Source organism: Miniopterus schreibersii (genome assembly GCF_964146895.1).
Source record: "Miniopterus schreibersii genome assembly, chromosome: 4".
Taxonomy (NCBI): Eukaryota; Metazoa; Chordata; class Mammalia; order Chiroptera; family Miniopteridae; genus Miniopterus; species Miniopterus schreibersii.
In genome coordinates, this window is record NC_138105.1 from 62,082,180 (window position 1) to 62,284,121 (window position 201,942).

At 41.5% G+C, this 201,942-nt stretch overlaps 2 protein-coding genes across 2 annotated transcripts; one reads left to right on the forward strand and one right to left on the reverse strand.

Annotated features, from left to right (window-relative positions):
* Positions 1 to 63,073: 63,073 nt before the first annotated feature.
* ELP3 (elongator acetyltransferase complex subunit 3) lies at positions 63,074 to 138,408 on the reverse strand. The gene is made up of 15 exons (XM_081137330.1): positions 138,299 to 138,408; positions 135,194 to 135,293; positions 132,174 to 132,312; positions 125,417 to 125,487; positions 125,238 to 125,301; positions 123,532 to 123,600; positions 121,261 to 121,415; positions 107,035 to 107,196; positions 106,420 to 106,546; positions 99,916 to 100,109; positions 89,942 to 90,032; positions 87,462 to 87,527; positions 85,444 to 85,671; positions 83,754 to 83,835; positions 63,074 to 65,606 (listed from the first exon to the last, which is right to left on the reverse strand). The coding sequence occupies exons 1-15, from the start codon at positions 138,315 to 138,317 to the stop codon at positions 65,530 to 65,532; spliced, it is 1,644 nt and encodes a 547-aa protein (XP_080993456.1). The 5' UTR covers positions 138,318 to 138,408; the 3' UTR covers positions 63,074 to 65,529.
* Positions 138,409 to 152,315: 13,907 nt separating this feature from the next.
* NUGGC (nuclear GTPase, germinal center associated) lies at positions 152,316 to 188,770 on the forward strand (the record flags this gene model as incomplete). The annotated part of the gene is made up of 18 exons (XM_081135437.1): positions 152,316 to 152,393; positions 155,109 to 155,213; positions 156,113 to 156,221; positions 157,024 to 157,246; positions 157,811 to 158,041; positions 160,795 to 161,004; positions 166,265 to 166,440; positions 167,894 to 167,912; positions 168,199 to 168,288; positions 171,435 to 171,540; positions 172,748 to 172,881; positions 176,991 to 177,155; positions 179,871 to 180,028; positions 181,527 to 181,665; positions 182,850 to 182,958; positions 183,573 to 183,709; positions 185,980 to 186,070; positions 188,631 to 188,770. Exons 1-18 carry the CDS (start codon positions 152,351 to 152,353, stop codon positions 188,768 to 188,770), a joined length of 2,385 nt encoding a protein of 794 aa, XP_080991563.1. The 5' UTR covers positions 152,316 to 152,350.
* Between the last annotated feature and the right edge of the window lie 13,172 nt (positions 188,771 to 201,942).

Sequence of the window (201,942 nt, forward strand, 5' to 3'; positions counted from 1 at the left end):
AATCTCGGCGGTGGGGTTTCCCGGAGGAGTGAGGGGTCCCAGCCCCACAGCAGGCCCCCAGCCAGGGCTCCAGGGCTGGGAAGAGAAATCTCCACACCTTCGGGCTGTGAAAACCAGCGGGGACTGTGGCTGAGGGTCTCGGAGGCTGCGCCCCAGGCTTTCCTCTTAAAGGGCGCGCACATGGACTCACGCAGACGCGCTCTCTCTGAGCCCAGAGCCGGGTGGCAGCTTGAAAGGACCTGGGACACTTGGGGAGGAACTAACCTGCCTGAAATTGGGGCGAGAGGTGGAGGGGCAGCTTTCTCCCAGGCAGAAGAGCTGGCAGAGGCCATGGCTCCTGTGGCGAGTCCTCCCCGCACACAGCTCGCAGGCAGGCAGGTGTTGTATTTGAACCCCCAGCACCTCACTCACACCTTTGGCCCCGCCCCGTGATTCCCGGAGGCACCGCCCCTCCCCACCTGCAGCTCATCCAGGCCATTTCCAGGGGCTTTTCTATGCAAGTGGCCTCTGGAGCCTCATGCTTAGGATTTTCCTAAAATCTCTCAAACAAGCAGCATTGTGTCCCATACGGCTTGATAAGTGCCCCCAGGCCTGGCACTAGTGGCAGCCTGCATTGGCTCATAGCTTGGCCTCTCTTGGGCACCTCCAAGCCCAGCACAAGTAGCAGCCAATTACAGTTTGCTGTGTAGCTCATGCTGGGTGGCCCTGGGCAAGGCACTGGCACAGGCTGACTTTGCACCTCCCAGGAAGCCCCAGAGACAGTTCCCCTGGTGGTCAGACTGGACCACACTGGATTACAACCCTACCACATCCACGAGTGACACACTCAAGGGGTGCACTTGGGGAACACCAAAGCTCCACTGAAGTAAATCCTGCTCCATAGGGGTGTCTCCAGCACAGCAGCTCTTTGGTTGTAGTTGCAGCTGGTCCTCACAGCTGATTGGCCTGGGGGTCAATTCCTCCCAGTGACGCCAACAGCAACCAAGGCTCAACTACAACAGGTCAGAGCACACAGCCCACACAGGGGTGCACCTAGAAGGCCCAGCTCAGGTGACTGGGGAGACTGAGCCACTGGACCCTACAGGACACCTACTACACAAAGCTACTCTTCAAATTCCAGGAGACATAGCAGCTCCACCTAATACATACAAACAAACACCTGGGAGCAGCCAAAATGTGGAGGCAAAGAAACATGTCACAAAGGAAAGAACAGAAGAAATCTCTAGAAGAGGAACTAAATGAAATAGAACCAAGCAAGCTAACAGATACAGAGTTCAGAATTTTGTTCATAAGGATGCTCAACCATATTAGTAAGAGAATTATGAAAACAACTGAGACTATCGATGACATAATAAAGTACCAATTTGAAATGAAGGCTACACAAACTGAAATGAAGAATAATTTATAGGGAATCAACAGTAGAGTAGAGGACGCTGAGAATCAAATCAGCAATCTGGAACATGAAGAAACAAAAAACACCCAACCGGAAGAGCAAAAAGAAAAAGGAATCCAGAAATATGAAGATAGTATAAGGAGCCTCTGGGACAACTTCAAGAGGCTCAACATTCGTATTATTGGGGTGCGAGAAGGGGAAGAAAGAGACCAAGGAATTGAAAATCTATTTGAAAAAATAATTACAGAAAACTTCCCCTACCTGGGAAAAGAAATCGACTTACAAGTCCAGGAAGCACAGAGGGTCCTAAACAAGAGGAACCTAAAGAGGCCCACAGCAAGACACATCATAATTAAAATGCCAAAGGTTAAAGACAAAGAGAGAATCTTAAAAGCAGCAAGAGAAAAGCAATTAATTACCTACAAGGGAGCACCCATATGACTGTCAGCTGATTTCAAAACAATATTGAAACAAAACAATATTGTTTTAATATATATATATATTAAAAAAGAACATACTGTTGAAATAATCTAGATACCTTGTAAGTATCCCTCAGGCAGGGGCATAACTCTTCCCCTAGTGGTTGGCTTAGTCAGTTCTTCCTTGTATAGAGTTCAAGTCTTCCTCCAGTGATGTGCATCCCTGGGTTGGGGTTTGGCCTTTGGTGTAACATGGAGAAAGTCATTCTTGCTTTTGCGAGGGCAATCTTTCAGCTACTTGAAGACAACCATCATTTCTCCCGAGTCATCTTTCTGTCTAAAGGAGCCTGATTCCTTCTGTCATTCATTTTGACCCATGACTTCCTGAGCCTTCACAGCCTTGCTTCCCTGCCTTTGAACAGTTTTTAGGCTTATAATTAATGCAGAACCTCCATCCTAAAAGGATTATAGGTGGTTTATGACAACAACTACAAAATGAAGCAAAGTTAGACTCTGTTCCTAATAGAAAAGGGAAATTAGGAGAAGAAAAAATGAGGAAACAGATGCGATAACTCTCAGGGTTAATGAAGTTGATGAACTTGAGCATAGAATTTGGCTCTGAGCATTTGAACAGCAAAAGTAAAAAGAAAAGGACAGTAAGTTATGGGTTTTATTGTTGAAAGAGAGGAATGAATACAAGATTCTTGGGAGATGTGTTTTTTCTTGACTCCAAGCTTCTCATGCAAGCCTTTTTTTTTTCCTTCTAAATAAAAGTTTTTATTTCAGAATAATGTAGATTTACAGAAAATTCAAAGATAGTACATTGTAGATTCGTCACTCAGGTTCCCCCAGTGTTAATATCTTGCATGACCATGGCACATTTGCCAGCACTAAAGGATTAACATGGGTACATAACTATTAATTAAAGTCCAGGCTTTATTTGGATTTCATCCACTTGCTCATTAATGTTCTTTTTCTGCTCCAGGTTCAGACTTGGACACAGCATTGAACTGGGTTGTCTTGTATCTTAGTCTCCTCTGCTTTGTGGGTTTCTCAGGCCTTCTTTCATGCGGGGTTGTTATTATTGCTGTCCTCGTTATCAGGAATGTTGAATGATTTCCTTAATAAGAAGAGTTTTAATAAAAGTGGAACTGCATTTCGTATACCATCTGTTGTAGTGATGTTCAGTAAAAGTTGATGTTAAATCAGTGAAGTGAAGATGACTCTATAGCTCAGGCTAATGGGGGCCAAGACTTTTGGTGGTTTAACCTGAGTGATAAGCAATTGAAGTTCGTCTAGGCCCTCCTTAAACATGGCATCTCCTAGCAAGACTTTTCAAGGACCAGAGTATGTGGTTCAAGGTTGCATTTTCTGACAGTGGCCTGTAGTGGTGGGTTTTTTTGCTGTTTAGGGCAAACCCTCATCTTTTGAGAAACTAGGTGATCAAACTAGGCTTTTATCATGCTGCATAAAGTCTGTCCTCTTGGTTAAGTTTTAAAATTCACTCTGTCGCTTTTTCCTTCCTTCCTCTTTTCCTTTCTGTTCTGTCCTTTCCTTCCCCTCTCTCTCTAACCCTCCTCTCTCGCTCCCTTACCCTCCCACCCACCCACCTGCCCCCCTTCCTCTTTCTTTCTCTCCTTTCCTTCAAACTTAAGAAATGAGTATTCAATTCAAAAGCTTTTTTCCAAGCTGTTTTCACCTGAGCATGACTGCACAATGAGAATGGATGTCAAGTCTAATACCCTATGGTGGTGATGTGGCAGTTAACCAGGCCGCTGGATGAAAAGGGGTTGCAAAAAGAATGCATTGTAATGGACTTGAAAATGTGGAATATTCAGAGAGAAACCAACATTGGTCTGGTTGATGGAATCCTTCTGGCAAAGCAACCAAATCTTCTGCCAGCAGGAGAGGCACTCACTGCTCAGGGCATGCATTGGCCTACTTCACATGGTTTGTTACAGAGCTCTGTGACCTTGGCAACGTGAATGAGTTCTTCTGGTCTAGAAGAAAAAAGTTCTGGTCTGTGAACAACAGTTTCAAGTAACATCAGCAGTGTGGTTTCATTTTGGGAAAGATATCCCATATACAGAAACATGAGGAATATTCTAACCTAATAGAATATTAGATTCTATTAGAATATGAGAATTCTAATCTCAACTGGCCCTTTAAATCCAGTGTCGCATGAAAATAATGGGAAATTCTTTATTATCATGTGAATTGCACATTAAATACTTTGACTTAATTTATTATTTTTTTAGTCCTTTGGGACTGCTATAACAGAATACCATAGATTGGGTGGTTTATAAACAATAAACATTTATTTCTCACAGTTCTGGAGGCTGGAAAGTTCAAGGCAAGGCCCCAGTAGACTCAGTGTCTGGTGAGAGCCAGTTTTCTGGTTCATAGATAACTATCTTCTCACTGTGTCCTCACATGGTGGAAGGGGAGGAGGAGCTCTTTGGGGTCTCTTTTATAAGGGTACTAATCCCACTCATGAGGGTTCTACCCTCATGAACTACCTCCCAAATGCCCTCACACTGGGGATCAGGTTTCACTTATACGAATTTGGGCTGGGGGACACAAACATTCAACCTATAGCAGTAATCATGGAACATTAGTGGGTGGATTGTAAAAAGTGTAGAAATTTCAGTCAAGTTGGAAACTGTGACATACGCTCAGTTTAACTCAACAAACAGTATTTTGTAGACACGCCATGTGGCTGGCACTCTACTAGGCTCAGGGGATACATAAATGAATGAAGACATTTATTATCACCTCGAGGCGCTAATAGCTTAGAGGGAGAGAGGCATTCGCAAAGTGCTATGGGAGTGCTGACAAGGAGTCTTTAACTGAAGCTGGGGGTTTAGGGACGGTTTCTTAGAGGAGGTGACACCTGAGCTGATGTTGAGATAAAAGCAAGCTTGGAAGTGAGGTAGAACAGCATCAGCAAGAGTACACAGGTTTGCCACAACACTGTTGGAACTACAAGCAGTTCTGTCCTGTTCAGGTGTGAAATGTGTATCCCTGGGTGGTAGAATAAAGCCAGCAAACCATGCTCACAGCCTGCACTTTGTCTTCAGCTAATAGGGAATCATGAAGAGTCCTCATTGGGGTATGATGTTTTTATGTTTTAGATAAACCTCTCCAGAGCCCATTTGAAGGATGAAGTCAATGGAAGACAGACCGGGTGCTGGGGACTCTGGAAAGATGTTGACTGGAGCACACTTGTATGAACCCCTGTCCCCTTCTCTATGCCGGCATCATCCCTGGTAAGAAAAGCGTGGTTCACTGCTGGAGCCGGAAGGAGAATCCCAAACACATCTGGAGCTCTGAGTGGGAGGCAAATGTGGTTATGGGCCAGTAGAGGTTTGGATTTGTGCACCATTATTTGCAATGCTGGGGGAAAGCCCAAGGACCTTGGAGGAGGCCAGACGTTCTGGCAGAGCCTAAGCCAGAGCACACTGATCCAAATTGCATGCCTAGACTGTTGGTTCCATTGATCCTGGTCTCCGTCAAGGGGAACTTCCTTGCTGGGCTGAGCTGCTCCCTTTCCATGTGGTTGGGAGAGAACTGTTTCTCCCGTAGTTCCCGAGAACCTGAGTGGCTCCCCAGGTGCTTCAGTGGAGAAGGGTCAGCTTGAGAGGTCACTTGGCTCTGACCTAAGGAAGAAGCAGTCCCTTCCTGTACAGAGAGCTCCCCACTGCCTGCAAAAGCCCAGCATCCTGACTCTCATTAAGTGATGCAGATAGGCAGAGAAAGCCCCTAAGTCATTTAAGGGGCTCAGCAATTTGAAGGCAAACCTACCCAAAACAAGACTAGGGAGTTCTGATTTAGATTTAGGAAGAAGAGATTTTAAAAAAATTATACAAACCCCACAGAACTATTAGGCTATACTGCAAAGGAATGGTCAAGGAGAAAAAATGTTTCTGGAAATATAAAATTATTTCTAAATTTTAAAAAGTGAACAGAATATCTTGGGGGGGGGGAGGTAGAAATGTGAATAATTTAGTAATCTGGAATATCAACAAAGGGACCAGACCTATAGATTATTAATATCCCTGCTCAGCTAGCAAGTGATTCACAGGGATTAAAACAAAACAAGGGGGCCATATTATTCATATACATCTTACAAATTTTTAAATCCAATTATGATTTTAACTAAATCTTGCTACATTATTGTTTCTCTACTCGAAGATTGTGTATGTACTGCAAGAAAGATTGTGTATGTATTGCATTTGGCAATATCATCTCCTGTAACATTTCAGTGAATAGAATTCAGTTCTTCTAGGCTGGTGTATTTACATGTCATTTGCAGGTTATTGTTTACATTTGTTGAGTTTTACTTTCATTGTAGTTACTTTTTTATTGTAATGTCTAGAAAACCAGTGAGATGGAGAACAGGAGAACATTTTATATCAAAATCTATTGGAAACCGTAAAAGCAACATGTAAGGGAATATTGATTGTAGCTAAAAGTCTATTGCAGCACAGCAGGTCCTCGATAACATCATCTTGTTCGGCCTCGTTGTGAAGTTTGGACGTTACCCCCATGTCTGTGTGGGTTTTCTCCAGGGACTCTGGTTTCCTCCCACATCTCAAAGATGTGCAGTTAAGTGACTGGGGTGTCTACACTGTCCCAGTCCGAGTGAGTGTGGGTGTGTGTGAGGGGCCGTGGGAAGGAGGGGCATCCTGTCCAAGGTGGGAGGTCCCACCTTGCGCCCTGAGCTGCCGGGGGAGGCTCCAGGCCACCCGCGACCCTGAACTGAAATAAGCAGGTTGGAAAATAATGACCTTACTTGTTTTCATTCAGCTTTCTTAAATCAATGTACAGCTCAGATTTATTTCAGTGTTTAATATTAGCAATGTTTGAAGTCTATATTTAAAAGTTTGGTGATGGCCCTGGCCGGTTAGCTCAGTAGTTAGAGCGTTGGCCCACAGACCAAAGCGTCCCAGGTGATTCTGGCCAAGGCCATGTACCTCAGTTGCAGGCTCGCCCCGGGTCGGGGCGCGAGTGGGAGGCAACCAGTCGATGCGTCTCTCTCACATCGATGTTTCTCTCTCTCTTTCTCTCCCTTCCACTCTCTGGAAAAAGAAAAAAAGTTTGGTGATGTTTTTGTCACCAGAAATATGCTGTAGGAACTGAAGTCTATGGTAAAATTGGCTTTGTTAGGCATTTCTCTTAAAGGCGCAATTTCCAAGAAGCTAATTGAAGCTGTTAAGTAAGGACTTAGTGTATTTCTCTAGTTTACAAAGAAGGATGGTGGCTTGGAAGTGGTTTCATAAAGCGTAAAAATCGAGGCGAAACACAATAATGCGAATACTACAGCTCAAAGGTGGGATGTGCAGAAAAGGAGGGTGTGACTCTATGGGCCGGAACAAGTAAAATGGCACAATTTGTCAAAAGACGAGTGCAAATTAGAAGTATGATCATAATTAGAAATTGGATTTTGTTGGACAGGTCATTCATTTCCCCCCAGTCCTTAGTATGTTGTCTGATATGAAACTTTGTCAAGTAGTGACACAAAGCCATTAAGGCCCTTGCAAATGAAATATAGAAAAACCTCTTCAGTAAAAATAAACCTCTGATTAATTTTGTTGTTAAAGGCAGAAGAGAGACCAAAACTAGAGGCATCGTTCAGAACTGCAATCTTCATAGCACACAAAAAAAGAGGCATCAGTTACATTGTTGATGCAAAGCTCGTAAAACCAGCCAAAAACTGATGATATATATACTTGGGGAAAAACACATAACTAATTATTGAAAAATTCAGTTAAAAATGATACTTTTTAAAAAGTAATGTCGTTGGACATCACAGGCACTATAAAAGAGCAATTTCTGTCATGTGATTGGACGAAACTGCTGATGTATAGAGTATGAAATAGCTCTTAGTATATGTGTGATACAGGAAGGAGAATGGCTTAGAGACTTTTTGTCTTGTTTATCACTACAAAAGCACATACTGCTGAGGATATTTTTTAATTTAGTTACTGATTAGCTCATGAGTGATGGTGTAGACTGCGAAATAAGTGTTGGGGTCTTCTCTCAACATACCTAGCTGTGTGTAAAGCAAGGAGGGGCATTCATCACTCTGCAAACAAAAAGGTTCCTCAGTAATGAGGATTCACACACTGCTCTGTTCACTGAGAACAGCTGGTGGCCAACAGTGGGCATCCTGTACTAACCAAGTCTTTTATTCTCTGCATGCTGGTGCTTTGACATCTGGGGCCTTGCTGACACTGGAGGGACTGCCCCTCCCTGGGTTAGCTGATTTCTAGAGATAGGAAAGGAAAAGCACCTGAATTGCCTTTTATATGCAAACCAACCCTACTCCTACCCCTAATCACCTCCTTTATCAGTTCTCACACTTCTGTGACTTTCCGTCTGTCTGAATCACTCCAGGGCCAGAGAGCAGACAACTAGGGACAGTTTCTGTGCCCCAGAGCCTACAGAAATTATTCAAATCAGCCGATCCAAACCTGTTTACCCTTCCTCACCTGTTCCTTTCAAAGAAAACTACAGTAAAGGGTCTTGTCCATGTTTCTCCCCCTCTCCCTCTGCTTTTTGACCAGCCCCGGTACTACCCCATGTGGCCCACCCACAGCACTGCCTGCCCCCACCTCTTGGGATTTGTATAACTATCTGTCTTTTCAATGTCAGTTGTCTCCTGGACTTTTGGCATCACATACCTGAGTAATAATAAAGTCAACATTTTCAAACACATTTTGACCCCAATTCAAGGTTAATAGAAATAGTGAAAAGTGTGACTTCATCCAAATTATACCCACTGGCAGTATATATTTTTAATGTGCTAGGTCAGGAAACAGGCACCTAGTACAAGACGTTTTCTACACTGAAGTACCCGCGCTGTCAGAGACAGAGCAGCTCTCAGAGTTCTTGATATCAGGAATGAAATAAAAACATTTCTACATCACATGGATAATGTCATAAACTCCATTCCTAAGACTTCAAGTGTTTTGTTCAACCATGTATCTCAGCAATGTGTTTATTGTCTTTAGAGCCTCTGCCTATTGCCTCAGGGCTGAATGATCATGAATTTTAATACGGAGAGTAAAATACCAGAATTTCTCCATGTTGCAAATAGCTCAGTTGCAGAAACTTTGTCTTTTCTCCAGCACTCGCTGTTTTTCTTCTCAGGGCGAAAGAAATCAATGATGTATTATTGGGCATATTTTAAAATTACCTTCAAGGGCTGCAGCAGAGCATGAAAAGCGACTTTCCAAAGAGTAGATTAGGACTCCATTCAGCACCAGTTCCCAAGCGGAGAGTCATCCCTCCAGCTTTGGAGTGTGATATGCTTATTGACGTAGCATCTAATGGAGAGCTGAAAGAAGTCTTTAGTGACTCATCTCTCCATGATTTCCGTGTCCCTGTACAACCCAGGGATCTAGCACTATCTGACAGAGCCAAACTCTTGCTACCACACTCTAAAACATCATTGAGACTTAGAGTTTTATAATTAGGTGAAATTAGAAGAAATCAATTAGATGTGGAATCTGGTGACACAAATTATGATATCAAGCCAAAGAGTGAAAGATTTCAAACCAAAGATTACAAAGGCTTCAATTGATTTAAAATAAAAAGTATTGCTTTTTAAAGTTTAAAAAATATTAAAATTATGGGACTCTCTTTAGAAATGTCCTAAAATTTGGCCCATTATGGGGCCTGTGGATGCCCAAAGTCAGAGAAATCTTGGTTTAATTTCTTAAAGAATTGCCCCTCCTTTTCTTACTGGGTCAAGTACATTTTCTTATTCCTCTAGGATCATTTCTCCCTCAAGAGGGTCTGTATTAGGGTTCTCCAAAGAAACAGAACAAATAGGGGATATATATATCCCCTATATATGTCATGTTTTAGACACACACACACACACACACACACACACACACACACACAGATTGACTTACATGATTATGGAGACTGAGAAGTTCCAAGATCTGCCGTCTGAAGGCCTAAAAGCCAGGAGAACCAATGGCTTAAGTTCTAGGCTGAGTTCGAAGTCAGAAGACGACCAGTGTCCTAGCTTGAAGACCATCAGCTAGAGAGGGAGCAAAGCCTGTCTTGCTCAGCCTTTTGTTCTATTCAGGCCCTCAGTGGATTAGATGAGGCCATCCGCATTGGGGAGGGCCATCTTCTTTACCTAGCCTACTGATTCAGATGCCTATCTTGTCCAGAAATACCCTCACAGTCACACTCAGAGTAAAGTTTAACCAAATATCTGGGCACTTCGTGACCCAGTCAAGTCTACACATGAAATTAACCATCACAGGGCCCTCAGCCCTCCTGAACATAGGATTAAGTGCGACCATCCCATCAGTATGCCATACAAATACGGATGAAGTACAGCAGATAATAGAGCTCAAGTTCTCTCTCCAAGGGGCACCACAGCCCACATGATTTCTGTACTTATAAACTCTGGCATGACTGTGCCATCAACTTCACAGGTGTGCCTAGAGCCTAGACATTTCTAGATCTCTCATCCTCAGGAAAGGGCTCATATACCAAAGATTAAGGATAATTGTAAGCAACAGAAACTGTTCCTGATTGATCAATTAGATGCAAAGTCATTTATTAAGTGGATTTTGGGAAGGGAACCCTGTGCACTATTGGTAGGAATGGAAATTGGCTTAGCCACTATGGAAAACAGTATGGAGGTTCCTCAGAAAATTAAAACTAGATCTACCATGTGATCCAGCATTCCCACTTCTGAGTTTATCCCAAGAAAACGAAGTCATTATCTGGAAAAGATATCTGCACTCCCATGTTCGTTGCAGGAGTATTTACAATAGCCAAGACATGGAAACAACCTAAGTGTCTATCAACAGATGAATTAATAAAGAAGATGTAGTGTGTGAGTGTGTATATATGTGTGTATATATGTGTGTATGTGTATATATATGTATATATGTACATATAGGTATATATGTATACACACATATATACATATAGGTATATATACACACAATATAATATTATTTGATCATAAAAAACTAAGAAAGTTCTGCCATTTGCAACAACATGGATGGACCCTGAGGGCATTATGCTAAGTGAAATAAGTGAGAAAGAGCAAGATAAATACTGTATGATCTCACTTGTATGTGGAACCTAAAAAAAGAGCCAAATTTATAGATACAGAGAACAGATTGGTGGTTGCCAGAGGCAGAGGGTTGGGTAGGGTGAAGGTGGTCAGAAAGCACAAACTTCCAGTAATAAGATAAATAAGTCATGCGGATGTGATGTACTGCCTGGTGACCAGAGTTAATAAAACTCCGTTGTATATTTGAAAGTTGTTAAGGAAGTAGATCTTAAAAAGTTCTTGTCACAAGAAAAAAATGGTAACTATGTGAGACAATGAATAATAACAAAATTTATTGTGGTAACCAATTTGCAGTATAAACATATATCAAATCATTATGTTTGTCAGAATAAACAAAGCAGATTAGAGTAACCACGTGAGGTAGGGTTTGCTATTTTTAATAGGGTGGCCAAGGAAAGATTCCTTGATATGGTGACATTTGAGCAGAGACCTGAAAGAGATGAGGGAATGAGTTTTGTGGGTATCTGGGGACTTCCATTTTCAAATTAGTTTATTCTGACAAACTTTGTTTCTGAAAATAACAAAAGGTTGGATTAATTTTTTAAAATAATCTTTTTATTTTGGAGTACTTTTAGGCTCACAGAAAAACTGCCAAGCTAGAACAGAGAGTTCTGCTTACCCCTCACCCAGTTTCCCTTATTGTTAACATCTTACATAACAGTGGTACATTGGTCAAAATTAGGAACCAACATTGGCACATTACTATTAAATAAACTCTAGACATTATCCAGATCTCATTAGTTTTTAAATTAATATCCTTTCCCAGTTCCAGGATAAGATGCAACTAAGAGCACATTGCATTTAGTTGCTATGCCTCCTTGGTTTCTTCTGATCTTGTCTTAGCCTGTTTGGGCTGATATAACAGAATACCACAGACTGGGGGGCTTACAAACACAGGCATTTCTTTCTCACAGTCCCAGAGGCCGGGAGTGCAAGATGAAGGTGCCAGCAGATCCTGTGTCTGGTTCGAGTCTCTTCCTGATTCATAGATGGCCATCTCCTTGCTGTGCCCTCACGGGATGGAAGGGGTAAGGGAGACCTCTGGGGTGTCTTTTATAAGGGGCACTAATCTCAAGGGTTCCAGTCTTATGACCTAATCACCCCCTAAATGTCCCACGTTCTAATACCACCACCTTGGGGTTTAGGATTTCAACATATGAATTTGAGGAGACCTAAACATCCAGTCTAGAGCAGATCTGTAACAGTGTTTCTTTGGTTTTTTTTAATCACCTTGACAGTTTTGAGGAATACTGGTTAGCAATTTTGCAGAATGACTCTCAGTTTGATTTGTTGGGTGCTTTCCCTAGGATCAGGCTGGGCTATGGGTTTTGGGGAAGAATACCGAAGAAGTGAAGCAGTCTTCTCGTCACATCATGTCAGAGGGCACACAGTATCCACAGGACCTATCCCTGGTGATGTTAACCTCGATCGAGGCTGTATTTGCCAGATTTCTCCAGTCGCAAGTTAATTTCCTCTCCCTCTCATGCTCTGACCTTTGGAATCAAGTCATAAATCCAATCCACACTCAGGGTCGGGAGGGCCAAGGGAGGGAGTGGTGGATTAAACTTCTTCTGGAGGGGGATCGTTTACGTACATTATTTGGAATTCTTCTGTAAGGAAGATTTGCTGCTTTGCCCTCATTTACTTATTTACAATATGCTTTACTTTGGATTATAAGCCGAAAGTGCGTTACTTATCTCATCACTCAAACTGTTCCAGCTTTGGCCACTGGGAATTCGTTTAGCTTGGCTCTTGTGTTCCTTTGACAGGCCTGTTTCTCTTAATTTCTGAACATTTTCTTACTTTCTGGGTAGGCTCATCTTGTGTTTTCCCTGCCTCAGCTCTAGTGATCCACTTGTCTAAGGAACTCTGGTTCCATCTATTGGAGAATGGTAAGTAGAAAACAAGATTTGGGCGCCAGGTCTTCTTGTTGCTACTTGGGTGTTACTGCTGTAGGGCTCTCTGCAGACAATACTGCTGTGAACATTGGCCTACCAAGTTTCTAATTTTAAATTTTAAATAGCTAATATAGTCATATGATCAAATACAAAAGAATGGATACACAGTGAAAAGTCTTACTCCCACTCGTGCTCACAGCCGCCCTGTTCCCTTCCCTATTGGCAACCTTTGTTATTAGTTTCTTCTGTGTCCTTCTAGAGCTATGACTTTCCTTTCTTTCTGACACAGATGACACTATTGTCTACTCACTGTCTGCACCTGTTTTTAAAATTTAACAATGCTTAAATGAAGCTTTCTCAATGTATGGCTGTACCATACTTTATCTAACCATCCTTTATTGTCATTTAGGTGGTTTCCAATTCTGTGCTTTAGAAACACAGCTGCAATGACTAATCTTGTAGAAATGTCATTTTATGTTTGTGAATACATTTGTGTGATAAATTCCTAGAAGTGGAATTAGTCAAAAGATAGCTCATGAGTAATGTATATGTATATAGCCAAATGTATATAGATAGATATCTATATATATACTCAAAATTACTCATATGTGTATATGAGTAATATATTTAGTCAAATTGCCCTCCATGGAAGTGGTTCTAATTTATGCCCCTATCAGCATATATATGAGTGTCTGCCTACACAGCTTTGCCAACACTGTATGTTATCAAAGTTTTAAAAAATCTTTTCCAAGCCTTTTGGGTAGAAAGTGATTTCTGATGTCCACAGTAAGACTTGTACAAGAAAGTACATAGTAGTATTACTTATAATAGTACAAACACTTGATCAGTATAAAAGTCAGTGAAGGCCATGGACCTTCCACAGGCCACCGTCCTCAGTGCCCTCTTCAGAGGGGACCCTGGAGAACACTGGTCAAGGGAGTTTCCCCCAGAGGCCATGATGAGGGGTCACAGAGGCCAATGAGGAAAGAAGACCGTTTCAAGAGAAGCAGGGATTTCTGAGTTAGTGATTTCTGAGTTAGTGAACCAAGGAACTCGCTCCTATGTGAACTAGAATGTTTCTTCTAGTTGTCTTCAGTGGAATATTTATACATTGTAGACCGGTTACTGCCATGTTTCCAGGCTCCTCTTTTCTGGAAAAAGTTGATCCACTGACCCTATTCCTTCCTTATCACTGTTTATTGGGTGAACTAAGTGACATGTTTTTTAGCTTATAGGTCACTTGAAAAGGCACATTTAGGTCTAAGATCCCAAACTTTGAACTGGATCAGATTGTTGGCTGGTCTCATGGGTAGACTGTGGCAGATATTATTGGATCCTTGATAAACTATTACCCCACATTTCTTTTGTCTTTTCTTTCTTTAAAACCCCCCCCACACCATAAACTTCTTAAAATGATATAAGATATAGTCACTTTAGAGGACTAGATATATGATAATATATCTTGAAAGGGATATGTATATACAGGGTGGGGCAAAAGTAGGTTTATAGTTTGAGTAAGCAAAACACAGAATTGTAAACCTACTTTTGCCACATTAGATATATACATATACATATGTATATGTATGTAAATATGTGTGTGTGTGTGTAATCTTGGAAACGCTAATATGGTATGCTATGACCATACTCCTCTGGGAACCTTTGCACGTGCATACCAGGAGATATGTACAAGAGGTTCTGTAGCAATATTACTGTAAAATTAGAATAATGTAAATGTCTGCCCATAGGGGAGCATATAAATTATGGTACATTCGTTTAATAAAATTCTATAGAGCCATAGCAGTAAAAATGAATGAACTAATAGCCACATATATCATCCTAGAAAAATTTCATAAGTGTAATGTTGACTAAAAAAAAAAAGCGAGTTGCAAAAGGATACACATAGTATGACACCATTTATACGAAGTTAAAGCATATACAAGATGACTACCATCTCGGGCTTAGGGTTACATGCATATGGAGTAAAGTATAAAAATGCGTGAGAATGTTAATACCAGTTCAGAACAGTGTGGTCGCCTCACTGGGGAGGGGCAAGGGGGATTGAACCGATGTGTCAAAGTTTTACTTTTAAGGTTTATTATCTTTATACCCTTTATGCCTTACAATGTGCTCACTAAATCGAAATTTTATAAGAAATGATATTGGCTAGCCCACTGGAGTGGTAGAGGCACACAGGTGTCGGCGCAGATGCCACTGGGCCAGGATCAAGGGCTACAATCCCAGCACATCCCAATGCAGAGCTGGTCTGGGAGGACATCATGGCTGTCCTGCTGAGCACCCGACCTTCTGTTGAAGCCCCAAGACCACTGGCTCTGGACACAGGCTTCCAGCACTAGTGCTGCATCAGTCTTACTCTAGAACTTCAACTATGCATGGTCCTTTCTTCTTTGCTTTACTTTGCTTCTGTTTCAAAGTCTAGGGAGAGCGTGCCTCATTGGCAGAGCTTGGGCTATGTGGCCATATTCTAGCTGCAAGGGAGTCTGGGAAGGTAACCGGTTGGCATTTTCAACCTCTGTACTGGGAGGTGGGCTCTGCCTCCCACTAGAATTCATAAGGGTGGGAATGTCCCAAATGTTAGATAGAGGTTCAGATTCTGAGTGACCCAAAACTGAGAATGTCCATGACAAACCTTTAACACATGTGACCAGATTGACTTAGTATCCTAGGCAGAGAAAAAAAAAAGAAATGAAAACATTGAAGTGAATATTTTTTTATTTTAGAATGTAGAAAAAATCAGTAGGAGGCAAAATTTAATAGGCTAAACCTTACCTGTTTATAAGAAGTACTGAAATCTCAATTTCTCTGTCTGCTTTATTTTCTAATTAGTCATTCCATTTTTTATAAGCCAAAATGATCTTCTCTGTTAGACCATAAGTTCCTCAAAGTGAAGGACCATTTCTTACCTTGGAGAAATGCCACGTTTGCTATGCAAAGTCCATGGACATTCAGGTCACATGGAACTGAGCTTGACTCCTGGGTATACTTCGGATAAGCTAAATTATAGTGGTTATGTAAAGCAGCTTCCCTGAAACTTGGTATCTTTGTGAATAATATGGAAATTGTACCCGCTTTTCTGTGTGGTGATTATCAAATCCAACTTGAATAAAATTATAGGGTAGGCATTTGGTAAATATTTCCTTCCTTGCCTTGCTATTGGGTCCTTTCTGTTCCTCCTCAGGTCCCACACTGGCCTTGGAAAGCCCTTGGCCAGTGTTTGCTGAGTGAGTGAGCTTGGCTCTCTCACATCTGTAGATGGGCTTCTGCGCCTTCCTGCTTGTAGCCCCCACACTTGAGCTTACTTTGAGGCAATTTTGGAAGCTCGGTGGAATTCTTTTTCCATGGACAGCCTCTAGGAGACTTTTCACATGCCAGTAGGACTTCACTGGTGCTGTTTTCTTCATTCACTAAATAGCTCATTTGATAGAACACCAGATATGGGCCAGGCTCCAGGGACAAACGGCACGCATCTCACCATCACAGACCCTGTGACTGCCGTAGAAGGGACAGGCCTGGAGTAGCTACCACACAGTGGTGAGCGCTGCGGTAGAGGCCGGCACAGGCAATGAGCGGCTCTCAGGCCATCTATCCCAGGAGTCCACCATATGCCACGTTAGTCCGTTGTTAGGCCATACAATTCCTAGGGTTTTCCCAAAAGATGAGTGTTCAGGTAGTGATTGTTTAGTTTAATTATTTATCAGAATGTCTTTAGAAAATGACTTCCCTACACACACTTTCCCAGCATGCCCAAATCACAGCTTTTACTTGACTTTCATTTACCTGGTCTCAGTGGCCTTCTTGAGTAGGAAATAGTCAGGCACAATTTCAAATTTCCTGCTTCACGTAGTTTTGAAAGCTCTATTCCCAGAGTTTTATCTCAACTTGTTCCTACTGCGAAGAATCATGATTATAACACTCTCCACTAAGAACTAATTACGAAGATGGCAGGGAAATTACTATATCAACAGTCTCATTAATCCAACCACTCAGGATAAACCCTGATGGAAATTAGTAAGGGCTGTAACGTAGCAGGAGATTGGCCCACTGGAGGCACAGGAGGGATTGCTGAGACCATCTGGCTCTAAATTCTGATGCTCAGTCCTGAGGAAGAAGGGTGGAAAAAGGAAAAACACTGAATTTTAGTGAGTCTTTTGGCTGTGGAAAGGAGATGAGGCCATGGAATACTAATACCATTTAAATGAATAGAGCAAAGCTAATGTATGAAAAAAGCTCAAAACCATTATGGAAAGAAAAGAGCAAGTTGTGGAATAATGTAAAAGATTTTGAAATCTGCAGAGCAATGCTTTATGATATGTATATGTATATACCTAAGTAATGAAACCATCAGATATACATGGCGGTGACAAATTCTGAGTTCAAGAGAGTAGTTGTCTCGGGAGGGAGGCAGGGTAATAGGATTGAGGTAGGGATTCAAGAGTTATAGAGCTTTAATACAAAACAACAAAGGTCTGAAGCAAAAGGCCAGACAATGGGTGAGGAAGGAAGCTCTGCCATCCCATGGACGCAGCCCAGGTACACAGCGGGAAGTGAATGGAAATGGACAGAGGAGCCTAAATCCGAGCTCGTCTCTGCCGAGGCTGGGCTGGGAGGCCCTGGATGAGTTTCTTCAACGAGCGTCTTCTCGGCTGCCTTTTGCAGCGTGGCCCTACTGCCCTTCAAGTGTTACTGTGCAAATTCTTTACTCGGTGGATATGAAGACTATTGACTATTTTCCAGAGGTGGGATTATTAGCAACCAGTTAGAGCTCTAGATGTATACAGTCTCCACTTATTCATGGTGGATACGTTCTTAGACTCCCAGTAGATGCCTGAAAATGTAGATAGTACCAAATCTTTTATATATAGACACACACACACTAAGTTTTTTTCCTATATGTACATACACACATACATACCTAGGATAAAGTTTAATTTATAAATTAGGCACAGTAAGAGATTAACAGCAATAACTAATAATAGAATGAAGCAATTCTAACCGTATACTGTGGCAAAAGTTATGCGAATGTGGCCTCTCTCTCTTTAATAACCTGCCTGATAACTGGGGTGGCTGCTGAGCGGCTGTGGCAGGGAGCGCAGCAGGGGGGGATGGGGACAGGCTGATGCCTCGCGCCCCCCGCAGAGCGAAGCGCCGCCGTGAGGCTTCCTTACACTTCTCAGAACTTTCCACTTAGTATTTCTGGGCTGTGGTTGACTGTGGCTAACTGAAACCATAGGAAGCAAAACCATGAAAAAAAGGGCACTGCTGTATGTACGGTTAAGCCAGGAAAAGACTGAGGTTAGCAACCAGCCTAGAACAAGCAACCTCTGTATCTGCAATGCAGAGCTTAGGTGTAGATAATAAAACGTTTCAAAAAAATATAGGGAATACCTGGCAGACATTGAGAAAAAATATCCTTAAAGCTTTGCCCATGTTCCACATTCCCACCCATACCCCCCCTTTATGGCTGTCACATCTCTGTCCCTGGTCGTGCTCACTGGAACCTTCCAGAGGGAGCTGTGTACAGGCTCACTGGGTACATAGGGAAGAGGGTGGGTGGGAAAAGCCGGCGTCACCTTGAAGTGAGCCAGACTTATGGTACTATAGCTAATTGCCTACTCTTCCTCCAGGATACCAAATATTTGTGCAAGATTCACTTGGATACACAAGCCCAAGGGCTCTCAGTCCTGGTTTTCCCACTGGGGATAGTTTACTGGGACACAGGGTGGATAATATTATAGCTTGGGAACTTTCACCTGCACTCTTCCCTTAAAGGATGATCCCTTCAATGACATACTTGTTACCAAGGGTTTTGACTAATAGTGGGGGGTTAAGGCCAAGGACCTCTGCCAGCGGTCGCTTTGTCTACTGGTTTTGTGTTTTCGCATGTTCCTGCAGGTCCGTCTCTGCTCACTACTTTTGGCTGTCTCTTAGTGTGTCTGTTTATTTTTTCCCCCAAGATTTACCTTTCATTTATTCCCCCCTTCTGTGTCCCCCAAGCCCTTTGCCTCTGCCCCCCATGCTCTTGTTTACTTTCTTGGAATCTACTCTCATTTTTTTGTCTCTTTTTCTTGCATTTGTGACTCTCCCTTTCTCTCCTTATTTTGTGTTTCTCTGAGTGCTACTTGATGTCCATTGGTTGGGGACGAAGTCTACACTTTAGAGTCAATGGCTTGGAAATCTGTCTCTGTTTAAATGGTTACTCATGCTCAAACCGACAACGACTTCCTCTCCCCATTGTTCTGCAGGAACAAATGTTGTCTTGAGCAGAGTGTGTCAGGAGAAAGCAGACGTAAGGCACCATTCACTTCCTTCTGCGTGCGGCATGGTTCTAACTTCTACCAGACACCCAGAGTGAGAGAAGGCTGTTGCTTTGCTGAATATTTTTGCCCTTGAGATTATGCTGGGTCATGGTTGAGAGTTACTTTCAGGGAAATAGATCCCTAGAAGGAGTTGCTGGGTGAGCAATCTGAACTTGCTGTTCATATATGATTATATTCAGAGAGCAGTTCAGTAGAGAAGAATCCTCATTTCTGGCAGTCATAACTTTCTGCTGTATCATGTCCCTACAGATGGTATCAGAAAGAAAAATAAACAGCAGGAAATGATGGTTTAATATTTTCTATGGTCTGTGTGGTCACTTGTCGAGCCCATGCTCACCACATTGGGATTGACACGTGAGGATTGAATTTACTTGGGCCGATGGAACCAGTCAACCCCCAAACTGACAAAGGCATGGGCCACGGCTTTAAAGGATGAAATAGAGGTGTCTTAAGACAGCTTTCAGTGTGCAGAGTGTGGAACTCAAGGGGGCAGGGAAGAGCTCCTGCCTCCATCTGGGTTTCAAATTCTATTTTTCAGTGTTTGACAAGCACGGTTGGCTCAAGGCTCAGAAGTTTCAGGTGCCAATCACAACCAGATGTTTCTGTTAGGTTTTAACATTAGAGTTGTGTCTAAGGCAGCTCTAACCTTTATTCTGATCAGATTGTGTCAGAACACACACACACACATACAGTATCATGTAGGCGTGAACACAGATGCAGCCTTGCACACATACCCTGTCCAGAACGTAGACAGATTTCCCCTCCCTTTGAAGTGGTCTTGTCCTCATGCCACATCCTATGGGCTTTGACTTGGTGCTTCTCGCCAACAAGCCTAGTGCTGCTTGGGAACCCCTTGTCCTCCCCCCCGCAGAGGTGTGGGAGAGCCTCGGTGTCTGTATGGTGCTCGTTCTGTCCATCAGGGCGCAAAGCGAGGCCGGTGGTGTGGGGCCGGAGCACTGGCTGTGAGCCAGACCTCACGCGTCTAATCCTGGCTCTGCACTTTGGTGCTGTGCAGCCTTGAGCAATCTCATAACCTCTCTGTCTCCTCGCTTCTTTAAAAGGGATAATGGGACCTACCTTGCAGTGAGGATTAAGTATAAGCAGTTCTTCCAGGACCCGGACACTCAAAAGAGCTAGAATTGTCAGAGAACAGGTTAGCTTAGCTCCGCTTCGTTCCTCCTGTATTTACTTTCTCTCCTTCGGCGCCAGGAATCTGACAGCCAGATTCAGGAGGGCTAGAAAGCTAGGTCAAGGCGGAGAGAAGGGCTGTGGAGTTCCTCCGCTCTCTCGGTAGAAGGCTCCAGGTGTCTGCCTGCATCCCAGGTCCTGCGGGTCCCATTCCGAGTCCCCTGGTCCTTGAGCACCCTCTACGGTGCCAGCACAGGGATGTACAGTGACTGGTTAAGTTCCATTTTGATCAGAATGAAACCTCCGAAGGCGTTCATCTTTCACTTCGTGGCCCCGGGAAGTAGAATCTGGGGATAGGGTGTCAGATTTCTCCAGGTCAAAAGGAACATTTCCCACCAGAGCTAGCCGAAGGTAGGATGGCTACCCCTGGGCGAGGCCGAGGTCCTCAAGCTGCAAGTTTACCGTGCATGCAGCTGGAAGGACGCTGCGTTCGGGAAACAATAGAACGAGGTGTCTTTAAGAATACATCCTATTCCAAGGCTCTGCAGTCCTGAGAAAAGTCACACGGCCCACTGAGTCGTCATTCACTTGTTTGTTTTACAGTTTTAAATACATTGCAGTTCTTTTTTCCATCTTAGAGCCTGTCTGAGATCCAAGGCAGCAGAGCCCAGTGAGGTCACTGAGTCTTGGTCCCTCCCTTCTCTCTGACCATCGCCTCCCTCCTCACTACCTCAGCTTTTCTTCCGAATGGCCCATCATTCACTCAGCAAGTTCCAGTTGTCCTCCGTGAGCTAGGGCAGGGCTAGTCTTGGGTAAGGAGATAATCTGGGTGAGATGTGACCTCTGTCTTTCAGAAAGTTTCATTCTGGGATGGGCAGGCAGACATATAAGTATTATTAGAAGCACACATTGTAGAAGTCACCTTTTCCATCCACTCTGAGATAACCACCTCTATCCATCAGTTATATATGTATACACATATATATGAAAAATATACATGTCAAAAATAAAAAATGATGGGATGACTTTAGGAATACCAAAACCAGATAATTTCTATTGACTATGGTAAGTGTAATGATAGATGAATATAAAGGGTATTATAAGAGCCCAGAGTTGGGTTGGGGGGGTGGGATCAAGAAAGACTTTCTTGGAGGAGGAACATTCTAGATCCTCTTACTGTCCCTCTTCCCTGTAGCCCAAGTTCTACAGCTTCCAACCTAAATCTCCTGGCTCCCTCACTGCTATTTCTTGTCCCCACTCAGAAAAATGACCTTGTCTCTTCCCACTCAAATCAAAGAGCAACTTTATTATTTCAAACATGGAGATATGAATAAAGAATAATATGATGAAAACCCACGTACCTGTTATCCAGCTTCACCAAATCTTAATATTAACCCATATTTGCTAGAGAGCTCTTTAACAGAAACTACAGATTTCAGATATGATGGAGGCCTCCTGTGTACCCTTCTCAGATCTTTTCTTCCCCTCCCTCTGTCTCTCCCCAGCGGGAATCATACTCATGAATTCAGCTATTACCATTTCCATCCACATTTTTATATTTTTGCCACATTGCTATGCGTCCATAAAAAGTATAAAGCATTGTTTTTTCTGTTTTAAAAGTTGGTATAAATGATATCTTGTTGTAAATATCCCACTGCCTCTTGGTTCTTTTGCTCAAAATTGTTTCAGAGATTTAGTCAAAGCTGATAGATGTAGCTCTAGTGCTTTCATTTTTAAATGCCATATGGTGTTGCCATGTCTGAATTTTAACACAACTGACTTATCTGTTCTCCTCTGGATGAGCATTAGGTTATTTCCATTTCTTATACTTGCTTTGTGTCTGTTACATGCAATCAACTTTCTTACACATTTCCTTTTGTGCACATGTGTAAGAATTTCTTTAGGGCATTTATAGATTTTAAACTTGCAGGTCAAAGAGTCTGCACATTTTCAGCCGTGCTGGATGTGGCCAAATAGCTGTGCAAAGTTGTAACAGTTTATACTCCTCAGTGCAGTATGTGGCATTTCCTGTCTCTCTTCATCTTTGCCGACATTTCCATGATCAGATTTCATATATTTGGCCATTCTGATGGGTGTGAGTGCATCTCACTGTTATTTATATGAATACAAATATACATTTGTATTTTCCTCATTGCTAGAGACATTGTGTGGCCTTTCCATGTGTCTGTTGGCCACTGTTGGGTTTTCTCTACAGGCAACTGCCCTTCATCTCTGCCCGTGTTTCCTATTGGAAGACATTGGCATCTTTCCCTTGAGAAAGAGAAAAGGAGGCCCTGGCGTCCAGGAGCTGGCCTGGTACTATCATCAAGGCCTGGGTATTGAACATACAAATTCTGTATAATATCAACTTCAGACAAGACCCCTCAGGGACCATGACGGATCAAGACGAAAACAAGAACACTCTATCAGTCATGAGGTCTGAACACTGATAATATATGGGCATTGTCCAAGTTACAAAATATAAAACACCCTCTTGTGGTAGGTGAAAATCTAAGCTGCCCCCCACCAAACTTCCTGGCCCCTGGTGTCCACACACCTTCTACCAATCCCCTGCTATTATTCAATAAGCATGAATCTAGGTACTGTTGTGAAGAGATTTTACAGATGTGCTGAAAGTCCCAAATCAGTTGGACCTTAAGATAGGGAGAGTATTCAGTAGTCCTGACCTAATCACTTGAGGATGTGGAGGAAAAGGAGCCCTAGAACATTGCTGCTGGGAATGCAGACTGGGCCACTGTGGAAAACAGCATGGAGTTTCCTCAAAAAATTAAAAATGAAGCTGCCTTTTGACCCAGCAATCCCACTTCTGAGAATATATCCTAAGAATCCCAAAACACCAATCAGAAAAAGTATATGCACCCCTATGTTCATAGCAGCATTATTTACAACAGCTAAGATCTGGAAACAGCCCAAGTGCCCATCAGTAGATGAGTGGATAAAAAACCTGTGGTACATTTACACAATGGAATACTATGCAGCTGTAAAAAAGAAGATATTTTACCCTTTGGGATAGCATGGACGGACCTGGAGATCATTATGCTAAACAAAATGAGCCAGTCAGAGAGACAAATATCACATGATCTCACTTATGTGTAGAGTCTAACGAACAAAATAAACTGACAAACAAAATAGGTCCAGAGACATGGATGCGTGGCACAGACCAACAGATCTCAGAGGGAAGCGGGCGGGGTGGGGGTGGGGGCAGGAAGAGATTAACAAAGAACTTCTTTAGCCCACGGGCACAACAATGGTGCTGTGAAGGCTGGAGGTGGGGTGGGGGCTGGGTAAGGGTGGCAAAGGTAGGGGGATGGGGGACATCTGTAACAGTGTCAACAATAAAAGTTAAAAATAAAAATTAATTAAAAAATAAAAATAAAAGTAGGGAGTTTTCTCTGGCTGATTGTAGGAGAAGAAACCAGAGGGACGCTCTGGCTGGCTGGAAAGAAATCAAACATCCATGTTGGGAACTGCTTATGAGAACTGCAAGGAAACAGCTAGAAGGAAATTCTGCCAACATCCAGTGAGCTTAGAGGAGGACCCCGAGTCCCACGAGAGAAACACAGCCCTCATCTGGTGAGACCCTGAGCCGTGTCACACCCAGATTCTGACCTACAGAAACTGTGAGATCATAAACTTGTGTTGTGTCACACCACTGAGTGTGTGGCAGTTTGTTACAAAGCAATAGAAGAGCAATGCTCCTGTCTCCCAGCTACTATGGGTGCCTTCTACTCCCTTACCCGGTCACAGAATCACCCCTGCTGCCTGACAGCGTTCAGTCCAGAGCAAAGCCTTTCTTACTTAAATCTTCCCCCAAATCACCTATATATTAGCCCTTTCCTATACCCTCTTACCCTCTTACTGGGGCGTCCCATGGTTCCCCATGGTGTCTGTTCCCCATGACCTCATCCAAATTCAATGACTTCCCAAAGGCCCCACCTCCAAACACCACCACATGGGGAGGGACTAGGGCTTCAGCATATGCATTTTGGGAGGACACAAACATTCAGTCCACAGCAGCAGGCGAGACCTTCCCGAGGAGGAGGCAGAAGGAAGGTGTGTGCAGAAAAAGCAGGGGCGTCGATTTTGCAGAGGTGAGGGGCAGCTGGATCAGGCAAGGTCCTGCAAGCCTTGGTCAAGGTGTTTGGATTTCATTCCAGTAACTGATCCTCGGAAATTGAGTTACGTGGACGAATTTTGCCATAGTTAGAGCCAAGGCTAGGTTGGTGGAACAAAGTTGCCAAAGACCTTTTAGTGGCTTCAAGAATATCAAAGTCTGTTCCTTTCCCACATTTTGGTCTGAGGAAGGTAGGTGGCCTCTTGCACTATGACCACATCCGGGAGACCAGACTAGCAGGTGCCATTCTCAAGGTGATGTGAAAGCTGGACACATCACTTTCAGCTCAAACCCATGGCCTAGAACAAGTCCTACGGACACACCTGGCTGTAAGGGAAACTGGGAGATCCTGATGTCCAGGAAAGAGGAGAGAAAAACTAGGGCAACAACTGACCTAGCGCGGTCTGCCACATCTTTTCTTTAGTGATGCTACAGAGAAGTACACCTCTATTAAATTTTACATGATTTCTCTGTTAATTTATTAAATCCTTGGGTTGCTGCAGGCATCATCTGTGAAAGCAAGATGTATTGCATTCTTGGAGTGCAGCCTCGGCTTGAGATCCGGGGCTGTTGATGGGGAGGGGGCTTGTCAAGAAGCCGGAACTCAAAACTCTGGCTCAGCTACCGGGGCTGTAAGTTAATCGAGCGAAAACAATGATTTAGTCAATTGTCATTCAAGTCAGACCATATGTCTGACACGCTGTATCATCAAAGCCAAGGCATTCTGGGAGAGAATGATTATCCCCATTCATTATGCGCACAGACTTTAGACATGGAATCAGCTAGATTACAAAGTTGCTCGGGCAGAACCTGCAAAAGATAAAGTTATAATTGAAAGCTACTTACGTGATGTATTTTAAATGAGTTTAACTTTCTACTTCTAGGCATTTTGAGAAATCTCAAATAATTATTTTCTGCCAGAGCTAAATTTAGAACCCCTAAGATGGATGGTTCTGTCATACTCTTGCTCAAGTAATGTTAATGCTTTCCTGTTGTTTAATAAGTGCTACCACTGAATGCCTGCTGCATGTGTGCCCCTGATGGGTCCTTGTAATCATTTCATTTAATCCTCACGTACCCCTGGCAGGTTCCCAGATTAGGCAAATAAAATACAGGATGCCCAGTTCAATGTGAAGTTCAGATAAGTAATAAATAACTTTTTATAGTATGTCCTTTTACTATAAAATATTGTACAGAACACACTTATACTAAAAAATTATTTATCTGAACTTCAAATTTAACTGAGCCTCTTGTGTTTTATCTGCCCATCCTACCCTGTACCGTTCTTGTTGTTCAGATGAAGAAACGGAGATTCAGGGAGGCTTAAGTAACTTCCTGGGGGTCAGTGGTAGCAGGATTTAAACAACAGCTTTGGGGTCTGAAAGCGCATGGTCTTGCGAGCACATTGTGTTTATCCCAGGCCTTGCTCTTGAGACTGCCCCTGATACCCTCCTGACCTGGCCCTAACTTACCGCCAGTCTCACTGCTTCTCTGATGCACTCAGTTCCAACAGGACCCTGTGCTGGGTGCGGGAGGGGGCACATCCTTGTTGTCAAGAATCTCCCTGCCCGGCTGGTGTGGCTCAGTGGTTTAGTGTTGACCCATGAACCAGGAGGTCTCGGTTTGATTCCCGTCAGGGCACATGACGGGGTTGTCGGCTCCATCCTTTAGTAAGGGGCGCACAGGAGGCAGCCGATGGGTGATTCTCTCTCATCATTGACATTTTATCTCTCTCTCCCTCTCCCTTCCTCTCTCTGAAATCAATAAAAACATATATATTTAAAAAGAATCTCCCATCCAGTGGAGACCAGAAAAAGATCCAGTTAACTATAGTACAAAATGATAAGTGTGGGGGAACAGTTGAAGAAATAATTTATTCTGCCTGAAGAAATACCTTTGATTGGCTTAAACAACAGAAATTTGTTTTCTCTCAGTTCTGGAGATCTGGAAATTCAAGTTCAAGGGGCTGGCACGGTAGACTTCCTAGACTGAGGGGTTAAGATCTTATTTTAATTTAAAGACAACTTTAGATTTATTAAAGAAAGAGATCAAGACAAAGGCTCCCAAAAATAAGAATGAAGGTGTTTCTTGAAGTTTAACTTTGGAAAGATTAGATATAATGAAATTAAAGCCATTTGATAATTCATCTGGATGGGATACGATGGGAGAATTTCACCCATTCACCTGGGACTGAGATTAAATTCTGAAGGTCAGCTGGAGACAGGGATGCTGGACGCTTGGGCATTGGGTCGACCAGGCTTTAGATGCTTGACTTCTGTCTGTCAGCGAGCTGGACCAAAGGTCATTTTCCCCTCTTTGTGGAATATTCAGCAGATAGAGTCAGACAACTGTAGAATATTCTTCTAGGATGCATAAAAGAGTATATTTGCCTTAATATCATTTTTAAAAAGAGCATCCAGTGGACTAAACATAAATGATGTGATTTGTATTTTCTGATTTACTCATTTAGAAGTTAATTTTTATTATAAATAAGCGCACATTTATTTAAGAAAATTGAAAAAAATGAAACAAAGAACACTGAAAAGTAGAAGAAGAACTTATTCCTATTCTTAGTTTCCAGACAAAATCCATGACTTTTCTGGTTTGAAAATATAATCTGATTTTTATATTTTATTTTTTGTCAATCCTCAACCCGAGGATATATTTTCCATTGATTCTCAGAGAAAGTGGAAGGGAGAGGGAGAGGAGGAGAGAGAGGAGGGAGAAACATGGGTGTGAAAGAGACATACTGATTGGTTGCCTCCCGTACATGCCCCGACGGGGCCTGGGGATCGAACCTGCAACCCAGGTACGTGCCCTTGACCAGAAGCAAACCCACGACACTCCAGTGTGGGGGCCAACGCTCTAACCACTGAGCAACGCTGGCCAGGACGTAGGATTTTTATATTTTAAATAACGCATTGTTTGATGCCGCTCCCTGTTTGGACTGACTGTGTCCTTATTTCACAGTCTGAGAGTCCGCAGCTTATCTCAGCCAATGCGACTGGTTTAATTTTTTTATAGGACCCGAGTTAATGGCCTCGTTTAAATTACATTCATCTTCACTAATGTCTATTGAACGCCTGCCGTGTGCATGGTACTGAGCTGGGTGGGACCTCTGGTGGTTTCCAAGATTAGAAAGACACAGCACTTGGCGTAAGCAGGTTATCAGCTAGTGAGGTTGCCAGACCGTGCAGAACAAGATAGAAAGATGATAGTCAGCAAAGGAAGGTGCTCACTCCAGCTGCGTGTCTGTGTGTGAAGCGCATGGAAGGAGGGTTTGGAGAAGTGCGTTTGAGCTGGAAGTGAAAGGGTGCCTTGGCATTCCCCTGCAGAATCTGAAGAAAAAAGAGCAAATATGTGACAGTACATGGTACTGGTCTTGGCAGGCGTGGCCATCCTGGCTCGGATAAATCAAAAAGTGGAGCACGGGTTCATCCCAAGTCCAAGTGGCTGCTCCCCTCAGAAGAGGAATCAGAGAAGGAGAAGAGGTTATGCTTCCCGGGGGCTTTGGAAAACTACGAGAGGGTCGGTGGCCACAGAGGTGACAGCCAGGGACAGAGGAGGAAGTGCACGGAGAGTGATGAGGAAGGGAGGCAGGGAATTGTGTGTGTGTGTGTGCATGTGGACATCTGCACCTGTGTTCACATACGTGTACATGTGTGTGCACATGTGTATGTGTGTGAGGAGACAGAGAGAGAGGTTGATTTTTGGCAGTTGCTGTTGGTGAATAACCTTAGAAGCTGCTGGAGTGCCTCCCTCTGGAGCCCAGTCAGGTTTGTCTCCTGCCCAGTATAATAAACTGCATGTCTTTTTTTTTTTTAAAAAAATATATCTTTATTGATTTCAGAGAGAGGACAGGAGAGGGAGAGAGAGAGATAGAAACATCAATGATGAGAGAGTCACTGATCGAGCCCACAACCCGGGCATGTGCCCTGACTGGGAATCGAACCCCGATCGCCTGGATCCTAGGTCGACGCTCAACCGCTGAGCCACGCCCAGCCGGGCTAAACTGCATGTCTTAAAGCTGGGAGACTTCTGTGGGAGGGCAGGGCTGGGATGACACAAACATTGGATAAAGAGAGATTCTAGAGGGTTCTAGGAAGCTTTCTGTCTGATATACCATGTAGCATCCAGAAGACCCTTTACTCATTTGTAAGATTATCCTTGTAAGAATTTGGTGTCAGATTTTGCTTTTTTGGGTGAGTTGACAGGCAGAGTGAGATGGCCCAGTTCTAACCTGACTTCCCATACACTTTCTAAGATTGGATGTTGCAAACTTTCAATTAATTGAGGTATTTTCATGTCCTTATTCTGTCACCCTGGGCCAGCAGCTTATTGTTAGGTAGCAAAGCTCCCCAGAACTCTGTGGGTGAAAACAACCATTTCGTTGCTTACAAATCTGCGGCTTGGGAATCTGGGCAGAGCTCAGTGGGAACAGCTCGTCTCGGCTCCATGCGGTGTCAGCTGGGATCCCTTACATGGATGGAGCCTCTGTGCAGCTGCCACCTGGGTGTCTGGGGTCTCCCTCATATGACCCTTCTCTCCCCATGGGCTCTCACCCTTCAGGGCCTCTTGCTTCATGTGACCTCTCTGGACTTTTGTATGTGGTGGTTGGGCAAAAAGAAAGAGAAAGTAGAAGCCACAGGCCTCTTAAGTTCTGGAACTTACTTTCAACACATCCACTTGACCTAAGCAACTATCAAGGCCACCCTAGATTCAAGGGACAGGGAGACAGACACCACCTCTTTGTGGAAGATGCTGAAAAGTGCTGTGGCCGTGATTTCTAATCTACCAAACACCCCAAGGGCATTCTTAGGGGCTTCTGTGTCATCCCCAGCCCTGCCCTCCCACAGAAGTCTCCTAGCTCTAAATTCATGGAGCTTATTATACTGGGCAGGAGGCAAACCTGACTGTGCTCCAGAGGGAGGCACTCCAACAGCTTCTAAGGTTATTCACCAAACAAACATTCTTGAAAGGATAGCTTGGAACAAAGAACGGTCAGTACCTTCCTTACAAGACACACTGAAACATGAGACACCATGGACATGTGTCTCCCCACAGGAATTTAGCAGCAAAAAAGACAGGCAGGACCTCTGAGCTCAGTGAGCTGACATTTTAGTGGGAGATAGGACACAAGCAAACACACTAACCAGATTGTCTTTCATGCTCTAAAGGCAGTAAATAGGGATTGGATGTAGGAATCAACACACGGAGAGGCTACTTAGATGGGATAGTCAGGTAAGGCCTCTCAGAAGGATACATCTAGGCTGCGTGGTAAAGGATACCAGCTGGGGGAAGCACCTTGCAGGCAGAGGGAACAGCCTGCACAGGGCCTCAGAGGCAGGAAGGAGCTTGGTGGGGTGTAAGAGCTCAGAGAGGCCAATGTGCCCGGAGGGCAGTGAGCTGGGGGAAAAGAGGCCCAAGGCCTTGAAGCCATGGTGAGAGTTTGGGTTTTATCGTAAGTGCACAAGGAAGGGTTTCATGCAGAGGAGAGAGCAGATCCGATTTGCATTTGTACTAGGCTCACTTGGCGGCTGTCACAGAAGGAATTAGAGGGGCTTCTTTAATCATGGACAGTCTTTACTATTTCTGATTGAATTTTTAATCTATTAGCTCAATCTGACATAGAATGGGCTTTGACTTCCAGAGTCTCAGAATTAAAACTGACTTTTAAATGTAATTATGGACATTTTCCGCTGCCTTTAACACAAGCACATCACTTTTACTTCTCTCTTCTATTCCTGGCCCAGACATCTGCGTGTGCTTGTTCTGGGGCTTCATGTCGGCCCCACAAGGCTCAAGAATCCCAGTGTGGCGCTGCCAGGTCCTTTAGGTAGGAAAGAAAGGAAAGGCCAGATGAACAATTGAGATTCTGCACAGCATGCAGGCCGTGAACCCCACGGAATGATAGATGACATCCAACTTGAGAGCTGGATCAAGCAGGCGCCTATGGGGAAAATGGCCAACGATTTAGTTCTTTGAAATAAGTATATTGAAGTGGGTACGCTTGAATGCCATACATTTGCTTTGAGGGCTTGGTTTGGGTTAAGTCTGTAGGATCGATGACTCCAGTGGTGTGGGTGAGGCAAACAGGTAGTTCCAACCTGGGGATTTCTCTGAGGGCTCTACGCGGAATTCAAAATATCGTTCCATTTTCACACTTTGTGCCACAGTGTATCTTTGCTTTCTTTTTACGTAAATATGCTTTAACCTGGGTCTCTAGAGTAAGACTGGCCCTGTTAGACTTTGGCGTTGTGCCCGGCCAGCCACGTGGGTGCTGTGATGTGCTCAGGCCTCAGCATGGCCTTTTTCTGCCCTTTGGGGCGCCACACCCTTGCTTAGGTAAGGGCCACCCTCTGTGTCCTTTCTTTAGACTGGAATACAAACCCGCCCCCCTTCCACCCTAAATGACCTGCCTACATGATCCCTACCCATCTTTCAGTTCTCAGCTTAACCCCACTTCTCCCCAGAAGCCTTTGCTTCGCCCCAACCCACTCCTGCTCTTACGTGTTCCTGTAACGTCCTGCCTTTCTCCTTTACAAGACTTTACACATTTGTGCTTAACGTCTGTCTTTCTCATTAGGTTAAATGTCCATGAGGGTGGGATGTTTTGTTCATTCTCTATCATTCTCCGAAAGTATCCTTTAATTAAAGAAAAAGTGCTCTGGCCGGCATGGCTCACACTTACAGCTATGGCCAAGAAATTCTAGTTAAAATAGTGACTGCCCCCCTGCACCTGTCGGGACAACTTCTTTGCCTTTCCATTTAAAAAAATTAAGCATCTTTACGGATGAAAGAAGCTAATGAATGAAACCTTTTCTTCCTGTTGCTCCAGGTTCACCATGGGTCTCAGAGCTGGTGATTAATGTTTGCAGAGATGCGATCTCCGTGGGTGCGATCATGTGTCTCGCCTTTATCACTTGTTATTTTTTCAAACACATTTCCATGTGTTAAATCATTTATCTAGTTGACATTATTTGTAGCTTCAGAATAACCCAGCATATTGATTTACTCCCATTTCCCTAATGTGGGGGGGAATTTGGCAGTACATGCTGAGGAGGTATTTGAGTTACTTCCAAACTTTTAATCCTTCATTTGAAACCATTGTGAACCTCTTTATACAAATTATCTTTTTTTCCCTTTGGGTTTTCTTGGAGGCTCTTCTTCAAAGTGGAATTACTAGGTTAAAGAATGCACACGATGAACCCTGGCCGGTGTGGCTCAGTGGTTAGAGTGTTGGCCTGTGCACCCAAGGGTTGTGGGTTCAATTCTCGGTCAAGGGCATGTACCTGGGTTGCAGGTTTGATCCCTAGTCGGGGCATGTGCAGGAGGCAACCAGTCTATGTGGCTCTCTCACATAGATGCTTCTCTCTCTCCCCCCCTCCACTCTCTCTAAACAATCAATGGAAAAAATATCCTCGGGTGAAGATTAACAAACAATAAAAGAATGCACACAGGGCTGTGGCTCTCAGGTCTCAGGAGGTGCAGGTGCCAGTGCCAAGGCCCGCAGGCTACCTACAGCATTGACAAGGGTGTGTGAGGGGCAGGTGCCCAAGGAGCGGCTGTGGAGCCAGCGTCTGGAGTGCAGGGGTGTGCAGAGCAGGGTCTAGAGCACGGGTGCCCATGGAGTGACAGCAGGGCAGGGGCCAGGGCATGGGTGCTCCCTCTGTGGTAGTGTCTCCATCCACTGAATTTTTTATTTCCTTTTTTTATTTTTCAGTTCTAAAATTATCATTAGATTCTTCTTGATCTCTTCTATTTCTTTGCTGAGACTTCCTCATTTTTTGTTTGTTAAAATATGTTTTTAATGGCTTATTGAAGCGTTTTTACGTCGATTGTTTCAAAATCTTTGTCAGTTAATTCTCAAATCTCTGTCATCTCAGTGTGGTCATCTATTGTTTTCCTTTTTTTATTCAGTTTGAGATCTTTGGGTTCTTGGTACAAGTGATTTTTTAAAAAAATTATGTTATTCATTTATTACTTGTAGACTGGCAAAAAGGATATATCCATTTGTTCTAGTATATAATGAAATAATATTTCAATTAAGAGTGAGATCTGGAATGGAGAAGAAAGCATTGAGCAAATGGTTCTCTGAAGAGGCAATAAGAGTAGCTTTAAAAACTGAGATCATATGCAAATGAACATTACATATGTTTACAGTACTATAAACATCATCTTAACGAAAGCATGGGAGAGTAAACCTGGTCTTAATATAGTAAGTAAAAAAGATGGGAGGGCAAGAGGCCCTAGGAACCAGCTGAATTTCAGTACTGTTATGAAATATAAGGTAAGGACATACACATTTTGTGCAAGTAAAATGTTTGTGGCTTGGTCACTTTCTGAAATAAGTGATAAAATCATGCTATAAAACAGCCTGACATCTCAGAATCTTCGTCTCCCAGAAACATGATCTCATGACTTAGAACAGGTGTTTTTTCTCCCCTTGGTAGGAAGTGATTTTTTTATTGAAACCTGGACATTTTGTATATTATGTTATAGGGTTCTGGGTCTTCCAAAAAAAAAAAAAATTGTTTGTTAGTTTGTTTATGTTAATCCACACCCACGCTATATTTTTTCCATTGATTTTTTTAGAGAGAGTGGAAGTGAGGGAGGGGGGGGGAGAGAGGAGGGGGGGGAAGAAACATGGATGTGAGAGACATTGATTGGTTCCTCCTGAATGCGCCCTGACCAGGACTGGGGATCAAACCTGCAACCTGGTACTTGCCCTTTACTGGGAATCAAATCCATGACCCTTCAGTGTGTAGGCCAATGCTCTAACCACTGACCCACACTGGCCAGGGTAGGCCTCTGTGTTGTTTTAAATTTCTGATACCACACCCCTGGGAGAAGGGGGATGCGCTTTGGTATTGCCAGGTGGAGGTGAAGTCCAGATTCCCCTCTCAGCCTCTGCTGATACCTCAGTGGGGCTTCCTCGTTACTACTGCAGAGATGGAAGAGTTGCATCCTCTTACTAGGCTTCCACTGATACCAGCTTGTCCGGGACGGGTCTGAGTGCCTTGCTCCCAAGTGGTCTCCACTGACACTTTTAACAGACTGCCGTATGGTGGTGACAGTCCTGACTCTCCACTAGGCAACCTCTGGTACCACCGCAGAGAGGAGGGGAGCAACTTCTCATTATTGCCAGGTAGGGGTGGAGGCCTAGGCTCCCGGTGTGGTCGCCTCTGACTCTGTGGGGAGGGGTAATGGTGAGAGGCGGACAGCATGATTACCTGTGAACTCCCTGGTCCATACTCAACGCTCTTTCACACCAATATGATGGAGGGGGGCTGTTGAAGCGCCTTGTTACAGCCTGGAAGGGGTGCAGATCTAGGCTTCCCACTGGGCCTTTGCTGGCAGGGGTGGGGATGCGGCCACAATTTTTCCCCATACTGTTTGGCTAGAGTAGAGTTGTTGTCTAAGTGCTTTCTGTTTTGTTAGGCTGGCCCTTTTCTGTGTTTTTTCCCTTTTTTGGCTGGGAGCAAGCTTTTGTTGGGCTTCTTTTTTGTCTGCACTCAGTTGTGTTTCTGAGTTGGCAGCTTCTCAGCTGCGTGTGTGTGACATGTGAGGCCAAAAGAAAACTCAGGGGGCTCACTACCAGGTCCCTTGGGAGCCAGAGGCCCTACATGCTCAGTCAGCTTTTCTCCACCTTTCAGAGGCGTCTGTGTTTGTTTCACATGTAATGTCCAGAGTTCTCACTGCACTTAGCAGGAGGGGGAGGGAAAAGTACATTTTCTCTGTCTTCCCAGAAGCTGAAGTCTCCACTGCATATTTATCACACAGTAGTTTAGGTTTCAGGATGGTCTTCATAAGCTAAATTTTTCTCTACTCTGATTTTTTAGTTCACCATTATGCTTATTTTACTGTAGTTGTTTCGATATAGCCAACTAATGCATTACATAAAGTATGAACTAAAACTTAGTTATAGTATAGGTGGGGATTCTAAAGAATCCTTTCAACCTCAGGTTCACAGTGGTCTGATGGATGGAGGCAAATGAATTCTCTCCTACGGGTACATGGGACCTTCCTCGGATATTACAAAAGCTGAAGTCTGACCAATATTTATTTCCATGATTACTTCTCTCTGAATAAGTCTTTATATTTGGTGCATTTTCAAAGCATTCTCATATCCCATCTGGCACCTCTAGCTTTGTGTATATTTTCTTTAGCATGAAATTTCCTTCCGCACATGACCAAATTCCTCCCACGCGGTGGACTGCTGCCTCCATCTAAAGGCAGACCCCCCATTCTGAGCGCCCTGCCGGATCTGTGCGTGTGTTCTATGGCTCACACCGCCCTGCTCACTTTGCTGTTCCTATATTTCACATTTCCCCTTCTAGACTACACATTCTTTAAAGGTAGAGACAACTGGGCCTTTTTCATCTTTCTGTGCCCCATGTATATCATAGAGATAACTGAATATTTTATGGGAATTAATTATCTTACTTGACCCCTCCCCTCTTGTGAAGTAGACAAGATTTTCTGTTTTCCTTCTGAAGGGTGTGTCCATCTACCCATTTTCTGTTTATGTGTAGGTTTGATTTGGGGGAAATGTGGTCCAGTTCAAGGAACAGGGCCTTTGGAGTCAGACAGGTTTGGAATCTAATCCCAGCTTCCTCTCTTACTGTGACCTCAAGTCCCTTCAGCTCTTGGAACCTCATTTTTCTTCCCTGTAAAATGGAGACCATATCACCTGCCTCTCAGAATTGTTCAGAGAGTTCAATATTATTCATTCCTTCTGCCTGCTCACTTTTAAGCCTTTGGACTAAATAATTTGCCATCATTGGGAGTTTTCCCTAAGGCCTTTAAAAACTCGTTCTTTATTCATTACTTTGCTCCTACGTCCACCTGTCCCCACACTCTCCAGAGAAAAGATGCAGAGCTTTGGGGCCATAAGCAACCCCTGAGAGGTTCCTGGGCCCCGACAGATAAGGCCAAGTCTTCTGAATGCTCTTTGAGGGAGAGATAACAATGGGCTCTATAGACAATGTTGCTGTCAAAGAGGCGTATTGGGAAATGAATCTCCTTGTGGCTCTAAGTAGAAGGACAATATCTTTCCTTGGTTTTCTTTCTAAGTGTCCCCTTCCTTTTTCAGGTATCCTTCCCAGCACATCAACATTCTTTCAACAATAAAAAATGGGATGCCAGTGAAGGTCTGGTTCCCATCTTGCCATTAATCAGTTGTATGTCATGGAATAATAAATGATTTACTTTTTATTTTATGATCAGAACACCAGTAAGATCAATTCTTTGGGTCTGAGACAGTGTCTGTGGGTTTTTAAGTTGTTTGGCCTTGAGCATAGATCTGGCTGAAATAGACTCAGGATGTAGAAATCTATGCATCCAGGCCACTGTGCACTCCCCCAGGAGAGGAGCTGTAATTCATACCCACAGGCAAGTCAATACTGCCGCGTCTTCAGCTGCGGGCAATTTTTACACAGTGATTGTATCCATAGCACTTACACCTGAGGGACAACATGCTATTCCAACAGTTTCCTTGGCCACTTGAGGAATTGAAAGCTGCATGCTTCACGGCTAGCCAAGGATGTGTTCTGATGCAGAAGGACGGAGGGTGTGTTGGTGTCCTGTGGCTCCTCTAACAAACTACTGAAAACTTGGTGGCTTAAAACAACTGAAATTTATCCTTTCACAGTTCTGGGGGCCAGAAGTCTGAAGTCTACCAGGGCAGTGCTCCCCGGGGGCTGTAGCAGAGAGGCCATCCCCTGCCTCTTCCCACTTTCCTGGGGCTGCATCCCTCCAGTCTCTGCGTCTGTCTTCACATGGCTTCTGCTCTGTGCGTCTGTGTCTTCTCCCTCTCCTGTCTCTCTCAGCCTTCCCTGTCCCTCTCTCTTTCAAGGACACTTGTGGGCCTCTTGGATAATCCTCTTCTCAAGATCCTTAACTTAATTACATCTGCAAAACCCCTTTTTTCCAAATAAGGTCACATTCACAGTTTCCACGTGAACATCTTTTAGGGTCATTGATTTGGCCAACCACAGGGGACTAGGAAGGGCTTAAATTGGGTGACTGATAGGTATTTTCTCTTGAGTGCCATGCCTTGCTGTTTGGAACATAGAAAGATTTTTGTAGACTGACATACTAGATAGTTCCTGGGGAAATACGGAAAGGATTATGTTGCTATATAAGCACCGTAATTGTGATTATTTCTTTAATTCCAATAGTGAAATCTTGCTGATGTTAAATATGGTTTCTAAGACTCAGATATGCAAAAAGGAAACCCTTAATTTTCCCCCCCATAATTTTTATCTCAAGCTTCATTTACCTGATCAAAATTTAATCAAACCACTTCTAAAAAACTCAACCCCGTCAATGATTTCTCAGTCTTTTTTTTTTTTTTTTGGTTTGTCTGTTATAGTTTGGTATTTCTTTATTATCCAATTTTATAAATCTCTGACTTTTAATTGGGGGTGATTACACAGTTAACATGCTATGCAGTTATTTTTTTTTTCCTTTTTATTGAATTTATTGGGGTAACACTGTCCTTTTAGATTTAGTTTGTTACTGATTTCTTCCACTCCCCTTCCTTCTCAGCAGGGTTGATTCTAAGTTCCCAGCTTAGGTGGGGCAGAGAGTGTACTGGTTATGAGTGAGCCTTTGAACCCACAGTATTTGCACTGACAATCAGAATCTCTGTTACTAGCTGTGCAGTCTTGGTGGCTGCAGATGGGTGTCCTGGGGAGCAGACTATCAGCTGCGGGCATTTGCTAAGAAGTGCCCTTGGGATCAATGCCCTTGAAGGGTGGGGACGGAAGCAGGGGTGGACAGAAGAGTCCAGCTGTGATGCAGGCCCAGTGTCAGCTTTGGCCAACCTCACAGAAAGCTCAGATAAGCCTTCAGATTTATCCCAAGTTGGGCATTTTCCCTTCATTGATCAGTCATTGGATGTTGGCTGCCCTGGGAAGCGATGATGTGATCTTGGGCGAGGCAGCTCCCTGCAGCTGAGGCAGCCCCTTAAGAGGCTAACAGCTGAAGGCTGTTCGCCAGTAGCCATCCCCCCAAGTAGCTGCAGATCTGGGTGCGGTGCAGTGTCCACTACGGTCATTATGTTGCTTGGATCTGCTTCTCCATCTATCTTCTGGAGCAGCTACTCCAGGGGAAATTTATAAGAGGAAGATGTGTGAGGTGAACTACAATACTCACCACTGGGCCCACCGACACTCATCACCTCGCTCCCCTACTCTGCAGTTTAGATCTCCTCCACTTCAGCTAGCACCTTTGCTGGTCCCAGCGGCTACTTTCGTGGCATAAAACAACTCTTATCGCTAAGGGTGTCTGAGCCCTGTCCCCAAGCCCTTCTCAGGCTGGGATTCCTGCACTTGTCCATTTTCTGTCCCAACTGGACGATGGCGTGCCCAGAGTCACTCAGGTGGATCCTTCCTACCCCCAGTTTGTTACAGCAGCCCCGCCTCCTTTTGACAGTTAGTGTCATTAGCCCTGCCAGAGTGGTATCACCTGTCTTTCTTGGTGGTCCCTGGGCTCAAGCAGCTGACGTGCATACGTGGCGATTACAGCTTAAACTTGAGCGAGAAGCTCGCTGTGCCCGCTGGCAGGGGTGTTCTCCCTTGGGGACCGTGGCTGCAGAGCCCAGAGCTGTGAGGGCAGGAAGCACGAATTCCCCATGGAAGCCACGGAGTGTGATGGTGAGTGACTCTACCCCTCGGTTCCCAGGCCGTGGAGTCTTCCTTTTTGAGCACAGACCCCTATAAAAGTTTCAATTGAAAGTGGGTACTGCACTGGGGGTACCCCATCGTCTGAAATATTGCTGTCGGGTTTCAATATATGATTTCCCATCCATCCGAGACCCTGTTCCTGGCACAGTGGAATCATTGGTACTGTCCCTCCGGTGTTGTCAGGGGGTCTTTCTTGCCCCATGTAGTTTCCTCACACGTGTACATTTGGTGCTCTGCTGAATGCTCAGGGGAGACCCTCTGCAGAGCGACAGAGTTCTCTCCCTGGGTGGCTCTGTGTCCTGCAGACTCCAGCCCCTTGTCTCCGGCCTGTCTTCCCACTCTAGGCAGCTGCCTGGGTTCCACCTGTCGCCCTCCCTGCGCCGAGTCTTGGGCATTCTCTCAAGGCCTTACCTGGGCAGCCGAAGGGCTCGCCTTGTTTATTTTCCATCTCAGGGATCACAGTCCTTCCCTGCCCAATGCCCACTGTCTTGAAAACTATTTTTCATGTGTTTTGCCCAGCTGGAGGTTGCTTCAGCAGGGAGGGTGGCTCTCAGTGGCAGCAGAATTCAGCTGGGGTTTTCTAAACCTAAAGGCAAAACCTTTTTCCCCTCTAGTTTCTCCAAGACCCCTTTCCCTCTGGGGCAACGTCAGTCTGGAATTGCCTGGCCTGCAAAGCAAAAGGTCACAGGTTAAAGTAACCAGGAAAATAAAAAACAAAAACAAACAAATACCGCTGAACATCACCTCTCATTCCGCCAAGACGGTGACTCTTGCCAATTTCTTTCCCTTAATCACGTTTTATTGTCTTAGTGGAGGAAGAGACTCAGAAGATTCTCTTGGTGTCTGAACCTGTTTATTATTGGTTTAATTTTGTGGGAGAAATTGTCAACCATGCACACTATTCCTCGGAGAAACAAAATCTCCCAATTTCAAGAAATTCAAAAACAGCCCGAGGAGAATCCAGGGTGCCCAGCAGCTTGTGGCCCGTGGTGCGCTTGCCTTATTGTGCAGAGTTTAGATGTTGTTTGTGTGTCTGGATCTCGAAAGCCCAGTGTCAGTCTCTGCGGTATCACAGCCACGATGCCAAAGGGCCTCGCTGGTGCGGGGGAGAGTCACAAACTGGCCTGAGTCCTGGGGGGCCCACCAACCCCGCTCTCAGGGGGCACAACGTCCCGGGAAAGCAGAGGCTGGAGCTCTGGGCATTTGGGCCCCTTTCAGAGTCTCTGGCTGTTTATAACCTGCTCTGTTGTGTTGAACTAACTTAGAAATCAAAACCCCAGCTTTTTAAAATTAACACTGTAGGAGAATGGGTGCTTTGGTTAAGTGAACTTCACTGAGGTGAGCGGAATACTCATTTTGGTTGATCTCCATGTGAGTAGAGACAAAAATCCAACCTTCAGCTGAAATTGAGGCTGGAGCCAATTATCGCCATCACAGAAAGAACTTAGGGGATGTAAGAAGGAATCCGTCATTTTATTAAAAATTCGATTTTTTTGCTGTTACTTAAAGTGGAAAACATACATTTACTATATATGGCCTTAAACGTGGCCATATAAAAATTCTTGACATTTTAGTTGAGCTTGTAAATATTTCCCGCTAACTCACTATGTGGCCCAACATAGGAGAATATTTGCATAGTCATAGTAACGAAATGCTTTCTTTGATTGGTTTCAACCTTCGGAGTGCGCACATGGCTGAGGAACACTTAGTGAAAGGAAAGAAGTGAAGTTTAGTAAGTGTTGAAAATATAAGAAAATGAAACTACAGCTATTATCATAACATACATCTTTGTACATATGTCCCCTTATGTCTTTAGGATAAATGTCCAGGATCTGAGTGGCTGTTAATACGGATGTGTACATTTATAATTGATATACTGCTAAAGCACCCTCCAGAAAAGTGTACCAACATCTTCTCTCTCAACATATCTCCCTGTCTGCATCTGCTTCAGTTCCACTAGGGAATCCTCAGAGCTCCTGGACTATGGCAACCTCCTCTGTTTTCCAGCCCTGCTATAGATCTGTCCCCCTGTATTATCATTTTTTGGGTCATTTCAAAGGATTTTTGTATTAGAGGGGAGGTAAAGTGCATGTCCTAAAATTACCATCTTTTTTAAAAATGTTTTTTTTTTTTGCTTTTTTAGAGAGAGAAAGGCAGAGGGAGACGGAGATGGAGACAACCTTTCGGTACATAGGACTGAGCCACACTGGCCAGGGCCTAAAATCACCATCTTGAAAGCAGGTGTCCTCTGCCAGATTTTTTAAATGGAGATTTTTCCCCCTTCCTGATTACAAAAGTAACAATGCTCATTGTAGGAACAGCATGGGGCAAAGAGAAAAGAGCTAGTTGGTGGCTCTGAGCTTTGAAAACGGCTTAGAGAGATGAGAACAGTGGCCAGAGCAGGGCGCTCAGTGAAGAGGGCGCAGCAGCTTTTTGGTATTTCACCTGCCAGGACTGGGAAATGGAAAAGAAACAATTTCTTTCTCCCTCTCATTTGCCAAATATATTGAGACAAAAATCACCCACTTTTGCCTCGTAATTTTGCAGCAGCGTTTTGTTTTGGTATTTTTGTATTGTCATTGCTGCTTGAATTCCACTTTCCCTAATACCTTTCTTTGCCTCACTTGTCTTGCTGAACAGTCAGTCAGTCAGTCCCCTGGAGCCCCCGGCTTGCCTGTCCCTTAAAGCAGTGAGGGCCGTCAGCTGGCTCCTCCAGAGCTGCTGATGACTGAAAGCCTATACGGAATGTACGTTGCACCGGTTCTTTGCCACCCAATGGCCACCAGCCTGGGGAAGACAGGAACTCCGAAAACTGTTTAGATTCGGGCTTGATTTGTAACAACCGGATATCCTGGGGGTCTCTGCACCCCTTGAAGGTCTGGTGGAGCTAACTGGACCCGAACTTGTTTCCACAGCCAGGGATATGAAGCTGCCCTACACTTTCTGTCCTTGCTTTTCTTGTGACTTTCTTCTGTGTTCCCACTTCCCCCTCAGCGGCCCCAATTCACAGGCATCACACGAATTTGCTAACTGAGGGTTCACAGGGAGGGATCACTTCCACTGCCTTCTGCCAGTTCTCTCGTCTCCTCCCCATTCTCCCCCCCCATGCCTCCCTGCTTGCACACTTACCACCCACACTCAGGGCCTTGGAAAGGGTGGCCCCCTCCAGGCTCCTAGGCTCTCTATCCCAGGCCACTGAGATCCCAGTGCATTAACGTGTTGCCATCTTCTATTTGACGATTACTTGAAGAGAATTCTCCTATGTGATGGTTAACTGTGTGTGTCAGCTTGTCTGGGCTGTAGTACCCAGTTAGTTCTTCAAACACTACTCTAGGTGTTGCTGTGAAGGTATTTTGCAGATGTGGTTAACACCTACGAGCAGCAGATTTTAAATAAAGGAGATTGCTCTGTGTGGGCGGGCCTCGTGCAATCAGTTGGAGGCCTTAAGAGCAAAACAGGTTTTTCAGAAAAGAAATCTTGCCTCAGGACTGCAACACACACACAACACACACACACACACAAAACACACACACACACACACACACACGTATATCTCCTACCTACCTGCCTACCTAACCTAACTATCTCTCCTATTGATTCTGCTTCTCAGGCGGACTCTGACTGATATACTCCATGTATTTATTTTAATTACACAAACAAGGCATGTTTAGTACAGAAAATAAGAAACCAGAACTAAACCAAAAGGAAAATCTTAGCAGCAATTTCATCACCATCACAAAATACTGTAATCACTATTAACCTTTTAAAATCTGTGTGTAGGATTTCAAAAAGCATATTTTATATATTTTTATAAGTTGCTTTTTCATTTATATGTTATGAATCACTTTCTCCATCAGTAGAGATCCACATCATTTTAAATGACTGCCAAATATTGTATTTTTGGCTCTACAATAATGCATTTCTTGCTTCCCCTACTGTAGGAAAATTACATTGTATTTTTCATTGTTACAAACAACACTGTAAAGAGAGATGCTAAACTGGCACATTAATATGATGGAATATACAGTTATTAAAATGATATTTATGAAGACTTTACAATAACATAGACAATGCTTATAATGTGATGTTAAGGAAAACAATCTATATAGTCTCCAATTATTATTGCTTTGTATTATAGAAAATATAAAACCACCTCACGTAAGTTCCACCCAAATATTAGCAATGGCCATCTTCAGACCATATGACTATAGGTAGTTTGTTTTCTTCCTACTGATTAAAATGTCCTGCTCACACGTCTTTGGGCCCTTTGTCCATGATTTCTTGTTATAGAATAAATTCTCCTGACCTCCTCCTCAGGCTTTCCCACATCCATACACACAAGGCGGTATTTTTTACAAAACCATGATCTCCTTGGGCTGTTGACTTCTCTAAGGGAGATTTATAGATTGTTAAAGCTGGAAAGACCTTGCAGAACTGGTCAGACCTCATCATTTTCATATCAATGGAGGCCAAGAGAGGGGAATTAATTTTCCCACATTACACAGGGAGCTGAGAGCAGGTCAGGGCTCCGAGCCTGTTTCGTACCTCTCTGCTTTCGGATGAACTGAGCCCACCTTGCTGGACTGCTGGGCTGTAACTCAGGGACGCACTACCCTCTGTCCAGGTGATGTCCTTCCATTTGGTGAAAGTCAACATTCAGAGTCGGTGCCCTCAGCATTTTGCCCCTGGGAAGCCAGCTCAGTGCACTGTGAAAGAGAAGGACTTGAGTCCTCAATTTGGTTTTTTGATTAGGTGAACTACCCTGCAGGCAAGGTAGATGGTTGCCGCTAAATCAATGTTTAGAGAAACTGAACTGATTAGTAGTAATTATTCATGGCAATAAAATGTACCTTTTATTAGAAAAACGGTTTTTACATTAGAAAAATAAGCTGTGGTCTTTAAAGCCAGACATTTTGTACAGTAGGAAGAAAATAAGCTACCTATAGTCATGTTACCTAGAGATGGCCACTGTCAATGTCTGAGGGAACTTAATGTCCGGTGTTTTTGTACTTGTATTTTCTATAATGCAAAGCTATAATAATTGGGGTCCATATAGATTGTTTTCCTTGACACCATATATAAACACTGTCTGTGCTGTTATATAATCTTCATAAATATAACCTTAATAACTGCATAATGTTCCACCATGTTAATGTGACAGGTTAGCATCTCTCTTACTGAGCATGTGGCTGCTTCTGCTCTGTCACTGACTGAGACAGGGACAGAGAAAGGCCCTCTAAGGGATGTGCATATTGCAAATATCGGAAATAGTATTTCAAGGTTAATGTGTTTTGGTAGCCCTAGGCTGCTCTTCCGTTTAATAGACAGATAATAACTAGAAATAATTTAAACCTAATAAAACGCTTTTAAAGGTCTCCAGCACCTGTTTGCAGGAGGGACTCTTAACATACCTGTTTAATCTAAGGGTTTTAAAAATGATCACTCTTTCCGTACATTAAATTTTATCAACCTGGTAAAGGCCTTACAGCTTCATTTTGTCAAACTGCCCTCTGCATATGAATTGCCTAAAGAACATGTTAAAATTTAGATTCCTGGGCCCACCTGCAGGAAGTCAGATTCAGGACTGGGTGGACCTGGGAATATGCGTTTTTAACCAGTACCCCATGCAGGCGACACATTAACCCCCTCCAAGGATGACTCTGATGCTTGTTAATGGATTAGTTCCCACCAGGTGGGCGGGCATAGGGCCCACAGTTCAATTTCATTCGTCACAGAACATTTCTCTGATGTCTCACCAGTTCACAATGAATCAATCATTTTTTTTGCCATATAAACATAATATCCTTCATAGAGCTCACATTCTATTTTAACCCTCACCCAAGTATATGTTTTTACTGATTTTTAGAGAGAGAGGAAAGGAGAGAAAGAGAACAACATCAATATGAGAGAGAAACATCAATTGGTTGCCTCCTAGATGCACATGCACCCCAACCGGGGATCGAACCGGCAACCTTTTGGTGTACGGGACAGTGCTCCAACCAACTGAGCCATCCGGTCAGGGCAGCAGCTCGCAGTTTACATCAATAATAATAAGTTGCAAATGCTATCAAAGACTACGAATTACCTCCTCTGTAGTAGGTATACATTTCTAATTTTTTTCTCTAAATTTTAGTTTATTGAAAGGGAAGTATTAGACCCCTTATTTTTAAAATTAGCCATGATTTCCCTAACCTCAAACTCTCTTCAAGCAACGACTATGCTTTGACTAGGTCTGTCTTACCGTGGCGCACAAATGAATATCGGTCTTTACTCTGAGTCCCCAATGACATGAGGACAACAGAGCAATGCAGCACAGCAGCCTCGTCCAAAAGAGACTTGTCCATCCTGCTGATGTCACAGCACTGGTGACATGAAATGTAGCCTGTACATCTGGGCCTTAACTAGCAGATATGGCCAATTGGGCCCAAAACAATGACTGTTTAAAAAATGGACTAAATAACAAAAAGACAACCCTAAAATATGGGCAGTGGACTTAGACATTTTCCCAAAGAATATATACAAATGGACAATAAACCCATGAAAAGATGCTTAGCTTCATTACTCGTTAGGGAAATGCAGATCAAAATCACAATGTGGTACCATTTTATACCCAATAAAATGGCCGTGATAATTATTATCATCGTCATCAAGAAAATGAAGTATTGGCGACGACATGGACAAATTGGAACCCATTGCTGGTGGGAATGTAAAGTGGTACAGGCACTGTGGGAAACGCTTTGGCAGCTCCTCATAAAGCTCACCACAGAACCACCATATAACCCAGCAATTCCACTCCTACATATGTATCCAAAAGAACTGAAAACAGACTCTAACAGTTTCTTGTTCACCAATGCTCCTGGAAGCGTTATTTATAATAGCCAAAAACGAAAACAACCTAGCGCCCATCAACCAATGGATAGATAGACAACATATGGTACATAATCCAACTAAATATTATTCAGTCATTAAAAGGAATGAAGTACATGCTACAATGTGAGAGAACTTCGAAAACATTATGCTTAGTGAAAGGAGCCAGTAATGAAAGGCCACGTATTCTATGATCCTACTTATATAAAATGTCCAGAATAGGCAAATCCATAGGGACAATAAGTAGATTAACATTTGCTGAGGGCCAGTAGGGATGAAAATATCGGAGGGTGATAGCTAGGGGATATGTGGTTTGTGTTTGTGGAGATGAAAACATTCTAAAATTGATTGTGGTAATGATGGCTGCATAACTTTGTGAATATACTGAAAACCATTGAATTGTATACTTTAATTGGGTGAATTGTAGTGGTATGTAAATTCTGTTTCAATAACGCTGTTTTATAAAAGAAAGAAATTAGTATAACTACACTTATAGCTTGCATTCAGATTCAGAAGGATTTTTTAATTCAGGGTATTTATTAATGTAGAACTCTCCCTATAATTTTTTTTTTTTTAATCCTCACCTGAGGATATTTTTTCCATTGCTTTTCAGAGTGGAAGGGAGAGAGAGAGAGAAAGGAACACCAATGTGAGAGAGACACACTGATTGGTTGCCTCCCGACCGGGGCTGGAGATTGAGCCTGCAACCGTTGTGCGTGCCCTTGGCCGAAATCGAACCCGGGACCCTTCAGTCTGTAGGCCGATGCTCTAGCCACTGAGCCAAACTAGCTAGGGCTCTGCTATAATTTTAAAAGGAGTAACAACAGAATACTTTAAGAAAACAAAACAGCCTTGGCAGGGGTACTCGGTTGGAGCATCCTCCTGTACACCAAAAGGTTGTGGGTTTGAATCCAGGTCAGGGCACATACCCAGGCTGCAGGTTCCATCTCAGGCCGGGGCACATGCAGGAGGCAACTGATTGACGTTTCTCTCACATCAATGTTTCTCTCTCTCCCCCCCTTCCTCCCTTCCTCTCTCTCTCAAAAAATCAATAAAAACATATCCTCAGGTAAGGATTAAAAAAGAAGAAGAAAACAAAACAACAACAAGCTAGAAATAATTTCTGCTGTCCATATCAGGAATAGACTTATTCATGGTAAAATGAGGATTTAAAAAAAACAACACATACATTTTAAATGGTTTCATTTCCAAGATTCAGATAACATTTGGAACAAATTAACAAATTAACTTTCAGTTCAAGATGGCAGGAAGAGCACAAATCTCATTGAGAGGATAGAAATAAATTTGGAGTAAGGGTAAAAGAGTGAACAAAGTTAAAGGCAGCATCCCCAGGGTTAAGGCGATTGCGCCAATTTCCGAGAGCTAGAAAGGCGGGGAGATAGTTTGGCTGGCTGGAAAAGGACTTTAGGAAGCTACAGGCCCTCACAAACTGTGGGAGGGCTTCAGAAGAGGGAGGCGCAGTCCACCTGGCGGAGTGACAGACACTGGAGAAGGGGGAGTTAAAATCACTGGCCAGGGCTAGAGTTAGTCATTTATGTTAGGGTTTACGCTTGGTGGTGTCTGTTCTATGGGTTTGGAGAAATGTATAATGTGTTACGCAGAATAGTTTCAGTGCCCTAAAATCCTTTGTGCTCCACCTATTCATCCCTCTCTCCTCCCAAACCCTGGCAACCACTGATCTTCTTTTGCCCCTTCCAGAATGTCATATAGTTGGAATCATACAAATATGTAGCCTTTTCATATTGCCTTATTTCATTTATGCATTTAAGGTTCCTCCATTTCTTTTCATTTCTTTGTGGTCCTGACTAATACGCCATTTTCTAAATGAACCATAGTTTGTTTATCTATTCACCTACTTGAAGGACATGTTGGTTGCTTCTGTGTTTTGGCAGTTATGAATAAAGCTGCTATAAACATTTGTGTGAAGGTTTTTGTTTGGACATACGTTTTTAAGTCCTTTGGGTAAATACCAAGGAGTATGGTTGCTAGATCCTATGGTAAGGATATGTTTAGTTTTGTAGGAAGCTACCAAACTGTTTTCCAAAGTGGCTGTACCATTTTGCATTCCACCTAATCGGTGAAGGAGAGTTCCAGTTGCTCCACATCCTCACCAGCATTTGATGTTGTCAGTGCTCTGGATTTGGCCATTGTAAGTGGTGTGTGGTGGTGTCTCATTGTTTTAATTTGTAACTCCTGAATAACATGATGTCGAGTGTCTTTTTATGTACTTATTTGCCACCTGTATATCTTTGGTGAGGTGTCTAGATCTTTTGCTGAATTGTTTTCCCCCTTATTAAGTTTTAAAAATTCTTTGTATATTTCAAATAATATTCTTTTATCAGATGTGTATTTTGCAGATATTTTCTTCCAGTCTGTGGCTTGTCTTCTAATTCTCTTCTTAGTGTCTTTCCCAGAGCAGAAGTTTTTAATTTTTATGAAGTTGAGCTTATCAATTCTTTCTTTCATGGATTGTGCCTTTAGTGTCATATCTAAAAAGTCATCATATACCCCAAGTAATCTAGGTTTCCTATGTAATCCTCCAGGAGTTTTGTAGTTTTGCATTTTACATTTAGGTCTTTGATCTATTTTAAGTTAATTTTGGGGGAAGGGTGTAAGTTCTGTGTCTAGATTTCTTTCCTTTTTTTTTTTTTTTTGGCATGTGGATTGCTATGCATTTTTTAGAGAAAAAATTTATACGTTTTAAAGGAATGTTTTATTTCCTGTGGGGGCCTTTTCAAAGTTACATCATTAAATGTAATTCTTAAACAGTTTTCAGAGACAATTAGAGAAGGTTTTTTTTCAGAGTCTCAGGCAGAGGCATGAACTTCTTGATTATCATTTGGTGGGCTTCAGCCAAGTACAGATCTTCTCTCTTGTTGATCTGATTGTCTTTTCTTTTTCAACTTGGATAGTAGCCAGGCAGGGCAGGGCATTTATCAGTGACAGCCATTTTCAGGTGAACAATGAGTTGGAGAAAAGGTTACTGCTGATTTCGGTTTAGCTGGCAGCTGCAGCCGCTGCATGGGGCCAAAAGCACAGAAACAGATCCTAAATTGTCTCTGGGAGGGAAAGCACGAAGCAGAAGCTACGGAGCAGGGCGGGAGGGGGCACTGGTGATTCAGTGCTTTATGGCCCCTTCACTGTGAGTCATCACAGAACCAATTTTCTCAGAGGGATGGTGAGGGCTGTTTGGGGAATGTCGCCTGGTAAGCCAAGCAGAGCCCGGTTCTGCAAAGCGAACAAACCGCAGTGAAGGTGGGCCAAGCAGGGGCCCACTTCCCTCGGGAGGTCGGGCTGGGATGGTGAGACCCCAGCAGAGAGTAACACGGGGGCCTCTCTGATGGCGAGCTGTCGGGCTCACCAGTGCAGTGGCGACTGGGGTGGTGAGCACCAGCAGGCAATGCCATCCACTTTTCTCCATCGACTTTTCTCCATTTCTCAGTTTCTCTCCTGGGTTTATTCCTTTATCTTTCCCCTCGTGGCCTACTCCACTCTCCTCACTCGGCTCCCTACTTCCTCTAAAGTGGGATTTTCATTGAGTATCCCCACCTCCCTAAACCCGACTATTGAGTGTCTGCTCTGGGTCCAGGCACTGGACCAGCTCAGGTCTTTGGGGAATTGGGGAGCAGAGGTACAGAAATGTGTATGACATAGTTGCTTTTACAGAGAGCTGGGAGGGGAGATGCCTGACATACTGTTACTGAACTCAAGGGGTTTGCCACTTGGGGTGCTCTATTGAAAAAACCAGACATGGTATTTTTATTTACTTGCAGCAAGTGAAGAAGACAGGGGATTCATATCCAAAGCTCTGCCTCCCCTAAGGGAGGCTTAGTCATTGCTTATATACACTATGTGGTCAACTGCACGTTGATTTCTTCTTTGCAGTTGGCTACACTTATCAGGTTGAGTTGCTGTCAAGTTTATCCTGTTTATAGCCGGTCTGCAAAATATTGTGCTACATTTTAACATTTAGCAAGAATAGTGTTTAGAAAGAATGGCCCAGACCTTGAGACCCTTGTCCTATCTAACAATATCAATGCCACCATTTTGACATCAGGATCCCTTTTTAAAATTATGGTGAAAACACATAACGTTAAATTTACCATCCACCATTTTCAAGTGTGCAGTTCAGTGGTGTTGAGTATGTTCACGATACTGTGCATCGTATCTCTAGAACTTCCATCTTCCAGCACTGAAACTCTATGCCATTAAACACTAGCTCTCCCAACATCAAGATAATTTTTAATGTCTGTGTCTTGACAATCGCAATGTCAGAAAGCAAGTGATTGAACTTACATCTTTAAAAAAATATCAAGCACATATACTGATATGCTTGCCACGTGCACTGAATGTCTCCAAGAAGATGATGGGTGATTGCTTTTGGGAGAGGATGGGGAGCTGGGGACAGGGCAGTAAAGGAGACTTAGTTTTCATGATATATCCTTTGCACCTTTGGAATTTTGTACCATGTGCTTGCATATCCTAGTTTAAAAAGATTAAAGTATCTAAGAGGAGAGAAAAAGATCAAGTCACGTGTGCCCAGGACCCCTCTGCTCCATTCCTGAGCACCAGCCAGGCCTAGGGAGAGGTTGAGGGACAAGGAAAGGGTGAGGGTTCAGAATGTCTATTATAAATATTTCTTGGCAAATAAAAAGGAAATACAAAATACAAAACAAAAGCAAAAACAATAGTGCATTTATATTTAGATATGACTGCTTGGATCCTGCTACTTCAAAATATCTTCCATGCCAGAACGGCCCCTCAAATCAGCCATGCCAGAATTCCTCTTTGAGCACGTCTGTCCCCTAAAGGTAAGATACCATTTGCACCACTGCAGTGCTAAGGAGTGACACTGACAGTAGAAGCAGTGTCCAGAGGCAACAGAGACCATGGTGATCTAACAGGGTCTGGTGGAGTTGTGCCTGGGAAGATGGGACAGGAGGGCAAAGAGGATGGGGGAGGATCTGGGAGGACAGGAGAGGGAAAACACCAGGCGTATTTAGCCAAGGGAAAGGCGAGCCTCACCGACATGAATACAGCTGAGCAGAGAGAATGAGGCGGAGGCCCCTTTGGGGGGAATGTCGTTCAGCCTACATTATACAGACGATGGGCAGCCTTTATAACATCCTACTGCTCCACGCACATAGCTGTGTGTTCTTGGGCGAGCAACTTAACCTCTCTGTGCCTCAAGTTTTCTCATCTTTAAAATCAAAATAACAAAATGAGGATTGCTGTCAGGATTGAATGAATGGATATATGTAAAGACCTTAGAACAAGTCCTGCTACATAGTGAATGCTTAGTAAATGTTGGCCATTGTTGTTTTTACTATTGTAACGGGAAGATTAATCTGTTAGGTCAGAGAAAATGGAGGCAGGTAGATCCATTAGGAGCACAGGCAATATGAACCTAAACAGTGGTCAAGGTGGTGAAAATTCAAATGAATACTAGAGAAAACTTGAGGGAAGGACCCAGTAATCGGCCACGTATGCAGTGGGGAGTCGGGGAAGGGAAGGAAGAGAGCAAAGCCCCAAATGACCACAGACTGAAGAGTTAGGGTGGTTGGAATGATGTTAAAGCTGTTAACAGACATAGAAGTCAGGCAGGGCAGCTCTTTAGTGGGGATGAGAGGAGTCAAGTTTAATTTTAGATGACTTTGAGGTGACAGGGGGCCATTACTGTAAAAATGTCAAGTATGCAATTGGAAGTGGGTGACTGAAGCTCATGGAAAGGGGACATGATTGTTACTAATAGGTTAACACATCTTAGATCAGAGCAGATGTGCTGTCCATGTGGAAAGGGGATGGGGGAGGAGGAGGGGAGGGCAGTGGGGATGTTCAATTGTATAATGTATAATGTCATATAAGCCCAAGGAAGGCAGGAAGGGCCATCGTATCCTGGGCAAGGAGGCCCAGGAGAATAAATGTATAAAGCCAAAGCCCCCTGACTTATGGTATTAAAAGCAAGTCGCAGAACGTAAAGCAAGCTTTGGTTGACTGCAACACAGAGGATACTTGACTTACGATGGGATTACGGCTGGGTAAACATCCTAAACTGAACATACTGTTAGTCAAAAACGCATTTAATACTCCGTTGTAGGGAATTGGTTGTTTACCCTCTGATTGTGGCTGCCCGGGAGCTGGGCTGCGGCTGCCAGCATCGCGAAAGTATTCGGTTGTACAGTTTCTACTGAATGCGTATCAATTTTACACTATCGTAAAGTTGAAAAATTGTAAATCGGGGACCGTCTCAGCTTCTTTCCAATAGTCTTCCTAACGCCACAGCGGGAGCATGACCCCATTCCTGCCACTTCTCCAGCAACCAGTCCCTCCTGGGTGCCAGGCTCCGGGAATACACAAAGGGGCGCAGGAGTGGCCCAGGCCTGGAGCAGCGCACAGCCCGGAGGGGCAGCGGGTGGGGCTCCAGGCCTGACTCTCTCCTTAGAAAGGTGCGTAAAACACTTGTGTCACTGTGCCTGAGTCAGTGCAGCTAAGGACACAGCATTTGCAGCACTGTGTCCCCCCCCCGCCGACCCTGCCACCTCCTTTTTGTCCTGAGCTGCTGCATTTTGAATTCTCACATGTCTTAGCTCCTTCATTCAGGTTCAGCTTATTTCTTTCTAAAACCAGCCCTGGCGCCCTGCGTTTAGTAACCGTCGCGGGCGGGCCAGGCCGCACCCCAGCTGCAGCTGCGCGCTGCTCCCTCCGGCTTCTCCGTGCAGGCTGGTCAGGGTCTCCGCACCCTGCTCCCTGGCAGCAAGCTTGTGTTCGTCCTTCATGACCCTCTCCCTAGGGCTCCCCGGAGTCCTGTCACTGCGGGCACTCCTCTAGCATTCGGCAGGTTTCCCTGCTCTAGTCGGTTCTTGGTCATAAATGAATGTTGTCAACTGACCACCGTTGGGTAGTTTTAGATTGTTGACTTTCTCAGGGTAGGCAAACTTGCTCTGCAAACGCCAGTGTTAAATGAGATTACAGATCGTGAGAATATGCTGATTCCCTGCAGTTCTCCATACTGGGGGTGCAGTTTAAGCACGAATCTTCAAAATCAGTCCTATTCTCAACTCAGTTCATAAAATGTTCTTAAATGTATTAAGTCACATTTATAAATTCCTAGAAAATCAATATAGTTGATTTTTTTTTCTGTGTACTTCAAATGCCTGATTGGGCAACTTATGATCTCAACAAGCAAAACCTTCCCAAGTGATTTTAAAAATTTCTTATAAATCTAATATATAAAAATTTAAATGGAGCAAATTTCAAGTTTTCTTCAACACTCTAGCATTGTTTAGAAATTTAGTCAAATTCTCTCACACCTTTCAACTTGAAATCCTAAGTCTAAATTTCAATTGCATATTTTGAATTGGAATAGCAAACTAAACTGTCAATCTACAATGTCACAGTCTGAAAACTGACACTTTAAACATCACATACATAGATAACCTCTAACCATAACCCTGAAGTATTGATAATATGAATTTTATTTCATTCTAAATTTCCTGTGGTTGAAAACGATTTCACCCATTATGTAATCCTAGTCTAAGGAGTCAAGGCTAAATTCTCTATACAGAGCAATGTCAAGTCCCGCCCTAGGAGCTAATATCTTGGTACCGGGGAAAACTGTGTCCGTTTTCAAAGAGGGTAATGAATTATTAAAACAAAAGAACAGTTAAGTATTTGTTATTAAATGTTTTTGATTTTCAGTTTAAAATAGAAGTCTGGTGTTGTCCATGCTAATTAAATAGGCTGAGTGAATGAAGCATGAACTGTCTTTAAAAAAATTTTTTTTACTTTTCAGTTACAGCTGGCATACAATATTATATTAGTTTCAGATGTACAACGTAGTGATTAGACATCTCTATAACTTATGAAGTGATCACTCCCATATATCTAGTACCCACCTGACACCAAACACAGAGATTAGAATATTATTGATTATATTCCCTATGCTGTACTTTATATCCCTGTGACTGTTTTTATAACTGGCAATTTGTATACCTCAATTCCTTCCCCCATTTCACTCCCCCTCCCCCAAGCCTCCCCATCTAGCAACCATCCATTTGCTCTTTATAGCTATGAGGGTTTTTGTTTTTTTCTCTGACTTAGTTCACTTAGCATAATACTCTTCCAACCCATGAACATGGTATATTTTTTCATTTGTTTATATCTTCCTCTATTTCTTTTTTCGGTGTCCTATAGTTTTCTGAGTAAAGGTCTTTTACATCTTTGGTTAAGTTTATTCCTAGGTATCTTACTTTTTAGTTGCAATGGTAAATGGGGTTGTTTTTTTGGTTTCTGTTTCTGAGAGTTCATTATTGGTGTATAAAAATGCCATCGATTTCTGGGTGTTAATTTTACATCCTGCTACCTTGCTGAATTCATTTATTAAATCTAGTAGTTTTCTGGTGGAGTCTTTAGGATTCTCTATGTACAATATCATGTTATCTGCAAATAATGACAGTTTTGTTTCCTCCTTTCCAATTTGGATGCCTTTTATGTTTTCTTCTTGTCTAATTGCTTTGAATAGGACTTCCAGTACTATGTTGAATAAGAGTGGTGAAAGTGGACACCCCTGTCTTGTTCCTGTTCTTAGGGGAAATGGTTTTAATTTTTGCCCACTGAGTATGATGTTGGCTGTAGGTTTGTCATATGTGGCTTTTGTTATGTTGAGGTATGATCCCTCTATTCCCATTTTGCTGAGAGTTTTGATCAAAAATGGGTGTTGGATTTTATTGAATGCTTTTTCTACATCTATTGATATGATCATGTGATTTTTATCTTTCAATTTGTTTATGTGATGTATCACATTTATTGATTTACTAATATTGTACCAGCCTTGCATCCCTGGAATAAATTCCACTTGGTCATGGTGTATGATCTTTTTAATGTATTGCTGGATCCGATTTGCTAATATTTTGTTGAGGATTTTAGCGTCTATGTTCATCAGGCATATTGGCCTATAATTCTCTTTCTTTGTAGTATCTTTATCTGGTTTTGGAATTAGGCTAATGCTGGCCTCGTAAAAAGAGTCTGGAAGTGTTCCTTCCTCTTGGATTTTTTGAAATAGTTTGAGGAGGATAGGTGTTAATTCTTCTTTGTATGTTTGGTAAAACTCTCCTGTGAAGCCATCTGGGCCAGGGCTTTTGTGTGCTGGGAGCCCTTGGATTACTGCTTCAACTTCATCAGCAGATATTGGCCTATTTAAACTTTCTGACTCTTCCTGATTGGGTTCTGAAAGGTTGTATTTTTTTAGGAATTTATCCATTTCATCCAGGTTGTCCAGCTTGGTGGCATTTAGTTAATAGTATTTTCTTACAATCCTTTGTATTTCTGTTGGGTCACTTGTTATTTCACCTCTTTCATCTCTGATTTTGTTTATTTGGGTCCTCTCTATTTGTTTCTTGATGAGTCTGGCTAAAGGTTCATCAATCTTTTTTATCTTTTCAAAGAACCAGCTCTTGGTTTCATTGATCTTTTGTATTGTTTTTTTTAGTCTCTATGTCATTTATTTCTGTTCTAATCTTTATTATTTCTTTCCTTCTACTTACTCTAGACTTTTCTTGTTGTTCCCTTTCTAAGTTTTTGAGTTGTAGGGTTAAAGAGTCTATTAGAAGTTTTTCTTGTTTTTTGAGGTAGGCTTGTAGTGCTATAAACTTCCCTCTCAGGACTGCTTTCATTGTGTCCCATAGATGTGGAGTTGTTGTGTGTTCATTTTCATTTGTTTCCAGGAAGTTTTTTCTTTCTTTCTTGGTCTCTCTGGTAACCCATTCATTGTTTAAAAACATGCTTTTCAGTCTCCATGCGTTTAAATGTCTTTTAGTGTTTTTATTGTAGTTGATTTCTAGTTTCATGCCATTGTGATCCAAGAAGATGCTTGATATGATTTCCATTCTCTTGAACTTATAGAGACTTGTTTTGTGTCCTAACATGTGGTCTATCTTTGAGAATGTCCTGTGTGCACTTGAGAAGAATGTATATTCTACAGTTTTGGGGTAGAATGTTCTGTAAATGTCGATTAAATCCATCTGATCTAGTGTGTCATTTAGGGTCACTGTTTCCTTGTTGATTTTTTGTCTGGAAGACCTATCCAGTAAAGTCAGTGGGGTGTTAAAGTCCCTGAGTATGACTGTATTGCTATCGATCTGTCCCTTAAAGTCCTCTAGAAGTTTTTAAATAAATTTAGGTGCTTCTATATTGGGTGCATATATGTTTATCAGGGTTATATCCTCTTGCTGGATTGATCCTGTTAGCATTATGTAATGACCTTTCTTGTCTCTCATTATGGTCTTCATTTTGAAGTCTATTTTGTCTGATATGAGTATTGCTACCCCAGCTTTTTTTTCATTTCCATTTGCATGGAAAATTTTTTTCCATCCCTTCACTCTCAGCCTGTATGAGTCTTTTGTTCTGAGGTGGGTCTCTTGTAGACAGCATATAATTGGGTCATGTTTTCTTATCCATTCAGCCACCCTACATCTCTTTATTGGTGAATTTAATCCTTTTACATTTAAGGTTATTATTGAAAGATACCTACTGACATTTTGTTTCTTTATAGCTGTTTCTCATTCTCTTTATTTCTAATTCTAATTATAGCAGTCCCTTTAACATTTCCTGTAATGCTGGTTTTGTAGTGAATAAGTCTTTTAACCTTTTTTTGTCTCAGAAGCTCTTTATTTCACCATCCAGCTTGATTGATAATCTTGCTGAATAGAGTAGTCTTGGTTTCAGATCGTTCTTTTGCATTACCTTGAATACTTCATGCCATTCCCTTCTGGCCTATAGAGTTTCTGATGAGAAGTCAGATGACAGCCTTATGGGAGCTCCTTTGTAGGTAACAGTTTGCTTTTCTCTAGCTTCCTTTAAGATTCTTTGTCTTGGATTTTTGACATTTTAATTATGATGTGTCTGGGCGTGGACCTCTTTGGATTCTTCTTGCTTGGGACTCTCTGTGCCTCCAAAACCTGTGTGCCTTTTTCCTTGACCAGGTTAGGGAAGTTTTCTGCCATTATTTCATCAAATAGGTTCTCTAACCCCTGCTTACTTTCAACCTCCTCTGGCACTCCTATAATACGAATATTGTTACGGTTTATGCTGTCCCACAGCTCCCTTAGACTGTCCTCCTGTTTTTAAATTGCTTTTTGGTTTTGGGTCTCTGATTGAGAGATTTTTTTCTACCCTGTCTTCTAATTCACTGATCCGATCCTCAGCTTCTTATAATCTGCTGTTTATTCCTTCTAATGTAATCTTTATTTCTGCTATGTAATTCTTCATTTCTGACTGGTCATTTTTCATAGTTTCCAAATCTTTTTTCATGCTGTTGAGCATCCTTACAATCGGTATTCTAAACTCTATATCTGAGAGGTTGCTTATCTCTGTTTCATTGGGCTCTTTTTCTGGAGACTTCTCTTGTTCTTTCATTTGGGGCTTGTTTTTTGGTCTCCCCATTTTGGCTAAATGTTAGGTAGATCTGCTAGGACTCGCAGTCTTTTTGGTGGGTCTCTTGTACAGGCCAATGTCAGATGCAGTTTGTGACTGGCCCTGAGTACCCTGTTTGGGGCTATCAACAACCCCCAGGCTTGAAGTCTCCACTGCTGGAGCTGGATGCATTTGGACAGGACTGAGATGCACAACAAAGTCTGCTTTTCTAAGGCCCAGGTCCCAAAACAGATCAGGCAAAAACTCAAAGCACCCTGAGGTCTGCCTCAGTCTGCAGACTTGTTAATCTGATCCTCTTAATGAGCCTCAGGCTGTAGAAGCTCCACAGGACGGGGTGGCTAGTTGTTATCAGTCTCTTAACAAGCCTCAGGCTGTAGAAACTCCTCTGGGCAGGGCGAGAGGCTCTCCAGCAGGGTGGGGAAATTGCTTCCCCCCTCAGGCAAAAGCCGAAAGTTCGCCTCCCAAGAAAGATGTCCCCCACAGTCTGGGGGAATGACTCTCCCCAGATTCTCCCCACACAGCTCCAGTCCACTCCACTCCCCCTCCGCCGGAGCCCAAGGTGAGTGGCTGCCCACGAAACATTGTGTGTTGGCTCTTTAAGAGGGTGCCTGCGGTTCCAGCTGCCTCTCCCTGGCAGGCAGAAACCCTGCTGCTTTTCACAGCCACATGTTATGTGGGCACCTTTCTCAGTTCTGGTGCCCTGGGCTGGGGAGCCCAGCTTGGGGTTTAGGCCCCAGAGTCCTCAGTGGGAACCCCCCCAGCTGAGATCTCCCTCCCTCCGAACCTTCAGCTGCTGCCTGTGGGAGCGGAGTAGCCCTCTAGCGTCCGCATTTCCTACCAGTCTCCTTGCAGTCTCTACTTTTCCTCCTGGGTTATGAGGGTGCTCTCCAGCTTGTCTTCAGTTGGTTTTCAGGATGGTGTTCAGGATGTTTTTTCTACGTTTTAGTTGTAAATCCAAATTAGTCCCGGGAGAGTGTCAGTGTGGCTTCCACTCAGTCTGCACCATCTTGGAATCTCCTATTTTTTCTTTTCTTTCCCATTTCATTGTCGAACTCTCTCATTTTGTTCATGCATTGCTTTCGTAACTTTGTTTAGTTGCCCGTGTGCTCTTATAGTTCATTAAACTTCCTTAAGAGGATTATTCTGAATTATTTGTTTGATAGTTCATAGATCTCCTTTTCTCTAGGGTTATTGGAGCTTTGTTGGTTTCCTTTGGTGGTAACATGTTTACCTGATATTTTGCAATCCTTGATTCCTTACATTGGCATCTGAACATTTGAGTCAGTAAAGGGAACCTGTAAATTCTCCTCTTCCAGAATTTACAGGTTCCCTTTGGCAGAGACAGTTTGTCACCAACCAGCTCAGTTTGGATTCTGGTCATGTCTGCTGGTGATATCCTCGAGCAGGCGGGACTTGCTAAAAGGGTCCGTTTTTGGGTGAGGCCACTACCTGAACTCCGAGGTTGGGATGGAGGGTTTCTGCTCACTGGCTGATTGGTTCCCTTAGATAAGACTGCTGGCTGGGTTTCCTGCCCAAGCAAGGCTGTAGGATGCTCTGAAGTTGCCTGGGTTCTCTGGTCAGGCTTACTAGGGGGTCAGATCTGGGTACTACACTCAGCAGTAGATGGGGCTGTGAATCAGCTTCCCTGCCCTCACAGGGCAGCAGGGCAGGCCTCGTGACCTGCACAGCTTATTCTTTGGGGACCGGGATCAGGCATGACCGCCTTGAATTTCCTAGCCAGTCAGGGCCACTAGGTTTGCTCTGCAGATGGGAAAAGCCATGGGCTTTGCTCTCTGCTCAAGTGCCTCTGTAAGCAGAGCAGTTCGATGGGCTACCCAGCTTCCCATGTATTCTGGGTAGGTTCCCTGGCAGGGCAGCTGAAGGCTGTATTCCGCAATGAGCTTCCCTGGGGCTACGAACTAGTTTCCCTGCCAAGGTGGAGTGAGAGAACCAGCTCCAAGGGTGTCAGTGCTGTTTGTGGTCTTAACTCAAGTGGGCCCGTTCTCCAAGCCCCCTGGCTGAATGGGGCCACTGCTCTGCTCCGTGCACGATCAGCTCCGCCTGCTCTACGCTCTGCTCGAGCGTGGCTGGGCCATGCAGCTTCCCGGTGTCCCCAATTAGGCTTTCTGGTTGAGAGGAGCTTGTGAACAAGGCTATGACTCAGCTCCCCTGCCCGGGTGGGCGCAGACCAGGCTCTAGAACTGGCAAAGCTCTTTGTTTGAAGACCTGGATCAGGCAGACACGCATCCCACTGAGCCTCCTGGTCAGACTATGTCACTGCCTTGGCTCTGCAGATGGGCAAAACAGCTGCGACGGTTGGGATTACTACTTGGGCACTGCAGGTAGGAACTTGGTCTGCCAAGACCTGAGTGCTGGCTGTTACAAGCTCCCCGCCTTCTCTGTCACAATTAGATTCCCAGGGCTCAAGGCCCACAGATTCCCCTGCAGTCCCTATGGGGCAAGACCAGAGTGGGGGATCCCATGAAGTGACCCAGAATGCTGGGGGAGCTAGATGTTCACCAGAGGCTCTTTTCCCCTGGAAGAGCCGTAGGTGCTGAGGAAACCCCTTGGTGTGGTATTGCACTGGCCTGGGGGGGGGCAGTGTAGTCAGTGTGAAGCTGCTCCTCGTATCCCAGGAATGGGATGTTTTGGTCTCTGTGGTGCAGGGGTTGCTTTAGCCCCACCCCTGTATCTAGAATTCTCTCAGCGGTGTCTTGTCCATGCTTGACAAGAAGAGTTGTTTGTTCTTCTTGTAGGGGGAGCATAGTCAAAAGGGACTAATGTCATCATCTTGTGACGCCACTTTCCTCTGTTGTCTCTCCTTATGAGGGCACTAATGTTATTGGATCAAGGCTCCACCCTTACGACCTCACTTAACTTTACCTTCAAGAAGGCCCTATCTCCAAACACAGTCACACTGAGGGGTGGGCTTCAATATATGAACTTTGGGGGGACACATTCAGTCCCTAACAAGGGAGCTTACGGATTTTGCTGTGTAGTGGCCATCCGGATTGTTTCTTGAGAAACTTACATATGACGGTACTTAGGGGTCTTTTCTCTAGCGCTGGCTAGATTGTCCAGAAGAGCCTTTCAGTTTCTGGCTTGTAGGGAAAAGGTCTAGCCGCCAGCTTTCTGAAAACGACTTGGGGAAGACGACTGAAGTGCCAGTACTATTTGGTACACGTGGGCTCACGCGTTCTGTTCCATTACCCTGACCTTCAGCTATGTCTAGAGTTCTCTTTCCAAAGGTCCTGTGTGACCACTTCAGAGAATCAACCTCCCGACTACGGCTGAGGCGGGAAGAGAGCATCGCTTCGTGGAGGAAACGGGAATGGGGACCTAGGTGCTGTCAGCTTTCATCAGTCCTCCTCGTTTGGGCGTCTTGTCTTCCCTTGCTCTCCAGTGTGTGATGTCAGTCCCAGGGGCTTTGGACGTTTCGTGATATAAATTGTATTGGCTCCAACTTTCCCCACTGCCTGGTAACTGCTGAGTTACTACTGTCCATCTGCTGTACTGCTTCCAAAATCTTACCGCTTTTGTCTTTTTGTCTTTTCTTCCTGTTCTTGTGGATTTATGGTGCTTGTTTTTTTGTGTTTTAAAAAATATATCTTTATTGATTTCAAAGAGAGGAAGGGAGAGGGAGAGACAGAAACATCAATGATGAGAGTCATTGATCGGCTGCCTCCTGCACGCCCCCTGCTGGGGATTGAGCCCAAAACCTGGGCATGTGCCCTGACTGGGAATCGAACCTCTATGTCTTGGATCCTAGGTCATTGCTCAACCACTGAGCCACGCCTGGCTGGGCATGTGGCGTTTGTTTTTTTTGTTTTTTAAAAATCCCCTTTGTGTGTATGTGTGAGCTTTGGGTGGGAGCAAAACTAGATGAGTATTCAATCCTTACTTCAACCCAGCTTTCATTCTTTTCTGTAACAGCAACTTAGTTTCAGTTCTCTCTTTAACTAGATTGGTTACTTACTGCTGGTTTTCTTTCGGCATTGCCCCTATTCTTAGTCCTTTATTTAGATGTATCTCTTGGCTGTATTTTTTCAAGGAAGAGCTAATTGGCAGTTGTGCCAAGAAGTGGCTTCAGGAAGGTGGGGTGGAGGGCAAACAGTATCTGTTAGGCAAATATAGCTTCAAAAAACCCCACACCCTTCCCAATCCAATTGCTATCCTGAAACCCTTTGTTTTAGAAATTCTAGAGCCCCCATTGCCCGTAGGTATTAGAATCCTTGAAGCTTTATGAGTTTGCGAATGTCAGTTTGTTGCCGTTATATTCAGCTCTTCACTCACTGGCTGTGGCCTTGGTTAATTTACTTACCGGTTTTGAACCCTGGTTTCTCATTTGTAAAATGGAGACTGTAACTCCAGCCTCAGAGGATAATTGTGAGGTCAATACCAGGCCTCTCTGTTCAAAGATGTTATTTCCTTTTCTTCCTCTTTCCCCGGTTTCCTTCCTTTCCTTTTCTTCAGGTTGATGTAAATGATCCTTTACCTGCTGCCCCAACACCCCAAACACACCATAGTCCAAGACCCTAGTTCTTGCAAAGCTACACAGAGGCAGAAGCCTCCAACCCAGGCAGCTAGCTGACCACTGGGCCTGCTTTCCCTTGAGGGGCCCAAGAGCTGAGCCCTTCCCCACATGCCCTGGTTGGGACAGTAGCTACTGTCACCTTCCAGACAAGATCAGTCCTGTGGCAAGAAAATAACCTTCTCTGCAGGCTTTAGCTGGCAAGGGAATCTGTCTTGAAACAGTAACTTCTATCAGGGGAGAAAATGTAAGGTGCGGTCACCTCTAACCTCAATAGAAGCATGTTTACGCTCCAGTACCTTTCAGTGAACCGGCAGCTTGACATTTTGTTTGATGGGACTTGTTCACGATCAAATGTGCTGCCGCCTTCTTAATGGAAAAGGCCAAGCCGCCAGACAGGTGTGCTCCTCCCCCACCTCCTGGAGGACTGAAACGAAGGGAGGGCTGAAAGACTTGGGGGTAGAACGATAGGGAGGGCCACCGAGGAAGCCTGCCATGGGTGAGTGAATGCTTTTAGATAAAAACTTAAAGCAAACCTTAGTATTGAGTCAATAACGTGTGCAGCCCTCATGCTTAATCCACGAGTCTAGCTGTTGTGACAATAATATAAAAGAATGTAAGATATGAAAGACCTGCTTAAATAGTGGTACCTACAGACAGTGGAACATTAGTCATTAAAAAGGATGATGCAAGAGCCGTGTGCATTGACATGAGATGTTCCCATGACATTTTGTCAAGGTTGCAAAGCAACACGGTGTAGCCGTTTTATGCAAAACTGATCGCGCGTGTATCTGGGGGGAGATGGATGGAAGGACATTGACCGCAGGGCTTAACACAGTTGCCTGTGATGGTGTGAATTTTTATATAAAAGCATTCGTTCAGATTATCTTGTGCTTTTTTGTTTTATTTCAAATTTATTTCCATAATGAGCATGTATAATTTTTAGAAAAGCTATTTTCACTTTTTAAAAACGAGCAGGCTGTTTGCTTTGCATGCTCTCCTGATGAAACCATTCCCGTCCACTACCTGCAACTGTAAAAACTGAGATAGGACTTTCCTCACAGGCTGGTTGTTGCAAGGATGAAATGACATGAAAGCACAGACGTGCTGCTCAATAGCTGTTAGGGTCCTCTTTGAACGTAAGTGAAACTTTCTTCTCCCTAAGAAGGGAAATGTGAGATAGAGTGGAGCGAAAGTCACTGGCTCAGGTTCGACTCCTAAACCCACTTAGCGGCTGAGATCAGGGCTGCCGGCTGGGCCGCTCCAGGGACATGTTGCGTATTATAGTGTGTGAGCCACAGGCACTGCCTGGAACGGGCAACGTGGTGGCCCTGATTTTAGGCCCGTGTCCTCAGTGGTTAATTGGGGGCTGCAGTGAGGATCACCTGGGTGAAGGATGCAAGGGTTCTGTGCAGGGTACAGCACGCGGGGGGGCTTGGTAGATGGCAGTTTCTTCCCTGGAGGGGGGGGGGGGCTCTCCAGGTGCACCAGGGTATTCCAAGTGTGTGAAGACAGAGGTAGGAGATAATGCTGCACATCTGGATGCAGAGCAGCAGCTGGCTTGCTACTTTTATAGGCATGTATTTGATTGTTAAAATCAGTTTCTTTAAAGAGCCGGTAAACTTAGTTTTTGGAACTCCCTTCACAGACTGACACACAAATGTACTGTTGGCATACACAACTCTAGCATACGGAAACGCGGCGCCACCCCTCTCCCCACCCCCCGGGACTCCCTAAGGGGACACAGCTGCTCAGTGCACACAGTGATCACTGGACACCTTGCTGGGAAGCCCCCAGAATTAGAGGGATATTTAAAAATGCTTTTTGCTGTTGCAGTCTCAGCTAGTCTCTTGTCCTTCAAAGTATGGTTTTGTCAATTCGCAACCCTAGATTTATGTGACCGCCCTTACCCTGAGAGATGGGCGTGTGTCTCACGTGACAAATGGGAAGTTCCAGCTCCAGGTAAGGGGACCTGCCCACAAAGCTTGAGTTAATGGAGGAGCCCAGGTTTTCAGAACCTAGCTGGTGAGGTCTTTCGTAACCCCTGGGGTCTGTGAGTTCTCTGTGAACAAATGTTTGTTTTCAATTAAATGATAATCTTAAAAAGACCAGCTTTGGAAATGAAAATTTATTATCTGAAAGATGTTTTCCGTGAATGGGCTTCGGATTTAAAGTTGTGCATCTCTGTATTCTCCTGGGTCAGTGGAAACTTTTTCCTTTAAAAGGAGTTCATTCATTTCCACATTGAGAAACGGAGCTTTTCATCCTTTCACTGGGCGATAATGTATTTTTTTAAAATCTCATTTTCTATTCAAATAGATTTCAGTCTGATTTTGAGATATATATATATATATACACACACACACACATATATATATATATATTTTTTTAAACTCTCCAGGTGATTTCACAAGAAGCTGAACTGAGCAGAGCTATTTGGATTTGAGGTGGTTGCTCAGTTGCTCAATGCAGATCAGAAAACGCAAGCTGTAGCTCTCAAGGTTTCGTGCAGAGGCAGTGGAGTCGTGCCTAACGGATCTTTCTTATGAGGCGGCCTGTTCTACTGAGGAGCACGCATCTCTGGGAGGGCCAGGCTGGCCAAGCCGCAGAAGTGCCAAGTACCACGAGTGCCAGGAAAGGTCCTGGGCAGTCAGCAGAGAAGCTGGTTCTAGAGACAGAACGCTGCAGGGACTGCACCCGGTGAAGCTTTAAAAGTTCTGCATCTCTGCATAAGGCTAGGAGTCTCACTCCAAGCAAGACTGAGGACGCGCTAGGCAGGTACTCCTGAGCCCCGAGATGAAAATCCAGATGAAACAATGACTGTTACCCATTAGAAACGGGCAAGTTCCTAGGCAATTTTGTTTTAAAATCTTGCTCTAAATTGTCATTTAAAAATGAGCCTTAAGTGTGAATGCCTTTTTACATAAAGTACTTGCCTGCACCTTACAGACTTTGATACATTTACGTAAACAGGGCAGATGAGAACTTGGAGGCCCAGAGAACCCTGTGCAGTAAGTCAAGGTCACTGCAGGTGGAGGAAAGCCTGGGCCAGCATGCTGTCCGTTCTGGCTTCAGTGATGTGTGCAAACAGCCATTACGGTATATGCTTTATTAGTTTAACAGTTTTATTTTTAAAGGGAAAACAGGCATAATTGAGAAGCAGATAAATTCCCTAAATTACACTCATGAAGAGCCTTCGTAGTTCTACAGAGCCCACGAGAAAGGCGATGCCATTTGCCTCGTGGCAGTTTAATGAAATGGCAGACAGCACCCAGGAGGAAGTGAACAGTGTCACAGGCTGAAAACTCAATCCTGTAAATTCACGGCAGATGTCACTGCATTTACAGGGAGAGGAAAACCTCTTACAAGTTCTTAGTTTGTTGAAGGTTTCATTTTTTGTACCTTTTAGAAGAATCAATTCCATTTAGTAAACCTTTGTAAACGCCACAGAAGCTGAGGGGCACAGGGCTAGTAAGCCATGCTCTTAAGAACTCATCCTCTCCAGGCTGAGTCTCCTCAGGTTACCTGCAACTTACACAGAGACAGTTCTATAAGACGATGCTCTGAAAAGCCAATCTTTTTCCTATTTTTAGATTTGGGCCTGTTTTGCTTTTTTTTTTCCTTTCATGTGAGTTAAACTCTTACTTTTCTCCATTTAAAACAAAATTTATGTTAAAGAATTAAAATGCAGGGAACAGCTCCTGTGGGAGGAAGTCTTGATTTAGGGCCACACCACCTAACACACAAGTATGTCAGACTCCGCCTGCTCAGGACAGACAGAAGGGGAAGCCAAACATCTCTCTGGGCATAGTAAGTGCTGCCCACACTGTTGTGCAGTTGTTAAGAGAATAGGAAGTACAGACAAAAAATGTGAAATTGAGGCGGTTCAGAATGGCCCATTGTAGATGGTGGACTTGCAAATGAAAAAGGCTGGTTTCAGGCTTAAAACTTAAACACATGTCAATTCCTCTCCATCACACTGTTACTGCAAACATGAGCACAGACACCAGAATGATTTGCAATAAAACAAAAGCTCATTTTCTTGGGCTGGAATGCTTATGCAGTTCAAGTCCAGAGTTCAAATCTGTCAGTTTTCTTATGTTCAACCTGATTTTTTGTCCCTAAATCTACCTTATAAATAAGTTACTCCTAACTTTACTCCTGAAATAACACCACCTAGCTTTATTTCATGAATTATGGTATCCAAATGAGTTGATTCATTTGCTGGCCAGTGTGTCTGAGTAAGTCACTTGCTGGCCTCATGCAGAATTTAGAAACTGGACACATGACTTAAGCCTTGAAAACTGAAGTGACTTCTTGGGAACACGCAGGACAGGAGGGCACAGGAGCGCTGAGCACCAGAGGCTTTGTGTTTGGTCACCAGACACCTGGTCCCACCCTGAAAGCAGTTTCCAGTCTCCGCAGCGGCAGGATGAGAGTGAAGCTTCTTGCCAAGGGGACAGGGTAGGTCCATCTGTTTGCTTAGCCTCTCTGCTGAGTATTCAAGACATCTGGAATCTCCACTTTCTGCCAGAAATGGTGCATCAAGGTGGACTGGTGTGGCTATTACTTTAGCGTCTTCACCATGTATGGGCCTTGTAATCTGTAGCCAATCTTTCTGTAATAATTCCTGGTGCCAACCCCTGTGAAGAAGCAAAACCACAAAAGTAAGAAGGGATCTCTACTATGCACAACCACAGCAACCCTCAAAGGCCAGCAAACGCTCCCCTCGTAGCCACTCTCCTCCCCTCTCCGTCTCATTCACAGACCACACCACGTTCCAGATTGAGTCTCAATTTAATAAGTTTGGACCATTTCTATTATTTTGAATTCCATATGCATTAAAATACAGAAACTGTGTTTCAGGGCCTGCATATGTACAGTCCTGTTGGCAGCACTACTTCAGCTGGACTGAGTGTGAGATGTCTTCCCTCCAAATGAAGCCCAGCAGCATTGTGCTTTCCAAGAAGCCTGAGAGACACAAGAGGTTCGGGAAAATGGGGTCTCCACAGACCACCAGGAGCAAAGGTTTGCTGTGCTTTACTTGTAGGCCCTACTCACTCCTTGAGAGCGACAATATCAGCAAAATACCACCAGTCACACTGAGTCAATGCTACTAAACTTTATTAGTTTATAGTTTTGTTTGTATTAATTGGTGGATTTATTTTGATACATGATCAGTATAAGCACCCAGAGTTTATACCAGTTTTATGTTTGCGTACATTTAAGGAACATTAGCTGATTTACGTCAATCCAAAATACAATCACATGTAAGAAGCTGAGCTCACAGGAGGTTCAAGCATGGCTTCTGTACTAGCATCTATAGGAGTGGTTCCGAGAATGGGCTTTCGATCAGTTATATAGGCCTGGACCTGTAATTTTATCACCTGTAACAATGCATCTGTGTTTTAAGGATGCTGAGTATTAAATGAGGCAGTCCAAGAAATGTGATTAGTCTAGAGTCTGGAAAAGGCCAATTCCTCAGAAATATTGGCTGTTATTGTAATTATTTTAAAGCTTTTCATGATCTAGTATCCGATTATATTTCCAGCTCCATCTTTTGCTACTACTACTCTCCCCTTGAACACTGTGCTCCAGGCTCTGTGAATTTCCCTAAGTTCCTGTGTGTGTCTGGCTCTTTCTCTGGTTCCAGGTCTTTGCCTCCTGCTGCTGCCTCTAGCAAATTAACTGAACTGTAGGAGGGGATTGTGGGACCTACAATTTATAGCCCACTGGTTAAAAGCACAGGTAACAACCCAGACTGGCGGCTGGAATGAGGTGGGCGCCGTCTTGTGGAACTGGGCCCTTAACCTGTGGGATCTGACACTGTCTCCTAGTTAAACTGCAGGACATACAGCTTTGTGTAATGTAATTGAAAACCAGAGTTTCTCCTTACAGTGCCTGGCCCCCACAGTGGACCGTAGTCGCTGGTCTGCCTCAGTACACGGGAAGCTCTATCTATCTTGCTCATCACTTTGTTGCTAGTGATAAGTATTGTGCATGAAAACAAACAGCTGTTTCGAGCCTAATTCTTCAGCCTAAACATCTGCTATTTAGGAATAGGATTTCCTACCCCCCTCAAAAATTTCTGAAGTACTAAATTGAACTGAAACTGATGTGATGGAGGTAACAGAACCATATCCTGTGGTAAGAGATCACTGGCGAATTTCCCTTTTAACCCAAGGATTGCTGACGCTCATCTTGTACAATATCACCTGTCTTTGCATTCTAATCATTACTTCTGTTCAACATTGTGGCTTGAGGTAGAGCAAGAGGAAGACATGAAGAATGATGGGTCAGGCAGCAGCTCAGACCACTGAATACAGGAAGACATCTCAAAACCCGCAGAGAGGTATGGACACTTTATTGTTTGCACTATCTCCTAAAGTTCTGTAAAAAGAGGAATTCTTACATCCAACAAATGACATGTTATTCATAATATCCAAAACAGGAAATAACCCAAATATCTATCAACAGAATAAATGGTGCTGTTTTCATAGAATGGAATAGTATACAGCAATGAAAAATAGCTATCTGCAACAATATGGATGAATTGCATACCTTATTTTGCATGAAAGAAACCAGATATAAAAGATTCCATCAACACAAAGTTCAAACACAGGCAAAACTAATTTTATGGTGACAGAAATTAGAAAACTGGTTACATTTAGAAGATGATATGGACTGAGAGAGGGAAGAAGAGAGTCCCTGGAAAGCTGAAAATGTATCTTGATCTGAATTAGTAGTTACATGGGAACATACAAGCAAAAATTAATCAAGTGGTACACTTAAAATGTACTTTATTGCATGTATGTTAAAAAAACTCACATCCATTTAATGGTTGCTTCAGTATGTTTTGAGAGCTCAATTTGCCCAAAGAATTCAGTGAAATAAGGTAGAAGGAGCAGGAAGAGAGGCAGGTGGTTAAGAAACTACCGTCAGAATGATCACTATATCACACAGATGCCTCTGGAGTCCTTCAGTGCAGTGCTTTCCACTTCTAGAGTCCTACCTGCTAGAAACCATTCTTCCACCACCTCTCTTTCTCCCACTTTAAAATCCACATTCAAACTGAACTATGCTCTGTGGCATGACAGCATTCAGTAGAGACACAGGTATGTCAATATTAAAACCCAACTTTTCCTCATCTTCGGTTATAGGTAGAGACTACTAGCATGGGCAGGTGAATCTAAGGATTTTGATCAAAGGAGAGACATGACTGACTTATATTTGAAAAAGATCAGTCTGATTACTGTTTTGAGAACAGCACGAAAGCTCCAGGAGGTCAGGGATTTTTATCTGTTCTATTCACTGCAGAACTGCTAGTACTGGGAGCAATGCCTGGCACATATTAAAGAACTCAAATATTTTTTTCAATGAATAAGTGATCAAGGGCAGAAACAGGGAGACCAGGTAAGAAGCTACTGGGATAATCTAGGGAGATATGGAGGTGTCTCAAAGCAAAGCCATGGTGGACAGCAAGTGATAAACACATGAGATAAAGTCACCATTTAAAATCAGAATTCGGAGAGGTAATTCGAACTATGCTACCCTCCTATTTAAGTCTGTCCCAAGATAAAGCTCAAATTCCTCGGCCTGGTATATAAAGTCTTTCATGCCCAGACTGGTTTATTTCTTCAGCTTTAGTTCCTGCCACAAATGACCTTACTGCTTGTAGTCCAAGATCACCAAGCCAGAAATAATTTCCCTAATCCACCATGTTGGCTTTGCTGCCCCTCAGCAGCTCCCCCTCCACAGTGTACTCCCATTCATCAACTAGGACACCACTGCCACCAGGAGACCTCTGCACAGACTTCCCCTATCCACGAAGAAGCTGGAATTCATACCTACCCCCTCAGCTTAATCATGCTGTGCTTTTATTTTACTTGTATGTCTACCTCCCCTTCTAGAATGTAAGCTCTTTGAAGTCAATGACGTATATCATTAGGGATTAGTACAGTGTCTGGCATGTAATCAACATGCAATAAATGTTTGCAGATTTATTGTCCAGGCATACCACGTTTTACTGTGCTTCACTCTAATGAACTTCACAGACACTGTGTTTTCATCAATTTTGAGGCAAGACTCTCTACCAGCAAAAAGATTACGACTCGCTGATGGCTCAGATGAATTAACACCATGAATATCCAAAGCAATCTACAGATTCAATGCAATCGCTATGAAAATACTAATGGACTTTTTCACAGAACTAGAACAAATAATCCTAAGATTTATATGGAACCACAAAAGACCCTGAATAGCCAAAGCAGTCTTGAGAAAGAAAAATAAAGTTGGAGGTATCATGCTACCTGATATCGAACTATATTACAAGGCCATAGTAATCAAAACAGCATGGTACTGTCATAAAAACAGACACACAGATCAATGGAACAGAATAGAGAGCTAAGAAACCCAAGACTATATGGTCACTTAACCTATGACAAAGAAGGCAAGAATATATACAATGGGGTAAAGACAGTCTCTTCAATAAATGGTGTTAAGAAAACTGAAGAGACACATGCAAAAGAATGAAACTGGACCACTTTCTTATACCATATAAAATAAACTCAAAATGGATTAAAGACTTAAATCTAAGACCTGAAACCACAAAAATCCTAGAAGAAAATAGGCAGTAAACAGTTTGACATCGTATTAGTAATATTTTTTTTTTTATACGTCTCCTTGGGCAAGGGAAACAAGAAAAAACAAACAAATGGGACTACATCAAGTTAAAGAGCTTTTGCACAGCAAAGGAAACCATCAACAAAACAAAAAGACAACCTACTGAATGGGAGAAGATAGTCACCAATGATACATATGATCAAAGGTTAATATCCAAAATATATAAGGAATTCATACAACTTAACAGCAAAAAAAATCCAAAAAACAATCTGACTAAAAAAATGAGCAGAGAACCTCAACAGACATTCCTCCCAAGGACATACAGATGGCCAATAGACATATGAAAAGACGCTCAGTCACTAATTGCATCAGAGAGATGCAAATTAAAACCACACTGAGAAAGCACCTGTCAGAATGACTATCGACAATAGATGAACAAACAAGTGCTGGAGAGGATGTGGAGAAAAGGGAACCCTTGCGCACTGTTGGTGGAACTGTAAAATGGTGCAGCCACTGTGGAAAACAGTATAGAGGTGCCCCCCCCCGAAATTAAAAAGAGAATTACCACATGACACAGAAATTCCACTTCTGGGTATTTTCTGAAGAAACCCAAAACACTAATTCAAAAAGATATGCACCCCTATGTTCACTGCAGCAGTATTTACAAAAGCCAAGATATGGAAGCAACCTAAGTGTCCACTGATAGAGAATGGAGAGAGAAGATGAGGCACATGTGTATAATGGACTATTCTCAGCTATGAAAATGAAATCTTGTCATTTGTGACAACATGGAGGGAAAAAGACAAATACCGTATGATTTCACTTTTATGTGAAATCTAAAAAACAAACAAAACAGAAACAAGCTCATAGACACAGAGAACAAACTGATGGTTTGGGTGAAAAAAGCAAAGGGATTAAAAAGTATAAATTGCCAGTTATAGAAATAGTCACAGGAATGTAAAGTACAGCTGAGGGAATATAGTCAATAATACAGTAAATAACTCTGTATGGTGTCAGATGGTTACTAGACTTATTGGGGTAATCACTTCATAAGTTATATAAATGTCTAATTACTGTATGTCAACTGTAATTTTAAACTTTTTTAAATTAAGAAAAAAACCTTTACAGTTGACCCTTGAACAATCAGGTTTCCACTTGCATGAGTGGACCTGCACAGTTCAAACCTGTGTTGTTCAAGGGTCAATGCAGTCTGGATCTGCAGTTGGCGATGTGCAAACGTGGAGGGCTGACTTGGTTACATGCAGATTTTTGACTGTGCAGGTGGTGAGTGCCCCTAACACCTGCGTTATTCAAGGCTCAACAATACTTCTCCAAACATGCCACAACCTATATCTGTCTACCACAAACGGCAGCAGCAACAATAAGAGAGAAGCAGTTCCTTACATCTAACACAGGACTAGACAGCCGTTGGATAGCCACAAAGTTCACTGAGCCCTGGCTGGGTGGCTCAGTTGGTTAGAGCATCGTCCTGATCTGCCAAGGCTGTGGGTTCAATTCTTGGTCAGGGCACATACAAGAATCAATCAATCAATGAAATTATGCAAATAAGTGGAACAACAAATCGATGTTTCTCTCCCCCTTCCTCTGCTCTCTAAAATAAAATAAATAAAAGTTCAGTGATCGAGAGTGCCCCGATTTCCTAGGCTTGCTGGTTAAAAGAACATCTTTATGGGGGTCTAACTAAACATTCCTCAGTAATGATTCCAGCAGAGCATCCAGGTGTCCTGGGCTTTCTACTTCTGCCTTACACAGGGGCTGGGCCCAGAAACTATCACCAACTTGAGGAGAGGCTCCCAGGCTTTTTGAAGGAAAGGCTCTTATCCTTGTTCTATCTTTTCAATAACATGCCATAGCAGAGTGATGGAAAGTCTATTCCTGGAGCCTCTGGGAAGCTTTAAGTATTTTGGGGAAAGAAGTTTGACCTCTAGCCAATCTAACCTCTTTTTAATTAAGAATAGCCCACTTGTATTTCTTTGTGCCTCTTGCTACTAGAAAAAGATCCCCGCCTCCCATTTCTACAATCTGCAGAACAGGCTGGCAATAGTATTAGTCTTGTTAGCCAGCCTAGAAGGGAACACATCACCACCTGGGCTGTATGAGGACCACATTCTATCTCCTCTACATGCTTTTAGGGCTCCTAGTCAGCCCTTGTCACAGTAACTTTCCTTTTGTTAGCCAGCCAAGAAAAAGCAATTACACTGCAGTTGACGTCAGCCAACCTCCTGGACTGACGCGGGCAGGCTGTCTCACAGGCCCGAGCAGCGCTGCTCCTGCCCTTGAGAGACGCAGCGGGCTGTGCAAGTAACTCAGTTCTCCACTTGATGGCCCATGTGCCGTTCTGCTGACCCCTGGCTGGGGAATGGGCAGAGCTGAACCTCTGGGCAACAATTGGTGGGCGCTTTATCAGCAGAGCCAGCAGTTGCTAGAGCACCGAGGGTGGGAGGATGGGCGCAGTCCAAGCGCTTGCTTTGTTTTAGCCTCCCAGTTACCTAACCCACAACCAGAATTTACCTGGATCCCAGGGGCCTTTTTCTATTCTTGGAAACAGTATATTTTTATCTTCACCACTTTACCAGCTGTGATGATGACAAGATGAGGCGAAAAGAATACAGTGAAATGTGCTTAGAGTGATCTTCTGAGATTTGGTTTTAGTGACCAGCCTGTGTTTCCCTTCCTGGCCTTCACCTCTGCCCCAGGACATACATCTCTTTTTTTGGGAGAAGAAAATAAACTTTTCTATGTATGAACAGCTTTAGATATTAAAAATTACTACCTATTATTTTAATAGCTTATTTCAGCTGCAGGTATCTTAGACAGAATGCAGCCCCTGGGGAGAGTGTTATTACAGGATACTGCCCACTCTGGATGGGGTGAGAGGAGCAGAAAGCCAGCCAGCACTTGGTGGGAAAGCCTCCTTCCCACTTTCCAAGGCTGGCCTCCCAGTGAACCTGAGACCAGGGGCCACAGCATTTCTCTAATCCTTCTTTTGTACCAGATGCCTGCAAGCTCAAGCCCCTGGCTGTGAAAAAGAACACCTCTGCTTTCTGATCCCACACCCTCTCTTTGGAAGATGTATACCATTTAGCTTAAGGCACAGTTTTGTTTATTCCAAATACTGACAAAGAAAGGCAATCACATAAAATGTACCCGCCACAGCCTCTTAAGAAGATTAATCAAAGATGAAAATGAAACAAACCTAGCTGTTTACTTAAATTCTGATTAGAAAACAAAGGGAGAAGCAGGCAAAGGAGTAAATTATCAATGTGGTACCAGAATTGGCTGCAAGCCCTTTCTTTCAAGGGAGGTAAGTTCAACACCAGAGCAGAGGCTTAGAACACAGAAAATAAATGCACTGTCCTTTTATAAGAGAAAGTAAGTCAGGAGCAGGAAATGAGCCTAAAATCAAACTTGGTTGTGATTCTGACTAACTCCACTTAAAAACAAACAAATGGAGCAACAACTTTATAGCTGTTTATACTAAAGTATAAAGCTAGGGGAGAAACACGCTGTTTGAGTAAACATGTGCCAGGCATCGCGTGCTAGACACTCACCATGTACTAACTTAATTTAAAACCTAACAAGACTGGAATTATCCTGTGAGGAACCTGAGCTTCAGAGAGTAGAACTGGAATTCAGACCCAGCTTGCTTGACACCGTGGTGCACAGAGTATTTCTAATGAGCTTCGGCATCTGTGTTTCAGTAATGCCAGGCTCTGCCCCGCCCCACCGGCCTTATAGATCAAGTCTGCTCTGCTAACAGCACATCCCTTTCTTTTACAGAACAGAAAGGACATCTGACTTGTCTTGATCACCTTACCTCCTATACATGTGTCCAGTTTTTCTCCTTTGTTTGATAAGTCTCTAGATGAAACAAACATGATGACGTTATTTCCACTTCACTAACAGAGTTCAGTAAGGAATAGAAGATAAGGCACATAAAAGGGTCTAATAACACAGGCAGGCAATAAAAAACTTTATAAACAGATACAGCTTACAAATGTGAGAATGACTGGGGAGGGAGATACTTTTCAGTAACAGCTTGATAAACTGTGGCCATCTTTCTTAAAACGAAGATAAATGCAATATAGGGTTTGGGGCGGGGGGGGGGGAGGGGGAGCAGTAAGAGTGGAATAATGATGGGAAGTAGATCCTAGAGCAGGGATGGGGAACGTCCGGCCTGCGGGTTATATGTCTGGCCCTGCCAAGGCAACCGCAGTTCCAGCCATTACATTAGGGGTGAGCTAATTACATGTTTGACCAAAAAAGCAGGCTAATTTTTAAGTTGATAATTTTGTATGGCCTTTGAATGATGTTATAAATATCCAAATGGCCCTTGGCAGAAAAAATGTTCCCCACCCCTGACCTAGAGGAAGCGCAGACAAGTCAGGAATATTTAAACTTACAAAAGAAGGTGCTGAAAGTAAAATATAAACTCGGAACTCAATACACAGTGAAAACTTCCTTCAAGGATGAAGCAAAATAAGGACATTTCATACAGTCAATACTGGTATAATTTGCTACCAGCATATTATTACTAAAATAAATTGTTTAGGCAAAAAGGAGATAATACTTGCAAATTGCCCAAATACCTAGATAGTAAAGCAGATAAATTATTCATGATTACTTAATATCCGCATCATAGAATCCTATATATCAATGAAAATGAATAAACTACCTTAGAGATGCTGCAAGGATTGAAGAGCAAAGAAAGTGGTAAATATACCAGTATATCTAAATGAATCCTTAATGTATATAATAGTAATAATGTCTTGTGGATATTTGAAAATGTATCACATAAACAGAAACTTCAGAAAAGATGATAGCTAAATGGTCAATAAACATATGAAAAGGTAGTCAACTTTATTAGTCACCAGGGAATGTAAATTAAAACTACAAAGAGATACCACTACATACTCATCACACCGAACAACTGAAAATCTTACACATTCCTGATGATCGGATGGCAGTGAAAACTGATAGCACTTCAGAAAACTACTGTGCAGACTGTTCGAGTTGAACGTACATACTCCCTACAATCCAGCAATGCTACTGCTAGGTATATATTCCATAGAAATGTGTCCCAAGATACATATGGGTCCCAAGACACATATACAAGGCTCTTCATAAGCCCAAACTAGAAACTACTCAAATATCCAGCAAGAGTAAAACAGATCAATTGTGAGATATCTGCATAATAGAATCCTACATATCAATGAAAATAAATGTGATTCAATCTCACAACGCTGCACAAAAATAGCTAGAACAAAAAAATACACTAAAAACGATCCCAACAAAACTATTTAGTTAAGGAATTTATAATGAGGTAGTGAAATATAAAGAAAAATGGAAGGAAATAACAAAAACGTTAGGTTCCTGGGGGGGGGGGGGGGGAAGAGAAGGCAAGGATGGGAGAGGGGACCATGACTGAAAAGAGTCAACAGGGGGCACTTTTTGGCTGCTGATTATTTGTTTAACATCTGATGAACTTTCCTGTCTATTTGTTATAGTTTACTGTCAACTTTTAAAAATGAGAAAGAAGAAAAGATTCATGTAATTTCAACCATGTGAATGCTTGTATAAATGGGGAAATAACTGTTCATGCATATGGAAATTCAAACAAAACTGGGTTTGGTGATTCCAACTCTACAAAAACTATATAAAATTACCAATGTGTTTTAAGAGAGGAAGAAATAATAAAGGAAAATTAATCAAGTATTGATTGAGTCTGTCCTGGGAGCCTGGATATTAAAGTCTTATCTCCTGGAATTCTTCAAGGAAAGAAAAATTCTGGCCTTATAATTCAAACATTTTCAATCTGAAGCAGGAAAATGAGTTAGAAACCTGGAGGTACATTCCTGTTCTTTAAAAATTTTTATTGAATTTATTGGGGTGATAAATTGGTTAATAAAATCATATGTTTCAGGTGTACAATTCTATAATACATCATTTGTATACTGTATTGTGTATTTACCACCGAAAGTCAAGTCTCCTTCCATCACCACTTATCCCCTTTCCCCTCTCCCCTCTTTACCTCCCCCTATCCTCCTGCCCCTCTGGTAATCACCATACTGTTATCTGTGTCTATGAGTTGTGTTTTTTTGCTTAATCCCTTCACCTTTTTTACCCAGCCTCCCAACCCCCCTCCACTCTAAGAGTGGTCAGTCTGTTTTCTGTATCTATGAGTCTGATTTTATTCTATTTTGTTCAATAGATTCCAAATATAAGTGAAATCATATGGTATTTGTCTTTCTCTGACTGGCTTATTTCACTTAGCATAATACTCTCCAGGTCCATCCATGCTGTCACAAAACATAAGATTCCTTCTTTTTTACCGCATAGTAGTATTCCATGTGTAAAGGTACCACAGCATTTTTATTCACTCATCTACAGATGGGCACCTGGTCTGCTCTCAAGTCTTGGCTGTTATAAATAACATTGCAATGAACACAGGGGTGTATATACATTCCTGTTCTTTGACACGAGGCTGACCATCACTAGTTATGTGTTGGACTGAATTAATACTGAGCCCACATCACTTTCCTAAAACCAAACTTGAGAAAGAAAATATGTTAATTCTATACTTTAAAACTTAAATCTGATTTTTTCGATTAGATACAAAAGATTGAGATGATATTGAGATGATGATTCATGATTACTTAATAAAAAAAATCAGTGAAATAAAAATAAATAAAAAAACCTGTTTTAATTACGTTTGGTTTCAATTAATCAACTATTTATTGAGTGCTTGATATCTGCCTAGCAGCATTAATTCAAGGCAGATGTATTCATTAGTTTCATTCGTACTGAAATGAGACTATTACGTCTCACTGACCTCTTAGTCTGATGGCAAAATGTCACTCTTCAACAGTGCGCTCTGATGGGGGAGCTGAGCAAAGGTTTTTATTCTGAACGTTTAAAAAAGAACCAATTAACTCAATGACCCTCACTCTCTGAGAGAAAATTATTTTTCTTGTGCTGTTAAAAAAAAAAAAAATCTTACAAGGTTACCCACATATAATCCCAGCTCTTCAAAGTAGCTGGTTATTGCAAATCATTATCACAGCACATTAGGACATTAGTCTCTACCACCCCAGAAGATACAGAAGAGGGAGGTGGAAGATCCAACTTGCTACCCAGCAGCCTAAAGGTTCCTCTATCCATTTTGAAGTAGAATACCAAGATATAACAAAGTAAAAATTAACAAAGAATAAAAGTAGGTAATTTACAAAGCAAGCCTGGAGAATCTAAACAGAAGCTGCTGTGGTAACTTGGGACAGGTAATGCTGGTGGGTTAGCCTAGGGCTCTTAGGTTGTTTCCTCACAGGGAGGCTGACACAGGAGGGCCCACAATCATCTAATTCAAAATGGAGCAGAGTGTTTGCATATTATTAGTACTAAACTGATATTATTCAAACTAGCTTGTTATAAGTTTAAGATGTTAATTATAATCTCCAAGGTAATCACTAAAAAATAATTAGTAACTAAAAGGGGTCTGGGGTGGATGTATCACTAGAAAACAAAACACATTTTACATCAAAAAAGTAAGACTTGCAGTAAGAGGTAACAGACCTCATAGGGTACAGATCTGGGGCTTCTGGACTGCTAAACAGAACACCAGAAATTCATTCATAAATGATGGGTAACTGCTTAGGGAGGTAGAGGATGGGGCTGCATAAGAAAACATTTTCCCGTGGCCACAATCTAAAACCCTAAATCTACCAGGTAATGTCTTGGAAATGTGAGCTACTGGTCAGAGACAACAGTTTAAGCCAGGCTGACCAAAGATTAAGAAATTGCCTGTGTATGTCCTGTTGGAATTAAATATGCCCAAATGGAAAGGCTCTATAGAAACCAGTATCTTAGTTGCTGCTAAGGAAGGCAGCATCCATATTTTCCAGCATTATTTAGTTATCTCCTCACTCAAAGGGGAAGAATTCATCAAATCCCTGCCTTGAGTTGATCTAAAGAGAAAAGCTTTATCGAGTTGAATGGATTATAGCAATACCAAATATTTAGAGAAAAGAACAGTACTATTACTTGTAAGTTACCCTGAAAAGGAGTTAACATTGCAATGAACTATAAAACAAACTTTGCAACAGACAGCAGATGGTGAGTAGTGTAGGCCAGACCACTTGGAGAAGGCTTCCTTCCTCAGAAAAAAGCCTGAGAAGTGTATAACTTTACAATAAAGGCAGTCATTGAAATCAAAGCTCCCAGACCTCTCGGGAATATTATTAGAAACCTCATGGTATAACCTATTCCTCTTCCCAAGAAAAAGCGTACAACCATCATTTCCAATAGAGGAACAGAAATGAAGAGAGAGAGTCTACAAATGTGTGTGTCAACATTAGCAAGGCTGTCCTTTGCCACTTTAACACGCATGTTTCTGAGACACAAGACGACTCGATAGCATGGACCCGGGAGGAGCAATAAGCACTTGCCAACTGCTGTTCCTCAGATTTTAACAAGCTACTACCTACTGGTATCACTAGCACCTGCCTAGGAAACTTCACCAAATATTCAGTTTCCCACAAGATCCAAATAGTAGCTCACTGATACTAGTGGCTTATTGATAAATATTTGAAAAATATGCATTAATTAATATAGTCATGTGATACCAAGTGAGGAACAGGTCTAATGCACTTGATATGCAATGTACTACAAACTGGTATCTGATTCATCTGCAAATGGATAAATACCAAGTCAGGGAATAAAGAGTCCTGAAAAAGCTATGCAACAATGCCTTCAGAGTCCAGTTGCAATACAGACACAAATTAGCAGACATTTAGCTAATTTGTTATCTAACAAAATAGTATTCCATGTCATCACTGCTAGTCTGATTAATGATGCTGAAATTAATAAAGTTCTTGTAAAAGCAATATTTTACGTTTTATCTATTATCTTTAAAAAGAAAGATATTAACCACTACCACAACAAAATCCTATTGGAACATGCACCAAAAAATAAATGTGTATAACCATTGTTAGAATACCAAATGGAAGAAATGGAGGAATATGTAGAACCCTGTGCATTTAATTGGGGAATAATTTATTGAAAGATAAATTATGTAAAGGGATGAAACAGAAACTATATAAGAGAAAGCCACCTTTTTCCTTTCTTTCTGAGAAGTCCTTTATTAACACACGCAGCACACACTGGTTTGCATTTGGCAGGTTTCCTGTGTCCATCAGCAAAAAGATACTCCAAAATGAGGAAAAGCTTTTCTAGGCATTTTGGTAAGGATTATGAGTCCATTACCAGGCAGATGTAGTTACAAATGTCCTCTTCTTTTCAAGTAGATTATAATGCAAAGAATAAAACTGCCTTCAAACAGAGGGAGATATGTTGCAGCCTGGAACACAGGCGAAGTTTCTGGGGTCCAGTCAGTAAATCTCAGCTATTTGTTGTTTAATGAAACAAAACAACTATTATTTGCTGCCCACGTCATTTTGTTAATCAGTGGTTCTGGGGTACAAGACCATTAATTTCAGTCCAAAGGAGCCACATAGGACTATGTACGGCACAGGCACATTGCTTATTTTCACTAGCAGGAATTGTCAATGTGGCTTTAGAGTCTAACTCTGAGCATCATGATTTAGAACGATCTCATGTCCACAGTGGCTCCTTTCCTCTCCCCTCTTCTTTGCCTTTTTAATAGGCTTAAACAAAATGGCTATCAGTCTCCGACTTCAGTGATTTCTGTCATCAACCATTCAGACATTTTCTTCATTTCTCATCATCATTGTGTGATATCAACCTTGTACAATTCTTGGCCAATGGCCATATTAATTTTCTACTTGAAAGAACACAAATAGAATACTGTTTATGACGAAGGTAGGAGGGGAGCTTGGGGAATAGCTGTTCGTCTTGATGCATAGCAATTAGCTTTGCAAACAGAAACAGTAACATGATTAGATCTGATACCTAGCCAAAGTGCCAAAAGGGGGAACAAATCATTCTGTTGGGGGTACTGAGTGGCTTTTTAAATAGTGGCTACATTTGCCTTTCTGGAAATGGTATGAGCAGTGTGACATCAGAGATCTTCAGTTTCCATGGTGATTATTAGTGATGGCATTTCAAATGTTGTGGTTAGGCTCTACTGTATAATTTCTTGCACTTTACACCATGAGAGAAGGAAGAGAAAGAACTGCTTCATATTAATATTTTTAAAGGAAAGAATGCTGATCATTTTAAGTAGATTTGTTAATCTTAAACATGTGTGTTGACAGAAGCTACATGAGTAAGCTGGTGAGAGATACTAAAGCACTTGGATTTAATAGGGACTAATTAATTGCTTAGATATTTAGCAGCAATTAACTGTTATTTTCTGCCTACACATTGTTTTATAAACTGGTTTGTTCTTATACTAATGATTTAGCCACTTTTTACATGTAGGAAAAGGTTATCTTCTTACTCTGAAGCAATTAATCCTGAGTTGAGAAATAGTTTAAGAAGTGAGAAAAATGCATCTTCCTCTGCAGTTAAGAACAATCTCTAGGATGAAGCCTGAGCGCCGCCCAGCCCAACATGGACATCCCCCAAGGCAGGCGGCGCCTCGTGCTTCCTCTACCTGCTCGCTTGGCCCTGGGTCCCTTGCACATGGGAGATACCTAATATACTAAGTGATTTTGATGTTGATGAAGCTAAACATTTCGTTTTTGCTTTAATTTTCACACTCAGAGTTGATGGCTATCTTTAAAGCACTCAGTTTACTTACTAAGAATTATATGTAGTTAAAAAATAGAATGAATAAGCAAAAGTCTAAGAAAGTGTTTCATTTGATTCTGACAAGGGAGTTTTTAATTTTCTCATGTAGCTGTAAAGTGAATCTTTTTAAAAAGACAAATCAGCTATAAATTTCACGTAAACACCATGCATTCTTTTTTCTATTAAAAAACAAATTGTTTTTTATGTTACCTCAACATATTTTGTTTACAGAGGTATATACTAGTTTTTCTGACTAGTGATTTAAATCAGACCTACTGAGTAGTTAATATTATCTAGAGGCAGACTCAAAGATTACAAATACAAGTTACAGAGAAACTCTGCTGGCAAGATGAAGGAAAGTCATAATAAATCAGAATGTAATTTAAGAACGAATTCTACACAAATGCATTCTTACAGTCACAGTAACCAGAATGATAAATGATCTGTCTCTCCCTTACTCAAGCTACTAGTTATGCCAGAAAAGAATATTAGGCCACCACTGTGTAAGAGTTTCACAAAAGCCTATAGACTGGAACAAGAATGCATATACAAACTGATGATAAGGTCAGGAAAAAAAGTAGATGACAGGTCTGAAAAAAAGAGTAGGACACTTAAGTCACAAAGTACCACCAATTGTGACTGAAGCTAATATGCACCCACAAATCACTGAAAGGATTAAGCCACCTAAGGTAAACTTTATCTTCATTTTTGTCATCAAAAACACAACCCACAATGAGACTGAGATCAGTTACTGATGAAATTAAAGGGCATTCTAATACGGTTTCAGAAAAGAATCTACTTAAAATGTAAATGTAAAACAACTGGTCATGTGGAGAACTGAAAAGGGGCAGGATTCTAAACCGTCAGAGCTGTAAAAGATAACGTGACCCATTTGTTTTTAGTAAGGAAATAAAGGTCCATGAAGATCAAGTGAAATTATCCAAGATCACAAGAACTACTGTCACTACAGAAATGCAGCCTGAACTGTACCCTGCCTAAGTGTCACCACATCTAATGAAGTGCTGTGAATGAATGCAGTGCACAAACAGAGTGCTAACACAGAGATTTACATTCTAAGGATCAACTTAGGGAAAATAACGGTTTGACTTTTTACAAAACCAATTAAAATGTGCGTGCGCACCCCTACCATCAATGTACTTAAATACACTATGTAAAGTATATGACTGATTGTCTAACCACTAAGCTGTATACCTGAAACTAATATAAAATAAAATTGAAAGTAAACTGTAAAAAAATAAAAAGGTCAAAGGGAAAATGAACAAACATGGAAGAAAAAAACAACATAAAAACATATTGTAAAAATAAACACTTTAAATCTGCCTTCCTTGAAGTTTTGAATAATGAACATCTCAGGTATCTGATTCAGAAATTTAAATAGAACAGTAATATATTACTAAGTTAGAGAAATAAAATGCATCATACACAGAATAAAGGTGCTAGCTTTTTCGTTTGGAGGATGACCAGATCTTGAGACAGACAAAGTCAAGGCCCCCTGTGATTTTCTCAAAATCAAGAGATGGGGGGTTTATAGACTATAGTGACAGGAAGTAGCACTTCCTTCCTCCCACAGAACTCTATTTAGTTCTTCCAGGGCTGTTCTTCTAGCTAGAAATCCAGACCAAAAGAAACCCCTGTACAGAAATCTAGGAGTTTTATTGTAGGAGCTATAAGGAGAAAGGCTCTTCCATGTTATTTTAAAAATTCTACAAGCAGATGATCTGAAATTGAGCTATTATATAGATTATGATAAAAACCCAGAAAGAGTGCAGATGCTGATTTCCATTTCCTGCTCATAAAAAGCAGAACCGGAGGCTTTTATGGGCAACTGAATGTGACCTCAGGCAAGTCAGGGCCCCCCCTGCATGTGTTATTTCTAAAAAGAGAGATATCATGAAGTCAAATGAAATAATGTGGAGAAGTGATAGAATACTGGTGCTCTCAGCTTTAAGACTGATTGGGTTTCCCACAGATACCAGAAAATCACGTGCTTGCATATCAGACTTTAAGGGCACAGGCACGGCCAGGGCCACAGAGTATCCTTGCCTTAATGATTGGGAAGACAATGCTCCATCTGGAAGAAAATATGAAAACCCTGCTACTCAAAGTGCGGTCTGAAGACAATCAGCATGGGTACCATGGGTATCATAACTGGTTAGAAATGTTGGCTCTCAGGCCCCATCCAAGACCTAATGAGTCAAAATCTGCATTTTAACAAAATCTCTAGGTGATTCACAAGCATGTTAAAGTGTGAGTACTGTACTGAAAACACTGACAGTGCTCCGCAAAAGAGGCCACTGAAATTTCTGATGATTTCAACCCTGGTACCACCAGAAAAGGCTGACCTCTGGTCAACCACAAATTAAATAGATGAGAGGTAAACATTTATCATCACATATATCAGTACCAATCACATGAGCCTCATTTACTTCATTTAGTTTCCTCTTCTTTAGTGGAATTAAAGATAACAGAGGAAAAAAATTACAAAGCTAGCTACGTTAAGAAGTGCTTTATTAATCTGTCTGGATAATGCCAAAAACCATGGCCAGACTAAATGATTAAGTGAGCCTGGGTCATTACATTTTCATAATCATTAAAAGCTAGGCAAGAGTATTGATTTATTGATGGGCAACACTTACTAATTTTTTTAAAAATAATCTCATTTCAACTTTCATTTTCAGAGAAGAGTATTTTCTTAAAAGAAAATAATCTGCCTTTAGAATGGAGTAGTCTAATAAGAAAACACACACTGGAGGAAAAATAATCTACATTTTGATCATGGCTTTCACCATGTTAGCTTCTTACTGGGAACAGCAAGTTTTGTAAGGATATGGCGTAGGAGAGGATGCATACATTATTTCTTATTCCACTCATCTAGAATGTCCTTTTCATGCTCCCTAACCCAATTATCTGACATCCTAGATAAGGTATGGAGAACCTACCAAATAAGAAAAGCTGTTCCCCAAGAGCAAAGACACTGAGAACAATATTTAAGGAACAAGAAACTCTGCCTTTAAACATCTTGTACTGGCAACTGAGATTCTACTTTAATTTTTTGAACAACAATATTGATAATCTCCACATTGGTTTACATTTTTCTTGAATCCATCAAAATTCATTTTCCCAGACAAAGTAACTGGACACAAAGCACAAGAGAGAGGGCTATGATGACTACTGTGACAGACAGTGAGGAAGACAGGACACAGACCATGGGTCTTGCCACTCAAGAGATGAAGTGCTTCTGAATGCTCTGTTCCACCAAACTGCTTATAGGAATTTTCTTTGTGTTTAAGCACAGCTCTTTCACTATTCAGTTCTGTCCAATTTTGAACATGAACAGGCACAAGGGAGGCCTGAGGTAGTTTAATTGCAGTACCAAGTTGAAAATGTGAATGAATCGTGAACTTGCCCTCCCCACTTACCTGATATAACAGCTATTTTCCCAGATCCATGTTCTTCTCTAGCTATTCTTTCTGCTTCCTCCATCAGCAGCATACCAAATCCCTGTAAGGAGCAATAAAGAGGGTTAGAGAATTAAGAAGAAAAGAAGTCATTAAGGGGGATCTGTAAAACAAGAAGGCTAATATTTAGTACTTGATAAAGTCTGTTAAAATAAGTGACAAAAAAACCCCATCTATGAAAGTAAGGAAAGAGAAACCATTCAATTATACCAAAAGTACACTTCAGCAGGCCAGTAAAAAAAAAGGAACAACTTTCCAACAAAAGCCAAATGGTATTTTGTGGATGATGTAATCTACTCACAGCAAGGCGGTAACTGCCTTTCAACTTCTCTTTTTAAGATAGGCAATCTCCAGGTGAGGAAGTCTGGGGCATCTAATCTTGTATTTATTAGTCACCTCTTCAATTTCCAAAAGGCTTTGAAACTAGGTAATTCTTTTTTTTTTTTTTAATATATCTTTATTGATTTCAGAGAGAGGAAGGGAGAGGGAAAGACAGAGAAACATCAATGATGAGAGAGTTGTCACTGATTGGCTGCCTCCTGAATGCCCCCTACTGGGGATCGAGCCCGCAACCCCGGCTTGTGCCCTGACTGGAAACTGAACCGTGATCTCCTGGATCCTAGGTCCATGCTCAACTGCTGAGCTATGCCTGGCCAGCTTTTTTTCTTTTAATTGATGTTACAGAGAGGAAAGGGGAGAGACAGAGAGGGAGAGAGAAACACTGATTTGTTGCTCCACTTATTTATGCATTCAATGGTTGCTTCTTGTATGTGCACTGACCGGGGATAGAATCTACAACCTTGGCTTACTGGGATAATGCTCTAAGCAACTGAGCCATCCAGCCAGGGCTCCGGGCAATATTCTTAGTTTGCCAATTTTGGGGTCTACGCCATATCCACTAGCGTCTTTAACCCATTTTCCTAGAATGTAAAAACGTGAGCTGTTTATTTAGGTTGCTTGGGTGGGGTGGGGAGTGGAACTGCGTTCCTCTATGTATCATATAGCTTGCATTTACGAAAGTGCTTTAACACTTCCTAAGTGCTTTCACATTATCACCTCCTTAAATTCCGTAATAGTGAATCATTCAAAACTGCTGGTATTAGACCATTTCTGCTTTTCAAAAACAGCAATTTCATATAGTTCAATCTAATATATTCCACTCGTCTGAGTCTCATTTTGTCTCTTCCTCCTCCCCACTCACCCCCCAAAGCAGGCTATTTGCAGAGAAGACATCTCTGAACAACTAAAATATTGGTTCCTCTGTTTCTACACTTCCCTTTCTCCTTTATTCTTTCTCCATCTCTTCCTCTGCTCCCCTGTCCCCCATTCCTTTTCTCTTTCCCTCCTTTGGGCAGTTTCTTTCTTTTCTTTTTTTTAATTTAAAATATATCTTTATTGATTTCAGAGAGAGGATGGGAGAAAGAGAGAGATAGAAGCATCAATGATGAGAGAGTCATTGATCGGCTGCCTCCCACAGGCCCCTGACTGGGGACGGAGCCCGCAACCCGGGCACGTGCCCTGACCAGGAATCAAACTGTGATCTCCTGGATCCTAGGCCGATGCTCAACCGCTGAGCCACGCATGGCCAGGCAGGCAGTTTCTTAATTACAGTCAAATAATTATAGTTAAATAGAAATGAAATACAGGATACCTGATGCTGAAATTTCGTAGGATCCCGACTGTTCACAGGGACTACACTTCCATACACATGCAGCTCTCGGACTATGGAAACACCTCCAACCAATTCAAAACGAAAGGTTTCCTCTGAACACTTTCGTAATCGCAGGAGGCCAATCAAAATGTCTTGATCTGGGTCTTCATATGATAAGAATGTTTCCCAGCCACCATTTGCAACATAATCTCTCCTTACCAATTCAACCTGTTTAATAAAACAAAACAAACAAAAAAAACCCCACATTTAAAAAAAAAATTAGAGAACAAAATTCATTTTTATAATTATATGTACTTACTTAGGCTAATATCCACAATTAGGGATAAAGAATGAATAATCACGAATTATTTCTTTTTACTTGTCTACTCTCAAATATCAATTAAATAAGAGTTCATGGCTTGTTCATGAACTATTTTTTTCTCCCCTCAGTGGGCGTCAGGACCAATGACCACTAGCTGCTCAGGTACCAAAAAAGCGTATTTCCCAAATCTCTTGATGTCAATTCCACACGTAGAGCAATCAAGCTGCCCTATGTGTTCCACTCACAACAGAAGCCTTTTCTGATGTTCATGAACTATTATAAAAGAAAAACAATTTTACAGCTTCATAAATATTTGAACTTCATTAACCTTAAAATTCTTACAAACATCTGGCTTAGTAAATGTTTCCATGCAGTTAAATCTCTGATGTTCCATGAAGAGTCTCTAAGGTAAAATCGCACGCTCTGTCATGTGCGTAGCTCTTGGGAGAACCCCTGGGCCCCAGAACTGTCAGGTGCTCATTGGTTTCATTTTCTAGTTCTTACCTCCCACACTAAAAACCCATTTTTTTGGGGGGGTGTGTGTGTGTGTCATGGGTCACTTACTTGTTCCTTGATGGCACCCCAGAGGATGCCTTTAAAATATTATGTCTAGTTATGAGATTAATACATTGAAGAAAATCCAATCACTGGAGGGTGGCTTCTGGGGGAGGCTTTTATGGTAGCAATTTACACGGGCTTTTGATTCAACTCACTGTTCAAGTGGCCCTTGTACTTCGCATAAATATCAGCAATATGTAACAATATGCAGACACAGAAAAGCTAAGCCTGCATATGTGGGCATGGCCACACTCAGACACATTCCGAAAATGGTCAGATTGTACCCACAGTGAGGTGAACAATTCAGACTAATGCTTATCTTCCTTCTAAACTAACTGTTCGCTAAATAACTGGATTGCACAAGAATCTGGCAAACTGATTAACTGTGCTTGGGTCTACATTTTCCCTCACAAGGTCCCAAATGTGAAAAATGTCAATTAAGCAATTCATTTTGAGAACAGAAATATCAACACAGATCTCATCGATTCTAGCCTTTCCTAATGGGGTTCCACAAGAGCTAAATCCCACAAAAAATTTCACACATAGCTGGACATTGTAGATATACAGGAGAGATGTTACTTCGTTACAAACAATGGACGTCTTCGGGTATCAGGCTTAAGTTTTGTGGAACACTTGCCTGCTGATTTCATTTGATTACCACCAATGGTCAATAATTTAACAGTTGCACACAATGAGATAAGCAGATCACATCCAGCTTTACCTGAATGTAGCCACTAGTCACGTGTGGCTATTTACATTTGAATTAATTAAATAAAATTAAAAACTCAGTTCTTCAGTTGCACAAGCCATCTTTCAACTGCTTAAAAGTCACATGTGACTGTTGGCTGGATGGCACAGATTATAGAATATCTCCAACATGGCAGAAAATTCTATTGAACAGTGCTGGTCTAGAATGAAGTTGAGACTTGGTTTTCCTAACCTGGCTCTTCTAGAATTCAGCCACCCTCATACTTCGCATTCCTGGCTTGACAGCTGTATCTGATCCACAATTACTCTTTGCTTAGTTTACTTGTTAACTTGTAGGGTTCAGTCCCACTGGTAAGAAGGTGTGGGTCTAGGCTTGACAAAAAAGATCTATGAACAGGACCCAATCTCTCTATAAAATGAAGAAACTAACCTGGTATGGCCGTACTTTGTGATGAATTTCTTGAATTCCAACCTCTCTGGTTCTCACATCTCGACACTGGCAAAAACAAACAAACAAACAAACAAACAAAAAAACCCACAAAAAAAACAAACACACAAAAAAAAAAATGGAGAAGGGGAGCAATTATAAAACTGGTAACTAATTCAATTTTTACTGAAGCCTCACCACCAAACCCTGGGCTCAAAATTAAGTTTGGACATAATTTACATTGAGATAAAAGAACTGCATTTAAATATGAAGCCATCTTTAATAAATCTGAAGATGGGAACCATGGAATGAAAATGTATTAAGTTAGCACGGTACAGCTTTTAAAATAAGTTTAGAATTCAAATAAGATCGATATATAATATTGGAAGTAAAGAACATACATCCTAAAATCTGGTAATAGTTTTATCCAGGAGATATAACTGTATTTGAAAGTGCAATTCAAAACTATGTATATAGAAGAGTAAAAAGCAAATTCCTAATTGTTAAAAACTCTCACCACTTTATGGCAGTTAATATTTTTAGCATCATACTTGTATCACTTTAGAAATCCAGTCAAAAAGAGGGAAGTGGAAAACTTTTTTTTTTTTGCAGAGAAGGGCACTGTGGAAGAAAGGATGGGAGGGAGGGAGGGAGGAAGGAAAGGAAGAAGAAAAAAAGGGACCTAGACTCATTTACTTTATAATCTGAATCACAGTCACAAATGGCCCTTTGAGTGTCCCTGGGAGGCACAGAGCTGCCTGCAGATGATATGCATGCAATGCCTGGTCTGCATGGCCAAGCATATGTGATGCAACTCTCACTTCTATCCCACATGCTACATGGCCTGACATTTATAATTACAAAATCCTAAAAGTATTCAATTATATGTCCTATGGCATATTTTCCCTGTAGAATAAACTGTAAAAATTATTTTCAGAAAAGATCACCCTAGGAAATTTGATCATGTCATTCATGCAAGCTAAACTACTAAGTGTATTTATGAAGGACTGCTATAAGTGGATAGAATTCCACAAGAAATATTAAGAGCTCATTTTCAGTTCTATAAAAACAAAGCTATTCCCATGCCCCTGGAACCAGTCCAAAATAACAATGCTTTGCTGATGTGGATTCCATGAAATCAAACAAAAATTGTATAGCAAACAAGGATCACAAGTCTCTGTAACTATAATCCTATTACATTTGTAGGCTCTTTTAACTAAAGCAATTCTATATAGTAATTTGCATGTGAACGTACTATATTTATATGCCCTTACTGAATGCCTGCATGCTTCTTTCTTCTTTTTTGGGGTGGGGGATGCTTTTTAAAAGACAGAGATTGGTGTGTGCTTATTTTCTGCTTTAGACATTGCCCATATGAACTAGCTGTCTTTTGGCTGTAACTGAATTCCAGTTTTTAGACAGGCTATCAAGGTTTGTGAGAGGTACAGGGTTGAAGACAATAGCTGGGTGATGAGGTTATCAGGATAACCAGGCTGGATCAGTCACTTTGGCAGTGGTGTCCTCAGAGAGAGAAGGTGGAGATCAGGGACAGTCAAAGAATGGGAAGCAAAGTGTGCCTACAATCTTGTTTGCTGCTATTAATTACTGCAGATACATGAGCTGTTTTTTAGAACTTTAAATTTTTTAATGTTCTAAATGTTTTTTAGAACACCAAATTTTTTTTGGTGGGGGGGAGAAGGTAGAATAAGCCAATAATGTTCACAAACTCTCCTCTGCATAAACAATCTTCTGAAAGTTTTGCCCATAATAATTTGGCTAAGGGAATAAAATGTCCTGGGTAAGTCTTCAAACATGATATACGGTCCTCAAAATGATGTCTTTCAAAGTGCAGTCCACGTTTATATTATGCATGAGAACATCTCACAGCTCCATGCCAGACAGACACCACTCCTGGCCTTTTCTCTTGAGCAGCTCTACGAAGGAGTTTCTAGGGCACTGAGTTTCAGAGATTTAAACTGCAGATTCCTCGGCTCTTTGTATTTCAAGGTCAGCAGAAACGAAGTGCTTAGTGAATATCTGTGAAATAACTGACTGAATAGACATGAGGGTGGAGAGGGGCGAGGGGACGGGTGTATGTGGCAAAGCGCTGTTTGGTAATTATTTCACGCACCCAATCCCTGTTTCTTCAAACAGTGTATTCCCATTAGTCAGGAATCGAACTCTCAATACTTCAAAAGAAAATGTGTTTGTTTTTTTATAAAGGGAGTTGAACACACAGTTGGCAATCTGAGGCAGAAATAAACCACTAAATTAACCAACCTATACTCTTCTGGAAGAAAACAGAAGGGGTGTGGTAAGGGACGGGGTGCAGCCTTTGCAACCACTGGCTGCAACTTCCAACACGCTGAATGCCTTCAATATGGGAAAGCTTTCTGACCAAACTCCCAAGTTTGTGTGAGAATATCAAAGTTTTTCTGCATTTCAGATTACTTTGATCTCAACAGTTACAGTCAGACTCTTACCTGTATTCCAAGGTCTTTCATTCTTGCAAATGCCAGCTCTCTCAAATTACCATGTTCAACTCCTGAGCTGACCAAGGGCATTGGAATATCTCTGTAGGAGAAAAAGATCGGCTGTTGTAAAATATAAATCATTCTCTACAGCAGCACGGTGAGATGATTTTTAAAAGGAAAAAAAAAAGAACAGAAAAAACACAAACCCAAAAATCTACAATGCAGATCAGAAAAGCAGAGGCTGAATAGTCTAACCAGGAAGCAAGGTTCAGAACTTCTTTCTCTCTCTGTTTTCCCATTTATGAAATTCTGATTTTCACCCACCACTCAGGGTTTTCATGAGAAACACCTGATAAAAATCATTCTATAAGATTATAAAGGTGCAAAGCAGATGTTCAATAACCATTAGTGATGATTTTTAACTGACAAGACATTGGTACTAAACAAAGGAAGAAATAAAACTCTGTTTAGTTTTTTTAAAAAACCAAAATCTAATTTGTTTAGTTGCTGAATGACAAGCAACCAACAGCCTGGCTCAGCCAACAACTGGTCTCAAAGAATATTTTTTCCCCCTAAAATCTAAATTTGAAATGACTCTGCATTAGAAAAATAACGACTTGCCTAAAGATAAGAGGAGATAAAATTTATTTCCTGGTATTAATATAATGTAAAGTGCTAGGCATTAAGGAGACTTTAATCAAAAGTTGAAGTTATGAGTTCCATTTTAGTAGCCCAAACATCTTCTTTCTAGACAAAAATCAGTACCTAAACATAAAGCAGTTTTTAAAAATCTGAAGAACAGGCTCAGCTCATCTGCTTTCTATTCAAAGACAAGTCCCTCATTTGTTTTGTCTAATATCTGGTTGATTTGAAGAAAGATGAAGAATACACCAATTATCTTCTTATTTTTGCTTTTGAATCAACTTGAGTCTTCTTCTCTTTTTACTTACCCCTTCAAATGCTAAGTAAACAAAATTAGCTACTTCATCCATTAATTCTAATAAGATATTTCTCACTCAGAAGTACCAAAAGCCAATCAATTAGCATTAAAAACTTATATAAGTAAGTCTACTGGGCTCTGGAAGTCAGTAGTTTCCATAAGACACTATACGGCAACGATCAGTCAAAATTCTTTAAGGTGACTCACCAGGGAATTCAAGGCAAGAGTAACATAGCCAAAGTTAAAGTCTTCTAAATGCCCCTTTGTACTCTACAAAATTTTATAAATAACTCACAAATACACGTATGTACTTTCACAACTTAAAGTAAAATGTAAAACACTGTTAGACATGATATGAAATTAATCTAATAAAACCCATGGTGACCACTGTTAGTGCATACATGACAGACACCTCTGATTCCTGTTATTCATGGCAGTTACACTTTATACAGGTGCCACATACACTGACTCAGCAAACACGGAAGCACTGGGCCTAGGGAAAGTGCAGGGTTAGTTTCCTGCAAGTCTTTAGTCACATTTTCTATAACGGATCAATACATAACCTTGTTTTATTTGTGTTACTGTTTAAAGGCACCTTATTGAACATACAAGTGATTATTAATATTGCTCTTGTGGCCAACAGCACTATAATTCATGCCTCAGTGAAACTTATCTAACCATGTATCTTCTTCATGAGGCACATCACAGCGTTCTAGTGCTTAGGAACACGAGAGAGACAGCACCCTAGCACTATGCCTGGGAGCCATTTTAAAGTGCAAAATCAACAAAAAGCACAAAAATGTAAAAGGTGTGTTATTAAATAGACTGCAAAAAGGACACTATTTACAGTATGCGAGCTGAAACAAGTACACAGCATTGCACCAATTTCCTATTCCTCCCTCATCAACCCTCCAACTACGGGTCTAGCACTTACCAGTGACTCCTGTCTACACCACCTTCCCTGTAATAACCATGGTGATTATCAATTTCTATCATCCCATCTGTATTTATTAGTTGTGCTTGTATTGTAAGGAAGATCTTTCTCTTTTCCCTATTTATTAATTTATTTATGAACTCATGGATTCCTATTTTATTCAATGAGTTGTAATCTGATATTAACACATTATTTTGTTGCTTAAATTAGATTTGGCCAGTGGGCATGAATTCAGGCTGGCTTCTCGCTCCTTGTGACATGTTCCTATCATTTTTTGAATACTTCCTTACTTTCTGGAAACAAGACGTTCCAAGTTGATCTTGTATGTTTGCTGCACCAACCCCGGAATTGGTCATTTTTCCAAGCAGCCCTGATTCCTTTCAGGGAAAGAGAGGAATTTAAAAACCAAGATCTGGGCATTCACTGTGTTCATTACTACTGAGATGTCACTGTCTCTAGATCCTCTCAGTGCACACACTAAGAAATGTGTGTGTGTATATCTACACATACACACACACACATATATTATTTATAGTCATATATACACACATAAACCATGCCGTATGGATGCCATAATAAAATCAATGGCAACCACTGTTAGTATTAATTACATAACAGGTATCTACAGTTGTATATATATTTCTATAAAATAAAAAGCCCATGCCTTCATGCTGATAATCACAATTCTAATCCAGTGCCTGAGTATTCTTTTCAGCTTTCCATCTTTCAATGTTTATAAATCCCTTCAGATAGTAAAAAACCTGGCTCTCTTGTCATTAGTGTATTTACTTATTTGCTAAATCAAATAACTTACTTGTTCAGTGAAACCACTCCCCCAACTATTATAGCTGCCACCTCTACACTCCCTACCCTTACTCTCCATTCCTTCAGATGCCAGGCCTGCTGCTGTAAATGCCTGTGGCACTGCCTCCACAGGTGACGGGACAGGGAGATGGGAAAAGGAAGGGTTATGGGCTCTACAAATATTTCTAATAATGAACCAGTACTTTTATTTTTATTTTTTTAATTGAATTTACTGAGTTGCATTGGTTAGTAAAATTACATAGGTTTTGGATGTACAATTCTATAATACATCATCTGTACATTGTATTGTGTGAAGAACCAGTACTTTTAAAAGACACTAAAATTTGCAATGAAAGTAAATTCTCAGGAATAGGTTTTATCATACAGTGTTAAGCAGAACTATATGACAGAAATACAGAATTACCAGCAGGGCTGGCTAATAATTTGGGGGCCCAATGCAAAATGAGAACAGAGGGCCTCTTGTTTAAAAATCATTAATAATCTCAAGATAGTGAGAGCAGAGCATCGAGCCAAGTGCAAGGCCCTATGAAACTACATGGGTCGCCTGTCCCTGAAGGTGGATCTAATTACCACAAAGCACAAGTCAGTGAGGACCTGGTAACACAGGGCTTTATGATGATGCTGACAGCTGAAAACTGTCTTTAACTTTATGTCTGTCACTAAGAAAATGCAACACAGTTTTAATGGTCTTTAGCAGTGACATGCCTGGAGTATCATACCAAATAAGAGTTTTTCCTCATTAAAAAATAGAAATGTGGCAATCTCCATTTTCAGTGATAAAGTCCTTTTTCACTGGAAATGAGGGAAGATAATTCTACATATACGGAATATCTGCTATGTGCAAAGCAGTGTGGATTAAGCAATCTGCCATATATAAAGATTAAAAGACACTTATAGTCTTCTGGGACTTCAAAACGCCAGTGAGATTACTGACCATCTGAACTTACTATATCCATCTAGGTAGGAGCTAAAATTATTTTTAGGTTTCTCAATTGGTTTCAATCTAGTTTCACTTTCTTGAAGAGAGATTACATTTGAGAATATTCACTTTTCTATTTCAACAGGCAATATTTCAAGCTTTGTGTTGCTAATATTTGCAATTTGCTCATCAAAAAAACCTTTCAAAGTGATGTCTAGAGCTTTTTTGGTCTGAAGTTTCTCACACTTCATAAGCATGGTTTGGTTGCAAACTGGCATTCCTATTCTAACGCTTTGCAGTGATTTAAATATCACATCAAGGCAGGCAGCTGTCAAACAGCCCGTGGGCAGCAACAGTTTAATCTATCATGTGTCTGGACAGAATCTTACATTTAATCACTGACTGCGCCCTTCAGGCCTGCAGTACAGAATCATCTATTAGGATGCTGCTTCATAAAAACACCCAGTAAGATGTTATTAACTCAACTGTCATCAAGTTAAAAGTGTAAATTAGGTAAGGAAAAAAAATAGAAGGTAGGGTAGGCAAAATGGCCAATTAAAAATATCAAGTTATCTATTAGTAAAATATAGTATTAAAAAAAAAGCCCTGGCCAGCGTGGCTCAGTGGTTAGAGAGTCCGTCTGCATACCAAAGGGTCTCGGGTTCAATTCCTGATCAAGGGCACGTACCTGGGTTGCAGGTTTGATCCCCAGACCCAGTCAGGGTGAGTGCAGGAGGCAACCAATCGATGTGTCTCACACCGATGTCTCTCTCTCTCTCTCTCTCTCCCTCCCACCTTCCCTCTTTCTCTCTCTCTCTCCCCCCCTTCCCTTCCACTCTAAGTAACATCGTGTTCTCATCTGAAGTACCTTCCCTTCTACTTTCCTTACTCTGTTCCTCCCTTCTGATACCTGTCTAAAAAATAGTTCCTAAAATCTCCTCCTTGTACACATTTAGATTCACTAATCAACATTAAGTATATAGCCTATAATTGGTAAAAGCTGTCATAGGCAGAAATAAAATGGCCAGATTTTCTAAAGGCACAGAACATAAAGACATATATGATTTTCCTTTATTATGATTCAAAACAAAAATAAATCAACAATAATTATTAAAACTGCCTGGATTAAACACTCTGGGAGAACCATTGCCAATGGTTTCTTTCTAGCAAGACATAACTGACTGCTCCCAAATTAGACTAATTTCCACATTTGCAGAATTGTTTTAAAAGTTTAAAACTGAAGCCAGAAGAAACAATGCAAAGTCAAAACCCTGCAATTCTCTTTCCTCAAATCAGGAGGTTTCTCAGCCACTTAATACTGTTTAAATACCCATCTTTCTCTTGCACAGATTTGTAGATATGAAACTTTTTTTTACCAGAACACAGCTCCAGATTGTTATTAAGTGTTAAGTGTACTATGTGAACATGGACATGGCTTTTTGGTTCCCTAGTCTTATTTGTGCAGGAGAGGAGATAATTCAAAAGGTAAAGATAAAATTCATGATTTTTTTTTTTTTTTAGCTATTTCAATAAAAAGCACTATCTCCATTCTGATCCAAATGCCACAACTGGCAACTTAGATATAAACAGACAACTGATATAAGAAGAAACACAAATAATCAGTTACATGGGAAAAAAATGTTAATCCTTATGATAACTAGGGAAATGCAAATTAATACCCCTAGGTAAATGAAATTAAAAATATAACCATCCGCATCTATAAAGTTGTGGTAAAACCAGTAACTATTTACTCTAAACTGGTATTACCCTTTTGGAAAACCACATCAATATACTTAATGAAAATTAAAACACTCTTTTATACTCTTCTAATTCCAGAAAGTATAATAATAATAAAAGAAGCTTAGGTATTTATTTTATCATGATCTGTTAGAACTTCAATATAAGCAAAAGTTCCATGTACATGAATTTTAGCTCTAGTGGATGCCAGGATGATTAAAAACTTAAAATAATTTTTTAAAAACCTGGAAGCAACCTAAACGTTCAACATTAGGGAACAGTTTACTGCAAAAGACAAATTAAAATGCTAGACTACTATGCTACATTAAAATTGTAACTATGAAGATTATTTTAAGTCTTTAACAAGAAATGCAAACAGCATATTTGCGAATGCATGAAATGTACTGCTGTGTAAAGATGCATTCCAATTATGCAAGGAAATTTTTGGAAAAATAATGTAGGCCTGTTATTAAAACATATATTGAAAGTGATTTTAAAGTAGCTTTATAGAGAAAATATTACTTTGTTCATATAAATATAGCCCTCACTATATGGCTGGAAATTAAGAAAATATAAGGTCTGGATAATTAGTAATATTCTAAAAACTGTTGGAAAAACATATAAAATCACAAAGTAAAAAAGAAGTATATTGGGATTAGTGGACAGTGGTGCACAGCAGGAACACATCACACCATACACCTGAGTACTGCAAAGCCTAGCCTGGAATTTCAGTGATTACCAATAACAAAAAAAAAATCAGTATAAAATAAATCTCAATCACTTTTATGCATTATATATGAAGGAAATATATAAATAAAAGTGGGCAGAAAGTAAGTAGAAAAATATAATTAATTTGAATGAATTCTTATGCAGGTGGTCACAGTAATAGTTCAGTAATATTTAATGCAAAACATAAAGTAACATAATATACTTGAAGGCATTTTGCCCATGTTTACAGAAAAACAAATGCTAACTTGAGCGTTAATCCACAATAAGCTACATTTAAAAACCAGAATTCTAATGGAAACTTGTATAACAATATCACAGCTGTATTAAAAAGAGGAAATATAAAGTGAAAAATACATAAAATTTTAATCTTTATATTAAAAAACATAGAAAATAATCCCATTCAAAGTGAAGTAAATTATCAGTCCCAAAGCATGAAACTCTGACATCACAGCCAGACTCCGGATGACTCTCTCCACCAAAGGCATTTACTGTGTCAGGAACTGAGTCATCACTATCTTCAAACACACTGTCCTCAAACTCACTGAAGACATTCCTCACTCCATATTTTCAAGGAGATTGAACCTCTTGTTTTACAGCATGTATTCCGTAAGTTCTAATTCAGCCACACATCTGTAAAGTAATTGAGTGGCACTTCAAAATGTTAAGCCTACATTCACCGGCGCCTCTTGTCCCATAGGAGCCCTTTAAGTGATGTACTGAGAGAGAAATAGAAGGCAGAGTTTGGCCTTCTGGAATCAGAGCTGGGGACTGCTGTTGGCTGATTCTCCAGAGAGAGCTGTGACGGGGTCATGATAGGAGAATTGAGTACAGGGAGGTTTCTTTAGTCAGCCTCATATGTTATCCATAATCATGCCTTTCTCATCATACAGTCTTTTGGTTATATAATGTGCATGTTCTTACTTCTTCCTGTCATGACCTCTTTACAATTTTTCTATAGAGATTGTATTTGTGGCTGTTTTCTTGAAATCCTCTCAGAATAATGTCCCACAGTGATATTTCATAAAGTCTACAAAATTAAGCTTTTAATGTTATAGCAATGCCTCTGTTGCTTTTGACTCACTGATTAGAGCAGTAAGACATTTAGAGCTGACAATGAAGCGGAGAATGCAAATTTTCCATCTGATTGCCTGTGTGATCTGTGTCTTGTTATTTCTGGTAAGAAAACTTTGATGTCTATGGCTGTGAAATTTCTATCCTGTGATATTTGCTGCCATGCTGGGAGGTATTATCTTTTGCTTGCCCTATAGTATAAGTGCCTGACATTAAGCTTTTTGACTGTAGTATGAGTGCCTGACATGAAGTTTTTGATTGCCAAGGCACCCATTTCAGAAGGCACCCACCCTGGATAAACATGCTGCCAGCTGTATGACACAACTACCAGCAAAACACCCAGATGAGGAGCTAGGCTGCCCCCACCTATGAAGTTCACTCTTCCAGAAAGCCCTGCTTAACCTGGATAATTGAACATTAGAGTGACCTATTTCTCCCTTCCTGCACTCTAGTTCCCATTCTTATGCTTTAAATTAGCCAATAAAGAGTGAGCCCATAAAAATCTACACACCCCACCCTAGAATCCTAAAAAAGGCAGAGCTCCAGGTCTGTGCTCCGCCTCATGGCCCCAAACTTGCTGTGCCCCTCGGGCTTGCTGAGTACCCTCAAAGACCTGCGAGTAATAAATCTTGTTCCTCAAAGTTCCCTGACATTTTGGTGAAGTGCATCCTGCAGCCATAATAGGAAGCATAATAAGGGCTGGTCCAGCCGCTAGATTGCTCCCCTACCCCCCACCGTGGGGTAAATGTGCGGGCTCACCAAAAGTAATCAGACCGAATAAGTGCCTCCGGCATTCCTAGCTGACAGCGTCACCATCAGTAGGCTGAGACCCACGGAACAGTGATACTGCCATATTCTGTTGCTGGGAAGTAGTATCTTCACTGTTCTCTGGTTGCCTAGGTCAGTTAAATGCAAATAACTTTTTCTTCTGTCTCTGCTAATAATACTGCATCTTTGTTTTCTACTGTATTAAATTTCTTGAAATAACCTCAAAGTTACAGAAAAAGTCCCAAATGTAGTACGAATAACTATTTTCCTTGTCTATTTGAAAGTAAACTGGAAACAAGATGTCCCAACACCCCCAGAATACTTTCAGCATTTCCTACAACAAGGATATTCTTACATAACCATAATATGATCATCAAAACCAGGAAATTAACACTGACATTTCACTACTGTGTAATCCTAGACTCCATTCTAGCTTCACCAGTGTCTCAATGCCCTTTATAGCAAAAGGATCCAGTGAGAACCTTGTATTGTATTTAGCTGTCATGTCTTCTTCAAAATGGAACTCTTTCCTTGATCTCCCTACTTCTGAAGATTACAGGCAACTTATGTTCTTAGAAAGTTCCTCAGTTTGTCTGGTGTTTCCTCATGAATAGATTCAGATTATGGAGTTCTGGCTGAGTAACACAGAAGTGATATCAGGGGGCACACAACCATGATTTGTACTATTACTAATCATATTCACACTGATGAGCTGCCAGGCTTCTCCATGGTCAAGTTACTCTTTTCCACTTTGTAATTAATAAATACATTGTGGGAGGTACTTTGAAACAACATATAGTCAATTCTCATTATTCCCAGTGTTATGTTCTACAAAGTTGCCATGAACATTTAATTAGTGACTATCATAACATTGCTCCTAGAGGAAATACAGGGTTATGTTCCTATGAGCCTCTGCTTGCAACATTTTCATCAACTGATCAACACATTATTTGTTTTACATGTGTTTCTGTGTAAGAACACCATATATATGTATTGTTGATTCATTAACATTGAACTTGGGGCCAATGGTGCTATAACTCATGGCTGAATGAAGCTTACCTAACACATATATTTTCTTCATAAGGCACATCACAGCCTGCCTGCACTTAGGAATGCTACACAACACTTCATTACTACACTTGGGGCCATTTTAAATAGGGAAATCACCAACAAACAGCACGAAAATGCAAAAAATGTGGGCATTAAATAGACTGAAGAGGACACACACACACTCTCTCCTATTCCAAACACCATGGAGTACATTCTAATTTTCTCCTTTTTCACATCTGTAATTCCCTTTCCAGATAACAAAAAGCCTAGCTCCCCTTATACTTAATATTATCTGTGTATTAGGTCGTACCTATTAGATCAACCTTTTGCAAGTGACCAGTCTTTTGCTGCTGTCCCCTTCCCTGCACCCTCCCAGAGACACCCCCTCACCGCGCTCGGCTCTGACATCCTGTCAGATCAGCCCCTTGCGAGGACGCCCACTTTACCACATTCAGGCTGCAGCAGCCTGCCCCCCGCCACTGTCTCCTCCACAAGAACACACTTCTTTCTCACCCTGCTCTGGCCTTGCAGCTCCCTGTTCCTCCAAGTGAGATGCCTGCATTGTTCAGCACCACCTAATATCTGCCAAGAATGATCACTGCTACTCTTTGTCTTCAGAGGCTCTAGAACAGGGATAAGACACATGGCCACCGTTCCACCTCCCACACTTACTTCTGTACCTAACTGAAGTAGACCTGGAAAAGGAAATCCTGATCTAGATCATACGTCCTGGAACCAGGCACTGTGCCTATTTGTTACCTTCACAACCCCACCTCCTGGCTCATGAAAGAAGGGAAAGGGAAACGTGAACAAATACGATTCTGACAAAGTGGCTTGGACATGGTGTCCTTTCATTTCCGTCCTCTATCTACAGATAGCATTCTAGATGTCCCTTTTTTAATTTAAAAAAAGTCAAACCCCTCAATATGAAATCAGTCTATTCGCATTAGAAATTGTGAACAGACAGAGCAGTCACTGATTCCTTCTGGCATAAAAAATAACAACACTACCTCTGCACTCGGTACACTCGCGTCCATGGAGGCACAAGGGCAAGGATCCGAGCCACCAATTCGATCAGGTCACTAGGGGAATAACTCTTATATCTTCCTGACTTCCACAGCTCATAAAGCCCAGTTCCACGAATCACCAGGGTAGGGTAAAGTTTTAAACCATCAGGACGAAAAGCAGGGTTCTCAAAAAACTCCTGTGAATAGAGGGCAGAAAGTTACTTCTTTAGCTATGTAGAAACTGTACATGCAAGTTTCAAATCTGGGCCAGTACCTACCTGGTCCTCAGAACGCCTTTCCTTTCGACCAAGGGAGGGGACGCAAACAGAACCAAAATTCATTGTTTTTATAGCCCCACTGGGGCTGGATTCCAAAGCCCTCATTACAGCCCTCGTCCGTTGCTGCAGTTCACCGCACGCCACTCTCACCACCTTGCCTTTCTGCCTCTGCAAAGGCAATTTCCTTTGCCTGGAAAGTTCATCAATTTTTCTTCATCTAGCTAATCTTCAGGCCTCAGCTTAAATGTCAGTTCTTCAGAGAGGCCTTCGGGCCTTCAAATATAAACTGCCTGACTTAAAAAAATACTATTGAGTTCTGTATTACCACTTTCTTAACATCACCCTGCTGACAACCCATCCAGCACCTATCTTCACCTCTAGACTGTATCCTCTTTTAACAATAAAATACAGTGTCGAAACTTTTAAAGAATTGTGACAGAGATCATCACCTGGCCTGCAAAACCTAAAATGTTTACTATATGGCCCTATGCAGAGAGTGTACCAATCCCTGGATATGACTGTTTTGTCTTCAGGCCAACTGGCACCATTCCTAATCTGGGATACGCGCTCCATCTGTTATATGGACACTGAGCAATACATCTAATTCATCTACTTTGACAAAGTCATTTCCTGTACTATATCATCCCAGCTGGCTGCCTTATTTCTTTATTTGGGATATAATAGGAAGACATAAGGCATTCTCCTTCCCACAACTCTGCACTGCTAATTTGTTCTTATCTTGATTTTGCATGATATATGGTGAAGGAATGAAGGTGGCCTCATATAGTTCCCTTCACCCCACCCTGGCATTAGCATCTATTCAGCCAGCAGTACCATATCTTCTGAACTGTAAAAATGCTTTTTATCTTGTACCATGCTATTCTTGCAGAGCTATCCATTATTTAACTTGCTTCACAAAGAAATGTAACTGCTGAGTGGCCGGGTGCGGCTCAGCAGTTGAGCATCAACCTATAGTGGTTGGGTTCCTGGTCAGGGCACATGCCCGGGTTGCAGGCTCGATCCCCAGTGAGGGGAGTGCAGGAGGCAGCCAATCAATGACTCTCGTATCATTGATGTTTCTCTCTCTCTCCCTTCCTCTCTCTGAAATCAATAAAGACATATTTTTAAAGAAAATAATAAAAAATATGTATATATAAACCTAGAAGAACAGAGACCACCAGAGGAGCCAGGAGGGGAACAGATGAGAGCAATGAATTTTTGAAAGATGGAAAATGGATAGAAGATTGGTAAATGAAGCTGCAAGTGTAGAAAACTGCAAATGGAGTATCTGTAAAGGGGGCAGATATCAATGAAAGGCCAGCTCAGTCACACCAGAGTCCCACAAAGGTTCATGGATCACAAGTACCAGGAACTGGGCAGGATGGAGAGAGCACTGGATCAAAGTTTATACATGAAGGGATTTATTCCTTATCACCTTCCTACAGACAGTCACCTGCCTGTTTTTTCACTGGAGAAACTGGAAAGCTGCTAGACTCTGAGATTCCAGGAACAAAGGCAGGCCTGGGCGAGGACCAAGAGTGAAACAGGGAGATTAAGTGAAGCCCAGCACACTGACTGGCGCACTGCTGCCTGCAATTTTCTGTGATGTACGCACACCACCCACCCCTAAGCAGGAAGTTGGAGAGTTCATCTCCGGATCAATTAAATGACCCTAAAAAAGAGTTCAAGATACTGACATTTGGGAATTCCCTAAAGACAGGAGAGCACATTGCATTAACATCCTTCAGAGAAGCATACTAGCAGCTAGCCACACGGAGCTTGCAATCTGGTTTTTAAGCCCCTCACTTAGAAGTACGACCATTTGGTTAAGGATCACTAGAAACTGGAAGAAAGCCTGGAACATAAAAAGCAGACCAAAACAAAAAGAAAAAAAGGACTTGGAGGGAAAGCAAGGCATTGCATAAAGGAAAATAAAACTTAAGAAAACAACTATAATTAATTCCATCAGAGAGATAAGAAAATACGTATTAATTCATAAAACAAGAACAAGATTAACTAGAGAAAATCAAACAGCCAGAATATAAAAAAGTTCTTAGAATTAAAACTATAACAAAAATAAAAACATTTAAGAGAAAGGTAAAGGTGAGAAAATAATAAGAAAGCAAAAAAAAGGGGGGGGGCAGATAAAACTAGAAAAGAATTTTATGTGATCAGTCTGGGAGATCCAACATTTGCTTAATAGGTTTTAGAAAGAGAACATAAAAAAATGAAAGGGAGGTATTATCCTGTAGAGTCAGCCCTCGTATCCGAGGATTCTGCATTCGCAGACTGAAAATATTCAGGGGAGAGAAAAATTATGTTGTTACTGTGTAGTTAAGCCTACAATGGCTGCATCTGTACGGAACACATACAGACTTTTTTCTTGTCATTATTCCCTAAACAATACAATTTAACAACAATTTCCATAACATTTAAACTGTATTAGGTCTCATGCGTAATCTAGAGATGATTTAAAATATATGGGAGGATGTGTGTATGTTACATACAAACACCACACCATTTTACGTAAAGGACTTGTGCATCTGCGAATTTTGTTATCCAGAGGAGTTCCTTGAACCAATCCCCCAAGAGTACCAAGGGACCACTGCAGTACAAAGAAATTTCCCAGGTGACAGGGTAATCCTTTAATGTCTAGCACAATTAATTTAAAAACTCTTGCCCAGATATACCACTGTGAAATTGCACTACATATGGGATAAAATAACCATGTGAAAAAAAGCAAAACAGGTTATATACATTATAGAATTAAAAAAAAAGGCATACAAGATTAAGAACAATATTGTGGTTTTAAAAAGAAACACAGGTTTGTTGGCTATTTGAATATTCTGTGAAGTACCAGTTCAAGTTTCTTTGCCCATTCTCCTACTGAGCTGTCTGCTTTTTCTTTTTTTTAATATATCTTTATTGATTTCAGAGAAAGGAAAGGAGAGGGAGAGAGAGATAGAAACATCAGTGATGGGAGTCATTGATCGGCTGCTTCCTGAACACCCCTGACTGGGGATAGAGACCACAACGGGGGCATGTGCTCTGATCGGAAATCGAACCCCGATCGCCTGGATCCTAGGTCGATGCTCAACTGCTGAGCCACGCCCGGCCGGGTTGTCTGCTTTTTCTAATTGATTTGTAGAATTTATTTATTTTAAAGCAATTTATAAGTTAATTTTGCAGAGAATTTTTCTTTAGAGAGAAATCAGATTTCTCATTTTTGCCCTCTTTTGTCACTCATTTGCTAGGATGTAGTTAGAAAAGCCATATGGCCTGCAGATATTCCCTGTGGGTTTCTCTTAAAAGATTAGGAACAAGCATATAAATCTATTTTCATAAAGGGTTGTCTTTGCAATATGATTATTGAACTATTCCTTACAGTAGTCCCCCCTTATCTGTGGTTTCACTTTCCGTGGTTTCACTTTCCATGGTTTCAGTTACCCACGGTCTAAAATTTTAATGGTCTTAAATTATTAAATGGAAAATTCCACAAAACAATTCAATAAACAATTAGTAAGTTTTAAACTGCTTGCTGCTCTGAGTCGTGTGATGCTATCTCTCCCCCAGACATGACTCATCCCTTGCCCAGTATATCCACTGTATATGCTACACTCCCATTAGTCACTTAGTGGCCATCTCAGTTATCAGATCAACTGATTACTGATTGTGTATTGCAGGGCTTGTGTTCAAGTCCCTTATTTTACTTAATAATGGCCCCAAAGTGCAAAAGTAGGAGGAACTCCTACTGGACAACAACTGCAGCTTAATGCTAGCAATTAGGATGTGCCAAGAAGTCGTAAAGTGCTTCCTTTATATGAAAAGGTGAAAGTTCTCGACTTACGGAAAGAAAAATAATCATATGCTGAGGTTGCTAAGATCTATTGTAAGAATGAATCTTTTATCCGTGAAATCGTAAAGAAGTAAAAAGAAATCTGTGCTAGTTTTGCTGTTACACCTCATACTGCAAAAGTTATGGCCAAGATGTGTAATAAGTGCTTAGTTAAGAAGGAAAAGGCAGTAAATTTGTGGGTAGAAGATATAAACAGAACGACAGCAATGTGTTGTGCCAGAAAGCACTGAGTCTATAACGAAGGCTCCCGCAAGGGATCCCTTAAAATGAATGACTGCAGCCCTGGCTGGTGTGGCTCAGCTGGTTAGGGCATCATCCTGTGCACAGAAGGGTTGTGGGTTTGATTTCCTGACAGGGTGAGTACAGGAGGCAACCGATCAATGTTTCTCTCTCACATCAATGTTTCTCTCTCCCCCCCTCCCTTTCTCTCTCTCTCTCGAATCAATGGAAAACATATCCTTGGGTGGGGATTAAAAAAAAATGAGTGACTACATTCACATGACTTTTATTACAGCATATTGCTATAATTATTCTATTTTATAATTATTGTTAATCTCTTACTGTGCTTAACTTAGAAATTAAACTTTATCATAGGTATGTATGTGTAGGAAAAAACATAGTATATATAGGGTTCAGTACTGTCTGCGGTCTTGAAGCATATCTTCCATGGATAAGGGGGGACTACTGTATTTTGAAGACACTAAGGAAAGTGAACACTGAGCCTCAGCTATTTGCTATTACTTGAAACACGACATAGTTTTTCCAAAGGCATTGAAAGTTATGAATGCTGGCTATACCACTGGTTCACCTACGAACTATGTTAGAGAAAAGTGTGTTTCAGGTGCCTTGGCGTCTGAGTTCCTGGCTAATTACTACTGAGGGGAAATCAGCCTCAAAATCTATTACACAGCCAATATGGGGGAATCAGTAACAGGGATTATATAGGTAATTTACTGGCTTAAAAATAATAAAACTTTTTATAAGAATTATTAACTTCACAAATAACGCATTGTAAATTCCATCTTTTATAAACAAAGCAAAATAAAAATATTTCTGTGGATGAAATAACTTGAAAATATTTATCATCATCTTCTCTAAAAGGATATCCCTAAAACACATTCCCTGTCTGAGAATCTGAAGAAAAGTTTTGACCAATCTCGTTTTCCAAGACAAAGCTAACATGGATTAAGTTAACATTTGATAGAGTAAAAAGAAAAACAAACAAAAAACAAACCCTAGAATTAGGTAGTAAAATTCAAAGAACAGAAAGAGTAGAAGTTAGCAGTATTTTCTTTCACTGATTAATTAATGAACTTTGGAAGAGAAAGGCGGTTCTAAGCTTAGAAGCACCTGAAGAAATCAGCAAGCAAGCAAGCAAGCAAAAGATCTGAAAACAGGAGCAAAGTGAAAGGCCAAAGATAGGAAGGGGAAAATATGTGTAACAAATATAGAAGAATAAATCCATAACTTCCTTACCTAGGTGTTCATGTAAATTAATATTAAAAAAATTCATATCCAATAGAATAATTGGTCAGAGGACAAAACCACAATTCCGAATAGATGGATTTTAATTATTAAATATAAATAGGAAAAATATATTACTATTATAAAATGCAAGTTGAAATGGCACCTTTATCCAACCAATTAGCAAATATAAAAATATGTATACATAAAGAAAATACTTAAACAGGAGAGAATTATTTGGGGGAAAAGATAACCTGGCTGAAATGAATATAAATTGTTACAACCTTCTGAAAAGCAAGTAAGTAATATGATGAGATCCTTAAAGTATTTATACTTTCACCTGATAATTCTACTCTGGAGAATTTATCCTAAAGAAATAATCCTGAATACCACAAAAAGTTATAGACATAAAATTGTTTACCTGAAGTGCTATTTACAATATCAAAAACTGGTAATATCTTCAATTTAAAAATATTTGGATGTGATTAAGCAAAGTATGGCATATTAAATCAATGGAAATTAAGCAGTTATTTGTATATGTTAACATTTTAAATGAGGCTAATAACATGGATAAATGCCTATTATAATGGTAAGTGAAAAAGCTATTAAAATAATTACCTATCATACATATAACTGTGTCTGTGTGTACATTATATATAAACTACCTCACCACCCCAAAAAACCTAAGCATAACTAAATCCTAAAAGGGAATAAATTAAAATGTTAGGGTTTTATTTGGTGTTGGGCTGTGAGTGACTCCTCTTCCTCTACTGCTTCCACTCCTCTATAATGAGAATGAGTTGTTCTAATAATGGGAAAAACAATCAACAGTCAATAATCAAAAAGAGCAGAGAGGGTCGAACAGCGTGCAGAGGGACCCTAAATTAGCTGGTTTAAGCTGACACTTACAGTAAACTGTTCGATGTCTCTCTCGAGCCCCACGTTTGGCAGATCAGGCATCATATGAGCCACAACTTTGAAACCAGAATCTTTGGCCAGGTGAAACGACTCACATACTGCCTTCACAGTGTGGCCCCTGAGGCGAGAAAATCCACGTTACACAAATAAATGGGAAACAAGGTTAACACAAGGAACAGAAGAGAAAGAATCTCAAATACATAATGAATAATAATATGGGTGGGGGAGGAAAATCTCAGAAAGTCATTTTTCCATCTCCACCTCTGAGAAAGTCTGAAAGTAAATCATTTTTATTTCTTTTATTTCATTATTGATTTGAGTGAGGGAGAGAGAGAGGAAGGGAGGGAAAGGCTGTTTATGACAAGACTAGGAAGAGAGATAATAAGCATATGTACAGGCAACTGGAAAGAGCCAGTAGAGAAAGCCCGAAAGTCAAGGAGAGGGGTGGAATTAAGAGCATAGAGAGAAGAATGACTCTAAAAGGAGCAATACCTATACCTCTTTCTTTAAGAATGGCAGGAAGGAGGGAAAAATGAGTATGAACATAGATATAGTTGGTGGGAGCAGAGGAAGGCTTGTGAAGGATCATCTGCCACCATATCTTACCTGTTGGTATCTCTGGCCACATCTTCGTAGACACTCTGCACCCCAATCTCCAACCTTGTACAGCCATAGGTCAACATGTCACTTAAATGCCGCTTCATGCAATAATCAGGTCTGGTCTCAATAGTAATTCCAATACACTTTGTGAGGCTCCTCTCAGAATACCTGTGGAACAAATCTAAAAGTAAACAACCTGTCACAGCTTTAGGACATTTCCTCCCATTTAAAGGGTGTCTTCTCTGTTCTCCCAGTATGAGACAGTGGTTAAGAGCATGGGCTTTGGAGTCAGACTGACTGGATTCAAATCCTGGCTCTGCTACTTCCCAACTTTGCAAACAGGAATGCTACTAACCTCTCTGTGCTTCAGTTTTGTTGCCTGCAAAATGAGGTAACAGTGCCTACGCCTCATAGAACTGACATGACTGAACCAGCACACGGCAATGTAATCATCATCATCATCATCCTTCTGCAGTATGCTACAACCATAATCTCTTCGAAAGCAGTGATTTTACCTGTCAAAATCCTACTTTTCAGTTCCTAGCAACAATTTTTCATAAGTGAAAACCACCTATATTATTTATTTCCTATTCTATATTTTTGTCATGTTAAATTAAAGAAAGGGGAGGTATGTATAATGATCATAGGAATAATTTAGGTGAAATATCTTCTACATACCAAAAAAGTCTTTCTGCCAAGCCAATTAATCTTAGCAGTGATTTACAAAATTACGAGTCTTCTTTTCTCTTTTGCTAAAATCACATATCATAGTAGTAAGTACCACTTTAGATTCAAGATGTTTGAGTTAATTAACTTAATGCTGGCCAAAAACCCAGATAACTAAAAATGACTTGCTAAGTGGGCTGCTGATGTGAGGGGAGAGGAACTAATATTTAAAGGCCACTGTGGCCAAGCACAGTGCTATATACTCCATATATACCGAATGCTCCTATCAGCTCTATAAAGTTTGTCTTATTATCTCTATTTTATGGATGAAGAAACTGAAATTCAATGGGATTAAATACTTTGTTCAAGGGTATACAGCTCATAAAATCCAGGTGAGGATTAAAAAAACAAAAACAAACAAAAAACAAAAAGCAGAAAAGGGAGTATATTTAATTAAGTAAATGAGAATATCTTACAATCAGACATTTGAAAACCGTATCATGAACCTTCCTATTAATCGATATTTTTATAAAGCCTACAGTATTCCTGAAAGGATGCCGTTAAGTTAGCAAGCTCAGCAGCACAAGAATGCCTGCACATTGGGCAGGCAATCGTGCAAACGGGAAGTTGTCCAGCAGAAAGAGCAAATTCGCTAGCTAATCTTTCTATTGCACAGCTCGTCAAAGGCCCAGCCACGACATAGAGGAAGCTGCTGCAAGAATGATAAGGTCTCTTCATAAGCAGAGAGAATATAGTACAGAATATAGAGGCAAATCTTATCCTCAAACAGTAATTTAACTCTATTTCAAAATATGTCTTTCTTCTGGGGGAAATATCACGACCTTTTGCAGGAGCAGAAATGGAGAAATAAAAAATATTTCAAGTTTTAAAAAGCCCAAATTTTATTTATAAAATGCTTTTACCACTATATTCTTTTCAGAATTGTATTTTCATTTGAAAAGCAATAAGCAGAAATTCTTATCAAATTTGAACATGAAAAACAATGGAGTATTTTCCTAAAAAACAAAGTATAAGGTCATCTTTCCTGTAAGGTCGGTATATTTTTATCAGAATTTTTGTTAGTGTTACATTTAGTCCTACATATCACTGAATCTGCCTTTTCATTTATCAGAGATGCAGAGATATCAACATGACTGTTCGTTAATATGCAAATGTGCATACAGGTTTTCGACTTATCTAAGTAAAATATTTGAGCTGACATTTTATGGCCTACTATAATCCTCGATATCATTTAGACAGTCACTAACAGTATGGCTATCCTTTAGGACCTAGTTCCTGTCCCATATCTTCCCGGGGCCAACAGACGTCTTAAGTTCTTGGAAATGTGCCAAGTATTTCCCAACCCTGACCATAAACTTCTAAGAGGCAAAGTAAGGACTTGTATCCAGGTCTTCTGATTGTAATTTTACTGTTCTTTTTGGGGCAGTACAGGGTCTTAAAAGCCTCTACCCCACCAGTGTGGGGCTATGTCGAATCCTACACTTTCCTATATGCCATAGGAGGGTCACCAACTATAAAAGATGCTAATGTTCTCTGCAAAACATAACTGAAGCCAATAACTTATGTTGACAACATTTTACACAACGGGGTGGTGGGGATTAGACAATAACCTGGAAATTGAAAAGCAGACGAAAATCAAATGCTACCCAACCTTCAAGACAGCTCAAATACATTTCTCCTCCCATGACACCTTCCCACCACCTCTCAGGAACAACTCTGTGCCCCATTCCCAAAGCATTTTGTCCATACTATAAATACAGTTTGCCTTGTTATTTGTGGATATGCCTGTCTCTCCATTTTGACAGGAAGCTCCTGGAAGGCAGTATCAGCTTGAACACATTTAAAGATAACTACTTAAAGGCTTCAGCACTAAAAACACTCCTTCAATATATAAAAAAAAACAAAAAACAAATATGAAAACCGAACATATGATGTAGGCATAACTGAGGACAAAGGAGGCCTCTCTTCACTTCCAGGGCAGCCTCTAGATAATTCCACTGCTTACCTTTCATCTTGCAAACAATCAACCCTAGAAGAAGCCTACTAGCACTAGGTCAGGTATCCTACAGGAAGTAAAAATATAGCAGTTCTTGTCCCAGACGTGCTTAACAATCTAGCTGCAGGGATAGGGCATGCAAATAAAACCAAGGTCCACTTAAGAACAAAGCCAGAAGTGGCAGAAATAAAAATAGATATAGATGATTTCTTGGGAGGCATACTTCTATTTCGGAAAGGAAAAAAGTGGCCTCTAAAAGTGATTTTACTGTCTCCTTCCTCTAAGGGACAGTGAAGAAATGCAGCACACCGATGTTAGTCTCTTTATAATAGTCTGGAAACTGTTATTTGATTCACTCAAGGCTGTGGCATCAAAGAACACTTCTCATTACTACTGATATGCTGCAGTCCTCTTTAAAGAAGTCGGATGTGCCTTAGTCCAGCCCTGTGTGAAATCTCACTGGAGCTCCAGGTCCAAATTCCTGAAAGGCTTATGGAAAGTTTCCTACACGGACATCTCTCTACCTCAAACTCAATCTGCTCAGACCAAATTGCAAAGTAGATGATAATGGTAAATGTTATTTACCATTATTAAATAATAAAAAATTTTGAGTAAATAATAAAATTAAAATAGATTAATAGGTGAAATATTATTTTCATTAGTCACAATGTACAAACTCTTCTCTGCATCTACAGTCCCAAAATGAGTAAGCAGATTTTATAAACTTCTTTGGATAGCCAAAGATTTGTTTGAACTGCTAAAAAACGTCTGGGGTATTGATGTAATTCCTAAGAAGTAGCACCACAGAACACTTTTTTTCCCTATAATCGTATCTGGAAACTATCTCAAAATTTTATGTTCTAGACAATGCTGTGCTAGTGATATTCTAGACTTAAGGATGATTGAGCTAAATGTTTGGTGTGTTTGAGGATTAAAAGATATTTATTCCCCCCATCTATTTTTTTGATGGTGGTCAATTTTGCTTCCTGGATATAATAGGATTCTGCCCAACACAAAATGTAGAAACAGAGAGAAACAGAATTTTGATTTTTAAATGAGTACTACCTATGAAAAACTAAACTGGTGACACTGTAGCTTAGAGACTAATTAGAGACCCTTGCTCCCTCTTTCATGCTAGTTGACAAGGTTTAACATGTATGAAAATCAAGCCATAACATTCTGAGTTTTGATTCTTTCAATAGCTGACAAGAATGCTACAATTTTATACTCCTAAAGACAGCTAAAGAATCACAGTCATTACACATTCTTTTAATATTATATTCACATTCAAATGTAAGGGCTATATATACAAACATATTATAGAAATTTTTCACTGTCAGAAAGTTACTGCTAGATAAAGAATAACTTGTGAACTCATATTTTAGATAAAAATTCTCATTCCAATACAAATCTTCAAACCACAGAATGTCAGAGAAAGAAATAATTTTAGAGATAACCTAGTTCCACTTCCCCACCTTTACAGATGGAGAAACAAGCACAGAATAAATAAGTGGCTTAAGCCTGGTCATAATATAAGTAAGAGAAATAAGTGTGGAACCTAAGTCTCCTAATTCTTAAAGCACAGTTCTTCCCACTGCATTCATTTAACCTGTACTAACCACCTTCTATCCTTAAGGCACTGTACTAGATATAAAGGATATTCTCTCTTAAAAAGACATTTCCTTAAAGAATGTAGAAAAAAGTATTATACAAAATTAGGCAATAGCAGTATTCACTAAAACTATTATTCTTGGCTATTGAAAACCAAAGGGAGGGGTGATTAAACTGGTAGATGAAAATGCAATTGTATCGATAATAACAGTAAATGTTAACAGATAATTAAAAGGCAGACATTGTAAAAATGGATTAAAACAACAAGACCCTTCTACTATAGATGCTGCCTGCAAGAAACCCACTCAATAGAGGGACACATATGGGTAGGAGTATATGGATGGAAAAAGATAAGACACTGGGAAAACAGTAAGCACATGAATGCTGTAATAGCGAACTTAACATCAAATAAAGGAAACTTCAGGGATAAAGGACATTTCATAATGATAGAAAGGTAATTTCATAGTGATATAAAGTTCATACATCAGGAAAACAGCAATCATAAATGAATATGCACCTAAAAACAGATCTTCAAAATAAATTTCATAATATAACCAAAGAAAAAGTGGACAATTCTTCAACCATGGTTGAATATTTAATATCCCTCTGTTAGCAACTGATAAAACTAGAAAGAGGGGGAAAACACCCAAAGATAATCTGAACAATATGGTCAATCACATTGATTTAATTGATACTTATAGACCGTTACATCCAACAACTGCAGAATACACATTCTTGCAAATACACATATAGTATGTTTACCAAGAGACACCATTTTGTGCCAGGCCACAAAATAAATCTTAATAAAAAAAACAACTTAAAAAACCCTGAAATCATACAGAATAGACCCTCTCTGACCAAAACAGAATTAAGTTAGAAATCAATAACAACGAGATATCAAAAAAACCTCCATGTATTTAGAAATCTGGAAATTAAACCACCCATTTCTATATACTCTATGGGTCAAAATATGAAGAATTTTAGAAAATATTTTGAATTGAATACTTAAAATACAAAATATCAAATGTGCGGGATTCAACTAAAACAGTACTTAGAGGAATACTCTGAGCTTTAAATACTTACATTAGAAAAGAAAAAAGGTCTATAATAATGGCCAAGCTTCTATACTTTATTTAAGTAAAAAAAGAGCAAAGTAAGCTCAAAGAAAGAAGATGATAAAAGCAGAAAACAGTGGAGGACATAAACAAAAGCAAAAACTAATTCTCTAAAAAGAACAAAATGATAAATCTCTAATCAAGAAGAGAGACTATAGATTACCAATATCAGTATTATAAAAGGGTGATCACAACCATCCTACAGACATTAAAAGCATAATAAAGAATATTGCGAACTTAATATCAAAAAGTTTGACAACTTGAATGAAACAAATTCCTTGAAAAATATAACTTACCAAAACGGACACAGATGAAACAGAACACTTAAATATCCCTATATCTATTAGAGACAATGAATTAATCATCTAAAGCTCTCCCATAAAGAAAACTCCAGCCATGGTTGGTTTTACTGGGGAGTTCTTACAGACATTCATGGAAGATAAAACACTCATCTTATATGAACTCTTTCAGGAAATAGAGAAAATACTCCCCAAGTTGTTTTATAGGACTGGCATAACACTAACACCAAAATCTGACAAAGAAATTGCAAACAAGGATATGACAGACCAATATTCCTCATGAACATAGACACAAAATGCTTTAATAGTATTAGCAAGTTGAAATCAGTGATATATAAAAGGGATAATACATTATGACCAAAAAGGGTTAATCCTAGGAATACAGGTTAGTTTAATATTTAAAAAAATCAACCAAAGTAATCTACATTATCAGGTGAAAGAAGAAAATCATGTGAGCGTTTAAATAGATGATGCAGCAAAATCATTAGACAAATGAGTTAATAAAACATTAAAAGTTTTCCCTGTATTATTGGGAAGACAAACAGGCCCATTCTGACCACTTCTATTTAACACCGTCCTGAATGTCGTAGCCACTGCAATAAGGCAAGAAAAAGAAAAGGAGGCAAATCTGAAAGGAAAAATTAAAACGCACTGTTATTTGCAGATTATATGATTGTTTATGAAGAAAATCCTTGCAGATTTACAAAAACAACTTTTAGAACTAAGTAGTGAATTTCATAAGGTCATACAATATGAGGTTAATATACAAAAATCAACTTTATATCAATATACAGTCAGCCCTCTGTATCCACAGATTCCCTATTTGCAGATTCAACCAACTGTGAATAAAAAATATTTGGGGGAAAAAGTTACATTGTTGCTGATAGGTACTGTGTAGTTAGGCCTATGATGATTGCTGGGTGTCTCTGTACTGAACATGTACAGACTTTTTTCTTGTCATTATTCCCTAAACAATACAGTGTAGCAACTGTTTATATAGCATTTACACTGTATTATAAGTACACAGGAAAGATGATCTAAAGTATATAGGAAAATGCACATAGGTCATATGCAAATACCATGCCATTTTATAGAAGGGATTGGGCATCTGTGGATTTTGGTATTCACAGGGGGGTCCTGGAACCAATCTCCTATGGATACTCAGGAACAACTATACTAGCTGCAAACAATTTTAAAAAATTCCATATTCTACAGCACCAACAAACATATTTTGGAATAAATTTAACAAAGGCTTAGAGTACCTGTACACTATTACTAAGAGAAATTACACTATCTGACTTTTAAGATACACTATAAAGCTGCAGTAATTAAGACAGCGTGGTACTGTTATTAAGAACTGAAAAACAGGCCAGTGAAACAGGAGAGAGCCCAGTTTCACATTTATACAGTCAATCGACTTTTGACGAAGGTGCTAATACAATCTAAGTGGGAAAGGAAAGTTTTTAAACAACTGATGCTGAAATAATTAGATAGCTATATGGGAAAAAAAGGAACATGGACTCCTACCTCACACTACACATATAAATTAATTCAAGGTGGATCATAATCCTAAATATTAAAGTTAAATACAAAAACTAGAACTAGAAGAAAACAAGAGAATATTTTCTTGCCTTGGGAGTAGGCAAAGGTTTATCAGAGACAATACAGAAAGCAATAACTGGGAAAGAAAAAACTGCTAAATTAGATTTCATCAAAATAAAAAGTTTCTGCTCCAAGATTATCACTAACATAATGAATAGTCAAGCCACAGACTGGGTTTTCCTATTTGCAAAAAGGAGATCTAACAAAGGATTGCTATTCAGGATATATATATATATATATATATATATATATAACAGCTGAATAAAAAATAAATTTTAAAAGACACTTCACAAAGAAAATATATAGAAAGCATAAGCATATAATAAAGTGCTCAACATCATTAGTCAGAAAAATGCAAATTAAAACCACAATGAGACACTACTGCATAACCACTAGAATGGCTAATTAAAGACTGACAACAGTGTATGTCGGCGAGGATGTGGAACAGCTGAATGCTCATATACTACTGGTAGGAGTACAAATGGTACAACTACTTTGGAAAAATGTCTGGCAGTTTCTTATAAAACTAAACACATGACGTAGCAATTCCACATCTAGTTATTACCCAAGAGAAATAAATATATGTTCACAAAAAAGCTTACAAGTATGTTCACTGGAATTTTACTCAGAATAGCCATAAGCTGGAAACAGCCAGCAGATGTCTATCAACAGAATGAACATATAAACTGAGCTCTACGTATACAATGGAATAATACTCAGCACTCCAAAAGTAACAACTACTGAAACATCCGACAATGTTGACGAATCTAAAATATTGCGTTCAGCCCTAGCTGGTTTGGCTCAATGGTTAAAGCATCGGCCCTCGGACTGAGGGGTCCCAGGTTCAATTCCAGCCAAGGGCATGTACCTCGGTGGCAGGTTTGATCCCCAGCCCTGGCTGGGGTGCATGCAGAGGCAACCAATCAAGGTGTTTCTCTCACATCAGTATTTCTTTCTCCCTTCCATTCTCTCTGAAAAGCAATGGAAAAAATATCCTTGGGTGAGAATTAAAAAAAAAAAAATAAATATATATATATATGATATAGTGTTCAGTGAACAAAGCCTTACAGACGAGTACAGGCATGCCTCCTTTTATTGCACTTCACTATACTATGCTGCCAGAGATACTGCATTTTTTGCAAATTGAAGGTTTGTGGCAACCCTGCTTTGAGCAAGTCTATTGGCACTATGTCCCAACAGGCTCAGATGATGGTTAGCATTTTTTAGCAATAAAGTACTTTTTAATTAAGGTATGTACACTGTTTTTTAGACATAGTGCTATTGCAGATTTAATAGACTACAGTATAAATATAACTCTTATATGCAAGGGGAAACCAAAAAATCCACGTAACTCCTTTTATTGTGATATTACTCATTTTACTGTGGTGGTCAGGAACCAAGCCAGCAAAATCTCTGGGGTATGCCTGTAGATGCTGTATGGTTCCCTTTATATAAAGTTCTAGAGCAGGCAAAACGAGCCCACAGGACCAGGAGGAAATGAGAACAATGGCTGCCTCTGCGAGGTGCGATGGGGAAGTTCTGTGGCACCAGTATTTGCGTTTGTTCGAGCCAATTAACTGATCACTTAAGATCTCTGATTTCATTGTACGTATACTTACAAAAGACACCACAAACTGCAAACCAGTTAATGATGTGCATGACGATGTATCTGGGGAGAAGTGTACTGAAGTCTGCAACTTACTTGGAAATGCAACAAAACAAAACAAAAAAGAAAGAAAAACGAGGGAATGATAGATGGAGGACTGGATAGTTGAATAAATGTGATAAGCAAGTATTGTAGACCACCACCACATGTATACGGTACTCACTGGAAAGTTCAATTCCTGTTTGTTTGAAATACAATGTTGAAACAAAAACAACTAATATCTCTTCTTAAGATGACTAAGACTGTATCCTAGGTTGGGCTGCCAATGATAAGGATCCTGGTCACCATCTATAAAAATCTAATTGACCAAAGGAGGAAGTAAAAGCGGTCAATACATAAAGTGAGTGGTGGGGAAGTATTAGAGCCAAAGCCCAGAAATGCAGGAGGGTCTGAAGCCTGCCAGAAATAAGGCCCAGGGCGACTAGGCAGGAGACAGCACTTTCAGACACTCCTAGGCTGCTTTTGCTTTCTTCATAATCCTGTGAGTCTATGAAACTGTCTTCTAGGCCTGGGAGCCAGCATTTCCTAGCAGCACTTTAGCTTTTCTAATAAACATAAGACATAACTGAAGGATTCAAAATCATTGATTGGGGTGGGAGGGGGAGAGGAAGGACTGGAAACGAATTAAAAATTCCACAGGGAGAGGGTATGACTCACCCACTCCTTGATGGGTAACTACCCTTTTAAATTGCATCTTGTGAAAACAGCCAAGGAGCATTAAAGATTGAATGTAAAACTGCTTCTGGGCAGAGCTGATTAAAAAGGAATAAAAACTATTTTAAAAGGTTGTTCTGAGTTATTTGGCAAAATTTGCATTTTGGTGAATGCGTGACTCAGATCCCACTGCGGGTCCTTTTCATCTCCAGAGCTATGACTTTTAGAGGACAATAGTCACCAGTAATTGTTGCTCTCTGGAGACGATTGAAGAGTCTCAGTCTAGCTGACAGAAATCAGTGATTATCACCGCTTGATTTAATGAGCCTTCACAGAAACCTTTACCTGCTTTGTCCTTGAGCTTTCTGTTCACTCAGCTTTCCAATTTTTCCACCTGCAAGGATATAACATACTTTTTGCTACTAACTTGCCATAAATAATAACTAGGTTCAGTTTTTAGGGCTTTTTCTTACTCTTTTAATCTTTCAAATAAGAAACAAAACTTTAATGAGATTAGACACATGATAACAAAACGGGGACAAACGAATTAACCCTAATTTGAACAGACTTTTAACTTTAAACATTACTGGCTCATGTAATTTTTAACTGAATTTAAAATAAATATCTCTGCTAAGCTAATGAAAGTATTGCATCTGTAAAGTTAGCATGCAAAAACGACTAATATCAACTATTAGTAAATGAAATAGGAAGTTCATCACTTTCTGAGAGAGGTCAGCCACCTGGGTAACCCAACCAGTTTTTACCAATACCCTCTGGGCAAAGTAACACAGAGAACAACAAGGGAAACATCATATCCAAAAAATTTGAAGAAAACATGTTATGTCCAAAACACAGTATCTCTGGGCTGCTTTATTTCACAAAGATGTTAACATTTGAAAACAGTTTTCTATACCTCTAGTTCTACAGTACAATCCAGGCTACAGTTTCTTCAAATTACATGACATTTCCCTAAAAAACAAATACCAACTCTATTATGGGAAGTTGGTAGTAAAACTTTACCTCAGCAAAGCAAACAAGATGTCACAAATCGGCTTTTTTTAGATTATCTCATAAAAGCACAGAGACAAGGAGAAAAGAGCAAACATGTCAAGTATGGCTTGGCGGGGCTTTACGGCTCCCAGATCGTACTTCCACTACTTCCCAAGAGCCATTCATGAGATTTGCTGCAATGAAAACTCAAATCATATATAAATTTTAATCTGAAAGCAAAGTGTTGCCCTCTTGAGGTAAACTGAAGAACAGAAAGAAAACAATGCTAGCTTTGCAGAGAACATTACAGAAGGAGGCTTTCTCCTCCAAAGGGCTTTTCTACAAACATATTGTGATCTGTGATCTGAAGCTAGCTAGTTGTGATATAAAACTCCATTTTCACTCCAACAATAGACACCTTACAAATACCACTAGGCATCAGAACATTTCTGCAAAAATAAAGCTAAAACTTCACACTAAGAAGAAAGCAAAATTTTTAAAGTTTCAATTGATGAAAATGTCAAACCAGATGCATCCTAAAAATTCATTACCCAGCTCTTCAGTTGGCCTCGCTCATGCAACTCAGGGGACCCAAACTATAGACTGAAAAGCTTTGTGGCAAACTTTTACAGGGGCTGTAGGAGTTGGGGGGCAAGGCAAGTCCAGTACATTTTTATAGCTCAATTCCACTTAATATGCAAGGTCTGCAACACAGGAATAGCTGCACTGAGAAAAAGAGTATGTAACATATAAGCGTGGGTAGAAAATTGAATGGTCCTGATAGATTATCCTTCTAGGGAATTAATTTCAGTCAGTAACCCTCTGAGGTACTGTTCCTATTCCAATGTCACGCGGCCTTGAACTAATTAAAGCTGTTTTTCCTCAAATTACATATAATTCTATGATAAGCTATCATTTGATTTTTTCAGTATTACTAAGAAGAACGAGTTGGATGACATCATTACTCCTCTAAAGTTTGAAAGACTTCAGTGCTTGACTAATAAGCATGACTCATTCATGAGTGATCATGGTTTTGAATGAGCAATAAAAATATGGTCACCATCTCATCCTGTTACTATAGCCCCTGTAGGAGGAAGAGATCACACTGGCCAGCTGTTGCTAAAGTCTAGATTCATGGATACAGAATTAACCTGTCACATTATCTGAGGCAATCAAAGTAGGTTTCTCACACACACTCTCCCAGTGCTGAACTCTTTACACAGGCCTCTCGAGCTACCCTTGATATTTATTTCAACTTATGAAAAAGCTTGTCTATTTTTTTTCACTTTTATAAACCCAAGGGAGAGTAAAAGAAGTTAAGGGGATAGGAGAAGTAGGAAGGGCACAAAAAGATGTTCTTAGCACCAATTCCTTAAATTCTAGCACCAATTCCTTAAATATCATCTATGAGCAGATAATCCCAAAATTTGTATGGTGAGCCCAGACATCTTTTGTACAGCCTAACTGATATCAAATTGGATGTATCCTAGGCATTTCAAACTTAACCTACCTTAAAAACAAAACAAACTAATAAAAAAACCCTCTTGATTTTCTCCATAAATCTGTTCTTCCCTCTGTCTTCCACCCCAGTATGTGGCACTACCCATTAAATCATTTCCTACAAGCCAAACCTGAGAGTCATCTTTGACTGCTTCCTCTTTCTTACCCCCAACCCAATCCAAAGTCCTGCCAGTTGCAACAACAAATACAGCTCTAATCCACCTTCTCCCCTCCACCCTCACCTGCGCTAGGAAGGACACAACAGTCTTCTCTCTGGTTTCCCACTTTGACTCCTGGAACTCTCTAATCCAGCAATTTTCAACCCGTGTGTCGCAAGAATTTTTAAAACATGAAATAGCTGACTATTTAGTCCGGGGCACTGACTTCTTTTCCCTTAGGTTACACACACACACACACACACACACACACACACACACACACACACACACAGACACACACACAGACACACACACAGACACACACACAGACACACACAGACACAGACACAGACACAGACACACACACACACACACACACACACACACACACACACACACACACACACACACCCCCCCCCCCCCCCCCCAGCCAACACAACAATAGCCGTTCAGTGTGAATAAATCTAAATTATACCTTATTTTTTTCCAGGTTGGCAAAAAATATATTTTTGGTGTGCCACAGAATTTTAGTAGCTTGCATGCCATGAGATGCAAAAGGTTGAAAATTGCCGCTCTAATCCATTAGCCAGACAATAGCCAGAATGACCTTACTTATCACACTGAATAAGTGACTCTCCTGCTTAAAACCACTCATCTACTTCCTACTGCATTTCAAATAAAATTTTAATTCCCCAAGAGCATATATAATCTGGCCCATACCTAACTTTCAAGCTCACCTCATGATTTTCTCCCTTGTTCACTGGAATCCATCCACCTTGGCCTCCTCTCTGTTCCTAGAAAATCCAAGTTCTTCCCCATTTCAGTGCCTTTCACTTTCAGTGCTCTTGGTCTGACTGAGTCTTCCTTACACTTCAGGTCTCAGCTTAAATATCACCACTTTGAATAACCCTATTTACTCTCTAGCACAGTAGCCTATTTCCATCATAGCACTTACTGTTTATTATTTGTTGAACTAGGAAAATGTAAGTACCATGAAGGCAAGGATAGCATCCGTCTTGTTCACCATGCTGTTCCCAGTGCCTGTAACAGTGCACAGTACCTAGTGTGCCCTCAATAAACATTCAGTAAATAAGAGGGACTAGCCAGGTGTTCCTGAAACTTCTGAAAATAAAAAACAACTATTTTAAGATTTCACTTCTTAAATCATTGAACTATATATGAAACTCTGGAATTCTTCTTGCTAAAAATTGAGATATGAGGTATCAAAAGAATGCGTAATTCACTTCTGTTTTGTCAACTAGACTTTGGAATGAATAAATCATCCCATTCATAAACAAATTAATAATTATTAAAAAGTAGCTATTAATAAAAGAATGGTTATTAAATAATAGCCACTTGTTTTGTTGATTTTGTAGCAGCTAAATGTTTCAGAGGACCCAGTGCTCTTTTTGGATGGGCTAAAAACTCAACTAGCTCAACACTACTCCTGCAGTTTAGACTAGCCTAAGGCTGAAAAGATCTTCACAGTGATTTTGTGAACCACACTTTCTCTGAGAATACTAATGTCAATAAACCATACTCACTTAAGGGAAAAAAAAAAAAGGATTATTTCAATAGAAATAATACAGTCTCACAAAACAAAAGGAACTACAAGAACTAGGGATGTATGAGATGACACATGTTAACTTAAACTTATTGTGGCATTCAGGTCATGATATATGTAGGTCAAATCATTATGCTGTATATCCTAAAAATATACTCCAGTGCTGGAAGTCAATACATCTCAATAAAACTGGGGAAAATGTATTTAACCTTACAACCCATGAAAAGTATACAAATAAAAATAATGAAATCCCATGTTACTACTCCCCCACCCCCCCGAAAAAAAGAATTAGGAACGTAGATATAGAGCCAAAGGAATTCTCATAGGCTGCTGCTAGGAAAATAAATTGACAACCACTTTGGAGAATATAATAAAATAGTAATTTCTTACTTGACTGCTTCGTAAATATTGTTGGAGGTATGTCCTGACAAGGCATCATGTAAGTTTCGAATAAAATAATCTCTGTATTCTTCGGGAAGGGCCATAAATGTTCCACCCATCACAATAAACTCCACTTTATCCACACTGTGACCAAGCTGTTTCAACTGAAAGACACATAAATTAATCAGCATTAAAAAATGTAGTCACTATCCTAGGAGGGTGTTGCAAATTTCTAATTTTATTTTGCAGTGTTTTCATCAGTATAGTTTAAAAATAAGAAGCAATTAAACATACTTAGCAAATTCTGTGGATTAAAAAAATAGACTCCAGATTCTGAAAGAAAAAAAATATTATAGCTCAAATAAGGAGGGAGAGTGAGAATTAAAAATAATAAACAAGAAGCTTGACATTAATACCTACAGAGCTGAGTGGAAATTTAAAAACACAAAGAATATAAACTAGAAAGCAGTAAAGGCAAAAATAAGCAACTATTTATCAACCCTGTATTTTATGCTAGACTTTGTGGTAAGCCTTGGGGACAACGAGGATAATTACATGAAACAATTAGGACTCGATGTAAATGAAAGGAATAAAAATACTGGATTAGAAACAAAAATTAAGAAAACAGTTTTAAATTAAAACTTTAAAGTTTTAAATCCATTGTGAAGATTCTGGACATAGGTGGCACCTCAGGCCTGCTTTCCAGGGAGTTGGGGTGGGGAAGAAAACAAAAGACTGAAGGTTAAACATGAAATACAATGTCTCTACTACTAGGGATGCAATGGTGGATCTTTGACTTTGTCAACTAGAATAAGTCAAGATTCTAATTTTCAAAAACAGGTATTTAAATTTCTTACCATAACTTAGGCTTGAAAAAACCTGCATTAAGTAGCTACCAAATTATGAAGTCAAATTAATGTACATGTAAAGGATGTCGATACTTAATATGGTAAAAAGGTACCTTTTAAAATATTTGTTTCTGAAAATGGAAAATAATTTATACACGCATACATCTTTATGTATTATGTACATTTACATATATATGTATAAATATATCATATGCATATATATTTAAAATATATGTGTAACTATCCATTTATTTGTGTGTATATATATATCAAGACTAAAAGAATATTCTACATGTCTGTGGTTTATAAGGGATACACAACAAAATCATCTTGATATCTTTTTCAGAATATCTTGGTTGGACCCTAAACCAAACTTGAGCAGAACATCAGATGTGAAGATCTGCTTGTGTTTTGTAAAGGTTATGGTGATTCCAGAGATTTAGAGTAGGAAAAAATTTCACTGCTCTTATGGTGGTTTCTAAATCTTTTAAAACCTATGCTCCTTTTTGGTAAACATAAGCACTTCACACTATATTTTAAAACATTTTAAATGGATTAAATATAAATATCATGGCTAAAAAAGAAATTAAAGCAACGGTCAGTTTAGAATACACTTTTCCAAACTATGTAGGCTCCCCGACCCCAGTGGGGTCCTCTCCTATAGCTGAACCATCCTGATCCACACATGCTTGGGTGACAAGAAGTAAAAATTAGAACTGGCTGGTATTCACAAATAGTGATAAACACAAAAGTGACTGACTGTGGTATATACTACTTCCCATCTGAGATTTTGTGGTTGCCCTACTCGATGTTGTAAAAACTGTAAAAATAAAACTGTATTAATGTTTAGATTTCTTGACCAAAGCAAGGCCATTTACACAGTTCTTGTTTTTAATCAGTTACACAGCGGTATAATTTACATACAGTAAAACCTATTAATTTTAAGTGTAAATTGGATGAGTTTGGATAAGTGTTTAGAGTTGGGTAACCACCACTACAATCATGACAGAACAATTCCACAACCCCGAGTGCTCCTCATTTCCCTTTGCTGTCAGTTCCCTATTCCTATGCCAGCAAACCAGCACAGTACTCCTTGTCTGGCTTAGGGAAGGTAAACTTCAATCCATCCACCTAGTGTCTAAGAGCTTCCACGCATCCACATTCAGTAAATTTCATACCATAAAAGACTTTCTACAAATTGAAAGAAATTTATAGAATATAAAACCTTTAAACAAAACAACAGTCTCTAAAGGAACTGATATTTCTGACTTTGCTAGGGATTGCAAAAGACTCTCACTCCCATAGATGGATATTAAAAACTTACAATGGGGAAAAACACTCCTTTAGTTCTTACTTCAGGTGCAACTCAGACCAAGCAATACTGCCTTCTAAGTATAAAAATCTAATTTAAAACTGCTTTTTAAAAACTTACTTGCTCTATTCGGTGTCTTGTCTGTAGATAAGGGTCGTATCTAGCACGGATAGCTCGCATGGAGGTTGGCTAAGAAAAAAAGGGGAAAAGATCCTGTTATGCCCACACTGAATTAAAAACAAAAAGTATTTTCAAAGGGTGTATTAAAAGTAAAATTCCCTTGTGCTCCTTTCTCAGTCTTCAAAATAATGTCCTGACTAGCATCTGGCTAGTCTCCACCCGCACTGTCATGAGTATGTGAACAGCAGGCAGTCTTCTTAGATCATATTTATCTTTGTATAAACACTTATGGAAACAACACAAGCTGTTGTTATAATACTCAGACGTAGATGTGCCTACATATTCAGAAAGAGTTATTTGGTAAAATAACCTTTAAACAAGGTCATTAAATACAACATAGTTTCTAATGGCTTAACAAAAAAGCCTTTATGCTTTTACACAATGGAATATTCTACAGACACGAAACAACATAGATATATGTTCTCTAAAATACACTGTTAAATGAGAAGGGCAAGGTGCAAGGTTTTGATACAGTAGCTTATGTGTAAAAAAGTAGGGTAAAGAATAGCTATGTGCTTATATATCCATATAATATCTTTGAAGGATGTAGAGGAAAGAGAATACTGATTGTCTGTTGGGGGGAGGCTGTAGCAGAAAGTGATGGCTAAGGGACAAGAATGGCAGGAACCAATTCCTTCTGTATTTTCAGAAATCTGAACTATGAAAAACAGATAAAAAAATTTAAAAACATAGGTAAGAAAAAGTCACATAGCTGGCTGCTGACCTCTCTCAGAGGTTGACTGCTTCAAAGGCCTGCTCACTGGTCTCCTGCTTTCACTCTTGCCCCCACTCTAATCCTTTCCTCTCATCAAATGATCTTTTAAAAAACTATACTGGATTATATCATTCCTTTAAATCTTCATGGCTTCTCATGATACCCGTAATAAACCGCTATGACACCTGTCTCTCCAATCGTATTCTTCCCTTTACCCTCTATGCTCCAGAGCACCTCACCATCACTCCGAACATGGCTCCTTGTTCTAGCTAGTCTCTCTGCCAGAACTGTTCTTTGCTGATATTCTTGAAAGGCTCCTTCCTGTCATTCAGGACTTGGTTAAAACATCACCTCCTCGGAGAATTCCTTCCTAACCACCATAGCTAAAGTACCCACCTAGCTACACCTTATGATTTTACTTCTCTGCTTAGAAGTTACTAGTACCTGGACTTTTTTTTTCTTTTTTATTGTCTATCTCCCATTATTAGGATGTAAATTCCACAAGACAAGAGACACTGTCCATTTTTCCACTGCTGCACACACAAGCAGTACAATGTAGTGGTAAGGAGCACAGAATTCAAAAACTGGCTCTGTCACTTATTAGCAGTGAGTCTTTGAGCCAGCTGTTTTGGGCTCTAGGCCTCAGTTTCTTTATCCATAAAGCCAGGATAGTAACAGTGTCTACCTTCAAAATGCTGCCGGTAAGGTTTAAAGTTGTAAAATACTTATGTTTGACACATGTTAATAATAAATGCTTCTGTAAGTATTCCTCTGGTGACTAGAAAAATATATATAGACACTCATCAAATATTTGGTGAATGAACAACTTTTGTAATCAGGAAAAAATAATAATTCTAAGAAAGCTAGTACTTGTAAAAGCACACTACAGGCAGAGTACAATGCAACATTTCCCAGGACAAACTCAGATTACCTCATATCCAGTATAAGACTGGGTCGAATATTCAAAGTCTGAATCAGGTCCACCAGGGCAGTATCTGCCAATACAACAGAAGAATGAAGATGTCAGATACAAAGGTAGTTCTAGCAGCAACACCCTTATTAATGGAATTAAAATACACACACACAACTTATCAAAATCATCATACTTACACACATATATTTCCTGTAAAACTGATGTGTGGACATCTGTGGGGTTTGCACATCACAGCCACAACAGCAATCTACAAAAGAAAGATCAATGAAAGAGCTATTATGAAATAACTGATAGAAAATCCTGGAGAGAGGCTATCTCTCAGGAAAAGGGAGAGAAATGCAATCAGAGTGGCACATGGGGGCTTCAAAGGTGTTGTGAATGCTGTATTCTGAAGCCGAGCAGTGGGTACAAGGGTGATCTATTTTCAATGTTATTTAAAAATAACACTCATCTCTTTAAAATATACACATGCACTGTATATACTAGTTTGTATTATACTTTACAATAAATAAAGTAAAAAATGAGAAATACTTTTTAAAGTCACAGTGATTCTTATTCTCTGATTTGTTTTACTAAAAGAGCCTAGGAGAAAAAAAACTATGCGATTCTATACAATTATATCTAAGCCCAACCTTTGTAACTCAAACTCCTCATGGACACACTAGATCCAAATATTTAGAGCAGAGACAACTGAACTAGGAGCTAGACTTCACAACTGTGTGCAAAATATTCTCAGAGGGGTCTTTCAGAGCCCAAGTTGGGGGAGGACAGTATCTGCTTGAGAAAGGAGGGAATGGTGGAAACAGAAGATTTACATATAGGAGTAGTTACTCAAATAAAGGCACACACTAAGGTGGATGCAAGCCAGGTTTCTTACTGTCAGAGAAGGAAGTTATAAATATGCAAAGGGAGAGAACTAGAATGAATTCTGTGGACTGGATGGAATTCAAAGTACTACTGTGAATTCATAGTTTTCAACAGATTGATATACAAATAAATATAGATGCAAATGTGAATGTACATACATATGTATGTATACATAAATATTTCCTAGCTTGGTCCACTAAGAGGCCTGGAAGCAGCAACACCCTAATAGCAGTGAGCATATCTAGCACTCAGATCTTGGTCTCTAAATAACTTTCTCCACTAAAAGAAACCAGGATGCCTGAGAGAAATGGCTGATTCCAGGGCTGGGGCAAAGAAAGTACAAGATGAGCCTGGAACATTTCATTATGATAGAAAGCTAGAAACTGCTCAAAAATGATGGGGTGTTTTAAAAAAAGGCACAGAAACAAGAAAGGGCTCCCACTGGTCAAACATGGGATACTTTGTGCATAAAAATAAATAATGATTATAACCTACCAGATAAGAAACCATGAATCCATTCATACAAATAAATGAATAAATAAACTGGAAGTCTGATAAGGAACGGGAGGATATTTACATAATTTCAAAATACTTCACAACACAAAACTTCACAATTACAAAGTGGAAAAGATTAACTTTACAGAGAAGGAAGCCTGGTAGACAACACCTTCATCATAATGAACAACATCAGTGACAAGACAAAATGAAATTATGCACCACCTGATGGGATACAGTAAGAATACAGAATCACTTCTGTAATGTTCCTGCCAAAGACACATGACCTGAATCTAATTATGAAGAAGCATCTGATTAAACCAAATTGAGGAACATGCTACAGAATAACTTGCCTGAAATCTTCAAGCATTAAGGTAATGAAATCAAAGTGAAACAGCAGTGTCCAGACTAAAGAGCCATGACAATTAAATGCAACATGTAATTCTGAACTGGGTCCTATAGGTCATTATTGAAATAGCTGGTGAGACTTGAATGAGATCTGAGGACTAGATATCAGTAATGTATCAGTGTCAAATTCCTGATTTTGATGGCTGTATTGTGGTGATGTAAGAAAATGTCTTTGCTTGTAGGAAATATGAACTAAAGTATTCACAACTTACTCTTCAATAGTTGAGGGAAAAATGTTCTTTGTACTGGACTTTTGACTTTTCTGTAAGTTTGTGATTATTCTGCATAATAAAAATTATTAAAATTTAACTTAAATCATTAAATAATGATCTAGAGAAATTCCAAAATATGTGAATTTTCAGATTGGAATTAAAAACTAAGTTTCAAACAATGTTTTTATTTAAAACGAGACACAATCATATATACCACTGATGAGGCCAATCTAATTTGACAATGTTTTATTGAGGGCCTACTAGACAGGCCAGGTTCTGAGCAAAACAGAGCAGGTGGGGCCCGAGACTACAAAAATATTAACACACTGCCTCTGTCCTCTAAAATCGTAGTACCTAGCAAGCTGCCTCCAATCATACAGAAAGAGGCTACTTCAAAACCACATGTATGCAGAAAATAGTAGGAATGCTCAAAGAAGGGAAATAACTAGCCCTGACCAGGAGAGTCAGGAAAACCTTCCTGAGGGGCTAACAACCATGCTGAGTAAGAGTCAACTGAGCTAACAAGGTAGAGGGCCAGGGAAGCAACAGGCACTAGTTTCCACACATTTAAGCAGAACAACTCTTCTTTCAAGTAACATTTTACTCAGAACCCCAACTTATAAAAGAGGTGAAAAGCAACAGCCCTGGGTGAAGTAGAGATGGGATCTGCTCCCATGGCTTCCCAATACTATTCTCCATAGTAGCTCCTAAAAAAACTTCTGAGGAACCCTGTATTTTTGTTGAATACAGTTCAAAAGTTACTGATAAAGTAGAAAAAGCAGTGACTCTGGAGCCAGCCAAAGAGGTGTAGGTTTGAATCTTTCCTCTGCCCCTTACTGTGCATTTCTAGCATGGTGGCTGGTATGTAACAGGTGGGCAACATATGGTAGCTATTGTTGTAATTTATAGTGACAATACTAAGAATAACCACCACCATGGTGTCCTAAGCAAAAAACAAACAAAAAAATCTCAAATACAAACAAAGTCAAAATGGATGACTGGCCTAAATGTAAAATGCAAAACTATAAACTTCTAGAAGATTACTAGGTGGCCTTCAGTTTTGCCATGAGTTTGTTTTTCTTTAAAAAAATATGTCTTTATTAATTTCAGAGAGAGAGAGGAAGAGAGAAGGGGGGAGGGGGGAGGGAAGGAGGGAGGGGGGGAGAGAGAGAGAGAGAGAGAAACATCAATGATGAGAAAGAGTCACTGATTGGCTGCTTCCTGCATGCCCCTGACTGGCGATTGAGCCCTGACCGTGTATCCAACCGCGATCCCCTGGATCCTAGGTCCATGCTCAACTTCTGAGCCACACCGGCTGGGCTGCCACGAGTTTTTACATACAACATCAAAAGCACAACCCATGAAAGAAAAACTGGTAAGATGAACTACATTAAAACTTGAAAATTCTGCTCTGAGGAAGATACTATTAAGAGAATGAAAAGTCAAGCCACAGAAGAAAACATCTGTAAAACATCTCTCTGATAAAAGACATGTATTTTATTATTATTTTTAAAAAATATATCTTCATTGATTTCAGAGAGAGGAAAGGAGAGGGAGAGAGAGATAGAAACATCAATGATGAGAGAGTCATTGATCAAGCCTGCAACCGGGCATGTGTCCTGACCGGGAATCGAACCTTGATGGCCTGGATCCTAGGTCGATGCTCAACTGCTGAGCCACGCCCGGCCGGGCTAAAAGACATGTATCTTAAATATACAAAGAACTCTTACACCTTCACAATAAAACAAATAATCCAATTAGGAAGAGGGCCAAAGATCTGAACAGACACCCCAACAAAGACATACAGATAGCAAATAAGTATATGAAAAGATATCCAACACCATATGGCACTCAGGAATTGCAAATAGAAACAACAGTGAGGCACCACTACACACCTATTAGAATGGCCAAAATCCAGAACACTGACTGCTGGCAGGCATGTGGATCAACAGGAAGTCTCATTCACTGTTGATGCAAATGCAAATGGTGCAGCCACTTCAGAGGAAAGTTTGACAGTTTCTTACAAAGCTAAACATAGTTTTACCATGTGACCCAGCAATTATGTTCCTAGGTATTTGCCCAAATGAATTGAAAACTTAGGAGTACACAAAAACCTTCACACAAATGTTTAGAGTAGCTTTATTCACAATTGCCAAAATTGGAAGCAACTGAGATGCCCTTCAATAGGTGAACAGATAAACTGTTGCACATTCAGACAGTGAAATATTATTCAGCACAAAAAACAAATGAACTATCAAGCCACTAAAAAGATGTACCCTACATGCACATTGCTAAATGAAAGAAGCCAATTTGAAAAGGCTATATACTGTTTGATTCCAACTACATGACATTCTGGAAAAGGCAAAGGTATGTAGACAGTAAATAGATCAGTGGCTGCCAGAGGTCTGGAACAGAGGAAAGGAAAAATAGTGGAGTTTTAAGGCAGCAAAATTATTCTAGATGATATTGTTAATTGTGGATACATGACATTATGCATTTAGTAAAACCCATGGAATGTACAACACTATGAGTGACCCTAATGTAAAAACTATAACCCTCAGTTAATAATAATGTAGCAATACTGGTTCATTAATTATAACAAATGCATCAAACCAATTCCAGATATTAATAATAGGGCAATCTGGGGGAGAAGAGAAAGAAAGTATATGAAAACTGTGTACTTTCTGCTCAATTTTTCTATAAACCGAAGACTGCTGTATAAAAAAAATAAAAACAAAGCACTACCAGAGTAACAACAGGAATAAAAGCATGGAGGTTAGGATGCAGAGCAGATAAAGAAGGACAATCAGCTGTGTACCTCTGATATTTTTAATAGGGCACTCTGGTGACACTGTAGAACATAGATTTGGTGCAGGCAAGACAGAGTAGATGGGTTATGAAATGACTGAAATAATCTAAACAAGAAATAATAAAGGCCCAAACATTCCTACCAGTGGTGTAGGAATGGATGACGCATTTCACATCTTTTGGAAACTGAGTGAATGGGAGTGCTGGGAACTAAAATGGACAAGAGAGATGAATGAGCACTTCTGAGGTTAGTTTGGGTTATGTTACACTTGAGGGTCTACATGCAGTCAAAGGAGAGATGTCTAACAGGCAATCTGACATGAGCTTGAAGCTTGGGGAGAAGTCAGACCAGGAGTCAGCAAATGTCAATACTTAATGTGAATGAATGAGATCACCAAAGAAAGCACATACATTACTAAACACTACGGGCCCAGGACCACAGAAACATCAATTTTCAGAGGCAAGCAGAGTAAGAGTAGACCTCAAAGAAAGAAATGATCAGAGGCAAGGGGAGCAGAGAGAATGGTGTCATAAAGCCAAGTATATCAGGTTGAAAGGTTGCTCAATCTTTGTCTTCCATAGTGTCAAGTTCACACATAATGGCAAAAACCAAAAATTCAAGATTTATCTATAAGGCATACTGTTTAGGGATATGGAAGTAAATGCCAAGAAATCAGCTAAGAGTTCAAAGTGATTGCCCTTGGGGGAAAGAGGAGGAGGTGAAGTTTAAAAATATTGGTTTTTCTTAAAGAACCTTTACCTAGGTACCAACAAAACAAAAACACTTGAATACAAAGGAGAAGAGACCAGGATTGGTGGTACATTGTGTGTGAAAGTTCTGGGGTTTAATTAGCCACAAATGTAATATAATCCAGGAGATACAACTACCAAACAAGTCAACACAAGCTGCAATTACTAAAAATATAATATCCTCATTCAAATAACAGACTGAACTTCTGAGATCACATCAGGAACACAAAATTCAATTCTGGGTACCATATTTTAAGGGAGTTCAAATCCTATCTCACACACCCATCCTTTTTATCCTAGAACCCCTACCCTAATTCAGGCTCTTAACACTTCACACCTAAGCCAAACCAAGAGTATCCTAACTAGTTTTTTTGTCTCCAAACTACCCTGCATCTTATATCCAAAGTAATTTTCTGAAAATCTATTTTGTTCATATCATTCCTTTTCTCAAGAATCTCTGGCAGTTTCCTACTGTACCGTTTCTTTGTAAGGAATTTAAGATCTTTTACAAGCTGATCCCAAACTAATTTTTTAATCCAATGTCTTGAAGCTTTCTCAAAGGAATTATCAATTCCAGTCAGTCTGGTATATTCACTGTTGCCTGCACACACCACACTTCTATCATCTCTATCTCTGTGCCTCAGTTCCCTATGTCCTTGCTCCCATTACTGTTCAAGCCTGCTCATCTCTGCTTGTATGAGCATCATTTATGTCAAGCAAGCTCCACACTTCCTATTTCGCTTTCCTTAGTCTCTTTTACTGCAAGGATGTCTCCGTACTCTGGACTCCCATTGCACTCCCTATTGTGTCAATCATTTCACAGTGACCATATATAGAATGACTATACCATTAACTACCTTTTAAAAGTATCTTTTATAAATATCAATTATTTTGAAAGCCACCAGTATAATACGACCAAAAATATCCATCATATTGTGAAAATCACCAAGCCTCAATTTATAGTTTTTTTTAAAAAGACATCTTTATTGATTTCAAAAAGAGGAAGGGAGAGAAACAGAAACATCAATGATGAGTCATTGATGGGCTGCCTCCTGCACACCCCCTACTGGGGATGGAGCCCAAAGCCCAGGCATGTGCCATGAACGGGAATCGAACTGTCATCTCCTGGATGCTCAACCGCTGAGCCATGCCGGATGGGCCTCAATCTATACTTTTAAAGACACCAAAACATCATTTACTCTTTTAAGCACAATGAATTCTTTCCTTCTCTAGGCCCTCCTAGCATTCTGCACATGTCTCTACTCCAGCATGTATCACAATATACAGATTATATTAGTCTCAATTTCCCCACCTTTACCTCACTACCTGTGTGAGGCAGGGATTTCTGGCAGAACAGATACACAATCAATATTACATGAATTGAAATACTCACCCCACTGGCAGTTCTGATGGGTTTTGCCTTTAACTTGGGGACCAAGACCTTTCGATACTGAGGTGGGACTGCGGCAATGATATCCACCAAACGAGGCTGTGCTGAAAGGCCGTATTTGGCAGCAGTCTTGGTTTTCAACCTGAAAGTAAAGCATCTAGCATTTATCAAGATCACAGTATTTCAAGGATAAGCTATCAAAAGATGACCTATCAATAACATCAACTCCTGTCACTCCCCTATCCTTTCACCAGACAACAATAGTGGCTTTAACACCTGTGAATATCAGGGGTCCAGGACAGTGACACCATGTAGGTCTCATTCAAAATGGTGCTCCAGCTTCAAAGGATGCTACCCTTTTCTCAGCCTCAGCACTACAGCATTTAGAATCCAATTAATTCTGTTGTGGGGAACTGTTCAGCACACTGTGGGGCGTTTAGCAGCATCATTAGCCTCTATTCACTAGCATTCTTCTTCCTGCTATAACAACCAAAAATAATGTCTGCAGACATTGACAAATGTCCACAGAGATGGGGGGTGGGGTGGGGATCACACCTGGTCACAAACCACTGTCTTAGGACAAACAAACAAAAAACAAAAGAAAGCTACACAACAGTATTTTATAACTTTTTCTAATACAAAATATTGTATACATAAAAAGAGTACATAAAACATATAACATACTTTAACAAGTATAAAGCAACCACTTATGTACCACACTCCAAGAAACAGAATATGATTAGAACTTCAGAATACTGATTATAACCCTACCCTCACCCCCGGAAGTAACTTTCTCCCAACTAATAATTCCTTATTTTTCTCTATAATTTAACCAACTTTTCTTTTCCTGGCTGTTAGTCAAACCCTAACAGCCATCTTAACTTCTTACTTTTAACCCATCTAAAAATATTGCAAGATATTTGCATCATTTTCTACATGTTATCCGAGTACGTGATGTGTACAGACTACCTAAGTACTTGGTATGTCAGGAGATATAAGGCATAGTCATTTCATGACCTATGTTTGCATGTTTGCAGATAGGCATGAACAAAAACAGGCATGATAAAATACACACACAACAACTGCTTCTAGCATTCAAGAGAGTAACTCAATGTGTGCTGGGGAGATACTCATAGAAAATGGGTGCAGAAAAAACAGGCTTCCAACATGCAGTGAAAACATGGAGATGACATTGAGAGCAAATAGGACGGCTTATGTAAAGATGCAAAAACCAACAAACACATATTTTAAGAAATATGGGTAGACCAACTTGACAGAAAGCAAAAAACTGTCAATGTAAAGGTGCAGAAGTTTCAAAAGCTGGAAAAGTGAATTGAAGCCAGACTGAGAGGCCTTACACAATGGGCTAAGGAATGTGCATTTAATTCCATAAGCACTGGGGACATGCCGAAGTTCCTGCACAGGGGAACGATATGATAAAAGATGAGAGTAAGTAAAACTAATCCAGCAAGAGATTAAAAGGGATGGAAAGCATACATTATTGCAGTAGTCTAGACTTAAGTTTAAAAAGACATGGAATAGGGAGTTGGAAGAAGAAATGGAAGTAAGAATCATAATGAAGACACAGTAAGCAAATTTCAGACCCTAACCCTAAGGAAAAAGAGCCAAAGATGACACTAGTTTCAAGCTTGGGGGAAGGTTAACACAACTAATCAAAGAAAACACTGAGGAGGAACTTCCATTTTAAGGAAGACGCTAGCTTTAGCTTTAGATGTCTAAATTAAAGAGAACAACAAAAATATAAAAAAAATAGAAATGTTCACTAGAAATAAAAAGAGTTGTATAATTGGTAGTATAGCCAACAAAGACAGAATAAAAACCCTATTAAAGACATGGTAGAAGAAAAGATTAAAATATGTTTTGCCCTGGCCAGGTGGCTCAGTTAGTTGGAGAGTTGTCCTGTACACCAAAAGGTGGCAGGTTCGATTCCCAGTTAGGGCATATACCTACGTTACATGTTCAGTCCCCAGTTGGCAAGTGTGCAAGAGGCAACCAATCGATGTTTCTCTCTCACATTGATGTTTTTCCTCTCTCCCTCTCTCTCTCCTCTCCTTCCTCTAAAATCAACAAACATATCCTCAGGTGAGGATCATAAAAAAATCAATCAATCAATATAATATAATATGATATAATATACTGTCTTCATAGTAAAGAAAGGATAGTTACTTATTTATTCCTTTAGCAAATGTTTATTAAATAAGCATAATGTTCCAAGGAAGAGGTAAGACATTACAGTATCTCAAATAACAGAGAAAAGGGTCTTACAAAAGCTCATGCGCATGGTGATTAGATCATTGCCAACCTGGAGGTGGAGAGACAACTAACTCTTTTATTAGAGCAGATCTACATAGTGAATATACAGTGAAAATACAGATGCAGAGATGAAAAACCACTCTTATTTGAGGTTGCAGCAAAGTTGAAGCTGAACATAGCTGTGGGGAGGAAGTGAATGAACATGTCAAGGGGGTTCTAAAGTAGGGAAGTGTTGGATTAGGTCAAGGGTTCCAAGGGGAGGTTTTCCTGGGAGAGAACTACTGCTCCTCTGAGGTAGCAGGGAAGAGGAGGATGTGAAGTGATGTAGTGGGAAAGGCAAGAACAGGAGCTCTGGAGACAGATGACGTGATTCCACATCCCAGCTCTGCCAATCACAGCTATTTACTCTTGGACAAATTATTTAACCTTTCTGTCTCAGATCACCCATCTGTTAAATGACAATAATATGAGTACCTAACTCATACAGTTTTTGAAAGGATCAACTGAGCTAGTATATACACTGCACTACTAACACTGACTGGGATATATATAGTAAGCGTCCATTACATGTTAGAAGATATAGTATTACTAGGCTATGGGACAATTTTGCCATAAATGAGTGGCAAGGGAGAAAGCTAAACTCTCAAGTAAAAAATAAAACATGATAGGAAACAAGTAGAATTTGGTAATTTCATAAGAGACCTACTGCATAAGAATTAGACTGCCTTCTTTTTTATAGATCCACTTACTTATTTAGATCGATGTCTTTCCCCTGTTCATGGGCTTCAATTAGTTGTTTAATAACATCTCCTATGGTCAGCATCATTAGCTCAGCAGGGCTGAGATCTCCTGGAACGATAATATTTAAATATGTAAAAAATCATATTATTCAGTAAAGATGTTATTTATTAGCAGTTTTCCTTCCAAAATCATTCCAACCATACCATATAAATAGCTCAAGTTCACAAGACACTAAACCTCTATACTATTTACAGTATGATCATATATTTTGTATATTTAATTTAAAACAAACCTAGCTTCACCTCTATATGGGAAGAGCTTACTTTAGAAGCACACACACCATGAGAGTGACAGAGACAAACAGGAGGAGAAAGAACCTAATTGCACAGGAAAGGACTAAAATAATTAAAACAGCTTCCCTTTATCTTCAGATTTGTAATTACATTGATATGCCTTATTTCATCTGATTCTCAGCACAGAGTGAGAGAGATAGAACAGGAATATTTGCCTGTCCCATGAAAATGCTATCAAGGGGTAAAGCTGAAACTCAAACCTAGGTATCTGCAGGAGTAGTATTTACTTTGTAATAGAAAAGATGTGGATTTACACCTAAGGATCTTAACGCACCATCACCATCCTCTCATGGCACCTGAGGCTCCTCTTCTCATCTAAAAGGCAGTAGCAGAAGGTGACATGCTCTTACATGATCCCACCCCTGCAATTATAGTTTAAGGACCAGCACCTATCCAAGTCAGGCCAATGTAAGCTCTTCTCCTCCTCAAGGCAGAAAACACCAGTCTCTCTTTAGTGATAAAAAGCTGTGAGATTTCAGCTTGGGAGCCGTTAGCAAGCAAGCTTCCTGTCTGTAGAGAAAGCTGGTGTTTGATGATAATCAAATCACCAGGAAAAAGCGTAAGTGAGAAAACCTGGCAGTTATGGAACCCTTTCATTTACTTTATCTCATTTGAAACCTCACAGCACTGCAATGAAAGTATTGTTATCCCACTTTACAGATGTGAAAAATTAAGGCAAGTTAAGATGCCATTGCAAATGGCAAGTTCAATCTCAAATCCAGGTCTTTTCTCTACAACTTCCATGGTTTTTCACTGTAGTAAGCTGCAGATAAATTTAATGAGGCAAGGCTAACACAAACAAAACAATCTGAGAGGGAAAAAGTCCATCTGTAATCAAAGGATAAATGCTTTCCAAACCATGTAACTCAGCACTTCAGAGTTCTACAAAGGCACGTCTCAGGTCACATAACAGAGGCAGGGCTATGGTGGAGGCAGGGGAAGAGGGAGAGGATGGAAAAGGAGGGTCTCCTTCTCCATTTCAACCAAAGAAGCCCAGCTTTCACCTGTTTAATACTGAGTGTATGCATAACAATTTGGAGGGGGAAGGGGGATGCTGGTGATAAAAATAGATCAAGATTTGAAAGCCACTTGTATAGGCATTGAGTGTATCAAGAATTAGCTGGAGAAGTTAATTAGTAAGAAAAGGCTTAATGGAGGAAAAGGCACAGGGGGCTTTAATGAAAGGGCAGGATTTGGACACATAAAACAGTTGGCAATCCAGAAGGAACAATGTTAGGTAGAGGAATTACCTATCTTTGTATGAAGGAGGACTGTCTAACCAGAATACAGGCTTTCTGACAGAGTTCGGTAAAGAAGAGGTTACAGGGTACACTGGCTACTAGGCAAAGGCATTTAAATGGAGTTCACTAGACAGTAGAGAATTAAATATTCTCAAGTTTGGGAGTAAAACAAGTTTGGGAGTAAAAATATGAAAGTGGTGTTTAAAGAAAATAAGCATACAAAAGAATATGAGGATAGAAAAAAATTATTCAAAAGGTGAAAATACAGAAAATCTGTATTTTCTGTACTAAGTAAAAGGCTCTTATAAGACTACATTGTAAAAAAACACACACACACACAAAATCCCACAAGACTTATAATAAAAAGCTTGGATGACAGGCTCCTTCTGTAGTTCTCCACCCCTACTGGCTCGACGACTTCTAAGCTCCATTTCCTTACCTGCAAAATTGGGATAATACATACACACCTCACAAGACCACTGTAATGATTAACTGGAATGTCTACAAAAGCCAAAGTACCATTCAAATATTAGTTATTAAGGTGGGTTAGGAGGATGGTGGCCAGAATGATAAGGAAGAAACTATTTCAAGAGGCAATTTCTAAGAGCTAATAGGGCTTGGTGATAGATGAAATTAAAAGTGTAAAGCTGTCTGGTCTGACAGATTGAGGAGGAGCAAGTTAGAGGAAGATGATAGATTAATTTGGGGCAGGTAGAATTGGATGCCACAGACAACTGAAGGTAACTTGGACACTTGTTGCTTCAAAAAACTGCAGTTGATGTAAAGAGGCATAGTAATTAAAAACAGACTGTTAAATTTGGGGGGGGGGGGTTCACAGAGAGTCTGACCAATCAGTTCCACTTCCTAAGAATAATTTTGGGCTGGAAAAGTCATTTAACCCTTTGAACCTCAGCTTCACGTGCAAAATGGAGAGGAGATCAACTTCAAAATGATTAGCAAAGGTTTAATAGAGGGTAGTTATTATTGTCATAAAACCTGTGAGAAAAAGCTTGAAATCTGATTCCATCCTGTTGAGAAACTGAAGATGGAATTGCCCCAGGCTAACTCGGGAGGCGACACAAACGGGCATAACTGTCCACAGAAGCCAAGGATAATTCGGGGTTGCTTTTCACTTACGGCCTGAAAAAGTAGAAAAGAAAACCCCCACGTGCAATATGTCCTAAAAAAAATAAAAATCAACAAATAGAGAGTCCGGAACGAGTTAAATCGACCGACCACGTTAACTGCTCGGAGGGCACACCTTGGCCCTGCCACTGATGCAAAAGACACCTACTGCCGAAGAGGAAGAGAGTAAGGGGGGGTTGGTTTCATAAAGCACAACAGGTGAAACAAAAAGGCGGGGGGGCTGGAACCGACTGAAAGACCGACCCCGGGTGGCGGGGCTTCTGCACCAGGCAGCGGAGTCCTGCGAGGAAAACTGGGTTCGGCTCCGGCCGCCCAGGGGCTCACCCCGCCCCGCCACCCCCGTCCCCGCTCCTCCTCCCCGCCCTGTCCGCACCTTTCCGCTTCTGCCTCATCTCCCCGCCGTCGCCGCTGCCGCCGCCACTGAGAAAGGTGGCTCCCAACTCGGACCGCGGGGAAAGTTGACAGCCGCAAAGCAACCCCGCTTGTCGTAAAATGAGAGTCAACAGGTCGTAAAGCTGTTCCCGAAGGCGGCGCGCGCAGAGCCCCGCCCGCCCCGCCCCGCCCCGCCGGTCGGTAGCATCGCGCGGAGGCGGCGGGAGGGGGCAGAAGCTTCGGCCCGCGTGCTGGGGCCTGAAAAGCTGCGCGCGGGTGGGACAGACACGCGACGAAGCTCCCATAGAGCGGCTGCGGCAGGAAGCCTTAGCGGAGGGTGTGGGTGTGGGCGGTGTCTAAGTAAGGGTCAGGAGGCTGGGCAGGAAGACGAGCCTGCTAGTGGGTTGGAAACTAGATCCAGAGCCTGGAAGAGGCCGGGCAGGGGTCCAGTAACAGCTTGAGGTGCAGCGCAGTTTACAGTAGCTGAGACCTGGAAACAGCGCAAGTGCCCATCAGTAGATGAGTGGATAAAAAAGCTGTGGCACATTTACACCGTGGAATACTATGCAGCTGTAAAGAAGAAGGATCTCGTACCCTTTGGGACAGGATGGATGGACCTGGAGAAAATTATGCTAAGTGAAACAAGCCAGGCAGAGAAAGACAAACATCACATGGTCTCAGTTATATGTGGAATCTAAAGAACTTAATAAATTGATGGACAGAATAGATTCAATGACATGGAAGCATGGATCAGACTGAGGAAGGTCAGAGGGAGGGTGGGTGGAGGGGGAGAGAGTAACCAAAGAATTTATACGCAGATATGCACAAGCCAAGGACACGGACAAGGGTGGGGAGAGGGACTGGGGAGGGGGAAGGAACAGGGTGGAACGGGTCATTGGGGAGAAAAAGGGACATCTGTAATATTTTAAACAAAAATAAAATTAAAAAACAAAACAAAAAACTTATACAATTTGAGGTGCAGGCTTTGACGCCAGTTGGCCGCCTTGGTCACATGCGAAAGGCACAGATCATTGACAGCCATCAGGAAAGCTGTTTTCTCCAGGAAAATGCACGCATGCAGTTTTTGTAGAGTTTGGAGGTAGGACTTGAGATACCGTCTTCCTGAAGCCCATCCGTCATCTCCTTGATTCATGAGCCGGAATTGAAGAACCCCTCTCGTTAACATACATTAAGGAAAAGGTGCTGTTTCCAGTTTTTTCCCACCAGAATTGAGGTCACTCTAAGCCTTTGACCAGGACAAAGTTTTGTGACTACCCATCAGACCAAATTACATGTCCTTATTGTCATTCTAGTGCCAATTGACATAACTTCCTTGAAAAGTCTTTCAGGATAGGACCCTCCACACTCCCTTGGTTTTTCTTCTAGTTTTTTTCTCGGCCTCTTTGGTGGACTCCTCTACCTCACTTCAAAATATTGGAATACCACAGGGGTCCCTTCTCAGCCTTGTCTCACAAAGTGATCCCCAGAGTACCATAGCTTTAAATACCATCTACTCCCATTTTCATAGTCTAGTTCCAACTTCTTCCCTATTTGGCATCTTGTTAGATCTTGGGGTATAAAATACATCTCAAACTTAACATGTCTAAAACAGAATTCTAATTTTATTCCAAATCTTCTTTCTCTCTACACTGCCTTATGAGGACTTAATATCATAATTTGTGGCCCAACATTTGTATTTCTGAGGTTTGCACTCTGAGGCTGCTTGCAGAGCATAACTCTGCTCCTTGGACTAGGAAATTGCCTACAGAATGAACAGTCTATGCTGTTTGATTTCTGTTGATGAGTAACCCAAAAGCTTTTGTTCTACAAGCCTGAAGGGGAACTAGGATGTTAATAAATGCCTAATCGTGGGTTACCCACTGTTCTTGTAGCACAGCCCCAGTTGCTGACCACTGAGTCAGCCAACCGTTGAAAGTCCAGTTGCTCCCACCGATCAAAAAATGAATAATGTAAGTTTGTTGCCTTGTTTCCCCTAGCAACCCATCTCATTGATCATTAGCTCCTTTCAACTTTTGCCTTTAAAATCCTAGATTTATCACCTCTATTTTGTAACATCTCTTTGGTTCATACCAAGGGTTAATCCTTGATTTGCAAATCATTTATGAATAAAACTCTCTTTTAAATTTCTTTTGGAATTATCTGAAGTGCCAGAGAAAACCACAGCCTCAATATGGCATCACTTTTGCTAAAGCCGCATGACACCAAACCGAGATTTAATGCCTGGCCTAATTGTTGTTTCAACTTTTCCTATAAATATAATCTTAACTAGTCTGGAATATTCTTGTCAAGCACCAGTAAGATAATCTATCACATGGGCCCTCTCTATCCCCCATAGAAAGAAGAGGCAATCTGCATAATAAAAACCTTGCCAGCTTTACATTCCAGAATGAAAATTAAAGCAGGTGTATTGTCCTGATACACCAAGGTCACGCGTTCCATCCCAGTCGGGCACATATAAGAATAAACCAGTAGGTGCATGAATGAGTGGAACAACAAATTGATGTTCTTTTCTCTCTATCTCTTTCCCTCTCTTCCCCTCTCTCTCTCTCTAAAACAAATAAATAAAAAGTAAAACATAAAAACAACCTTGCCATTCCCTTCCCCCCAAAAGTAGAGGTTCTGGTCTAAAAATAATACTTTTCTTCTGTTAATAGCCCTCTTGCCCCACCTTCTTAAAAAAACCTTCCATTATGTACAACTCCTGTGAGAGCACTTCTGATTGCTAGGTGGGAAGCTCTTTGATTTAGGAATCACTTAATAAAGCCAATTAGGTCACATTTACTTGGTTGAATTTTGTTTTTTAATATCTACCTCATCACTCTTTTACCTCATACAGGAGAAAGAGGAATGTGGGTAGTATGGCTGTAAATTTTAAATAGGGATTAGGGTAGGCCTTATTAAGAATGTGATATTTGAGCTAATACTTGATATGCAGATATCTGGGGGAGGGGTAGAAGGAACATTTAGCACAGAAGTCCTGCAGTAAGAGGATTTCAGTTAAAGTAGGGAGGCCAGTGTCAGTGAAGCAGTGAGTGAAGGAAAGCATCATAGAGGTGAGGGGGAGTGCAGATAGGGAATATATAAAATGAAGTCACTTTAACCAAGCTGCCAAAATTATTAACATTAGGAAGGTTGAGGCATGAGAAAAGACTCCACTCTTGTTCTAACTAGCTTGGAAACTTAAACTCTTTTGAACTTTTCAGTCCTGTATCAATGCCTAGAAATACATCCAGGCCTCCAGGTAACCCTCTAGTTACCCCCTGAAGGGCTCATAAATATATATCCACTTGACATCCATTATCCAGACCTCCTGGTACCTATCTTCCAAACCACAAGCATACATCACCCTGACTACCTGACATCTGACTAATAACTGTCCTGGACCAATCCTAGACTAAAATTGCAGGACCAATAATTCTCAAAAATGTACTTTTTGCTATAAGAACTTTAACTTTTCTTTGTTTTTTGGAACACTTCTGTTTTTTTTTGCGTAGCCGTGTTTCTAGTTTGAAAACTCTAAGACCCTTGAATAAATCTATCATTTATTCCTAGCAAAGCCTCCAGACTTTCTGAGTTCATTCAACAGAGGTCAGAGAAGTGATGGGGTGGGGTGGGGCAAAGTGCAATTTGTATAAGACCTTGTAGGCCATTGGAAAGCCTTTAGCTTTTACTCAAGTGACATCGGGAACAACTGAAGAGTTTTTAGCAGAGAGATGGTGTGATTTGTAATTTAAAGTATCTCTGTTTGCTGTGTTGAGAATAGGCTGTGGAGTCGGGGAAGGGTAGAGCCTGGGAGATCAGTTAGATGGCTATTATCATATCAGTGCAAGTGACCTCCAAACCTTGATGCACTTTAGAATCACCAGGAGAGTAGTGAAAAATCCCGGTGCTCAGATTCCATACCAATTAAATCAAAATATCAAGGGTGGAAGGCAGCCATTCACGTTTTTTAAAGATCCTTGGGTGATTCCAGTGTGCAGCAAAGTTTGGGAACCACTGAACCAGGGCAGAGATGATTATGGTTTGAATTAGTGTAGTAAGCAGTGAAGGTGGTGAGAAGTATTCAGATTCTGAATATATTTTGAAGATTTCCATAACACTTCCTGACAGATCAGATGTGGGATATGAGAGGAAGACACACAACAACACCAAGGATGACACCGAAGCTTTTGGCGAGGGGACTGGAACCATGTCGCTGCTGTTAGCTGAAGTGAATATTGTGGGTGGAGTGGGGTTTTAAAGGAGCGATGAAGGTCATTGTGTTTGGACATATGTTTGGGATGCCTTGTGAGCAGTCAGACATAAAAAAAGTTGGCGCTGGACATACCAATTGAGAGTCAGAGGCATAGAGGTGAAATTTAAAGCTACAAAACGGGGTAAATGAAAGGAGAGAGATCAAGACCAAGCTTTGGAGAGATCTATTATTATCAGGTTGAGGAGTAACCAGCAGGGGGCGCTGAGGAGGCGCCTCCAGGGAGGTGGGGAGAAAACTGGGAAAGTGTGGGAACCTGGAAGCCAAGGGAAGAAACTGTCTCAAAAAGGAGGGAGGGATCCACTGGGTCAAATGCAATTGATGGGTCAAGCAAGATGAGGGTTGAAAAGTTGACTAGGATCATTGGGGGCTTAAAGAAGAACAGTTTCATGGAATGGTAGAAATATAGGCTTGCCTGGAGTGGGCTTATGATAGATCGAGAGGAGAGGAATTTGCGACTGAGTTTAGATAATTCTTTGGAGGGGTTTTGCCATAAAGAGCTACAGAGAAATGGGGTAATAGCTGGCAGAGAAACTGGGGTCAAAGGAAGTGTGGCCCTGGCTGGATAGCTTAGTTGTTTAGAGCATCGTCCTGATATATTGCCAAGGTTTCAGGTTTGATCCTTGGTCAGGGCACATACAAGAATCGACCAATGAATGCATAAATAAGTGAAACAACAAATTGACGTTTCTCTCTCTCTCTCTCTCCCCCCCCCCTCTCTCTCTCTCTCTCTCTCTCTCTCTCTTTCTCTCTCTCTCTCTCCACATTTCCTCTAAAATCAATTTTAAAAAGAGAGTGTATGTTTGTTAAAATGGAGTAATTAATAGCAAGTTGATATGCCTATGGGAGTAATCGAATGTAGAGGGAAAATGTGATGAATTGAGAAAAGAGGAAAGCACTCTACCTGGTCCTGCAGTTGGAGAGAGGGGATGAAATCTAGTGCACAAGGGAAGGAGTTAGCACATGGATAGTTAATCTATGAACAGACCGGAGGGCAGAGCAGGTGAGTGCAGATTGTGATAGGTGGTTGGGTGTGGTTGTGGGGTTCTGTGGATGTTCTCTTTCAATTGCTTCACTGTTTCCTGTGAGTGCAGTGAAAATTCATCTTGGTAGTTTCCCCAGGCTTGTAACAGACCTAGCACTCAGGGGTCTAATAGCAGGTATCAAGGAACATCATAAAGAACCCAGGAAGCTGTAAAAATGATCTAAATTTCAGGATTCTTAGCATATATTCCTAGAAGTGGGATCACTGGGTCAAAAGGCAGCTCCATTTTTAATTTTTTGAGGAACCTCCATACTGTTTTCCACAGTGGCTGCCCCAGTCTGCATTCCCACCAGCAGTGCACTAGGGCTCCCCTTTCTCCACACCCTCACCACACATGTCAGTTTGTTGATTTGTTGATGGAGCCATTCTGGCCGATGTGAGGTGATACCTCATTGTGGTTTTAATTTGCATCTCTCTGATGATTAGTGATGTTGAGCATTTTTTCATATGTCTCTTGGCCATCCGTATGTCCTCTTTGGAAAAGTGTCTATTCAGGCCCTTCGCCCATTTTTTAATTGGATTGTTTGTTTTCCTCTTGTTGAAACACCAATCAGAGAGAATGTATGTTCCCCTATGTTCATAGCAGCGCAGTTTACAATAGCTAAGATCTGGAAGCAGCCCAAGTGCCCATCAGTAGATGAGTGGATAAAAAAGCTGTGGGACATTTACACGGTGGAATACTATGCAGCTGTAAAGAAGAAGAATCTCGTACCCTTTGCAACAGCATGGGTGGGACTGGAGGATATTATGCTAAGCAAAATAAGCCAGGCAGAGAAAGACAAACATCACATGATCTCAGTTATATGTGGAATCTAAAGAACTTAATAAATTGATGGACGGAAATGATTCAATAGCATAGAAGCATGGATCAGACTGATGAATCTCACAGGGAAGGAGGGGGCGGGGGGGGTGGAAGGGAAGAGGTTAACCAAAGAACTTATATCCATGGATGCATAACCCAAGGACACAGACAATGGTGTGGTGAGGGACTGGGGAGGGGGTGGGGCGGGGTGGAATGGGTCAGTGAGGAGAAAAATGGACATCTGTAATATTTTGAACAATAAAAAAATAAATGAATAAAAAAATGATCCAAATTAATTTTAGTTATGAGGTCTCTGATAACTGTAGAAGCAAGAAACCGTCAGTAGAGGGAGAGCTAGGCACATGTGACATAAATATAAGTTGTGATTTTGCCCAGAGATAAGATCAACACTAATAGTGGTATTTACGTTGCTTTTTGTTTATTTTGAACTTTATATTGGACTTCTATGGTTTTCGTATGGATGAGGCACACCGTCTTGCCAAAAGCTCAAAGCAATTTTTAAGACCACAGTCTAAATATTTATCTTTCATTGTTTTTGATCTGTCTTCTGAATTCTCCCTTTGGACTAAAAACATACCTACAGTTACTGAGGGTTATCCTAGTAATGACTGAGTCTGCCTTTGAAGATCAAACACTACCTGAAGTTGAAGATTAAAAAAATACACAGCCTTTCCCTGTATTTAATGTGATTGTTTGGGTGGCCAGACACAGCAAAGTGGAGTAGGCTCTACTTTCTTCTCTTCTGGACAGCATTTTACAAATATTTTGTTTTGTTTTGTTTAAATATAAATGTAAAATTTAAATTCCAGAAGGTGTTCTTTAAAATCGTATGACTCAAGTCTGCAATCAACTGCAATATTGTTGGGTTTTGGTGAATTTCAAGACTTCGTATCAAGAATCAGTTTATCTTTACCACCTCATATCATCCATCTCTCCCAGTTGTCTTGTATTTGGAGAGTACCAACCAGTGTTTTGTCTCTTTGGGGACTGGAGCATTTCCCTATATGCTCGAGTAAGTCTTATCTATCTACATAACTTTCATCCTCAAAGAAAGAATGCTGCGGGTGGACTCTGCAGTCTATTTAAAAAGGAAAATAACTAATATCTATCTGCTGATAGGAACAGGGGAGAGAGGAGTATAACATCCCCGGTTCACATACAATTTAATTGAAATGAAAGGGGGAAATAGCACCAATGAATTTCTGAGGAAAGAGACTGTTTGTAAATAGTGCTCTGGTGGCAAATCAGTTTCACTTCTGCTTGTGTAAATTCGACTTTGTGACTCTGTCCACAGAGGACCGTACCCCAGCTGGTTCCACATGTCTGTACTAAGGCAAGGAAACTGCCAGCATCTCCACCGTGAGCTCTTGGAGCCCAAGCAGAAAAAGTGACATCTGGTAAGCTATTTCTTTTATGTAATTTATGCTGTAACTTACTTTTTTTTTGTTTTTTAAAAAAATAGACTTTAGATTTATGGAAAAATTGAGAAGACAGTACAGAGAGTCCTCGTATAACCCACACCCAATTTCCTCTCTTATCTTACCTTAGTATTTATTATATGCTTGTTAACAACGAACAAGTATTTATAACATTATTATTAAATAAAGGCTATACTTTTTTCAGATTTTCATCATTTTTATCCAATGTCCTTTTTATATTCTAGAAGCCCAGCCAGGATATCTCATTACATTTAGTTGTCATGTCTGTTGAGGCTCCTCTTGGCTGTGACGGTTTCTCAGGCTCCCTTTGTTTTTGATGTCCTTGACAGTTTTGAAGAGCGTTGGTCAAGTTTTGAAGAGTACAGATCAGATATTCTGTAGGATTCACCTCTACTGAGATCTGTCTGTTGATTTAAAAAAAATTATTATTAAACTAGAGTTATAGGTTTGGGGAGGTAGAATTAAAGTGTCGTTCTCATCACATCACATCAAAGGTACATACTCTGAACATGACTTAGGGCTGTTGATGTTGACCTTGCTCACCTGGTGGAGACAGTGGCTGTGGTTTCTCCACCGGCAAGTTGCTCTTTCCCCCTCCTTCCCATGCTCTCCTCTTTGGAAGGAAGTCACTCTGCAAAGCCCACATTTAAGGGGTGGAGATTTATGTTCCTCTCCTTGAGAGTGGAGTATCTACATAAAGTATTTGAACATTTTTTATGGGAGATTTGTTTCTTCTCCCTCTCTTGATTTTCTCAAAATAAATTCCTTCTTGAGGGAAAGTGAATTCTACTTTCTTGTTTGTTCAAGTGAATGTAAGGTTGTGTAAAGGCCAAGGAACTGGAAATCTGGAGGACCAGGGTTTAGTTTGAATTTTACTTAATAGTATGATCTTAGGCAGAGTCACTGATCACTCCTCTCCAAAGAAAACACATACTGCAGGCACCATGGGGTGGTGTTAATGTAATCTATGCTTCATTAACTTTGGCAAGCTTGGGGGAGCAATTATGAGAGGATTCAAATTCTGATAAAGTACGTTATGAAAATATCTGCTTATTTTACTTACCTCGTCATCTGGGGAAGAGGGACAGAGAAAATCATGTCACCCCAGTGCCTCTTCTACTGGCCCTACCTCTGGTGACTGCACTTCTGAGGTCGCACACTTCAGCTGATGTGTTAACGTTGAAAACATAACTCTTTTCCTTGGGGGGTTTGAAGGCCCTTCTTTCACTTTTGCTTCTAAGCTAACATGTTTAAATTGCTGTTTTGGGACATACTTAGTTTGGAAAAGCAATGCAATGTCCAATAGGGTGGTTAGAAAATATTGCTGACACCAAAGCTACTTAAACCTTAAAAAAAGGAAATAAATCCTAAATGCCATCAACATTCCATCATTTTATTGAGAATCTCTCCCTTCACCTTATTTCATTATTTTTCCCCATTTTATTTATTTACTTTTCAATAAATTTAGAACCTTGAGGGGTACAGCATTACAGAGGTTCTGTGTCCAGTGGCCTTAGCAGGGAGGTTGCTCTGGAATTTAGCACAAACCATGCCACTGTTTCCATGAGCAGGAGTTACCGTTCCCCAGATGCCTCTGGTTTTGTTCTGTTGGCCACCAGGAGTCACTGTGTTGTTCTTTGCTTTGTCCACATAAGCACATTTCTTGCCTGGAGAGAATTCACTTTCACCTAGAAGCATAACATCTTTAATTTTAAGAAGAGCTGGTCTGGAGACCTCACTTATAGCCGGCAAAAATGGCCTTGGACCACAGCCTTCCAGACACATTTGTTGCTATTGCAGCCTCTATAGGCTCCGAGATGAGGGAAAAACCTCTTTATTTCACTCTTAAGTCAGCTTTTTTTGGGGGGTGGGGTGGGGTGAGGCCTTACCAAAGACTCTTCATGGAAGATGGGGTAGAACCCGCTAGGTGACTGGTCCATGGGGCCAAGAAGGGGAGTCAGTTCACCAGGTAAGGTGGCATCTGTTCCCCCAAACTAAACAGACTTGGCCCAGGTAAATATTAGTACTGATTTTCTAGTGTAACTGTCTTCACCAAATAGTCTAAAAATAAATAACATTCCTACAGATGCCTAAGTGTTTGTAGAGCAACTTTGCATAAAATATCATATTTAATCCTCACAATGAACTCTGGATATAGGTAGTTTTATATTCTCATTCTATATGAAGATAAACTGAGGCTCAGAGATGTTAGATGGTTTCTTCAGTGATACATTGAAGTACTGGAGCAGGATCCCCAAATCTAGGCATCCTGACTCCAAAGTATGAATAATTTCCACTGCCTCACTCACTGTCTGGAATGTAAGTCCTGTGTGCGTAGACAACTTGCCCATTTTGTTCCTCGATGCGTTTCCAGCGTCTAGAACAGTGCCTGGTATGCAGTAGACACTCAACAAATATTTGTTGAAGGAATGAATCAATGAATATGATTGCTGCCATTATTAATCTTGTCATCTGAGACATATTTAAAAGATACACTTTATTCATTCAACAAATATTCATTCAGTGCTTACTATGTACCTAGCACTTCTCACATTTATTAAAAATAGGGAATAAACCAAAATTGATAGAATGCCCCTTGAAGAACCCAGGTAATATAAGCATTTTGATGTTTTTCCCTATTAGTGCTGCCTTGGGGTGGAGGTGGGGTAGAAATGAAAGAAAAACAAGAATAATGTTGGGAGGAGTTAATGACATGAGGAAAGGTAGGGAGAGGTGAGATTCTGACTAAAGGAGTAGAGCTGGGGCAGAGAACAGACGCTGGTAATTAATAAACACATCCCATTCTGCATCAGACGCAGGACGCAGGTAGTGAAAGCATCCTATTCGGCGTCTCTCCCTCACTCCCTCTACTCTCTACCCCCCCCTCCTCTCTCTTTCTCTTAATCTCTCTCTCCCTCTGCCTACCTCCCCCCCCCTCCACACACACCACTCTGGCTTATTTTACTTCTGAGGGATCTGAAAAATTTCCAGGCAGTAGCTTCAGTTTGAGGCTCTAAGTATAATTTTATCAAGTTGCTAAGCTCCCTCCTACTCGACAGCCTTCATTCTCCAAAATGCTTGTGCCACCCGTTTGAAGGAGCCCCTCATCTGCGGGCACTGTTCCCTTTGTTGAGCTACTCAAGCCCCAGAGGCTTTGTTTAAAGAGCACCTATCAGGGGCTGCTTGGTGGAATAAGAGAACACTGAACTTGGGGTCCCTGTGTGACCCTGGACAAGGTCCCTCCCCCTCTTTGGGCCTCAGTGTCCGTATTTATAAAAGAAGGGGCTCTCAAGTGTTCTTTATTTAATTCCTCTATATGAAGCTGTTCTCGTATAGGAATAACTATTGCACATGTATCACCTCTGTTATGTTATTTTAAGAAAAAAGACAACAAGCAAACAAATAAAAGAGAGAGTGGGAGAAGCAAGAATAACTGTCAAAAGTCATAATTATATAACAGGAAACTGGTTCTGTGCAGCTTTCCCATGCCTAGCTAAATATGCAGACAGTCTCATTTAAAAGACACTATGCTTAGGCTCAGTGCACATGCATTTAAATAAGTACTAAGAGCAAAACCTAAGTGCTAACCACATGGTCGAAATACAAGTGAAATAAACCACAAATGAAAACCGCGCCTGTATGAGCAATGCATTTGGGCTGTTTTCAATTGCTTCTCTACAGGAACCAAATTTTCACAAAATTTCACCATTACTAACTGCCTCTCTTGGGGGGAACGTGAACTCCAACATGATTTGAAGAAGCACTATGCACCTATGGGTTATTTACTCCTTAAAGCAAAATGAACCTAAATTCAGTAACCTCGGTTGTATTAGGTTTGATTTACACAAGAGCCCTGATCATTGGTACAGTCTTGGTTTCAACAATAGGTGGCATTTCAAAGTAAGAACCTTAATCCTTTTGGCACCCAATTAAATCAGAGAATTAAGGAAGGGCCTTCCTTAATTCATACTTTAAGGACTAGTTTCGTCTTTCATTTATAGATGGGAAAACTAAGGCCTAGAGTGATAAAATGATGGGTCAGAAGTCCTCCAGCTCCTGTGACTGGCGGCAAAACAAGAACTGGAATCTTCTACACTGATTTCCAGCTTAATGCCCTTGCCACTGCATTATTTAGCTCCACCCAGTGACTATATACTCAGTGTCTGTGCCATACTACCCCCTTCCACTAATTGAGATATTTGTTTATAGATCATTCTTTTTAAGGGCACTTTTTTATTTTATTTTCCCTCCTCAGCCTTTTGGTACATGACTTCTTTCCATTTTCCAGTGTCTTAGTTTGCCTATCGAATGGTCCCTTCCTGCCAGTTTGTGAATATTGGCAGAAGGAATTTAAAGCCCAATTCACCACAGCCACAACTCAATTTCAAATTTCTTCAGATTACTCATGCACTGGTACGATAGCTGCTGCTACAATGGGAGGCCCACGGTTTAGTGTTTCCATTGCATGTGGCTAAACCCAATCCAACCTCAGGTAGTTACATGCTAAAAGTGCTTGCTGGCCATTGTGTACTATTGATTTGGTAAATAAAGTCAGAGGAAATGAAGTTCCTGAGATTCTGAGGGAAGCCAAAAATCACTGTCCACATTCCAGAATCTGGTGAACACACATGCTTCTACCCAAAACCCACTTCCCTCTCAGATTGAAGGGCCTTCCTTAATTTCACCTTTTGCCTCCGCCTGTGTCTTCTTTTCCTCAAGTTAAACATCCCCAGTTCCTATGGAGCAGTCCTCACTATTAATGCACTTCTTGTGCATACCTGCCTATTTGTTCCTACTCTGCTTTACTCTTTAAGTCAAGACTCTAATCATATCAAAGATGAATCTAGTTTTTAAACATCCTTTGGTGTAGACTCTCTTCAAAAGCTTCCCATCATTTCATTCATTCCGTCAGCATTTATTGTCAGTCACTACAGAAATGCAGCATTAAAACAAATGCAGCCATGACCTGGACTAGCTCATGGCCCAGGAAGGAGGAAGAGACATGAATGAAGCATAGTAAACATTGCAACAGAGGTGACACATCAGGGGAATGACTGGGAATCAGGACACAGTTTCACAGAGGGAATGCTAAAACATGGTCTTGAAGAAAGAGGAGGAATTCACCAAAAGGGGAAGGGTACCCCACACAGAAGAAACAGCATGTGCTGAAATGCAGGGAAGTTCAGTAGGACACCCTGCCTTGGAGAACTGCAAGGAATTTGGGGTGGTCTGAGTGCGGGGGGGGGGGGGGAGGGGTGTGCAAGATAAGAAATAGAGCGATAAGGACCTAAGGCTCAGGACCTTGCACATAGTAGGGGTTCATGTCACATTCAACAAAATCCACCAAGTACAGAAACCATTTGTTTAGTTAATACCCACCAGCCAAACTAAGAGCAAGAGGCTATTTCAACTGATGAGTCGTGATTTTCATTTGGTGTTAATATGTAAATGAGGCACAGCCTCCCTAACGGTCTTTGGGTCTAATGAGGGTTGACCGATCAGGTGGATTTCACGTATTTCGGAAGGGCTGGTGACTCTTTGCTTTGAATGACATGGCTGAGTGATCCAAAGAGCAACATCAGATAGGAGAGGAAGCACTTTCAGCGCTCCCCACTTTTGTTCCTCAAATTCTCCTCTATGTGTGGAGACAAAGAAGGTCCAGGCTAGCATGTTCCCACCCAGTCTGGGCAGTGCCCTCTTGCCCTGTGCCCGAGTCTTGTCTGCTGGTGGACTGGAGACAGGTTGGATCTGACACGTCTCCTTTTGGATGCTCCTCTCCTTCTCCCTCCCCTGCAGATGCACCTGCTGTGGTGCTGCTCAGAGCCCCCAGTAGGGGTGTCTTCCTGATTGCAGTGGGGATGGGGTGGTGAGGAAGACCCAGAGAACCTAGTTACTACACCTCTCCTTCCTCACGGTGTAGCCCCAAAGCAACTCCAGGGAGCTCTAGGAATATGCAAAGTTCCATCCATCTCTCAGATTCTTGCTGAGACCTGCCGGGACTAAAGTTTACTGGCACAAGGGTACAGGGCTTACCTGACTGGAGCACTGATGTCACCCAAAGCAGCAAAGCTACATAACTTCGCTTTCACGGTTCTGGTCACTAGAGATTATTATCATTTCGGAATGAGTTGCCTTAAAGATGAATAGAAAGGCCGTATCAGTTTAAAGTTCTATAGATACAGCTAGTATTGAAAACCAATGGTCAAGCATTCATTTTTGTCATATTTAAATACTATGTAGTGTACTAGGTGTTGTGAGGAATGCAAAGATAAGTTAGAATGATCATTGCCTTTGGACCTTGGAATCTAGCTGGGGAAACAAAGCATAAGCAGATCTACATGTTATTTTTGTGTGTGTGTGGTTTTTTCCTTCTTTTTATATTTATAATTTATGCTGTTCCCCCCCCCCCCCTTGTATGTATTTTTAGGCTGGTTCTCCCAAGTGGATAAAAACAAGCGTTTGCATAACAGGAAATGGCAGAAATGGAGGATTCTGTGTGTCAGGAGCCACATCCAGGTAACATCCTGTGGTCTCCCCTGATGAAGTAGACAGTATTGTTTACCGTATATAATCAGGGCAAATGGGTTGAGACTGTTTAACTACAGTCATTGTTCCTCGCTCTTAATTCAGAAGCTGCTTTCTCATTACACCTTTTAATAGTGAATGAAGACACATTAATTCACCAACAACTAAATTAGCCTGTTCATAATATAGTGGACTGTCTGACCAGCAATTAAATTTAGGCCTCCCTTCCCTTTAAAAGAAAGGTCCAGAAAACCACCTTGGGTTTTCTAAGGGTATCCTATCCTAGAATGGGCAAGATAAGGCTCCTGGAATCATTTCAGGTGCTTTCCTTAGAATGGGAGATGTAGAGTGAATCACATTGGAGTCAGTGAGGGTGGCCCCCTCCCTACAAGTCTGGGTGCAGGGCCCCTGGAGCCAAGGAAGGAGCCTTCCCTAGGGAGATGCAGGGAAGTCACCCCTACGTGCAGAAAATGGCATGTATCAATCACATCCTTTGTGTTCTGAGAACTGAAGAAGCTTAGGAGCAAGGTTTTTTGTGTTTCTGGGTCAGTGGGGTAGCGGGCTAGTATTTGAGGCATGGGTGGGCAGGCAAACCAAAAGATTTGCAATTTGGGGGCACCCTTGGTGGAACTTAGTGCCGAAGGAGTGGAGTCGTTTTGCTTGGGAGAGCCACGGCAGTCCTCGGCAATGGTCTGGATCCACAATGAATGAGTATATCCTGGTGTCAGGCTATTTGTGATCAGTTTTCAAAAGTGACACCGTGTGGCAGCGAGAAGCAACAGCAACAGCAGACTGCAGTTTCCTTTGCACTGGCCTCTCCTCTCCCCCTTCCGTCAGTGTGAAATGCTGGGAAAGACCGGGGAGTGTTTGACACTTACAGGGAATAGTAAGAGATGTGCCAGTTCAGGCCACTTCATTTCAGTTACAATTTAATATAAAAATACTTCCTTTAAGTGGTATAGATCCAGGATAGAATACTTTCTCCTTTCCAGGTGGTGTTTCAGTTTAGAAATTGAGAGTTTAAAACCCTGCTGTTTTATCTGACTTCTTGACCTTTGCTTTAGCTGAGACGTAAAATTCCAATGTTTAATCAGGTTAATTGCCAGTGCTTATAAGGTTGAAATAAAGGCTACGGATATGGACCTGCCTGTCCCTTGTCTTATACATGTGGCTAAAATACTGTGCCAACATTGATTACACAAAAGAGTTCCTGAGTTACAAAGTCAAGATCAAGGCCTGACATCCATTTACTTTCTTTTCACAGACAGGTTGTAGAAAACGCCTGGGATTCTGAGACATTTCTTGTAGCACAGCAGCTGGCCTGTGGGCCTGTGTGGCAAAGTCTTTTCTTCTCTTGCTTTCCAGCTCCAGCCACTGAGCCAGCAGCCACTTGGTATTTAGTTCTAATGCAGTCCTTAAATTGAGCCAGGATGAATTCTTTGAGTTGAGCTCAATCATGAAGTTAGAATGTCTGAGATAGAAGGGACTGAAGTACAGGCTCTTTCAACTCCCTGTCGCTGCACAAGCCTGAGGTGGCAGAGATTCAGGCAAACACCATTCCTCTGCCCTGAAATACTCTATGGGGTGCGAGCTGGCTCCTGACAAGGCAGAATCTGTGCTGGAAGACTCAAAGTGAACTAGGGGGCAGGGTGCCTGAACTATCTGGAGACCTGCGTCTGGAGCCCAGTGGCGGAGGCTGGTGCTTGGGCTGCCATCCTGGGTCCGCAAGTGAAGCTCCTTCTCTGTGGTTCTTCAGGAAAGATGGTCTCCAATGTCCCACTCAGTTTGGGGGCCTCATGCCCTTAAGAGTGCCATGTCTCTTGGGGAATTATCTCTTCTTCCTGTTCATCTCACAGCCATTTCCTAAGGCACAGGCCAGCCCCAGGAGTGCTGGGTGAGGACCATTTCCAACAACCTTGACCCCCAAAGACCCACCGATTGCTCCTGTCTAATTGCTGGGGGATATTTGCTAAAACCAATCCAAAACACAGTGTTTTGGTTACACCTTTTCCTGAGGAGTGTGGACCCTGCCAGACATTTACCTCATAACCAAAGGAAACCACTAAAGTGAAAAAATCTCCATAGAACCGCAAAGATCTGCTTCTTGGTGATTTCTCTTCTAGTCTATGTAAGGAAGCAGCTGTCAATGACTCTCAGTGAGGAAAGGGGAAAAAAGTCCCCAGATTTAGTCTCTGAAGGGCACCCTCCAAAACTTGTATGAGGCGTATTTTTTGTCAGCCCTCTCCTTTTGCAGATGGAGAAACCGAGGCTGGAGGAGAAATGCTTCGCCTGCTCACACAGCCCGTCTTCCCTCTGTGTTCTGCTCCCGAACACTTTCTTTCCCACTTTGAAAAGACCTCCCAGAGGCCTTTCTTCGCTCCGCGCTCAGCCCCTCTTGGGCTTCTCTCTCTACTCTTGGCTCTTGGTGAAGACCATCGAGCCATTTTGGCTTCTCAGTGTTTCCAAACAGGAACTTTTTATTTCATTTCAACATCTCTTCTGAGGAGATATGTTGGACCCTGACTTTTGGAACTTGGTGCAAAGTCCTGGGAAGTAGGAACCAGATGGGAAAGGCCCAACAGGGCTGCTTCTGAACTGCGCTGGCAGGGGCCTCCTAGGCTCGGAGGGTTTGTGAGCTGATAGAGGTCAGGCAAATGTACCATGGCCCAAGACCTGTGATTTTATATAATCTCTGTTTTTCTCTAGTTGACGATGACTTATTTAAAGAACCGATGAAAAAAAGAAGACGATCGGGTCGAGACGAGCGGTTCCGAGCATTTCCCTCTGTGGAACAATGTGCTCTTAAGGAATGTGAGTGTTATGAAACTGGGAAATAGTGGGGGGTTTTGGTGTGGTTTTGTTTTTGGTTGTTTATTTATTTATTTATTTATTTTTTAAATATATCTTTATTGATTTCAGAGAGAGGAAAGGAAAGGGAGAGAGAGAGAGACAGAAACATCAATGATGAGAGAGTCATTGATCGAGCCCACAACCCAGGCATGTGCCCTGACCGGGAATCGAACCCTGATCGCCCGGATCCTAGGTTGACGCTCAACCACTGAGCCACGCCTGGCTGGGCTATTTATTTTTTTTAAAAACATACATGGGCTCTGTTCTTTTCTAAATATGTTCAAATGCTCAAAGTAAGAGAATGCTTAAATTCAGGAGCAGAATGAAACATCTTCAAATGATCTGCACCCAGAAAAGGCGGCCTCATGGCCGCTGCAGAGATGTAATCTGACAATGTATCTCTGGGAGTCTCTGGAGAAGAGGGCTATTGTCAGAATAACCCCTTCCTCATTAAAACAGACGGAAAATGGTTGGTTTGGTGCTTTAGTGGGTATTTATATGATGCCCTTGCTTTCTTTCCCTTTTTTCTTTTTCTTTTAAAGTATAGTTGATATACAATGTTATATTAGTTTCGGGTGACTTTTTTTTTCTTTCTTCATTTTTATGACCACAAGAGAGAAGAATCTAGAAGCACTAAAGCCCATGGCAAAGTCTATGCTGACTTCTGTTACCAGGAGTTTCAGAGCAGGCTGGCTCCTGGAGAGGCTGTCAGAATCCATGACTGCTGTCTCCCAGGAGCTGTTATCTCCAGTGTCAGATAATTTGCTGTCTTGTTTAATCGTTTTTTTTTTTATTTCATTTCCCCCGCCCCTCTCTTTCTGTAATATTTTCTCTCTCTTTCTGCAATCTATTGATTGCAGATGAAAAACTGGAGTCACGGACCAGAAGGGTTTTGAGCAACACTTATCAGAAACTTATTCAGTGTGTTTTCCTGGATGACAGCATTCCAAATGGAGTCAAGTATCTCATGTGAGTCTGATGTCGACTACCATCAAATCTTACTTCGATTTCTTTCCTTAGGTGATTGTAGGTGCTTTTCTCCAACAACAAAAGGAAATTTTCAATTAGAAACTAAGCAAGAAAGCTGAAAATTTCCATAGCTATAGGCCATTGTTTATATTACTGATAGTTCCTGTTCGCTGAGTTAGTTAATCTGATAGATACTTTACATATATCAAATTTCATTTAAGTGTTCCAATACTCCTATAAAGTAGAAGCTATTATCATCTCATTTTACTGAAACTGAGGCCAAGACATTGACCAAAGTCACACTGTTGGTAAGTCACTCAGAGGTCCCGGAATCCAACCCAGGCTGTGTGACTCTGAGCCTGTGCCCTCAGCTGCTGTGCTGAGCTGACCTGAGGGACTTGAGTGGTGCCAAGGCTGCATCTCCCGCTCAGTTAGCCTCTGTGTCGCTCCTAACAATACTTTACCTCTGCATAAACTTTATTTCTAGGGTCAAGACTATATAATTTCCATAGAACAGAAACAAGAATGCTTCACATCTATATAAACATTATAGAGTTTATGTAGTCATCATTCTTTTTGAGTCGAATTACCAAGTATTTTTGCATAATCTCATTTGATCCCCAGGACAGCTCTGTCTAGTAAACAGGGATTAATATTCTTCTTTGACTAAGCAGAGAGCAGAGACTCAGAAAGGTGTAGTGACTTACTCAGGATTAGAACTCAGTTCCTTTGTGCTCTATTCTGATGTTCTTCCCACTATGCTTTGATGACCATGTCAATGTGCACTTAAAAACTGATCTAGAAACAGGCTTCTTGCTTTAATTGAAAAACCATCATTGGACCCAATCTACATTGGATTATTTGGAAGCACTGGGGCTGGAAAGAGCTCCTTGATCAATGCCATCATCCAGCAAGCAATGTTTCTACCAGTGTCTGGAGAAAGTATATGTACGTCATGTATTGTACAAGTGAGCTCAGGCTGCTGTGAGCAATACGAGGCCAAAATCCACCTTCTTTCTGACCAGGTAGGTGTCTCCTTCCTTCCTTCCTGCCTTCTTACCTTCCTGCCTTCTTCCTTCCCTTCCAGTTTTTCTCCCTTTCTCTCTCCTTCCCTCTCTCCTTCCCTCTCTCCTTCCCTCTCTCCCTCCCTCCCTCCCTCCCTCCCTCCCTCCCTCCCTCCCTCCCTCCCTCCCTCCCTTTCTCTCTCTCTCTCTCTCTCTCTCTCTCTCTCTCTCTTAGACCTTAACATTATATTCCTTGTAAATATAGCTCATGCCTTTGTCGAATGAAAAGAACATAGTACGGAATGTGAAAGTTCAATAGAGCGAGATGGGGTTCTAGCCTGGGTCCTGTCACCGTTCATTATGGGACTTTAGGGAAAGCCATTACCCTCCTTGGGTCCCTGTTTCCTCATCAACAAAACAAGGGGGTCTGGGTTAGACAATGCCTTGCTGGATTGGACGGTTTTAGATTTCCTGAGTGTGCAGCCCCCTTGCCCTCCACAGGGACAATGGCCTCCTCCCTTTGTGTCGTATCTGTGTTTTTCATATCACTGTCATGAGGGGCTTGGCCCTCCTCTGCCTTTACAGGAGTGGAAGGAGGAGCTGAAGAATTTGACTAAACTCCTGCACAGGACAGAGGAGCTGGACCGAGAAGAGGCAGATTTGTGGGACAGGGATGATGCAGTGGAGGAAGCCATCTGGAAGCTACAAATGCTTTATGGAAATGGGGCGGAAAGGAAGAGCTATGAGGAGTTACTAAGAACAAAGCTCAAAGGAAAGATCCCCACCTCTAGAATCATCACCCTCAAAGCAGAAGAGGTAGCTTCAAGATATTTTTTCTTTATTTATCCTGAGTCTTAAGTATAACAATTGAATCCATGTAGGGGATTTGCTCAAGGTGTGGTGTTTTATATTCAAATAAGTTGATATCAAAATCAGAAGTATCCATGACCAAATTATTTTTCATTATTTATGGCCGTCAAATGGGAATTTTTAGTGTCTGAATGAGGAAGCTTTTGTGCACAGGAAGGACTAGTTACACTTACTGGACGATTAATCAAAGATGCTTTTGGCATCAAATGATTGAAAAAACAAACCCAGCTTATAATGGCTTAAACAAATAGGGACTTACTCATTTTCTCACATAAGAAGTCTGGAGGCAGTTGGCTTTGTGGATTGGTTCAGTGACTCAACAATGTCAAGATCAATATCTCTCTGGTTCCCTTGGCCTTCACCATACTTGTTGCCTCATAGTCATAAGATTGCTACTGAAGTGCTAGACTTCACAGCTAACTTCAGGGAAGGAAGAAATGCATAAAAAGGTGGCACCAACCACATATCCACTTTCATTGGAAAGTAAAAGCTTTCCCAGAAACATCCCCCAACAGATTTCTGTGTAGATTTCCTTGTTCAGAGATTAATCACATGGCCTTTCCTAGCTGAAAGGGAGTCTATCTAGAGAAAGCAAGAAGCTGACTTAATATGACTGGCTAAGACCAGTCTCAATCTACTGCCACCACAAAGAAACAATCAGGATTCTTCTAGCAGGGTGAAGGATAGGCTGAATATTAGATATACAATTAATAGATTATATTATACTTATAATCAATATCAATTTTATTAAATTAAAATTTAAGTTAAAGCAAAATACTTGTGGAACAAATACTCAATTTATTAGCGTTGCACATTTAAAAACCTAGTTTTTCTTGCATCTTAAAATTCATCCTTAAAATATTGGTATTCTATTTAAAAATCAGACTTCTAAATATAAAATAAGATTAATTACTTATACTTGTTCTAAAATTTAGTGTTCAATTATCTCCTAAGTTTAACATAGCAAATCCTCCTTAAATAGTTAATGCTACTTACATAATTAGTCAAATTTCCTTAGACTTTTTATATAATAATTAAAATTTAATATATTTAATTCTTTCAAAAATTTTGAGTTTAAAGTTTTTAAAGGGCACACTTAGGAGTCAAATGAATAAAACCTTTTAAGGCATTTAACTTCTGTTTAGGAAATCAAACAAATGTAGTAGCCATTTGTTATATTTAAGTGAATGCTACTATTAAAAATAATTAGGTTCTTAATATTTAAAACATAGACTGAACCTGACCGGCGTGGCTCAGTGGTTGAGCATCAACCTATGATCTAGGAGACTGCGGTTTAATTCCTGGTCAGGCCCCTTCCCCGGTTGCAGGCTCAATCCTCAGTGGGGGGCCTACAGGAGGCAGCCGATCAATGATTCTCCCATCATTGTTGTTTCTGTCTCTTTCTCCCTCTCCCTTCCTCTCTCTGAAATCAATAAAGATATATTTTAAAATACATACATACATACATAAATAAATAAATAAAACATAGACTGAGTGTGCCCAAAGAAATGATTATAAAGCTGGTTACTTTATCAAAGTATCAATATAATATTTATTTCCTAACTCCTCTTCATTTAGAAATACTCCTTCCCAGTGTTACAAATTTGCCCACTGAGACAAGGAGAACAGAATGACCATATCAGTGAGTGAGAGGGCACAAGTTCAGAGTTTGGGTCAGGGACTCTGGGCTGGCATGAGGGAATCTGAGTTTGTCTCCCAGAAGGGTTAGCCCTGAGCCAGTTTATTGGGTTGAGCCATCTTCTTCTAGAAAGGGACTTCTCAAGCCTGTGCTTTTTCTTTTATGTAGCCCTTACTGTGCCCACCTTATTTTTAAGATAAAATACCTTAAAGAACTTTTATCATCTCCTCTTTCACAATTTCTTGTTGTTTGATGAGAATGGATGAAATCTGCCACAGAGTGCAACAACCCCCAGTTTAATATCAACTCTCTTAAGAATTTACGCCTGTATCTTTCTTCCAGGACCATTCCATAGAAATTTATTAACAACAACCACCATACATCCCAAATCTTCTGCCCCCCCCTCGAAGTAGCCCAGTAGAAATTTGCTGCCACATATAGTTGCTGGCATGAATGCATTGTTGTCCCAAAATATGCTTAAGTAGGAGCAATAGGCTGAGAACAAATTTCCATCCCACCCAGCACCATTAAAACATCCTGGAAATGCCTACATGTCAAGATATTTTTTGTGCTTGAAAGATAAATTTTAAAAACCTTTTTAAAGACCACATTCAGACCAATTTTTAATTTGGAAATTATGGTCAGCATATCACTATCAATTTTCTGCAGTGTGGGCTCTCTGGTAATTAAAACGTTCCCATTAGCCATGCCAGAAGAATCCTCTCTCTCCCAAATTTAGAAAAATTGTATATTAATTACATGGATTTTGGAATTGAAGTGGAATTTAGGAGATAAAATCAGTATCCGGCAAAGCTCTAACTTTGCTGAAGTCCCATTCTGACTCTAGTGTCTTCATCTGTAAACTGAGGAGCTTGAACTTCCTAGATTCTGGCTCTCAGAACGTAGGCCCTCGTTGCCTGGATCACGGGTGTCCTGGGGCCCATCGCTGCTCCTTACCGTTACTCAGGGTGCCTTCAGTGAACCCGAATCACAGCCCATCCGGGATGGAAATGCTGGGAGAAGGGCTGATGTGTGTGGCTTCTCCTCCTTCCCCACGCAGGCAGTGGAGCTGTCTGTCAAGCTGGACCCCTACATCCGGACTAAGAGGAGAGACTGGGATGGAGAGTCAGCTGAGACACAGATCTGGCCCTTGATCAAACATGTGGAAGTGACTCTTCCTAAGTCAGAGCTGATTCCAGAAGGGGTTGTGCTGGTGGACATTCCAGGCACAGGTGACTTCAACAGCAAGAGGGACGAGATGTGGAAAAAGGTGATTCTCTTGACTATGTCTTTGTTCCCTCTTCCCTCAATTCCTCCTCCCTTTCTAAAGCAACAAAGGATTCTCTGCTTTCAGCTTGAGGGATTTTATGAGTTCCCTGGAGTTAAATTCTCCCACTGGCTCTGTTCTAAGCCTCGGGGCAACAGCAGGACCTGGGTGGCAGAGAAACTGGAGAGTGAGGAATCATGAGGTAGGCCTGGCAGCCAGAACAAGAATGTGTGTAAGAGAAGGGTCAGCAGGAGAGTGGCCTACCAGCGAGCAGGAAAGAAGGACAGAGTGGGAGAGGAAGGCCAAGAGCTGGGTACAAAGCAGAAAAGCCAACAGCCAGGCACTAAGGAACCAGGAGGCTGCTGCTGTGTTTGGTTGTTAGGAACAGAAACCCAAGAAAGCAATCCCACGTGAAGTGCAGTTAATCAAAGGGCTATCAAAGGGTCTCAGGAGACCCAGCGCAGCCCTAGGGCCACCTCTCAGGATGGAAGCATCTGTCTTTTTTTTATCCTCTGCTTGGTTTCTTGGGACTGTTTCTCTTTGAGCACCTCTCTGCAGAGTCCTGCTTCTCTCTTAGATCTCTCTACTTAGCTAATTAGGATCCACATTGTGGAAAATGATCACCTTAACCCTGTCTCTAAATGACGTTATGTAGTCCATGTGCCCATGCCTGTCTGACTTATATATAGTCTCTGTGTTTTAGTTCAAATTCCCAAGAAGAAAAAATGTGATTGATTACTGCCCAGCAAATGGATTAGGTTTCTCTGGATTAAATATCCAGCCCTTTTGCAATCAGCTATGGCTGACTGTGGCAGTTGAAATGAAAGTCCACCCATTCAACCAAAATCTTAGGTAGGGTTTCAATTCCCAACAAATAGGGTATGAGCTGACCAGGAACCCCCAGATGTGTCTACAGTCAGAGTTAAGCATTTGAATAACTTGATCTGCACCTACAGGCTAAATTTTTGAGAATTTTATCTCTTTGTTCATTTGCATTTCATTCATCAAATACATATAACAATCTACTAAGCACAGAGGATGCAAAGATTATAGATAAAAATAATAACAGCACACATTTACTGAGCATTTACTTTGTGCCAGGTAATATTCTTAGTGAAGTAAGTTGCCCATTATAACGCTGGGGATTTTAACCCAGGCAAGATGACCGTGAATGAAAAGAGGCGGAGCATGACCTTTAATGTTAAGAAGTGTGTGTGTGTGTGTGTGTGTGCAATGTTTATAAACACACAACAAAAGTAAGATCCTGCCTTCTGGAAGGATTCACACCCAGCTGTTAGCAGCAGTTTCTGTGTTTACCACCACTCTTAACTACATACACCTCTGCATTGTTTGTATATTTTTCATGAACATGTATTACCTTTACACTAAAAGGTTGAAAGCAAAATAAAACAATGTTGAATGAGAAGTAGAGCCTTCCCACAAAGGGCTTAGAATCTAACGGGAGAGATAAAACCTACAGATGCCCAGATACATGCCAGAAAGTGATGTAACAGAGGAACAAGGTGCTGTGAACACTCAAAGGTAGAAATGACCTCCAATAGGAACTCTTATTTCTTCAACAAATACCCACGGAGCTTTTACTCAATTTTGTAGTAGATTCTGGATGGACAGAAACAAAGTCCTTGACCTTGGGAGTCTCCTAGTCCAGAAGGGAATCCATTGGTCATTCTAATTAACAAACCATATTAGTTAAACATGAGAGCACAAGGTGATCATTTCATGTTGATGGTGGTGAGGATTCAGAGAGGACACTGAAGCTCAGCCTCCACCAGGCCGAGAAGGCAGCTGGAAACGGGACCACTGAGCACTGGCCAGAGAGCCAGTGGGCTGCGGGAGCTGGGTGTGGAGGGAAGGATAAGTCTTCCTGGGTGGCTGGAGGGAGAGAAGGGGGTGTGGGGTATAGAGAGATTCACAGAGACAAGCCTGGAAATGTTGGGGGTGGGCTTTAATACCATGCTTCCTGGGGGAGCTCAAAGGACAAGGGGGACCGGGGTCTGTGATAGAGGAAGAAAGGTTATCTTTAGGCAGGAGGAGCCCAGGAGCACAGGGTGGGAACACAGGGGACACAGGACCAGAGCTAGAAGGGGACTGGGAGGAAGGGCCCATATCAGGAGTCATGATTGCTGCAGCAGCTGCGGGACTGTGGGCCAGGGGAGCTTTGGGACTGGTTCCCCATCAAGACCAGGATGATGGGATCAGGATGACGGCTTACAGATAATCAGCCTATGCCCTGATTTCACAGAGGAAGGAATAAAGGCTCAGAGAGGGGAAATCAATTGTCCAAGACCACATGGCTGTTGAGTAGCAGAATCTGAAGCAGAGAGCAGGTGCCTACCTTCCCAGCTGAGGCTCTATCTCTCACCCCCTCAGGATATCCCCTAACAGTTCTTTAAGATGAAGGCAATCCCATTCTCCTTGATCAGCAGGCTCAGGCCTGGCCGTGAGAGCCCTTGTTTCTGCAGGGTCTCAGCTCCTGGAGTGGAGTTGCCAGCCGTGGTTAGTTCCAGGCCCGGCCCAGGGAGCAACAGCCCAGGGGAGGCAGCCAGCCTCTCTCGCTGGATGGAGCCGTGGTTGCTGCCAGTTCAGATACACTGGGCAGCTTATCAAAGGCCACTCAGAATAGAGGAGCCAGCAGATCTGGCTCAGAACACCCACTCTGAGGAGGTCGGCTGAAGCGAAGGGATGGTTCCCAGCGTGTTCTGCTTGGCCTTGGCTCCCCTGCATTCTTGTGGTTTTGCGATCTCCTCTCACTAGAAGTTACTAAAGACTTCCTTCTTTCCAGGGAGAACAAAGCCAACGCCCCTGCCCCATTTCTGCAGCTGCCAGCTTGGCCTTCCCTAAACTAAAACAATTGTGAATCCAGACCTCCCTGTTCTGCCACTAGAATCCTGAGACCTTAGGCATGTCACCTGACCTCTCCGAGACCCATTCTCCACTCCAGGATGGAGGGAGATGGGATGGCAGAGGTGCCATCCCACCCACTCCTAAGGCCAGTCACTCCTGTCTTATAAGCAAGCCTTCTGGTGTCTTCTTCAGCTCTAACTTTACCAAATCCTGGCAGCTAGGGACATTGTGTAGGGCCTGAAATTTAATCACTGCCACCTTTACAATTACAGTCCTCTTCTCATGTTAATAAACATTTATTAAGCACCTGTCATTTACCAGGACCATGGGGAATACTGTTGACCTTTAACAAATAGCCAACCAGATATTTTTCCAGCAAAATGGGTTGACTAAGGAACAATAAAGAATTGCAATTCAGGGCATTCAATGTAATGGTGAACAACACAGAAGTCCAGAGAAACAAAGGAGAGGAAGCTCTTTTCTGGACTTGGGAGGGGCTATAGTAAATGACGAGTCCAGTGGAGTAAACTGAGAGTTCAGAGTATAGCGGCTTTTTATTGGTGGAGTTAGGGCACGTCCCATTAGCTGGGCTGTTACTGGGCAAGGAGGAATCTTTTCTTTCTCCTGCAGGGGTAGTAAAGTGGTGTCACTTCCTGTTGGGGATGCAGGGTACCTCCTTTCCTGTTGAGGTCGGTAGTGTGTGCTGAGTGACCCATTTTAAATGAGTTTTTATTACTTTGTTATTAATTTTCACAATACAAAGGTATAAAAAAGACCTGCCCTTGAAGAGTTTGCAGCCGGATATCCTATGATCTTTCACAACCTGCCTGAGGAGCCCGAAGCTTCCTGAAGTTGATTATAACTTGGGAAGTGAGAGGGAGCAATTTATTTATTTTTTTCTACCTAGATGTGAGTTCATCCACACAGGGAGGAGATTCAGACCCATGGGTGTCCTTACGCTGGTCCTTTGCCTCTCAGGGCGTATTATCTTCTGTACAAAACAAGAAAGTTTATCTGACTCTAGAGATTGATGATTTTAAAGCAATGGTCCATGGAACCAAGAGATTCATGAATGGGGGGAGGGGCTCTGAGTAGGTTGGGGCTCCAAACCCTCTACCCCCAATTGGAATTCTTCATAAGATTTCTTTTGAAAAAGGCTCCACTGCTAAAGTACAAGTTCGAAACCCACTCTTCTATATTAAAGTTTCTCAGTCTTGGGACTATTAACATTTTGGGCAGAAAATTCTCTGTTGTGGCTGCTGACCTGGGCATTGTGGGATGTTTAGCAGCATCCCTGACCTCTACCCTCTAGTAACTCCCAAGTCATAACAATTGAAAATGTCTCCAGACATTGCCAAACGTCCTCTGGGGTACAAAATTATCACTAGTTAAGAATCATTGGTATAAAGCAAAATAATGATTTAATTAGGTGTCACAAACTTGTCACACCTTTATGTTCAAAGAGCTGCTCTGAAGAACCACAAATAAACTTCATCCCTGAGTTGGACCAGCTTTTACTTTGTAGGGAGAGATAAGACAAGTGAAGCAATACAGTAAGAGAAACATCACAAGGCAACATATAATTACTCGTCTCATGAAAGTTGCTTATTTGATAAAGCAATATTTGTGTTATTAATCATAAGTTGTAATTTCATGCTCATTGACCTTTGCAACTTGAATCATATGGTTCTGGGCTCCCTGCCGCCACATGGTGGCAGTGTGCTGAATATGCAGGGACAGTCGACTGTCAAAATGACGCCCTGTGATGATAGTTTTAGGGTAAGATTCCAGAATTAGTTCTGGAAAAACAATAATTTCCCCTAGAGGACAACTGAGACAAAGCAAGCCAGTGGAGGATCTGGTACTTGAGGTCTGACTTCTTGAATTCCATCAATCACTAATGCCACCAACATTTAGGAAGCTTCCACCATGTCCACACACTGTGCTGGAGGTGACATGGATTTCCAGCTGAATGGTGCAGCCCCTTCCCACAGGTACCTCACCATCTGGATGGGGGGGTGCAGAGAGCCAGCTCCGTACAATAACTCTGTCTGAGAGGTACTGAAGCAGGGAAGTCCAGGTGCTGCAGGATGCAGAGGAGGGGTGGCCAACCCATCCTCAGGGCCCCTAGCAGAGTTTCAAAGGCAAGTGGAGGTCAAGCAGAGGTTATAGCAGGTGTAAAGGCCCTGAGAGATGACAGAGCAAGTTACATCTGAGAAACTGAAGGAAGCTCAGTATGGCTGGAGCATAGAGAGTGGTGGGGAGTGGGGAGAGGCGGGATAGACAGAGAGAGACAGACAGAGGCAGAGCATGGAGGTCGTAAAGGATACATCAATCATGTCCTGTACAACTGAGACACCATGTATGTTCTTAAACGTACTGTGGTCATGTTTTACAGACCATTGATAAGTGCTCAGTGATCTGGGTGATCAGTGACATTGAAAGAGTTTCTGGAGGGAGAGCCCATGAAGACCTTCTGAATGAGAGCATCAAAGCCTGCCAGCGGGGTTTCTGCAGGGACGTTGCCCTGGTGGTCACCAAGACCGACAAACTCCACCTGCCGGAATATCTAAGGTACCGTGCTGGGCTTGCAGGGATGTGGGCTCCCCTCCTGGGGTGCTGACCACAGTAACAATGGAGGTTTGACTTCAGGATGTGGTGGGCATTGCACACATAGGGAAGTGACTGTTGGGGATGAAAGAGAAGTCTAGGTGACTTGCTGGGACATTAGGACCCTTGAGTGGACTGGCTCAGGAACCTGACCCACTGTGGCCCCTCTTCCATAGTAGCTGCTTAACACCCAACAGGTCCTTCTCTACGTAGCTCCAGGGGTGCTGCTCGCGTGGATGAGATGCAAGCAGCTCCTCCTGGGGCTGTGCGGTGTGATGGTCCTGCTGGCCCCCAGATATGGAAAACGGAGATGCTGCCACAGCTAGTAGGCACTTTCTAGAATATTCTCTGGCACAGTGCAGCATTGAAGTATCAGAGTCTATTTTTAGATCTGTCTATTTCTGAAATTTTAAACCCATTTGAAACAAAGTTCTCGAAGTTCTCAAAGTTCTGGAACTTTGGCCAAAAGTAAAAGCATTCTTACAGAGTTATACTCTAACCACCCCCCCCCCCAAGAAAGAAACAAAGATAAGCATTTTAGAGTTTAGTAGATGTTAATTTATATTGATTCCCTCCCCCCAACTAGGAGGACTATAACTTATCTTCCACACTGGGACACTTTGAAAATAAAAGGGGGTGTTATTAGCCATGACAAAGGATCAGCAGGTATAAACTGGGTTGTGCTGGGTACATGGGCATATGGTCAAGGGATATAACATTGTTGGTGCTTCTCTGCTCTACCAAGAGCTTCTTTGCCTGTCACCTCTTCCCTCCCCCACTCCACACCCACTGAAACTTGAGTCTGGTGTCTCCAGGAATTTATGAAGCAGAGAAAACTTCTTCAGTGAATAAATAGGTTAAGGCTTTCCCCCCTAGCTCCTTGCTCTCATGGTTGGAATTTCAGCTTCATTTTCATTTTTTCTGCAGATTCCATCCACCCCATAGCACAGAATAATATTTAAAGCTCTCCCTTTCCAGTGCCAACTCTAAAACTAAACCTAAGTCAATCTAATTTATTAAATGTTTATTGACCACAGTGGTGGGGAGGGGCTGCCAATTCAGAGATGCATATTGCTTTGTCACTAAGGTCACTGTCTTAAAAGACGGTTAAAGTTTAGATGAGAGGGAAAAGCAAAGTGCTATGGGAACCCAGAGAGAGAGAGAGGGCTGCATTTTGATTGGGTCAGGGGGTGAGGTCACAGAAAATTCCACTGATGACAAAATGTTGAGAGATAAAGACACTTTTTCAAATGGACACTGGAGGTGGATCAGAAGAGGGAGCACTTGGGCCGAAGAAAGAGCTCATGCAAAGGCATAAATAGTCATAGCAGCATCTGCTGCTTTCGGGGAAAGTCAAAAGGTTGCTGTGACACATAATGAGTTAAGTAATTGTTACAATTTTCTAATTTCATTTCAGGGAAAGGAAAGTGGGAAATGTAAGTATGGACTAGTTATTTTTAATTTTAATTTTTAAAGTTCTACTGAGATATAATCACTATACCTCCAAATTGCACACATTTAATGTAATCATCTTGATGAGTTTGGACATATGCATGGGCTAGTTATTTTTAAATACTACTTTTTATTATTAATATCATATAATTCGAATATATGCACATTTGTCTGGGCCAAATGAAGATGTCAATAAAATGTGCATTTTACACTTCATGACTCTTGATAATTGTATACTCTGCCATGCTTTTATTTCCCTTCACAATCTAGCAAGCTATTCAAAGTCAGCGACAGGCTGTTTTAGAAAGAAATGAAGTGATAAAACTACAAAGGAATAGAATCCTCAAGGAAAAACTAAAGGTGAGTTAACAGATTTCCCTATGTAGTTTTCTGCTTTTCAACCACTGGGAATTTGATAAACAAATGTCTATTTGTTCTTGGGTAGTAGCAAGGGCAAAAGTTTGGGGGTAGACAATTTGGACTTAGTCCTATTGATCAAGAGCTTACCTCTCTGAGCCTCCATGTTCTCATTTGTAAAATGGAAAATAACAATATCTCCCTCCCATGATTGTTGGAAGAATTGAATGAGCATATAGTCTGCTGAGAAATGTGTGCAGGTAAAATCAGGGATCACCGTACAGTTTGAGGTGTGCCTGGTAGAATAATGCACAGGGTGGTGTGGGAATACAGAAGGAGAATGCTCAAATTACATTGGCCGTCAGGGAGGTGGTGTTGGGTAGAGGTGCAGGGAAAACTCTCAGCCTCTTGAGCAGAAGTTTAAAGAACTATCATCTTTAGTGAAGAAGTGGGAGAAGGAACATTTGAGATGAATATTTGGGAGGAAGATGATTGAAAAAGCTTATTCTGTGTGATGACCTAGATGCAAGTAGTATTGAATAGCTCAGCAAAGGGATATGTAGGAGTGTTGGGAGATAAGGCCTGAGCTGTAGTTTTCAAGCTTGAGTAACTGTTCTGTGGGACTCTTAGTGTTTTCTTAAATTATTTTTATTGTCTGTCACTGAAATAAGTACAAACATAGAACTCCTTACTACCATAGTCTTACACAACTATAAAACTGAAACCAATAAAATATAAACAAAACAACATAAGTAGTATATTGGAGTTAGAATAATGTGATAGATAATATGTTTTGCTGAAACTGAATGTTCAGTGCTGGGTTTAATAGTAAAAACATATGGCCTTATGTCCATTTCCATATTTAATTGCTTTCTGTATTTCAACTTCAATTATATCCGTGCAGAAAATGTCTGAAGTACAAGGTGCAATTGAAAATTTCGAAGCTTTTGTTTCTAATTCAGAATAATCAGATCTCATACTTAAGCCAAAATCTTGTACCAAGCAGTTCTTGAATGCTGGTTTTAACAAGGCAATAACTCAGGCTGTTCATATTCTCTTTAATTGTTTTTGTGACATTAAAAATATGCATTTTATGAGTACCTAATTGTATTGTTTCTGAAAATAGAGACATAAAATGCTTCAACACACAATTCACAACTACATTTATTGCTCATGGATGTGGCATATTGGAGTGTATGCGAGATAGGGTGTGGTCAACAATACATTAGCCTGTAGGGTGACTATGGTTCTGACTATTACAGTACAAGTTCTTTTGAGGGCTACACACCGACCCCGCTGATGGCTACGTGGTGCCATCATTCTCCAAACACTTTATTCCTATTTGAATCATTGTGAAATCTTTACCTGTATGGCATGCTTTCATTTGGAGCAAATTTAATTTTAATTCTAGAAAATATGAGGCAGAGGTTGACTATAAAGTAGTCATTCATATAGATGTTCATGCTTATTTTTTAATTATAAAAAATAAAAATTAAGAAAAAAATATTGTAAGAAAAATTACAGACCCCAGAGCATACATTTATAGATCTCAGTTTGGAAATACAGTTGCCCTTGAACATATGGGAGTTAGGGGTACCGACCTCCTGTGCAGTCAAATAATATGCATATAAGTATAGTTGGCCCTCTGCATACATAGATTCTCAAAGTGAAGAGAATCTCACCTTGAAAAACATGGGTTCGAATTGAGGTCAATTGTAAAAAAGTCTATGAATAAGTGGACCCACACAGTTCAAAACCATGTTTGTCGAGGTTCAACTGTACTATGCATTTTAGAAAGACTGTTTTCTCAGCAATACGGAGAATGGAAGGTTGGGGGGAGGGTCTAGGGAAGATTGGATGGAGACGGATGATTTGGGAAGGTAAGTGCAGAGTCTGAACTAGCAGTCACTACAGGAATAGAGGAGATACATTCAAGAGGTATTAGGGAAGTCAGATCCACAGGTCTGGATGACTAATTGCATGTGACAAGTAAGAGAGAGCTGGGTTTTGACTTTCTCAGGCATGTCATTGAGCTGGTTATTATATAGCATTTTACCTTTGCTTTAGCACACCTGGAAAGAAAACCTACACTTCTCCTGTGTGTCTCTCTTTTACTCTCACACAAATACTACTCAAGTGTGTAGGGCTCCTGCAAGCCTACCCAGCCTACCTAGTCCAATCTTGACAACCTGTGTTTACAACTTGCAAGAGATGTGGACTCTCCCCTCTGCCAGAGGACTACTCACTCAGCTCTTTCATATCCTAACATCAAAAAGATTGACAGCTCTCTACTGTTTTCTACCACCCCCAAATAACCATGCACACACACACTCTATGTTTTTTTTCTTTTAAGTGAGATGAATGCAAGATTATGGAACAATATTTATGCATAACTATAGAATGACTTCTCTCTGATGTTTTTCTCATCATAAAAATTTTTTCTCATCTGATTCTTAATTTCTTGACATTTAAAGCCACAATTTGCTTAAACATTACTTCATACAGTATTTAAATGTGTATGATTACTCACTAACCACCCAGCTCAGAAACTTGCCCTTCTATAGAACCTCTTCCCAGTGTTGTGTTGTGTTTGCTGCTAAATGTTTAACAATAAGCTCTCTATTAAAAAAAAAAAAAAAAAAAAAAGCCTGATTTGTAGCGTTTGCCAATTCCCATGGTATAAATACTCCCACCACTGCCAGTTTTAACCTGCTAGTATGATGTCACTGAAGGCAGAGTTGGGAAGAGCTGTGTACAGCTGGCTCTCAGAGCTGATACAAGCTGCCCCCAGTACATCACTGCCTTTTCCAGGGTTTTGCTTCTTTTTCCAAAAAGGATCCTGGTACTCTCCCCTCTCTGAACATTTAAGTGTACTTTTGAACTATTTTCTCTATGCACTTCCTTTTAGAATTATCATTTTAACTTCCAAGAGAATAGTTTCTGTACAGCAATTTCTAAACAACTTCTGACCTTGTGAGGTGTGGACAGATGGGAACACCTGACATACAGAATATTGTCTGTTCCTTATGGGGCTCTATAGAACTGAAAGTGAATGAACTGAAATCTGCTGAAGGCTCTCATGAGACCTGTACTTGCTTCCTTTGCCATGGATGAGTTATCCTGTCCCTCCTGTGTCTCTCTAACTTCAGAGGAAACTGCCGGCTGACTCCAAGGTTCTTGAAGCCTCAGATCTGGTGTACACAGTCAGCGCCCAGGAGTACTGGCAGCAAGCTCTCCTCACTCAAGAAGAAACTGGTAATTTTAAAAAAACATCTCAATCACTAAAATTCTCAAGAGTAAGCTTGGCTCTCTGAATTTCCTACTCTAGAACTTTCTGAGCCATGCTCCAGCTTGCCACAGTTTCTAACCTATTAGTGAATATGTTTGTTTGTTTTCTCTGCATTGTGGTGGTGCCTGAGACCACAATTCTTCTCTCCTCCAAATCTTACCATGAGTTAGTAAAAGTCAGTGATTGGGTTAGTATTTGGCTTGAGATGCTTCCCACACCCAGCTATGGGTATTAGAAGAATTGCCTGAGTGTCTGTTGTATGCTTTGTCTATGGGGGCAAAAGGAGACGACATGGCCCCTTTCTTCATACAACCTAAAATCTAGACGAGGAGCTGTCACTAAGCCATGTGCAAAAATCAAAGTAAAAATCAGGCTTAGTTCAATTGTGCTGTGAGTACAATAGAAGTGAGAGAACCTGGAGATCTGTGTGACTAGAATTCTCAGTGAAAACCCGCAAGTAGACAGGACCTGAGCTTGACTATGATCTGAGCTTAAAATGTGCATGCATTTCCCTAGACGTGGATGAGTTAAGGAGCAGGAGGTGTGAAATGTCCCCAGAAATTGGGGAACTCCTTGAACAAGGATACAAAAGAAATAATCAGCATGGCACATGCAAGAAGTAGTATAGGAAACCTTCCACTTAAAGGAATAAAGGAGAAAATAGTTGCTTGACATATGTCATCTTCTGACTAACAAAGGGCTAGGGCTAAGATATGTTTCTAATCGGGAATCCCACCCACCCGAGGTTCTTCTCCCTTTCTATAGCAAGCATAAACTACTTTGATATTAAGAGTTATTTGATATAGATAGAAAAATCTAGAGGGACTGAAGAGCCGAGACTCTAAGATGTGGGCACCTTTGGTTTCATTACTCAGGTAAGTGCTCATCCAGAGGGAAGTGCCAATTTTTTTAAACCAGTTTGTACTTGTCTACAGTTTGTTTCACACCACTACAAATAATTGATAGTCATCATTGCTGATCTACCATTCATCAGTGCTGGTCCCACATCTCGGGAGAAGGTCCTCGGAAAGATTGGTGCCGTGGGCACCCTGCCCACGTAGGGCCTCAGCGGTAGTTAATTCAGACCGCCACCCAGACCTGTCAGTTCTGATGAATTCTATTTACTACGAACTCTGGTCTTATCAAATTGTTTGTGCTGCCTGTGAACCCCAGAAATCCCCAGGTTAAGAGAATATATCAGGAAAAGGCTCTTGGACAAGAGGAGGAGGATGGTGACCAAGTACGTTACCGAAGCCTTCGGCCTGCTGCTCCTCACGGACAGTTTCAGCTGCACGGAAAACCTGCCGGTAGGGACGCCACTCGGGCTGCATCTGCCCTCCACCCCGGGCAGGACATTCCCTTTGACCAAGCTAGAGATGATGATACTTTTTCTTTTCATATCAAAGGAAGATACTAAGCTCAGAGAATCTGAAGAGCACAAAAAGATAATTAGAGGGTTGAAATTGGAACATTTGAGTCAAAGCGAAAGAATATTTTACCTGGGACAAAGGACTGAGAGGAAAATTGGAAAATAGTCAGTGGCTACTTTCCCCTCTCCTGAGACTTGCATAAGATGGAATGTGTTTAGTGATGGCAGGAGTGATTTTCTTACTTCTAGTGGGATACAGACAGTTCTTGGTCACCCTGCAGGGGCATGGGTATGCATACAGTCCCAAAAGTTTGTGGACTCCTGTCATGCCCTGGTGCCTTCAGAATCTCAAACTCAAATATGTGAGAGGAAGGAAGGAAGGAGGAGCTTTCAGCAAAGAGTTTAGATATTTACTTTCTCAGTTAGAATGCAGGCCTTCTAAATGACCAGTTAAGTTACTTTTCTCTTAGTAATGGACACATTTATCTTTTTGATAAGTGTGTGTTTTTTAACCCTAAAATAAGAGGCATAAAATGCAAAAGTAGAGGCTTAAGAGAGTTTTGGGGGGAAAATCTGTTGCTGGAATCAGTCACCAATTGCATTTCTTCCTGTGAGAGGTTGACTTACAAAAAGGCAATTATATACAGTTGACCCTTGAACAACACAGGTTTGAACTGCACGTGCCTACTTATATGTGGATTTTTCTCAATACATGTATATAGTACTATAAATGTATTTTCCTTATGATTTTATTAATAATATTTTCTTTTCCCTACCTTACTTTATTATAAGACTACAGTGTTTAGTGCATATACAAAATATGTGTTAACTATTTATGTTATGAGAAAGGCTTCGGGTCAACAGTAGGCCATTAGTTGTTTAGTAGAGTTTAAAGTTGTATGTAGATTTTCTACCGCACAGGGGTCAGCACACCTAACTCCTGTATTGTTCAAGGGTCAACTGTATAAAGAAAAAATTCTGACCTGCAGCCTGCAGCAACCTGTTTAAGAAACCAACCTTTTATCAGCAATAAATAGCTCAGGAAGGCAGCATGCTGTAAGTTAGACTTGTAGGAAGTCAGACTGCTATCTCTAGTAGCAACCCAAGAAACTAAACAATAACTTCTGCAACAATCAGCCCCAAATGGCCAGGCCTTAGTTAATAACTGACAGCTTCCTTAATCTTTATTCCTGCAACCAACTTAGAACCAACCAGAAAAAGCCAAAATATGCTGAATCACGTAGGATCCTTGCTTCTAGTTAGCCCACCTACAGCTTCCCCATGTCTATGGCCTCTGATCAGGGCATATCTGAAGCCTTCTCACCTCCTCCTTTGAGTCTCTACCAAACACAAGTGACTGTGGCTGACTGCCTGGCTATTGCACCCTCTGATAAATAGGCTTTATGTGTTCTCGTTTGGCTGGTGTTTATTTCCACACTTGCTTTCACCACCAGACTTATACACGTTGTGTGCCATGTTAATATACAGAGCAGGAAAGGGGCAGAGAAAATGGATCAGCAGGGCTTGAGGAGAGTTCAAAGTCCTGAGAACACGGGAAAGTTAGCCTGGGATGGCCCTGAGAAATGGCAAGGAGAGGCAGATAATAGAGACCTGACTTCAACATGAAAAGTAAGCAGTGCCGCTTATAGGTGGTCTACGTAGTTTTGGTCAAATGTCTATATTTTTAAAACTCTCTATATAAGTGAACTATAGAGCAAGATTCACTGTCTTTTTAAAAAAAAATCTTATTTCTTATTCTTTGTTTTGGTCTAGTTCTGCGAGGGGGGAAAAAAAAGACCCTCCTGGAATCTGAGATTTTCTAATTTGACTTTTGTTCTCTGAATTACTGGGGAAGGGTTTAACCTTGTAACTTCCCGAAAAAGTTCTTCAGGCTGAAAGTTGCCTCTCTGCCCAGCAAAAGATTGCTTTTGGAAGTGCTGATGGAAAACCAATCAGATGTGGTGCTGTGTGTGGCTGGTTTATTTTACAAACACAAGGACGAGGCATTTTGCAATCAGACCTGCAGAGCCGGCCCCCACATCCTCTCTGCTGATGCGGAGGCTCAGTCCCATCCTTGCAACCAGACTCCAGGCCACAGAAAGCACAGAGGAGGGGGTGGGTTGGCACTTCTGTGATAACCTTTGAGAGGGAGTTGCCAGCAGCTTTCTTCAAAATTCTTTGGCTTCAGATATTGGTCTCAGCCTTAATTTTTGATGGAAAGTTGGAAGGCAAGAGTTTTGTCAGTTCCTTTGCGTTCTGAAAAATATCAAACCTAAAAATATTTGTGATTGATCATTTTTTAAGATTGTGCCTCAAAAAAAAAAATTAGAGTTTGGGTAGTTAGTGATTTTAAATAAGCAGGGCTCTAGTCATTATTTTTAAAGAATCAATAGGAAGTTGATTATGACCCCTCAATGTCAAATGAGTCCTGCATTTATTAAAGTAGGTGCCAGCCCTTCCATTTCTTATCATTGTTTGGGTATTTTTGGCTTTTTTTCCAACAAGGATTTGTTGAGAGTGAGACTTTGTGAGAATCATAGAATCATGCCCATAGATTTTCTTTTCGTGACTTCGCTCTTATTTAATTTTGATTACCAGCCACAAACTCAAAAGAATTTAGAGAACACTATGGGGGGAGGGAAACATGCCTTATAGAATTCTTACTAGTGAAACTATGAAAATCCCCAAGGCATGCCTAAAGCTAAATAGTCTCCTCAAGCTCTAAAGCTCATCAACTCTAAGACTCACAGAGTACGGGAGTTTGAGGCTGTTTTCAGGGTCATTCAGCCCCATTCACTTACTTCAAAGTTGGCACATCAAGATCTAGAGAAGCTAAGTCATCTGTTAAGGTCACACATCAATTCAAGAGCTATTTCTGCCATCAAATTTGTAATAGAATTTATAAGCCAACCTCCATTATCCACAGTTCTCCGTGCCACTCATTCACTCTGTAAATGCTTATGGACTGCACTCTGTGCCATTTCTTGGAACAAACAAACATGAGTAACACAGTCTGTCCCTTCAGCAAGTTCCTAGTCCAGGGGAGGAGAGATGGAATGAGAGAGACATTACACAGCAGGAGGAATGCTGTGATACAGGGATGTACAAAAGGCGAGGGGAATGTGGGGAAGAGAGCCCCGATTCTCCCTGGGGGAGTCAGGGAAGGCATCACATGGGAAGTTGAGTTTTGTCTGGAAGGTTGAGAAAATGGGAACAGCATGTGCAAAGGCACAAGGTCACAAAAGGAATGGCATGTTTGGGGAATGATAGCATGTTTAGGGGCAGCTACATGGGAGAGCATTCTGGGCAATCAGAGCCGGTGGTGTTGGAGAAGTTGGTTGAGTCCTTGCTATGAAGAGCCTTAAGTGTGGAACTAAGGAGTGTGCTTCTGCCTGCTGCAGAACCCCCAAGGTTCCCACACGGGGAACCCAGCTTGAACCCAAAGGCCAAGGGTGTCCCTGGAGGTCTCTCCACTTTATTACCTGAATAGATATTTTCCTCCCTGACTAGACTTTATTCTCCTTTGAAGAAGGGACTGAGCCTTTTGGTCCTGTAGCTTTGTTAGTCAAAGTGTGGTCCAGGGCCCAGAAGATCCACCTCACCTGAGGGGCTTTAGAAATGTAGAATCCCAGGCCCTCAGATGAACAAATTCTCCTGGGGATTTGTATGCACATTAAAGTTTGAGAAACAAGCCTCAAAAACTGCTTTGTGCACAGTCAAAGCTCATTAAATGTTCCTTGATTCAGATGACATTGGGAAAATCTCTTTTAGTAACAACTGGGTTTTTATTTGGATAGTTACTCCCCTAAATAGCCCAATGGATTGTACACCTAAAGTAAGTTGTAGGAGGCATATAATTGTTCCATCTTCCAGTCCCTCAAAGCTTAAGGAGGTTCACGCCCTGAGGGAAACCTTATTGGGACTCTAAGGAGAAGCCAACTGTGGGTGATTAGCTCAGGCTAAGTCACGCTTAAAGAAAGCAAAGTTTGAGGAGAAAGTGCCTTCATGGAGGGGGTGGCCTCATACTACTTATGGCCCTGTCCCTAGAACGAATACTTGCACGTGAGTGGCCTGCGGAGATTTGTGGAAGAGAAAATACAGCTGCTGGAGAAGGCCATTGACCAGTGCTTTGCCCACATAGAGAGACCTCTGCAAGAAGGGGTCAGAAATGCCAGGACTTCCTACCGACGGATCCTCGGGGCATGTCTGGTGGTGAGTGGCCCTTTCCAGGGGAAGCCTGTGATGTTTGGTGAGGTCTGCCTGATCCCCAAGGGCAGGAGTTGGTAGTCGCCTGCAGGAAATTGATACTTAGATCTATAGGAGTGAAAGGTATTGAGGAGTAGAGAGAAGGACAGTGTTGTGATATAACCTCAAACAAAGGCCACATGTAGGGAGCAGAATACAGAGGAGCCAGGAGAGGGAGCAGAGAAAGATTAGTCTGAGAGGTAGTAGGAGAAGGAAATAATGCTATGGGAGTTGGCCATTGAGAGTATTCATTGGCGACTGTGATAAACAGCCTCCAAGATGGCCCCAGGGAGCCTTACCTGCTGGTATTCATGCCCTGTGGGGTCTTCCCCATCACTGAATCAGACAGAGCTGGTCTCTGTGGGTAGCAGAAGGGACAGTGTGTGGCTTCTGAGGCTAGGTCATCAATGGCTGCTGAGGCTTCCACATTGGTCTCTTAGATCACTCACTCAATGGGAAGCCAGCCTCCCTGTGCTGAAATCAAGCAGGTCCCCATGGAGAGGGGCCGAGGTCCCCATCAATAGTCAGCACCACCTTCCCCGCCCTATGGTGAGCCTCCTTGGAAGCAGATCCTCTAGCCCCAGCCAGGTGACCATAACCCCAGCTGACATCTGATGGACCCTCACAGACAAGCCCTGAGCGGGAACTGGACAGTGTTTTGAAAGGCCCTCTAGTACGTGCAGTCGTTTGACCTTCACTTGCCACATAAGAATGGGCATTGGGCCTGGAACACTTCCTACCAAGAGGTAAAGAGCCCTCACAGCCTATGCTGGGCTTACCTGCTTGTGTGGGAATATCTTTTCCTGTTTCATGCCCAGTGTGTACTTCTTTGTTCTGCTTAGAGCAGGCATCAAAGGCCCTCAGGCAAAACCCCAGTTTTCTGTATTTCTGATCCGTGGGGAGGGGTCGGGTTCTTCTACTGCAGCAGAAAGTGGGCTGTGTGCAGCTACATCACCTGTATCGGCTGTGGAGTGGATCCGCTGGCCAGGGGCTGGCTGGATCTTGGGCACACTTGCCCTCCTCTTGCTGCAAGTAAACGCTGTACCGCTTGAGCCTGGTGTGCATGTTATCTGATCTCAGTGACCTCGACTCGTGCACTGGTCTCTTCTCTGGGTGGCCCTTACCTGTGTTTTAACCTTGGCCGCACAGCCTGGCCACCACCTGGTGAACCGTGAAACACCAACCAGTCAACATCAATCTGCATTCCTGACCCACAGAACCTGTTAGAAATAATAATGTTTGTTGTTGTTTTAAGCCACTAAGTTTGGGGTAATTTGTTTCATAGCAGTAGATAACTAAGAGACAATTTGCTTGTGAAAGGAAGGAGCATGTTAGCCTTGTTCAGGGTATCACAAGGTCTGCATTCCATGAATTGTCCTCTTTCTCATCAGCTTCTTTCTCCGTGACTGTAAACACAACCAAGGTGTTCTATTTGGTAGCAACTTTCCTTTGTGATCAGAAATTTGGGCAAACATTTATATGTTAACATCGTATCATGATGTAACATAGTGAAATAATCCAAATGTCTAATAAGAGAATAGTAAAATGAATTATCATACATCCGTAGGGTGCACTGTGTGGTTATTAAAATGATTTTTTCAAAGTATTTACAATGAATTAAGGAAATATTCATGTTATAATATTAAGTGAAAAGGGAAGAAAAATAAGATAGATAGAAAGAGAATGATGCCAACTGTACTATGCTACACAGCCATTCACTCGAAAGATATTCCTTAAAACACATGTCATTGAATAATGATCCCAAATCATGACTGAAATTTTGGTCAGTGCAAATGTATTTTTATTATTATTGTTTTAATCCTCATAGGAGGACATGCTTTTATTGATTTTTAGAGAAAGAGGAAGGGAGAGAGAGAGAAATATTGATGTGAGAGAGAAACAGCTGCCTCCCCTGCATGCCCTGACTAGGGATTGATCCCACAACCTAGGTATGTGCCCTGACCAGGAATCAAACCCACAACCCTTTGGTGTATGGGATGACCCTCCAACCAACTGAGCCACCTGGCCAGGGCAGTGCAAAATGTATTTTTTTTCTCTTTACTAAGGATCACCATCTGGCTAAAATTTATCAATGTCTCTTATAGCTCTAGCTTCATAATATTTTTCCCCTCTGGTTTGGGAACTTATTTCTCTGGGAAAAAAATATTACAAAGACATATAAATCAAGTTGCATTTCATTAAATATTTAACAAAAAGTATAAAAAATTTGGACTACGCTTGCAAAAATCTGAAACAGATACTCCCAGTAGAGTCATAGCACATTTTCATTTAATAACTGCTCATTTAACAAATATTTACCAAGCACTGCTTATGCCCTTGCCAGATGGCAAGGACATCAGGGTATTGGATGAGACACTGGGCCTGATCTCAATGAGCTGATGGTCTAGTAGAGGAGCCTAATGAGTAAACAGACAAATACAAAACTGGATAAGAAGAGCTGTGAGCAGAGTGAGCACAGGGTGCTTTGGAAACCGAGGACAGGGGCACCCCACCGACCTAAGGCATGACTGCTACACTCTCTGTTTAGCTTAGTAATAAGTTAAAAGATTATATTGCTGCTACTGTGATTCTTGGTAATACCTTTGGCCAGAGGCAATGCAGTTCTGATCCCGTGACAGTTAATGCCTAGTAACTCTACTAACTTATTGTTTACTTATTTAGAGGAGTAGAGGAAACCAAGGTTTTCACCAGACTCTGAAAGCTGTTTGCCTGAAAAACGGCATCTACGCCTCCAGAACTCTTGCAAGAATAGACCTGAATGAAGCCATCACTCAGCCCATCTATGACCAGATTGATCCTGTTTTTGGAGGCATTTTTAGGTAAAGGATCTTTCATCTTGTTCCTTTGTGGACAAACATCTGAGGAATGTAGGGCCAGAGCCTCATCTTTAAGAGTTTGTACTTTGGATTTGGAAGTGTAAAGAGTAGCTTGCAACTTGAGGAGGAAAGCTTACTCTTTGGCAAAACACAAAAGCCTTCTTGGTTTGGTTTACTTAAAAATTTCCCATGGCGACCTGGAGTGCAGATGGAGATGTTGCTTTCCGACTAATATTATGATTCCCATTATTTTTTCAAATATCTCATACATGCAGCAGGGGATACATTTTCTTATGGACCCAAGCCCAGGATAGGGTATTTTGGTTGGAGAGTGTGGAGTTAGGCAAACACATGGCTTTCATAAATTTCCCTGAATGTGAAAAAAGAGGTGACTCACTGAGGACTCTGTTTTCGACATACTGCATGCTCCCAAACGTGGCGTGGGAGGGGCATGTGCCTTCACGGTGTCCCCCTTCCCTTCCTCCTTGTTCCCAATCCTTTTCTCCATCAACAGAAACAGAGTCCCCTAATCTTCCAGCCCGTCCCCACTCTCCCTCCTTTGCCTCTAGCATTTCTTCTGGCTCACCACCAGCTGCTGCGTGAGCTATCCTAACCTTGCCTGACTCTTACTCAGTGCCCCTTCCCCTCCTCCACCTTCCTTTGAAACTCTTTGGGATCATGCCATTCCACCATGCCCACCCCGCCCCACCCACAGTTTACACAAGTCTGTAGGGTAAATTCCAAATTCCTTAGCATGATATTCAAGACACCCACCTGCCTCCCACTGGCCTTTCTGATCCCTCCCCGAGCTGTGGCCCAGCGTCAGCCCCCCCTCCCTGGAGGGAGCAGAGAGCAACAGAGATGTACCAGGAGCCATGCTAAGTACTTCGGGTGCATTTTATCATCGCATCCTCCCAATAGCCCTCTAAAGGGCTTCTGTCTTTTTACAAGTGAACAAACTGAGATTCGCGGGCTCATAAAGAGCTGGTATTTTAAGCCTAAGCCCTCTCCTCAATGACCTGCTGCTGCTTTTTCCTGGGATGTGTGGGAAATTCCTTGCTGTCTTGTGCCTGTAGTGAATGACCCCTTCCTCTTTTCACTGCCCTAGATCTTACCTGGCTTAAGGTATAGTTCAGGTCCCACCCTTTCAAGTGCAAACAGCTTGGCAGTAGAAAGACTGAGATTTGAGGTTAATCAGATCAGTGTCCAGAGCCTGGCTCTGCCACTTACTAGCTGTGTGGCCTTTACCACATCAGCAATCTCCTCTGGACCTCAGTTTTTTTAATCTGTAAAATGGGCATGATTGCACTGAGTTCCTAGGTTTTGATGTCAAGGGCCTGGCACAGCACAGCGCCCGGCACGTTATAGGAATGTGATAACTGTCAGATCTTGTCCCCCTTCTCTTAAAACGTATCAAAGGATACCAGCTGGTTTCCTCTTTGTTTTAGTCTCATGATTGCCACTGTTGTCTCTTAACATTTTACGTTGTTTTCTTCTGTAGGGCTGGACCACCCACAGGGTCAGCTTTGATGCCCCACATAGATGCTTTTAAGCACTCTCTCCAGGAGAAAATGATGGAAATTGGGATAAGAAATGGCTGGAAATATGATAGCTACAAAAAAAGTTTCCTGATCCAGGAGGTAAGATCCTTAGATCATGAAGAAAGCAGTGAGTTTGGGTAGTGTCTTTCTTCCCAACAGGATTTGGGACGCTGTGTGTCTCTCCTGAATTGTTCCCTGCAGTACCCAGGGTCTGGGGGATCTCACGGCGGAAGGTGTGAAATACACCACATAGTGGGCTGGGGGGAGAGCAGCGGTCCTGAGATTGCTACAGAGGCGTAGGACACACAGGCAAGCTTTGTTCTGCAGCCCACTGCAACCGATAGTGAAAACTGAGTTTGTGAAGTAGACTCAGTTCCCAGGAAGAATCTTCAAAGACTCCTTAGATGTACAAAAATTTGAATCCACTTGTGACGCTTTCACTAACCTCGCTATCATTTTTGCCAATATTATGAAGTATCATCCAAAGCAGTGAAGCGTAAAGAAGTATCGTATTTTTGCAGATTTTTTTTTAGTTTTGAGTACTCAAGACTTTTGTCTGTGACCCATTTTCTTCCAGGCTTAGTCCATTTGGGTGGCTGTCGCAAAATACTGTAAACTGGGTGGTTTATAAACAACAGAAATGTACTTCTCATGGTTCCAGATGCTGGAAGTCCAAGTCAAGGTGCAGGCCCGCTTGGTGTGAGGTTGGGCCTGCTTCCCGGTCCAGAGCGGCTGCTGCTCTCGCGTCCTCGCGGCAGAGGGGCGAGGGAGCGCTCTGGGGCCTGCTGCAGGGGAGTAATCCCGACCACCAGAGCCCCTCCTTGTGATCCCATTACCCCCCAAAGGGCCACCACCTAATGCCGCCCCACTGGGGGTTAGGATTTCAATATATGAATTGGGGGGGGGGCACAAATGTTCAGTTCATAGCACGGGCCCAGCCCCAATCCCATGGCAACACTGGAGAGAGAGCCTGTTCCTCCCCCACCGTCCTCTCAAAAGGGCCTGTTTCAGTGCCTCGCACGCACGTGCTGGAGCTCAGCTCAGCAAGCATTCAGCCACATGTTTGTAGGAGCCAGGCCCCGTGGGAAGCGCTCTGGGACATAAAGATGCTTAAGACCAAGCTCCTGCCTGTGAGAGGACTGTGAAGTCTAGCGTGGAGATGACATGGGAGCAGCCCACTGTAGTATAAGGCGGAGGAAAGTGGCGGCTGTAAGCAGGAATGCTTGACCTATTTCTGTTGAAGGAGTTGCCACAAACGGCCTTTTGTTAATGTGGATCCTCAGATAAGCGCCATCCTGGGGGGCCTGGAGGGCCACATCCTCAGAAGGAAGAAGAGGATCTACGAGTCTCTCACCAGCTCCGTCCAGAACGACCTGAAGCCCTGTTATGAAGGTGGGGCTCTGGGGGGGCAGTTCCCCTTCCCCTCTCTGTCTGTGATGTCAGGATCCTTCTCCGCTGCTCCCCCCCTAAAGTCCCCTAAGTCCCCCTAACACTCTTGATCTGCACATCAAGACCAAACAATTGCAAGGGTGTGGGGAGAGGTAATTTATGAGCCATTTTTGTCTGTTTCCAGTTCTTTCTGTCCTTCCTTTATTAGACACCTTGCTTCTTTCCACACTGCACTGTGGCTGTTTGAGCTATGGAATCCACTATTCAAGTCTCACTCTTACTTTTTTTAAGTATTTGTAAATTTGACAGCTTCTTCCCATTTTGGTGGCCCCCTTATTTTCTCTGGAAGGCAATTGGTTGGAATTTTGTAAGCTTCTGCTTAATTCACTCATCAGACTTTCTGAATGATAGCTATCTAAATATTGAGAGTGTTAATTTTTGGATCACGTTATTAAACTATTTCCACTGTGTGGAAAATGCTACTATGTATATGAATATATATAAGTGTGTGTGTATGGGTGTGTGTGTGTGTGTAGTTAGCTTGTCTGTCTTTCTCATGCTAACGATTTCTGCGCAAGTGCTTGCTGTGGTGTAACTGTGACTATCATTTTTGCCAGAGGCAGCTCAGATCACTGGCAGAAAAGCATGTGAGAAGATGAAAGACGTCATCAGAAGAGGGGTGGACCGGCAGGTGGCCGAGGGCATGTTTGAAAGGGCTCAAGAAAGGATGCAGCACCAATTTCAGCAGCTGAAGGTGTTCATTCCACATCCCCAGTCGGAATTCCGGTCCCAAAGAGGCTCCTGGGGGGGTAGAGGAAACCGGCACAGGAGGTGGAAGAAGTGGTAGTTGTTAGGGCCCAAGTAGAGCCAGACGTCTTCCGCAAAGTGGGCCCAGCCAATGCTCAGGGCTCCGGAGAGGAGGCCAGCTGGCACTGGGCATTCCTCCTTCATGGCCACCGATGCTGGGGTCCGTGTCCCCTCTGGGGCCGTGACTTCAGAAATGCAGCCCCTCCAGCCTTGTCCCTCATTCTTCCCCTTTAATAAGTCATCCGTAGGACTGTCATATCTAGATGGAATCCTAAGCTTTTCATACACATTAGCTCATTTCATCCCCAGCAAGTCTGTGAGGTAGGTACAGTTGGCCCTCCATATCCAGGGGTTTCACATCCACAGAGACAACCAACATGGATTGAAATTATTTGAAAAAAAAATCCCAGGACGTGAAACTTGAATTCGCCATACACGAACCCTACACTAAATCCACACGAATGAACTGATGTGTAGGTGTGCCCAGCTGCAGTCAATATGCAAACACTACGCCATTTTATATAAGGGACTGGAGCATCCTCAGATTTTGGTACCTGCGTGTGTTTTGGGGGGGGGGGGGGACCTGGAACCAATCTCCCATGGTACTGAGAGATGACTGTACTATTACTGTTTTTAACTTACGGATATGAAAACTGAGGCAGAGCGGTGTAACACACGCCACATAGCTAGAAAGTTGCAGAACTAGGATTTGGGACCAGCGAACCAGGCTCCAGCATCTCCAGCACTACTAGCATAATCTCAAGACAGAGTTTTTTAAATGAGGGAAATGTCTTATCTACATAAACCATCAATAAATAAATGCCAATAAACTTACAGGTCAGCCACTTACAGTACCTAGCATAGATCTAGGTTTGCTTCTGTCCGTCTTGGAAGACGGTTCCTAACAGTTTCCTTGAACCTAAGCACTTCTGTCCAGTCCACTTGGACCATTTGTCTCAGCTCTGGGTCTCTCAGTCGGCCACCCCCCTCCCTGAGTCGTATACATTTTTTGTTTTAGTCCAAGCCACTGTTGGCCCCTAGCCATGTGAGTTTCCAAGCTCTCCCGCCTCAGTCCAGGCTTAGCTGACCCTCTCCTAACCTCCCGAGGAAACTGGCTGGTTGCTCCTTGGTCCACCTCCGAACCACCTCCAACCTGCTTCTGCTTCTGCTTCTGCTTCTCTCACCCCCACTGCAGTTTTGGAAAAAAACATGTACCCACAATACAAAGCATGTAATTTCTCTTGGAATAGGCTAAGGGGTTTCTGGTTTACCAGTAGCAATTAACTTTCTGTCATTTAACATATTATCACAGTCTACAAACATATGCAGGAATTGGCCAGATTCTGCAGCATCCAGTATATAGAAATCGGCCCTTAAGGTGCCCAAGAAAACAATTCCACTAAAAAAAAAAAGATCAGGACATGGACCACGTGCAAATGTATCTTAAATGACGTAAGTGCAGGAAGTTGTAACTGGGCAAGAGCACAGAGCATTCTCATTCCCTGATCTTCTGGACAAGGAAATGGCACCCAGGGGGCCTTAGTTACTAGCTTAAGGCTCAGGGCCAGAGCTGAGACTGGAGCCTAGGGTTTCAGCCTGGTATGTTGAAGAGGAAAGCATAAGACTTAGAATCAGAAGATCCAGGTTCAAAAGTAGGCTCTGTCAGGGTAGAGGCGAGAATCGGGTACTTTTCAAAGGGAGGCAAGAGGTGGTTAGAAGAGGGAACTTGGTTTTAGGTGATGGAAGGACTGAGAGGAGCAAGAAGACATTTGTCCCGCAGTTGGGGGGAAAAATCAGGAATGTCAGGTATGATGTGTCGCACAAAGCCGGTGCTCAATAAACATGCATCCAGTGACCAAATGCATGAGAGGGTGGGACAGTGACCAGCACTTTCCCTCTTCTGTCTCTGTGGCTGCTGTGATCTCCTCCACGCTTCCATGCATCCTCATTAGCTCCCGTTTCAGTCTGTCAGCACCAGAGGGACAGTCCCTCCGATAGGCAGGAAAGGAGATGCCGAGACAGGCGGGACCTCACAGAAATGTTTTCCTGATGACTTCCGGGCCATTCTGTGGACTCTTACGTGGCCCACCTTGGGTCTGACTTTGACATCGGCAACCCCAGTCCACACACTCTGGGGAACTGGGTGGGGTCCCTTGTGTAGATTCCCTTTCCCGTGGCTGTGCCATCCTAACAGAATGACCGTCCTTTGTTGTGCAGCATGGAATCACGGAGAAGGTGAAGGGCAGTATTGCCACCATGCTGACCCTCGCTTCATCCCAGGGGGATGGTCTCTACAAGGAGCTTGCAGGTAAGTACCTAAAATCTTCGCATAAAGGGTGATGATCTTGCAACCTCCCCCCCCCACCCCCCGGCCCGTGGTGGCTCTTTACTGGATTTAAATAAATTAAGTTAGGAAGAAATTCCAGGGGAACAAACAGAGATGATGATGATATCTGTGACTGCCCCACCCTTTGCTGAGCACCCGACTGGGACCAAGCATTGTACTCGGGCTTTGTGCCCAATGTCCCATCAAATCCGCACATTAGCCCTCAGAGGTAGATGTTATTGCTCCATCTGCAGATGCAGAAACAGAGACCCAGATGAGATAATGTGCCCAAGGAACCATAGCTGGAAAGTGGCAGATTCAAACCCATAACTCTGCCCTGCTGTCTCCACAAACCAGTTCTTTTAGTTGATACCTTCTCCCGAAAAGCCTCATTTTCTGTGGTGGTGGGAAAGGGTTTCTCTCCACTCGCTGGGGCCTAGGAATGCAACACAGCAGCATGTGCCCTGCTGCAGGCAAGCATCTCCTTTCCCTGGCGTAACCTGGAGAATACAAACTGTGCCCAAAGCAACTGGGTAATTTCTAGCAAAATGTAAAATCCTGTGGCCCAGCGATCCTGCTTCCAGGAGTTTACCCCATGATATCCTCATACATAAGCAGAATGGCACGTGGACGAGGCTGTTCGGGGCAACTACCTGCCAGTAGAGCACTGGGTCAGCTGACTGGGGTACACAGCTGGTGGAGGCCTGTGCAATTGTTAAAAAGAATCAAGTAGGTTTACATATAGCAGCAGTGTGAAACAATCTCCAAAATATGTTGTAAAGTGGAAAAAAGCAAAGTGAAAAAAATGTGTGTGGTATGTTGCCATTTGTGAGAGAGAAAAAGGCAAAGTGCATAAAAACCTCCGCGGGGTTCAAAGAAACCAGTCAGACCGGAGGAACTGGGGGACAGGGAGGGTGGGAGACTCACTCCGCAATCTGTATATGTCATGCCTTTTCAATTTTAAATCATGTGCACAGTTGCCTGCTGGAAAAACAATAGATCGGATGCCATTGCTGTAGGTCATGGGGTGTGTCAGGGTGAGAGTGGTCAGAGCTATTTCCAAAGTAAAAGCCACAACTGCTACTACTGAAAACATCTGTCCTGCTCCTGATGTTCTCTCAGGAAGGAGATACAGCACCCTCACCATGTAATTTATTGGACTCTCTCATGACCTTTTTTTGAGAGAGAGAGGAAAGGAGAGAGAGAGGGAGGGAGGGAGAGAGAGAGAGAGAGAGAGAGAAGCATTGATGTGAGAGTGAAACATTGATCAGTCGTCTCCTGTACATGCCCCGACCAGGGATTAAACCTGCAACCTAGGTATGTGCCCCGACTAGGACTCAAACCCACAACCTTTTAGTGTACAGGATGAAGCTCCAACCAACCGAGCCACCCAGCCGAACTAGAACTCCTCCTCGCCAAAGGTCTTTAACTGTCCAGGTCTCACACACTGAAATGTTTCTCAGAGTCTGATGTAAATTGCTTCTGCCATAATTTAAGACCATTTCCTTTCCTTGACAATCATCAGCAAATGTACACTATGTAGGGAAAACTGTGCCAGATGCCAAGGAGCCCTAAAGCTCCCCGCTCGGAAGGCTACCTGGTTGGCTAGACTGGGCAGTGAGCACTCCTTCCCCAGTCATTCATTATAACCGCCGCCCAGGGGCTGGGCAGGGTTCTAGTGTTAAGGATGCAGCAGTGACCAATATAAACAAAAATCTCTGCTTACGGAGCTTACAACCCAGTGGGCAGAAGGCAGGCAACAAGCCAAACAATAAACAAGATAGGAGGCCTGCTGGAGGGTGATAGTCTACGGAGAAAAGTAAAGCAGGGGCGTGCCCTCCTGAGGCTGGCCTTCTGTTCTAGTCTGGCCTTCAAGTGATTAGATGAGGAGGGCAATCTGCTTTCCTCGGGTCTACTAATTTAAATGGAAATTTCATCCAAAAACTCACAGAAACATCCAGAATAACGTTTGACCACATACATGGGCTCCACAGCCTACACAAGTTCACATAAAATCAACCATCACAAGGATCTGATCTGATTGCTGGTCAGGAGATGAAAACTTAAGATGCCAAAAACAGATGAATTCACTGAGAATGGGGACTGCTGGGAGGAGAGGACGGGGGAGGGGGAGTGCTGGGCAGGACATGGGGGAGTTTGTCGTGTGGTGTGCCTTGCGCCTCCTGCTGCTGAGCTCTTGTGAAGCCCTCTAAAGACCCAGTGACAGTCGAGACCTGTCCTAAGGGTAGCCCTTAAGGCCAGCCTCTCCCGAGCAAGAGGGTACCCTCCTGCTTTATTGCTATTTGACGGTGGCCCCTATGCTAAGACAAGCCTTAAGGTAAGGGCAAGAATGCCAGGTTTGGTCAGGTTATTTGTAAAACAAACCTATGGGACGATCTGATCTTTAAGCTTTAACCCAGATCTCGCATTCTGGGACAAGTGACTGAGGTCATAACGTGATTCCCAGGGGATTTGTTTTCTGGGGACATTTCTGAAAAGGATGCTCGCTAACTCCTGGTGTGTGCTTTCTGCTCCTCTGTAGATGTCAAAAGTGAGTATAAGGAGATGGAAAAGCTACACAGAAGCCTGAGGGAGGTTGCTGAGAACGCGGTGCTACGGAGGGGCATGCAAGATTTCCTCCTGAGAATGTCCCCCAGCAAAGCTGGTCCCCTCAAAATGTAAATTTAATTCTTGGGGCTTAGCACCAAGTGGATGAGAAACAACCCTGGAGCTAAATAATGAGAATTACTTCTGTTTTGTAAAATCTAATAAAAAACATCTTCCAACTGTTTGGACTTTAAATACAATATAAAAACTCAATAGATTGTTACTTGTGGCATAAGTGGATTACTGAGCAACATCATTTCATTTTTATTCCATAGCCAACAAGAGTCATCTTGAGTCCCCAATGGGGTTTGAAAGCTTTAGGGACAAGAAACTTGTTTCACCAAAGGAAAATATCTAAACATCAAAAACTTAACTATTATGGGTAAAAACCATTGCAAAATAAAGTTCTGGGGACTCAATTTTATTTACCATTTCAGTACTGATGAGACTTTTGGGTAAGGAGGTAACATTGTTCCGTGGAAACAACATGGGTTTGAGAGCCAGGCAGATGAGAGCCTGGCTTCATCATGTCTCAGGAGTGTTAATTTCCAGAGTATGTGGAAATTATAATCGGGGCTTTTCAAACATTCTGATCTCAGGACCCTGTGCTCTTAAAAATTATTACACTTATAGGGGTTATACCTATTGATATTTACTGCTTTAAAATTAAAACTGATCAAAATTGTAAATAACCACTTACTGATCCACTTAAAAGTAACAATAATAAACCTATTATATGTTAATATAAATAAAATTTTTATGAAAAGAACTTTCAAGATAAAGTTAGTGAGAAGAATGACATTATTTTACACTTCTGCCAATCTTTTTCCTCTCTGACTTAATAGAAGACAGCTGGACTCTCTTGTCTGTTTCTTTATTCAATTTGTCACAATATGCCTTTGTGGTTGATGTATATTAAGAAAATACAGTCTCATACAGATACAGAGCTGGAAAACAGAAGAGTATTTTAATAGCCTTTTCAGATAATTTCTGGATTTCTTTGATACGACAATCTTGACAAGTGTCAGCTTCTTAAAGGTTAGTTGCAGTGTGGAATCTGAAACCCTACTGGTGAACTTTTAAAATATTCTGTCACATTAAAATATATTTCTATCTCATACTTTCAATGTACCTTTTACCAATGCATGATTTTATGTCATCACACATTGGTCATTTTGAAAATATTTTTCATTGCATTAAGCAGATCTTCCAAAATGTTGACCCATTTCATTTATAATAACAAAAAATCACATTTGCTAATATCTCTACCGATTTCATCAGGAAAGTTTTGAAGTACTGGGAATGGGTCAAGTTCATGGTAGAGAATACAAGTTTTACAAAATTCCATTTTTTCCCTAGAAGCTTATCTTATGATTGGCAATAAATATTATCAGTTGTTTTCTCTGAAGTAACAGGTCATTGTGTGTACTTTTAAGAAAATATTCACTATATAACCAAATATGGTTAACCATAGTTTGTCCATAGTTATTTCAAGTAAAAATAATGTTCTGGGGAAAAGAAATGTCAAGCTCAACTCGCAATTCAATCATACAAATGATTTTCTTGAGATACTAAAAGTGGTTTAAACATATTTCCCTTTTGTCACACAAAATAATAAAATAGCATCTACTTAAGGGTCAAAAATTGATAGAACTTATATGCTGTTTCATTAAGAACTGTCTTTTTTTTAACTGCAAGTGCACAGTGAAAAATACAATAGTTACTAGTTATAGTTTGGTGCTACCGCCTTGGTTTTTGCTAAGGTGCAAGTGGTTTTACCCACCTTTGTTTTTAAACCATTAGTGCAAGTGGCAACATGGTAAAAAAAAAAAAAAAAAAAAAAAAAAGACAACATTATAATATTACTATAAAAATAGTTTGACCTAGCTGACCCCCAGAAGTGTTTCAAGGACCACACTTGGAGAACTGCTGTCTTAGACAAATTATTTAAACTCCTTAAGCTTCAGGTTATTTATCTTTAAATGGTGATAAGTAATACCTACCTTGACCTACTAGGGTTGTTGGACAGTTTAAATAATGCTTACAAAGCATTGACACATAGTACTTAATAGTACTTGATAAACAGTTATTATTTGGAGGCAGAATAGAAGTAACTTGGTTTGATGGCTTATTTATTGGGAGACTCAGGTTCTAATTCCACCTCTGCCCCGTACTAATATGACCTTTGACAGTTCTTCAACATCTGTAAGATTTCGTTTATTCATATACCAAATGGGGGAGATGAACTGGATGATTTAAAAAGTCTTTTGATGCTTTGAAATTCTAGGATTTTAAATCCTTCTGTTTTTACTTTAATGTTTTGGGGTTTTTTGTTTGTTTTTTGCCTAAATAAGTTAAAAAAAAAAAGTATTTGTCCATGTGGGTGAATCTTGGTGGTTTCCTTTCATTTTGAACTCCTAAACACATACAGTTCTATACAAGCTTTTATAGTTTTACTTTATGCATTTCAAGTGAGGGGTGTGCAGAACTCCCACTCCCAGCCATGGCAGAGTAATAGGGACCAGATTTACCCTCTGACCTTAAGCCACTAAAAAGCCAAACAAAAGTTACGAAACAACAGTTTTAAGATATGGAAAATAGTCAGTGTAGGACAATAATCCATGGAGGAAGGGAGACAAACAAGATGAGTCGGACAGTTGTCCCATCCTGCTGCCTGGAGTGTCCAGGCCACAGAACAGAAAGGGGTCACCGACACAGAGCCTCGTTGTCTCCCTCAGTTAAGGAGACAGTGCGGTGTTTGGGGGAGTTCAAGGAGGTTACAGTTTACAGGCTGGAATACTGTGGAGGAGAAAGCTATACAGAGAGAAAGCTTTAGAGGGATGCAGCAGGTCTCCCTTGAATCTTTAACTGAGTACTGATTAGCACATGCAACTACCAAGAAAGAACCACTGGAAAGGAGCAGACAGAATAACCCCCAAATCTCACATCAACCCTGGAGCAGCCAGAGTGGAAAGACTTTATACATGAGGCATCGAGTAGAATTCTCGGAAGAGCATTGCCTTGGTATAGTGGAGTCAAAATTGTCCTAAACCAAAGCTGTTGTGCACCCACCTAACAAAGTTTAAAAATAAGCTTCAGAAGAATCAAACTGTTTCCAACTAACTTAACTGCATCCCAGAACAAAACACAAAAACACTTTAGAGAAATTAAAAATGCCAGCACCCAAAACAATGGAAAATTCACAATGCATGGCATCAAAACAAAAATTATCAGGCATGCAAAAAGCAGGAAAATATGACCCATAATTAGAAAAACCAAAGAAACAGACCCAGAAATGACACAGGGTAATAGAATTAGTAGAAAAATATAAAAATGGCTATTATAAATTTTCTCCAAATGCTCAAGAAGATAGGATAAAGCATAAACACAAAGAGGAGAGAAATGGAATAACAAAACAAAACAAAAAAACCAAATAGCACTTTTAGAGGTTAAAAGTTCAATGTTTAGGTGGGATTAACAGCAGAATAAATTCCATTTTTTAAAAAGTATTTGATTTTTTTTAAAAAAAGGAAAATATGTGAGGTGATAGGTGCATTCATTGTCAAATCATCACATTGCACACTTTAAATATCTTACAATTTAATTTGTCAATCATACTTCAATAATACTGAAAAAAAAGAAAAGAAAATCTGAAGACAGAATTATAGCAACAGAATATAGCCAAAATGAAACAGAGAAGAAAAACAAACAAAAAGAGTATCAGTGTAATAAGAGACATCAAAAAGCAGCCTAAAATATGTTTTATTGGAATCACAGGATAGGAGAGAGATGGAGGTATGAAAAAAATATTTAAAAGTATATAGAATTTTCAAGGGGGAGAAACAAGATGGCGGCGTAGGTACCAGCTGCACCCGCCGCCCACAACCACATCAAAATACAACTAAAACACAAAACAACCATCGCTCAGAGCCTCCTGAGATCCGGCTGAACAGAAGCCCCACAACCAGGGACCTGAAGAAGCACCGAGACCGGGAGGAGGGGCGGAGATGCGGGCGGATCGGGGCTGAATCGGGGAGACGCGGCCGCGGGCCCACACCCGGTGCCGCGGTTGAAACCCAGGAGGGAATCTCGGTGGTGGAGGCTTCCTGGAGGAGTGAGGGGTCCCAGCCCCACAGCAGGCCCCCAGCCCAGGGCTCCAGGGCCGGGAAGAGACGTCCCCACACCTTCTGGCTGTGAAGCCAGCGGGGACTGTCCCTGAGGGTCGCGGAGGCTGCAGGAGCCCCAGCAGCTCCTCTAAAGGGCCCAGGAATGGACTCACTCGGACGCGCCCTCTGAGCCCAGCACCGGGCAGCAGCCGGAAAGGACCCGGGACACTCGGGGAGGAACTAACCTGCCTGGGATCCGGGCGAGAGCTGGAGGGGCGGCTTCCTCCCAGGCAGAAGGGCTGGCAGAGGCCGTGGCTCCTTTGGCGAGTCCTCCCCGCACACAGCCAGGCAGGCAGGCGCCATGTTTGAATCGCCAGCACCTGACTCTCACCTTTGGCCCCGCCCCGTGATTCCCGGGGGCCCCGCCCCTCCCCACCTGTAGGCTCATCTAAGCCATTTCCAGGGGCTTTTCTATGCAAGTGGCCTCTGGAGCCTCTTGCTTAGGACTTTCCTAAAATCTCTCAAACAAGCAGCAGCGGGCCCCATACAGTTTGATAAGTGGCCCCAGGCCTGGCACTAGCAGCAGCCTGCATTGGCTCATAGCTTGGCCTCTCCTGGACAACGCAAAGCCCAGCACAAGTAGCAGCCAACTACGGTTTGCGTGTAGCTCATGCTGGGTGGCTCTGGGCAAGGCACTGGCACAGGCTGACTTTGCACCTCCCAGGAGGCCCCAGAGACAGTGCACCTGGTGCTCAGACTCGACCACGCTGGATTATAACCCTACCACATCCACGAGTGACACACTCAAGGGGTGCACTTGGTGAACACCAAAGCTCCACTGAAGTAAATCCTGCTCCATAGGGGTGTCTCCAGCACAGCAGCTCTTTGGCCGTAGTTGCAGCTGGTCCTCACAGCCGATTGCCCTGGGGGTCAATTCCTCCCAGGGACGCCAACAGCAACCAAGGCTCAACTACAACAGGACAGTGCACACAGCCCACACAGGGGAGCACCTAGAAGGCCCAGCTCAGGTGACTGGGGAGACTGAGCCACTGGACCCTACAGGACACCTACTACACAAAGCCACTCTACAAATTCCGGGAGACATAGCAGCTCTACCTAATACATAGAAACAAACACCTGGAAGCAGCCATAATGTGGAGGCAAAGAAACATGTCACAAAGGAAAGAACAGAAGAAATCTCTAGAAAAGGAACTAAATGAAATAGATCCAAGCAAGCTAACAGATACAGAATTCAGAATTTTTTAAATAAGGATGTTTAAGCAAACTATTAGGGAAATAACAGAAAATCGATGACATAATAAAGTACCAATTTGAAATGAAGGCTACACGAACTGAAATGAAGAATAATTTACATGGAATCAATAGTAGAGTAGAGGATGCTGAGAATCAAATCAGCAATTTGGAACATGAAGAAACAAAAAACACCCAACCAGAAGAACAAAAAGGAAAAAGAATCTAGAAGTATGAAGATAGCATATGGAGCCTCTGGGACAATGTTAAGAGGCCCAACGTTCATATTATTGGGGTGCCAGAAGGGGAAGAAAGAGACCAAGGAATTGAAAACCTATTTGAAAAAACAATTAGAGAAAACTTCCACTACCTGGGGAAAGACATAGACTTACAAGTCCAGGAAGCACAGAGGGTCCCAAACAAGGGGAACCCAAAGAGACCCACAGCAAGACACATCATAATTAAAATGCCAAAGGTTAAAGACAAAGAGAGAATCTTAAAAGTAGCAAGAGAAAAGCAATTAGTTACCTACAAGGGAGCACCCATTCGACTGTCAGCTGATTCTCAACAGAAACTTTGCAGGCCAGAAGGGAGTGGCAAGACATATTCAAAGTGATAAAAAACATGGAACTACAACCAAGATTGCTTTACCCAGCAAAGCTATCATTTAGAACTGAAGGTCAGATAAAGAGCTTCTCAGACAAGGAAAAGCTAAAGGAGTTCATTACCACCAGACCAGCACTACAGGAAATGTTGAAGGGTCTTTAAGAAGAAGCTAATGAACAAAAGAATCTGACGAACTAAATAGATCTAGAGACATTGATGCATGCAACAGACGATCATATTTCAGAGGGAAGAGGGAAGGAGGGTAGAGGGTGGGAAGAGATTAACCAGAGAAGTTATATGCATATATGAATAACCCATGGACACAGTTAATAATGGGTGAAGGCCTGGGGAGGGGGTGGCAGCAAGGTGGAGGGTGTCAATTGGGGGGGAAAAATGTGATACCTGTAATACTCTCAATAAAAATAAATTAAAAAATAAAATAAAATAAAATAATAGAAAAAAGTATATAGAATTTTCAAACTTGATAAAAAATACTATAAACCTAGAGATCCAAGATGCTCAATGAATTCCAAGCATAAGAAACAAAGGAAAATCACACCAAGACTCATTATGATTCAATTGCTGAAAACAAGGAATGAAGAGAAAATCTTAAGACCAGCCAAAGGGTGAAAATAGTATACACAGAGGAATAAAGAAAAGAATGATAGCAGGCTTCTCTTCAGAAACAATGCAGTCCAAAAGACAGTGGGGTGATCTCTTTAAAGAACTGAAAAACAAACAGACCCCCAAACTGTTAACCTAGAATTCTATACCAGCAAAAACATTTTTCAAACATGAGGTGAAAAATCTTTTTCAGACATACAAAAACTGACCGAATTAATTACCAGAAGACTAGTACTACAAGAAATGTTAAAGAAAGTCCTTCATTCAGAAGGATAATGGTATAGGATGGAAATTTGGATCTACATAAAAAAATAAAGAGCACTGGCAATAGTAAATATGTGGGTAAATATAAAATAAATAAATTTTTCTTTAATCTCTTTAAGAATTGAAAGATTGTTTAAAACAGTAACAATGCATAGTAGAGTTTATAGCATGCAGGAGTAAAATGTATGAAAATAGCACCCAAGAGGGGAGAAATGGAAGTATATTATGTAAGGCCTTTATACTATACGTAAAGTGATTAATACTACTTAAAAATAGAACATGATAAGGTAAAGATGCATACTATAAACCCTAGAGCAACTGCTAGGAACACAAAAAAGAAATATATCTAATAAGCCACTAAAGGTGATAAAAATGGAATATTAAAAATACTCAAATAATCCTAGACAGGCAGGAAAAGAGGAAAAAAGAAACGAATAACAGAAGGTAAAGTGGAAAACAGCCAAATGGTAGATCTAAACTCAATCATATAAATAATAACTTTAAATGCAAATAGTGAAACAATAACTAAAAGGCAGAGATCATCAGATTAGATTTTAAAAAGCAAGATCCAACTTTATTTTTTAATATTAATAATCACTGATGTTCATTGAGCAGTTACTATATGCCAGTCATGTGCAAAGCAAATACATGCACATGAAGTACACTTTGTTGCACTTTGCATAAACCACCTCCTTTAACTCTTATTAAACCCTAAGAGAGGATGCTTTTTAAAAAGGGTACAAAAATATGAAAACTAATATATTGTTTCCTCTTTTTTTTTTCTCCAAAATTTCAATTACAGTCGACATACAATATTATATTAGTTTCAGATGTACAACATAGTGATTAGGCATTTATATAACTTATGATGTACTCACTCTGATAAGTCTAGTACCCACCTGACACCATACATAGTTATTATATTACTGAATATATTTCCTATGCTGGACTTTATATCCCTGTGACTCTTTTTTGTAACTGCCAATTTGTATTTCTTTATCCTTTCACCTTTTCATTCCTCCCTCTAAACCTCCTCCTATCTTGTAACCATAAATTTGTTGTCTGTATCTATGAGTTTGTCAAGAAACTCACTTTAAATATAAAGTCACAGTATTTTTAAAGTGAAAGAATGGAAACATATGTCTGTAAATCCTAACCTAAAGGAAGTTAGAATGGCTGTATGAATATAAAAATAAATTTCAGAGCAAGGAATATTTCCAGAGATAAAGAGTCATTGCATTGTGATAAAGTGGTTATGCACCTACTAACAAAGTTTCAAAATTCACAAAACAAAAGCTGATAGAACTCAAAGGAGAAATAGCCAAATCCATAATTATAGTTGGGAAGTTCGACACCCCCTCCCAATTATTGATAGGACAAGTAGAGAAACTCAGAAAGCGTATAGAAGAGAAACAACATGCCAACCAACTTTATAACCTAATATTTATAGAACGCTCTACTCAACAGCATCAGAGTATAAATTCATTTGTAGTGTGCTTGGAACACCAGACAGACTATATCCTGAGTCACAAAACAAGTCTTAATAAATTTAGAAGTATTGCAATCATACGGCATCTATTCTCTGACCACAATGAAATTAAATTAGAAATCAATAACAGAAAGATATCTGGAAAAGCTCCAAATACTTGAAAAGTAAACAGCACACTTCTAAATAACCCAGAGGCAAAATGAGGGCTGTGGACTAACATCTTGTTGAGTTTATAGCTCTCTCCTCTAAATCTTAGTCTTGCCCAAATGAAATTACCTCGTTGCTATCAGGAACCAGGCCGTTAACTCCAGCCAAAGCATAAAAGGTTAGTAAGGGCTGGCACTGGCGGTGGGGCTGTTAACTGCCTGAAGACTGTAACCAGGAGCTGTCTGTCAGGGGGGCACCAGTGCAGGCAGAGCAGAGCAAATGGGAAGAAACTGGGATAGTCTTGAGCCCTGGTAAGAGGCTCAGGCAGATACTAACATGAATCCAGGAGAGAAGGTCAGACTGACGCCGGAATGAAAGGAAATGCTTAAACACCAAGGGCAGAATCAAGTGGCACGTGGATTTTTCAGGAGGTTAATATCAGGAACAGGAGTCCTCTGTTGTGTTCCCATGGGCTCCATCGTGGCTTCTAAGTCCCGACAGATTCTTCTTCCCAGGAGAGGGAGGACTGGCTAGAGTTAGGCAGGAAACTGCCAGGAGACTGGGCTTCAGGGCAGGCTACATGCACCCTTCCACAACTGCATTACAATAGTCATAAATGGTGGCTCTAGCTCATTAAAACTATTACATTTAGCCAATTAGCTCTGCTTAAGAAAGCAGAGAAATGATCATTTTAGGCCGCACACCACCCAAATTGTAAAAACAAAAAACTGTCTGTGCTAAAGGACAAAAGGGAATGTGTTGTTTGTGAAGCGCTTCATTACCTGCCGCCGCCAGATGAATGATGTTTTTATAAAAATACACCATCAGCATCTTCATGCCAAGGAGATGGCTGAGAGAGACCCCTCACTTTCTCCGAAAGCATTATTCCACACGCCGTCAGTGTCAGCAACTGACCTTTGGTTCTTTTGTTTCTTTCACATTCCTCCCCATTCCAAATGAATTACCCAGAACAGTAGCAACTCATGCCAGTTTATTTTCTTCAATCTAAATAATGTCGTAATTCAGTTACCCCCACCCCCTTTCCCAAATCAACCAGTTTAATCTGATTAGGGACAAAGAGAACATTGATGATGATCCATGAAATCTAGATAAGGCTGTGCTCTAGATACCCTCCATTAAAACCATTCTAAATGATAAAACCATTCTAAATCTCTATTTTAAAATCTTGCCGCATAGTCTATCTAAAAGTCCTTTTGTTTATTTCCCCCCCTGAAAGAAACATGTGGGACATTGCTGCTGGAAAGGGGACAAGTTATGTGACCATGATCTCTGTCTTTGGGCATCATGTGGAAGAGAAGGCAGATTTTTCCTTGAGCTAGAAGACAAAAAAGCTGTGGATCGCTGGTAGGAGGAAAGCTGATGACTGCTGCCTGGGAGACCAAGTCCAAGGCAACTGAGCCTCGCAGTCTCTATCCCCTTCTCTCCTCCCCACGCCCCCTCGAATCAAAACCTGAGGTAAGGTTTTTGAAAACCTGGTAGGACTGAGGAAACTATGGATCTACTTGTGTCATAGAAAGACTTGAGGGAACGTTAAACATTCCTACTCAAGCCCATATTGGGCAGAGCCAACAGTAGGTAGAAGTAATTGATGACAATGAAGGGTTGTATTTAGGAATGCATTTCTCTCTATCTGAGACTCTTTTGCTGAGACTATTCAGTGCTTGTTATTTTGATAACGGGTGTCTCCTCCAAGGCCATCTACCTGGAAGGGTAAGCTTCTCCAGGTGACTAGATTCTGAAAATGCACACATCTTAGTATTGCCCTCTCCTGCCCATACAAGACCATCAATCCTTTTTCTTTCAGAGTGGGGGACATCTGGGTGATTCTGAAAACAAGAGCACATTTAGAGGTGTCCATTGTTTCTTCTTGGATGTGGTGAAGGCTTGTGCTTGGAAGTTTCGTGTGCATGTGCAAAGTCTTGAGTAAAGGCAGGTTCTAATTCAGCAAGTTTGGGGCAGGGCTGGAGATGCTGCTTTTGCAACAGACTCCCAGTGGTCTATGGGTCATTCTTTGGGGAGCAAAGGTAAAGATAAAATCAAGAGCTCTGGCTACAGGTCCTGTCGCTTCTGCCTGGGATGCCTGCAAAAGTTACTTCACCTCTTTGGGCCACAGGCTTCTCATCTCCAAAATGAACGAATAACGTGTCACTGCACTCAAGGGTCTCTTCCGGCTCTCACATTCTAAGAGGCTAATGTGAAGTTTGTCAAAGGGGTAGAGCATTGTGTCCCAAATGACAAAGAGACTGGATGACAAAATAGGAAGGAAACAGCAGGTGTCAGTGCAGCACAGCTCCCAGGGTGCAGCTCCCAGCAAATACAATGTGAGTGGTACCCCCTGGATTTGTACAATGGAGCAGCCCTGGGGGTACCAGGCACACCTTTTTATCTACATATATTCCCTTAACTGTTGAGTTCCCAAAAAAGTTCCTTCCCATGTGGAATACATTGGCAATTTTAAGAGAATAGCTTTATGCTTGAGGGATCAATATCCCTCCAACAACCCACTAATGGCAGGTCCCTTGACTCCCAGAGAAGTACTCTCCTCTTTCCGTAAGAAAAGATGAGGCCCAAGAGGGCTTGATGCCTGGAAGGGAAAGCTTGGGAATGACTGTGCAGTGTTTGAATGTGGGCCAAGCTATGCTAGTAATATGAGACTGCATGCTTGAATGTGCTAAACCAAATACTGGAATGTCAACACCATAGGGGCCCGGGAAACTGCCAGAACTGAGAGGCCAAGGGTGTGGGCTTGGCATGTCGGCACCTGGATGCTTGGGCTTCAACTCCTCGGCACAGTGCCTGTGGTCTCCAGAGATATTGCCACCCAGTTTGAAAATCAGTTGTGTGGCAGAACAGGCTCAGTATGTGCCCAAACTCAGGTCATGAGGCTGGAGAGAGGACCCCTCAAAGGAGAAAGCAAGAAAACATACCTTAATCCCTGTGATGATGGCTTCTAAAGGAGGGGCCCTTTAATCAAACCCACAAATGGAGAGCATAAGAGTTGGAAGGAACTGTACAATCCATCTTGAAGAATCTCTGGCCCAAGAAGCACCTGTTGGGAATTCAGGCTCTGAGGAGGAGTGTGGAGGGAGATGAGGCTGGAAGGGCTTTCTCTTTCCATGTGCTATGGCAGTAGACAGTAAGGAACGTGACCAAATGGAGAGTCAACTGTGCTCACAGAGATACGGTGCCTGCTGGCATGCTGGCTTCATCTTGTGACATGATACGTGGGGACCTCGAGACTCTAAGGCAGAAGGGTTGTTATTACTCATGAGTAGTTTTCCTAGCTCAGTCTCTTCCTCTGGCTGAGATCTGGCCATTTGCCTTTAGTCTAGGTCCTCAGCAGCTTCCCTGTACTCATTTAAGGGACTGGGAGAGTTTCCAGAGAAAGACAATGAGATTCATGAGCTTGTTTCTTACATGTGCTAAATTCCTGGTGGACTCGGTCTGCCCTGTGAGGGGCATGGTGGCCTGTGTATGGCAGAGAGCCAGCGTGTGCTGGGGACATGGCTGAATGTACTCAGTCCACAGGAGACGGACAACCTGCAGCACTTGCTGGTGCTCTTTCCCCCTTCAGCTCCCAGAACACTGGCAGCCTATCTTAGACTCTCCAAATAGAAGGCTAAAGATGATAAAACAACAAGAAAAAAAATCTTAAAGACAAACACCAGGGGTTCCCTAGTACAACAGCCCATCCAGATCACTCCACACAGAGAAACTGAGTTGACCATCCATGTCCACAGAGCTCTGATAGAGCTTTTTTAGTCTTCTACTCTTAAATATGAAGAGATAACCAAGATTATAGAGAAATTCTCTACCATAAAAGATAAACACCAAAACAAACTATAAGAAACTTAGAGGAAACAGACAATTACAGGGAGAAGAAAATATTTTTAAAATATTATTTATATCTTTAGGAAGATATATGATGATATTACATCCATGAGACAAGAAAGAGCTATCAAGAAAAATTATCACAGAGTAAGAAAGTCTTGGAAATTAAAAAATATATGAAAGATAAATTCAAGGAAATCTCCCCAAAAGTAGGTCAAGGGTGGGGGAGGGGGAGAAAGAGAGGGAGAGAGAGAAAGAGAGAGAGAAGATAGAAACTGGTAGAGAAAAGCCACAAAAATTAGAGAATTTGGGAAGTCCAACATCTGAATAACAAGAGTTTGGGGGGGAAAAAAGAGAGGGGGGAAAGAGAAGGAAATTATGAAGGGAACAATTTAAGAAAGCTTCCCAGAATTATAGTACCTGAGATTCCAGATTGAAGGGTCTTTTGAGTGTCTAGGACAATGGGAAAAAACTGACCCACACCAACACACATCTTTGTAAAATTTTGAAACTGAGTACAGACAAAATTTCAAACACTTCTAGAGAGGACAAGGTTCTATATAAAGGTCAGAAATAAGAATGACTTGGGACTTCATCACATTGAAACTAGGGGACACTGGTAGAACACCTTTAAAATTCGGAGGGGATGCCTGGCGGGGCGTGGCTCAGTGGTTGAGCATCGACCTAGGATCCAGGAGATCACAATTCTATTCCTAGTCAGGGCACATGCCTGGGTTGTGGGCTCGATCCCTAGTCGGGGGCGTGCAGGAGGCAGCTGATCAATGATGACTCTCTCATAATTGATGTTTCTATCTCTCCCTCTCCCTTCCTCTCTCTGAAATCAATAAAGATATATTTTTTAAAAAATAAAGTAAAATAAATTTTGGAGGAGAAAATATATCAAACTT

Bases quoted from the DNA above. Each gene is read 5' to 3' on its own strand.
- ELP3 (XM_081137330.1), bottom strand. The intron at 123,601-125,237 runs GTAATCTGAGTT...TTTTTTTCTTAG, and splicing joins AGTCTTATACTGGATATGAG to CCAACCTCCATGCGAGCTAT. The intron at 87,528-89,941 runs GTAAGAGTCTGA...TGTTTTTGCCAG, and splicing joins TGAAAGACCTTGGAATACAG to TGTCGAGATGTGAGAACCAG.